Source organism: Mastigoproctus giganteus, chromosome 5 (genome assembly GCF_048544385.1).
Source record: "Mastigoproctus giganteus isolate SK-2022 chromosome 5, ASM4854438v1, whole genome shotgun sequence".
NCBI classification, from domain to species: domain Eukaryota; kingdom Metazoa; phylum Arthropoda; class Arachnida; order Uropygi; family Thelyphonidae; genus Mastigoproctus; species Mastigoproctus giganteus.
Window position 1 is genome coordinate 176,065,166 of NC_143579.1, and position 214,679 is coordinate 176,279,844.

Sequence of the window (214,679 nt, forward strand, 5' to 3'; positions counted from 1 at the left end):
CTAAGAGTGACATCACAGACAAGACACCTAGGACCTGACAAGACAACCTGCCCAGCAGCTGTGCTGTTGATGAAAGGGACTATCACTCATAACAAATGATACAAGGATGGCACTCACTATAACAAATACACAATGAGGAGTTGGGGGGGGTCTCTAGTGTCGCTTGACCTATAACAGCTGTGCTGTTGATGAAAGGGGCTATCACTCATAACAAATGATACAAGACTGGCACTCACTAGTCTCATGAAAGACTCCTGACATAACACTATGCAATCACACAAAATAACACACACTATCTGGCCTTCACAGAGTTTGCTCTGTGACACAAAATAACACACACTATCTGGCCTTCACAGAGTTTGCTCTGTGACACAAAATACACAATGAGGAGTTGGGGGGGATCTCTAGTGTCGCTTGACCTATAACACTAAACACTAGGTACCTTTGGTCTTGCGATTTCTACATTGTACTGGGTGGTTAGTGGGGTCGCTGTGTTGTGTTATGAGACAAGACACACAGTGCTGACCACAGGTGTTGAACACACAGGGCTGTCCCATGCATGACCTTTGGCTGATTGTTCAACCACCGTTGAGCCAGTTATGACAGACTTGTGACACCACAGAATGGAGGTATCGACATTCGAAGTTGGAAAGATCTCAATGCTAACCCTTCTTCCTCTCAGGCACTCAAAAACTGATTACCATGTGTGTGAATATCAGTTCCTGACACTGAGCCTTCAGCACCACAGACCAGTCTGTTCCTACACAAGGGGATGTTGCTAATGGAAAGAAAACTCCGTGTAAACATACCATTTTATTGGGTGAAGATTAATTATTACACTATCTATCAAATTCACTTTTACGGAAACTACATTGTGGATGCCCATGCCTAGCAATCAAAATTTTTTTTTCATACTTTTAAGGTTGTATGGTGTGTTTCACTCAATTACTGTAGGTGTTGATTTTTTTTTAAATTATAATTTATTGCAATTGTTGCTTTTTGCTGATCTCAAGTTTTAATGAAAATAAATATTGAGTAAAAATCTGACTGTATGAGAACTCATGGAATTGTAATACATATTTAGACATTCCAAATTCTGGCACTAACAATAACACATAATATACCATAAAGATATATATTGTGTATGAAATTTATTAATTTAAGTTTTTGTTCTGCAAAAATGTAAGGTGAGTTATAATATTTATGATAAAATAATATATAATGGTAAAATTAGCACTCTCTGGCTGCTTAAAAGAGTTGCAAGTTCTTTAATTAGTTAAAATATTCTTGCAAATACATAAAATATAATGAATTATGAGAAAGACATTACACAGTATTTCTTAAAGAAAAGTTGTCAAAACAAGAAGCACTAAATTTTAGGTAAAATTTATTGTGTTTAGCATTTGGTAACAGAAATTACAATACTCTGAATTCAGCTATTATACCAAATATCATCAAATTATCGTGCAAAATCACCAAATTAGAATAATTAGAATAATTCTAATTTGGTGACACAAGAATCCCTATGGAATCTTTTTACCAGGCCTGAATGACCACTCTATGAATACAACTGGAAAGAACAAGTAGAAACTTTCAGAGACGCACAGGGCATTTCTTCTTTTGGCAATGGCACATAAAATTTGCCTCTCATTTAAAGTGACACATAATACTGCAATTTAAAATTAATATTTTCAGCAGCTTTAAAGACAGATACAATTGTAACAATTTGCCACCTAATTCCAAACATTTTTAGAAGTTCAATTAAATTTAATCCCCTATTAAATGCAATTCAAATCACATACAGAACTTTTAAAACCCAGTACAAAATTGATGCTATAGGATCAATTTAGGAATTTACATTATTGAGTACATTCACAGCAAAAAAATTTTCAGGCAGAGGTGGGTAATAAAACATTAAAATAGATGAAATGACAAAGGTTTCATTTCTGCATGTAGCCAAAAAAGAAAACTGAGTTTGTTACAGTATTAAGAATCTACAATTTTAGCATGAACAACAATTACTTTTCTAAACTGATTCTTGTAATAGATTAAATATTCGTTTATATTATTTATAAAAATTCCAATAATTACATACAGAATATATGTAATTATCATTCTAAATTAGAAAATGATTCTTAAATAAACCAATATCAATAACAGAGTTAAAAGAATGATTTAGAATACCAAAGGAATATTAAAATATTGTAGCAAAGAAAAGTACATAACAGTATCAAAAATTGCAGGGGCATAAATACCAAAAATTTATTTCAACCTCTAAAAGAAGAGAGAAGGGAAGAAAAATAAATCACAGATTTACTGAGCATTTAGATTACTGACCTTCCAAAACAGTACAAAATCACCAAATACTTAAGTGCACAAATAAAATCATTTTATGTATTATAAATATTATTAAAATCATCATGCTATTTTTAAATGCCTATAACTGGCTATTATCTGTTCTACACGGGCAAAGCTGTCAATAAAATCTTCTTCTGTTATACCATAACGAATATACTGATGAAGGTATGCTTTGACTGATAGCATTTTCCATGCCTTACAGATTATATGGTCTAATGAAGATACCACAAATTGGCCATTACTAGCTAACAGTGCCATTTTTTCATACCCAAAAATAGCTTTTGGATGAGTCCACACCTGAAGTCTATTATATGGAGGTACCCAACACGCATATGAAAAAGTAGGTTTATGAAGCACATATGGATCTGCTGCATTTGAATCCACCCCTCTCAAAATTAGTAAGTTGGAAAGGCAAACAGGAGGATGATGGAAGCAGTTTTGAAAATTATCAGGTGTAGAGACTACTGAAAAAAAAAGGGGGGAAGACATTTTAATGTTTAATATAGAACAGAATATAATTATTGATTTTAAAAATATATTATACCTTATTAAAAGCTAAAAGTGGTTCAAAACAAAAATACAGGTGTTAAGATTTGCTCTAATATAAAATTTTTCCTGAAGAGTAAAAAGGCACTTGAGTGTTCTGCCTATGATTATTAGGACCATTGCTAGTAGGGAGAAGGATGTCTTTATTCTTCTATACAAGATGGATAGACCACATTTGGAAAACTATATTCAGGTCTAGAGACCACACCTAAAAAACAAAAAGACAGAACTTCTAGAGGGAGTTCAAAGATAGGCAACCAGATTAATGATGTACAAATTGATACACATATGCAGAGCAGCGGACCACGAAGTCTGATAAACAGACATCTAACGGAATTGACTGAAACGTGTAAGGTGTTAAAGAGGTTGAGTAAAATGAATGAGAAATGTCTTCTCTCTCACTGATGGGACAAGAACTGGGGTGGGGGGCACAAATATAAAATTTGTGATCCTTGGTTCTTATCTCAAGAATAACAGAATATAGGATCCCATGAAGTTTGCTATGAGCAGTGGTTGTTGAACAATTAAAGAAGTCGCCATCCACTGTGAGAGAGCAGTGAGCCTGGCTAAATTCAAAGCAGAAATGGATGGTTACCTTGTAGGAATGGGAATAGTATGAATATTCTGTTTTATTTTGTTATTGCTATTTGGCTGATGCAGAAAAAAGTCTGCTTTCTTGCATCATTTGGCCTTACTAATACTATTACTGAATTACATTTTTTTGTTGTGCACAAATCACATAATATAATTCACACACAGCAAGTTGCTATTACTGTTGTTATTATTATTTATATGGCACATTAACTAAGGCCCATATTGTGCTGATAGCAAGTTGCCTTGGGTTAAATTTGAATATTTGTTATTTAAAAAATTATGCAAAATCAGGTATTTCACAAGTTTATACAGTAATATTGGTAATTTAGGAGTTTAAATTTTTTTTCTAAAGTTCTTTAGCTGGAATGATTAGCTAATGACAGCTGGTATCAGTGCAGTTTTGTTAAAAAACAGCCAGAGGAAGTTTGAATTCCTTCCTTCCTTCTTAGTATGGCTGTTGCTGAGTTGGATTGTTTAATCCAGTAGCAGTGGTACCACCACCAGCTGTAATGAAGACTGTTGTGCCTGGTCTGACGGACCCAAAATTTCTTCCTTATTTTTGAAAAAAAAAAATTTTTTGGAACATACTAATGCTTCACTTTTTACTAATGAATTGTGATGCTTATTAAATGTACTTTATTTATTTTTTTTAAAGAAATTTTTAAAAGGTTGCTTTTTCACAACTGTTATCTTCCGTGTAGCCAAACTTTATTAATTCACCTGAAGACAAAAAAAAAGCATTATAAATTACAAATTCTTCCATTTTGAAGTTTATAAAATTGCTAAGTGCACAAAACTTCAACATTACACATGTGCATCTTTTTTAAACTCAGATTTCTGCTTGGTATATGTCATGACAGTTTCATTTTTACTGATGACTTTCTTAAAGAAATGGTAGACAATAAAATTAAAGTATTTTACATTGCTTGATTTTAATGTTTTCTGTCTGTTTATGTACACCTTTATACATACACATTTTTGCTCTACAGCAATAAAAAATGCTGAACAGCTGCCATCTCATTCCATTATTGTTACCAGTTTAGCTGAGTCCCAAAGTGATCATAATAAAGCAGCATCCACTGTAATGATATTTTAAATGGAGTAAAAGAATAATGTTGCCATAATCTGACATGAAAACAGTTTCATTATACTGTGGTTGATCTCTTAAAAACAAAAATGAAGGCTATGAAAGTTAGTTTTGAACCACCTTCATATATATCTATATAGATATAAAAGCATTGATATTAAAAAGAAACTAAATGCTATCAGGCATAATATTTTAAGAGTTTAAGATTATCTATATAATATCGGTGTAGATACACCATAGACAACTCAAAGAAAAAACTACAATAGTAGTGTAAAGGACATCATTTCATCTGTATCTCATATTGTGCTCATCCTTCATAACAAGTTACCATGTATTGCACTACCTCGAATAAGTAACGCTCCACTAATAAAGAAGACTACTGTTACTTATTCTTGGTGGGCACCACCGCACAGACGGCACTGTTTCAAGGCTAGTTGGCCTTTCATGTTTGCAATATCAGGGTAACTTCCCACTCACTGATGAAAGGCCAACAAGCCTTGAAATGGTGCTGTCTGGGTGGTGGTGGTGCTGCCCACCAAGAATAAGTAACAATAGTCTTCTCTAGTAGTGAAGCATTACTTATTCGAGGTAGTGCAATTCATTGTAACTTGTTGTGAAGGATGAGCACAATATGAGATACAGATGAAATGATGCCCTTTGCACTACTATCATAGTTTTTTCTTTAAGAATTGTCTATGGTACACCAATATTATATAGATATAACAGTAATTTAGTTTAAGATAAATTTTGAATCGCAGTCAGAGACATTTTGCAAAGCTATCACAAGACAATCAGACATTATGTCTGCCAATATGCATTGTAAACGTGAAGTGTAATAATGTCATCATCATCCAATAATTCAGTCTTGTGAATGGTCACTTCCTCTGATGAGCTGCCTCCACCTTTGTCTTTTCTAGTTTGTTCAGCCTTCTCTTGCTTGCTCATCATTGGATTTCTTGGGATATGTTTACTTTACAGGGTAATTTCCCATTGCTTTCCCTGTTGGCAGTAGCTTCCTCTAACTGAAGCTGCGTTTGCTGCTGTTTACCTGTTTAGGTTCCTCCGCCACCAAAACTTGGATTACCAGCCTACCTACTGGTAACCAGATATGTAAGCCCTGTCTTCACAGCATGTTGAAGGCTCTACATATCCTTCCTTCTCTCGTCTGCACTTGACCTAGATTCCTGCTGGAGTTGAAACCCAACCTTCCTCTAGGTTGCTCAGGTTCCAGGGGCCACCCCGTGGAGGTGGCAGTGTAATTGGGATGGAGAGGCTTGGTGAACCCGTTGGTAGTTCATGTATTCCACACCCCTTTGTCCCCTGTTTAATAATGTAACATTTAGAATATTTACTTTTGTTACGGATCCTATAAGTAAATCATCCATGGATAGATCTGCCTTGCATACAATAAAATATTAAATTAGTAAAATGATTACTATTACCCTATGTAATTAAAACATAAACCTTGTTAATACCTTTTGCATACTAATATTAAACCTTATGCAGGTTAGTAATAAACAGTGCTGTTAAATATAACAGCATCAATCATCCATGGATAGATCTGCCTTGCATACAATAAAATATTAAATTAGTAAAATGATTACTATTACCCTATGTAATTAAAACATAAACCTTGTTAATACCTTTTGCATACTAATATTAAACCTTATGCAGGTTAGTAATAAACAGTGCTGTTAAATATAACAGCATCAATCCATTTCTTTCTGCCAGATATATTAAGTCCATAAAAGCTGCCTGCAAATGACCTAGAATTATATTAGTCGTAGCCAATGGTGCAAAAAAGCAAGCTTATGAAGCATCAGCCAAAAAAAAACTACCCTTTCCACATCACCTGTCCAATAATTTGTCTAGTTCTTCCTTGAACTTATTCAAATTACCCGACTCCACAAGAGCCAAATGGAAGTTTGTTTCAGCAATTGACCACACACCTATCTCGCAACCATCCTTCATCATTTGAATTTATGCCCCCCTTATGTGTGTAATCTGAACAAAAGGAAGAATCCAATCAGCACTGAGTTGCTCAATCCATTCAAAGTCTTAAACACCTCAATCAGATCACCTCGCAGGTGCCTAGTCTCCAGATGCTACAATTTGCAGAACTGAAGCTTTTCTTGGTAAGACTACCCTTTTGTTCCCTTCACTAACTGCATTGCCCTTTTCTGCACTTGTTCCAGCATATCTACATGCTTCCTAAAATGAGGCCTCCAGACTTGTATACATTACTCAAGATGCAGATTAACCATTATCTTGCAGTATGGGATAATCAATTCCTTATCCCTGCTAGCAAAGTTCTTGTATGTCATTGACAAAACCCCATGAACTGTCTTGGCACCCTCTCTGCACTGCTCAGAGAATTTCATATCTAACTGCACAATTAATCCCAGGTCTCTTTCATTTTCCATCAACCTGAGCATAGTGCCAAACATCTGGGATTAATATGGGATTACTGCTACCCATATGCATAACTTTGCATTTGTCAATGTTAAACTTCAGCTGCCATTTCTCAGGCAATCTGCCTAATTTTTCCAGACCTTGTTGCAGTAACTTACTTTGATAAACTATAACTTTATATAATATAAATAAAGCATTAAGGTGGAAAACTATTTAGATATCAGTCTGATTTCACGGGTCTGAGATATCTAATATCCCAATAGATAGCTTGAATGTACCTTATCAATGACCTTCAAAACCTAAAAGTAAACTGTAGCAGGATTTAAGTTTCAGCCCTTCAGGTTAAATAATTGTCAAATAAAAGAAATATCTATCTGTATATATTTATTTGTTTTCATTTTCATTTATTTTGTTAACAAAATTTTATTTTACCACAAGCCAAAATTGCTCTTTGGCTTGTGGTTTACATCAGAAATGATGACACATGTTGCTATTTTTGCTTGCAATCCTGGCCACTGACACCTGATGAGAGAGGTTTGTTTTGTAAGTTGTGTGGCAATAATTTTTTTTTTTTTCAATTTTGAAATTATTTATCTCTTATTATACATATGTTTTTTGTTACCTTCTACCCTCTTCTATCACTCTATTTTTTTCTCACACTTTACGTGTGTATGTGTGTGCTGAATAGAACAACAAGAAAGTGGAAATACGAAAGTAGAAAAATGGAAATACAGTCAGTCCTCGTATAGCACGATAGTGGTGTTCCTAGAAACCCTTGTGCAATGCAAAATCGTGCAATATAAACAACAGGCCCTATGGGAAAAATAGGGTTAGGTACCGACCACCCAAGATTGAACACACATTTGTAACCAAAACATTACCAAACACAATAAATAATCGTAATAAAATACTTACGTATTTTATTACGATTATTTATTATTATACGTAATAAAATACATAATACGTAAGCATTTTAATTACTTAAGTATTTTAAGTAATACGTAAGTATTTTATTACAACTATTACGTAATAAAATATTGCTAACGCTTTTGCTTCTATCGTAAGCAAACTTTTTTGTTTGATTTTCTATCCAAACAGATGACAGCCGTTCCATCTCTTCATTCTTTGTGTCTTAATCTAATGGATTTTAATTACACTTTGAGTTGTTCCTGCTATGAAAGTTGTTTTTATTTTCTCTGCATTCTTTGTAATTCTCAGCGTTGCCTCATATAGGCCTGTAGCACGTGTAATATCACATGATCTTCCATTTCCCTCAAAGCGTTTCACAATTTCATATTTTTTCTCTATCGACAGAAGCGGACTGGCCATAAGCAAGCTTACCGGGGAAACCCCGGTGGAGCGGAGGCCGGTGTGATTTTGGTCATAAACCATAGTATGAGGCCACTATAAATTTTCCCGGGTAAGCCAGTCCGCCTCTGTTTATCGATATTGCTTTTCTTTTTCTCTCTGAATCTGTAGTGGCTTCACCAGGACGCTTCCTTTTCACACCTTTTAAGTATTTTACTCATTTTTAGGGAATAAAGCACAATTACAAAACAAGAAGGCACGCTTGATACACATAAACAAAGCAGCGCACGTGTAGCAACTGAATAAACAACACCGTAAAGGCAGAGATACACTATTAACACCTCACATTTTACTAAAGCACATTTCTAGGGGTTACTACCATAAAACAATAAAAACAATTATAAAAAAGTTTATAACAGATTCCAATAGCAGAAATGCAAAGACAGTTGCGTTTCTGCTATTGGAATCTGTTATAAACTGGTAGTAAACTCGATCTAATTGCATTTGCGATTATACCGATAGCTGGAATTGTGTTGGTTTTTACGTTATTATGGTGAAAAGTGTTTCCCCTTCACTGATATAAAAAACATAATTACATTTTCAGGATCTTCTCTTCATTCCTATCGTGTTGCGTTTAGTTGGGGTGATTCCGCATTCGACTGCCATTTCTTGTAAAAACAAAAGCGAATCGTGCATAAGAGAATTCGGTTCGTGTTATATAAGATATCGTTCCCCTATTTATAAATCGTGTATGATCGAATTCGTGTAGTGTAAACAAGTGTTATATGAGGACTGACTGTAAGAAGATAGAAAAATGGGGAAGTAGTCTAGTACAGTCAAAGGCAGCAGATGCTAACCTTAAGCAGAGCATGGACAATAAAGTGAGAAAAAAAAAAAAAAAGGGAAAGAAAGAAAATGAGGGAGATAAAGAGTAATAGAAGGGAGATTGAAGATAACTAATAAAATATGCATAATAAGAAATAAATAATTACAAAATTAACAAAATAAGGACATTGCCACAATATCATGGCAACTCGTCGTGAAGGTATTCACAATATGAGATGTAACTTAAACGATGCCGCTATTGCAAATTTGCTAATCTATAATTGGCTGTGTATAAATGATGCAAGTGCACTAAGATATACATAGTCTAACTCTTTCGCAGCTTGAGGCATAAGCCCTTAATGCATTAGAGCCACAGTATACAATATTTATCAAGGATCTTAAAAATTATGATGTGTTTGGCACTTAAACAGTTGTGCCTGTTGGAATTATCCAGCATACTAACACAGGAGGAAAACTTGTACAATCATAGAAAACAAAATCAAGTCTATATAATTAACATGCTCCCCACCCCAAAGGGAAATAATTGGGAAACTCCATCCACAAATGCGAAAAACGTTAATGAAAATTAATCTTTATTTGTTCAATTAAATTTCTATGTTGGATATCACAGTGCCAATTACTGATAGCTGTGCTATAAGCTGTTCATACAGAATATAATGAACCTAAGAGGAAATTTAATATTTTCCTATTTTGCTTAATTTTAGCACTGAAGTTTTTTCAAAAAATTTTTGTATTTTTAAATCTTTTTCAGAATGATTACAGATAAAACTCATTCTGAAGCACTGAGACCTAATAATAATATGATGCACCATTTTAGAAATATCAGTATGCCAATGTGAGAGACTTATTAAAAATTATAGTATCTCTATCATCATATGACTTAATGTTTACTGCACCTTGATCCAAAGTGACATACAGGTTGAGAAAAGCAATCAAAGATTCTGTTTGAATTAGTGCATTCTGTTAGTAAAAATATATTTAGTACATCAATAATAAAATAACAAATAATAAATCAAAAAGGCTCAAAAAATTACCACCATTATGTCATATCGATAAGAAAATGTTAAAATTCTGCTGCCATTGTAAAAATCTTGATATTGTAATGCAACACAATGACCCTCTGCAGCAGAGATCCTTGTTTCCATAAAAAGTAGCTATAATTGGTGACTCAATTTACAGAGAAGTGAGAAATATATTGTGCAAGAAAGACAGGTACAATAGGACCAGTGTAAGCCTGCCAGGAATAAAGTAGAGAGATGTAAAGCAGCTATATAGTGATGTAGTTGTAGAGTAATCATCTTTTAAAGGCACAAAAGGTGATACTGTTGTACATGTTGGCATTAATGATACGGCTTTCCTACTCTCAAGGCATTAAGAGCAGGAGAGCTGAGGATGTAATTAACAAGTACAGAGCAATTTGCTAAAAAGTCATGAGTTAGGATTGAAATTCAAAGTGTCTGTAATTCTATCCAGACATGATAAAAAGTTTATATTGTTGTACATATTGGCACTAATGATATTAAGGGTAGAGTTGAGAATGTAATTAACAAGAGCAAAGTTGCAAAAAAAAAAAAAAAAGAAGTTATGAGTTAAGAATGAAACTGAAAGTGTCTGCAATTCTATCTACACACCATAGAAGGGAGTACATGATGAGAGCCTTATCAATCAATTCAGCCCTGGAGAGATTATGCAAGGCCCATTGGGTAGAATTTTTACAAAAGGTGATACTGTTGTACATTAGCATTAGCATTAGTAGAGGCATTTGATGCAAGAAAGCAAGCTTATGCAGCATCAGCCAAAAAAAAAAAAAAAACCCACTTCCACTTCACCCCTCTGTTCGTTCAAAATACCTGTCCAGCTGAGCCTTAAACTTATTTAGGCTATCAACCTCCACCACAAGGGATGGAAGTCTGTTCCACCAACCAACCACCCGCTGGCTAAAGGCAAATTTCCGCACGTCTATCCTACATCTGTCTTTCCTCAATTTGAATTTATGCCCTCTCAGGTGATTTTTCTGAGCTAGAGGAAGAATCCCATCAGCATTGAGCATGCTTAAACCATTCAAGGCTTTATACACCTCTATCAGATCACCTCGCTGGTGCCTAGTCTCCAGACACTCTAATTTGCAAAACTTAAGCCTTTCTTTGTAAGAGCACCCCTTTGTTCCATTCACTAATCTTGTTGCCCTTCTCTGTACTCGTTCCAGCAGCTCTACATCCTTCTTGAAATGAGGCCTCCAGACCTGTATACAGTACTCTAGGTGTGGCCTGACCATCGCCTTATACAATGGAATAATCACCTCCTTATCCCTGCTGGAAAAATTCCTGTATATCATTGACAATACTCCATGAGCTACTCTTGCAGCCCATCTGCACTGCTCAGAGAACTTCATATCTGCCTGCACAACCACCCCCAAGTCCCTTTCATGTTGGCATTAATGATACGGCTTTCCTACTCTCAAGGCAGGAGAGCTGAGGATGTAATTAACAAGTACAGAGCAATTTGCTAAAAAGTCATGAGTTAGGATTGAAATTCAAAGTGTCTGCAATTCTATCCAGACATGATAAAAAGTTTATATTGTTGTACATATTGGCACTAATGATATTAAGGGTAGAGTTGAGAATGTAATTAACAAGAGCAAAGTTGCAAAAAAAAAAAAAAAAAAGAAGTTATGAGTTAGGAATGAAACTGAAAGTGTCTGCAATTCTATCTACACACCATAGAAGGGAGTACATGATGAGAGCCTTATCAATCAATTCAGCCCTGGAGAGATTATGCAAGGCCCATTGGGTAGAATTTTTCTCAGTGTCATCTGTGCTTGTTAACAGGAGTGACTACTTCTACAGGGATGGGATACACTGAAATAGAAGAGGTGCAAGAATATTTGCTGATGTATTGAGAGAGTGTTTGGTGCATTGGAAAACTCCTAGCCCAGGGGATATACACATTAATAGATTAACGGTGGCCACAGGAAGAGGTTAAAGTGATTCTTGCACTGCTACTATTAGAACATGAAGCAGCCTGGAAAGCAGTGTTGTGGATTTCAAGGCTTGCTAGGGGTCCTCGTGTAACAAGCAAATACATGGGCTTTATTAGGGTTACTAAGATTAAAAACAGTTGCATGTATACTTGTTTGTACACTAAAGAAAAGGAGCACAGTAAATAAATTTCATGTATTTAAAGCATTGATCAAGTCATCAAAATACACACAGTGCAGGAAAATGAGAGACATGGTGTCACTCATATATAGGATTCAGAATTTCAATGTGATAAGTATAGAAAAGATAGACAGGACAGGAGTGGGGGTTACTCTTAGTTAAGAAGTAAATATTAAACTAAGACAGTACATCCAGTAGATATGGGTGTGCAGTGCAGTGCTGAATGAATTTGGTGTGACAGTAGTAGTGGTAAAACAAAAATGAGGGTAAGATTGTGCTATTGTGCCAAATGACTGTGATGAGTATGACAAACAACTGTACAGACATATATAGCAGGCCAGAAACTTAGAATATCTTATTATGGGGGACTTTTACATCCTAGATACTGACTGGATCTTTTGGATTGGTCACTCATACAGTAGCAAAACTTTTGTGGATTCATTGAATGACTGTTTCCTAAACAAGCATGTTAGAGAGGTAACATGAGAAAGCAATATTACTGATCTGATTATCAGCAGTGACCTGTCATGCACCAGGAATTTGTAGATAAAAGACCCACTAGGGGCAGTGATCACAATATGTGGGATTTACATTAAAATGTAACAAAAATGTAAGTAAATGTAATTGATGTAAATATAACTGATGGCAAGGGACAGGGCTTTTGTTTCATAAAGGTGACAATCGCAGTCATAGACAGTTTTTAAATTTTGTGCAGTGAGACCACCTGATAAATTTACCAACAACAAATTCTAAATGGGAAGCATTCGTGTACGTTATCGTAGCAGCTGGGCTTTTTAGACCAACTAACTACGAGACACTAAGAGAAGGTTTAAGGCATAGACTTAAATGGATGTCAGATGAATTGATGAGACTCATGGCAGTGAAGAAAAATGTAGGGAATGCACATAAATCATCAGGAGATACAGATGAAATAAACCAGTCTGCAATCAGGTCACAAAGGTGTTACAAAAGCAAAGGCAGATTAGGAGAGATCTCTGGCAAAGAATGTGAAGAAAAGCAGCAGAATTCTTTATTTATGTAAAGAGTAGAAGGAAGAGATTGAATTTTACTGGTCCACTAGATATGAATGCATTAACTGTTGATAATGCTGTTCATTTTGCAGACAAACTTAATGTGTATTTTGCATCTACATTCACACATGAAGAATTTTTTAGGAATGGGGATGACAAAATTCAGTTAAATTCTGGTGGGGAGCTGAATGATTTGTGATAACTGAGGGAAAGTAAAGAAGAAATTGTTGAAGCTAAACATAAAGATACACATAAAAATAGCACCTGGAGTGAATGGGATCTATCCAGTTATATTAAAGGAGGCAGCAAAAGAGGTACACAAACCTTTAGCTATAATTATAAGAGCATCTTTGGGATCAGATTCCTATGTACTGATGATGTGTGAATGTTTCTAAAATTCAGAAAGGGGGATCAAAGGGTGACACGACTAATTACAGACCTGTAAGCTTGACTACCGTTCCAGGGAAAATAATGGAGTCACTGATTAAAGAAGTAATGCAGGATCACCTAGCCAGGAATGCAATTATACTTCAGTCATAGCAAGGATTTGTTAAGGGGTGATTTTGTCTGACCAACCTGATTGGATACTATGAAACAGTAAAAAAGGAAATGGATGCAAAAAATAATTCTGACATGATATACTCAGATTTCAGAATATTGTTGCACATAAAAAACTGCCATACAAATTGGACCAGTGTAGCATTAAGGGCAAGTTACTGCTATGGATAATAGGATAGATGAGTGGAAGAAGAGAGTGGTTATCAATGGGCACTGCTCTTTTTGGATTAATATTATTAGTGAAGTCCCCCAGTTTTCAGTGCCAGGCCCACTGTTATTTTCTAAATATAGATTTTGATGAAAGTATATCAGGTTTAATGTCTAAGTTTGCAGATGATATAGGGGTTGCAAGGTAGTTAATCACATTAATTAGGGAATGCTACTGCAACAAGATCTGGATAAAATAGGCAGATAGCTGAGAACTGGAAACTGAAGTTTAATACTGACAAATGCATGGTACTTCTTATGGAGAACCAAAATCTCAGATTAATGTATTAGTTGTGTGATCACTCAGAAGGCCTCCGTAGCCAAATGGTCAGGAACAGAAGTGCAGTAGCCCATGCTCTTTGAATAGACTGGGATTCAGGCCCCTCTGCTAAGTATAGTCATTCACCAACCCACTCTGAACCAGCATGGCAGATTATGGTCCATTCCATCAATATGAATCATTGAGGAGGCTTCCATCTTGCAGTGGATTGATAATGGCTGCAGTTTACCGCACTCAGGGCAGTGGAAAATGAAAAAGACCAGGGGGCAATTGTGCAGTCAAGGATGAAGTTCTCTGAACAGTGCAGACAGGTTGCCAGGATAGCTCATAGGCATTCGTCAATGATATAAAGGAATTTTTCCAGCAGGGATAAGGAGATGATTAGTTAATTAGATATTAGGAGTTTTATGGAGCATCAGCATCTAAGGCTATTTGTGCACCAAGGTAATAACATATAAAGATATAGAAATTTGATAGTATGAACCAGAGCTATAATGCTCAATATGTTCTACATTGATCCCAATATTTGTAAAAGAATACGAGAAGTTTACCTCAATGTGATACGTAGAACACTTCTGTATGATACTCTCCAGAAATTAAAACGAAAACAACTAAAAAATCAAAAATCTTACATTTACAGTAAGAAATAATTAACAATAATAGAAAATCAAATGAACAAAATTAAAAATCAATTTAATGCAATTAAAAAGTAAGTAAAAAATTAATTTAACGTAAAAAAAATTGCAAAACGATTTTCCTTCCTGAAGTAGACAATGCTTTTCGACCATATGTTGTGATCACAGGAATGAAAATTACTGAATAGGGGTGAGCACAGAACTTAAATAGGGATTATTTGTCTTTGCACATGCTCATAAGCCGACCGGGCTAGCCTGGTGAGTAAAGTGCCTGCCTGGCAACCCAAAGGTTGCGGGTTCGATTCCTGCCTCGGGCTTGGATCAAAGTACTGCAAAAACCTTGGGAGGTGCATTATGGCCACAAAAGCCTATGCGCCAACAACTACAAAAAAAAAAAAAATATGCTCGTAAATGACCACAAGTTGGAGATTAGATATGGCCGGCGAACATTAACAGAATCCTCATATAATTTAATTTCAATGGTTTCTGCAATTAATAGTCTCATAATTATGTAGGACACTAAGTATTTTGGTCTTGTTAAATAAAAAAGTATGTTTTTCATTAACAGCATGTAAAGCTAATTCTGACGCTGCTGAACAAGAAGCACGAACTGAGACCGCATGTTGACACGAAAATTCATAGCCAGGTGGGAAGGAGCAGCAGTGCGTAGCACACGCTTCTTGATTAGACCATGGTTCGAGCCCGTCACCACCAAATAAGGAGGATGCGGAAAGGTCAGGGAATGACCACCGCATATCCCGGAGCAATATGGCCTTAGTTGCTAATGCTCCTAAAAACCAAATAACAACAACAACATAACAACGAAAATTCAGAGGAAACTGCGAAGAACCCTGATAAGACGAATCGCAATCACTGCAAGAAATGTTGTATTCTAGGTCATTTATTTGTGTTGTGAATGAGGAAAGGATTGAGCGATTGTTCAGTATAGTGTGTAACTTCCATATTGGCCTGTCTACAATTTTATATTCGGTATCTTTAAAGAATCTGTTAAGTTGTTTGTGCCACTGTTCAACATATGGGACAGAAATAAAGTATTTTTTGATATTATTTTTGTTGGTTGGTGTATTTTTTTGTATTCTATTCTTAGCTTGTACCCTAATTAAATAAATAAATAAATAAATAAATTTTCTGTTTATACTCCGGCACGACAACCAAGTCAGTAGAGTTTACAATAAATCGTCAATACAAGTATTTATCGTATTTAGTAGTCACGGGCTTGAACCCCGGTCCACTCAAGGAACGCGTGCTATGCACCCTCGCTCCTGACCACTGGGCTACGTCAGGCTATTGTAGCAAGTGGGCAACCCCTGTTTAAGAATCTGCTGGTTAATATTTGTATTTCTGAGCCAAAAGCAGATTCCATTGTTGAACATTTATAAGCATTGAGAAATTGATTAAACATAATCGATCTTTTTTAGGTGAACGAGTGATGGCTGTTACAATGCAGAAGCATCCCGGTGTTTGTAGGTTTTCGATAGATGTTAAATTGTATTTTATTTGCATCCCGAGTAAGCATGAAATTTAGAAAATTTAATGATTCAGTATCTGTATTCTCCCTCTCCAATGTAAAATCGAGTCTAGAATGAATATTATTAAACGAATGTAAAATGTCTTGGATAGTGCTACTATCAGTGATGACTAGTACATTGTCTAAATACCTCCCATAGTATGTGGTATGGGATAGAAAAGTCGTCAAATGTATATGTTCAATACGCCCAACATTCAATGAACCAACATATCAACAGGTTAAAAATCTTTCCTCATGTAAGTTATCGCAGGACCAGATTTCACTTTTAACCAAAGGATTAAATTACAATTTACCACCTCGAAAACTACCTAAAAAACAGTGCGTAATTGATATTGAATTTGACTTAGTAATGTTCCACAAAAAGATTTATTTATTCAACAAGTTAACCAGGTGGGAAATAACATAAAAGAAACGTGACTTCCTAAATTGAATACACATGACAGTTCAGCTTTATGTGAACTTCGGAAAAATAAAGACATTATTATTCAGAGAGTTGATAAAGCAGATACAATGGTAATACTCAGTAAACCTGATTATATTAATAAGTTAGAGTCAGTTGTACAGATACCTCCACTTATCTTGAAGTAGACACGGCATTATTTACCAATTTAGTTAATCAATACAATAAAACGTTAACCGCGTACTGAAAAAATGGCTACATTACTATTGCTTAGTTAAAGTTGAAGGCCAGAACGTACAATATTCCTGCACTTTTCGGTCAGGTAAAATTACATAAGACCGGATTTCCTATTCGGCCTATTGTTTCGTACAGAAACTCAGCATTTTCATCCTTGGCCACACATGTATATAGCATTATAAAACCCTTTAGACAGGCGACAAAATTTGGGATTAAGAACTACAATATACTATTTAATAACCTTAAGAACTGTAGACTTGGCAGTAATGATAATTTATTCTCACTAGATGTTACCTAGTTATAGACGAATGTAAACATTGAATACACATTAGATATTCTTTGGGATATGTTAAATAATAACTCGATACTGATTAATTATATGAAGCTTCCTATTAAGCAAATTTTTCACTAAATTAAACTCTTAGTTGAAGCCAACTATATCACCTTTCCAGACAAAGTACACAAAGAAATTTTTGGTTTGCTAATGAGATAAGCCTGAGCAGCCTAATATCGGAGATCTATCTCTCAACGATTGAACATATGCATTCGACACATTTTCTACCCCGTTTCACATACTATGGGAGGTATTTAGTAGTAGTAGTAGTAGTGCCATGTGATGCAAGAAAGCAAGTGTATGAGCTTATGCAGCATCAGGCAAAAAAAAAAAAAAAAAAAAATCGCACCATTCCCTCCAAATGTTGTTTGTTTGTTTGTTATTTGGTTTTTAGAAGCATTAGCAACTAAGGCCATATTGCTCCGGGATATGTGGTGGTCATTCCCTGACCGTTCCACATCCTCCGTATCTGGTGGTCACGGGCTCGAACCCCGGTCTAATCAAGAAGCGTGTGTTATGCACTGCTGCTCCTCCCCACCCGGCTACGGAGGTGCCGCTTCCCTCCAAATGCCTGTCCAGTTGCTCCTTAAATTTATTCAACCTATCAACTTCCACAACGACAGATGGAAGCTTGTTCCAGCAATTAACCACCTGCTGGCTAAAGGCAAATTTCCGCACATCAGATCACCGTGCAGGTGCCTAGTCTCCAGCCACTGCAATTTGCAGAACTTAAGCCTCTCTTGGTAAGAGGATCCCTTCATTCCCCTCACCAATCTTGTTGTCCTTCTCTATACATGCTCAAGCAAATCTACATCCTTCCTAAAATGAGGCCTCCAGACCTGTACGCAGTCTGAAGGTGTGGCCTGACCATTGCCTTATACAGAGGGACAATCACCTCCTTTTCCCTGCTAGCAAAATTCCTATATATCATTGACAAAACCCCATGACCCGCCCTAGCAGCCTGTCTGCACTGCTCAGAAAACTTCATATCTGACTGCACAATTACTCCCAGGTCTTTTTCATTTTCTACCACCTTAAGTTAGTACCACAGAGTTGGTACATTTCTTTGAGGTTACTTCTACCCATATGCAGTACTTTGCATTTGTCAAGGTTAAACTTCACTTGCCACTTCTTAGCCCATCTGCCCAAATTTTCTAGATCCTGTTGCAGTAGCACACTGCTATTACTGTCATTAACAATCCTGCCAACCTTTGTATCATCTGCAAACTTCGACACTAAGCCTGATCCACCTCCATCAATATCATTTATAAATATACAAAACAACAGTAGACCCAACACCGAACCTTGTAGGGGGGGAGGTTTTTCTTTTCTTTCTTTTTTAATTAGGTTTTACTTTATAATTATTTTATATTTATTTTAACTTGTGCGTGCGCGTGTGTGTGTGTGTGTGCTCTCTCACACACACTCACACACACACACTATCTGTTTTGTACTACAAAACTCTTGTGTTCATTCAAGAGTAACTCATAGTATTTCCCAAGGTAAGTTTTCCTCTATAGTTAAAATTTGTCTACAGTCAAAATGACTGTAAAGACACAAGTGTGCATATGATTCTATGCTACTATCAGTATGTTAAAACTCTCTCAACTAGACAGTAACACACTCATGTTGAAGACCACTGATCTAGAATAACACCTTTTCTTATACATGTGAATTAAAATGCCCTTATCAATAAAATTCACTAGAATTTATTTCAATTCTAATCAAAAGATGGTGCTAGTAATATTTTCAAAATATAACATCAGCATTGTTTATTTATAAATTAAAAACATTCTTAATAAACAAAAATTTATTACTTGAGGCTTTCACAATTAGGAAGACAAAATTTTGGCAGAAAGTAAATGTTCACAAATGTGAACCTTTACTTTCTGCTTTTCTTTACTTTACTTTATTTGTGAACCTAATTTTAAATTGACTATAAATAAATATCATAAAAAATGTATGAATCTACATGCTTTTTGCTACTCTAGGCTTACTGACAAAGGTGTGTATTAGAAAATAAGAATGGGTTCCCCCCCCTATATTGGCAAAATTCAAATAAAGAGCATTTTCTACCTTCATGAATTACGATACTCAAAAAAAATCTACTACTGAAAAGTATTCTTGCCATTATCTGCAGTTAGGTGCCACCACACTGATAGATGTTTCACTGCTAATTCCATCTTATTAGAGATAGGCAGGATCATATGGAAAACACCACACACTTATGAGTAACTAAAAGTGCTGTATCACAGCACTTCCAAAGAAATTAAGTACAACAGTTACTTTGTCCATACATTAATGCCAGAGCATTGTAAACAAATCAAAAACATTTGAGCTTTTGATAGCAGAGATTACAAGATACCTTTTTGATGCTTCTCACTGCCTCAAGGTGGTAAATTTCCCTGAATCATGTCAAGGTAGTGAGGATATTGAATCAGTATGATGTGAAATGAGTTGCAGTAAAGGGGAGGTGGGATATATTACAGATCAAATTACTCTGAGTATGACAAAAATCTCTTTAGGCAGATTGAATGACTAGTCAGTAGTCTCATTATGAGCAACTTCAACGTATCTTTTACAGGACTAGAATAAGTGGACTAGAAATACACTATATTGTAACAGAATTTTAAACAAATTAGATGACTGCTACTTACATTGGCGTGTTCAAAAGATAGTACAAGGTGCTCAAATGTAGTAGATCACTAAGGAACCTGATTATATTTGACCCCAGGGCTCACATCTGGTAAGTATGGGCTTCACAAACCCAGGGTCCTGAGCTGGATATCATTATTCTTCTCTTGGTGATTCCTTTCTACTTCTCTCTCTCTCTCTCTCTCTCTCTCTCTCTCTCTCTCTCTCTCTCTCAGGGTGGCTTGTGAAATTTTTTTGGCTAGTGCAGCATAAGCCTTAGGCTTCTTTGCATCATATGGCTAATAATAATAATATCAAAAACTTAGCAGTGTGGGGGGAGACTAATAGCAGGCAGTAACCACAATCAATACCGTAAAATAGGCTATATATAAAGAAACTTGGGTGGTGAAGGTGAGGGCTTCAATTTGAAGAGAGGAGGCTATAATGTAACATGGTATTCCTTGCACTCGATTAACTGGGAAGACCAATGTATAGTGCCAGATACAAATATGTTATTGGAAATATTCAAGGGATTTATCCTTAAAGTCAAACATATTCATACCAGTGGTACAAATAATCCACTGATGGAATAAGATGGGCAAAAGCTGATTACAAGGAAGCACTAGAAATCTTAAGGGGGCACCTGAATGGGGTGTATAAAGCCCTGAAAGGAATCAGTAAAATGAACATGGGAGGCATATTTTAAGAGAGAAGTAAGGGGCACAAACAGAAAATTTTGGGGGAAGGCTATAGATCAGAAGGCTATAGATCTTTTGAAATTAAACTTCAGGCAGCATGGTGATGTGGATCAATGGAATGAATTGCCTGAAACAGTGGTTGAGGTGGATAGTCTGGTTTAGTTCAAAGTGGAATTGTACAGGCAGTTTTTAGCAACAAATACATATGAGTGATTTTTTTTTTGGCAGATGCAGAAAAAGTTTGCTTTATTTAAAAAATTAAATATTTTAAAATAATTTATTAAATATTTTAAAAGAATTATTCACAAATTTTCATTTTCAAGAATTTTTAAAATTTCGCAAAGAAACTCTACAGAGCACACCATTAACAAAAATCAGGCCAATGTCAAGAAACTTGCTTCAGAAAAGGTTAAATTAACTTTCAAACAAAATTCTAAAGGTTTGTGCTTTGAATGTTTAATATCATACAATGTTGACAATTCAATGTTATATTCTGCCATTAATACACTTATTTACTTATGCCCCATTCTATTTTCTTTATTATATCACAGTGTGCCACAGCACCTTAGGGTGCCGCAACAACATTCCAGGTGCCACATAATTTGGGTTTAAGTTACTTAAATTTCAAAATATATGTGGAACAATAAAAATAACTCTGGCTAAAAAAACAAAGAAAGAAACACAATTGAAATTTTACAAAGTAATGGCAATACCAACATTTCTTTACAGCTCTGAAACATGGATACCGAAATAAAGAGACATTAACAGAATACAAGCTGCAGAAATGAAATTTTTAAGATATGTTAAAGGATGTACAAAATTTGATAAAATACCAAACGTAAATATTAGAAAGTAAGTAAAGATTTACTCAATTAATGAAAAAATTATAGAATATAGACAAAGATGGAAAGAACAGGTAGAAAGAATGGAAGATAACAGATTCCCTAAATTAGCTTACACATATAGAGCAAAAGGAAAAAGAGACAGAGGAAGAATGAAGAAAAGATGGGCGAAGAAAAGACCTCCTTGAGATCGGAACAGGCGGATCGCCTAATCCGTGAACGAAGACAAGATAAGTTACTTAAACCCAAATTATGTATATAAAAAAATATATATACATTTTTTTTTATTTATATATTTATTTCATTATAAAAGGTACATTCTTATTATTGTGTTGCATAAACTACAATGATAGTATTTACATATGTCAACTGATCATTCTATTTACAATTCCAAAATAAAAAAAAAATACGAAAAACCTCACATTATAAAAAATAATAGTTTCATTACATACAATATTACATTATGGTTATCTTTTGTATATAAATTATATAACTATCATATAACATATTTTTTTAAATATTAGATACATATATACAGAAAGAGAGTAGGTGGAAAATTGAGTATGGGTGCCACAAAATAAAATAAATTACTTAAAGGTGCCATTATTAAAAAAAGTCAAAAATAACTGTTATATCAAGTTTGTCACTAAGCTTTAATGTTGTTGTTCTTCTCTTCTCTGTATGAAGTTTATTAACTTTAGGAGCCATAGTGAGGGGTTTTTAATTTAATGTAAAATGAGATATAATCCATGATATCAGGATTATACCTCATTTTGTCTGCAAGACATCTGTGCTGTATGTAAACATAACAAAATAATGAAATAACGAAAGTTCCGTTATTTCAACAGTCTGCTGTATATAAGGTTCCTTTGTTTTACATAGGTAGCATTAGGTTTTCCTCCAATGCTAGTATACCATATACAATTTCAAAAGATGTTTAAGTTGGATAATTTTAAGGATAATTGTAAATACTATATATAGTGACTACATTCATATCCATGAAATAAATTCATGCCTTAGAAAGACTGTGCTTGAAGTGAAGTAGACTGGTCAAATAAAAGTGCATTTTAATGCACTTTATTTGACAGACTGCATATTTTAACAGAGAATACTTTATTTTAGAAGCATAGCTGATCATTTGCCTGATCATTTGGATTTAGAAGGGCATCAATAAAGAACATAATGTTCACACTGTTTGAGTGATAGTTTGATGCCATAGTACTTTATTATATAAAGTTATAATTTATGTATACAGCTCATCACTGAAATTCCTCCACCTAGAAAGGATAGATGGATTTACCTGAAAATCTGCATGCACAATTGTGATTTATATGGATGTAAACAATTAGTACGCCAAGTTGATTGGTGCAATAGAACATCCAATAACTGTTAGTCTCTGATGTAGGAAATTGAAAGTGCTTTAAAAAAATTAGTGTACATGTTAGCAAGCTATTTGTTATTTGTTTTTTTTTTTAGGAGCATTAGCAACTAGGGCCATATTGCTCCAGGAATATGCGGTGGTCATTCCCTGACCTTTCCGCATCCTCCGTATTAGGTGGTCACGGGCTCGAACCCTGGTCTAATCAAGAAGCGTGTGCTACGCACTGCTGCTCCTGCCCACTTGGCTACGGAGCCGCCATGTTGGCAAGCAAACAAAATGGTGAGTGAATGATTGTCTAAGAGTGCAATGCCTTTAACTTGTATATGTTGATGTTATGTACAGTACTGTTAATGGACTTTGAAATGGTTCAGATCATTGGGTGGTCAGAAGCCATATGGCCATCCAATGATCTTAACCATTGGAAAATGCCACTTGTATAGGTCATGATGCCCAAATGGTTGGATGATGTTGTTATCAATCGATATAGAAAGGTGTTTGGACACACTGCCACAGATGTGATGGCATCAGAATAATATCAGAATGAGATGATCAATGGTTTCCTAATTAGAACAGGAATCCAATATATAAAATCTGACAGATTTCCACTATGACACTATCCCTATTTGTGTCTGTGGTGGGAACATGATTAGCAGATGATTATGAGAGATGGATTATTATAATGACTTTTTCTCCTAATAGGATTTCTTCCACCCGGTAACTGGTACTAAGTGCATGGGGTGGGTAGTTGTGTCCAGTTCCTATTATTATTATTACTATTATTATTGCTGTTCATTGGGGAACTCTATGACTATCTTACAGTGTTCAGGATTGAGGCTTTCTGGAGTTCTTTATTGGTCTGGGAGGAGGCTGATTGCTACTAGCTTCTTATGGAGGGTTTTGGCACCATGCTGGTGGTTGACACAGTGATCAGGATGGTCATTACTTGTTCAACATGCCACATTTTTTTTGAATTCCTGTCTAAGGTCTGTGTACTTCCTGTTCTTTTCCTCTTAGGTTTTCTGGAGGTTGCTAGTGTTGGGCACTACTACGTAAATTATTATTAGTAGTATTAGCAGCAAGTTATGCAAGAAAACAAGCTTATACAGCATCAGCCAAAAAACACAAAAAAAAAAAAAGCCAGCACTTCCAATTTCACCTTCCAAGACTCTCTCTAAGAGTTTATCTAATTCCTTCCTTGAATTATTCAAACTACCCATCTCCACAACACCAGATGGAAGTCTACTGACCTGTGGCCAAAGACAAATTTTTGCACTCAACCTGCAATCATCTTTCCTCATTTGAAGTTATGCCCCCTCATGTGTGTAGTCCGAACAAGAGAAAGGATTTCATCAGCCTATTATGACTTCACATGGTGAAATTTGAACAACTGAAGCCTTTCCTGGTAAGGGGACTTCTTTTGTTACCTTCACTAATCTCTTTGCACTTCTCTGCACCAGACCAAAACAGATCTACATTCTTTCTAAAATAAGGCCTACAGACATACATACAATATTCAAGAAGTACTAGAGACATATATAAAATATACAAGAAGTACTAGAGACGTACATATAAACAATGCATTATACAGTAAGATACACACCTCACTAGCGGTGCTGGAAAATTTCTGTACAGCGCTGACAGAACTACACAAGCTGTCCCAGCAGCCTATCTGTATTGCACAGAGAATTTCACCTCTGACTATCCATTCGCTCCAAATGTTTGTACAGTTCTTCCTTGAATTTATTTAAGCTATCAACTTCCACAATGACAGATGGAAATTTGTTCCAGCAATCAATCACTCACTGGCTAAAGGCAAATTTCCACGTATCTATTCTGCAACTGCATTTTTTCAATTTGAATTTTTGCACCCTCAAGTGCATAATCTGAACAAGAGGAAGAATCCCATTAGCCTTGAGCTTGTTCAAACTACTCAAACCCTTATACACCTCAATTATATCACCTCACAGGTGCCTAGTCTCCAGATGCTGCCATATGCAGAACTTATGGTAAGAGTATCCCTTTGTTCCCCCTCACCAATCTCATTTTCTTATCCCTGCTAGCAAAGTTCCAGTATGTCATTGACCTTTAATCCATAGCACAAGCTTTCCCTTATTACTGCTCCAATTTGTACAGCAGTCTTCCATGTGCAACAGTATCAAAAGCTTTCCTGAAATACAAGTATATGATATCAAAATTATATTTTGCATCCAGTTCCTTTGTGACCACATCGTACTATCCAATAAAATTGGTTACACAAGACCTCCCCTTAACAAATCCAATCTGTATCTGAACTATTACTAGTCTTGTCTAGATGACCGACAATGCTTCTTTAACCTAATTATAACTCCATTATTTTCCCCAGAATAGAAATTAATCTAACAGGTCTATAATTATTTGTGCCACCCTTTCTGAATTGGGGATATATTTGCACATCTCCAGTCCATGGGGACCTCCCCCGAATGTAAGGATGCTCTCATAATTATGGCTATCATCATCATCATCATCAGCCATTTTCAATCCACTGCAGGATGAAGGCCTCTCCAGCAACTTTCCAGTTCCTTCTGTTTTGAGCACTGGCCATCCATTTACTACTCAAAAACTCATGAATTTCATCTATCCATCTCCGCCTTTGTCTTCCAGGTTTTCTTCTAGCTCCTCTTGGGTACCATTCTGTTATTTTCTTAGTCCATCTGTCATCATGTCTTCGAGCTATGTGTCCTGCCCAAGACCATTTTAGTTCTTTAGTTTTGATAAGAATGTCCTTTACTTGAGTTTGCTGCCTAATCCATGTGTTTCTCTTCTTATCTAACAGTCTGATTCCCAATATAATTCGTTCCATTCTTCGCTGTGTAGTTCTTAGCTTCTCTTCCATTCTTTTGGTGAGTGCCCAAGTTTCACTTCCATAAGTCATGGTGGGGAGTATACATTGATTCATTATTTTACGTTTCAGACAAACTGGGATATTGCTCTTCAGTATGGGACTATATTTCCTGAATGCTATCCATCCAAAATTTATTCCTCTCTTGACTTCCAGCCATTTATCATTATTACAGCTAATAACTTGTTCCAGATAAGTATATGACTCCACCTTTTCAATTACTGCTCCTTCAATCATTATTTCCCTTTCTGTGACATACTTGTTCATCATTACTTTTGTTTTAGCCATATTCATCTTTAGTCCAAAATCCTTACTAACTGTGCATAACTGATTAAGATTTTCCTCTAATTCTTTGGAATCGTGGCTTATGACCACAATGTCATCTGCATATCGTAAATGGTTTAGGTACTCTCCGTTCACATTGACTCCTTTCTGCGACCAGTCTAATCTTCTGAAAGCTTCCTCAAGGGCAGCAGTAAACAGCTTCGGAGATATTGTGTCTCCTTGTCGAACTCCTTTCTCGATTTTAAATTTGCTACTGTCTTTGTCTAGTCTAATAAAGGATGTAGCACTCTCATATATTTTCTTCAAAATCATAATATATGGAGTATCTATGCCTTGTCTTTCCAGTGCCTGAAACATTGCCTTATGCTGTATGGAGTCAAATGCCTTTTCATAATCCATAAATGCCAGGCATAATGGTGTTTTATATTCATTTGCTTTCTCCATTAGCTGTGATATTACGTGAAGGTGATCCATAGTTGAGAATCCTGTCCTAAAGCCAGCTTGCTCTTTCGGTTGATTCTCATCAAGTATTCTTTCTAATCTGTTAGTAATGACCCTTGTGAACAACTTGTAGATATGGAATAACAAGCTAATTGGTCTATAATTTCCAATTTCTGATTTATCTCCTTTCTTATGCAGCAAAACTATGATTGCATTATTCCACTGCTTAGGCATCACACCTTTTCTAATGCACTTTGTGAAGAGCCTTGCCAGTTTTTGTGTTATGTCTCTTCCTCCCAATTTTAACAACTCTACAGTAACTTCATCTTCCCCCGGGGCTTTCCGATTCTTCATTTTCTTCAATGCATGTTCTACCTCATCAGGAAGAATATTGGGTATGTCGTATGTGTTGCTACTTTGCAATCCATCTTCCCCACTGCTGGTATCATTCCCTTGCTCCTTGTATAATTCTCTATAGTAGTCTTCTGCTATTTGAAATATGCCTTTTCTGCTGTTTATAAGTACGCCATCGCTATTCTTCAGTTTCAGTATCATTTGTCTTTCTGTATTACTGCTCATGGCTGCTGATTTAAATCCTTTGTTTTCCCTTAATGCTTGTTCTACTTTTCTTGTGTTAAATCTTCTTATGTCCTCTCTGAGTCTCTTTCTAATGGCTTTGCATAACTCAGTATACTCAATTTTCTCCCTGTCAGTGTTTTTCTTGCTCTTCATTTGTCGTCTTTGGTTCATCATGACAAGTGTTTCTTGACTAATTTTTTCTTCTTTGGATTTCTGTTTCCCTATAGTTTCTTGGGCTTTATCACTTTCAGAAAGTTGTAATATTCCTCATCGATATCTTGGTCCTGAGCAGTCTGCAGAAGCTCAAACTTGTTCTTAAGTTCCAGTACATACTGCTTTTTCTCCTGCTCTGTTATTTCAAAGACCTTTGTATTATTTACTCGAGTCAGTTTTTTCCTTTCCTTTCCTACATCTATATCAAGTGTACATCTTACCATTCTGTGATCACTTCCAACATTTACCTTATTCAGGACGGTAACATCATTCACAATATATCTTCTGTTAGTGAGGATGAAGTCGATTTCATTGGTTGTTAATCCATTTGGACTCTTCCATGTCCACTTTCTGTTCACCCTTGTCTTGAAAAAAGTGTTCATTACTGACAGTCCTTGAGATTCTGCAAATTCCACAAGTCTTTCACCTCTTTTATTTCTTTCACCAATTCCAAAATTTCCTATAGTTCCTCTTTCTACGCTGTTTTGCCTTTTTCCAACCTTAGCATTGAACTCCCCCATAATAATAGTGTAGTGGGTTTTTCTGCTCATCTAGAAGACTCTCAATTTCAGTGTACATTTCTTCAACCTCTTCATCATCATGGCTCGATGTTGGTGCATAAATCATTATAATCTTTAGCTTGTACCTCTTAGAAATCTTGAATATTAGTCTTGACACCCTTGGTGATGTACTTTTGAATTCCAAAATGTTGTTTTTAAAATCTTTATGGACCAGAAACCCAACTCCACCTTCACTCCTTTCACTTTTTCCATTGGTGTACAGCAGATTTCCACTTGATAAACTTATAAGTGATTCATTTCTTCTTCTTGTTTCAGCCAAACCGATGATATTCCAATTCACATTTTCTAATTCCTTTTCCAGCTCTAATATCCTGTCTTCACCGATGAGTGATCGTACGTTATAACAGGCCAAGTTCAATTTCCGTGCATGGCAGCCTGGTCGTACCCAGAGATTCTTAGCACCCTCTGCTTCCACTCTGATCCTCTCGCTGCCGTAAGAGGGAGAGTGAAAGCTGCTGGGGACTGAGGGCCATTTGTATTGTTGTGCTCTCATTGCTGGAGGGTTTGGTCTTTTCCTCTTCACGCTGACCAGGTGTCTTGAAGAGAACCACTCTACACGTTCGTTGCCACCTAAGTGACGTAACAGGGCTTACCATCGAGAAGGTGTGCATGAGTGGATTTTAGGGAGGCAGGCCAACCGGACTTCTCCTAAATCTTCTGTAATAGAGAGATATTGGATCCATCAGTGTTTTAGGCTGAGTGTCTGATAACACACAGGATACCTGTTCCCCTCTAAGCCCCTTAGAGGCTTAGAGGGGAACAGGTATCCCCTTAGAGGCTTAGAGAATTATGGCTAAGAGTTTGCTTACTTCCCCTGCTGCCTCCTTCACTTCAATATAACTGGATAGAATCCATTCGCCCAATGTGCCTTTTTTATGTTTAACTTCAAAAAATTTCTCTTCCACTTTGTTCTCTATTATTACAAAATCATTTAGCTCCCTGTAAATTTTAATATAGTTCTGTCGTCCGCTTCCTTACAGAATTCCTCATGTGTGAATGTAGATGCAAAATACTCATTCAGTTTGTCAGCTATCTGAGAAGGATCATCAACAGTTGAACCATCAATTTCAAGTGAACCAATCTGATCCATCCTCTTCCTTCTAGAGTTTACATAAATAAAGAAGTCTTTGTTGTTTTTCTTTGCATCCTTTGCCAAGGATTTCTCGTTATCAGCCTTTGCTTGCCTAACCTCCTTTGAGAATTGATTACAGACCAGCTTATATCTTCCTCCATAGGCTTCTGAGTCGCCTGTTATGTATCTCATGCATTTTTCTTCTCTGGCACATGTCTTCTTAGTTCAACAGACATCCATTTAGGCTGTCTGTTGAACTAAGGAGAAATATTTTTTCTCCTTAGTTCAACAGAAATATTTCACCAAGAAATATTTTTCAAGAAATCTTGAAAAATATTTCTTGGTTGGAATGAAAAGCCTAGTAGCTTCCAAGATTAATTCTTTGAATGCTTCCCATTTAGAATTTGCTGTTGGTAACATCATCAGTTAGTCCCACTATATAAACTTTAAAAACTATCTCAGACCTCTGTAGTCACCTTTACGAAAGAAAAAACCCTTTCCTTTACCCTGATGGTAGTTACCTCTTTGAGTAAATCCCACATCACCACACTGTGATCACTGCCACCTAGTGGCTCCTTTATCTGCTGATTCTTAATACATGAAGAATCATACTGATAATCAAATCAAATCCAATCAATATTACTCTCTCTGGTTGCCTCTCGAACATGCTGCTGTAGAAAACAATCACCAATAAATCCACAAAAGCCTTGCTAGTGTGTGAATGACCAACCCACAAGTTCTAGTCAATATCTGGGAAATTAAAATCCCCTATTATAAGGCAATCTGATTTACTGGCCCACTATTTCTCTGTACAACTGTTCATTATACTCATCAGAGTCATTAGGCCTATAGCAGACTCCTATTATATATATATCTATATATACATATATATACCTCAATTTTGCTTTTCCAGTGCTTATATCACGCAACTGTCTCAACACTGCACTGTCTACCTGTCAGCTGGATGCACTTCCTTATATTTTGTGTGTTTCTTAACTAATAGCATAAACGCTTCTCCCTTCCTATCCTGTCTATCCTTCCTGTACACATTGTACTCCCCAAATTCCAATTCTGCATTCCTTATATCTGTGTGGTACCACATCTCTGATATCCCAATAATATCTGTCATTGATGTTTTGACCAGCACCTCAAATTCATGAAATTTATTTACTACACTCCTAGCATACGAGATACATTTGCACAACTCCAGTTGGCAGGTACTTCTGAATCTAAGGATGTTCTCATTATTATGGCTAAATGTTTTGCAGCTTCTTTTAATACAACTGGAGAGATTACATCGGCCCTACATGCTTTGTTTACTTTTAGCTGCAGCAATTTCTCTTCCAAGATACGACATGTGATCTAGCCAAGGAGGATGACTTTGTGTGTGTGTGTGTGTGTGTGTGTGTGTGCGCGCGTGCGCGCTAGGTGCAGACTGTGAAGAAATTAGGCACCAACTCAGTGTTCTGATGGGTGTCTATGAGAGTTTGAGGTGTAGGGTAAATGCCCTCAAAGAAATTAATATGAGGAGCCCATCAAGCTCTCAGCTGCCCAATTCAACCCCAGAGCTCACTCATGTGCATCAGGCAACATAGCGGCAATCTCCAAAGCAGAATGCGCTGGTCCCACAGGAACTAGCACCTCAGTTATTGTTGGTGACTCTATTGTCAGGGAGATGAAGAATATATTATGCAAAAAAGGATAGGTGGAACAGGATCAGGGTACGATGTACCAGGGACAAAAGTTGATGACATTGTAGGGCAGATATCACCTTTTAAGGGCATAAAAGGTGATATTGTTGTACCCATTGGCACTAATGACCTTAAGAGTAAGAGATCTGCAGATTTACTTAACAAATACAGGTCAATGCTGAAAAAAGTTGCAAGTTAGGGTTAAATTTGAAAGTGTCTGCAATTCTGCCCAGACACGATAGGAGGGAGTATAAATGACAACCTTGTAATCAATTCGGCCCTGGAGAGATCGTGCAAGGCTCATGGAGTAGAATTTTTTCCAGCGTGGTCATTGCTTGCTAACAGGAGAGATACTTCTACAGGGATGGGATACACTTAAATAGAAAGGGTGCAAGAATATTTGCTGATGCTATCGAGGCAGTGTTAGGTAGTCAGAAAACTGCTAGCTTGGGGGGGGGGGGATTCACAGACTAAAAGATTAATGGTAGCCGCAGGCAGAGGCAAAAGTGATTCTTGCTGCTTCTATTGGCATTACCATTAGCAAAGGCATATGATGCAAGAAAGCAAGCTTATATAGCATCAGGAAAAAAAAAAAAAACTTTCGCTTTCACCCATCCATTCTCTCCAAATGTTTGTCTAGTTCTGCCTTGAACTTATTTAAGTTGTGGACCTCCACTACGACAGACATAAATCTGTTCCAACAATCAACCACCCACTGGCTAAAGGCAAATTTCCACACATCTATTCTACAATTGTCTTTCTCATTTTGAATTTGTGTTCCCTCAGGTGAGTAATCTGAGCAAGAGGAAGAGTCCCATCAGCATTGAGCTTGCTCAAACCATTCAAGGCCTTATACAAATCAATCAGATCACCTCACATGATGAATCACTGCTAACCAGATCAAGAAATTGATTTCTATAGCTACATTTCAAGATATAGACCAAAATGAATGACAAAAGAACTGATGGGTTTAGTGGTAAAGAGAAAAGATGCATGGAATGATCACAAGTTACATGATGTAACAAAGAAAAAGTTTATTTTTTACTGTTTCTTATATATATTTTGTGTTAAATCTTACAGAGTCATTGGCATTTCCTCTATTTACATAAGTATTGATACGTATTTGGATCAAGTATTTTTCAGCATGGTCTGTGCTTGTTAATAGGGAGACTTTTTACACAGATGAGATACATCTAATGCTATCGAGGCAGTGTTAGGTGGGTTGGAAAATTGCTATCTTTGGGGGGGGGAAGAGAGATATACAGACAAATAGGTTTACAACAGCTGCAGGCAGAAGTGTAAGTGATTCTTGCACTGATTCTATTGTGACATCCTGTCACCTGTAAAGCAAGGTGTTGGGGATTTCAAGGCCTGCTAGGGGTCCTCAGGGAATAATAAAATACACGGATAGCATTAGGGTAACTAGAGTAAGAACAGGTGCACGCATGTACACTGATTCAAGAAGCATATTAAATAAATTTGATGAATTTGAAGTACTGGCTAAGATGTCAAATGCAGATATTGTAAGGAATTGGAGACATAAAGGTTACAGAATTTGAATATTGGGACTACAATATGAGCAAAAAGGACAGTGTACAGTGTTGATTGTCAGGAGACACTAAGTCCCGCTCCCCCAACTCCATAAAGCATTTTCCAGAAAAGAATGCACAGAAAAGCAGAAAAGACTTCTTTACTTATATTAACAGTAGAAGGAAGAGATGCCAATAGTTTAACTGATGATGATGATCCTGCATAGGTTGCTGAAACACTGAATAGGTCATCATCATCAGCCATTTTCAATCCATTGTAGGATGAAGGCCTCTCCAGCAACTTTCCAGTTCCTTCTGTTTTGAGCACTGGCCATCCATTTACTACTCAAAAACTCATGAATTTCATCTATCCATCTCCGCCTTTGTCTTCCAGGTTTTCTTCTAGCTCCTCTTGGGTACCATTCTGTTATTTTCTTAGTCCATCTGTCATCATGTCTTCGAGCTATGTGTCCTGCCCAAGACCATTTTAGTTCTTTAGTTTTGATAAGAATGTCCTTTACTTGAGTTTGCTGCCTAATCCATGTGTTTCTCTTCTTATCTAACAGTCTGATTCCCAATATAATTCGTTCCATTCTTCGCTGTGTAGTTCTTAGCTTCTCTTCCATTCTTTTGGTGAGTGCCCAAGTTTCACTTCCATAAGTCATGGTGGGGAGTATACATTGATTCATTATTTTACGTTTCAGACAAACTGGGATATTGCTCTTCAGTATGGGACTATATTTCCTGAATGCTATCCATCCAAAATTTATTCTTCTCTTGACTTCCAGCCATTTATCATTATTACAGCTAATAACTTGTTCCAGATAAGTATATGACTCCACCTTTTCAATTACTGCTCCTTCAATCATTATTTCCCTTTCTGTGACATACTTGTTCATCATTACTTTTGTTTTAGCCATATTCATCTTTAGTCCAAAATCCTTACTAACTGTGCATAACTGATTAAGATTTTCCTCTAATTCTTTGGAATCGTGGCTTATGACCACAATGTCATCTGCATATCGTAAATGGTTTAGGTACTCTCCGTTCACATTGACTCCTTTCTGCGACCAGTCTAATCTTCTGAAAGCTTCCTCAAGGGCAGCAGTAAACAGCTTCGGAGATATTGTGTCTCCTTGTCGAACTCCTTTCTCGATTTTAAATTTGCTACTGTCTTTGTCTAGTCTAATAAAGGATGTAGCACTCTCATATATTTTCTTCAAAATCATAATATATGGAGTATCTATGCCTTGTCTTTCCAGTGCCTGAAACATTGCCTTATGCTGTATGGAGTCAAATGCCTTTTCATAATCCATAAATGCCAGGCATAATGGTGTTTTATATTCATTTGCTTTCTCCATTAGCTGTGATATTACGTGAAGGTGATCCACAGTTGAGAATCCTGTCCTAAAGCCAGCTTGCTCTCATCAAGTATTCTTTCTAATCTGTTAGTAATGACCCTTGTGAACAACTTGTAGATATGAGATAACAAGCTAATTGGTCTATAATTTCCAATTTCTGATTTATCTCCTTTCTTATGCAGCAAAACTATGATTGCATTATTCCACTGCTTAGGCATCACACCTTTTCTAATGCACTTTGTGAAGAGCCTTGCCAGTTTGTGTTATGTCTCTTCCTCCCAATTTTAACAACTCTACAGTAACTTCATCTTCCCCCGGGGCTTTGCGATTCTTCATTTTCTTCAATGCATGTTCTACCTCATCAGGAAGAATATCGGGTATGTCGTATGTGTTGCTACTTTGCAATCCATGTTCCCCACTGCTGGTATCATTCCCTCGCTCCTTGTATAATTCTTTATAGTAGTCTTCTGCTATTTGAATTATGGCTTCTCTGCTGTATATAAGTACACCATCGCTATTCTTCAGTTTCAGTATCATTTGTCTTTCTGTATTACTGCTCATGGCTGCTGATTTAAATCCTTTGTTTTCCCTTAATGCTTGTTCTACTTTTCTTGTGTTAAATCTTCTTATGTCCTCTCTGAGTCTCTTTCTAATGGCTTTGCATAACTCAGTATACTCAATTTTCTCCCTGTCAGTGTTTTTCTTGCTCTTCATTTGTCATCTTTGGTTCATCATGACAAGTGTTTCTTGACTAATTTTTTCTTCTTTGGATTTCTGTTTCTCTATAGGTTTCTTGGGCTTTATCACTTTCAGAAAGTTGTAATATTCCTCGTCGATATCTTGGTCCTGAGCAGTCTGCAGAAGCTCAAACTTGTTCTTAAGTTCCAGTACATACTGCTTTGGTATATACTGGAACTTAAGAACTGAATAGGTATTCTGCATCTACATTCACGTATGAGGAGTTCTTTAGGGAGAGGGATGCCAGAGGTTCATCACTCTCTAAGAGGGACGTAAATGATTTTGTGATAACTGAGAGTAAAGTGGAAGTGAAATAGTTGAAACTAAACATAAAAAAGGCACCTAGGGAAGATGGGATCTATCCAATTATATTAAGTGAGGCAGCAGAGGTGCTTAGCCTAATTAAAAGAGCATCTTTGGATTCAGGGAAGATCTTGTGAATCTATCTCCAGTTTTCAAAGGGGATCACAGGGTGCAAGAGTAATTACAGACCCATGAGTTAAACTTGTGTTCCAGGCTGCAGTCACAGCCTGGATTTGTTAAGAGGCAATCAGGTCTGAGAAATTTGATTGGACACCAAGATGCAGTAACAAGGGAACTGGATGCAAAAAATAATTTTGATATCGTATACTTGGATTTCAGGAAAGCTTTTGATACTGCTGCACAGATTGGAGCAGTGTAGCATTAAAGGCAACCATTCCTTTATCCATAGCAAATAGATAAAGGGATGGTTGAGTGAAAGAATAGAGTGAGTGGTTATCAAAGGATCAAAGGCTCTTCATATACTAATATTATTAGTAGAGTCCCCAGGGTTCAGTGCAAGCACCACTGTTGTTTTCTATATTTATTAATGATACTGGTGAAAGTACATCAGGCTTAATATCTAAGGCTGCAGATGATACAAAGGGCAGCAGGGTAGTAAATGACAGTAATCAATGTGTGTTACTGCTACAAGATCTAGAAAATTTAGGCATATGAGATGAGATATGGTAACTGAAGTTTAACATTGCCAAATGCAAAGTAAAATGCATATGGTTAGCAGTAACTGAAGATTAATATACTGTGTGTTACTACACAGTGGATAATGAAAAAGATCTAGGAGTACCTTTTCAGACATATGATGTTCTCTGAGCAGTGTAGACAGGCTTTCAGGGCAGCTCGTGGGGTTTTGTCAATGATATATAGGAATTTTGCTAGCATGAATAAGAAGGTATTACTCATTGTATAAGGCTAAGGTTAGGCTGCATCTTGAGTACTGTATACAGTTCTGGAGGCCTCAATTTTAGAAAGGATGTGAATCTACTGAAGGGGTGTAGAGAATTTGGTGAGGTGAACAAAATTGTGCTCTTACCAAGAAAAGCCTCTTTCCTGCAAACCGCAACATCTGGGGACTAGGCATCTGCGAGGTAATCTGATTAAGGTGCTCAAGGCTTTGGATGAATTGAGCAAGCTCTTTGCTGATGACATTCTTCCTCTTACTGCTCAGACTACACACACAAGGGGGGGGGGGTTATATATTCAAATTGAAGAAGGATGGTTACAGGACAGATGTCTGGAAATTTGTTGTCAGTCAGCAGGTAGTTGACTGTTGGAACAAGCTTCCATCTGTTGTTCTGAAAGTTGGTACTTTGAATAAATTTAAGAACCAGACAAACTACTGGAGTGGAAGGTATGGACAGGTGATGTGGGAAGTGTTTTTTTTTTTATGATGTCATATAAGCTTAGTTTCTTTCATCAATTGCAACTACTGATTTTAATACTATAAGAGCCAGTAGTATAATAATTTTAAAATAAGGGTGTTCTCTCTCTTTTTTTTTTTGCAGTTTGCTATGGATACTAATTAAGATGCAAGTTGTTTATTGCCGGACTCATACTGCTATGTTTGTGGATATTGTATAGGTCCTAGCAGATGATGCATAACTTTGTTGGTGACAAGTTATGCAGTGCGTAAGAAGCCTACATTGAAATGTTTATGGGTGATCAAGACAAGCTCTGGGCACCTCATTTCTGTTGTGCTGGTGAGGTGAACATTAGATGGATGGATTCATAATAATCATAAGGGTATGCCTTTGCTCTACCTAGAATTTGAGCAGAGCCATTGAACAATCATGAACTGATACTTTTGTACAGTAAATATATCAAAGTTTAAAAAGCCTGTAGGCTGAAAAGTTGTAGTGTATCCCAACGTACCATCTTCTATTGTTCTGGTGCTACACAATGAAGACTACCCAATTCGCTTTCCAGAAAACATCTTCAAAAACTGGATCATGAATTAAACTGTAAATTACCAAATTTTAAAGTTTAAGTTTGGAGAGAATATTTTCCAATGTGTATTAACTTCTACAACTTAAAGGCATAATCACCAGTATTTCATCTAGACAGCTGAGTCAGGGACAAGAGTGCAGAAGCACATGCACTTTGAATAGACCACGATTCAAGCGCAAGTAACTGATATATCAGTGGTTCTCACCGGTGTGCCGTGACCCTTTTGAAGTGTGCTGTGAGATTACGAGAATTCTATTGAATTCAATGATAATCACTATTTCAGTGTGCCGTTAATATTTGTCTTTTAACTTAGTGTTAAAAGTCTTTTAACTTAAAGGGGCAGAGAGGGGTAACAGGCATTCTGTGTGTTATCACACATTCAGTATAAAACACCGATGGATCCAATATCTTTCTATTTTAGAAGAAGCCCGGTTGGCCTGCCTCCTTAAAATCCACTCATGCACACCTTCTCAATGGTAAGCCCTGTTACGTCACTTTTGTGGCAATGAATGTGTAGAGTGGTTCTCTTCAGGATGCCTGGTCAGCGTGAAGAGGAAAAGACCAAACCCTCCAACACATAACAACACGACAAAACAAATGGCCCTCAGTCCCTAGTGGCTTTCACTCCCCCCCCTCTTATGGCTGCAAGAGGATCAAAGTGGAAGCACAGAATGCTAAGATGTTTGTTTATTATTTGGTTTTTAGGAGCATTAGCAACTAAGGCCATATTGCTCGGGGGATATTCGGTGGTCATTCCCTGACCTTTCCGCATCCTCCGTATTTGGTGGTCACGGGCTCGAACCCTGGTCTAATCAAGAAGCGTGTGCTACACACTGCTGCTCTTGCCCACCTGACTACGGAGGCACCACAGAATGCTAAGAATCTCTAGGTATGACCCAGCTGCCATGCACAGAAACTGAACTTGGCCTGCTACAACGTAAGATTGCTCATCAGTGAAGATAGGATATTAGAACTGGAAACGGAATTAGAAAATGTGAATTGGAATATCATCGGCCTGGCTGAAACAAGAAGAAGAAATTAATCACTTATAAGTTTATCAAGTGGAAATCTGTTGTATACTAATGGAAACAGTGAAAAGAGCGAAGGCATAGTTCGTTTTCTGGCCCATAAAGATATAAAAAACAACATTTTGGAATTCAAAAGTTCATCACTAAGGGTGTCAAGACTACTACTCAGGATTTCTAAGAGGTACAAACTAAAAGTTATAATGATATATGCAACAACATTCAGCCATGATGATGAAGCTGTTGAAGAAATGGACACTGAAACTGAGAGATTTCTAGATGAACAGAAAATTCCCTACACCATTATTATGGATGACTTCAATGCTAAGGTTGGAAAGAGACAAAACAGCACAGAAAGATAAACTATAGGAAATTTTGGAATTGGTGAAAGACTGGTGTGGAATTTACAGAATCTCGAGGAATGTCAATAATGAACACTTTTTTCAAGGAAAGGGTGAACAGAAAGTGGAAGAGTCCGGTTGAATAAAGTGTTTCTACACAATGGTACCATTCTGTGATCAATTCCAACATTTATCTTGTCCTGAACAAGATAAATGTTGGAAGTGATCACAGAATGGTAAGATGAACACTTGATATAAAGGAAAAAACTGACTCAAATAAATAATTCAAAGGTTTTTGAGATAACAGAAGAGGAGAAAAAGCAGTATGTACTGGAACTCAGGAACACATTTGAGCTCCAGGACCAAGATATCAATGAGGAAAACAACAAAAAAGAAATATAAATAAAAAGGAATCTAAAAAAGAAAAATTTAGCCAAGAAACACTTGTTGTGATGAACTTGAACCGAAGACGACAAATGAAGAGCAAGATAAACATTGACAAGGAGAAAACTGAGTATACTGAGTTACGCAAAGCCATTAGAAAGAGACTCAGAGGACATAAGAAAATTTAACACAAGAAAAGTAGAACAAGCATTAAGGGAAAACAAAGGATTTATATCAGCAGCCATGAGCAGTAATACAGAAAGACAAATGATACTGAAATGATGCAAGCAGCGGGGAAGATGGATCACAAATTAGCAACTTAGAAATCACAAATTAGAAAGGAGATAAATCAGAAATTGGAAATTATAGACCAATTAGCTTGTTATCCCACATCTACAAGTTGTTCACAAGGGTAATTACTAACAGATGAGAAAGAATACTTGATGAGAATCAACTGAAAGAGCAAGCTGGCTTTAAGAGAGAATTCTTAATTATGGATCACCTTCCCATAACATCACAGCTAATGGAGAAAGCAAATTAATATAAAACACCATTATGCCTAGCATTTGTGGATTTTGAAAAGGCATTTGACTCCATACATATGCATAAAGCAATGCTTCAGGCACTGGAAAGACAAGGCATAGATACCCCATACATTATGATTTTGAAGAAAATTTATGAGAACGCTACTTCCTTTATTAGACTAGACAAAGACAGTAGCAAATTTAAAATTGAGAATGGAGTTCGTTCAACAAGGAGATACAATATCTCCAAAGTTATTTACTGTTGCCCTTGAAGCATTCGGAAGCTTGGACTGGTCGCAGAAAGGAGTCAATGTGAATGGAGAGTGCCTAAACCATTTATGATTTGCAGATGCCATTGTGATCATAAGCCATGATCCTAAAGAATTAGAGGAAAATCTTAATCACTTATGCAGAGTTAGTAAGGATTTCGGACTAAAGATGAATATGACTAAAACAAAAGTAATGATGAACAAGTATGCCACAGAAAGGGATGTCGTTGGAGGAGTAGAAATTGAAAAGGTAGATTCGTCTTATCTCGTACATGTCATTAGCTGTAATAATGATAAATGGCTGGAAGTCAAGAGAAGAATAAATTTTGGATGGATAGCATTCAGGAAATATAGTCACATACTTATGAGCAATATCCTAATTTGTCTGAAACATAAAACAATGAACCAATGTACACTGCCACCATGACTCATGGAAGTGAAACTTGGGCACTCACCAAAAGAATGGAAGAGAAGCTAAAAACTACACAGCGAAGAATGGAAAGAATTATATTGGAAATGAGACTGTTAGATAAGACGAGAAACACATGGATTAGGCAGCAAACTCAAGTAAAAGACATTCTTATCAAAACTAAAGAACTGAAATGGACTTGGAGTGTACATATAGCTTGAAGACATGATGACAGATGGACTAAGAAAATAGCAGAATGGTACCCAAAAGGATCTAAAAGAAAACCTGGAAGACAACAACAGAGATGGCCAAATGAAATTCATGAGTTAGTAGCCAGTAAATGGATGGCAATTGCACAAAACAGAAGGAACTGGAAATCCTGCAGTGAATTGAAAATAGCTGATGATGATGATGAACTTAGTGTGACTTGAATGATGAAAGACTGGGAACCACTGTGCTAAATGCAGTTAATGATTACAGTAAGACCCCCGTATCCGCATGGGGATATGTTCCAAGACCTACCGCTGATGGCTGTAACCGCAGATATAAGCAAACACCTGCTGACCCCAAATATAACGTGATTTTCTAGTACATACATATGTATAATAAAGTTTAATTGATAAATTAAACACACAGTAAGACATTATCAACATCAAATACAGTAATAATAAAGTACAGCAGACTCGATTTACTGGGACTGGATTAGCCAGGACACTTCAAGACTCCAAATAATAAAAAAAAAAAAAATCAACCAGAAATCATAAAATTCAAGTAATAACTAGAATAGATATTTTGCAAGTCGTAAATAAGCAACAAGAACTGCCGTTATAAGTATTCATTGGCAGATTAGTATACCTATTATCTTGCAACCCTACTGTCTTCAGAACTACCACTCAAAACAAAAAAAAAAAAGAAAGAAAACGAGACCAAATGTTTAGTTTGATTTATTGCATTGTATCGATTGTCGTGTTCCATCGCACCGCAAAAGGAAAAATTTTGGTTCATTATTTGTCAGGATGTCAGAATTTTTTTTTTTTTTTTTTACTAGGAATTTTTTTTTTTACAGTAACTTTTTTTTTTGTTTATAAATCGTGAAAATGATGGGCAAATGCAAGAGTTGTACTTTCAAATTAAACAAAACCTTGAAATTATTCAAAAGTTTGAAAATGGTGCATCCGTTAAATCTTTAAAGAACCATTATAACGTTGGTGAACAAACCATACGCGACATTGTAAAAAATAAAGGAAGCACCGTATTAGACACGAGTAGTACATGTTAAGTGTTTTCATTTTTTTCCGTGGTTAACTGCGGATAACTGAATCAGCGGATACGGGGGGGGGCACAACTGTATATTCATTGTGAAAATAAGTAATTGTAAACTCCTTTGATCTAGTGGTCATGCCGGAGTATAAAGAACTTTTTTCTTTTTTTTTGTGTTAAATACTGCAATAAGAAACATCTTTATATTCAACAAAATATTATGTTTAAAATGATCAAGTTCTGAGAAAACATTTCCAAACATTCAGTTAAAGATTTTTGTCTTTTTAAAACTTTGCTTCTATCTATCTTTCTTTACTGCCGAAAGAATTTTTTTTCGACTGACACACAAAAATTCCATTCGCTCACTTTCTTTTTACCTTTAAAGAATGAAGCTGTATGATGAAATTAATGTAATGTTATTTCACTTGAATAATACCTGTAAAATTCTCCTTTATAACATTAAAATATCCTGAAATAGTAATATTCTATAAAACTTACATTTTTTAAAAGAAATATAAAAAAATTCTATATAGAAAGTTTCACTTTTAAAAAACTTCACATGATCATATTCCAAGACTTGTATTAATGGAAGTGACTTTCAGATTAATATTTTGCCAATGTGTATTTCAATAATTCACTAAACTGCTTACTTTCCATATTAGACAGAAATAACAAACTTTTCATACATAGAACTTTTATACCACCAAAAACAACTGATTTAACTTTTTTTTTTTTTTTGTTTACAATTTTTAATTCATACACAACTATAGAATACAGATGCAATCTCCATAAACTCTCTTTCTCTCCTCTTTTGATTGATTAACAGACCTTTTTACATGATTCTAGTGCTAGCAATGATTGGTGGTCAATTTTCAAAAAAAACAGTGTACTTGCTGAAGTTAGAGTGAGAAACAGGTTAATCAGCTAATTGAAATGCATGGAAGTTATAATAGCAAATTCAGCAGGATAAACTAACATAAACTTAATATTATTACAGGTAAGTACTTCATAAATTTTCAAACGATACAATTCAAAATTATTACATTACTATTTAAACTTTTCTATATACAGCAGACTCTTGATTAACCGGGACACTTCAAGACTCGAAATTTAAAAAAAAAAAAAAAAAAAAAATCAACCAGAAATCAAAAAAATTCAAGTAATAACTAGAATAGGTATAAACAGATATTTTGCAAGTCGTAAATAAACGACAAGCGGAATTATAAGTCGTCACTGGGAGATTAGTGTACCTACTATCTTGCAATCCCCACTGTCTTCACAGCCGCCGCTCAAAAAAAAAAAAAAAAAAAAAAGAGACAGAGAGAGAGAGACCAAATGTTTAGTTTGTTTTAGTGCGTCACGTCGATTATTGTGTTCCATTGCAGCGCAAAAGGACAAGTTTTGTTTTGTTATTTGTCAGGGATGTCGGAATTTTTTTTTATAGTTTTTTTTTTTTTTTTTTTTTTAGAAATCACGAAAATGATTGATAAATGCAAAAGAGTTGTGTTTTCAGTTAAACAAAAACTTGAAATTATTCAAAAGTTTGAAAACATTTGAATAATTTTGTTAAATCTCTAAGGAATCATTATAATAGGGATGTATCAAAATGGCCAAACAGTAACAAGTATCGCATGGAATTCAGATTTGTCAATAATAATATAGCAGCAATATGTTACTAGTCATTCCTGAGTTACGTAAAACTCAACGAAGTAAGAAGTCCTGGAATGTATCTCTTACGTATGTCGGGGATTTTTGGATTAACCCAGAAATCGATTATCCGGGATTTATTTTTTACCATCTATCCCGGAAAATCGAGAGTCTACTGTGTACATTAAAGTAGTTTTTGGTCTACAGTCTCTTTTATACACTTTCTAGTCCTACACACACAACAATAACATCAATCATTTTTGATTTATAAAACTTAACCAAGAAAGTTCTATTGCAGCAATCCAAATTATTAGTCCAGAAAAGTTCAAATGCAAATAAAAGTAACTACAAATTTCTACAATTTGCTCACATCCAACTAGGTTCTAAAAAGGGTGACAAATCAGTCCCTTCCAATTATCATTCCATTACACTTATCTCAACGCATTGTAAAGTAATGCAGAGATCTATGAACTGCCAATTCTCATATTACTTCAAAGCCTTCCTTCCATCCATTCAACGATCACTAATATGGATTCCAAAGGTGTAAATCCACTGGTGAATTTACAGTGATGGAATAAATTTAATGGAAAAGTTCAGTAAAACACAAGCAGTTGCTTTTGACATTTCCAAGGTTTTTGAAATATTTCTGGCATAATAGTCTTCTAAACAAGCTTTCATATTACGGTTTGTCTTTTGCTTTTTGGGTACTCAGTATTCTTTCTAACCACTGATTGTTATGGATTTCTCTGCTTCTAACTTTACTTGTGGTTGATGGCTTTGTCTTTCAACTTCACTAATGCTTGTGTCCCTAAGGTTCTGTTCTTTTTATTTTCTACTCTTTTCCTCCTATATAGTAGTAGTAGTAGTATAGGCATGTGATGCAAGAAAGCAAGCTTATTTAGCATAAGGCAAAAAAAAAAAAATATTTCACACATCCATTCCCTCAAAACGTTTGTTCAGTTCCTCCTTGAATTTATTTAAGCTATCAACTTCACAACAAGAGATGGAAGTTTTATCAATCAGCATGTTAGGGAGGCAACTAGAGGGAGCAATACTCTTGATTTGATTATCAGTAGTGATTCTTCATGCTTTAAGAATCTGCAGATACAGGAACCACTAGATAGCAGTGATCACAGTGTGCTGAAGTGGGATTTACTCAAGGAGGTAACTACCATCAGGGGTAAAGGGAAGGGTTGTTGCTTTCGTAAAGGCGACTACGATGGTCTGACACAGTATTTAAATTCTATACAGTGGGACCAACTGATGATGTTACCAACAGCAAACTCAAAATGGGAAGCGTTCAAAGAACTTATCTTGGAAGCTACTAGGCTTTACATACCAACTAAGAAATATTGTTCAAGGTTCAGGCCTAAATGGATGTCAGATGAACTAATAAGACATATGGCAGAGAAGAAAAATGCATGGGATACATATAAATTAACATGTGACACAGAAGCCTATGATAGATATAAGTTGTTCTGTAAACCAAGTTACAAAGGAGGTTAGGCAGGCAAAGGCAGATTACGAAAAATCTTTGGCAAGGAATGCAAAGAAAAACAGCAAGGAGTTCTTTACTTATGTAAACTCTAGAAGGAAGGGGATGAATCAGATTGGTCCACTTGATATTGATGGTTCAACTGTTGATGATCCTGCTCAGGTAGCTAACAAACTAAATCAATATTTTGCATCTACATTCACACATGAGGAGTTATTCAGAAAGGGGAATGACACAGATGAAGTAAACACTGGCAGTGAGCTAGATGATCTTGTAATAATTGAGAATAAAGTGGAGGAGAAATTGTTGAAGATAAATACAAGAAAGGCACCTGGGGTGGATGGGATTATCCAGTTATATTAAAGGAGGCAGCAAAGGAAGTAAGCAATCCGTTAGCCATAATTATGAGAGCTTCCTTGGACTCAGGGGAGGTACCCACAGACTGGAGATGTGCAAATGTAACCCCAATTCACAAAGGAGGATCACAGGCTGACACAAGTAATTATAGACCTGTGAGTTTAACTTCTGTTCCAGGAAAATTAATGGAAGCACTGCAGGATCATCTTGACAAGAATTCAGTTATAGCTCAGACACAGCATGGTTTTGTTAAGGGAAGGTCTTGCCTGATCAATTTGATTGATTACTATGATGTACTTACAAAAGAATTGGATACAGGGAATAACTTTGATATTATATATTTGGATCTTAGAAAGGCTTTTGATACTGTTGCACATGGAAGACTGCTGCATAAATTGGAGCAGTGTGGCATTGGTGGCAAATTGTTGCTATGGATAAAGGGATGGTTGAGTGGCAGAAGACAGAGAGTGGTAATTAATGGACACTGCTCATCGTAGACTAATGTTATTAGTGGAGTCCCTCAGGGTTCAGTGTTGGGTCCATTGTTGTTTTCTGTATTTATAAATAATATTGATGATGGTATATTAAGCTTAATGTCCAAGTTTGTAGACAATACAAAGGTTTGCAGGGTTGTTAAGGATGCTACTGACACTATGCTGCTGCAACAGGATCTGGAAAGGTTGAGCAGATGGGCTGAGAGGTGCCAAATGAAGTTTAACATTGACAAATGTAAAGTACTACATATGGGAAACAGCAACCCCAGAGCAACGTATTAACTCTGTGGTACTACACTGACAGTGGTAGAGAATGAAAAGGACCTGGGGGTAATTGCGCAGGCAGATATGAAGTTCTCTGAGCAGTGCAGACAGGCTGCAAGAGTAGCTCATGGTGTCTTATCAATGATATACAGGAATTTTTCTAGCAGGGATAGGGAGGTGATTATTCCCTTGTATAAGGCAATGGTCAGGCCGCACCTTGAGTACTGTATACAGGTCTGGAGGCCTCATTTCAAGAAGGATGTAGAGCTGCTGGAACGAGTACAGAGAAGGGCAACAAGGTTAGTGAATGGAACGAAGGGTTCCTCTTACGAAGAAAGGCTTAAGTTTTGCAAATTACAGTGTCTGGAAACTAGGCACCGGCGAGGTGTTCTGATAGAGGTGTACAAAGCCTTGAATGGTTTGAGCATGCTGAATGCTCATGGGATACTGCCTCTTGCTCAGAATAATCACCTGAGAAGGCATAAATTCAAATTGAGGAAAGACAGATGTAGGATAGATGTGCAGAAATTTGCCTTTAGCCAGCGGGTAGTTGGTTGGTGGAACAGACTTCCATCCCTTGTTGTGGAAGTTGATAGCCTAAATAAATTTAAGGCTCAGTTGGAGAGGTATTTCGAAAGAACAGAGGGGTGAAGTGGAAGGGTTTTTTTTTCTTTTTTTGGCTGATGCTGAATAAGCTTGCTTTCTTGCATCATATGCCTCTACTAATACTAATGCTAATGCTAATGCTAACTACTCACTGGTTAAATGCAAATTTCTGCACATCTATTCTATAACTGTCTTTCCTCAATTTGAATTTATGTCCCGTCGGGTGAGTAATCTGAGCAAGGGAAAGCATCCCATCAAAATTGAGCCTGCTCAACCCATTCCAAGCCTTACACACTTCAATCAGATCACCTAGCATATGCCTAATCTCCAGATGTTGCAATTTGCAGAACTTAAGCCTTTCTTGGTAAGACCACTGTTTCATTTCCCTCACAAATCTTGTTGCCCTTCTTGGTACTCGCTCAAGCAAATCTACATTCTTCCTAAAATTAGGTCTCCAGACATGTACACAGTACTCAAGGCATGGCTTGACCATTGCCTTTTATAAAAGGATAATCACCTCCTTTTCCCTTCTAGCATAATTCCTGTATATCACTGACAATACCCCATGATCTGATATGGCAGCCTGTCTGCACTATATTTCATATAGTGCAGAATATTTCATATCTGACTGCACAATTACTCCCAAGTCTTTTTCATTTTCTACAACAATAAGTGTAGTACCACACAGTTGGTACGTTTCTCTGGGGTTACTTCTACCCATATTCAGTACTTTGCGTTTGTCAATGTTGAACTTCAGTTGCTACTACCTCAGCCCATCTGCCTAAATTTTCTAGATCCAGTTGCAGTAGCACACTGCCATTACTGTCATTAACAACCCTACCAACCTCTGTATCATCTGCAAACTTTGACATTAAACCTGATATACCCTCATCAAAATTATTGATAAATATACAAAACCACAGTGGGCCCAACACCAAAGCCTGGGGGACTCCATTAATAACATTAGTCCAAGAAGAGCAGTGCCCACTGATTACCAGTCTCTGTCTTCTCCCACTCAACCACCCTTTTATCCATAGTAGCAACTTACCCTTAATACCATACTGCTTCAATTTGCACAGTAGTTTTCCATGCCCAACAGCATCAAAAGCTTTCCTGAAATCCAACTATATGATATAAAAATTATTTTTTGCATCCAGTTCCTTTGTAACCACATCATAGTATCCAATCATAATTTGTCAGACAAGACTTTTCCTTAACAAACCCATGCTGAGTCTGAATTATTACTGCAGTCTTGTCTAGATGATCCTGCAATGCATCTTTAACCAGTGACTCCATTATTTTCCCCAGAACAGAAGTTATATTAACAGGTCTGTAATTACCTGTCACCCTTTGATCCCACTTTGTGAATTGGGTACAGATTTGCATATCTCCAGTCCATGGGGACCTCTCCTACAAGGATGCTCTCATAATTATGGCTAAGGGTTGGCTTACTTCCTTTGCTAACTCCTTTAATATAACTGGGTAGATCCCATCCACCCCAGGTTCCTTATGTTCATCATCAACAATTTCTCCTCCACTTTGCTCTCAGTTATTACAAAATCATTAAGCACCCTTTTAATTGATGAACTTCTGGCATTTTCCTCCCTTACTAACTCATGTGTGAATTTAGACACAAAAGACTAATTGAGATGGTCAGCTATCTGAGCAGGATCATCAACAGCCAAACCATTAATACCAAGTGGAGCAATCCGATTCATTCCCTTCCTTCTAGAGTTTATATAGCTAAAGAAGTCCTTACTGTTTTTCTTAGCATCCTTTGCCAAAGATTTCTCGTAACCTTCCTTCATTTGCCTAACTTCCTTTGTGACTTGATTAGAGACTAGCTATCATAGGCTTCTGTGTCTCCTGATAATGTTGCTTGGAAATGCATCCCATGCATTTTTATTCTCTGCCATGAGTCTCATTAGTTCATATGACATAAATTTAGGCCTAAACCACAAACAGTATTTCTTAATCAGTATGAAAAGCCTAGTAGCTTCCACGATTACTTCCTTGAATGCTTCTCATTTAGAATTTGCTACTGGCAACATCAGTTGATCCCACTGTATACAATTTAAAAACTTTATGAGACCACTGTAGCCATCATTATGGAAGCAAAAACCCTTCCTTTTACCTGTAATGGTAGTAATATCTTTAAGTAAATCCTGAATCAGTACACTGTGAAAAATTATGCTTCACACCAACCAGAAATTGTAAGTTTTACTGCAAACTAAAATACACAAATTAGATAAAACTGGTAAAAACAGATGTATTTACAATAAATATGAAATGAAGGTTAAAATAAAATAAAATGAAATGACATTTAAAATAAAATGAAATTATGGTTAAAATATGACTAAAATGGAAGTTAAAATAATAATAAAATATAATAGTAATAAAAGCCCTAAAAACTGTAGCATTCAGAGACGACAGACTCCTTTCTCAACAGTGTGCTTCTGTTGTACAACATCCTTAAATAGCAGGTTCACGGCACTCGTCACATGGTTCCACAGGAATATGGTTGGAATTTCCCACCTGCGTACTGGAACCAGAAATTGGAGTTCAATGTGTTAGAAGGGCTTTGGAAAAGGATGCAGCTTTAAATACCAGGTCTTTGTGTTAAGTATTAATGATATTTGTAAAGGTGTAGAGTTATGCCTGTCCAGTACCACTTTGGTCTTTCAAGACGTTATGTATAGGCAGGTTCATGGCACAGCCATGGGTTCCCCCATTAGTGCTATTGTGGCTAATTTAGCCATGGAAGAATTGGAAATTAGGATCTTTGACTGTTTGGAATTTCCCATACATAAATGGAAAAGATACGTGGATGATACTTTTACCATCATACAGAAGGGGAAGGAAGATCAAATACTTAATGTGCTTAACAGCTTCTCCCCTTTCATTCAATTTACCTCAGAGGTGGGGGCAGAGGGATCCCTCCTGTTTCATGATGTGTTTTGTGATCAGAGTAGGTTGTAGGCTTAAGACTAATGTTTTCAGGAAACCCATGTGGTGGGGACAATATACCCATTATAGTTCGGCACAAACCAGCCAACACAAGAACAGTGTAGTTAAGGCCCTAATAGATAGGTTTGGGTCCCACTGCAGTATCCCCGAGGATAAAGAGGGAGAAATTATTAGAGTCACAGCAGACCTCAAGAAATGTGGCTATCCCCAGAGGATTTTGGATAAATTCATTAGAGGGCTAGAGTCCACGCATAGTGAGTCGCCCGCCCCTGTGATCACTGCATACATTCTTTACTATCCGGGCCTTACGGAACGCATCGTACGTACCGTCCGTGGGTGCCAGATACGCTGTGTGCAGCTTCCGGAAAGGAGGTTGCACACAGTGACATCACAAGTTAAAGACCCCATATCAAAAGAAGTTAGCAGTGGGGTGGTAAATGAAATTAAGTGCCCGGATTGTGGGGGTTTCTTATGTTGGTGAGACGGGCGACGACTCAAAGAACGTCTGGGTGAGCACATGAGTGCTATAAGAACGGCAAATTATGCGAAGTCTGCTGTGGCAGAGCATTTTTGAGAGAAGCAGCACCAGATCTCCCCTGAAGCTGCAGTCATGGGTTCTGGGACCGTAAATGGCTTGAGAGCCTGCGCATCGGGGCGGCTAGCAGTAACACCATCAACAGGGATAGGGGTGTCTGTATGCATCCTCTCCCTGAAGCTGTTGTTCTTGAATGAGATGATCGGTTTTTATTGGTGAGCTCCTGAGCCATTTCCGGTTCCAGTACGCAGGTGGGAAATTCCAACCATATTCCTGTGGAACCATGTGACGAGTGCCGCGAGCCTGCTATTTAAGGATGTTGTCGTACAACAAAAGCACACTGTTGAGAAAAGAGTCTGTCGTCTCCGAAAGCTACAGTTTTTAGCGCTTTTATTACTATTATATTTTATTATTATTTTAACTTCCATTTTAGTCATATTTTAACCGTCATTTCATATTTATTGTAAATACATCTGCTTTTACCAGTTTTATCTAATTCATGTATTTTAGTTTGCAGTAAAACTTACAATTTCTGTTTGGTGTGAAGCATAATTTTTCAACATGAATTTTCCCAACCTCGTAGGCCTGTTTGGAGACAGTAAACTGTAATCCCAGCCACCCAGTGGTTCCTTTTTCTGCAAATTCTTAATGCATGAATAATCACTGCTGATAATCAGATCAAGGGTATTACTCCCTCTGGTTGCCTCTTGAACATGTTGCTGTAGAAAAAAATCCTCCAATAAATCTACAAAAGTTTTGCTAGCATGTGAGTGACCAACCCACAAGTTCCAGTCAATATCTGGGAAGTTAAAAACCCCCATTATTACACAATCTGATTTTCTGGCCCACTCTATTTCTCTGTATAGTTGTTTGTTGTACTCATCAGAGTCATTAGGCCTATAACACACTCCTACTCTCAATTTTGCTTTTACAGTGCTTGTATCACACCAAACTGGCTCAACATTGCACTGAGACCATCTATGTCAACTGGATGCATTTCCTTAGATTTTATGTGTTTGTTAACTAATAGCATAACCCCTCCTTCCTACCTTCCTTCTTTCCTTCCTACCCTGTCTGTCCTTTCTATACATATTGTCCTCCCAAATTCCAATTCTGCACTGTTTATATCAGTGTGACACCATGTCTGACATCCCAACAAAATCTGCCTTTGATGTCTTGACCAGCACTTCAAATTCAACAAATTCATTTACTATACTCCTAGCATTGGTGTACATGCAAGTATACATGCACCTGTTCTTATTCTTAGTTACCCTAACACAGCCCATGTATTTATTTGTTCTGTGATGACTCCCACCAGTCCCTGAAAACTCCAGCACCCTGCCCTCCAATCTAATAGAAGCAGTGTATGAATCACTTGCACCTCTGCCTTTAGCTACTCTTAATCTTTTAGACTGTGAATTCCCCCCCCCACAAGCTAGCAGCTATATGACCCACCTAAAACTGCCTCAATAGCAACAGCAAATATTACTGCACCCGTTCTATATAAGTGTATCCCATCCCTGTAAAAGCTGTCCCTCCTGTTAAGAAGCACAGACCACGCTGAGAAAAATTCTACCCCATGAGACGTGCACAATCTCTCCAGCATTGAATTGATTGACAAGGCTCTCATCATGTACACCCCTCCTTTTGTGTCTGGGCAGAATTGCAGACACTTTCAAATTTAGCCGTAACTCACGACTTTTTTTGAACACTGACCTATACTTGTTAATAAGTCTGCAGATCTCCTTCTCTTAATGTCATTTGTGCCAATATGAATAACATTATCACCCTTTGTGTCCTTAAAAGATATCTGCTCTACAACATCAGCAGCTTTTGCTCCTGGCAGACATACCCTGATCCTATTCCACCTATCCTTTTTGCATAATATATTCCCTGTCTCCCTGACAATAGAGTCACCAACAATAACTACTTCCTGTGGGACCAGTGCATTCTGCCTTGGAGTTTGCCGCTGTGTAGCCTGATGCACAAGAGGGAGCTCTGGCATTGAGCTGGGCAGCTGAGAACTTGATGGGGCCCCCCCACTTTAATACCTTTGAGGGCAACTATCTGACTCTTCAAACTCTCATAGGCACCCCATCAGAACACCGAGTTGCACCTAATTTCTTGACACACTCTGCACCTAGCACAGAAAAAGACATTCTCCTTGGCTAGATCATGTCCTGTTCCAGAAAGTCTGCAAACATTTCACAAGCAGCATATTTTTTGAGGCTGTGATGCATTGGAAAAACACCCCCTTTGGTTCTCCCCCAAGCCACAGCACTCCTACTACCTTGTGCTTGTTGCTTTGCTGCTCCAGTCTGAGACTTGATATCTGATTGAATACAATGAAAATTAATAAGATTTATCAATTTAATTAATCTAATATCAATACTACACTATCTAATAGATTTCTAAATGCAGTGATATGTACTTTGCTATCTAGTTTTATGTCAGCTACTATTTGCCACAATTAAAAATTTGAATTCCCTACCACTCACTCTATACTATAACAATGGCAGCAAGATTCGAATGAAACAACAGTTTTACATATATTAAGTAGTAACCCACATAATCTCTATCTAAATAAAAAATAAAAATAACAAGTGTAACTAGGTCTATAAAGCTACTTATAAAGTACGAAATAATATGACAATCAAGTAAATAAAATGGCAAAAAAACCTTATATTTCTTGGAGCTCAAATTTCACTGCATCCATTTACTATTATATTACTGATCTTCCTCCACTAACTAGAAATCTTGTCCATAGTTTTGCCGCTTATAGTATGCTATGTTCTACCTATCAGTTTGAGAAACCCTGCCTGCACAAACAGCTTCAACTTATTGAATATCCACTGCCAATTCCTTAAATGCTGATCTCCAGATAATTCTCTAATGCAGTAAAGAAAACTTAATTAACTTCAATCCTTCTAAAACTCGGTCCTGTGTTATTTCTCACAAAAAAGATTGCTGCCCGTGTTCATCTTTGATAACACTGAGATTTCTAGACATGATCATCTATCTTTATTGGGGATTACCTTGACTTCTAATCTTTATGAACAAGCACATTATAAATTAAATATTGTTTTCTGCATAAAACAACTGAGTTTTTGTTTTTCTCTCTCGGCATTAATTTTCATCTAAGCAGCTATGAAACCCAGAGAATTGATCTAACATCTCTTTCAAGAAATTCTTGGCCTCTTCAAGAGGAAGGATTAATTCAGTAAGGATCGAATCAGTAAGCTTAATGGCAAGGGGATTTGGCTGGAGTCATTCTCAGCTACAGAGAATGCATCATTCAACCAAAGTGGGAGTTATTCCTTGTCCTGTTCTCGGAGCTCTGATAGTCTGTCTGCAAAGGAGATCTAAACAGAGAACTAAAATACATCAATTTCATAGCACAGAAGAATGGATATTCACAAAATGTAATTTCATTTCTAAGACAACAGGAAGCAACAATTAAACAACATCTACTATTAATCAACCAAAGCAATCTAGCTCAACCAACTTCACAATCCATGCCTATTATGTGCCCATAATCAGCAAAAGAACTGCCAGAGTAGCAGATGGTTTCATATATCAGTATTTTATGCAGGATCAAATTTCCCTTAAACAGATTTTTCTACACAACAGAAGACCAATCTACAAGCTAAAATGAATGCAACAGTATTCACATTAATGGGGATGCTATTACAGAAGATTTGTGATGAGTATCAATAATAAGCATTCCAAGAATAGCAGTATGGCTGCTGACATATGGGTTCTTCCTGTTGTAGAAGAGCTTCAAGGAATCATATATTGCATGTTACTGATCTCAAGCCATCAATAGGAAACAAGGAATTTTCTCTAACGAAAAATATCTTAACATAACCTAACCAAAATGTAGGTTCTGTTTCAGATATTATTGTATTTGGCACAGAATATTAGTTCCCATCCAAACCAAAAGATTACAGGACTTTACAAATTTTGATGACAGTACCCTTGTAACTGTTGTAGGGTTCAATACTCTTGGACACAATACTCCTGAAAGAGGTACTACCCACTTAGAGTAACAGATCTAACACTGCCCAGAAGCCTTAAGAATCTAAGGATCACAATAGGGACAAATACTCAAGAACAAGCTGCTCTGATAGATGCCAGGGACACTGGTATTCTGGGAAATGAAACAGCAGATCAGGCAGCAAAACAAACTGACCATTTGCCTCTGTCTCCTTCCCTAGTTCTCTATATGGATTTTAAGAGCATAATTCAAAAAAAAAGCACACAACCTTGAATGGGTATAGATATGTAGAGACTTGTAAATCAAACTAAACTGAACCACATAAATGGATTTATAGCTCCTACTGAAACAGATAAGAGGAAACTGTATTAGCAAGTTTACACATTGGCAACAGATATATTACCTATCTCCATATACTTACGGGTGAAAGTCCTCCTCAATGCTCTTCATGTAAAACCTGGCTCACTGTCAAACATCTTAATTGACTGTACCTATTATTCAGATATCAGATCTAGCACTTTTCAGCACCTTTAAAACCTATAGGGCTCTCTAACACTGCAACGTCTATAAAATACAGCAAATTTTATAGAATTTTTCTTCCTTAGACAGATCAAACTTTTTATGACCACATTTAATTAACATTTAAGTGCTGCTGATAATCTGATTTGCAAGTGAACTGCAGAGAGAGAGAGAGAGAGAGAGAGATATTTAGGCCTTAGATCACTTTTGTTAAACTCCAATCACAACAACAAGATGCCATCCACTTAGAATAGTGTACCTCAGAATCTTACATGTAACATAGTTTCAACCTTAGAAATTTAGCCAAAAGTGGAATCAATATGGAAAAAAAATAAATAAATAAATAAAAAAAAAAAAAAAAAAAAAAATATATATATATATATATATGAATTGGGCTTCTTCAGGCTTCATTTGTATAAACAGTGTTCTTTCCACCTAATTTAACTAACTTGACAATTTTATTAAGACCTGATTATGACTGACCTTCCCTAGTTTGGCAACTTAAAACTGATTATGATTGATTCACCCTAACCAGTTTATCTAGTTGACAACTTTATTAAGACCCCAATCGTTTCTTGCTGATTTATCTCAGGGCAGAAATTGATCTTGTTCCTGCATTCCTTCTTATCTTTTAATTCAGACTCAGTTTCCCCTTCATCACCGTTTGAAGAACTCGGGTTCATTTTTGCTTTGATATGTAAGCTTCAAATTTCTTAATTTTATTTATTTTCATTATATGATTCTGGTTTAAAAGGAATTTTATGGAATGCTTACTCTTCAAATACAATAATATTTAAAAATTAAATATTATTGTATTTAAAAAGTGAATTTCAATTAGTACATTTCTTATTTTTATTTACTTTTCAGACTTTATAACAGAATCCTAAAATAAAATGATTCAGAAATATTGTCTGCAAATAAGCAACCAATTTAGTATATTGAATGTTCTGGATGGACATTTCTTAATATTACAGTCAATAAACAATTTGCTGCTTTCAAAATATGGAGTTAAGTTGTATTAATTTAATTTTAATTGTTAATTTCCCTTTGTGTTTCACTCAATATATCAGTACTAAAAATTATAAAGAATAAATATGTAATAGAGAATAGATATGTAATAAAGTGACAAATATGGCTTTACAAAAATTGATGCACACCCTTATTGTGATCCTTTGTTCTTGACTACAAATTTCAATAATCATTTGATTTCCCACATTCTGAAATCTATATTGGAAATGGATTATTAACTGGTGCACTGACAGAATCCCTGGCCACCCTTTGGATACATATTAATAATAATCAAAACAGCAAGGTGAATGATCATGCTGAATCAATATAAGTGACATTATATGTCTTAAAATGAAAGTAAAATTTTGTTTGTTTAACAATTTAACTCATGGTGAGGGAAATGCAATTTGAGAGATTGATGTCAATGTGTAAGTTGGCCCATGTGTCCTTACTTTGCACTAACAATTTATAAAAAATGGGTGTAATTGTATTAATTACAAGTATACAGAAATCTTTAATATGCTATTTTATGCACTTTAAAAATATACACACATACCTTCATCAACAACGCTTCCAAATAGCATCATTCTCCTGAGAGTCCGCAATAAACTTTGCCAATTATATGAACTATAGTGCAAATTAGCTAAAGATTCTTGTGGAACAGATCGCAATGCCATCAGTTTGTACTGTGGATGAGGTACTAAGTGTGCAAGAAGATCGCCTAAAAAAAAATAAAATATCAGTGTGCTATATGGCAGAGAAGAAAAATGCATGGGATACTTACAAATTAACACATGACACAGAAGCCTATGATAGATACAAGTTGATATGCAACCAAGTTACAAAGGAGGTTAGGCAGGCGAAGGCAGATTACGAGAAATCCTTGGCAAGGGATGCAAAGAAAAACAGCAAAGAGTTCTTTACTTATGTAAACTCTAGAAGGAAAGGGATGAATCAGATTGGTCCACTTGATATTGATGGGTCAAGTGTTGATGATCCTGCTCAGGTGGCTAACAAACTAAATGAATATTTTGCATCGACATTCACACATGAGGAGTTATTCAGCGAGGGGAATGCCAGAGGTGTATTCAACTCTAGCAGTAAGTTACAGAATCTTGAAATAACTGGGAGTAAAGTGGAGGAGAAACTGTTGAAGATAAACACAAGAAAGGCACCTGGGGTGGATGGGATCTATCCAGTTATATTAAAGGAGGCAGCAAAGGAAGTAAGCAAACCCTTAGCCATAATTATGAGAGCTTCCTTGGACTCAGGGGAGGTACCCATAGACTGGAAATGTGCAAATGTGACCCCAATTCACAAAGGAGGATCAAAGGCTGACACAAGTAATTATAGACCTGTGAGCTTGACTTCTGTTCCAGGAAAATTAATGGAGGCACTGGTTAAAGACGCACTGCAGGATCATTTAGACAAGACTTCAGTTATAGCTCAGACACAGCATGGTTTTGTTAAGGGGAAGTCTTGCCTGACCAACTTGATTGGATACTATGATGCAGTCACAAAAGAACTGGATGCAGGGAATAACTTTGATATTATATACTTGGATCTTAGAAAGGCTTTTGATACTGTTGCACATGGAAGACTGCTACACAAATTGGAGCAGTGTGACATTGGAGGCAAATTGCTGCTATGGATAAAGGGGTGGTTGAGGGGGAGAAGACAGAGAGTGGTAATCAATGGACACTGCTCATCGTGGACTGATGTTATTAGTGGAGTCCCTCAGGGCTCAGTGTTGGGTCCATTATTGTTTTCTGTATTTATAAATGATATTGATGATGGTATATCGGGATTAATGTCCAAGTTTGCAGACGATACAAAGGTTGGCAGGGTTGTCAAGGACACTACTGACACTATGCTTCTGCAACAGGATCTGGAAAGGTTGAGCAGATGGGCTGAGAGGTGGCAAATGAAGTTTAACATTGACAAATGTAAAGTACTACACATGGGAAACAGCAACCCCAGAGCAACGTATCAACTCTATGGTACAACACTGACAGTGGTAGAGAATGAAAGGGACTTGGGGGTGATTGTGCAGGCAGATATGAAGTTCTCTGAGCAGTGCAGATGGGCTGCAAGAGTAGCTCATGGAGTATTGTCAATGATATACAGGAATTTTTCCAGCAGGGATAAGGAGGTGATTATTCCATTGTATAAGGCGATGGTCAGGCCACACCTAGAGTACTGTATACAGGTCTGGAGGCCTCATTTCAAGAAGGATGTAGAGCTGCTGGAACGAGTACAGAGAAGGGCAACAAGATTAGTGAATGGAACAAAGGGGTGCTCTTACGAAGAAGGCTTAAGTTTTGCAAATTACAGTGTCTGGAGACTAGGCACCAGCGAGGTGATCTGATAGAGGTGTATAAAGCCTTGAATGGTTTAAGCATGCTCAATGCTGATGGGATTCTTCCTCTAGCTCAGAATAATCACCTGAGAGGGCATAAATTCAAATTGAGGAAAGACAGATGTAGGATAGACGTGCGGAAATTTGCCTTTAGCCAGTGGGTGGTTGGTTGGTGGAACAGACTTCCATCCCTTGTGGTGGAGGTTGATAGCCTAAATAAGTTTAAGGCTCAGCTGGACAGGTATTTTGAACGAACAGAGGGGTGAAGTGGAAGTGGTTTTTTTTTTTTTTTTTTTTGGCTGATGCTGCATAAGCTTGCTTTCTTGCATCAAATGCCTCTACTAATGCTAATGCTAAAAGAAAATTATTTCACACAATGAAATCATTTACTTATCTTTATGAATTGGGGATTGGAACAAATAAAATAATTATAACTACTACACTAATATTACTCAAAATTATGTTTATGCACCATATACAGTTAAATCCTTGTACACACATTTTTAATTTAGATATTGAATATCTGAAATGACAGAATATATAAATTAAAGGAAACTGGTAAAGTAAACACCATCATTTTTGGTAATGAAATTAGAACTAGTCCACAATATTCAATATAAATAACTTGAATTAACACTAGTGGTATTTGCCATCCTCTTAAATAGTATTTTAAAACTACACTTTATGAAAGCAACATATTTACATTCATAACTTTATTCGCCTAAGGTAAAGAAAGCCACACACGGGAACCAGGGCAAACTTCGGAAAACTTACTGGGCAAACTGGTTTGCCGCTACCGTAGTTTCTCCCTGCATTCTCGGTAAACAGATGGTGCATGTTATCAAAAGCGGCAATAGAAGTTGAGAATGATATACTGATTGACACATAGGCGTGACAGATGATGTAATGATTAGTTTTTTCTCATTATTAAAAGCAGATTATTGGAGTTTGTGAGTGTTTATGCTATTAAAAAAAAATCATATTACTGATTTCTTTGTACGTTTTTAAGGTTAGATTTCTTAACCTAACTTTAAAGGATAGGTTAGGAAAACGGTTTGGTGAAGGTAAAGAAAGCCAACATGAGAACAACAGCAAACTATGGAAAACTTACCGGACTTCTGTTCCGGGTAAAATAATGGAGTCGCTGGTTAAAGATGCATTGCAGGATCATCTAGACAAGACTGCAGCAATAATTCAAACACAGCATGGGTTTGTTAAGGGAAAGTCTTGTCTGACAAATTTGATTGGTTATTATGATGTGGTCACAAAGGAACTGGATGCAAAAAATAATTTTGATATCATATACTTGGATTTCAGGAAAGCTTTTGACACTGTTGCGCATGGAAGACTACTGTACAAATTGGAGCAGAATGGTATTAAGGGTAAGTTGCTACAATGGATAAAAGGATGGTTAAGTGGGAGAAGACAGAGGGTGGTAATCAATGGGTGCTGCTCTTCATGGACTAATGTTATTAGTGGAGTCCCACAGGGTTCGGTGTTGGGTCCACTGTTGTTTTGTGTATTTATCAATGATATTGATGAAGGTATATCAGGCTTAATGTCGAAGTTTGCAGATGACACAAAGGTTGGCAGGGTTGTTAATGACAGTAATGGCAGTGTGCTACTGCAACAGGATCTAGATAATTTGGGCAGATGGGCTAAGAAGTGACAACTGAAGTTCAACCTTGACAAATGCAAAGTACTGCATATGGGTAGAAGTAACCCCAGAGAAACGTACCAACTGTGTGGTACTACACTTAAGGTGGTAGAAAATGAAAAAGACCTGGGAGTAATTGTGCAGTCAGATATGAAGTTTTCTGAGCAGTGCAGACAGGCTGCTAGGGCGGGTCATGGGGTTTTGTCAATGATATATAGGAATTTTGCTAGCAGGGAAAAGGAGGTGATTGTCCCTCTGTATAAGGCAATGGTCAGGCCACGCCTTGAGTACTGCGTACAGGTCTGGAGGCCTCATTTTAGGAAGGATGTAGATTTGCTTGAGCGTGTACAGAGAAGAGCAACACGATTAGTGAGGGGAATGAAGGGATTTTCTTACCAAGAGAGGCTTAAGTTCTGCAAATTGCAGTGGCTGGAGACTAGGCACCTGCGCGGTGATCTGATTGAGGTCTATAAGGCCTTGAATGGGTTGAGCACGCTGAATTCTGATGGGATCCTTCCACTTGTTCAGATTACCAACCTACGGGGACATAAGTTCAAATTAAGAAAGGACAGATGTAGAATAGATGTGCGGAAATTTGCCTTTAGCCAGCGGGTGGTTAATTGCTGGAACAAACTTCCATCTGTCGTTGTAGAAGTTGATAGGTTAAATAAATTTAAGGAGGAACTGGACAGGCATTTGGAGGGAATGGTGTGATTTTTTTTTTTTTTTTTTATTTTGGCTGATGCTGCATAAGCTCCTACACTTGCTTTCTTGCATCATGTGCCACTACTACTACTACTACTACAAACTGGTTTGCCACTACCTGTTTGCCGAGAATGCAACTTTGTGCTGCATTCTCGGTAACAGGCGATGTGTGCTATTGGTCAGGGTGCAGAAGTTGACAACGATATATTGATTGACACGTAGGAGTGACAGATGATGTACTCATTGGTGCATGAACATAACAGATGATAGCATCATAGCATTAAATGACTGATTGACGTTATGATACATATGAAAAGATTTCTTTAATTTTTTGTTATATTTCATAATCTGACCTTAAATGTTAGATAGGAAATAATAGGAAAAGTTTCCTTATACTGTATTTCCTAACATAACCTTAAAGGTTAGGTTAGGAAATAATGGGAAAAGAAAGAAATATTAGGCTAACTTCAGAACAGGATGCACACTCCAGACATGGCATTTAATATAGTGTTTTTAACAGATTTTCATTTTGAACTAGTTAAAAAAGGTTAGGCTAGTGTATTTCACCAATTTGGGATGGATTCATGGTAAAATTGTTTTTGTAATCTACAGTAAATTACAGAATCACTGCTTCTTTTCTTCTCGCTGATAGTCTGTAGTGCACACACTATTCTGAATTTTATTGAAGATTATTTATATATATACATAGCATAACATCAATCAATCAATCACTTAACACTATGATGTCATGCACCAATCGGTACATCATCTGTCATGCCTACGTGTCAATCAATATATCGTTCTCGACTTCTACTTATCGAGTATCTGTGTGTTTCTCGATAAACAGTTTGTTTACCAAAAATGCAGGGAGAAACTGCAGTGGTGGCAAATCAGTTTGTCCGGTAAGTTTCCCATAGTGTCCTATGGTTCTCATGTTGACTTTCTTTACCTTCACCACCAAAGGATTCTTTATTTTTCGTTATATTTCATAACCTGACCTTAAATGTTAGGTTAAGAAATAATAGAAAAAGGTTTCCTTACCTAACTTTAAAGGTTAGGTTAGGAAATAATAGAAAAAGAAAGAAAGATTCTTTATATACATAGGTATCATAACATCAATGAATCACTTAACACTATGATGTTATTGTCTGTCACTCCTACGTGTTAATCAATATACTGTTCTCAACTTGTACTGCCATTGCTGATAACATGCTCCTCCTGTTTACCGAGAATGCAGGGAGAAACTGCGGTAGCTGAAAATCATTTTGTCCATTAAGTTTCCTATAGTTTTCCATGGTTCTCGTTGTTGGCTTTCTTTACCTTTGCCCTTTATTCCTATGATGAAATTTTTTCAGAACCTATTTTTGAAAAAAATTAATGAAAAGTTATTTTAATTATATTTATCCATGTTCATCTCCCAGTGGAAATTTCACAGAAATAATATCATGTATTTTAATCTGCTTTTTCAGATTAAATAAAACAAAATCATACTGAAAAATAAATAACAACACGGCTTAAACATAATGTACTTTTCTAGTTTTCCATATTTTGTTCCTTAAGAGATATATAATTTATATTATATATATATATATAAGAGATATATTTATGTATAATATATAATTTTGATAATGATCGCACAGCTCAAGACATTTCTTTCAGTTTTCTTATCTATTCCTTCATCACAATCCATCAGTCAGATAGGAAATCTTCGTCAGAATATCCTTTCTGTAAGAATACTTTTTTTATGGCACGGCAATAATTAACCTAGTAACTCTTCACACAGTACCTTTTTCAGAGGATTCACATTCTTCCTGAAATGGTGTCTCCAAACTTACATACAGTACTCAAAAGGGAGTATTGTATATAAGTTGGGAGATATAAAAACTTATTTCTTTATATAAATGGAATAATGACAACTTTTATATCTACTAGCATCTTCATCATAAGCAAAATGTTATGGCTGTCCTAGCAACCTGGATACACTTTGGAGGGGAAAAAAACATGTCATATTTCTGTAATTACCCCAAAGACTTCAGCATTAGCAGAGATATACGATGCAAGGAAGCAAGCTTATGCAGTGTCAGCAAAAAAGCCCTCCAATTTCACCCCTTCATTCATTCCAAATGCCTGTCCAGCTCAGCCTTCACAATTCATTTACACTATCAACTTCCAAAACAAAAGATGGAAGTCTGTTCCACCAAATAACTACCCGCTAGCTAAAAGACAAATTTCCGCACATCTTTTCTACAACGGACTTTCCTTAATTTAAATCTATGCCTCTCAGGTTCTTAATCTGAGCAAGAGGAAGAATCCGATCAGCATTCAGCTTGCTCAACCCATACAAGACCTCATACACCTCAATCAGATCACCTCGCATGTGCCTAATCTCCAGGCGCTGCAATTTGCAGAACTTAAAAGCTTTCTTGGTAAGAGCAGCCCTTTGTTCCCTTCACCAATCCCTTCTTTGTACTATTTCTAGCAACTCTACATCCTTCCTAAAATGAGGCCTGACCATTGCCTTGTACAACGGGATAATCACCTTCCTGTCCCTGCTAGAAAAATTCATATACACTGATGAGCCAAAACATTATGACCAGCGAGTCGTTATGCAAATCGAAGCAACTGCAGGTGAACTATGGCATGTGCACAGGTTGGGACATGACATAAAAAACACATGATACTGAGCTCCGTTAATCAGTGTTACTCTTGTTCTTCAGATGGGAAAGGCAGTAGACTTAAGTGAGTTTGACAAAGGCCAAATTGTAATGGCCAGACGACTGGGTCAGAGCATATCCGAAACAGCACAGCTGGTGAGGTGCTCACTGTCAGCCGTGGTTAGTACCTACCGAAAGTGGTCTGAGGAGGGGAAACCCACGAACTGCCAGCGAGGTGTTGGATGCCCACGGCTCATCAATTCTCGAGGTGAGTGAAGGCTCTGCCGGATTGTATGTGGCAACAGAAGGGCGACTGTAACGCATCTTGGTGGTAATTGGAATGCTGGTGACAGGAGTAATGTGTCACAACACACAGTCCATCGAACCCTGCTGAAAATGGGGCTGCGTAGCCGCAGGCCGCTCCGAGTGCCCATTCTAAACACGGTTCTCCGGCAACAGCACCTACAATGGGCACACGAGCATCGAAACTAGACCCACGTACCCATCTGTCCGATGAATCACGTTTCCTATTTATTTAAGCTATCAACTTTCACTTTCCACAATGACACATGGAAGTTTGTTCCACCAATCAAACACTCGCTGACTAAAGGTTTAGTTGTTTAAAGGTTTTATGGCATTGACTAAAGGCAAATTTCCACACATCTATTCTGCAACTATCTTTCCTCAATTTGAATTCGTGCCACCTCAATTGCGTAATCTGAGCAAGAGAAAGAATCCCATCAGCACTGAGCTTGCTGAAATCATTTAAAGTCTTAAACACATCAGTCAGATCATCTCACAGGTGCCTAGTCTCCAGAATGCTGAAATTTGCAGAAATTAAGAGTTTCTAGGTAAGAGCACCTCCTCTTGTTCCCCTACCAATCTCGTTGCCCTTCTCTGTACCCATTCCAAGAAGCTCTATATCCTTCCTAAAATGAGGCTTCCACACCGGTAGTACTCAAGGTGTGACCTAACCATTGCCTTATAAAAAGGGATAATCACCTCCTTATTTTTGCTAGCAAAGTTTCTGTATATCATTGACAATACCCAATGTCCTGGAAAACTGTCTACACTGCTTAGAAAACTTCATATCTGATGGCACAATTACTCCCAGGTCTTTTTCATTCTCCACTACTCTGAGCATTTCCACACAATTGGTATGTTATTCTGGGGTTCTTCTTCTTCCAGTCACATAGTTCCATGAGGAGCTGTTGTGGCCACCAACAAATTCCTCCAACTGCATCGATCATGTGCTATACGAGCAGCATCGCAAAGTGTTATGCCCAGAAGTTCACTGATCCCATCCTTCCACCTAGTTGCAGGTCTTCCTCTGCACCTCTTCCCCTCAGTTTTTCCTTCCATTATATTCTTCAACAGAAATTTTTCCCTTTTTTACTATATGACCAAAAAACTTGAGTTTTCTTTTGTTGATGCTATGAAGAATTTTAGGCCTGCCAATTTTATTCAATACCCACTCATTTGTTCAATCCAAGTAAGAAATACGCAGTAGTCTCCCGAAACACCACATTTCAAATGCCTCAATTTTCTTCCTGTCAACTCTTTTCAGATTCCATCCTTCACATCCATAAGTGGCAACTGGAAAAATTAACGAATCGATGATTCTTAGTTTCGTCTTTAGGGACAGATCATTATCTCTCCATAATTTTATCAGATCAGTAACCAATGTTTTAGCAATTGCTTGTCATCTCTTTACATCGTTTGAGCAGTCACTATTTTTATTTATTCTTGACCCTAAGTAATCAAATTCATCAACTTCTTCGATATCTTTCCCATTAACCTTCACTTTACTGGAGTCAAGATAATCACCATAATTTTAGTTTTACACACATTCAGAAACAATCAGTTTTTTAAGATGATCCTTAGAATTACAAATTAGCATGGTATCATCTGCATAATGAAGGTTGTTTATCTTCAGTCCTCCAATTTTGATCCCAGTCTCTAAATCTTCCAAAGCTTCAAGCACGATACCTTCGGCATAACGATTAAAAAGGTGAGACAACAAAATACAGCCCTGCCTGACACCGTTACCTATTGTGAAAAAGTCCATGTTTCCCATGTTTCACACAGTTACTTCCTGTTCCTGGTACAGTAGCTTAATCAGCTGAATTATGTGGATTGGGAAACCCATAATAGTCATCGTTTCCCATAGTTTCTCATGTTGAACACAATCAAATGCTTTTGCATAATCTATAAAACACAAAACAACTGGAACGTTGAATTCTTTGCACTTTTCAATAATCAGTCGTAGACTTAAGATCTGTTCTCTGGTTCTTCTACCCCTTCTGAAACCTGCTTGCTCTTCTGGCATTTCTTCAAGTTTTCATGAGATTCTGTTCAATATGATATTAAGAAGAATCTTGCTAGCATAAGAAATTAGGCTAACAGTCCTGTAATTTGAGCAAATTTTCAGATTTCCTTTTTTTGGTAAGGGGATGGAAATTGATTTCTTCCAATCTGATGGCCACTGTCCTGTTTCCAAAATTTTTACAATCATTTTATGAAAAAACTCTGTGCCCTTCACACCTGTTGCTTTAATCAATTCGGCTGGGATTTCATCAATTCCAGGTTACTTGCCACATGTTAGTTCTCTGATGGCTTTTTTGACTTCTTCCTTCAGTGGGTTGTTGTTGTTGTTGTTATTATTTGGTTTTTAGGAGCATTAGCAACTAAGGCTATATTGCTCCGGGGATATGTGGTGGTCATTCCCTCACCTTTCCGCATCCTCCGTATTTGGTGGTGATGGGCTCGAACCCTGGTCTAATCAAGAAGCGTGTGCTACGCACTGCTGCTCCTTCCCACCTGGCTACGGAAGCTCCTTCAGTGGGACTGATTCATGATCACACTCTTGAAAAGGGGGGATAGCAGATCATTAGTGCCAGCAGGTGCTCGGAAGAGCTACTCACAGTATTCTTTCCACCTTCCTTTGATTGTTTTCTCCTCTGTTAAAATTTTCCCTTTGTAGCTCTTAATTACATTAAGTTTTGGCCAGAACTTTTGTCTTAAGGACTTAATTACATCATACATCTTTTTAGTGTTGTTTTGTTTGTTGTGGTATTCAATTTCTTTACACTTTTAGATTGATATAATCCTGTTTGTCCTGGCTTAAACAGTGCTTGATGACTTTGCTTAGTTCCTGATACTCTTCATTTCCTTGTACACCCTGGGCTTTTGCAGTTCTTCTCTGTTCAATAAGTTTAGAAGTGGCTTCTGTAATCCAAGGCTTCATGATTTTTGACCTCTCTCTAATGTGTCTATTTGCTGAATCCTTAATAATGCTTTTTGTATTTTCCCACATTTCCTCAGGCAACATATTGTCATCTAGTTCTGATAGGGCTTGAAAATGATTGCCTGTTTCAAGCTATAATCATTTGGAATATTTTCTCTACATCCAATCATCTATGGAAAACCTTATTCGTGATCTTTTTCAGCTTCAGCTTGAGAATGATGTGGAGTAGCTGATGATCACTGCCACAATCTGCTCCAGGAAGCATTTTTGCTGTGATTACACTGGAGTGCCACATTTACTGCATAAGGATATAATCAATCTGATTCCTTGTTTTATGATCAGGAGATTTCCATGTGTAGAGCCTTCTCGGGTGCTGCTGAAAGCAGGTGTTAAATATGACAAGACTGTTCAGATGACAAAATTCAATTAAACTTTCACGCCACTCATTTCTGGGATTACGGCTACATATATGCAGTACTTTTCATTTATCAATGTTAAACTTCCATTGCCACCTCTCAGCCCATCTGCCTAACTTTTCTAGATCCTGTTGCAGCCGCATACTGTCGTTAGTGTCATTAACAACCCTCCTAACCTCTGTACATTAAACTTGGACATTAAGCCTGTATCATTGATAAATATAGAAAACAACAATGGTCCAAACACTGAACCCTGGGGGACTCCACTGATAACATTAATCCAAGATGAGCAGTGTCCATTGATTGCCACTCTCTGACTTCTCCCGCTCAACCATCATCCATAACAGCAATTTTACCTTAATACCATATTGCTCCAATTTATACGGCAGCCTTCTATGTGCAATAGCATCAAAGGCTTTCCTGAAATCCAAGTAAATGATATTAAATTAGTTTTTGCATCCAGTTTCTTTGTGACCATATCATAGTATCCAATCAAATTGGTCAGGCAAGATTTCCCCTTAACAAACCCGTGCTATGTATGAACTACTGCAATCTTCTCTAGATGACCTTGCATTGCTCCTTTAACCAGTGACTTCATTACTTTCCCCAGAACAGGTTAAACTAAAAGGTCTGTAATTACTCGTGTCACCCTTTGATTCCCCTTTGTGAATTGGGGATACATTTGCACTTCTCCTGTACATTGGGATCTCCCCTTAATCCAAAGATGCTCTCATAATTAAGGCTAAGGATTTGCTTACCTCCTTTGCTGCCTTCCTTAATATAACTGGATCAATCTCATCCACCCCAGGTGCCTTTATTATGTTTAACTTCAAATATTTCTTCTGCACTTTCCTCTCAGTTATTGCAGTATCATTCAACTCCCTATTAGAGTTAGAGAAACTTCTGGCTTTCATTTCTCTACAGAATTCCTCATGGGTGAATGTAGATGCAAAATACTCATACAGTTTGTCAGCTACCTGAATAGAATCTTCAACAGTCGAACCATCGATATCAAGTGGATCAATATGAATCATCCCCTTCTTTCTAGAGTTTACATAAGTAAAGAATTCTTTGCTGTTTTTTGCATCCTTTGCCAGTAATACTCCAGAGAGCAGTACCCCTTAAAAATGGTGTTAAGAAGAGGAGGGGTAAGCAGTGATGTATGGTTTATAACTCTGCCCACTCACCGAGTTAAACCTCTTCTTCTCGACTGCAAGTGGCAAATGTCAAAGGACATAATAGTATGTTGGAGCTGAAAAAGAAACAGCAAAATGGCAATTTTTTGGCAGCAGCAGCAAGTAACAGAAATGCAGGTTATTCGAGGAAGACAAAATGTCACGCGACATAATATGGCAGAGCTAAAATGAAGAAAAATTAACACAAAAACAGCAATTTTTTTTTGACAACAAGAAAAAAAAGGACCATGTGCAGCCAATGACCAGTTTTTGCTCAAATCGCTCCTGAAGTCACATAAAAACCTAACCTTTTTCACTAAAAACAAATGAAAGTCAATTAAAAACATGGCCCCACTTATAATTGTTTTTTCCCTTCTAATTATAACTATTTTTCTCAGTTCACATCCTTCACACAACCTTCTTTTCATCACATATTATATCCACACTTCATTACATCAGCATTTAACAATACAATGTTAAAAAAGAAACAAAAATTAACACCGTATGCAATCGGTAATTCTTCTCAGTCGAACAGAACAAAATGATTGCACGTGCGTTAAGAATGAAATTGCTCTTTGAAAATGCACAAAATGTCAAAAGAAATGTTTTTTTTTTTTAAAATCTTGTGGGCTGCTGCCCCCAAATCCCCACTTTTGTTAGCACAGTTAACGAGACAATACCACGTGCAATTAACAATAAAATTTTTCTTTGTATATGCACAATACGCCAATAGAATTTTTTTTTTTAAAGAATCTAACAACTGACACAATACTAGGTTAATGAGATGCGAAAAGAAAAGTATATGGAAATACACAGAAAACTCACCTTATCAGTCATGTCATGCATTCATCCTTTTCCAAACCACACAACATTTTCGCACTTAGCAAATTTCAGACAAAAGAAACACAAAAAGAAATTTAAAAAATATATAAAAAGGAATAAGAAAATGTGACAGCAACACACAGCAGCAAAACAATTAAACACTTTACCTGCAGGATGGAATAGGACAGAGAAACAAGATGACAGGGGGAAACACGTGGCAAGCAAACACGAGCAAGCAAATGTGGCTACGAAACAATACGAATTTCGCACTTACCACTGCAATGATGTTGTGTCACGTGACGTCTGCCTGAAATGAAGAGGTGGATGCAGTAAGTGGGCGGAGTCACAACCTGTCACTCACTGCTTTCTTCCACTTCTTGTTGCCATTTTGGAGGGTGTACCGCTCTCTGGAGTTTAGCCCCTTCGCCAAAAATTTCTTGTAATCAGCTTTCACCAGCATAACCTCCTTTGTGACTTGACTGTAGACTAGTTAATATCTACCATAAACTTCTGTATCACCTGATAATCTATATACATCCCAAGCATTTTTTTTTCTATGCAACAAGTCTCATTTAAGCCTAAATCTTGAACAGTATTTTTCTGTTGGAATGAAAAGCCTAGTAGCTTTCAAGATTGAATGCTTCCCCTTTAGAATTGACTGTTGGTAACATCATCAGTTGGTCCCACAGTACAGAATTTAAAACTGTCTAGGATCACCATAGTCACCTTTACAAAAGCAAAAATCCTTCCCTTTATCCCTTATGGTAGTTGGATCTTTAAGTAAATCCCGCATCAGTAGACTGTGATCACTGCCACCTAGTGGTCCTCTTATCTGCAGATTCTTAATGTATGAATAATCACTGCTGATAATCAGATCAAGAGTATTACTCCCTCTGGTTGCTTCTCGCACATGCTGCTGTAGAAAACAGTCATCCGTTAAATCCACAAAAGTCTTGCTAGTATGTGAGTGACTAATCCACAAATTCCAGTCAATACTTAGAAAGTTAAATTCCCCCATTATAAGATATTCTGATTTAGTCATCCACTCTATTTCTCTGTACCTCATTCACTGTACTCATCAGAGTCATTATTCCTATAACAAACTCCTACTCTCATTTTTGCTTTCCCAGTGCTTAGGTCACACCAAACTGACTCAACATTTCACTGGCCACCTATGTCAACTGGATGCACTGCCTTAGACTTTGTGTGTTTCCTAACAGCATAACTCCTCCTGCCTTCCTATTATGTCAGTCATTGAATATTCACTTATAACTGGCTTTTAGCAGAATGTATGGCAAGGCTTCTTTGTGTAACATAAAATTTTGAATAAACTAAAAATGTGACAATAGTATGTGACATTTGTAAAATTTGAAAATATTTAAGAAATACTGCTGGTGTTACTGTGGCCTTCAAGTTACAGGTGATTAGAGTCAAACTTGTTTTGAAAAGTGGTGTAAACCATTGAGATAATCAGAAGATTGTTGTTGTATATAAGTTTATATTGTATGTTTGTGCTGTTTTGTGCTTTCAGTTTTTTTTTTTTTTTTAAGTGTTGAATTATAATCAGAAGAGCACATATGGATAGAATGATTGTATGAACTGACACGTCTCCTAAACTGCTAGCAACGGGGTTCCTGAAGTATCTAAAAGTAAAAATTTTTGCAGTCTAAACCTGCCATAGTTCTATAAGATGTACAAATATAGATCCTAAGATTGGAATAGAAGAAATAATTTCAGTCAATCTACTCTGTGCTAGAGGTGGAAGAAACATCTGATGTGATATTGTAAATACATTAAGAGTAATAAATAACTTGAGGAGGAAACTTTGTATATAGGTTTATATTGTATGTTTGTGTTGTTTTGTGCTTTCAGTTTTTTTTTTTTTTTTTTTTTTGAAGCGTTGAATTTTTGAATTATTTTAATCCATAGGTACGGAGTATTGTATTGTACTGGTGTGATTCACTAGTGCACATTTTTTTATTTTTTTTATTTATTTTTTGCTGGTAACAACTGAGCAGCCTGGGTAGAGGATTTGCTGGCAGCCACAGGTATAGCACTAACTCCTGTGGATGTGGGATTTGGCACATTGCACACAAATAGTGGAATGGATGAAACCCCAAAAGAAAAATCTAAAAGGGTGAGGTCAGAAGAACATGGTGACCAAGACACATCATCCCCATATCTTACATGCTAGTCATTAAATGTGCATTGTACCCATTGTCATACTGCTACAGTTTTGTGGGTTGAGTGGCCATTGTGCTGGAACCAAAGATGTTGGGCTTTGCTGCTTATGGAACTTTTTAACCATTAAAATATGTTAATGCAAAGTAATTCATAATATTTCGTTCCAGTCAGCTGACATCAAGAATAACTGAGGCAACAACTTCATCTCTCCATATGTCACATCACATTGACAGACCATAAGGGCGGTTCTAAGAGTGAAGTGGGAAATTACCAGCCGGTCAGTCTACCTTCAATAGTAGGAAAAATCATGAAGACAATGATAAAGGGTGGAATTCAGGATCATTTAGATAGAAATGGAATTCTGAAGGATTCTCAGCATGGTTTTATATAATATAGGTGTAAAAACATCATGGACAACTGTTAAAGGAAAAACTACGATAGTAGTGTAAAGGGCATCATTTCAACTGTATCTCATATTGCGCTCATCCTTCAAAAGCTGGTAGTGAAGGAAAGAGACTTGGGTGTTACGATACGGTCAAACATTAAGTTCTCCGAGCATTGTAGACAGGCTGCAAGGTAGACCCACTGTGTCCTATCGATAATTTATCAAACAGTAGCCTTGTATATGGGATTATGACAAGGATGTCATAATCCCATTATATAAGGCTACTGTTAGACCACACATGGAATACCATGTTCAAATATGGAGACTGCACCTAAAGAAAGACTGTGCTCCTTGAAAGTGTCCAAAGACGGGTAACTCACCTGGTAAGGTCAGCAAAAAGGCATCCATATGAGAAAAGACTTTGAATATGTGGATTGCAGAGTTTGGAAACTCTGCTTTAAAGCTCTGAGAGGTATAAGTAAAATGAATGAGGATGAAATTTTCATGGTTATAAATGATTCTAGAACTAGGGGCCATAATTTCATGTTACAGGGAGAGATGTTTAGGCTGGATTGCAGGAAGTTTTATTTTAGTCAGTGAGTTATAAATTACTGGAATAAGTTACCAACATGGATGGTAGAGGCTGACAGTTTGGGGAAATTCAAAGGTCAGCTGGATAATTATCTACTGGAGGAGGGAAACACATAGGTTGTCAATTTCCTTTTCTCTTATTATTTATTTTTTAAAATTTTCTTATTATTATTTTTTATTTTATTTATTTATTTATTAATTATTTCATTTTATTTATTTATTTATTATTTTATTTATTTGGTTGGTGCAGCATAAGGCTATGGCTTATGCTGCACCATGTTGCTATTGCTAATACTAAACCATCTCACCTGATGAAGAGCATCACTGCAACAGTACAGGTTTAGACAGACAGGAGCCCAGTAGCAGGAATTGTGCCTATTGGTGAAGTTATCATGAATGAAGGTGGTCTCGTTGGTCCACAGGATACCGATGAGAAAACTGGGATTTTCTTCTACTCTGGTTAACAGAAAATTACAAAACTCCACGAGTTTTGTGTTGTCACCTTCTTGCAAACCTTTTTATAAAAACAAATAACAGAAGAGAGTTTGTTCTTTTAATGAATCCAAATACAGAAGGAGCTTCCCACTGCTGTTTGGATGTGACAAGAAGAAAGCCAAAACATATTCACGAACATGTTCCAAATTTTGAACACATTTGGATCCCTTTTTTTATGCATCATGCTTCCAGTTAGCATAAAGCGATTCACGTGTTTAATTCTGTTATGTGATATTTACAGCCTCTGAAGGGGTGTCTCTCAGCAAATAATCTTGCTGGTGCTCTAGCATTTCAGCTGCATTCTCCACACAATAATGCCATCTCACACAAATTGTTTTTGAAAAACATGCTTTCACATGATTTTACAAATGTACATTTGAATAAACATCAAGAAATTGTTTTCTAATTAATTCCACTGCAGTCTTAATTAAGTTTATGCAGCTTGGCTAACTGTGATGTTGCATGCCAGTGCCTATTCTGGATTTTGCTGTCCCAATTGAAGGGTGAACACTGAGAACCTAGTCTTCACTGTTGGAAATACTGACCCTTGGGGAGTTGTATACCAAATAACAACCAATAAACTACCCAGAGGGGAGGTGATACCAGCCATCAAAACACCCATGGGCACCTACACCAAGACGTGGCATGAATCAGTAAATGAAATTCTGGATGTTACCTTTCTTCCTCAAATGGTTCCTAACTCCGCAGAACAGTTCCAGCTCTGCGAGGAGAACAACAAATACAAACCCCCTCTCCAGGAGCCCCCTTTCACTCATACAGAACTCCTCCTGGCAGTGAACAAATTGCGAAACAGGAAAATGCCAGGAGCGGACTACCTTGAACCTGAGATTGTTAAAAAGGCAGTAGAATATATCCTGGACCTTATCTTAAATTTATTTAATCACTGCCTCTCTACAGGCCACTTTCCTCGTAACTGGAGATTGGCAAAAGTCAGACTCATACTGAAAAACCCAAGCAAGCCACAAGACCTCCCTGAGTCATATAGACAGATTGCACTACTCTCAGTAATCAGCAAACTCTTTGAGAACCTTTTCTATAATAAAACTGAAAGTCACTACCTTGCCGCGGGCCTCTCCTCCCCAAACCAGTTTGGCTTCCTGAGGGGGGGCTCTGTGGTTGACGCTCTTGAACGCATAACAGATGCAGCCAAAAACTGCAACAAAAAATATTTTCTGGTCATTTCCATTGACTTTGCCGGGGCGTTTGACTCACTTTGGTGGCCAAGCGTCCTCGGCAGACTCAGGGAGGCAAATATCCCGGGCAATCTATATGACTGCATACAAACCTATCTCTCTGACAGAATGGTCACTGTAACTACTCCCTACTGCCAAGTCACCCGACCTGTTCATCGGGGATGCCCAGAGGGCTCTGTACTGGGGCCACTACTTTGGAACCTTGTCCTAGACAGTTTCCTGGGCCGGGACCTCGATGGAGTAGATACCCAAGCATACGCAGATGATCTTATCCTCATGCTACAGGCAGACAGCAGAGCCCAGATGGAAGCTACTGCAAACCAGGCCATTGACAGACTACAGAAATGGGTCAGTCTCAATCACCTGAGAATTTCCTCAACCAAAACTTCCTCGATACTCCTGAAAGGCTCTCTCGACATACGCAGGCCACCCCAAATCAAGATACAGGATATAACAATAAAACTAGCAACAGAACCGAAGTATCTCGAACTTACCCTTGACAAGAACTTATCTTTCACCCCAAATCTTGTACATCTGCAGAAAAAATTAAGAGGTACTCAGCATTTATTGCCAGATTTACTTGGAAGAATTGGGGCCTAAAGAAGAGGATACTCTCCCTCTTTTATAAAGCCATATTTATCCCAGCCCTCTCATATGCTGTGGGTGTCTGGTTTAAAAAAGCTACCACGGCAGTCAATAGGAGAAAATTAGACTACATAGCACTCCATCCTACTAACCATCTCAAGGGCATGCTGTACTGTGAGCTCGCACGCACTCCAGGTCCAAGCGGGCTATCTCCCCCCCTAGACTTGGAAATCATCCGTTGTGGCCTACTCTACCACCTTTCAAAGGAAAGAACAGTAATTTGTATTGGTTTCATCACCAACCCAATCAATAACACTGTAACAAAGAAGAAACGCCTTACAACCTTCCTTGGACAAATCTGGCAATCCAGATGGATGGACTCAACCAAGGGCACTGTGACCCGGAAATTTATCCCTGACATTCTGCAAGTCTACCCACATCAACCACCCTGGTTCTCACCTGGCCTCTACACCACTTTTCTGCTCACAGGGCAGAGATCTGTGCCCTGTGCCCTGCTCACAGGGCACAGATCTTTCAATGCAAAATTGGCTGCCTTCAGTACTGTAGAATCGCCACTAAGCCACTGCGGTGAGGAGCAAACCTGGAAGCATTTAATGCACAATTGTCCCCTCTACGAAGACCTCCATTGCTATCTCATCACGAATATCCATTTCAACCCAAAGGATCAGGAGCACCTCATACTGCTGGAGGAGGACCATTACCGGGCTCTCTCACAATTTGCCCAAGAGATGTTTACCAGACTAAGGACCCTACTGCGACTACCCTAGAGCCTACTGTTTAACCTAAAAAAAGCAAACAGACACAAGACAAACCATTGATTACCCACTAGTGAATTTCGAACACCAACTCGCAGGACCGAAAACACCACACATAACCACACTCACTAATTACTATAAATGGACTAAAAGAAGACACCTACATCAAGAACAAGAAGAACTGTACTAGAAGACAACATCCCAAACTCAGACCTGCATCTCAAGGATAAAAAAAAAAAAAAAAAAAAATACTGGACTGGACCATGAATGACAGTGCGGCTAAACTGCCCAACGCATATATTGACGATCTGAACCGGACTCTCTTGCCTGGTTCCCCTTTTAACTCCCCTTCCTTTGGCAGGGGGAGAGAATACAGGCCCCATCTCCCCCCCTGCCAACCCCTCCTTTCATCTGGTGAGGCATGGGCCTGCCTCACTGACTCTCTGCGGTCGCCTTCTCTATCGTCCCCATATTTCTACCTTTTCCTCCCAGCCTTCAGCCTCCCCACCCACTCTATCTGTGGGCACCTCCGTAGCCAGGTGGGAAGGAGCATCAGTGCGTAGCACACGCTTCTTGATTAGACCAGGGTTCGAGCCAGTCACCACCAAATACGGTGGATGCGGAAAGGTAAGGGAATGACCACCGCATATTCCCGGAGCAATATGGCCTTAGTTGCTAATGCTCCTAAAAACCAAATAACAAACAAACTCTATCTGTGTGCCAGTGAACACCCTATACTTCAAAATTTAACAACACCCAAATTGCTTCGTCCATAAAACTTTCGGCCCTTCAAATTCTAGCGCTATCCCTGTCACGATCACCACTCCATATGTGTGTGTGCTGTTTTTTTTTTTTTTTAAGGTCCTTTCCACTGAAATCTCAGGAAATTAGGTGGCAGGACCTGCCAGAGTAATCTTAAAGTACTGGTGTACCTGGTCCGCTGCCACGGGGCGAAGTGCGGGCAACGTCGGGCCTCAGTAGGGGTCTGGCGGCTAAATGGCCAGAGGAACAATGATACACTACACGTAAACAATATCCATATACTTTTAAATCTCTGGCCTTTACAGTGATCTGTATCACAAGACAATGTATACCACGTGGAGATGGGGGGAACCCCTGATGCCGTTTGACCCTAAACACACTTTACACTGCAAAGTATTTATCATTCCCAGTGGACCACAGAGAACATGGCTGTTGTTGTATTTGAGGTTTTTGGCACATGAGCCTCTTGGGTCATATTGCGCCTGTTCATGGTTTGGGTATCACTGATTTCACGTTATGATTAGATGCTCTTATATTATATAAATTTATGCATTTTAAATACTTAAACAGATCCTCGAAATTTGCTTCATTACCAAGAATATGTGATAAGGTTAAGGGTTCCTGCAAGTTGGAGAGGAAGCTGAAGCTGGAATTTCGGACAGATGAAAGGTGGGGACATTCAATGAGAATATGTTTTATTGTTAGGTGCGACTGGCAATAGAAGCACTGAGGAGGAGTCTCTCCCAAAAGCAAATGCAGATGAGTTGGATGTGAATGACCGATGCGAAGCTTTGCCAGAATTACTTCTTGTCGCCTGTTTCTTCTAAAACTAGATGTCCACAGTTGAGGCTCTTTTTTTAATCTGGAACAGTTTATTATTGGTTTGAGATTGCCAGAGGTGAGACCATTGTTTCCAACATGTTTTTTAATAATGGATTTGTAGTCTGTGTATGGAACTTTCAGTTGACTGTAAGATCCAGAGTTGGGACGTTTAGCAGCTTCATCCGCACGATCATTACTTTGGATGCCGACATGACCAGGAATCCAGCAGAAGGTAACCTTGTAGTTGGCTGTTTGATGGTAAAATAATTTAGACCAGATCTCTTTAAGAACGGGATGAGAGGGAGGAAAGGTAGATTGAAAGGCACTGATTGCACTTAAAGAGTGTATATATCAGAGATTGTTTGATATGATATTTGTTTATGTTATCTAGAGCCAGTTTTATTGCAAATAATTCTGCAGTATAGATACTGCATTCAGTGGGAAGAGAGTAAGCTGTTAAGAAAGTGGCGGAAACTGCTGCTGCACTAACAGCCATATCTGTTTTGGAGCCGTCAGTATAGATATGAACTTTCTCTGAGTTTTCCAAAAAATGCAATTTATGTAGCTGTTGAAAGTTGGTATTTGCCAGGGAGGATTTTCCCCATCTTGAAAAGAAATTGTCACAGAGAGGTATGAATTCAGTCCAGGGAGGTTCAGGAGTAGCAAGGTTTTGGAATATATTCTTAAAGTTAATTTTCCAACTGATCATTAGTTCTTGCAGTCGAATCCCTGTGGGGCGGTTTTCATTAGGTTTATTGTGATATAGCAGGGTGTGTTGAGGATCAAACAGATACTGCCAGCTGGGGTGGGCTGGAGTACTTCCAATCTTTTCTGCATAATTAAACAATGAAAATTTTCTCCTGAGATGCAGAGGGGATTCGTTTGCCTCAATATACAAGCTGTGAGTTCTGAAGGCTCCAACAGCTATCCTAAGGGCACTATGCTGGATGGTGTTCAGACGTAATAGAGAACTTTTCCCGGCAGAGTCGTAGACAGGTGTTCTATAATCCAAGCGCGATCTTATTAAAGCTCTATAGAGATGTAGGAGAGAGCTTCTGTCAGCACGCCAGGACATAAGAGACAGCTCTTAGGAGGATATTCATTCAGTTTTCTGAGACAAGTATTCCGGAGGTATGCCATATGGGAAGCAAAATTAAGTTTATTATCTAAATGTAACACCAACAGACGGAAATTGTTAGTGACAGGAATCAGGCTGTTTTTTAAAAATATTTCTGGATCCGGATGTAGTTTCCGTTTTTTACAGAAATGAATAGCAGTAGACTTCTTTTCTGCTAGGGAATAACCATTCTGCAATGCCCATGATTATATTCTAGCTATAGTAAGTTGAAGTTGCCTTTTGATGGTGTTCATAGTCTGGGATTGAGTAGAGATAATGAGGTCATTGGCAAACGTACGATTGTACTGTATTTGGTACATCCCTTGTCATGTTGGTGCCTCCGTAGCCAGGTGGGCAGGAGCAGCAGTGCGTAGCACACGCTTCTTGATTAGACCACCAAATACGGAGGATGCGGAAAGGTCAGGGAATGACCATCGCATATCCCCGGAGCAATATGGCCTTAGTTGCTAATGCTCATAAAAACCAAAACAACAACAACAACAACCTTGTCATGTTGGTGATTCTTATTGCAAATAATGTTGGACTGAGAATGGAACCCTGTGGTACTCCTTCCTCTTGTTCAAATGTTTTGGATAAATTATTCATGTATCTGACCTGAAAAGTTCTATGGCATAGGAAGCTTTGTATAAATTGGGGTACATGACCTCTCAAGCTGAAAGAATGAAGATCTTGAAGAACACCATATCGCCAGGTGGTATCAAAGGCTTTCTCAATATCTAGATTAACCATGACCAGATGCTGTCCCCTTATGAAGGCATTACGTATATTTGCCTCCACTTTTATCATTACGTCTAAGGTGGAACGGTTTTTTCAAAACCCATACTGATTACTATTTAGCAAGTTGTTAGTTTCCAGAAACCACATTAACCGCCTGTGAACCATTTTTTCCAGGACTTTGCCTAAACAATTGGTCAGTGAAACTGGCCTATAGTTATGTGGAAAGGTAAGTTCCTTTCCGGGCTTTGGGAAGGCTAGAACTATTGAGTGACACCAGGAGATTGGGTAAGCATCTTCTAAAAATATTCGGTTGTAATAGTTTAACAATGATCTTTTTGCTCTGTTGTTCAGTTGTTTAAACATTATATAGTAGATCCCATCTGAACCAGCAGCGTTATTTAATGTTTTATTGAGCGTTCCAAAAAGTTCTGTTAATGTGAATGGCCGGTTATATGGATGTGAAACTCTCGGGGAAAAATTAATCTTATGCTGCTCTGCGGTTTTTTAATTCGCTGAAGGGTTGGTTTGTAGGAGGCTATTGCTGATATACTGGCGAATGATTCCGCTAAGGCATTTGCTATTTCTCCCGGGTATGACAACTCTTTCCCTTTCCAGTTTAGTATTGTAGCTGGGGACTGAACGTATTTATCATTAAGCGTTTGTATTTTCCTCCAGATAATTCTGCTGTCTGTATCCTTGTTTATGCTTGAGGAAAAGCTAATCCAGGCATCTTTCTTTGCTTTCATCTTATTTGGCAGAAAGAATTGGCGTTCAGTCTTTTGAAGTTAATTACATTGGTAGTTGTGGGAAATTTACAAAATAAATTCTCAGCTCTATTTTTGTAATGTTTGGGGTGTGTGTGTTTGTGTGCGCAATCTTGATTCCATCAGTAATTACTATGTTTCCGTTTCCCCGGGAAAGGTTTTGGTATTGCAGAGGTAGCAGCTTGTAATATTTGATTAATTACATGTTCTGTGACATTGTCTATGGTTTGAGATTGGATTATTTTATTTTCTAACTGCACATGAGATTCATATTCATACCAGTGTGCCCTACGAAATTTCCAAGTGGAGCGACGTAGTGAAGGAGAGTTTACCCGTGTTTGCAGCTTGCAGAGAATCAGAAAGTGATCACTGTTTAGTGGATTTTCAAGAACAGACCACTCCATAATACTATATATGAAGGGAGAACAGATTGACAGGTCTATTGAACTCATGGATCCTGTCGAAAATGAATATAGGTAGGTTCACCAGTGTTCAAAAGGTATGTTCACCAGTGTTCTATTAGATTTTCTAGGTCATCTGAAGAAAATGAGAAATTAGGAGGAATATATATAGATGCTATTGTAAGAGTGATGCCAATTTCAATGCGCACTGCCACTACTTCAAAAGGAGTCTGAAGAGCAATGTTTGGATGGTACGTTGTTTCTTATAAGAACCGCCACTCCTCCACGGGCTGGCGAGTCGATATTTCTATCTCTTCTAAAGATAGAGTAATCTTTTACAGTAGGACACACTTGTGAATTTAAATAAGTTTCCTGTAGGGATATGCCTGCTGGATCATAACGGTGGATGAGATCACATATATCATCTTTTATACTGCAAAACCCTCTACAATTCCATTGAAGAATTCTTTCCATTAAGTGGTTTTGTTTGTTGTTTTTGTTTCTGACTGCTTTTTATTTGTGACTTGTTTGCATCAATCTGATTTTCCTTTGTCTTTCTTTGGAAAGTAGGGACGTGTTACGTCCCTCTCATCAATCGAATGAAGTTCTAATATGGCATCTTCTGAGTCATTGTGCTGGTTAATATCCATTCTGGTTGAATTTGGTGGTTTCAGTACAATGGTTTCTGTCATTTTTTGTTTTGCTGTTGGGTTTACATTAGCTGGAATGGTAATTGGGGTATTACAGGCTTGTTCAGTTTTTTGTTGCGAAGGACACTGTTTGGGGGCAGAGAGCATGCAGCGTGCCCAATTAGCAATAGACATATTTGGGGGAATGGCAACATCTGTTTGTGTACCTATTGACTGAAATTGTTTAGCAGCCATTGCACATGTGCGTTTTGGATCTGTTTTTAGTATTTGCCTTCTCGCCTGTGAATATGTCACTTTATTCTCAACTTTATATTTCTGGATTTTTTTTACTTGCTTCCAAAGTTCGCAACTTTCGGAAAAAGCTGGATTATCACCCTTACAGTTTGGGCAAACAGAAGTCGTAGCAGTGCATTCATTTTGATTGTGCTCCTTCGCTCCACAAATTGGACATACTGACTCACTTCGACATGCAGTTTGGGAGTGTCTGTATTTTTGGCACTTGTAGCACCTGATTGGGTTTGGGATGTAAGGACGGACACGGCAATGGAGATAGCCTGCTTTAACAGATGATGGTAGGATGGGAGAGCTGAAAGTGAGAATTATGCTCCTAGTGGGAACAAGAACAAGAACACCATCTTTCCGAGTCATAATTCTCCTTGCTTGTATGACTTTTTGTTTACGTAGTTCTTGAACTATCTCCTCCTCTGATACAGTTAACAAGTCCCGTTCTGCAATTACTCCCTTCGAGGAGTTTAGGGTGACATGGGGAGTAACTTTTATTGGTTGTCTGCCAAAAGTAGTCATGTTTAATAATTTTTCGGAATGCTGGGATGTCGTGGTCTCTACCAGAAGATCCCCAGACTGGAGCCGTGTTACTGTTTTTGGTGAACCTGCAGCAGACTCAATGCATTTTTGGAAAAGGAATGGGGATAGTTTACTCAGAGGCAGCTCTGATAGAGAGTACAGTATGAGGAGTGCTGGTATTTCCTCTTGTGGGGTTGTTTTCAACCTCTTTGCTTGAGAATAGTCATTTTCTAGTCTTGAGCTCGATGGCTCTAAAGGTGGAAAAGAACTGTTTTCCATCTTTGCTCTTTTCAGCCCCGGGAGAGTGGATTTCTTCTCCCAGGTTACGGGCCCCACCACTGTAATCTGGGAGAAGCAGTGCCACTTCTCCCAGGAGGCAGGAGCAGTGCCGCTAGAGTGACCAAATGGTGTAAAGGTTAGTAAGTTAGTGTAATGGAAAAAAAGAAAGGTGGTTTTCCTTCCTGTAACTTAGTTATAATTCGTAATAATAAGTTAACAAATAATTAATGGGAACGTAAGAAAACTTTTACAAATGAATATAACTGTAGCTTTGATAAAAACGCTCTAGAAATCACTCAGGGAATCACTTGATCACTATAACGCTTGGCACCCGGGGCCTGAGAACATAGCAATTAACAGGATGTTCAAACTGACAACATTTAAATCAGGCATTTGGTCTTTATTTTCTACTGCAGTTTATACATGCTTTCAAAACTACATTTAAAATTATTACTTGATGTGCCATTCTTTCCTATAAACAACATGGAATGTAAATTATTTTGTGGATATTTGCTGTCTTTTATAAGATTAAAATTGTTTGAATCTGCTGTTGTTGTTATTAGTCAAATTGTTACCTTTATTTTGTTAAAATAATAGAAGCAGCCATACAACATTGTTGAATGATATTGATAAATCATCTCTGATAACAAATGCCCAAAATCACAAAGTTAAGCGCCAAAATATCCATTTCCATTTCATTTTTCCCATTTTTTTATTTCCTGATAATGAATTTATTATGGGCATTTATTTCCTTAAACTTCTAGTTCACAAAATTTTGCTTCGAAACCCAGAATTTTTAATTATTTTTTTATATATAATTCTTTTGAATGTTATTTCTTTTGTCATTATTTGTAAGAGGAGATGTGTCACATAACTGCCAAAAGATCTAATAGAAATAAGCAACACATAACTGCCTTTTGGAAATATGTGTTGCGTATTTCTACTGGATCAAAATGATATGATTAAAGACAAAATGGTAGAACCATTTGTATTTTCTATAGTAAGTGGCAGTGAAGACAAAACTGACAGCAAAGACGAGGGGTATCAAAATGTTCGTACCTGACCTAGATAAAACTTCAGTAGGAAGATGCCGTTTTTAATAAAAGTTGCTACATATTCAATAACTAACATGTGAAATTTCATTCCCATAGGTGATCATACACCAGAGGTGGAGCCCAGATTATGAGGAAAGACGCTACGGTTGACAAAGTAGAGCATCGAGCAGTGATCAAGTTCCTGCATTTGCAGGGCAAGAAAGTTCAGGAAATTGACGAAGAAATGAAAGCTGTGTATGGGCAGAATTGTCCATCCTATGACACTATAAAAAATTGGAAATGGGAGTTCCCGTGCAGTCGTACAAATGTCTTTGATGAGTCATCAGAAGGAAGGTCATCAACATCCACAGCCAGTGAGACAGTTGCAAAGGTGTTCACCTGGTGCTGACTGACAGACGTGGCAATTCATTTAACTGCAAATGCAGTGGGAATTAGCTGGGTTATTGGTCTTCCCACAGTATTTTACATGACCATCTGCACATTTCTAAGGCCTCCGCATGACGGGTTCCAAGATTGCTGACGCCTTTGCTTTGCAGGAGCTGTTGCCACCACCAACTTTGTTGCCCAGTGCAGCTTCGAACTATTGCAGCACCCACCCTATTCTCCTGACCTAGCACCATCAGACTTCTTCTTATTTCAAGAAATGAAGAAACCATTGCTTGGACGCTGCTTTGATTTGTCTCAGGAAGTCATCAATGAAGTGGAATCGTGGTTTCAGGCAAGAAGTGCAGACTTCTATGATCAAGGCATTAAACAACTGATCCATAGATGGGAGAAATGTGTTATATACATGGAGAGTACAGAGAAAAGGATTAAAGTTCCTGTGAAGTTTCACCTTTCTAGGGCTTTTATTTCTACGTAAGGGTAGGAACTTTTTGATACCCCTCATATCTGGCAGCAAAAATTTTAATAGTAATTTTAATTACATTCTGTAAAAATGTATATTAGAGAGAGAGATTAAAAAAATGTATATTAGAAGAGAAGAGCATTTTAAATGCTCTTCTTCTGCTGCTCTCTCTCTCTACAAATTCTAAAAAATTGCTCTTTTCTTTTTCGGAAGGGGAGCTGGAAAATTTTGTAAAGAATATAACCAGATTAGTAAGGTTGAATGATGAAAGGAAGCAAATGTTTTCTGCATCAGCCAAAAATAAATAATATAATAAAAATTCACATAAACCAGAATACCCATACATACACAAGGTAGTAACCAATTCCACTTTACATTTAGTTATACGTACTGCCTCCATCGTGTTGGGAGGCAACTTATTTGAATACTGGAGCAGGTGAACTTCATGAGATCTGATCTTTTTTTATTCCTTGAAATTTTATATTTGTCCCCTGGTTATGTCTGACCTATGAGGGAAAATGAACCTTCCTCATTCATTTTATTCAATTCCTCCAGTACTTTATATACCTCGATTAGATCTTCCCCCTTAGATGTTTGGTTGTCAAACTTTACATTTCACACCTTCTAAGCCATTCCTCATATATGCATTGCTTTGTAATCGTCATCAATTTGATCATCCTTCTCTGGATCCACTCCAGAAGTTCTATGTTTTTTTTAGGTGTGGCATCCAGACCTAATATAATATTTGAAATGCAGTCTAACCACTGCCTTGTAAATAGGGACAATGATGTCCTCCTCCCTACTAGAAAATGCTCTATAAATCACAGTTAGGAAATAATGTGGCTTCACAGCCACCTGTTTACATTTCATGGAAAATTTTATGTTGGATTGAATAATAACACCAGGCTTTTTCATCCTGAAAACCACTTTTATCATCTTTCCCCTTAGGTTATATGTGACTCCAGGTTTCTGTTTCCCAAATGGGGAGCAGAAATGAGAGGAGAAGGAGAATTTAGAAGCATTAAACTTTATCTGCCATTTTTTGGACTACATATGCAACCAATCCAAGTCTTTTTGAAGCAGTGTGACTATCCTTCTCGCTTTCAAACCATCAGCAAACTTTGACAGCTTACCTTGGATACCCTCAACAATATCGTTTATGAAATTAGAAATAAGAGTCCCAACACTGATTGTTGAGGGCACCATTTGTACACTGGCCCACCATGAAGCCTGTCCATTTATGACAACTCTGTGTCTCCTATCTTTTAGCCAGTCTGCAAATCCACTGTAAGCTGATTAACTTCTTCCAGTTTATATTATTATAAAGTAAGAGTATAACATGTGCTGTTACATCTGGTAACAGCACATGTTATACTCTTACTTCTTAGTTTTTCTCAAAGAAGAGCAGGAAAGCAAAAAGTTCAAAATTGTCAGAATTTTTGACAATTTTGAAGACTCAGGAGACAACTGTTGATGACAACTGTCTCTTGCAAATCACAGATACATTAGTTATGCTAATTGTGGGATTTCTGTACGTTATTTGTAGTGGTTGTTGTTATTTGGTTTTAGGAGCATTAGCAACTAAGGCCATATTTCTCCGGGGATATGCGGTGGTCATTCCCTGACCTTTCCGCATCCTCTGTATTTGGTGGTGACGGGCTCGAACCCGGGTCTAATCAAGAAGCATGTGCTACGCACTGCTGCTCCTTCCCACCTGGCTACGGAGGCACCTCACTAGAGGGCGTGAGGAGCTTAAGCATCGAGTGAGCATTGCGATGGGATTATATGAGGGCTGGAGGAATATAGTTAATGCCCTCAAAGAAATTAAAAAGAAGAATCCTTCAACTACACAGACACTCAACACAAGGCTGGAAACCAAATTCATGCAACACAACACACAAGCTGCAAGCAGAGGTGAAGGTGATTCTTGCACTGCTTCTATTAGAATGAGCAGCAGCCTGGAGGGCAGGGTGCTGGGGGTTTCAGAAACTGGTAGCAGTCATCATGAAACAAATAAATACATGGGCTGTATTAAGGTAACTAAGAATAAGAATAGGTGCATGTACACCAATGCTAGAAGTATAGTAAATAAATTTGAAGTGCTGGTCAAGACATCAAAGGCAGATATTGTTGGTATATCAGAGATGTGGTGTCACACAGATATTAAGAATGCAGAATTGGAATTTAGGGAGTACAATGTGTACAGAAAGAATAGACAGGATAGGAAGGAAGGAGGGGTTATGCTGTTAATTAAGAAAAACAGAAAGTGCATCCAGTTGATATAGATGAACAGTATGTGTTGAGTCAGTTTGGTGTGACATAAGCACTGGGAAAGCAAAAATTAGAGTAGGAGTGTGTTATAGGCCTAATAACTCTAATGAGTACAACGAACAATTGTACAGAGAAATAGAATGGCACAATAAATCAGAATGTGTTATAATGGGGGATTTTAACTTTCCAGATATTGACTAGAACTTGTGGATAAGGTAACTAAGAATAAGAATAGGTGCATGTATACTTGCATGTACACCAATGCCAGAAGTATAGTAAATAAATTTGATGAATTTGAAGTGCTGGTCAAGATATCAAAGGCAGATATTGTTGGGATATGAGACGTGGTGTCTCTGATATCCCAACTCATTCGCACACTAGCAAAACTTTTTTTGGATTTATTGGATGATTGTTTTCTGCAGCAGCATGTTCGAGAGGTAACCAGAGAGGGTAATACTCTTGATCTGGTTATCAGCAGTGATTACCCGTGCATTAAGAATTTGCAAATAAAGGAACCACTAGGTGGCAGTGATCATAGCGTACTGATGTGGGATTTACTTATAGATATAATTACCATCAGGGGTAAAGGGAAGGGGTTTTGCTTCCGAAAAGGTGACAACATTGATCTCAGACAGTTTTTAAATTCTGTACAGTGGGACCAACTGATGATGTTGCCAACAGAAAATTCTAAGTGGGAAGCATTCAAGGAATTAATAGTGGAAGTTACTAGGCTTTTCTTACTGATTAAAAGAGAATGCTCAAAGTTTAGGCCTAAATAGATGTCAGATGAACTAAAGAGACTCATGACAGAGAAGAAAAATGCATGGAATGCATATGAATAATCAGGCGACACAGAAGCCTATGGCAGATATAAGCTAGTCTGTAATCAAATCACAAAGGGGATTAGGCAAGCAAAGGCAGATTATGAGAAATCTTTGGCAAAGGATGCTAAGAAAAACAGCAAGGACTTCTTTACTTGTATATACTCTAAAAGGAAGAGGATGAATCAGACTGGTCCACTTGATATCAATGGTTCAACTGTTGATGATCCTGCTCAGATAGCTGATAATCTGAATGAGTATTTTGCATCTGCATTCACATGAGAAGTTATTAGGGGAGGAAAATGCCAGAAGTTTATCAAACTGTAACTGGGTGCTTAATGATTTTGAATTAACTGAGAGCAAAATGGAGGAGAAATTGTTGAGGTTAAACATAAGAAAGGCACCTGGGGTTGATGGGATCTATACAGTTATATTAAAGGAGGCAGCAAAGGAACTAAGTAAATCCTTAACCATAATTATGAGAGCATCCTTGGACTCAGGGAAAGTCCCCACAGACTGGAAATGAGCAAATGTTTCCCCAATTCACAAAGGGGGATCTAAGAGTGACATGAGTAATTACACACCAGTTAGTTTAACTTCTGTTCCAGGTAAAATAATGGAGTCGCTGGTTAAAGATACATTGCAGGATCATCTAGACAAAACTGCAGCAATAATTCAGACACAGTATGGGTTTGTTAATGGAAAGTCTTGTCTGACAAATCTGATTGGATACGATGATGTGGTTACAAAGGAACTAGGAGCAAAAAATAATTTAGATATCATATATAGTAAACCCCTGCTATTCGCGGTATCTGTATTCGTGGTTTCGCGTATTCGCGGTTGCTGATTTAATATAAAATGAAACCTAAAAAAATGTGAATTTTAAAGCGCCATGAACATTTTCCGCCATAAAAAAACATGGGCGTGGCTAAAATTATCTTTCCCAGTCAAAACAGCGCTCAGTGGGTGGGGGGAAAGGGGTGACAAAATCCCAGCATGGATGTTTCTCGCTACTCCTTGTTCAGTATGTGTTATGTGCTTGTCATGGAAGGTTTTGTCGTTTGCTTTTAATTTATATGCTTATAAATTGAATAAATTTATCAATTTATAAATTGAATAAATTTATCAATTTATAAATTGAATAAATTTATCAATTGATATGCTTACAAAAGTGATAAATTTACCGTTTTGCAGTGTAAAACAGACTTTTTCGAGTGAGTTAACGGAAGAAAGTAACTTTATTGTGGAAAAGTTCTTTCTAACCCGTAGAAAAATATGGCTATGAATAACAAGAGAAATGTAAAAAGATCAAAGAAGGTGATGACATTAGCGAATAAAATTGAGTTATTAGACAAAATTTCTAATGGTGAAAGTGTCTCCTCAGTGGCAAAACATTTTAAAATCAGAGTCAATGGTACGATCAATCTAAAAATCGGAAGAAAAAATCCGCCGTAGTGTCCGTGAAAACGCGCTAATTGCTTCAAAAATTTTCTCAGTAACTTGTGATGTTAAATTAGAAAAAACGGAAAAAGCTTTAAATCTGTAGATAGAAGACCGAACTCAAAATAAAATTCCGTTAAGTTCACTCATCATGCATGAAAAGGCAAGTCCTTTATCAACACTTTAGCGAAACTGGTGATAGCACTGGTGGGATAAGTTTTTTAGCTAGAAAAGGCGCTGGTTTGAAAGATTTGTTTGAAATTTTTAATAAATATTACATTAATATTAAATTGTTTCTTATTTTCGTTTTGATGCCATATGCTTGCATTTCACTATATACTCTCTATGTACATAGTCATATTATGAAGATACATATAATACATACATAGACAAAATTTTAGACTAGTTTTTCTTATATATTTCATACTTTGGAAAGGAACCCCTTTATTACTATGGGAGCCATAACTCAGTATTCGCGTTTTCGGTATTCGTGGCATTTCTCAGGAACGTAACCCCCACAAATGGTGGGGGGTTTACTGTACTTGGATTTCAGGAAAGCTTTTGACACTGTTGCACATGGAAGATTACTGTACAAATCGGAGAAGTATGATATTAAGGATTAGTTGCTACAATGGATAAAAGGGTGGTTGAGTGGGAGAAGACAGAGAGTGCTAATCAACGGATGCTGCTCTTCTTGGACTAATGTTATTAGTGGAGTCCCCCAGGGTTCAGTGTTGGGCCCACTGTTGTTGTTGTTTGTATTTATCAATGATACTGATGAAAGTATATCAGGCTTAGTGTCAAAGTTTGGAGATGATACAAAGGTTGGCAAGGTTGTTAATGATAGTAATGACATTAATGACAGTTCAAAGAAACCTGAATCCTTCTTTGTTTCGTCATAAAGAATCATATAGCAAACACTGATATTAAAAAGGCCTCTGACCTCATTACTGCTTCTTTTGACTTTGGGAATGAAATTCTCTATGACTCCTATTGTCTCTTCCTTCTTCATTTCCCTTTTTGCATTTCTGCCTGCAAATTACTCAAATTGTTCAATCATGAGATCCTCTATGAGACTCCAACAATTCATTCACATGAACTTTCGGTATTCACTTTCAGTTTAAGGTATTTCACCATGTTTAAAAAATTTCATTTGTGACAATTTCTTGTGTTTTTTGACTGCTTCATATTTTCCAGCTGGCAGCAATGTTTCTCATAAGGATGGTATACCCTGTTCCAAAACTGTGTGACAGCTGTTTTCTTTTCTTTAGTTTAGTAGTGGTAATAGTCTGGGCCATTCTCAAATACTGATTAAAGGTAAAAATGACCCCTTAATCCACAGACTTTTCTTTTTCATTCGCACCGGTTCCAGGGGTATCCTCACTTTGTTTTCTCTTTTTAGTCATGTGAACCACATGGTAAAAAACATTTCTACAAGTCATTTTTCTATTAAAACTAAGAATGCACAACCAAACAAGCAATATGCTTGAAACAGCCAAAACAACAGTAAAAGTTAAACTGAAACCTTTGTTTTAGTTTGGCTTTCAGATTAAGGCAATTTAATTCTAATTTCATAATTAAATAAAAAAAATTTCTGTTGATACTCCAGGACAAGAATATGAATCAGAGGAGTGTACAATTACTGTGGTCGTCCTTCACAGATTTATGCAAGTGTATCAGACAAACAGTTTCAGTATTGAGTGTACGTATCATCGGATGTGCATTAAACAGAAATAAATAAATTAATAATTTGATTAATTAATTAACTCTTGAATAGCATTATTGGCATGGGATATGCAGAGAATGTTAAAGATAATAAATAAACAGAATATATGACTATTTTGGTGATGTATTGCAACTCAGTCTCAATCGCAATTTTTTTTTAATAAGGTCATAATGAGAGAGAGAGAGAGAGAAATGAGGTTCAAACAGAAACCAAAACCACTGTTTGAAAAGTCTTGCATTCAAAAAAAAAAAAATATATATATATGTATGTGTGTGTGTGTGTAATCCAATAATTAGAACAAAAATTAAATAGTGATAAAAAGTAAAAGTAGCAAGAATTAATTAGTAAAAAAGCTAACATCAGTAGCAGCAGAAAAGCACAATCCACTCAATCCACTACATGTTGCACATAAACTAAAATAGAATATATGCCAGTAGCATGGCAAGCCAGTAGAGTGAAAATGAACTTAGCCTAATAAAATAACAGAAAAATAGGAAGGGGCAGAATCTAAAGAGGAAGAAGAAGCTAATGTTGAAGCAACGTTCCTAAAATAATTTAGAAAATTCAAGCCAATTCAAAAGAAACTTAGTGGTGCCCCCTAGTAGACACCAGTTTTCGAATTATGTGAAATCTCACTAAGGTGGAAACATGAACTTACAGCAACATTAAGTGACCAAATAAAAAGAAAATAATAATTAATAAAATGAAATAAAATAGACTGACCATTATGCCCCATCTTAACGGAGGACCACAAGACCAATAATAGTCAGGGAATCACTGCATTTCGAATGATAAACAAATCCATGCAGCAACGCAATGATACTTTTATTTCATTTTATTAATTATTATTTTCAGTTTATTTGGTCACGTAATGTTGTTAGTCCACATTTCCACCTTAGTGAGATTTCACATAATTCGGAAACTGGTGCCTACTAGGGGGCGCCACTAAATTTCTTTTGAATTGGCTTGAATTTTCTAAATTATTTTAGGAATGTTGCTTCAACATTACCCTCTTCTTCCTCTTTATTCTCCCCCCCCTCCTCCTATTTTTCTGTTATTTTATTAGGTTAAGTTCATTTTCAGTCTACTGGTTGGCCACGCTACTGGCATATATTCTATTTTAGTTTATATATATATATGTGTAAACTAAAATAGACTTAAACTTACTTTTTGCTGCATTTTGACTGATTTTGATGACTGGCCCTCGTTAACGATGTTGAAATCATCTGAAGTACAGCACTAAGTACTTATAATATTTTTGACTTTTTGTGTTACAGGTTCGAATTGTGTTATTTTATGACTGCCTTTCCATGTTATCTAACCCTTGGTTGATTACACTGCCTGTTTTCTCTCTCCAGACTAAAAAGCATAACCTCCTATCTTTTATTTATTTATAGTCGTTGGGTGCCTTCTACTCTACATAGTAGTAACCCAGGTCTATATTCCTTCATATATTCCTCTTATTACAACTCCCGTACCTATTACTTCTATTCTATATATATATAGGCAAAAGGATTTTGTAAGTGTATGGGTAGGAGTGCTGACCTGACAGGTGTAGCTACAATGGAAAAAATTAAAAGTGCCTGAAAAATAAAAGCAGATTACCTAAAATTTTATTATATAAATAAAATTAAATGAAAATATATAAATGGTACTTAATGCTGTAGGTCCTAAGATTTTAAATACGTCATCAAGGGCTAGCAGGCAAAGCCAAAGCAATACGCAAGGCCTCTGTTTCTGTTATGATGTATACATGGCAGCCAGGAAAAGCGAGCAAACGTATACATCATAGTCAACCCAACACTGACCAAAAAGAAAAAGAAATAAAAAACAAAACCAAAAACAAAAAATACATTATGCTAAAAAAAAAAAAGTAAAATGCAAAATTAGGCTAAAATTAAAACCAACTGATTCCAGTTAAAGAAAAAATTAATGAATAGTAAACAGCCCCAACTGAATTTTAACAAAGAAAGTGAAATATCAGGATGAAGGCAAATAGTCAGGAAATGACAACTTACTGATGAACAAAGTGAAGCAAACATAACAGGGCTCTAATGGAGACCCCATTACAGCCCTGTGAGACGTTCCGTTTTATCACTACAATCTATTATTATTATTATTATTATTATTAATTACGTAATATATATATATATATATAAAGGAGGCGCCTCCGTAGCCAGGTGGGAAGGAGCAGCAGTGCGTAGCACACGCTTCTTGATTAGACCGGGGTTCGAGCCCGTCACCACCAAATACGGAGGATGCGGAAAGGTCATTCAGGGAATGACCACCGCATATCCCGGAGCAATATGGCCTTAGTTGCTAATGCTCCTAAAAACCAAATAACAACAACAACAACAACATATATAAAGCAGAAAATGAAATAAATAATAACATAGACAGAGGTGTATATAGAAGCTTAAGCTTTTATGTTATTACTGTTACTGCATTAGGACCTCCGTGATGTGATTTTATTGCTTCAGCGGACTGGCGTTTTAGTTAATGTCTGTCTCTGTCTGTTGTGGTAATTTGCATTACATTCAAAATGCAGTCTGTTCACACCTGTTGTAACCAGGGGTACTCTGACAAGATTTGATTCAACAGTTGTCTGTTATCATTCCTTGTTATTTGTCATATATCTATTTTTCTTTTGTGGTTTGTTTACTGTATCATTAAAATGATATTTAAAAAATTTTTTTTTCACCTCGGCGCCAGTTGAAATTTATTATTTATTTGGCTTATAATTTTGGCTATATTTGCACTATTTTTCTAAAATGTGTCTCGACACATATTCCTACCACACATCTTTCATTTCCACTTCTGTCTTTGTTATTATTTCTTTGTTTCTTCCCCTTTTCCCATTTTTTTAAAATTATATATATATATATATTGATTCTATATTTTTTTTACAAGTGTTGCTAGATATTGCTTACACAGCCACTTACGTTTGTGTTCATCTTTTTCCTCCTAATTTATTTTTACAGTTTTACACACACATTATTGTGTGTGTGTGTGTGTGTGTGTGTGTGTGTGTGTGTGTGTGTGTGTGTGTGTGTGTGTGTGTGTGTGTGTGTGTGTGTGTGTGTGTGTGTGTGCGTGCGCACACGTGTGATAATGGGGAACCAAAAGGTCATTCTACTTGAAAAGCTGTGCCTCGGTTCTAAGAAGAAAATGTTATCATTGAAAGACGCAAGGCACTGCTTCTACAAATGGAACACTTATTATCAAAACTAAAATTACTGTAACACAGAGCGAAAATGGATACAAAAATAGATTGTGACAAGTTTAATAATAGGATATATACCATATTTCCCCATGTATAAGACACACCTTTTTTCGAAAAATTTGGGGTCTAAAAACTGGGTGCGTTTTATACAGTGGTTGTAGATTTTTTTACTTGCATTTCCCACTTTTTTGCACTTGTTGTCTTTGCGCTCATTGTTTCGCACTTGTTACTGGTATATTAGGTTACGTTTTGCCACATTCTGCCCAGAAATGGCTCAGAAAAGATTTTCGTATAGTGCTGAATTCAAGTTAAAAGTGATCCAGTTTGCAAAAGTGAATGGAAATCGTGCTGCTGAATGTAAGTTTGGTCCTCCTCCAACTGAGAAAACAATCCGAGACTGGCTACGGGAAGAAGAAACTCTACTGAAAATGCCACGGCAGAAGGCCATTAGAGGCAAGTCAGCAAAATGGCCTGATTTAGAGAGGGAATTGAAGAGCAAAGGGCAATTGGAATTCCTGTGTCCATAAAGATTGTTCAGCATGAGGCAAGAAGAATTGCTGATGAAAAAGAAGTTACTGATTTCAAAGGAGGACACAATTGGTGCTTCAGGTTCATGAAACGGAATGGACTAAGCATGCATACATGCACCACACTTGCCCAAAAGATGCCTGAAAGCTATGAGCAGAAGGTCCTTGAATTTCATCGTTTTGTCATTCAATGTCAGAAGGCACATCAAGTTTGAGTTGGGACAGATTGCAAATATGGACGAAGTCCCACTTCAATTTGATGTCCCAAGTAACAGAACTGTTGATAAGATGGGGGTGAAAACTGTAACTGTGAAGACAAGTGGACATGAAAAGAGCCATTATACAGTTGTTCTAGCTTGTTGTGCCGACAGAACCAAGCTACCTCCTATGCTGATTTTCAAACGCAAAACAATGCAATAAGAAGACATTCCCCGAGGAGTGATTGTCCATGTTCATGACAAGGGTTGGATGGATCAGGATGGGATGAAGATCTGGTTTGAGAAAGTTTGGAGCAGGAGACCAGGTGGGCTCTTACGCAAACCTGCCCTATTGGTGCTTGATCAGTTCAGGGCACACATAACAAAAAACACAAAGAAGATTGCTGCAGAGCAAAAAACAAAACTTGCCGTCATACCTGGAGGCTTGACATCCCAGCTCCAACCACTTGATGTCAGTGTTAACAAACCCTTCAAAGCTGCCATGAGAGACGAATGGAACCAATGGATGAAGTCTTCTGGGGACAATTTGACACCAGCAGGAAGAGTGAAGAAACCAACTATAGGAGAAGTTTGTACATGGGTGAAAAGATCCTGGGATAATATCAAGTTTGAGATGGTTGTCAAGTCATTTAAGAAGTGTGGCATTTCAAATGCCATAGGTGGAACTGAGGACGAGGCAATATATGAAGACAGTATTTCGTCGTCAGACACAGATGAGAACAAGCTAATGGATGGGAGTTTTGACAGTGATGAGCAGTTGTATGAATTTTATGGTGAATAAAACTTGAGTTCAATAACTTTATGTAATACATTTTTTTTTTCAAATTTTGGGCCCCAAAATTAAGGTGCATCTTACACATGGGAGCATCTTATACATGGGGAAATATGGTACATATATTAAATTAGATACATACAAACAAAAAGCTTTCGGTTGTTTTGTCAACCTTCCTCAGTTAAACTAACAGTTAAGAATGGAGCATGAGGGCGTGTACTGTCAATCTTGTGCGTGAAGTGCATGATTAATTGTTGGATGTTGAAGCCTGTGGCTGTGATGCATGCGGACATTGCCAGCGTTTGTCAATAGTCAGGACTTGACATCCACTGTTCCTGTTGACTGAGGTATTGGAGCATTTGATGTTCAACGACTCCAACCAGGCGCGTCGTCGATAGTGGAGGGACTTATCCACAATAACGACATCGCGGTGTGGATCAATGTCGTGGTGGGTTGCCCAAACGTGTTCGGCAATAGCTGAGTGCTCCACATCTGCTAAGCGGATTGCTCTTTTGTGTTCGGAAAGGCGTTTTTCGAGCCGTTTCCCCGATGTAGCAACTAGTGCAGTCACGGCAAAAGATGTGGTAGACCAATCCGCTTTGTAGTAAGGTGGCGACTGGTGTTTTTACTTTAGAGATGAGGGGTCGTAATTTTCTGCCTGAGCGTTGTACGCATTTTATCCCATGTGATTTTAAGATTCTACAAACCTGTTATGATAGGTTTGGGTAGTATGGGATAAAGGCACTCGCGGCTCAGTCATTACCTTGGATGTTTCTGTTGGTTGCTATGTGGCCATGTGTCCGTAGGTCACATTTGTCGAGGGCATTGATGAGATAGCCACACCTCGTAAGATCCGCCTTGACTTTACCAATTTCGGTGCGCCTCTCATTTACAGAGGTAGAGTGTGTTCAGGCAAGAGTTAGCAAGGTTCATGCAGTGGCAAGAAGATGGCTACGTGCGTGTGTTGACCAGAAGTTGGTAAATTGGCCAGCACACATTGATTTACGATGGACAGTTGTCTTCAAGCACGTGCCCTCGAGCCGGACAAGTGTTGTCCGACTCTAGCTCGATGGCGAATTTTATGAAAGGCGACAGAGAACTGAGGTGGTCTAAGGTTCGGTCAACTGAATTTCTGGGGATAACCACGAACACATTGTCCACGTAGCGACACCAAAAGGTAATGGGATCTGGTACATTTGTAAATCACGACCCTCTAATTCCTCCATCACGATGTTTGCCATGACCGAACTAACCGGGGAACCCATGGCTGTGCCGTGTACTTGTTGGTAAATGGAGTCATTGAACATGATTGCACTGCCTGTTAAGCACAGTCTGAGGGTGGTGGAGATATCGTCTGGTGTTAGTTTGGTTCTGCTGCCAAGGGTTTGGTCGTTATCTAAGAGTTGCTTTGCACATGTGATGGCAAGTTCTACTGGGATGGAGGTGAAAAGTGAAACTACATCAAATGATGCCATGATTTGACTTGTGAGATGGATATGGTTCGGATCCGTTCTATGAATTCACTACTGTTGGAGACGGTGTTGGTGGTCTTGCCTACTAGGGGAGAAAGGAGCCCCGAGACAAACTTAGCTAATTCATAACTCGGTGAGCCACAACAGGAGACAATGGATCTTAATGGTGTACCTTCTTTGTGAACTTTCGGTAGGCCATAGAATTGTGGAATCTGGCAGCCGGAGGCACGGAGGTGATTACGTGTTTATTCTGTTATTTTCTTCTGTTTAAGCCAACTGTTGACGAGGATGTTCACTTTTGACTCCCATCGTTCAAAAACTTTGATGGGAGGAACAGTTAAGGGTTGGTAAACAGAAGTGTCCTGCAAAAGCAGCAAGGCTTTTGTCTCGTAATCTGTGCAATTCATTACAACTGTTCGACGTCCTTTTTCTGCCGGTAGGATGACGATGGATGAGTCTTGTTTCAGTGTCTTAAGGGCAGGAATTTGTTTGTGGTTGAGATTGGAAGACGCAGGCTAGCATGGTGCAAAATTGCTGCAGTTTTTAGGCGAATTGTGTTTGCCAATCTTCAAGGTAACGTGTTAAACATGTTTCTACACCTAAGGCAATATCAGTGATTGGTGGGTTTCTTGGGAGAACAGCAAATTTCATAACCAGAGTCAACAGGTCAAATGGATATAATACAGGATATAATCCAGAGTCAAATGGATTATATCGGTGTAAACAGGATCAGGAACTAGACTTCTAAGTTCGATTAGCAGAGCTGCTTTACTCGTTGAAGTCTCGATGAAGGCAGCCAATTCATATGTTCAGGATCTTGTAGCTGAAATTTTGACAGGCACATCACATACATTCATTAGGAAATGGTGGTTTGTAGAGAAATCCTTTCGGGATGATTTTGTTTGATTTGCACCTGTGAGCAAATCTGAGATGTTGTTTGCCACGGGTCATAAAGATGAAATTCTTTTGCAGTTTCACGACTGTGTCGTATGTTTGTTGGCCAAGAACAGTTTGAATATGATTAAAGAGGCCTGTGCGCTCTGGATTCATTATTATCAAAACTAAAATTACTGTAACACAGAGCGAAAACGGATACAAAAATAGATTGTGACAAGTTAAATAATAGAAAATATACATATATTAGATTAGATACATACAAACAAAAAGCTTTCGGTTGTTTTGTCAACCTTCCTCAGTTAAACTAACAGTTAAGAATGGAGCATGAGGGCATGTACTGTCAATCTTGTGCGTGAAGTGCATGATTAATTGTTGGATGTTGAAGCCTGTGGCTGTGATGCATGCGGACGTTGCCAGTGTTTGTCAATAGTCAGGATTGCTGTTTCGATGATAGGGTGGACTTGGCATCCACTGTTCCTGTTGACTGAGGTATTGGAGCATTTGATGCTCAACGACTCCAACCAGGCACGTCGTCGATAGTGGCGGGACTTATCCACAATCACGACATCGCGGTGTGGGTCAATGTCGTGGTGGGTTGCCCAAACGTGTTCGGCAATAGCTGAGTGCTCCACATCTGCTCTAGTAACAACCAGTAAGGTAAAAAAAAATTCATTCTTCCTTTCAGAATAAGCAGTCTCTTTCAATAAATCAACACATGACAATGTTCTTGTTTATACTTGGCACGACCACTTGATCAGTGGAGTTTACAACAAATCATCAATACCAATGTTAATCAGCTTATCAATCATAGCCTCTTATAGATTCTTTACAGATAAATTATTAAAAATAAATAATATTTACCTAACTCTGGAGTAAAGCCGTGCGAATTGGTGCTTGGAAGTAACAAGCATGCCATCTGATGACTAATTATACTATTTAGGTGTTGAAGAGAAACATCCCTAATTCCAAGCCTTTGAGTACACACTCTCTGAAGTTGATCATTCTCATACAAAATCACAGCATCTGCACTATTTTGTAAGTGAGCAAGACTGAGAACTGTGTTATATCCTTGAACAGTAACTTCCCCTGTGCTAAATGGACATACTACCTAAAAAGAGGAAAAAAATTATAATAAAATAAAATAAAAGGAAAAAATCATAATAAAATAAGACTTGCACATTTGTGAATTATGAACCATTTCAAAAAAATCTTACGGTTGTCATGATTTCAAATGGGAAATAAAAAATATCACTGATTTCACAGAGTGCTATCAAAATTAAGATATGTAACTATGTTAGGCAGCCTGCATTTCACAAAGTATTAAATTTCCGTTTAAAAGAAGAATGGATTGCAGAGAACTGAACATTTTTTCAGTATAGAAAAATGGCAATTAGTAAATAAAGATGTATGGTATTATCTCAATACCTGCATTGAAACAGAATTGTGCATTTTCTAAATGGCTGCACTGAATGGAGCCAATTTTGTCACTTTTATAATATAATGCTGGTATAAGGGTTTGTTTGTTTGTTTGTTTTTTGGTTTTTAGGAGCATTAGCAACTAAGGCCATATTGCTCTGGGATATGCGGTGGTCATTCCCTGACCTTTCCGCATCCTCCGTATTTGGTGGTGACGGGCTCGAACCCCGGTCTAATCAAGAAGCGTATGCTATGCACTGCTCTCCTTCCCACCTGGCTACGGAGGCGTCCTATAAGGGTTATAAGAGTAATAAAATTTATTCTTTGTATCAGAAGTTTTTTTCACATATTGCTTAGATTTGATACATTTATTCTCCATTCAACACAAAGTTGTTAACTGAAGCTGCCTATCAACTGAGGAGTCAAATTTCTCTGTGAGGGTGTAACCATTAGGTTTTAATGAATAATGGATTTTTCCTTCTTGATGATTTTATTCAATAAAAACAATAGTGTCCCCAGAGAGTAAAAACATAAAAATATAATGTAGAGTAGCATTATTTTCTGAAAATAATGAATTAGATTTTTTAGATTAAATTATAGAAAAGGTATATTTTTCCCAAGAATGCGTACAACTCCATCCCAAACAACAATTCATAGTCAGACTCCCTAAAGCTTTAAATGTATCTGTTTTTTTGCAAGAATGCACCAAAACAACATTCTTTCTAAATTTATAATACAGTAAAACCACTTTTACAGAATATTCGAGGGATAAACCCTGTTAAATATTTTGCTGATTATTTGTTAAACTTGAAAAAAATGCAATGGTTGCTGAAGCTGCTAGAATGTTAGGAATAAGTGCAGTACTATGAAATAAAAATAAATAAATAAAATAATAAAAACTACTGTAATACTATATTTTGGACACATCAGTTTGAAATTTTTTGGAACAAGTAGCCATTTAAATAGGTCTACAATTTTTGTATTTCTAAGTTTTTATAGGTTTAACAAAGTATGTTCACTGAAGGAGATGCTGTTCTGATGATTTCTTTTCAGAGAAAATATGGAATAATATATCAATGGTGTATGGACTGTAAACTTTAATTATAAAAAACAAAAATCCATCTGATCCTACAGTAGTTTTATTTTTCATCCCATTAATTATTTGGTAAGGTTTTCCTTTGAGGGTGACACAGTACTTAAACCTAGTCTTGAAAAACCTCATCCATTTGAGATTACCTACAGTTAGACCTTCTTTGACAGGAGTGAATCTTGTAAAGGGACAAGAAGAAGCTTTTCAGCTTTAGTTGAATAGTTTTTTAATGCTACCTCCAAATAACCATCTGTCTACAGGTCCTCAAGTGATAAGGGTGCATTTTAGAGTTCGAAGAGCTGAACAATCCAGTGACAAGATATGTCTACAATATGTGAAATGTAATGCTGTCATTATGGTGCAGTACATTTTAGTCCCCAAGTAAGGTTCAAAATTTCTGGTATGATATTTTTAATAAAGGAAAGAATGAAACAAGAGGATTTTTTCATCCATTTGAAAAGGTTCAGATCTCTTCAGTTGAATATAGGGGACAGGACAAGTTCACAGGAGACCAAAATTTCATCTTGAGGACAAGCTTCACTGAATATAAATACATTAATGAATCTGGGCTTGTTTACAGTTTATTCATAACAGCAGTAAGTATAAATAAACCCAAATTAGGTACAGTTCTTCAACAAGTTACTTAAGTGAGCATAAAAGAGAACAAAAATGCTTCATGCAATAATTTGGAACACGTGTATTGATAAACAAAAGCAAAGCCACCATCTTCTCACACATGTGAGTTAAATTTGCTTCATTAAGAAAATATTTTAATTGATGGTAAATGCCATCAGGCTGAGGCAGTCACAGCCACATACAGATGAAAAGGTCTCACAGAACCCTATCTGTTGCTTCCAAAGTCATTAAATTGAGGTTATTTAAATTAAGATTTCACTTTGATAATAATTAATACATTGAGTAATGATAAAATTTCATATAGCATTATAAAGTGCAATAAACCGCATTTTATAGTTATTTGCTTCACTTATAGGTTCTAAAGGTACTTTAATATTTTTACCTTTTTTTTTTTTTCTGAGTGTGTTTTAAATTTGTTCAATACTATGTAAATGAACAAATTTATTGTTAAACAAGAAGGGGATAGCTCTATTTTGTATACAGTAATGAAAAGAACAAAAGAGTTTTGCTTTTTTATTAACTTAAATTGGCATATTAATTTATTTTTTAGAGTTGCTTTATATTCCTAGTAACAACTTTATATTCCTTTAGTATAAAGTTATAGGATTCTTATAGTGACATGATAATAGAATAATATTAAAAAAATAGCGAAATGCTTAAAGTGCGGTACTCACCTTGAATATAATCTGCAATAGTTTTATGAAAAGGCTGATGGCTAAATATAAGTGGAATGGTTAAGTTAATGCATTAAGGTGGGATGAGATTTAATTTGACGGAATTTTAAAATAAGCGCAAGGAAGCAGAAGTGCACTACTCCATCCCTGGTTGTCATAAAGAAGAAAGTAGTTGATCTGGAACATAAAGGAATTGATAATGCCAATAGTCGTGACGACAGACTTTCGTTAAGTTATAACGTCTTCAGTTGGCGGTGTTAAGTGAGAAGTAACACGTGCTGTATTTTAAGGAATTTTCTATACTCTCGTGATGCTCTTTGGAACACGTGGAAATCTCAGATGCGAGAGATTCCAAGCCGAGGAAAGGTGAAAGGGAAGTTTTGCGTTTAGGATGTTGAGATTAGTATTGTGTTGAAACCATTCGATAACGAGGATTCATATTGAAGAATTTTGTGGATGGTTTTAAGTCTTATAATGGTGATAGCGGAGTCAATTAAAGGAGTGTGATTGTGAGTTTGGGCATGAATTGTGAGTTCTGTACTAGCTCGTCCCGATCTAAGACTATTATAGTGGTAGTATGCGAGAGTGTTGGAAGTTTTGGTAGAACCAAACTTGGTAGTAGTACTACCAATATAACAGGCATCACAGTTTGGTTAACATTTAATCAAGTAAATGATATTATTAAAATCGTTGGTTGGGTATTTGTGTGTATCTTTGTAAGTGTTGAATAAGGATCCGAGTTTATTATAAGCTGAAAAAATAAGGGAGATATCAGTACCTGTAAACACACGGCGAAATTGTACGGCAAGTTCATTACGGTATGGGAGGATGATGTGTATATTTGCGTTGGTGGTGGGTTTTGGTGGATTGTTAATTTTACTTTTGGCGGTGGAAATAGTGTGTTGAATGAGTTGGGTTGGGTAGTTCCTAGCTGTAAATTTTTCCATGAGGTATTGAAGTTCATTAGTTAAGTCATTTTGTGAGGTGCTAAATTTGAGGGCATTATGTATTTGGTTGTATAAAACCACTTTTTTTGTGCAGAGGGGGGTGGTGCGAAGCAAAATGTAGGTATTTGCCTGTATGTGTATTTTTTCTGAAAATCTTTGTACCTAGTTTGGTACCTGTTTTGTAAACAGTTGAGGTTGAGAAAATTAATTTGGTTGTTGGTTTCAATTTCACGAAATTGAAATTTCAATTTCAAGTTCAATTTCATGTTAAAAAGCAACAACTCCTAGATATACAAAAAATAAACAAAATTTCAGATGTTATTGTACAAAAAGCGGATAAAGGAGACACGATTGTCATCATAGACAAAAACACTTACATTCAGAAAATGGAACAAATTTTAGCCGACCAAAACATATAAAATTGATAACAATCATATTATCACAAAACTTAAAAATAAACTAGATTTAATCCTAAGAAAACTCAGACAAAATAAAGAAATCAATTTATACACATCGCAACAGATAAGAATCCGCAACATCCTTCCTCACATGTTTGGCATCACCAAACTACACAAACCTGGCCACCCATTAAGACCAATTATCTCTTTCAGTAAGTCAGCTTTTGCAAATCTATCCACCTACTTAGTTAAAATTATGCTGACTGGGCTAGCCGGGTGGGTAAAGTGCCTGCCTGGCAACCCAAAGGTCGCGGGTTCGATTCCCGCCTCGGGCTTGGATCAAAGTACTGCAAAAACCTGGGGAGGTGCATTATGGCCACAGAAGCCTATGCACCAACAACTACCAAAAAAAAAAAAAGTTAAAATTATATCCCCTCTTACCAGATTCTCAGAATTCAAAATCAGCAACACCAATCAGACCTTTCAGAAAATAAGCAATACTACAATTTCTGATGGAGATATCCTAGCATCATTTGACGTAATACAGTAAACCCCCGCTATTTGCGGGGTTACGTTCCTGAGAAATGCTGCGAATACCGAAAACGCGAATACTGAGTTATGGCTCCCATAGTGATAAAGGGGTTCCGTTCCAAAGTATGAAATATATAAGAAAAACTAGTCTAAAATTTTGTCTATGTATGTATTATATGTACCTTCATAATATGACTATGTACATAGACAGTACGTAGTGAAATGCAAGCATGTGGCATCGAAATGAAAATAAGAAACAATTTAATATTAAATGTAATATTTATTAGAAATTTCAAACAAATCTTTCAAACCAGTGCCTCTGCTAGCTAAAAAACGTATCCTGTCAGTGCTATCACCAGTTTTGCTAAAGTGTTGATAAAGGAGTTTTGCCTTCTCACGAATGATGAGTGAACTTAACGGAATTTTATTTTGAGTTCGGTCTTCTATCTACAGATTTAAAGCCTTTTCCGTTTTTTCTAATTTAACAACCCGAGTTACAGAGTAAATTTTTGAAGCAATTAGCGCGTTTTCACGGACACTACGGCGGATTTTTTTCTTCCGATTTCTAGATTGATCGAACCGTTGACTCATTGATTTTATAACGTTTTGCCACTGAGTAGACACTTTCACCATTAGAAATTTTGTCTAATAACTCAATTTTATTCGCTAATGTCATCACCTTCTTTGATCTTTTCACATTTCCCTTGTTATTCGTAGCCATATTTTTGTACAGGTTAGAAAGAACTTGTCCACAATAAAGTCACTTTCTTCCGTTAACACACTCGAAAAAGTCTGTTTTACACTGCAAAACAGTAGATTTATCACTTGTGTAAGCATATCAATTTATAAATTTATTCAATTTATAAGCATGTAAATTAAAAGCAAATGACAAAACCTTCCATGACAAGCACATAACACATACTGAACAAGGAATAGCGAGAAACATCCACGCCGGGATTTTGTCACCCCTCTCCTCCCACCCACTGAGCGCTGTTTTGTCCGAGAAAAATAATTTTAGCCACGCCCAATTTTTTTTATGACGGAAAATATTCACACCGCTTTAAAATTCACATTTTTTTAGGTTTCATTTTATATTAAATCAGCGATCGCGAATACGCGAAACCGCGAATAGCGGGGGTTTACTGTATCTCTATATACTAACGTGCATATCCCATACACTTTACAGGCTTTACGGAAATTCTTAACAACAGATAACACTTTGACAAAACGTACCTCTCTTTCCATTAATAACATCCTTGAACTCACTTCACTTTTACTAGACGCCCGATATTTCAGATTCAATAATAAAATTTTCCAACAAATATTCGGTTTACCCATGGGTTTAGGTATTTCCGCCCCCCTATCAGAAATTTACCTAGCCACAATACAGAACAAAATCTTACAACCCTTCCCTCCAGAAATAAAATTATACACCCGTTACGCTTATGATATACTCATAATAGGCAATAGGTCCACTATAGACAATCTCTTTTTAAAATTTAATTCAACACATGATAGGTTAAAACTCACTCTTGAAACTGAAACCAACAACCAAATTAATTTTCTCAACCTCACCGTTTACAAAACAGGTACCAAACTAGGCACAAATATTTTCAGAAAAAATACACATACACAGGCAAATACCTACATTTTGCTTCGCTCCATCCCCTCTGCACAAAAAAAATACACATACACAGGCAACTACCTACATTTTGCTTAGCTCCACCCCCTCTGGTTTTATACAACCAAATACATAATGCCCTCAAATACAGCACCTCACAAAATGACTTAACTAATGAATTTCAATACCTCACGGAAAAATTTACAGCTAGGAACTACCCAACCCAACTCATTCAACACACTTATTTCCACCGCCAAAAGTAAAATCAACAATCCACCAAAATCCACCACTAACGCAAATATACGCATCATCCTCCCATACCATAATGAACTTGCTGGACAATTCTGCCGTGTGTTTACAGGTACTGATATCTCCCTTATTTTTTCAGCTTATAATAAACGTGGATCCTTATTCAACACTTACAAAGATACACATAAATACCCAACCAACAATTTTAATAATATAATTTACTTGATTAAATGTCAACCAAACTGTGATGCCTGTTATATTGTTAGTACTACTACCAAGTTTGGTTCTACCAAAATTTCCAACACTCACGCATACTACCACTATAATAGTCTTAGATCGGGACAAGCTAGTATAGAACTCACAATTCATGCCCAAACCCACAATCACACTCCTTTAATTGACTCCGCTATCCCATTATAAGACTTAAAACCATCCACAAAATCCTTCAATATGAACCCTCGTTATCGAATGGTTTCGACACAATACTAATCTCAACATCCTAAACGCAAAACTTCCCTTTCACCTTTTCTCGGCTTGGAATCTCTCACATCTGAGATTCCCACGTGTTCCAAAGAGCATCACGAGAGTATAGAAAATTCCTTAAAATACAGCACGCGTTACTTCTCACTTAACACCGCCAACTGAAGACGTTATAACTTAACGAAAGTCTGTCGTCACGACTATTCGCATTATCAATTCCTTTATGTTCCAGATCAACTACTTTCTTCTTTATGACAACCAGGGACGGAGTAGTCCACTTCTGCTTCCTTGCACTTATTTTAAAATTCCGTTAAATTAAATCTCATCCCACCTTAATGCATTAACTTAACCATTCCACTTATATTTAGCCATCAGTCTTTTCATAAAACTATTGCAGATTATATTCAAGGTGAGTACCGCACTTTAAGCATTTCGCTATTTTTATATTATTCCTTTAGTTTAATTTGAATTTGGATAGAGATTTTGTAGGTTATTACTTAGTATCAGTAAGGGTATCAAATACACATGTTGAACAGGTTTTGCAGCTCCCGCGGACACAAAGTTTTGAATTATACTTAGCCACTTTATTGACTTAATTGTTAGATTAAATTATTTTCTATAAGTGGCTTATAGACCTAATCAAGCTCCGTGGTTTATTTTGAATTTAGATAGTGTGATTTGGAAAGTAAATAATACCTCGTATCTGTAGATTAACCATTCATAACTTGCCGCCATTGTTATATGATACGTGTGCACCGAACTAGATAGCGTAAGGTCTAACGGAAAATTAGATAGTGAGTATAGTAGTATCACAATTAATCAGTAAAATTTATTAATCTTATTAAATTTCATTGTCAACTGAATTGTACTTTAACTAAATAAATATAGCGACCTAGTTTTTATAAACATAACATCATAAATTAATACATATGGGATAAGAAAGTCATATAAAGTAACTTGGATATAGCATTCAATACAGAAATACATATATATATATATATGTTTATAGTGTTATAACTGCATTGAGATAAAAGTTTAGGGTTATATTTTGTACTGGAATTTTATTGAACTTGAATAGAAATCATGACTCAGACCAGAGCAGCAAAAGGGTCAAACTAATGGAAGTGTTGTGGCTCAGGGGAGAACTGAGGAGGTCAGTCTATTGAAATGCACTGCTTGTTTGATGTTTGTGGAGCAATCAGGAACGGGACATGATATGCCAAGGGTAATGTTTTTGTGTGTGCGTGATGTAAGGAGTGAGAAGAAATCAGGCGCCAACCCGACATTGTTATGGGCTTATATGAGAGCTTGAAGGACAGGGTGGATGCCCTCGAAGGATTTAAATTATGGGGGCCATCAAGTTCTCAGCTGCCCACATCAATGCAACAGCTTGCACTTGAACATCATGCAACACAGTGGCAAACCCCAAGCCAGAATGCTGGTCCCAAAGGAACTAGTTGTTGTTGTTTGGTTTTTAGGAGCATTAGCAACTAAGACCATATTGCTCTGGGATATGCGGTAGTCATTCCCTGACCTTTCCGCATTTTCCGTATTTGGTGGTGACGGGCTCGAACCCTGGTCTAATCAAGAAGCATGTGCTACGCACTGCTGCTCCTGCCCACCTGGCTATGGAGGCGCCGGATCTAGTTGTTGTTATTTGGTTTTTAGGAGCATTAGCAACTAAGGCCATATTGCTCTGGGGATATGCGGTGGTCATTCCCTGACCTTTTCCACATCCTCCATATTTGGTGGCTCATGGGCTCGAATCCCAGTCTAATCAAGAAGCATGTGCTACGCACTGCTGTCCTGCCCACCTGGCTACAGAGGCGCCAACTAGTTGTTGTAGGTGACTATACTGCCAGGGAAACGGGGAACATATTGTGCAAAAAGGATGAATGGAACAGGACCAGGGTATGTCTGCCAGGGGCAAAGGTTGATGACGTTGTAGAGCAGATATCATCTTTTAAGGGCATAAAGGGTAATATTGTTGTACACATTGGCACTAATGATATTAAGAGTAGAAGACCGGCGGAATTACTTAACAAGTACAAGTAAATGCTGAAAAAAAGCCATGAGTTAGGGTTGATTTGAAAGTGTCTGCAATTCTGCCCAGACACGATAGGAGGGAGTATATGATGAAAGCCTTGTCGATCAATTCAGCCCTAGACAGATTGTGCAAGGCTCAAGAGGTAGAATTTTTCTCAGGCTGGTCTATGCTTGTTAACAGGAGAGACTGCTTCTACAGGGATGGGATACACTTAAATAGAAAGGGTGCAAGAATATTTGCTGATGATATCGAGGCAGAGTTAGATGGGTCGGAAAACTGCTAACTTGGGGGAGGGGGATACACGGACTAATAGATTAACAGTACCCACTGGCAGAGGTAAAAGTGATTCTTGCACTACTTCTATTGAAATGCAATTGAGCAGCAGCCTGGAAAGCAAGGCAATGGGGATTTCCAGGACTGCTGGGAGTCATAGTGGGACAAGTAAAACATGGGCTGTGTTAGGGTAACTAAGAGTAGAAACAGGTACATGTATACTTGCATGTACACCAATGCTAGGAATATAGTTAATAAATTCGATGAGCCTGAAGTGCTAGTCAAGACATCAAAGGCAGATATTTTTGGGATATCAGAGACATGGTGTCGCACAGACATAAGCAGTGCAGAACTGGAATTTGGGGAGTACAATGTGCACAGAAAGGATAGACAGGACAGAAAGGGAGGAGGGGTTATGCTGTTAGTTAAGAAACACATAAAATCTAAGGAAGTGCATCCAATTGATGTTGGTGGACAATGCAATGTTGAGTCTGTTCGGCGTGACATAAGCACTGGGAAAGGAAAAATGAGAGTAGGTGTGTGTTATAGGCCAAATGAATCTGATGAGCATAATGAGCAATTGTGCAGAGAAATAGAGTGGGCCAGTAAATCAGAGTGTCTTATAATGGGGGATTTTAATTTCCCAGAGATTGAATGGAATTTGTGTGCTGGTCACACACACACACTAGCAAGGCTTTTGTGGATTTATTGGATATTGTTTTCTACAGCAGCACATTCGGGAGGCAACTAGAGGGAGTAATACTCTTGATCTAATTATCAGTAGTGATTCTTCATGCATCAAGAATCTGCAGATAAAGGAACCACTAGGTGGCAGTGATCACAGTGTGCTGAAGTGGGATTTACTCAAAGAGGTAACTACCATCAAGGGTAAAGGGAAGGGTTTTTGCTTTCGTAAATGTGACTATGGTGGTCTGAGACAGTATTTAAATTCTATACGGTGGGACAAACTGATGATGTTACCAACAGCAAATTCAAAATGGGAAGCATTGAAAGAATTAATCTTGGACGCTATTAGGCTTTTCATACCAACAAATAAATATTGTTCCAGATTTAGGCCTAAATGGATGTCAGATGAACTAATTAGACAAGTTTTTTTGTTTTTTTTTAGGAGCATTAGCAACTAAGGCCATATTGCTCCGGGATATGCGGTGGTCATCCCCTGACCTTTCCGCATCCTCCGTATTTGGTGGTGACGGGCTCGAACCCCGGTCTAATCAAGAAGCGTATGCTACGCACTGCTGCTCCTTCCCACCTGGCTACGGAGGCGCCGAATTAGACATGTGACAGAAGAAAAATGCATGGGATACATATAAATTAACATGTTCCACAGAAGCCTATGATAGACATAAGCTGGTCTGTAACCGAGTTACAAAGGAGATTAGGCAGGCGAAGGCAGATTATGAGAAATCTTTGGCAAAGGAGACAAAGAAAAATGGCAAAGAGTTCTTTACTTATGTAAACTCTAGAAGGAAGGGGATGAATCAGATTGGTTCACTTGATATCGATGGTTTAACTGTTGATGATCCTGCTCAGGTGGCTAACAAACTAAATGAATATTTTGCATCTACATTCACACATGAGGAGTTATTCAGAGAGGGGAATGCCAGAGGTGTATTCAACTCTGGCAGTAAGCTAGATAATCTTGTAATAACTGAGAGTAAAGTGGAGGAGAAATTGTTCAAGATAAACATATGAAAGGCACCTGGGTGGATGGAATCTATCCAGTTATATTAAAGGAGGCGGAAAAGGAAGTAAGCAAACCCGTAACCATATTTATGAGAGCTTCCCTGGACTCAGGGGATGTACCCATGGACTGGAGATGTGCAAATATGACCCCAATCCAAAAAGGAGGATCAAAGGGAGACACAGGTAATTACAGACCTGTTAGCTTAACTTCTGTTCCAGGAAAATTAATGAAGGCACTGGTTAAAGAAGTATTGCAGGATCATCTAATGAGACTTCAGTTATAGTTCAAACACGGCATGGTTTTGTTAAGGGAAAGTCTTGCCTGACCAATTTGATTGAATACTATGATGTAGTCACAAAGGAACTGGATTCAAAGAATAACTTTGATATCACATATTTGGATCTTAGTAAGGTCTTTGATACTGTTGCACATGGAAGACTGCTGCACAAATTGGAGCAGTGTGGCATTGGAGGCAAATTGCTGCTATGGATAAAGGGATGGTTGAGTGGGAGAAGACAGAGTGGTAATCAATGGACACTGCTCTTTGTGGACTAATGTTATTAGTGGAGTCCCTCAGGGTTCAGTGTTGGGTCCATTGTTTTCTGTATTTATAAATGATATTGATGATGGTATATCAGGCTTAATGTCCAAGTTTGCAGATGATATAAAGGTTGGCAGGGTTGTTAATGACACTTATGACAGTACACTGCTGCAACAGGATCTAGAAAAGTTGAGCAGATGGGCTGAGAGGGGGCAAATGAAGTTTAACATTGACAAATGTAAAGTACTACATATGGGAACAGTAATCCCGGAGTAACGTATCAACTCTGTGGTACCACACTGTTGGTGGTAGAGAATGAAAAGGACCTGGGGGTAATTGTGCAGACAGATAGGAAGTTTTCTGAGCAGTGCAGATGGTCTACAAGAGTAGCTCATGGTGTCTTGTCAATAATATACAGGAATTTTTCTAGCAGGGATAAGGCCACACCTTTGGTACTGTATACACGTCTGCAGGCCTCATTTTAAGAAAAATGTACAGCTGTTAGAACGAGTACAGAGAAGGGCAACAAGATTAGTGAACAGAACAAAGGGTTGCACTTACGAAGAAAGGCTTAAGTTTTGCAAATTACAGTGCCTAGAGACCTCACACTAAGCACGTGTGAGGTGATCTGATTGAGGTGTATAAAGCCTTGAATGGTTTGAGCATGCTCAATGCTGATGGAATTCTTCCTCTTGCTCAGAATAATCACATGAGAGGGCATAAATTCAAATTGAGGAAAGACGTTTGTAGGATAGATGAGTGGAAGTTTGCCTTTAGCCAGCGGGTGGTTGATTGCTGGAACAAACTTCCATCTGTCGTTGTAGAAGTTGATAGTTTAAATAGATTCAAGGCAGAACTTGGCAAACATTTGAAGTGAAGGGATGGGTGAAATAAGTTTTTTTTTTTTTTTTTGGCTGATGCTACATAAGCTTGCTTTCTTGCATCATGGGCTAATGCTAATGCTAAAAAGCAAGATCTGTTACAAAGTGCATCAGTCTCATTATAGCGGTAAAATGAAAATGCATCAGTGTAAAATGAAAAGAGTTGTTTCAATGGAAAAGTACATTGCTATTTACCTGATGTGTACACTTCTACCCATACCACAGTTCTGACCCATTCTTCTCATTCACCAGTGAGACCCCATTCTGGGGTCTCACTGATGAATTGAGAAGATATGACAAGATATGTCCACAATATGTAAAATGTATGTCAGTTATGGTACAATACAAAATTTTTCAGCCCAAAGTTAGATTTAACATTAATTATACTTAAGTGAGCATAAAATAGAACAAAACTGAAGCTGCCTATTGTCCAACTGAAATGGTTTTTTAAAGATACAGTACATCATCATCTGTCATTGTTCTGCTATTCTGGGTCAACGTAAGAAGCATCGTCACCATGCCATATCCATGTACTTCTCTGCATTGTTGATTTCACTCCAGTTTCCTCCTCTCTTAATGACATCGGTCTTTATCATGTCCTACCACCTCATCCTTGGTCTCCCCCCTCTGGTCTTTGGTCCTTTAATTGTAAATCAAACATTCTTCTTGGGAAATGCATCTCATTCATTCTCTTGACATTTCCAATCAATTTTAAATGGGACCTTTCAATCCTATTCTGGAGTTTTTCAACCTGAATTCTCTCTCTAATCACATCATTCCTGATTTTGTGACTTCTTGTCTTTTCGGCTATGCCCCTGCCCCTGCATTCTGCTCTCATTCTTTTTCCTCATAGTTACAGATGTATATGTTCCAATTGGTACATAATAGGTCTGGTATACCTTCTTTACTTCAGTGGTATGATCCTGTTCCAGATCAGATCTCTCGTCTGCCTATAGAAATTCCAGCCCACTTGTATCCTTCTACTTATTTCTTTGCCTATCACTCCAGTCTTTGTGATGATGCTTCCTAGACACTTGAAGTTGTTAACCATTTTTAGCTCTTTCCCTTCAATTATAGCATATCCATCAGGCTTGCCACTCCTCTTTAGAACCATTACTTCACTCTTCTCCTGACTGAAAACCAGTCCAAATTCCTTGGCCATACTAGCACAAATATCAACTTGCCATCGCACTTGTTCCCTGCTCTCACCCTATATATAGAGGTCATCTGCGAAGAGTATCGCTTTCAGCTGGTCTTGTCCAAGTTGTTCTGCCAGTCTGCATTGCACATCATTCACGACAGCTATTGTTATTGTTATTTGGTTTTTAGGAGCATTAGCAACTACGGCCATATTGCTCCGGGGATATGTGGTGGTCATTCCCTGACCTTTCTGCATCCTCCGTATTTGGTGGCTCATGGGCTCGAACCCCGGTCTAATCAATAAGCGTGTGCTATGCACTGCTGCTGCCCACCTGGCTACGAAGGCGCCATGCCAGCTATGAATAGCAGTGGTGACAAGACCCCTCCTTGCCTCAAATTTGATGTTATTTCAAAGCTCTCTGTCAACCCCACTACTGTTCTTACTTTGCTCACTGTGTTGGTGTAGATATTCCCAATTCTATCCACAAGATTATTATTATTATTAGCTATACAGTGCAATGAAGCCTGAGGCTTATGCTGCACCAGCCAAAAAAAAAAAAAAAAATTCCCGAGTTACCCTGTGTGAGACAGAGAGAGAGTCAAAGTGGAAGGGAATCACCAAGTAAGAGAAGATTGATGATATCCAGCTCAGGACCCTGGATGTGCCAAGCACATACTCACCAGATATGAGCCCCTGGGGTATGTTCCTCTATCCCCTCTCAAAATCTCCAATATTTTCTCCTTCTTCACAGCATCAAATGCTTTCTTTATGTCCAAAAATGCCATCCACAGTTCTTTATTATGTTCATAACATTTTTTCATCGGTTGCCTGATGCTGAAAATTAGATCTACTGTAGATCTGCCAGGCCTAAAGCCATACTTTTCCTCAGCCATCTGGTTTTTAATCATTCCTGTTAACTTCCTCTCCAACACTCTCTCATACAGCTTATTCACATGTGAAGTCAGTGTGATGCTTCTATAATTGGAACACTTCTTCTTGTTCCCCTTCTTGAACAATGGGATGATCAAACCTTTCCAGTACATCAGCACCTGTCTCTCATCCCAGATCTTGCGAAATAGTCTGTATGCTGAAGGCTACAGGAGGCTGCCTCTCCTGTAGCCTTCAGCATCATTCTGTTTATCTCATCTATACCAGCAGATATCTGTTTTGATGTATTTCCATGCCTTCATTCCACATCAAGTCTATGGGATCTCTCTGTGTATCTTCTCTTTCATATAGTACAGTATGGTACAAAAGTACAATACTTTTTCTGCATCTTTTTTCTTTTCCATATCAACAGAGTTTCAGGGAATGCTCTGTCATTATTTTAATCAAGAACGTCCTGTCTGAGAAACTTTTCATCACAAGTCTTGATTCTACTCACCAACAGCAAATAATAACCTTAGAAACATTTTCCCATGCTATATATCAATTACAACCATCCAGAATAGATTTATACAATCAAAAACACCTGTATTGTACTTTACTGTGTACTCACTTCAAAGTGCTTGAGCATACTAAATTTTATTGCTGATGCAAAATCATCATGTCTCTGTGCAACCTGCAAAGGGTAAAACAGTTGAATATTCTTTTTTGGCATAGTGCAGTGATAGGTTGAAGGGAGAATTTTAAGTGTGGAAGAACAATTAAAGGGTATTCAAAACTAGGAAGAGAAAAACAAAGGTTGCTGTTTGTTCTGATTTTGTTTGGCACCACAGTGGTGCATACAATTTTGGACAACAAGTGCAGACTGAATTCACTAGAGGGATCTCATACAAATGATGGCAGGTTGCAAATTTCTTTGAATAAACAAGTTACTGTAAGTAACAGAATTTTTTCATAGAAGCATTAGCTTTGAAGCTAACATTTCTGTGCTTCCCATGCTTCCTGTAAATTACAATAATCTTTGCATTGTTTGTATGGGAATAATGTGTCTCAAGTTTTGAATAGCCGATTTATAAACAAACTTCTAGAACAATTCATTGGGGACTTCTGGTATATCTTATTTCCATTACATAATACAGTTTCACTTAATGAATATTGCACTTACATAGTCAATAGATTAGGGAACAATCACCCCATTCATTCCTTCCTTCCTTTCTCCCAATACTACACTGGTGGGCAAAATTTAAGGACCAGTCAGGTTTTTACCTGTAGCTTCTCATAGGAGTGGCCTGGATATGGGAAAAGCATACCAAAGAAAACTCGTGAGGTATAGAAATGACAAAGGAAACAACACAACGGAAACAAAACGGTACAGAAGGACTTTATTCAAAAATGGCAATGTAGCACTGGCTGCCATGATACAGATGCATCACTGCCAAAGATGGAATAAAGGGAAGATTTAGTCCTCAGTAGGAGATATGGCCACTCAATGCAGGCCTTGCACCACCTGTCCATACTTAGAACAAGGTTGTTGATAAGTTCTTGTGGAAACATCGTCCATTCCTCTGTCAGCGCCATCTTCAGCTGGTGAACATTTTCTGGTGGGTGTGGACGTGCCGCTAGGTATCTCCCCAGAGCGTCCCATATGTGTTCAATGGGATTTAGATCAGTGGAACGGGCAGGCCAATCCATATGAACAATGTCCTTTCCAAAAGCATATCCACAGCTGCAGTAATATGGGTTGTGGCATTACCATCCATAAACACAAACTCGGGGCCAACTGTACCTCGGAACAGATGCACATGAGGAAGGATTACCTCAGTACAGTTAGCGTGCACCAGTTACAGTACTGCCTTCCAGTATCTGGAGTTATGTACGTCCATCCAAGATAACGCCTCCCCAGACGAGAACACCTCAACCGCCATATCAATCCCTTTCAGTGATGTTTGCGGGGTGATACCGTGTGCCAACCTCTCGCCAGATTAGCTGATGTCCAGAATTGCTGCTGAAACTGAATCTACGCTCATCAGTAAAGAGTACCTTAAGTAAAGATTTTGTGGTTGTAACCTTTAGAAATAGTGTTGGTCCTTAAGTTTTGCACACCAGCGTATGTTTCATATTTCCAAAATTTTGAAAGAGCCAAAATTTGTAAATTTACATCATTGCTATTTTCTGGTTGTATAACTACCTAAAAAATAAAACTTTCATATTTTATGATACCTAAAAAATAAAACTATCACGTTTTATGACAGTTTTTGTCTTGTTTTCATAAAAAAAAAAAAAAAAAAAACTATCATACTGACATTTTCAAATAAACACAATATACAGTGGAATACAATTAGAGAACTGGCAGCTTGGCATTGGAATCTTGAACTGGTTTCACAAATAATAAACCAAAAACTTCCAAGGATGTAATCAATCAATTAAACTAACAGAGAAACTAAGGCACAACCATAGCCAGAGAAGTCAGTCTCAAAGTACAGCATTTTAGATGGAGCAGTAGTATAAAATAATTGCCATTTCTATATTTATTAAGTTTGTCTTCAGTGGATAAACATGCCAATAATACTACACATTTCTCAGCATTTAATGATGTTAACGAAAACATTTTGCTTCCAAAATAACACTAGTGTACTTCTTGATGCTTCTTTCAATGATTGAGATAAAATATATTAAGGGTGCAAAAGGTAATATCATAGTATAAGTTGGTACTAATGATATCAAGAGCAGGAGATCTGAGAATTTACTCAATTAGTACAGGGTAATGCTGAGAACAAGTTACAAGTTAGAATTGAAATTAAAAGTGTCTGCAATTCTGCCCAGACACGATAACAGAAAGTGCATGATGACAGCCTTGTCAAGCAGTTTGGTTCTGGTGAGAATGTGCAAGGCTAATTTTCAATTACAATTTCAAAGTACAATTTTCCTCAGCATGGTCTGTGCTTGATAACAGGAGCAACTGTTTTACAGGGATGGGTCACACTTAAAGAGAAAGGGTGCAAAATCATTTCCTGATGCTTAGGGGCAATGTTTGGCAAGTCAGAAAAATGCCAGCTTGGGATGACACACAGGCTAACTCCAGCTGTACACAGAGGTGTAAGTGATTCTTACATTCCTTTCATTAAGCTCTGACTGCTGGTGGATTGCCGTTCTTTTTGGAGATTTCTGTGGGCTACCTGCAATGTGTTATAGCAATACAATGATCAGTCTCTGGAATGCAATGCTCACAAGTATACTTAGTTCGTCGTCAGTATTCATGCAACTCTTTGTGCTGCAGTGGAATCAGAAGGACATGTTGCCTTACTGTGCAGTTCCTTCATGTATATAAGATATTGTTAATATTGGTATATTGTACCATGTCTATAATATGTATAGGAATTTACCAGATTTTGCCTAAAAAACGAGGTGTCGGTGTTATTAAGAATAAAATCATCTACATGTAGAATGAATTAACACTAATGTTAGGAGTAAATAAATATGAAGAATTTCAAGAATTGGTGAAGTCATCAAATGCAGAAATTGTAGGGATATCAGAGATATGGTGTCAATCAGACATAAGGATACAAAAATTTGCATATAGAGAGTACAATGTAGTAGTAAAGGCAAATGATGCAAGCTTATATAGCATCAGCCCAAAAAAAAAACCTACACAGCTCACCCCTTCGCACCCGCCATGAAATTGCCTAGTTCTTCCTTGAATTAATTCAACCTATCCACTTCTACGACAACACATGGATGCCTGTTCTAACAATCAACCATCTGGCTGAAGGCAAACTTCTGCACATCTATACTGCCATCTTTCCTTAACTTGAATTTATGCTCCCTCATGTGTGTAGTCTCAGCAAGTGGAAGGATGCAATTAACATTCAGCTTACTCAATCCATTCAAGGCTTTAAACACCTTAATCAGATCTCCCTGCAGGTGCCTAGCATCGAGATGCTGAAATTTGCAGAACTAAAGCCTTTCTAGGAAAGAGCACCCTTTTGTTCTCTTCACCAGTCTGGTTGCCCTTTTTGCACCTGTTCCAGCAGATCTACATCCATCCAAAAGTGAGGCATCCAGACACCACTATACAGTTCTCAAGATGCAGCTAACCATGGCCTTATACAAAAGGATAATCACCTCCATATCCCTGCTAACAAAGTTTCTGTACATCATTGACAAAACCCCATGAGTTGTCCTAGCAGCATGTCTGAACTGCTCAGAGAATTTCATGTCTGATTGCACAATTACCCTAAGGTCTTTTTTTTTCTCCACTACCCTGAGTGTAGTACCACACGGTTGATAAGTTACTCTGCGTTTACTGCTACCCATACACAGTACCTTGTTAAACTTCAACTGCCATTTCTCAGCACATCAACCCAATTTTTCTAGATCTTGTTGTATTAACTCACCCTGATGACTGCTGTTAACCATCCTGCCAACCTTTGTATCATCTGAAAACTTAGACATTGAGCCTGCTATACCTTCATCAATATTATTGATAAATATTGAAAACAATAATGGGCCCAGTACTGAATCCTGGGTGACTCCACTACTAACGTTAGTCCACAAAGAGCAGTATCCATTGATTATCACTCTCTGTCTTCTCCCACTTTTCCCACTCAACCATCCCTTTATTCATAGCAGCAATTTGCCCTTAATGCCACACTGCTCCAATTTGTACTAGTCTTCCATGTGTAACAGTATCAAAAGCTTTCCTAAAATCCAAGTATATGATATCAAAATAATTTTTTTAATCCAGTTCCTTTGTGACCACATCATAATATCCAATAAAATAGATCAGACAAGACTTCACCTTAAGAAACCTATGCTGTGTTTGAACTATAACTGCAGTCTTGTGTAGATGATCCTGCAGTGCTTCTTTAACCAGTGCCTCCATTAATTTCCCCGGAACAGAAGTTAAACTAACATTCCTTTAAAGCATCTTGGCTTGGTAAATTTACCAACCACAAGTGGGCACAGTTTTGTATTGCTATCTGCGCTTCAGCATAACAGAATAGTAATTGGGTTTTTTTACTTAATTTTCCACCAAAGACACAACTCTCCTCAAAGAGCAAGTGTTTTTGTTTGGCAGAAAACTAAAAAGTATACCCATCTCCTGAAGTTTAAAAATATCTTTTGCCTCATATTTTTCAAGGATGAACTGTACAGAACACAACCAATTTGCAGCCTTTTCATTGTCACTTGATCCATACTCAATGAAAACAAGTTGTGAAACTAAGTTATTCCTGTCCTCAGATTTTTGGAGCCAGCTTCTGTTGTAATTGAAACATAGAATTAGCAAAGGTGCTAATTCTATGTTCTGGACTAGATGAGGAGCCTTTTCTTACAAAAGTGGTTCTGATATTGGCAAGTCAAATACTTACATTTGTTGGTAGCACTTGAAAAACTTTATTTCACACTCTGTGTTTTTCACCACAAATTTGTTTCCTTTTTTTTTATCATTGCTCCAGCGTCACACACTTAAGGTTTTTTGATACTACAGAACAAAGAAGATAAAAGGATGTTGAATCCCTTTCCAATGTACATTTTACTTTGCCAGCCTACAACTTATATAATTTTCAGTTTAATTTCCAGGCTTAATTTTGACTGTTTATGATCTAATAACTGTCAGACGAGATTCAATATAAACAAACTTGGAATTAATTTGAAGACATTAGCTGCAAAAAGATATCATTTCAGATCCTTTTAAAAATGGCACAAAAAACAGATTACACTAAAAGTCTCTCTGAACATGACATGACAATTGCAATTAACCTGAATGAACTTTTTCTAGAGTGTATTTGTGTTTCAGCTACTATAAACTTGCTTTGTTTTACATAAAAGTATATTCTAACAAGTCAGTATTATCTTCCAGGAGAATACAGATATCCAGGGGTGTTTACAGGCATGTTGGTGGTGGGGCAATAATAAGACAACTGTGCTGAGCTGTGTATTAAGTGTACAAATAACATTACAGTAAACCCCCGCTATTCGCGGGGGTTACGTTCCTGAGAAATGTCACGAATACCAAAAACACGAATACTGAGTTATGGCTCCCATAGTAATAAAGGGATTCCATTCCAAAGTATGAAATATATAAGAAAAACTAGTCTAAAATTTTGTCTATGTATGTATTATATGTACCTTCATAATATGACTATGTACATAGACAGTACATAGTGAAATGCAAGCATATGGCATCGAAATAAAAATAAGAAACAATTTAATATTAAATGTAATATTTATTAGAAATTTCAAACAAATCTTTCAAACCAGCGCCTTTGCTTGCTAGCAAAAAAAAAAACATCCCGCCAGTGCTATCACCAGTTTCGCTAAAGTGTTGATAAAGGAGTTTTGCCTTTTCGCGAATGATGAGTGAACTTAACGGAATTTTATTTTGAGTTCGGTCTTCTATCCACAGATTTAAAGCCTTTTCCGTTTTTTCTAATTTAACAACCCGAGTTACAGAGCAAATTTTTGAAGCAATTAGCGCGTTTTCACAGATGCTACGGCTAATTTTTTTTTTCTTCCGATTTCTAGATTGATCATACCATTGACTCATTGATTTTATAATGTTTTGCCACTGAGTAGACACTTTCACCATTAGAAATTTTGTCTAATAACTCAATTTTATTCGCTAATGTCATCACCTTCTTTGATCTTTTCACATTTCCCTTGTTATTCGTAGCCATATTTTTGTACAGGTTAGAAAGAACTTGTCCACAATATAGTCACTTTCTTCCGTTAACACACTCGAAAAAGTCTGTTTTACACTGCAAAACGGTAGATTTATCATTTTTGTAAGCATATCAATTTATAAATTGATAAATTTATTCAATTTATAAACATATAAATTAAAAGCAAACGACGAAACCTTCCATGACAAATGCATAACACATACTGAACAAGAATTAGCGAGAAACATCCAAGCTCGCGATTTTGTCACCTCTCTCCCCCCCACCCACTGAGCGCTGTTTTGACTGGGAAAGATAATTTTAGCCACGCCCATGTTTTTTATGGTGGAAAATATTCATGGCACTTTAAAATTCACATTTTTTTATGTTTCATTTTATATTAAATCGGCGATCGCGAATACGCGAAACCACGAATAGAGATACTGAATAGCGGGGGTTTACTGTATTTATCACAGAGTAAAAATGGACTTTGTAATAAACGAATATGTTTATAGAAAAGCCTATCCTTTTGCAGGGGAACAATATATACTTTGTTCAAACGAAAATTCTATATAAACTGAGTTTATATTATTGAGATTCTACTGTATACTCGTATATATATATTTTTTTTTTAACTTTTACTGTTATGCTTCATATATAATATATCACATGCAGTTAGTCCCCGACTTAGGTAAGCCTGAGTTACGTAAATTCGGACTTACGTAAATTTTTTTGGTAAAATCATAAAGATACTTTCTGTAAAATTTTTAAGAGTGAAGTCAGGTGAAGGAACAATAAGTATAAGTTTTTACTTTCATTTCCATACAAACCATGTTGGATAATAACCTGCGGTGTAACTAGAATCTAGGTAAATAAATTTCATTTTCTGCTTTAAAAATTCTGAACATGTGTTTGAGACAGATGAACTACGTTGAAGCACTTCAGAGAAACCCTCACAATGTTTAAGCCACAGGACTGTGTCCCATTGGCTATTTCTTTGAAGAATTACACTCTAGACTTTTGACATCCTATATGGAATATCCAACATTTCAAGAGCCTGGAATGATATGACAACAATTTGTATGGGCAGAGTTTGGAAAAAATCTTTTAAAAAATTTCGAGCTTAACAACGAAGGCTTTAACAAAGATGAGCTGATGTCTTCTGTTACCAAAGAAATTATAAACCTAGCCCAGAAGTTCCAACTGGTCCTGGAGAACGAAAATGTAGCCGAGCTTGTGGATGAACAAGGTGAAGATTTAAAAACAGAAGAACTATCCCAGTTGAACATTCAAATAGTTGAGGAGAAAGGGAGAGCCGAAAAAGTTGAGGAACTGGAGCAACCCAAGTAGCAGTTCAAATTAAAGGAAATGGCAGAAGCGTTTCATAAAATTTAGGAAGGTCTCTATGTTTGATGAAGTAGTGTGTGTGTGTGTGGTTGTGTGTGAAAGTAAAGCACTCAAGGAATAACGAAAACATCATTAAGGAAATATTTCCATTAGTGGCAGTAGGCCTGGTAGGGCACTTAAGGAATATAGTGAACAGTGACATGGCAGGTGCGGAAAGGTTAAAATTAAAAGCTTCTGAACAATAGTTTAATCCCTCTATTACACCACTACTTGAGGGTGCGACACTCAGTGCATTTTGGGAAAGGGTGTTCGTATGGAGTAGTTCCAAGTTATCGTGAACAGGTGATCTTGAGGTAAAAGATGAAAGCGTTTCATGGGAAAATATTCTGTTTTCCCAACCAAAGGAAGAAGAGTGAGTTTAAAGAATAACACTATGATTGGGTCAGGTTTAAATTAGATAGGGGGAGATACATAAATGCGTGTGGTACAGGGGGCGATTGTAACTTGCAATCAATTCAATAAATAAATAAATAAATGAGAAGGAAATAAATAAGGTGCTTGCACCAAAAGAGGGGTTTGTTGTGGTTGTTCAGAGGGGGTTTGCAGACTTCCAGTGGTAGTTCTGGGTTCAGTTCAGGTCCAGTTCTGGGAGTATCCAGCTATATAGTGAAGGGTTCTGCCAGGCATGGTTCTGTGCTAGAAATTAATTCAGAAGTTGAATAACAAGCCAGTCAGATAGTGTCCTGGCATCTACTACTGCTGTGGTAATTTCCTTCAGTATTAACAGAGAACTGTTCTTGTAACTCAAAATAAGACAGTACTGAAAGAGCTATACAGCAAAGATGCAGAGTTCAACTAAGAAGAGAGAGAGAGAGAGAGAGAGAGAGAGAGAGAGAGAGAGAGAGAGAGAGAGAGAGAGAGAGAGAGAGAAAGAGAGATATCATCGCACCCTGTGGAAGGAACCCACACAAAGGAATCCCACCATGAAAGAGAAGGAAGGTAAGTCCTCTGAACTGTGTTGTTTTGGAAATGGTACTTAGATAAAGTGGGAGATTATTTTAGAGTAAGGTTGAACTTGAAGAAACACAAGAAATAAGGAAATGTTTAGTGCTGAGTTGGTTTATTAGTTGAAGTTGTAAAGAAAATTGATATTGCTAAATTAAGGCAGATTACATGGAATTGTTAGCATTAAGTTAGTGACTTATGGATTGCTGTTGTGAAGAGAATTGATATTGGTGATTAAGAGAAATACGAGGAAGTGATTAAGATTGAATTAGTTTAGTGTTTGAAGCTGTAGAGAGTTGAGATTGTTAATTGAGAGAAATTTTATGGAAATGATAGCATGTATTAACAGATTAAATGAGAAAAATTAATAGATTAGATGTAAATGAGCACCAGTTATGTATTGTAAGTAGATTTGTATGATAAATGACTTTTGTTTTATAATATGTGTCATTGCTCTTGAGAAACTGACAGCTCACATATGTACGATATATAATATATATACTTAATAATTATAATAGCAATAAGAGCTTAACTGATGGTACTCACTACATGAGAACAAGTTGAAATATCGATATTTTATAAATGACAACCAGGGATGAGGTAGTGCACTTCTTCTTCCTTGAGCAAATTTCTAATTACAGGTTTTTAACAATTCTGTCTTTATTTATTTTAACTTATCTTAAACTTCATTTCCACTTCAATACCATGTAACTAAGCAGATCAATTCAGGTGAGTATCGTCAGTTAAGCTCTTATTGCTATTATTATTAGTATTAGTATTAGTATTAGTAACGGCCGCATGGTGCAAGAAAGCCTATGGCTTATGCTGCACCAGCCAAAAAAAAAAAAAAAAAAAAAATCCGAACAAAACAATGATAAAAACAAAAAAAAAAAATAAATAAATAAATAAATAACTAAATAATAATAATTAATAAATAAAAAAAATAATAATAAAATAAAAAATAAATAAAAAGGAAATTAAACCTATCATCCTATGCGCTTCCCTTACCCGAAAGTACTATCCAGATGACCTTTGAATTTCCCCAAACTGTCGGCCTCTACCACCCATGAAGGCAACTTATTCCAGTAATTTATAACTCGCTGGCTAAAATAGAACTTCCTGCAGTCCAATCTAAACATTAAACAAATTATTATTAAGTCAATTACATAATGGTACATTAAGAAGCTCTATAAATCAGCTAAATAATATATATACTCGTACATGTGGGGGAGGAATATCCCTCTGCTCCTGGAAATTCTCATTTTTTTTTTAACGCAGTCAGAGTAGCTTGTGGGACAGCTGCAGAATCGGCACTGGTGACTCCACCACATACTTTAATGTTTTGGAAACCAGCTCAATGCTTGAACCTATTAAACCACCCGTTGCTTGCCGTGAACTTGGCTTGGGGTTCTCTGTACTTATTCTTTATACCTTCATAAATACTTCTTGCTTTTGCTTGAATGGCCACTGGACTCAGGGGCACTTGCTTCTGAATCTGATTTTCCATCCATATTATTAATAGCTTTTCCATCTTCAATATAGCACCAGAACACTGTTTTGTGATCACATTTGATCTTAAATGTGTTGATCCTTTAACATGTTCTTTTATACACGCACTGTTCCTTAAAATAGTATTTGCTGTTGAAGCAGCAAGACCTAATTCCGTGCAACAGATGACAAACTTGTCCTGCTTTGTATTTTTCATTAATCATCTTCATTTCTAAATCAATTTTGTTTCATTTCCTAGCACTGCCAACACTTGCACTTTCCATTGGTCCCTTTCCCTTCACCATTGTAATAAGTAAATAGGAATGAAGAGATGATTCTGAAAATTTATTTGTTTTTTATATGATTGAAGATTTCAGTGAAGGGGAACTTTCACCATAATACCGTAACAAAAAACCCACAGAATTCCAGTTATCAGTATTATTGCATATGCAATAAGATTGAGTTTACTACCTGTTTATAATAGATTGCGCTAACAGAAAAGTACAATAAACGGGAAAGTGAAAATTGTTTTTATTGTTTTATGGTAGTAACCTCCAGAAATGGGCTTTAGAAAAATATCAAAAAAGCATCCCAAATTGATTCTTATAACGGAACATATGATAACAATGAAAGTGTAGTGCAATTTCCATTATAAAAATGACCTTTTAGAGAGATAAATAGCTTAGTTATATAACAAAAATTTCAACTTCCGAAGTCTTGGAACGAATTACCAAAAAAAACAATGTGTTATTGGGTTCACATTACAATATTTTCACGTTACCTCCATTTATTCCTACAGGATGCAAAATACGTTTCCACAATTTTTTTAAGTTTTCACCGGCCAGCAAAAAAACTTATATAAAGTCAAATTTCCTTAAGTCGAGTATTACGTAAGCCGATGAGTGGCTGAACTAAAACCATTTATGATTTGCAGATGACATTGTGATCATAAGCCATGATCTTGAAGAATTAGAGAAAAATCTTAATCAGTTATGCAAAGTTAGTAAAGATTTTGGACTAAAGACTAAAATGTTTTACAAAAGTAAAACAAGTATGCAATAGAAAAGGATATAATCAATGAAGGAACAATAATAATTGAAAAGATCGATTCATATACTTGTCTGGGACAAGTCATTAGCTGTAATAATGATAAATCGCTGGAAATCAAGAGAAGATTAAATTTTGGATGGATAGCATTCAGGAAATATAGTCACAAACTGCAATATCGCAATTTGTCTGAAACATAAAATAATGAACAAATGTGTACTCCCCTATCATGACTTATGGAAGTGAAACTTGGGCACACACACAAAAATAATGGAAGAAAAGCTGAAAACTACACAGTGAAGAATGGAGCAAATTATATTAGAAATCAGACTGTTACCTAAGAAGAGAAATACATGGATTAGGCAGCAGACACAAATAAAGGACTTTCTTATCAAGACTAAAGAACGGAAATGGACTTGGGCAGAACACACAGCTTGGAAGACATGATAACAGATGGACTAAGAAAATAACAGAATGGTATCCAAGAGGAGCTAAAAGAAAACCTGGAAGACAACAATGGAGATGGACAGATGAAATTCACAAGTTCGTGATTAGTAAATGGATGGCCATTGCACAAAACAGTGGATTGAAAATGGCTAATGATGATGATAATGATCCACAATCCAAGTATATGATATCAAAATTATTTTTGACAAAGGAACTGAATGCCAAAAATAATTGTGATATCATATACTTGGATTTCAGGAAAGCTTTTGATACTGTTGCACATGGAAGACTGCTGTACAAATTTGAGAGGTATGGTGTTAAGGGTACGTTGCTACAATGGATAAAGGTATGGTTGAATAGGAGACGACAGAGAGTGGTAATCAATGGACACTGCTCTTCGTGGACAAATGTTATTAGTGGAGTTCCCCAGGGCTCGGTGCTTGGCTCATTGTTGTTTTGTATATTTATCAATGATATTGATGAAGGTATATCAGGTTTAATGTCCAGGTTTGCAGATGATACAAAAGTTGGCAGGGTTGTTAATGATAGTAAAGACAGTATGCTACTCCAACTGGATCTAGATAAGTTGGGCAAATGGGCTGAGAAGTGGCAACTCAAGTTTAACATTGACAAATGCAAGGTACTGCATGTGGGTAGCAATAACCGAAGAGAAATGTACCAACTGTGTGGTACTACACTCAGGGAAGTGGAAAGTGAAAAAGACCTGGGGGTAATTGTGCAGTCAAATATGAAGTCTGCTGAGCAGTGCAGGCAGGCTACCAGGGCAGGTCTGGAGCCTTGTCAATGATATATAGGAATTTTGCTAGCAGGGACAGGGAGGTGATTATCCTGTTATACAAGGCAATGATCAGGCCACATGTAGAATACTGTGTACAGGTCTGGAGACCTCATTTTAGGAAGGATGTAGTTGTTGTTATTTGGTTTTTAGGAGCATTAGCAACTAATGCCATATTGCTCCGGGATATGCAGTGGTCATTCACTGACCTTTCCGCATCCTCCGTATTTGGTGGTGACGGGCTCGAACCCCGGTCTAATCAAGAAACGTATGCTACACACTGCTGCTCCTTCCCACCTGGCTCCGGAGGCGCGGAAGGATGTAGAGTTGCTAGAACGAGTACAAAGGGCAACAAAATTGGTGAGGGGAACAAGATTGGTCAGGGGAACCAAGAAAGGCCTAAGTTCTGCAAATTGCAGCACCTGGAGAGTAGGCACCTGCGAGGTGATCTGATTGAGGTGTATAAGGCCTTGAATGGGTTGAGCAAGCTGAATGCTGATGGGATTCTTCCTCTTGCTCAGATTAACAACCTGAGGGGGCACAGATTCAAATTGAGGAAAGAGTTGTAGAATAGATGTGCAGAAATTTGCCTTTAGCCAGTGGGCAGTTGATTGGTGGAAAAGACTTCCATCTTTTGTTGTGGAAGTTGATAGCCTAAATAAATTTAAGGCTGAGCTGGACAGGCATTTAAAACGAATGGAGGGGTGAAATGGGAGGTTTTTTTTTTTTTTTTTTTTAGCTGATGTTGCATAAGCTTGCTTTCTTGCATCATATGCCTCTACTAATTCTAATGCAATTATAAGCTCTTGCTAAAAAATATTATGAAAGCTTAATGGTACTTCAAGTCTTAGCTAAACTAAAATAATTGACTGGTTTGTAAAACGGTAATCAAAATTTTAGGTACATATTCCTTTCACAAAACCCTTTCTCTTAATTTAATCCTGCCCTCCCTTTGTTCTCTTTAATGTTTCTTTATTCACTACTTGTTTTTGTTGTATTCGACATTCACAGGCTTATACACTCGGTTGGCATATCTTTATCTACATACTATCAATTCTATGCTGGCAGATGTAACTTCAGAGTCAGCTCTTGCAAGTCTAAAAAGAATTTAAAAGCAGAAACAAAGACTACACAAGTGGAAAGAGAGCCAGTGAGTAAGTAATGCCACCCATAAATTGTGCCATACACGTGGAGGGCTTTCATTTGCAGAAATTTGGTAAAAAGAAAGCGACAGTTGCCCTTCCCATGATGTCTTTCTTCTTTCTTTCTTTTTTGGTAGTTGTTGGTGCATAGGCTTCTGTGGCCATAATGCACCTCCCAAGGTTTTTGCAGTACTCTGATCCAAGCCCGAGGCGGGAATCAAACCCGTGACCTTTGGGTTGCCAGGCAGGCACTTTACCCACCCGGCTAATCCAGTCGGCTTCCCATGATGTGGAAGGTACCTCAGGATCGTATCAATAACTGCTGCTTTTTTCTGTAAATGGAGCAGGTTATAATGTGAAGAACAAGCAGAATACTGTGTACCCAAAAAACATTACTTCAGCTGTAAGGCCAGTATTCTGTGAACCTGAATTACTAATAACACCTCCTCCAATCATTCTGGACACTGACTGGTTCCAGCAAGTGTTCAGATTGGTTTGGAAAAAAAGTGGGGAAATGAGAGATGCAAATTCAGAAAAAAGTGTCCACGGAAATATCTAGAGAGAAGAAATGCATCAGAAACAGAACATCTATGACACAGAGGGTGAAGCCTCTGTTACAAGATGTTTGTTTGTTTGTTTATTTGGTTTTTAGGAGCATTAGCAACTAAGGCCACGGGTCACGGGCTCAAACCCCGGTCTAATCAAGAAGTGTGTGCTACACACTGCTGCTCCTGCTCACCTGGCTATGGAGGTGGCCTGTTTTTTTTTTTTTTTTTTTTTTGATTTGGTAGTTATTGGCGCATCGGCTTCTGTGGCCATATTGCACCTCCCAAGGTTTTTGCAGTACTTTGATCCAAGCCCGAGGCGGGAATCGAACCCGCGACCTTTGGGTTGCCGGGCAGGTACTTTACCCACTCGGCTAGCCCGGTCGGCCGTGGCCTGTTACAAGATAGGCCATAAATTAATCTTGCCTTCTTTTGAAAGGAGTCTGAAAATCAGTAATTTTAGCCATTTTAAGAGCACTGAAATATTGAAGCAAACATGAAAACTGAAAATAAATCATAACAGGTTGGCAGCCGAAGATTAACCCCTTTGCACACGACGTCCTTCATGGGAACTCGAACTGACTTATGGCAATAACACACAATGGGCCTACAGAAGGCATATGACTTTTGAAATGAATTTCTTTGTGGAATTCAAATTATGTATATTTGAATTTTGTTTTTTTTATATTTGCATATTTGTAGTTTGCATTTTGTTTTGTATAATGATGAACATTTTGCACCTAAATGCTTTTATATATTAGCTTGTTCTTATTCTGACTTAACAATCCAACATTTGAGTAAAATTATTGTAAAAAAAAAAACTGGAAAAAAAAAAAAAATTTTTTTTAATGCAGTAATATATCTGCTGCTAATATCTACTTAATCATGACCATGACCTGATTAATTTCAACAACTTCTAGAAAAGAAATCCAGTCAACTAAAATTCATTCAATTTTAGCTTTTGTAGATCCAAATTGGAAAATTGAAACTAACAGACATGAGCTCTTCTTGCAATTTTCTGACTGCCATCTCCTATAAACTACACCTAGAATTACTTAAAAACAGGTAAATTATAGCAATATGTATTTGAATATTTCTAGACAATTTGTACATAAATCCATGTTATTTGAAATGCAAAATGTACATACAAGATATAATCAAAATGGGGGGAAAAGGGGGGGGGGACCCTGTATGTTGAAATTGCAGTACCATAGCGAGCTGTGACGTGTGGTGACTCACCTAGATGCAATGTAAGAATCACCCATTTATCTACAATCAGTCTGAATTGGTGTGTCTTGGACAGAAGTTGGTTTATAATATAGTTAGGAAACTTATAATTTAAGAAAAAACTTATTTACTGTAAAGTTGGTTTATGTTTTGTAGCATTTTAAAATAAGTGATTTTGTGAGCAGCAAATTTGCATAAAAGTTTGTTTCAAATTAGATGAAAATGGGAAAACAAAAACCTGCAAAATTTTAAAAATAATCTCTGAAGATGGTTTTGCTGCACTTCTTCCCTAATTAAAAAAAAAAAAAAATTCAAGATGATCCTCACTATGGCTACCTTTAAAATCCAGTAATTCCGTTACTTGTTTATGATCTCGTCACCTATCCACAAAGTTGTTATAATGAAAGTTGTATTTCTTATGACATGTTAATTAATTTTAAAACAAGATTTGAGAATGCAATGCAATGCATTTCAACGAAGTTTGTGTTTTTTATCCTTACTGATGAGATCACAGAGTGGGGCAAATTCCTGCATGTCAAGGTCTGCAAACCATATGCTGCTGCTGCTGCTTCACACTTTGTTTCTTTAGTCATTACTGGTGATAAATCATGGGTGTGTGACTATGATTGGAAACAAAAGTGCCAGTCATCTCAACAGAATTAGCCATTTAGTGCAAGGAACGGCCCAAAGCATTTACTGAATTAACCAAAAAAAAGTATAATAATAAAAGTTGCCTCCAAGGAGTGGTCAGAGCTCTCAGCCTCTACCACCCTGTGGAGGCAACTTATTCCAATAATCAACAATTCAACAATTCACTAGCTAAAATTTGCTTTCCTGCAAACATCCAGTCTAAACCTCTTCTCCTATAAATTTGATTTTATGATTCCTAGTTCTGGAATCATTTATAATAATGAAAATTTCCCTCTCAATCACTTTTACTTTTTCCAACCACACACTTCAATTATTCAGCTAATTCAATGAAAGATTCTGTATTCCCCAAAGACCAAGGCCAGGAAACAGGAAATATATTGTGCAAGAAGTATAGGTGGAATAGGACCAGGGTATGCGTGCCAGGGGCAAAAGTAGATGATGTTGTAGAGCAGATAATTTCTTTTAAGGGCACAAAAAGTGATATTGTTGTATATTTTGGCACTACTGATATTAAGAGTAAGAGATCAGAGGATTTACTTAACAAGTACAAGGCAATGCTAGGATAAAGTTATAAGTTAGGATTGAATTTGAAAGTGTCTGCAATTCAGCCCTGGAGAGAATGCAGAATGCTCATGGGGCAGAATTTTCTCAGTGTGGTCTGCGCTTGTTAACAGGAGAGACTGTTTTTATAGGGATGGGTTACATTTAAATGGAAGGAGTGCAAGAATATTTGCTGATACTATTGAGGCAGTGATCGACAGGTTGGAAAACTGCTAGCTTGGGGGTGATTCTTGCATTGCTTCTATTGGAAAATGCATCTTGGAAAGCAAAATACCGGAGATTTCAGGTGCTGTGGTCATTACAAAACAAGTAAATACATGGACTGTGTGAGGGTAACTAAGATTAAGAACATGTGCATATATACTTGCATGTACACTAATGCTAGGATCATTGTAAATAAATTTCATGAATTTGAAGTACTGTTGTGTTTGTTATTTGGTTTTTAGGAGCATTGGCAACTAAGGCCATATTGCTCCGGGAAATGCGGAGCAATATGGCCTTTCCACATCCTCCATATTTGGTGGTGATGGGCTCGAACCCCGGTCTAATCAAGAAGCGTGTGCTACGCACTGCTGCTCCTTCCCACCTGGCTACGGAGGCACTATTTGAAGTACTGATTAAGTCATCAAATGCAGACATCGTAGGGATAGCGGAGACATAGTGTCCTCAGACATAAGTGATGCTGAATTTGAGTATGGGGAGTAGAATGCATACAGGAAGGAGAGAGAGGACAGGAGGGGTAGAGTGGTTAGTTATGCTCTTAGTAAAGACATATTAAATCTAAGTGCATCCAGTTGAAAAGGGTGACCAGTGCAATGTTGAGTCCGGTTGGTGTTATATAAGCATGAAAAAACAAAATTGGGAGTAGGAGTGTGTTATAGGCTTAATGACTGTGACAAGTATGCCAAACAGCTATACAGAGAACTAGAGTGGGACAGTAAATCAGAATGTCTAATAATGGGGAATTTGTTTAACTTTGCCAATGTTGACTGGAATTTGTGATTTGGTCACTTGCACAATAGCAACACTTTTGTATATTTCTTGGATGACTGTGTTCTACAGCAGCATTATGTTAGAGAGGCAACAAAAAAGAGTAATACTATTGATCTGACTATCAGCAGAAGACATTTATACATTACAAATCTGCAGATAAAAGAACTACTAGATGGCAGTAATTCATAGTATACTGTGATTTACTGCCATCTAGTGGTCATTCCCTGGCCTTTCCGCATCCTCCGTATTTGGTGGTCAGGGTATGATTATATATGATATATGAAAGATAATGATATATAAAGAGCTAATAGGCTTTTCATACCAATGAAGAAATACTGTTTGGGTCTTAGACCTAAATGAATGTCAGATGAACTATTTAGACATATCGCAAAGAAGAAGAAAAGTGTATGGAATGCATATAAATTATCAGGTTGTAGTAGTAGTAGTAGTGGCATGTGATGCAAGAAAGAAAGTGTATGAGCTTATGCAGCATCAGCCAAAAAAAAATTCACACCATTCCCTCCAAATGCCTGTCCAGTTCCTCCTTAAATTTATTCAACCTATCAACTTCCACAACGACAGATGGAAGTTTGTTCCAGCAATTAACCACCTGCTGGCTAAAGGCAAATTTCCACACAACTATTCTACATCTGTCTTTTCTTAATTTGAATTTATGCCCCCTTAGGGTCATAATCTGAACAAGTGGAAGGATCCCATAAAAATTCAGCGTGCTCAACCCATTCAAGGCCTTATACACCTCAATCACATCACCGCACAGGTGCCTAGCCTCCAGCCACTGCAATTTGCAGAACTTAAGCCTCTCTTGGTAGAGGATCCCTTCATTCCCATCACCAATCTTGTTGCCCTTCTCTGTACACGCTTAAGCAAATCTACATCCTTCCTAAAATGAAGCCTCCAGACCTGTATGCAGTACTCAAGGCGTGGCCTGACCACTGCCTTATACAGAGGGATAATCACCTCCTTTTCCCTGCTAGCAAAATTCCTATATATCATTGACAAAACCCCATGACCTGCCCTGGCAGCCTGTCTGCATTGCTCAGAAAACTTCATATCTGACTGCACAATTACTCCAAGGTCTTTTTCATTTTCTACCACCTTAAGTGTAGTACCACACATTGGTACGTTTCTCTGGGGTTACTTCTACCCATATGCAGTACTTTGCATTTGTCAAAGTTAAACTTCAGTTGCCACTTATTAGCCCATCTGCCCAAATTATCTAGATCCTGTTGCAGTAGCACACTGCCATTGCTGTCATTAACAACCCTGCCAACCTTTGTATCATCTGCAAACTTCGACATTAAGCCTGATATACCTTCATCAATATCAATGATAAATATACAAAACAACAGTGGACCCAACACTGAACCCTGTGGGACTCCACTAATAACATTAGTCCACGAAGAACAGCACCCATTGATTACCACCATCTGTTTTCTCCCACTTAACCATCCTTTTATACATTGTAGCAACTTACTCTTAATACCATTCTGCTCCTTGTACAATAGTCTTACAATTACAATAGACTTAAATATTTTTACAATGCACAACAGTGTCAAAAGCTTTCCTGTAATCCAAATATATGATATCAAAATTATTTTTTGCATCCAGTTCCTTTTGTAACCACATCATAATATCCTATCAAATTTGTCAGACAATACTTTCCCTTAACAAACCCATGCTGTGTCTGAATTATTGCTGCAGTCTTGTCTAGATGATCCTGCAATGCATCTTTAACCAGTGACTCCATTATTTTACCCGGAACAGAAGTTAAACTAACTGGTCTGTAATTACTTGTGTCACCCTTTGATCCCCCAATTGTGAATTGGGGATACATTTGCACATCTCCAGTATGTGGGAACCTCCCCTGAGTCCCAGGAAGCTCTCATAATTATGGCTAAGGGTATGCTTAGTTGCTTTCCCACCTCCTTTAATATAACTGGATAGATCCCATCCACCCCAGGTGCTTTTCTTATGTTTAACTTCAACAATTTCTCCTCCACTTTGCTCTCAGTTATTACAAAATCATTAAGTATCCTGCTACAATTTGATAACCTTCTACAATTTTCAAACCTTAACAATTCCTCATGTGTGAATGTAGATGCAAAATACTCATTCAGTTTGTTTGCTATCTGAGCAGGATCATCAACAGTCGAACCATCAATGTCAAGTCGACCAATCAGATTCATCCCCTTCCTTTTAGAGTTTATATAAGTAAAGAAATCCTTGATGTTTTCTTAGCATCTTTTGCCAAAGATTTCTCGTAATCTGCCTTCGCCTGAATAACCTCCTTTGTGACCTGATTACAGACTAGCTTATATCTGCCATAGGCTTCTGAGTCGCTTGATAATTTATATGCATTTTTCTTCTCTGTTACGAGTCTCATTAGTTCATTTGATAACCATTTAGGCCTAAACCTTGAACAATATTTCTTAATAGGTATGAAACTTTTAGTAGCATCCACGATTAATTCCTTGAATGCTTCCCACTTAGAATTTACTGTTGGTAATATTGTCAGTTGATCCCAATGTACAGAAAGGTATGGTATATATAAATTAGTCTGTAGTCATCACAAAGGAGGTTAGGCAAGCTATAGCAGATCACAAGAAGTCTCTGGCAAAGAATTCAAAGAAAAGCAATAAAGATTTCTATGCTTATATTAACAGCAAAAGGAAGGGGTTGACTCTTGTTGGGCCACTTGATGTCAATGGGTTAAATATTGCTGATCCACCTTAAATTGCTGAAAAATTGAACAGTTATTTCACATCTACATCACACAGGAGGAATTCTTTAGGGGAGGGGAATACCAGAAGTTTATCAAATTCTAATAGGGAGCTACATGAATTTGTGATAACCGAAAGAGAAATTGTTGAAACTGAACGTAAAAGAGACACCTGGGGTGGATGAGATCTATCCAATCATATTAAGGGGGGGCAGCAAAGAAAGGAAGCAAACCCTTAGCCATAATTATGAAAGCATCTTTGGATTCAGGATAAGTCCCTATGGACTGGAGATGGGCAAATGTATCCCCAATTCATAAAAGGGGATCAAAGGTGACATGGGTAATTTCAGACCTGTTAGCTGAACATCTGTTCCAGGGAAAATAAGGGAGTCACTAGTTAAAGACGATGCAGGGCCATCTGGACAAGAATGCAATTATACTGCAGTCACAGCATAGATTTATTAAGGGGAGGTTACTATGATGTAGTGATCAAGGAACTAGGTGCAAAAAATAATCCTGATATCATATACTTGGATTTCAAGAGGGCTTTTGATATTGTTGCACATAAAAGACTGCTATACAAACTGGAGAAACGTATCATTAAGGGCAAGTTACTGCTATGGATAAAGGAATGGTTAAATAGAAAGAGACAGAGAGCGGTTATAAATGGACACTGCCATTCATGCCCTAATGTTATTAGTGGAGTCCTCCAGGGTTCAGTGCTGGACCCATACTGTTTTCAATATTTATTAATGATACTAATGAATATATTTCAAGCTTGATGTCTAAGTTTGCAGATGATACAAAGGCTGACAAGCTGGTCAAGGACAGTAATCAGGATGAGATACTGCAACAACATCTAGAAAAATTAGGTGAATGGGATGATAAAAGGCAGTTGAAGTTTAACACTGACAAATGCAAAGGTACTGCATATGGGTAGCAGCAATCCCAGAGTAACTTATTAGCTGTGTGGTACTACGCTCAGGGTAGTGGAAAATGAAAAAGACTTTGGGAAAGGGGGTAATTGTATGGTCAGATATGTAATTCTATGATCAGTGCAGACATGCTGCCAGAATAGCTCACAAGGTTTTGTCAATGATATTTAAAAACTTTGCTAGTAATGATAAGGAGGTAATTGTCCCTTTGTACAAAGCCATGGTTAGGCTACATCTTGAGTATCATATACATGTCTGGAGGCCTCACTTTAGAAAGTGATTTGGATCTGCTGGAATGGGTGCAGAAAAGGACAACCAGATTGGTGAAGGGAAAAAACAGGTGCTCTTACCTAGAAAGGCTTCAGTTCTTCAAATTGCAGCATCTAGAGAAAAGTCACCAGCAGGGTGATCTTATTGAGGTGTTTAAGGCCTTGAATTGATTAAGTTGAGTGTGAATGGCATTCTTTCTCTTGCTGAGACTACACTTGAGGGTGCATAAATTTAAGTTGAGGAAGGATGGGTGTAGGATAGTTCTTCAGTAGTTTGCTTTCAGCCATCAGGTTTTTGATTGTTGGAACAGGCTTCCATCTGTTGTTGTGGAAGTGGATGGTTTGAATAAATTCAAGAACTAGACAAATTCTTGGAGGGTATGGAAAGGTGAAGTGTGTATTTTTTTTTTTTTTTTTTGGCTGATACTATATGAGCTTGTTCTCTTGCATCATTTGGCACTATTACTACTACTACTAATTTTAAAGTAAGCTAAATTCGAATAAATGTGGAGATCATGATTATTATATTTTTTGATTCACAAGGCATTATTCATCATGAATTTGTCCCACATGGTCAAGCACTGAACCAAGAATACTAAAAAGCAACAATTCTACAGGATTGTTTCAGGATGACTTCACAATGCTGTTTGGAGAAAAAATTCCTGCAAAAGAATTTTGCAGAATTGGTGCTTGCGAAATTTAGCTGTGATTTTTCCTCCCCCCAAAGCTTAAAGACCATTTGTAAGGTCATAAGTTAGTAATCATACATTAGGAACAATTCTGTCACATGTAGTCAATGGTGCTCAGTCAGATTGGGATGAAGTCAAAGGAGATCCACCTGAACAGCCAGTAAGTAAGCTTCATCTTTTACTAAATATTAGTTCAGTCCCTGAATTTTTGATCACAACTTATATATGTTTGTATTGTAGGGAGCCCACACTTCATAAATGTATATATGCATATGCACAAAAGGGTTAAGTCTGAAAAAATAAAATTATTAATTTTCATAATCAGGTGTTCTTCAGGGCAGAGAACAAAATCTATAATGAAATGCTAACCAGAGCTGGATAACTTATACATTCTTAACATTGAATGTTTACATTGTTAAATGTTAATAAACTGTTAATGGCAAGGGAATTAACTACTAAAATTATACAGGGCAAATTTAGGCTTTGCTGAGTTTTACTGATGTGTTTTTTTCTGTTTACATTACAATCATATATAATAAAAATAGGTTTTATGATACATTTATACAAAATCTAACTGCTTGCAATATTCCAAAGCAAAAACATAAAAGCAAACCTGATTTAATAAGCAAGTTTTAGGATAATTATCTCTTATTTGCTCTGTCAAAAATGCACCAAGGCCACTGCCAGTTCCTCCTGCTACTGACATTAACTGTAGAAACCCACTTAACCAGTCACAGCCCTCCACTTCTTTTCTAATAATTTCCAAAACTGTTTCCTGGGCTTCAGATCCATGTCTAGAATATCCATAAGCCCAGTTATTACCAGCTCCCTGTCTCTGAACATAATCTCTATCAGGATGATATTGCCATAAACTACATCTTCTAGCTGAAACTTTAATTTCTTGTACAACCTTTCAAGTAAACAAAAAAGTTTTATTTATCAAAAAACATGTTGGTGAAATTATTAAAGATAGACAAAAATATTTTTTGATTTAATTTGCAGTTCAATTATCTAGAACAGATGATAAAAAATGTGAATTATCTGAAAGCAAGGAATATTTATTATTATGCCATATGGGCAAGGAAGCCTGAGGCTTATACTGCACCAGCCAAAAAAAATTTTCTGAAGAGAGAGAGAGAGAGAGAGAGAGAGAGATGTTGTTTGCTTTTTAGGAGCATTGGCAACTAAGGCCATATTGCTCCGGGAATATGCGGTGGTCATTCCCTGACCTTTCCGCATCTAGTGGTGATGGGCTCGAATCCCGGTCTAATTAAGAAGCGTGTGCTACGCACTGCTGCTCCTTCCCACCTGGCTACAGAGGCGCCTAGATAGAGAGAGATAAAAGAGAATCACCAGAGAAGAGAAGAATGATGATATCCAGCTCAGGACCCTGGGTGTGCCAAGCCCATACTCACCAGATGTGAGCCCCTGGGGTTCCTTGCTTTCAGAAATTTCTTTGAAATAATATGTGCATAATGCAATATATGTATAATTTAACTATATATTTTAAAAACAAACTTAATTACTATTAGAAAAATATTATTTAAGCAATTCTTTAACCTGTGAAGAAGAAATAAACACTTCAAATAAATATCCAAATTAAATGCTACACACAGAAAAATTTTGAGCAGAATTAGCTAAAATTTAAGTAACAAATTTCATTTGATAGCAGCAGTACTTGTTTTTTTTTTTTCAAAAAATAAACTACAGAAAAGAGACTTTTACAACTTATCAATCTCTTGTACTTTGAAATTACTACTATGAAATGCATCAAAAAAAAAAAAAATTCCAATTTCACCCATCCACTAACATCAAATGTTTTTCTAGTTTGCCTTGAATCTATTTAAGCCATCAACTTCTTCAACGACAGATGGAATTTTGTTCCAGCAATCAAACACCCGCTGGCTAAAGGCAAACTTCTGCACATCTGTCCTATAAGTGTCTTTCCTCAATTTGAATTTATGCCCTCTCAGACAATTATTCTGAGCAACGGGAAGAATCCCATCAGCCTAAATGGATGTAAGATGAACTAATGAGACATGTGGCAGAGAAGAAAAATGCATGGGATACATATAAATTAATAGGTGACATGGAAGCCTATTATAGATATAAGCTGGTCTGTAACCAAGTCACAGAGGAGTTTAGGCAGGCAAAAGCAGATTACGAGAAATCTTTGGCAAAGGATTCAAAGAAAAACAGCAGAGACTTATTTAAACACTAGAAGGAAGGGAATGAATCAGATTGGTCCACTTGATATCGATGGTTCAACTGTTGATGATCCTGCTCAGGTAGCTATCAAAATAGATGAGTATTTTGAATCTACATTCACACATGGAGTTATTCAGAGAGGGGAATGCCAGAGATGAATTAAACTCTGGCAGTGAGCTATATGATTTTATAATAACTGAGAGCAAAGTGGAGGAGAAATTGTTGAAGATAAACATAAGAAAGGTACCTGGGGGTGGATGGAATCTAGCCAGTTATATTAAAAGGAGGCAGCAATGGAAGTAAGCAAACCCTTAGTCATAATTATGTGACCCAAATGTGACCCCAATTCATAAAGAAGGATCTAAGGGCAACACAAGTAATTACATACGTGTTAGTTTAACTTCTATTCAAGGGAAATTAATGGAGTCACTGTTTAAAGATTCATTGCAGGATCATCGAGACAAGACTGCAGCAATAATCAGACACAGCATGGGTTTGTTAAGGGAAAGTCTTGTCTGACAAATTTTGATTGGATACTATGATGTGGCCACAAAGGAACTGGATGCAAAGAATAATTTTGATATCATATATTTGGATCATAGAAAGGTTTTTGATACTGTTGCATATGGAAGACTGCTGCACAAATTGGAGCAGTGCGGCATTGGAGGAAAATTGCTGCTATGGATAAAGGGATGGTTGAGTGGGAGAAGACAGAGAGTGGTAATCAAAGGACACTGCTCTTCATGGCCTAATGTTATTAGTGGAGTTCCCTTGGGTTCAATGTTGGGTCCACTGTTGTGTTCTGTATTTATTAATGATATTGATGATGGTATATCAGGCTTAATGTCCAACTTTGGCAGTGTTGTTAATGATACTAATGAGAGTATGCTGCTGCAACAGGTTCTAGAAAAGTTGAGCAGATGGGCTGAGAGGTGGGAACTGAAGTTTAACATTGACAAATGTAAAGTACTGCGTATGGGAAGCAGTAACCCCAGAGTAACGTATCAACTGTGTTGTACTGCACTGACAGCGGTAGAGAATGAAAAGGAGTTGCGGGTAATTGTGCAGTCACATATGAAGTTTTCTTAACAGCGCAGACGGTCTGCAAGAGTTGGTTAGTTGGTTATTTGGTTTTAGGAGCATTAGCAACTAAGGCCATATTGCTCCGGGATATGCGGTGGTCATTCCCTGATCTTTCCGCATCCTCCGTATTTGGTGGTGACGGGCTTGAACCCTGGTCTAACCAAGAAGCGTGTGCTATGCACTGACGCTCCTTCCCACCTGGCTACGGAGGCGCCTAACTGCAAGAGTAGCTCATGGTGTCTTGTCAATGATATACAGGAATGTTTCTAGCAGGGATAAGGAGGTGATTATCCCCTTATATAAGCCAATGGTCAGGTCAAACCTTGAGTACTGTATACAGGTCTCAAGGCCTCATTTTAAGAAGGATGTAGAGCTCTTGATGAATGGAACAAATAGTTACTCTTACGAAGAAAAGCTTAAGTTTTGCAAATTACAGTGTTTGGAGACTGGGCACCCGCGAGGTGATCTGATTGAGGTGTATAAAGCCTTGAATTGTTTGAGCATGCTTGATGCTGATGGGATTCTTCCTCTTGCTCAGAATAATCACCTGAGAGGGCATAAATTCAAATTGAGGAAAGACAGTTGTAGGATAGATGTGCGGAAGTATGCAAGTAAGCAAGCTTATATAGCATCAGCCAAAAAAAAACAAAAACCCTTATTTCACACATCACCTCGCTCCAAATGTTTGTCAAGTTCTGCCTTGAATCTATTTAAGCTATCAACTTCTACAATGACAGATTAGCATTAGTAGAGGCAAATGATGCAAGAAAGCAAGCTTAAGCAGCATCAGCCAAAAAAAACCACTCCCATTTCACCCCTCTGTTAGTTCCAAATACCTGTCCAGCTGAGCCTTAAATTTATTTAGGCTATCAACTTCCACAACATGGCATGGAAGTCTGTTCCACCAACCAACTACCCACTGGTTAAAGGCAAATTTCTGCACATCTATCATACATCTGCATTTCCTCAATTTGAATTCATGCCCTATCAGGTGATTATTCTGAGCAAGAGGAAGAATCCCATGAGCACTGAGCATGTTCAAATCATTCAAGGCTTTATACACCTCTACCAGATCACCTTGCCGGTGCCTAGTCTCCAGACACTGTAATTTGCAAAACTTGAGCCTTTCTTCGTAAGAGCAACCCTTTGTTCAATTCACTAATCTTGTTGCCCTTCGCTGTACTCGTTCCAACAGCTCTACATCCTTATTAAAATGAGGCCTCCAGACCTGTATACAGTATTCAAGGTGTGGCCTGACCATTATCTTATACAAGAGAATAATGACCTCCTTATCCCTGATAATATAACATTGAAAAGTATATCATTGAAAAGACACCATTAGCTACTCTTGCAGACCGTCTGCACTGCTCGATAACTTCATATCTGCCTGCACAATTACCCCCCGGTCCTTTTCATTCTCTACCACTGTCAGTGTAGTAACACAGAATTGATACATTGCTCTGGGGGTTACTGTTTTCCATATGTAATACTTTACATTTGTCAATGTTAAACTTCATTTGCCATCTCTCAGCCCATCTACTCAACCTTTCCAGATCCTGTTGCAGCAGCATAGCGTCAGTAGTGTCCTTAACAACCCTGCCAACTTTTGTATCGTCTGCAAACTTGGACATTAAGCTTGATATACCATCATCAATATTATTTATACAGAAAACAAAAATGGACCCAACACTGAACCCTGGGGGACTTCACTAATAACATTAGTCCACGATGAGCAGTGTCCACTGATTACCACTCTCTGTCTTCTCCCCCTCAACCATCCCTTTATCAATAGCAGCAATTTGCCTCCAATGCCACACTGCTCCAATTTATGCAGCAGTCTTTCATGTGCAACAGTATCAAATTCCTTTCTAAGATCCAAATATATAATATCAAAGTTATTCCCTCCATCCAGTTCTTTTGTGACTGCATCATAGTATCCAATCAAATTGGTCAGGCAAGACTTTCCCTTAACAAAACCATGCTGTGTCTGAGCTATAACTGAAGTCTTGTCTACTTGTCTAGATGATCCTGCAGTGCTTCTTTAACCAGTGCCTCCATTAATTTTCCTGGAACAGAAGTTAAACTAACAGGTCTATAATTACTTGTGTCAGCCTTTGACCCTCCTTTGTGAATTGGGGTCACATTTGCACATCTCCAGTTTATGGGTACCACCTCTGAGTCCAAAGAAGCTCTCATAATTACGGCTAAGGGTTTGCTTACTTCCTTTGTTGTCTCCTTTAATATAACTGGATAGATCCCATCCACCCAGGGTGGCTTTATGTTTATCCTCAACAATTTCTCCTCTACTTTCCTCTCAGTTATTACAAAATCATCTAGTTCACTGCCAGAGTTTTCTTCACCTCTGGCATTCCCCTTCCTGAATAACTCCTCATGTGTGCATGTAGATGCAAAATACTCATTTAGTTTGTTAGCCACCTGAGCACGATCATCAACAGTTGAACCATCAATATCCAGTGGACCAATCTGATTCATCCCTTTCCTTCTAGAGTTTACATAAGTAAAGAACTCTTTGCTGTTTTTCTTTGCTTCCTTTTCCAAGGATTTCTCATAATCTGCCTTTGCCTGCCTAATCTCCTTTGTGACTTGGTTACAGATTATATCTATCATAGGCTTCCATGTCACCCATTAATTTATATGTATTCCATGCATTTTTCTTCTCTGCCATATGTCTCATTAGTTCATCTGACATCCATTTAGGCCTAAACCTTGATTGGTGCAAAAACGATTTTATTGGTGCAAAAACGACAAAGGTTATACTGCGCCAAGAAAAAAAAAATTGTTTAGCACATAGGCTTCTGTGGCTATAATGCACCTCCCAAGGTTTTTGTAGTACCTTGATCCAAGCCCAAGGCAGGATTCGAACCCACGACCTTTGGGTTGCCAGGCAGGCACTTTACCCACCCGGCTAGCCCAGTTGGCCCTAAACCTTGAACAATATTTCTTAGTTGGTATGTAAAGCCTAGTAGCTTCCAAGATAAGTTCTTTGAATGCTTCCCATTTTGAATTTGCTGTTGGCAACATCATCAGTTGGTCCCACTGTATAGAATTTAAATACTGTCTCAGACCATCATAGTCGCCTTTACGGAAGCAAAAACTCTTCCCTTTACCCTGATGATAGTTACCTCTGAGTAAATCCCATTTCAGCACACTGTGATCACTGCCACCTAGTGGTTCCTTTATCTGCAGATTCTTAATGCATGAAGAATCACTATTAGCATTAGCAGAGGCATACGATGCAAGAAAGCAAGCTTATTCAGCATCAACCTAAAAAAACAAAAAAAAAAAAAAAAAAAACCCACCACTCCCATTTCACCCCTCCATTCATTCAAAATACCTGTCCAGCTGAGCCTTAAATTTATTTAGGCTATCAACTTCAACAACAAATGATGGAAGTCCGTTCCACCAACCAACTACCCGCTGGCTAAAGGCAATTTTCCTCACATCTACCCGACATCTGTCCTTCCTCAATTTGAATTTATGCTCTCTCAGGTGATTATTCTGAGCGAGAGGAAGAATCCCATCGGCATTGAGCATGCTCAAACCATTCAAGGCTTTATACACCTCAATCAGATCACCTCGCAGGTGCCTAGTCTCCAGACACTGTAATTTACAAAACTTGAGCCTTTCTTCGTAAGAGCAACCCTTTGTTCTGTTCACTAATCTTGTTGCCCTTCTCTGTACTCATTCCAACAGCTCTACATCCTTCTTAAAATGAGGCCTCCAAACCTGTATACAGTACTCAAGGTGTCGCTTGACCATTGCCTTATACAAGGGGATAATCACCTCCTTATCCCTGCTAGAAAAATTCCTGTATATCATTGACAAGACACCATGAGCTACTCTTGCAGACTGTCTGCACTGCTCAGAAAACTTCATATCTGCCTGCACAATTACCCTCAGGTCCTTTTCATTCTCTACCTTTGTATGTGTGGTACCACAGAGTTGATATGTTACTCTGGGATTACTGCTTCCCATATGTACTACTTTACATTTGTCAATGTTAAACTTCATTTGCCACCTCTCAGCCCATCTGCCCCACTTTTCTAGATCCTGTTGCAGCAGTGTACTGTCATTAGTGTCATTAACAACCCTGCCAACCTCCGTACCGTCTGCAAACTTGGACATTAAGCCTGATATACCATCATTAATATCATTTATAAGACTAAGACTTTCAGTAATTTCATTGCATCTTTACCATTTTTTATATATATACACATACTTATATATATATATATATATATGTGTGTGTGTGTGTGTGTATGTGTGTGTGTGTGTAAGTATATATATATATATATATACACATACACACACATTTTTTTTTTTTTTTTTTGCTACATAAGGGCCACCATTGTGCAAATCTATTGCATTGGCAGGCTTATAGTATCAGTTGCTGTTCAATGCAGCGATTTGTGTAATGTTCAAAATACAGTCAGTCCTTGTATAGCACGATAGTTGTGTTCCTAGAAACCCTCGTGCAATGCAAAATCTTGCAATATAAACAACAGGCCCTATGGGAAAAATAGGGTTAGGTGCCGACCACCCAAGATTGAACACACATTTGTAACCAAAACATTACAAAACACAATAAATAATCTGATATGTTGATGACTATTACGTAATAAAATATTGCTAATTCTTTTGCTTCTATCGTAACCAAACTTGTTTTTTTTGCTTGATTTTCTATCGAAACAGATGACAACCGTTTCATCTCTTCCAATTCTTGTGTCTTAATGTAATGGATTTTAATTACACTTTGAGTTATTCCTGCTATGAAAGTTGTTTTTATTTTCTCTGCATTCTTTGTAATTCTCGGCATTGCCTCATTTAGGTCTGTAGCACATGCAATATCACATGGTCTTTTATTTTGCTCAAAGACCATGTGATATGGTCTTTCATTTTGCTCAAAGCGTTTCACAATTTCATATTTTTTCTCTATCGACAGAGGCGGACTGGCCATAATCCTTACTGGAGAAACCCCCGTGGGCCGGAGGCCAGTGTGATTTTGGCCATAAACCATAGTATGAGGCCACTATAAATTTTCCCGGGTAAGCCAGTCCGCCTCTGTTTATCGATATTGCTTTTCTTTTTCTCTCTAAATCTGTAGTGTCTTCACCAGGACGCTTCCTTTTCACACCTTTTAAGTATTTTACTCATTTTTAGGGAATAAAGCACAATTACAAAATGAGGAGGCACGCTTGATACAAATAAACAAAGCTGTGCACGTGTAGCAACTGAATAAACAACACCGTAAAGGCAGAGTACACTATTAACACTTCACATTTTACTAAAGCACATTTCTAGGGGTTACTACCATAAAACAATAAAAACAATTTCCAGTTGCGTTTCTGCTAGTGGAATCTGTTATAAACTGGTAGTAAACTCGATCTAATTGCATTTGCGATTATACCAATTGCTGGAATTGTGTTGGTTTTTACGTTATTATGGTGAAATGTGTTTCCCCTTCACTGATATAAAAAACAAATACATTTTCAGAATCTTCTCTTCATTCCTATCGTGTTGTGTTGTGTTCGGTTGGGGTGATTCTGGGTTCGACTGCCATTTCTTGTAAACACAAAGGCGAATCGTGCATAAGCGAATTCGGTTCGTGTTATATAAGATATCGTTCCCCTATTTATAAATCGTGTATGTTCGAATTTGTGTAGTGCAAACACGTGTTATACGAGGACTGACTGTACAGTGATTCCATGACTACTGTTGTCCAGTGGCTATCCAACTAGATGAGACTCAACAACTAACTGTACTGTTTTTTAATTTTAAGACGTTCCATTTATTTAGTGTTTTCAGGAGATACTGCTCTAAATTTTTTTATAACTGGCTTGTAATTTTGCAGTATTGGCTTTCTATTTAAAATATATCAAAATTATTTTTACATATTCCTTTCATACCTCTCTTCCTCTCAATTCCCCTTCCCCATCTCTTCAATATTGCTATATTTATGTACTGGTATTCACTTCCCATTGCAATCACTTTCACTTCCACTTCTTGCAGGGCTTATTCATTCTGCTGACACTTATTTTAATTTACATATGCAATACAATTTACATTTTGTTTCAGGCAACATGTTGGTTATGCTATGCAGCCACCGATGCTTGTCTGTCTATTTTATTTTGCTTTATTTATTTCTGTTATTCTTCACATTATACTATAATTTTAATTCACTTAACACAATTGTAGTAAGCTTAGCTGGTACACATTACTCATACTACCACCCAGTGGCATAGCTAAGTTTTTTATATTATATCTAATTAAAATAAATTTTATTTAGGTATAATATATAAAAAAAATGTTGAATCATTTTAATAACATAAATATGTATTTTATTTACGATTTCTTTATAATTTTACAAACATCAAAAACATGAAAATTAATATTGAAATATACCACTTATTAAATACAATTTGACAAACAAAAAAATTACAAAAAAAGTTAAAATGTTGCTTTTAGCACTTTTACACTTGTGAAATCATTAATAAAATCCATTTTACTGGCATATTTATGCTCAATAGCCAACATTGCAAGATTGCACAGTCTACTTTGTCCAATAGCATTTCTTTTATAGTCTTTTATTATTCGTAATTTACTAAATGATCTTCTTTCGGCAGAGGCAGCTGGCAGGGTAAAAAATAACATAAATAAAGTAAAAATTTCTGAAAAGTCAAATAAAAAAATTGTCTGCTGATAAATCTTGTTTAATAAGTGCGATTAAATTACAATATTGAATCAGCAGATGGGGAGAGAGTAGAGATGAATACTTTTTTATAAGATTTTCACACTCACTTAATATCAGCATTTGACATATTAATTATTTTTTTCAGTTCTAGTATTGCAAAATAATTTTTTACTAACTTCATACTTTCGAAACGATTTTTAATTTGTGTTATAATTTTGTCTAAAACATAATAAAAAACACTGATTTTAAAAACTAATCTCTATTATCAGACAAAAAAAATCTGAAGTTAATTCATCATACTGTCTTTTAGTTCTACGTTGTTGTTTGTCTTAAAATTTGGAATCTACCTCGAACTACTTGGCAATTTGCTCAGATTCGTATTTAATTTGTTCATATGAATTTCGAATCTCGGTCCAATAATTAATTTTGCACATCATGTTATTCAAAACTATACAAATGAATATAAAATCAAATGTCATCATTTGCTTCATTATTCTACACAATTCGTCTTGGTCTGCTTTTTTAGTTGATTTAAGATTAATTTCTGTCAAAGTTTTTATAATATCCACAAAACAAACTTTCACACCTGTTATTGACTGTAATCTAACAGACCAGCGAGTAGGGTTGAGTTTTTTTAATGTAACTTCAGATTCCCCAGTAAATTTAAAAAGAAGACCCCATCTTTTTGTGTACTATTTCCAAAAAATTATACAAAATTTGAAGAATGTCGAAAAATGATGAAACATTACTATAACAATTTACACTACAATTGATAACTAAATTTAAATTGACTTGCACAATGAATGTACTCTTTGATTGGATCCTTTTAATGCGTGACTGCACACCATTATAAACCCCACTCGTGGCATTAGCCCCATCATATCCCTGACCATAACATTTTTCAATGGGAATATTTAGTTTGTGTAACATTTTCATTATATTATCCATCATCATTTCTGTTAAATGATCATTCATGTCATAGAATCCTAAAAATTTTACAAATTTCAAAATCTTTGGATTTTTCATTTTCGTCGTGAATTATGTGAACATGTTGTACAATAACACTTAATTGATCTTTTTTTTGTGAGACCTTGAGTAGTATCCAAATTAATGAATAGAATGGTGCTGAATTAATTTTGAGTGTAACACTTTTCTTTTGTTAATTTGGTATGTAAACATTCTATTAACTCATTTTGGATAGTGGGGCTTAAATAAGTTACTGAACCAGATAGCTTATTAATAATTTGTTTCATTACATCATCATAGTAAGAAAGTAAACGGACTTGCGATAAAAAATTGCCACTGTAATCTAACGAAAATCCTTCCCGATGACCGCGAAATGCTAAAGAATTTTTAGCCAACATAAGCATTATCCGAAATAACCGTTCTAGTACCATTTTCAAAAATGAGAATCTGTATCTTACTTGTTCCTCAAGGTCTTTATCAATCGTTGCATTCTTTGCCACATTTCATGTATAGCACATGCCTCGATATGATGTTGAGAAACACTTGAGTTTTTGATAGATTTTTCCAACCTCTTAATCCGGAGTAGCACAGCCACAAACGAGGAACTGGACCATACGTGGAAGTAGAATAGTAGTACGTGTCACTAAAGCTTCTATTTTGATGTTCAGGATCCCTTGGAAATGGTCCTTTAGGTCTCTAAAGTGACAAACTCATATTGTTTCTTTTTTGTTACATCAGAAATGTTGATTTCCATGTATAATCAATATCACACTTGAGGGAATAAATGGTGCAGTGCATTCAACACTAATTTCTGATGAATGCATATCTATTATTATTGAATTGTTTTATTTTGATGACCCTGCTTGATTTAAATGATCCGCAGATATATTTACACCAGCAGCATTCTTTTCCACATTTTCCGATTCAATACTGGTCTTTTCTTTACCTTCTGGACATAATTCATTACTGTGTTTTGTAAAGAAATTATCTAATTTAGGTAATTTATTGACTGCTTGTTCTTTTGCTTTCTTCATTGTTCTTTTTTGGGCTCCACTCTTTCCCTTTTTCTTTTCATCCATTTTTAACTAAAAATTTTATTAATTTAATTTTAAACTTTATATTTTAAATACAAATAGTAATAATAAACAAATACATTTTTGTATGTCAATTGCTGTTTTGATAATGACTCAAACTTGAACAAACTTGAATTGAAATTAATCAACTGACAACTTTTGACCACCACATATGGCTAAATGTTCGTATACGGTGAGCCTATCCCCCATGCCTCCTGTCATGTTGGGAATCCTGAACACCATACGATATGACGCAAACACATACAGTAACCAAACGGGTGTCTGATCATTATACAAAGTTGCATTTGTAAAAGAAAAATAAAGACTGCCACTGCCTGGGTTTGTTATGTTTTGGCGATAAGATATAAGAATTCCTTCCTTATTCTAGATGTATAAATTTGCTAAGGAGCTCAGTGAGAAAAATATTTTCATTACACATTGCATCTGTCTATAGGCCCTAGCATAGTAGGGGCAGCCCCTACTTGAATCTGTTTATGGGCTCTCGTGAAATAGGGCCCCTAGGCTTTGCCTACTTTTGCTATATGGTAGCTACACCCCCACTACCACCTACAGTCCAGTTGATTTTATATTCTAGTTCCTTATTCATACTTTGTTTTCTAGTTAGTGGTTTGGATTTGCATTGTGAGGGCACTTTAGCTATCTTGGTTTAATTTTTCAAGTAACCACTTGAAAAAGTGGTTAATTGAAAAATTCAAGTAACTATCAGCCTGCCAATGCACAACAGTGGGCCACTGTTGTGCATTGGCAGGTTGATAGTGTATCAGCTGTTCAATGCACTGATTTGTGCAATAGCTGAAATGCAGTGATTCCACAGCTATTGTTATTCTGTGGCTTTCCAATGAGACACAGCTCAATGGTCATGCTGTTTTTAATTTTAAGTTGTTCAATTTATTGGTCATATTGCTGTGATTCATATACTGTATCACATTATTTGGTTTCAATGTTTTCAGAGGATGCTGGTCTAAATTTGTTTAGAATTGGCTCACAAATTTGCCATATTGGCTTTCTTTTTAAAGTATTCCAAAATTTTTAGATATGAATTCCTTCCACAAGAATCTTCCTCTTGAATTGTTCCCCTCCCCCATTCTATTATCTTCAATGTTTCTATATTTATGTATGGTTTTCATTGTATTTACTTCACACAAGGATTATCCATTCTGCTGACTTTTTTTTTTTTTTTGATTTGGTAGTTGTTGGCGCATCGGCTTCTGTGGCCATATTGCACCTCCCAAGGTTTTTGCAGTACTTTGATCCAAGCCCGAGGCGGGAATCGAACCCGCGACCTTTGGGTTGCCGGGCAGGTACTTTACCCACTCGGCTAGCCCGGTCGGCCTTCTGCTGACACATTGTAATTTATATAATATATATATATATATATATATATATATATATATATATTATTCTTTAGTAATATGATAATTTATGTTGTATTTTACTTTTAATATACTTTTATAGTGGTTTTCCTTAAATTATTTCTAGATTTTTCTGTTGTCCCGGTAGCTGTTTTAGCAATGCCCGGGTACGAACAGAGTACATATTATTATTTTATCTTTCTATTGTGGTTTATTGTGTTTATTTTCTTAATTACGGGTGTTTTCTACTCATAGGTATTATGGTTAATACATTACTGGTCTTTAAGCTAGCCTAAACTCGGTTATCTTAAATGCCCAGGGCCTATTCATTTATTATTTTTCAACTTGTTACGTATTGCTAAAGAAATTGTCATATTAATTATAGATGAAAAACTGTAGCAATACTACTTTATGACAAAATGATAAAATATTAAACATTTTTATACATTTATTGTATTACCATGTGATGTAATACAAATATGTATAAAGATGTAATACAATAAATGTATAAAAATGTTAAACATTTTTATACATTTATTGTATTACCATGTGATGTAATACAAATATGTATAAAGATGTAATACAATAAATGTATAAAAATGTTTAATATTTTATCATTTTGTCATAAAGTAGTATTGCTACAGTTTTTCATCTATAATTAATATGACAATTTCTTTAGCAATACGTAACAAGTTGAAAAATAATAAATGAATAGGCCCTGGGCATTTAAGATAACCGAGTTTAGGCTAGCTTAAAGACCAGTAATGTATTAACCATAATACCTATGAGTAGAAAACACCCGTAATTAAGAAAATAAACACAATAAACCACAATAGAAAGATAAAATAATAATATATATATATATATATACACACCCAACTATATACAGTAGAAACCACACTAATTCCAGTAATAAACAACTTGCTGACTAAAAGAGGACTTTACTGCATTTCAGTTTAAACCTCTTCCCCTGTATTTTTAAATTTATGGCTCCCAGTTCTGGAATCATTCATAATAGTGAAAATTTCACTCTCATTCATTTTATTTTCTCCTCAGAAGCCTTAATACGTCTCAATTATTCATTCAATGGAAGATGGAATATTGAGGTGTACAAATTTTTCACAAAAGCATTAGACCTGAATAATTCAGTTCTGTAGACTGAATTTTCTTATAAACTGACCAAAACTGATTAAATATATATGTAACAGAAATTTAAAAAAAAAAAAAAAGAAAGAAAGAAAAGTACTATTTAGACATACAGTATTTATTTAGAAAAAGTCACAGAAATACTCACAGGCTACATGAACATCCTTCCATAATGACCAATATACCAAGTTAACATTAACTTCAAAACAAAAATAAATAAATAAATAATGTCAGTATACATAAGGTTGTGAACCAGGTTTATACTCTTTAAAATTACATGTACTATTTTTTTTTTTTTTTTATGATTGCTACCTTTGTACTCTACACTTTTTAGCTGTGTCACATATTGTCAGGTAACACTCTTTTCCACCTTTAACCATTTTTATTGGGCATGGTCCACCAAAAAAAATTAAACTTAAAAATTTAATATATCAATTAGAATTAAGGCAGTGTGAATTTTAGAATTTCTCGTCCAGAAGCGAGATACCCAAATTTTATGGAATCTGTCCGTGAAAAAAAATCTTACTTTTTAACAGAAAAAGTCCACCAATGAACTCCCTACTCATAATGAATTTCTAGAATAGCATTCACAAGCAAGCTCTAGTATTTTTGTCTGTTTGAGTTTTGATTATGTGTTTTTATTGCTCTCTGTGTGTTTGAAGTAAGGTAGACACATTGCATTTTATAATTCTCTCAATGAAATAAACAGCTTACAATAAGTTATATTCTTACTTAGCAGACTTGACAATTAATATAAAGATTTCCCATTTCAATTAATCACTAATTCTTGTAAATTTATAATTAAGCCAACAATAGATTATTTATATAGAAAACTGATTACTAGGTTAAGCATATATAAAAGAAATCCATAGCTTTGATATGGATTTCTTTGATAAGGGTAGAATTTTTTTCAGCCTGGTCTGTGCTTGTTGACAAGAGATACAGCTTCTACAGGGATGGGGTACACTTAAATAGAAATGGTGCAAGGATATTTGCTGATGCCATCGAAGCAGTGTTAGGTGGGTTGGAAAACTGCTAGCTTGGGGGGGGGATACACAGACTAATAGATTAACAGTAGCCGCATGCAGAGGTGAAAGTGATTCTTGTACTGCTTCTATTAGAATGAACAGAAGCATGGAAAGCAAGGCAATGGAGATTTCCAGGACTGCTGAGAGTCATAGTGGAACAAGTAAATACATGGGCTGTGTTAGGGCAACTAAGAGTAGAAACAGGTGCATGTATACTTGCATGTACACCAATGCTAGGAGTATAGTAAATAATTTGATGAGTTTGAAGTACTGGTCAAAGGCGGATATTGTTGGGATATCAGAGATGTGGTGTCATGTATAAGCAGTGCAGAATTGGAATTTGGGGAGTACAATGTGTACAGAAAGGATAGACAGGACAGGAAGGGAGGAGGGGTTGTGCTATTAGTTAAAAAAGACACAAAAGCTAAGGAAGGGCATCCAATTGACAATGGTGGACAATGCAATGTTGAGTCAGTTTGGTGTGACATAAACACTGTTAAAGGGAGGTCTGATCTCAATTTGATTGGATACTGTGATGTTGTCACAAAGGAACTGGATGCAAAAAATAATTTTGATATCATATACTTGGATTTCAGGAACCGTTGCACTTGTAAGTCTAAAATACACCCATCAGATTACCTCATAGGTGCCTAGTCTTCAGAAGCCTCCCTTGGTAAAAGAACCCCTTGTTTCCCCTCACCAATCTCGTTGCCCTTCTCTGTACCTGTTGCAGCTCCTCTACATCCTTCCTAAAATGAGACTTCCAGACCTGTATGAAGTACTCAAGATGTGGCCTGACAATGAGATAATCACCTCCTTATCCCTACTAACAAAATTCCTGTATATCTTCAAAAAAAAAAAAAAAATACGGGCTGTCCTGGTAGCTTGTCTGCACCTCAGAGAACTTCATATCGGAATGCACTATTATCCTAGGTCCTTTTCATTTCCACTAACCTGAGTGTAGTAGCACCTAGTAAGTACGTTACTCTGGGGTTACTGTTATCCATAGGCAGTACTTTACATTTGTCATTTCTCAGCCCATATGAATAATTTTTCTAGATCCTGTTGAGTAGCACACCATTGTTGCTATCATTAGCCACCCTGCCACCCTTTGTATCATCTGCAAACTTTGACATTAAGCTTGATATACCTTCATCAATATCACTGATAAATATAAAAAAACAACAATGGGTCCAACACTGAACCCTGAGGGACACCATTAAAAATATTAGTCCACGTAGAGCAGTATCCATTGATAACCACTCTCTGTCTTCTCCCACTCAACAATGGCATACAGGTCTGTAGGTCTCATTTTAGGAAGGATGGAATGTACTATTATCCCAGGTCCTTTTCATTTTCCACTACCCTGAGTGTAGTATCACATAGTAGGTACATTACTCTCGAGTTGCTTGAGCATGTACAAAGAAGGGCAACAAGATTGATGAGGTTGTTGTTGTTGTTATTGGTTTTTAGGAGCATTAGCAACTAAGGCCATATTGCTCCGGGGATATGTGGTGGTCATTCCCTGACCTTTCCGCATCCTCCGTATTTGGTGGTCACGGGCGCAAACCCCGGTCTAATCAAGAAGCGTGTGCTACGCACTGCCGCTCCTGCCCACCTGGCTACGGAGGCGCCAGATTGATGAGGTGAACGAAGGAGTCCCCTTACCAAGAAAGGCTAAGTTTTGCAAATTGCAGTGGCTGGAGACTAGGCACCTGCAAGGTGATCTGATTGAGGTGTATAAGAACTCAATACACCTCAATCAATTGATTGAGGTGTATTGAGTGTACTGTCCTCAATTTAGTACGCTGAATTCTGATGGGATTCTTTGCCGAGAAAAATATGAATCTTAAATTTTACAAATTCATAGGTATGCATGTAATCACACTAAGCGATATTAATTAAAATGTTATAATTAACCACAGTTATAATGCTTTAAATACCAAAACACCAAAGACACCACAGTTATAATGTTTTAATTTAGCATTAGCAGAGGCATATGATGCAAGAAAGCAGGCTCATACAGCATCAACCAAAAAAAAAAAAAAAAAAAATCCTTCCCATTTCGCCCATCCAATCTTAATAAAACTTCTTACCTTGCACCTTAATGAGAAGGTAAGGTTGGCCCTGCTTTGCTTTGGAAAGTTCAGAGATGAGATGTTAGATGGCACTGTTGATGCAGCAATTCTTAGTTTGCAAGACTATCATCCGCAAGTCTAGTACAGTGGCATGCAAACTCATTTCACTCGTGACTCCCTTTATTAAATATAAAATTGGTGCAACCCCCCCACGTAAATACAGAAGTGGGATGACCAGATTTTTAGAGGAAAAATAGCATTTTATAAATTATAGAGTAGACAATTTTATTCAAGTACCGACCGAGAAACATTTCTTTCTTTTTAATTTACACATTAAAATAATTGTTTAATTGAATACAGTAAAAACAACAAATCAAATTCTTATTCTTCAATTAAAATTACAAACCAATAAAAAATGAATAATACCAAAACGATAAAAAATTAGCAATAACAAAACAAAACAATTAATGAGAAGGATGAGCCTGAATAACCGATAATATTCGGTCCATATTTGGCTCAATATTTGAAATTGCTAATCTCATGTCATGTTCTAGATCAAGTCTGGAATGCTGTTTTGTTTTTATAGCTGTTAATTTTGAGAAACCAACCTCACATAAATATGTAGACCCGAAAGGTAGCAACGTTTGTATCACCATTTTTGATAGTTCTGGATACTCGTCTTGAAGAGAAAGCCAAAATTTTTCACAAATTGTAATGTTAAAAACGAGCATGTAATGCTTCGTCATATGACAGGTCGATAAGATCTTCCTTTTGCTCAATGGTAATTTCGAGGCATGACGAAATATCAAAAGCAAAGGGATCACACATCTAACACAACTTTTTTTCTGGATAAACATGAAATCGTTTGGAAAAATACTTAATTAGCATTGTCAGGTGGGTGGCAATGATATCTCTAAATTGCAAAATGTCAATATTACTGCTATTAATAAAATCAGAAAAACATGGGAACATTTTAGCATTAGCATTAGTAGAGGCATATGATGCAAGAAAGCAAGCTTATGCAGCATCAGCCAAAAAAAAAAAAAAAAAAAAACACGCTCCCATTACACCTCTCTGTTCATTCCAAGTACCTGTCCAGCTCAGCCTTAAATTTATTTAGGCTATTGACTTTCACAATAAAAGTATGGAGGTCTGTTCCACCAACCAACCACCCACTGGCTAAAGGCAAACTTCCACACATCTATCCTACATCTATCTTTCCTCAATTTGAATTTATGCCCTCTCATATGATTATTCTGAGCAAGAGAAAGAATTCCATCAGCATTGAGCATGCTCAAACCATTCAAGCTTTTATATACCTCAATCAGATCACCTCGCAGATGCCTAGTCTCCATACACTGTAATTTGCAAAATTTAACCCTTTCTTCATAAGAGCAACCCTTTGTTCCATTCACTAATCTTGTTGCCCTTCTCTGTACTCGTTCCAACAGCTCTACATCCTTCTTAAAATGAGGCCTCCAGACCTGTATACAGTATTTAAGTGTGGCCTCACCATTGCCTTACATAAGGGGATAATCACCTCCTTATCCCTGCTAGAAAAATTGCTGTATTTCATTGACAAGACACTATGAGCTATTCTTGCGGACCATCTGCACTGCTCAGAAAACTTCATATCTGCCTCCACAATTACCCCAGGTCCTTTTCGTTCTCTACCACTGTCAGTTGTTATCTGGTTTTTAGGAGCATTAGCAACTAAGGCCATATTGCTCCGGTGATATGCGGTGATCATTCCCTGACCTTTCCGCATTCTCTGTATTTGGTGGTCACGGGTTCGAACCCCCGTCTAATCAAGAAGCGTGTGATACGCACTGCTGCTTCTGCCCACCTGGCTACGGAGGCGCCGTCTCTACCACTGTCAGTGTAGTACCACAGAGTTGATACATCACTCCAGGGTTGCTGCTTCCCATATGTAGTACTTTACATTTGTCAATGTTAAACTTCATTTGCCACCTCTCAGCCCATCTGCTCAACTTTTCTAGATCCTGTTGCAGCAGTGTACTGTCATTAGTGTCCTTAACAACCCTGCCAACCTTCGTATCATCTGAAAACTTGGACAGTAAGCTTGATATACCACCATCAATATCATTTATAAATACAGAAAACAACAATGGACCCAATATTGAACCCTGAGGGACTCCACTTTAATAACATTAGTTCACGATGAACAGTGTCTATTGATTACCACCCTCTGTCTTCTCCCACTCAACAATCGCTTTATCCATAGCAGCAATTTGCCTCAAATGCCACACTGCTCCAATTTGTGCAGCAGTCTTCCATGTGCAACAGTATCAAAAGCCTTTCTAAGATCCAAATAATATGATATCAAAGATATTCCCTGCATCCAGTTCCTTTGTGACCACATCATAGCATCCAATCAAATTGGTCAGGCAAGACTTTCCCTTAACAAAACCATGCCGTGTCCGAGCTATAACTGAAGTCTTGTCTAGATGATCCAGCAGTGCTTCTTTAACTAGTGCCTCCATTAATTTTCCTGGAACAGAAGTTAAACTCACAGGTCTATAATTACTTGTGTCAGCCTTTGATCCTCCTTTGTGAATTGGGGTCACATTTGCACATCTCCAGTCCATGGGTACCTCCCATGAGTCCAAAGAAGCTCTCATAATTATGGCTAAGATTTTGCTTACTTCCTTTGCTGCCTCCTTTCATATAACTGGATAGATCCCATCCACCCCGGATGCCTTTTTTTTGTTTATCTTCAACAATTTCTCCTCCACTTTCCTTCAGTTATTACAAAATCATCCAGCTCACTGCCAGAGTTTAACTCACGTCTGGCATTCCCCTCCCTGAATAACTCCTCATGAGTGAATGTAGATGCAAAATACTCTCATTTAGTTTGTTAGCCACCTGAGCAGGATCATCAACAGTTGAACCATCAACATCCAGTGGACCAATCTGATTCATCCCTTTCCTTCTAGAGTTTACATAGGTAAAGAACTCTTTGTTGTTTTTCTTTGCATCCTTTGCCAAGGATTTCTCATAATCTGCCTTTGCCTGCCTAATATCCTTTGTGATTTGGTTACAGAACAGCTTATATCTATCATAGGCTTCCATGTCACCCATTAATTTATATGTATCCCATGCATTTTTCTTCTCTGCCACATGTCTCATTAGTTCATCTGATATCCATTTAGGCCTAAACCTTGAACAATATTTCTTAGTTGGTATGTAAAGCCTAGTAGCTTCCAAGATAATTTCTTTGAATGCTTCCCATTTTGAATTTGCTGTTGGTAACATGATCAGTTGGTCCCACCGTATAGAATTTAAATACTGTCTCAGACCATCGTAGTCACCTTTACTAAAGCAAAAAAACCTTCCCTTTTCCCCTGATGGTAGTTACCTCTTTGAGTAAATCCCACTGCAGCACACTGTGATCACTGCCACCTAGTGGTTCCTTTATCTATAGATTCTTAATGCATGAAGAATCACTCCCAATAATCTGATCAAGATCAACTCCCTCTAGTTGCCTCCTGAACATGCTGATGTAGAAAACAATCATCCAATAAATCCACAAAAGCCTTGCTAGTGTGTGAGTGACCAACTCACAAATTCCAGTCAATATCTGGGAAGTTAAAATCTCCCATTATAAGACTCTCTGATGTACTGGCCCACTCTATTTCCCTGTACAGTTCCTTATTATACTCATCAGAGTCATTAGGCCTATAACACACTCCTACTCTCAATTTTGATCTCCCAATGCTTATGTCAACACCAAACTGACTCGACACTGCACTGTCCAGCGATGTCGACTGGCTTCACTTCCTTGGATTTTATGTGTTTCTTAAAATAGCATAAACCCTCCTCCCTTCCTATCCTGTCTATCCTTTCTGTAGAAGTTGTACTCTCCAAATTCCAGTTCTGCATTCCTTATATCTGTGTGACGCCATGTCTCTGATATCCCAACAATATCTGATATGTTGATGTTTTGAACAATACCTCAAATTCATCAAATTTATTTACCAAACTTCTAGCACTGGTGTACATGAAAGTATACTTGCACCTGTTCCTATTCTTAGCTATCCTAACACAACCCATGTGTTTATTTGTACCACAATGACTCCCAGCAGTCTCTGAAATACCCTGCATCTTGTTTTCCAAGCTGCTGCTCATTCCAATAGGAGCAGTGCAAGAATCACTTTCACCTCTGCCAGTGGCTACTGTTAATCTATTAGTCCTTGTATTCCCCCAAGCTAGCAGTTTCTGACCCACCTAACACTGCCTCGATAGCATCAGCAAATATTCTTGCACCCTTTCTATTAGGTGTATCCCATCCCTGTAGAAGCAGTCTCTCCTGTTAACAAGTACAGACCAGGCTAAAAAAATTCTACCCCTTCAGCCCTGCGCAATCTTTCCATGGCTGAATTGATAGACAGAGCTCTCATCATATACCCCCCCTATCGTGTCTTGCAGACACTTTCAAATTCAACCCTAATTCATGGCTTTTTTTCAACAGTGACTTGTACTTGTTAAGTAATTCTGTCGGTCTCCTACTCTTAATATCATTTTAATGTTATTACGCTCAAATTCAGTTTTCCAAAGATTAAGCTTCTTTTTGAAGGCTTTTATTTTATCACTGAGTATTAATATATTTGTTCCCTGTCCTTGAAGACTTAAATTTAAATCATTAAGTTTTTCAAATACAGTATATCAACAAGGTAACTAAGTTTTCCAAGCCATTTTTGATTTGTAAACAATTGGGCAAGGTTCTGATTTGTATCTGATAAAAACAATAAAACTTCATGTTTGAGGTCAAAAGTACGTCGCAACACTTTAACACTGGACAACCACCTCACTTTCGTATATAAAAGAAGCGTTTCATAAGCGGATCCCATTTCATTACAAAGTATAGTAAAAAGTCTGCTATTTAAGCTTCTACTTTTAATAAAGTTGATCACACTTACTGCATCTTTCAAAACTTCGTACAAATCAGTTTGCATTTCCTTCGCTACTAATGCTTCCCTATGTATAATGCAATGATTAAAAACTGTATTTGGAGCAACTTCCTTTACTTTGCCCTTTAAACATTTATTTTCTCCTGTTAATGCAGCCGCACCATCAGTACAAATCACAACACAGTTCTTCCACGTCAGATTATTTGTTTGAAAGAAAATATTTATAATATCAAAAATATTCTCGCCCGTCGTTCTTCCTTCCAAAGCTTTGCAAAACAGAAAAACCTCCAAAATTTCTCCCTAGTAGCAGTATCTGACATATACAATTAGTTGAGCAAGGTTTGAAATATCTGTGGATTCATCTAACTGCATTGCAAAAATTGGACTTTCTCTCTATCGATTTAATAAATTGAATTTTATGTTGTCTGCAATAACTGCAATACGCCGTAAGACTGTCTCTGGACAGAGGAATGGTTTTTAAATCGTTGATGTACTTTTCTCCATGCGTAACTGAAATCGTTTTTATTGCAGCAGGTAGAACAAGGGATTCAGCAATAGTATGTGATTTCGAATTTTTTCCTATTAAACACAAAACTTCTAACGATGCTCTTAAAGCTTTACAGGGAACTGCTGTATGTTTCTTCATGAATGATTGACCTTCATGAAATTCTGAAAGCCATGCTGATGCCTTGTATGGCATCAGCATGGCTTTTGAAAAAGGATTCAGTTTTTTTTTATTAGCTCTGGATGTTTTGTATGCAAGTGTCTTTTTAATTTAACAGGTTTCATGCTTTTGTTAGAGAGTTTTTCGTAGCATATTACGCACAAAGGACGTTGCTCATCATCAACAACACTGTAGGTGAAGCCACACTTCATAAATTCCTCTTGATATTTTGTATTCTTTTTCATTCCTTTTGATTTGGAATGTGATGGCTCTCTATGAGAAATTGGTGGTTGCACTTCACTCGAAATATCGTTAGTGTCCAAATTTTCAAATGATATAATATTTCTTACCTTATTAGCTTCTGAAGTACCTGTAGCAATATTGTTGTCACTCCTCGGCCTTTTTGTTCTGATTACCCAGTTGTCCATGGTAAAATATGTATTTTTTTCTTCTTAAAAACAATGATGATAATAATAATGAAACGTGCAATAGAAAAAGTAGCAGAAGAATGAAAAACACATCCAAGTTGTATGAAAGCACTGAATTACAAAGCAGAATAAAGTGCGTGCACAACACACTTGCCATATATATTTACTCCACCGCATATTCGCACCTCTGGCCTTTAGGCAATTTGAGAATTTGTGCTGTAGCGTAGCAAGCACGAATTAAGAGCTAAAGGGATTACAGCAGAGCGATTAATTGAATAGTACTTCTCGGTACTACTCGTTGCTGAGTTGTACTGAGAAGTATTAATATATACTGAGACGCTGCATCAGTCAGCCGCTTTTTGTGTCCATGGTCAGTGAGCAAATTAAGGCGAATTGCAGAAGCAGTAGGGTTCATTCGTATCTCACACTTAGTTCCAGTAGTAAGATTTCTACACATACAGTATTGAAAAAGTAATTTTAACAACAGGCTTAGTAACAACAATAGCTTCTATATGCATAAAAAAAGTAAATTTATTTAAAAATTTCTGCGACCCCTCTAGGGGTCGTGCCCCACAGTTTGCGCATCACTGGCCTAGTACACAAGTGGTTCTTGACTAAATTTAATATTGAGAAAACTGTTCACATTGGTTAATGGTAGAAAACAGTGATGCAATTTGCAATGCATGATTCCTCAAAAGTGGATATTTTTCAGTATCTTCATAGGATTTATAAAATTACAAAATAGTTACAATATTAAATTTGGATTTCAAAGTATTATCCAATTGTAAATTAATTAACTTTAGTTTCAAGGAATCAGGAGCTTCATCTGGCATCACATCAAAAGGAGTTTTGCCCATCCTTAGCTTGAGTTTATGATTTTGTAAATCTTGAAACTTCTTTTGAAATTAATTCAAAAGACTGGAACATTCTACAGCATACTCCACTACCAATTCTGGTTTCAGTTCTTTCAATGTTAGAAAATGTATCATGCAGTGTTTTTTCAGTTGAGTTATGAACAATTGCAACATTGATTCAAAGCTCCTAATATTGACAAGAAGAGAGGTAATAACCTGATCTGGCTCTTTTAATTTCAAATTTAGATCATTTAAGTGACTAATGATATTGACCAAAAACGACAAATCACATAACCACCTTTGATCCTCTAATTCCATAATGGGGGATTTAATATCTATGAAAAATTTTTCACTTCATCTTTCAGCTCATAGAAATGCTTGAGTATGCACCCTTTGCTTAGCCAGCAAACCTCACAATGGTACAATAAATCACCATATTCCATTTCAAGGTCCTTTAACATTTCTTTAAATTCTTTGTTATTCAATCCCTTATTTTTTATGAAATTAATACATTTTGTTACCACTTTCATTACATTGGTCATTCTTAGAGAATGTGCACATAAATGTTGGTGAATAAGATAGTGATACACTATTAACACATTAGATTCAAGTTGATGACTCTCCAATTCTTTGTTAATTAAAGCAAGAAGTCCTTGTTGAGATCCTACCACAGATGGTGCACCATCCATAACTACGCTGCTTGCTTTTTCATAAGGTAAATCGAAATCACTTATTGCTGATTTCACTTCAGAAAAGAGATCTACACCTGTGATAGTACCATGCATCAATTTTAAAGCAAGTAAATCCTCATATCGTAAAGCATTATCCCATGTACAAATATAGCCAAATATGCCGTATTTGATATATCTGTTGTCTCCTTACACCTTGGAATAAAACACAAATTCTGATGCTGCTTGTTTCAAGGATACTTGGATATAGTTAGCCATGTCTTTTATACAGTCAAAAACTGTCCTCTGTGATAAACTAATATTATCAAAGAATCTGACTTTTTCCGGAGTTAAAATTTGTGCAACAGCAACTATACACCCTTTAACAAACTCGCCTTCAATGTGTGGTTTCAGTTTCTTTGCAATTAGATCACACACTCCATAACTTGCTTGTATTATGGATGTATTTTTGTGAATAATATGGCTTTTGAAAATAGATTGCTGTTTGCATAAAGATTCTTTTAAAAATGGTTTGTCTAAATGCAGAAACTCTTTGTTTTTTGTATTCCTTAAGCTTGATTAAATAGTGCCACTCAAGATTGTACTTATTATAAACTGCAACCGATTCTTTACAAATGTGACACACACACTTTCAATTTACTTAAATGAAAAAATAATTATTTGTCCATTTTAAACCAAACAAAGAATTTTTGCCTGCAACTCTTCTTTTATTATTACTAGTCATGGCTGAATGGGGTTACTTTTATGCACTTTACAATATTGACTTAAACAGAAATAAGCAAATCAAACATAAATGTTGCCAGCATTCAAAATTATTGCATTTAATTTGTAATTATGTGTAATGATGCAACCAACCACACAAAACTTAAATCAACAGTGACAATCCATCACCAATAACAAGACCTAATAAGACATAGCCAATGTGCGCAAGCATGGTTTAGGGGGAGAAACAAAGGCTAAATGCTAATTGGCTGTAATAATGGTGTCACTGTTACGTCATCAATTCGTAAGTCTTCCAACTCATGATTAATGTCCCAAGGTAAGCATTACAGCTAACAGAAATTTGATTATGAAGTGCTTAAAACAACTTATATTAAGTGATTGTTTTGCCCTTAAAGCTTATGCCATTTTTCAAACAGCATTTTAGAGGACTTCGTCACTAGGCAGTTTCAAATTTTACTGGAGGGAGGCAAAATTTTGCCTGCACGAGGGAGGTTCCCCACCCTGGTTTTAGGGCCACCACCCCATATGTGGAAACAATATTCCATAATAGGGTGCATTTGCGACTTGTACAGAGTGAACAGCTGTTTGGACGAAAGGTAATGATGAGAGCAAAAGAAAAAACCCAGTTTTTTAGATGCAGAGGAAGCAATATTTGTACTGTGCATTTCCCAAGAGAGATTAAAAGATAGGGTAATCCCCAATAGAGATATATGATCTTTCTAGAAATCAGTTTGTCATCGAAGATAAGCATAGGAGCAGACAAATCCTTTTTTTGCGAGATATAAAACAGAACTGAGTTTTAGAAGGATTGAAATCCACTAAGTTATCTTTGTCCCACTGGAGAATTACCTGGAGATCAGCATTTAAGGAATTGGTAGTGGATACTCGAGAAGTTTCTGTATTTATAAATGATATTGATGATGGTATATCATGCTTAATGTCCAAGTTTGCAGACGATACAAAGATTGGCAGGGTTGTTAATGACACTAATGACAGTACACTCCTGCAACAGGATCTAGAAAAGTTGAGCAGATGGGCTGAGAGGTTGCAAATGAAGTTAAACATTGACAAATGTAAAGTACCACATATGGGAAGCAGTAATCCCAGAGTAACATATCAACTCTGTAGTATTGCACTGACAGTGGTAGAGAATGAAAAGGACTTGGGGGTAATTGTGCAGGCAGAAATGAAATTTTCTGAGCAGTGCAGACAGTCTGCAAGAGTAGCTCATGGTGTCTTGTCAATGATATATGGGAATTTTTCTAGCAGGGATAAGGAGGTGATTATCCCCTTGTATAAGGAAATGGTCAGGCCACACCTTGAGTACTGTATACAGGTCGGGAGGCCTCATTTTAAGAAGGATGTAGAGCTGTTGGAACGAGTACAGAGAAGGGCAACAAGATTAGTGAATGGAACAAAGGGTTGCTCTTACAAAGAAAGGCTTAAGTTTTGCAAATTACTGTGTCTGGAGACTAGGCACCTGCGAGGTAATCTGATTGAGGTGTATAAAGCGAATGGTTTGAGCGTGCTCAATGCTGATGGGATTCTTCCTCTTGCTCAGAATAATCACCTGAGGGGGCATAAATTCAAACTGATGAAAGACGGTTGTAGGATAGATGTGTGGAAGTTTGCCTTTAGCCAGCGGGTGGTTGATTGCTGGGACAATCTTCCATCTGTCGTTGTAGAAGCCTAAAAAGCTTAAAAAGATTCAAGGCAGAACTTGACAAACATTTGGAGCGAGTGGATGGGCGAAATAAGGGTGTTTTTTGTTTTTTTTTTGGCTGATGCTATATAAGCTGGCTTTCTTGCATCATGTGCCTTTGCTAATGCTAAAGTTGAAGCTGTTTGGGCAGGGAAAGGTTTCTCAAACTGGAAGATGAAATGCAATGTGCTATCGTCAGTAAAACTATGGATAGGATATCCAATGGAAGAAGGTCATTAATATACAAGAGGAAAAGAGTGGGAGAAAGAACTGAACCTTGGGAAATACCAGCATTAGTGGAGAAGTTAGAAGAAAAAGAGCCATCTATCATCACTCACAGTGAGCAGTCAGAGAGAAAACTGGATACCCAATTACAAAAAACAGTCAGCAAACCACATGATGGAAACTTATTTAGAAGACCTTTATGCCAAATGCAATTAAAAGATTGAGTTTCACCAAACTTTTCAACCAAATTTGTCCACAGACGAGTAACTTAAGACAGAATATCAACAGTGAATTGACACTAACGGAACCCATACTGGCAATCATTGATCAGATGGAAGATTTCTAGATAGTTTAAGAGTTGGCAGTTAATTAATTTCTCCATTACTTTAAAAAGAGTAGAAGTAATTGCAATTGGACTATAACCGAAAGGGAGGGATTTATCACCATTTTTAGGAACAGACTGAATATGAGCAAATTTCAAAACAGAAGGGAAAAAACCTTTGGGAATAAAAAAATGAAAAAAGGCAACACAGAACAGAAATTTGGGAGCACAGGTTTTGAGAACAAGTGGAGAAATACCATTGGGACATGAAGCTTACTTAGCATCGTCAAAATCCTTCAAAAGGAGGCACTGAATGGAGCATACTGGGAATGGTGAGAGGTAGTTTAACAAGATCATTAATACATGAATTGGAAAAAAAATAGGATGCTACCAGGTCAGCTTTATCCTTGGCTGAAGTGACAATGGAACCATCTGGTTTTGACAGAAGTGGGAACAGAGATGGGCAAAAGTTGCAGCCAATAGCTCTGGCAAGAGACCAGTGCTCAGCTACCATTTCAACAAGAAGCAAGTTTTCTACTCTTAGCCTGTTTGAAATCTGGTTTGGTCTGAATAATAACTACTTTACAATTGTTGCAAGCTTTGGTGTAAGCAAAAAATGAAACTGAAAATTTGGAAACAAGCCATTTACGATATCCAACATTTTTCTCTTGAATAGCCTCAGCAAATCTATTGGAAAACCAAGGTTTTTCCAATAAAGGACGAGATTTTAAGGTGGAGTGTGGAATAAAGGATTCCATCCCTACAAGAATAATTTCACTGACACAACTGAGCAAACGCTGACATCAGAAGTTTTGAAACAGTAATCCGACCAAGGAAAAGAAGAAAAGAAATCTCATAGATCATCTCATTTTGCATTCTTATAAGGCCAAACAACACAAGGTTGGGAATGGCCATAAGAGAAAGGCTCCAATGGAGAAGAGACCATCACCAAGTTGTGATCTGAGGTGCCTAGAGGATCAATCACCCCGACCATTACTTAAGAAAGGTTGTTTGTGAGAAAAACATCAAAATTTGGATGTGTGGTTAGGAATGTCTGATATATTCTAGTAGGTAAATGAACAATATGTGCAAGGTCATAAGTAATTGCAAATGCCACAGCATCTTGACCAGATGGGTCCATGTGACTAGAAAACTGAAGCCAGCTGGAGTTGTGAACATTAAAATCACCAAGGAAAATTATCTCACTGTTAGGAAAGTTGGACTAATTTTTAGTTTCAAAAATCAGTCCAACTTTTCGAAACAAGGAAGTCAAAGAGTTCCAAGTGATTAGTTGAGTTGTTAGAATGATAGAGGCAATGTGTGAATTTGACAGAATGTGGTAGAGAGAGTTAAAGCCAGAGAAGATCAAAAAGAGGAGATTCCAAATTACTAAGTCTCTGATAGAGAATATCAGAACAGCCACATGCACAAGTACCACCTTTCAAGTGAAAGGAATCATACAGTGAATAATTCGGACAACTAAGAGGATACACACTACTCTGACTCCCCTCAGTCACTATCTGGCGGAGTAGAGGCAGAGAGATCATACATTAGCTGATCCAGAAGTCTCCTAGAGAATTACCAATAGGTTTAGTCCAGTGTACTCACTATCAGTTGGATTGTGAACACCATTTTAGAGCTCTACCCTCGAAATGTAAGGAAGATTAGATCTTGCCATGATGTCCATCATAACCTCAAAAGAGACCAATCACACTGCATGATGGAAGAGATGGGAAAGGGTTTACCGGAGCTTTGCTCTGGAGACTAAACATCTGATATATTAGTTCCACCACTTCAAGCCTCCAATAAGCAAAATGGTGGTATTGCACCAGTTGATGACAGTTATCTACCACCTAGTATTGCCTGGTAAAAGAGGGGGCGCATTGCACCGTGTGGTGTGGGCACCAAACCTTGACCCCTGCTTACATTGGTTAGCACCTGGGTGGTCACCCACAGTGTGCTCTCTGCCATATTTCAGGACTTGCACATGCGGGTTTCCACATGGTTACTAACAGTGACACCATCATGAAGATGCAAGCAGAGAATCTGGATGTCACAGACCGACTGGACTTCACCGAAATTAGGTTAACTTGAGTGTCACCCAAATATCAGTTCCATCAGCATTTTAGACTCCCAGGTAGCAAGCACAGCTTGGCATATCTGAGAGAATGTCTGCGACACCCTCAAGAACCGTTGTTTATACTCCGGAAAGACCACCAGGTCAGAACAGTTTTCAATAAATCACAAATACAATCGTTAATCATATTTAGCCATCATGAGCTGGAATCGTGTTTAATTCAAAAAGCATGTGCTACACTCTCACTTCATTACCACTCAGTTACATCAGGCACCCTTTTAAAAGAAAAAATATAAAAATAGGCAGCATACCCTTAGTGCCTTAATAGAGGATTACAAAATACAATTTGTTATCCTTATACAATGTATAAATTAAGTACAATGCAATAAAAAAAAAAAAAAACAAATTTTGTGAATGAAAGCAATCCCAACAACTGATTTCTTCCTTCTGATTTTAACAAAAACAATTTACCAACACTTATAATTCACTTTCCTTATTATATATATCACTTTCCTTCCTTTCCTCATCTCTGAACTTTAAGCAAGTACAGTTTCTTAACTGGCATATTTCATAACAAAAAAGGATGATTTTTTCCTACACACACACACACACACACACACACACACACACACACACACACACTGCTTGTTACCGAAACTGCCCCATTTATGAAAAATTAACAATTTATCTGGATATTTGCATGCATAATAGTATGCTTTGTAAAAAGGATAGGCAGAACAGGACCAGGGTATGTCTGCCAGATGCAAAGGTTTATGACGTTGTAGAGCGGATATCATCTTTTAACGGCACAAAAGGTGATATAGTTGTACATGTTGGCACTAATGATATTAAGGGTAGGAGACCGGCAGAATTACTTAACAAGTACAGGTCACTGTTGAAAAAAAGCTGTGAATCAGGGGTGAATTTGAAAGTGTCTGCAATTCTGCCCAGACACGATAGGAGGGAGTATATGATAAGAGCCTTGTCGATCAATTCGGCCCTGAAAAGATTGTGCAAGGCTAAAGGGGTAGAATTTTTTTCATCCTGGTCTGTACTTGTTAACAGGAGAGACTGCTTCTACAGGGATGGGATACACTTAAATAGAAAGGGGGGCAAGAATATTTGCTGATGCTATTAGCATTAGCAGAGGCATTTGATGCAAGAAAGCAAGCTTATGCAGCATCAGTCAAAAAAAAAAAAAAAAAAAAAAACCACTTCCACTTCACCCCTCTGTTCGTTTGAAATACCTGTCCAGCTAAGCCTTAAACTTATTTAGGCTATCAATTTCTACGACAAGAGATGGAAGTCTGTTCCACCAACCAACCACCCGCTGGCTAAAGGCAAATTTCCGCACGTCTATCCTACATCTGTCTTTCCTCAATTTGAATTTATGCCCTCTCAGGTGATTATTCTGAGCAAGAGGAAGAATCCCATCAGTATTGAGCATGCTCAAACCATTCAAGGCTTTATACTCCTCAATCAGATTACCTCGCAGGTGCCTGGAAAACTACCAACTTAGGTGGGCAGTTTTCCAACCCACCTAACACTGCCTCCCTCAATAGGCAGTGTTAGGTGAAAGTGATTCTTGCACTGCTTCTATTGGAATGAGCCCGGAAAACAAGATGCAGGATATTTCAGAGACTGCTGGGAATCACTGCGGTACAAGTAAACACATGGGTTGTGTTAGGGTAGCTAAGAATAGGAACAGGTGCATGTATACTTGCGTGTACACCAATGCTAGGAGTTTGGTAAATAAATTTGATGAATTTGAGGTATTGCTCAAAGCATCAAAGGCAGATATTGTTGGGATATCAGAGACGTGGTGTCACACAGATATAAGGAATGCAGTACTGGAATTTCGGGAGTACAACTTCTACAGAAAGGATAGACAGGATAGGAAGGGTGGAGGGGTTATGCTATTAGTTAAGAAACACATAAAATCCAAAGAAGTGAAGCCACTCGACATCGCTGGACAGTGCAGTGTCGAGTCAGTTTGGTGTGACATAAGCATTGGGAGATCAAAATTGAGAGTGGGAATGTGTTATAGGCCTAATGACTCTGATGAGTATAATAAGAAACTGTACAGGGAAATAGAGTGGGCCAGTAAATCAGAGAGTCTTATAATGGGGGATTTTAATTTCCCAGATACTGACTGGAATTTGTTGTGGATTTATTGGATGATTGTTTTCTACATCAGCATGTTCGGGAGGCAACTAGAGGGAGTAATACTCTTGATTTGATTATCAGCAGTGATTCTTCATGCATTAAGAATCTGCAGATAAATGAACCACTAGGTGGAAGTGATCACAGTGTGCTGAAGTGGGATTTACTCAAAGAGGTAACTACCATCGGGGTAAAGGGAAGGGTTATTGCTTTCGTAAAGGCGACTACGATGGACTCAGACAGTATTTAAATTCTATACAGTGGGACCAACTGATGATGTTACCAACAGCAAATTCAAAATGGGAAGCATTCAAAGAACTTATCTTGGAAGCTACTAGGCTTTACACACCAACTAAGAAATATTGTTCAAGGTTTAGGCATAAATGGACGTCAGATTATCTAATGAGACATATGGCAGAGAAGAAAAATGCATGGGATGCATACAAATTAACATGTGACACAGAAGCCTGTGATAGATACAAGTTGATCTGGAACCAAGTTATAAAGGAGGTTAGGCAGGTGAAGGCAGATTACGAGAAATCTTTGGCAAGGGATGCAAAGAAAAACAGCAAAGAGTTCTTTACTTATGTAAACTCTAGAAGGAAGGGGATGAATCAGATTGGTCCACTTGATATCGATGGGTCAACTGTCGATAATCCTGCTCAGGTAGCTAACAAACTAAATGAATATTTTGTATTGACATTCACACACGAGAAGTTATTCAGCGAGGGGAATGCCAGAGGTGTATTCAACTCTGGCAGTAAGCTAAAGAATCTTGTAATAACTGAGAGTAAAGTGGAGGAGAAATTGTTGAAGATAAAGACAAGAAAGGCACCTGGGGTGGATGGGACCTATCCAGTTATATTAAAGGAGTCAGGAAAGGAAGTAAGCAAACCTTTAGCCATAATTATGAGAGCTTCCTTGGACTCAGGGGAGGTACCCGTAGACTGGAGATGTGCAAATGTGACCCCAATTCACAAAGGAGGATCAAAGGCTAACAAGTAATTATAGACTTGTGAGTTTAACTTCTGTTCCAGGAAAATTAATGGAGGCACCGGTTAAAGAAGCATTGCAGGAACATCTAGACAAGACTTCAGTTATAGCTCGGACACAGCATGGTTTTGTTAAGGGGAAGTCGTGCCTGACCAATTTGATTGGATACTATGATGCAGTCACAAAAGAACTGGATGTAGGGAATAACTTTGATACTATATACTTGGATCTTAGAGAGGCTTTTGATACTGTTGCACATGGAAGACTGCTGCACAAATTGGAGCAGTGTGGCATTGGAGGCAAATTGCTGTTATGGATAAAGGTGTGGTTGAGGGGGAGAAGACAGAGTGGTAATCAATAGACACTGCTCATCATGGACTAATGTTATCAGTGGAGTCCCTCAGGGTTCAGTGTTGGGTCCATTATTGTTTTCTGTATTTATAAATGATATTGATGATGGTATATCAAGCTTAATTTGCAAGTTTGCAAACGATACGAAGGTTGGCAGGGTTGTCAAGGACACTACTGACACTATGCTGCTGCAACAGGATCTGGAAAGGTTGAGCAGATGGGCTGAGAGGTGGCAAATGAAGTTTAACATTGACAAATTTAAGGCCCAGCTGGACAGGTATTTCGAAAGAATGGAGTGATGGAGTGGAAGTTTTTTTTTTTTCTTTTTGGCTGATGCTGCATAAGCTTTCTTTCTTGCATCATATGCCTCTACTAATGCTAATGCTAATAACTATGCCATATGGACATAAATGATTAATGTGTCAATTACCATTTCTAATTACCCAGAATTTGAAGGTGTTTTAAAAATTATTATAAATTTTAGCAGACAAAAATATGGAGAGCAAATAACCACCTAAGAACATGTACTGCCTACCTTTCACACACAAGATATACAGCTGACAGACTTTTATATGGCATGGTTCACTCGGTTGTCAAAACTGGATGGTTAACACAGCAAATCAGCATTTGTGATGCCTGAATGACTGGATGCTATTGACAACAATGAGTACAGAGAGGACTTAGATGCACTGCAATAGCTCTAGTAGCATCAGAAGAACATCAAAATGTCAGGATCAACAGACATCAATAGCAATAGGAAATAGATTTCCAACATCATAATGACATTCCTGTCTGCAATTGTACTGGGGAGCATAATTAGCAGACAAGTTTGAGAACTAGGGCTGCATTCTTGATGTCTTGCCTGCTACTAACAGGATACCATTACTGTCAGCATGTGCAGTGTGTGTGTGTGTGTGTGAGAGAGAGAGAGAGAGAGAGAGAGAGAGAGAGAGAGAGAGAGAGAGAGAGAGAGAGAGAGAGAGAGAGAGAGAGAGAGAGCTACAGGAAGGAACAAGCAAGACAATACTTACTCACATATCTCAAGCATCCTAAATGATATAGATATGCTTCCTTGACCTGTATGAGTATGATCACAGATCTGTTGCCCATCAAACACATCTGGGATATCATGGTATATACAATGATCACCAAGATGATATTCACCAGTTTCTTGACTCCTTACTGCAATGTTTGGACATTTGTATTGCCATTCAAGGTCATACAACATACTGATAATAGCTGAAATGTAAATACTGCTGAACTGAACATAGAAACTTAATATCTTGCCCACACTAATACATCATTCCACTTATTTTAAACTCAAAGCATGCACTCATTAGCATTAGTAGAGGCATATGATGCAAGAAAGCAAGCTTATAGAGCATTAACCAAAAAAAAACTTTAATTTCACCAATCGGGTCATTCCAAATGTTTTTCTAATTCAGCCTTAAATTTATTTAAGCTATCAACTGCCACAACAACAGATGGAAGTCTGTTCCAGCAATCAACTACCCGCTGGCTAAAGGCCAACTTATGCACATCTATTCTGCAACTCTCTTTCCTCAATTTGAATCTATGCTCCCCCTCAGGTTCTTAATCTAAGCAAGCAGAAGTATCCCATCAGCATTAAGCATGCTCAAACCATTCAAGGCCTTGTACACCTCAATCAGATCAACTCGCAGGTGCCTACTCTCCAGATACTGCAACAACTTATTGAATTTAAGCATGTCTTGGTAAGAGAACCCATTTGTTCCTCTCACCGATCTTGTTGCCCTTATCTGTACTCGTTCTAGCAACTCTACATCCTTCCTAAAGTGAAGCCTCCAGACCTGTACCACTCAAGGTGTGGCCTGACCATTGCCTTATACAAAGGCATAATCACTTCCTTGTCTCTGCTAGCAAAATTCCTATATATCATTGACAAAACTCCATGACTTGCTCTAGAAGCCCATCTGCACTGCTCAGAGACCTTCATATTCAACTGCACAATTACCTCCAGCTCTTTTTCATTCTCCACCCCCCCCCCCCCCCCGAGTGTAGTACCACAAAGTTGGTACATTTCTCTTGGGTTACTGCCACCTATATGCAGTACTTTGCATTTGTCAATATTAAACTTCAGTTGCCACTTCTCAGCCCATCTGCCTAACTTTTTTAGATCATATTGCAGTAACATACTGTCTTTACTATCATTAACAACCCTACCGACCTTTGTATCATCTGAAAACTTCAACATTAAGCCTGATATACCTTCATTGATATCATTAATAAATACACAAAACAACTATGGGCCCAGCACTGAACCCTGGAGTACTCCACTAATAACATTATTCCATTGCAGCAACTTGCCCATAACTTGAACGCTTCCCATTTAGAATTTGCTGTTTTTAACATCATCACTTGATTCCCCTGTATAGAATTTTAAAGCTGTCTGAGACCACTGTAGTCACCTTTACAAAAACCCTTCCCTTGATGGTAGTTACCCACATCAGTAGACTGTGATCACTGTCACCTAGTGGTTCCTTTATCTGTAAATTTCTAATGCATGAATCATCACTGCTGATAATCAGATCAAGAGTATTACTCCCTCTGGTTGCCCCTCGAACATGTTCTGTAAAAAACAATCCTCCAATAAATCCACAAAAGTCTTGCTAGCATGTCAGTGACCAACCCACAAGTTCCAGTCAATATATTAGCATTAGTAGAGGCATTTGATGCAAGAAAGCAAGCTTATGCAGCATCAGCCAAAAAAAAAAAAAAAAAAAAAAAAAAAAAAAACCACTTCCACCATATGGAAAAAAAAAAAAAAACCATATGGAAAGTTAAAATCCCCCATTATAAACATTCTTATTTACTGAAACATTCAGTCAATCAGAATGCTTTTACATTCTGAAACATTCATTATTTCTACATTCTGAACCATTCATTAAGCCTATAACACACTCCTACTCTCATTTTCCCTTTCCCAGTGTTTATTTCACACAAAATTGGCTCAACATTGCACTGTCCCCATGTCAACTGAACGCACTTCCTTAGATTTTATGATTTTTAATAACCCCTCCTCTCTTCCTGCCCTGTCTATTCTTTTTGTATGCATTGTACTCCCCAAATTCCAATTCTGCACTGCTTATATCTGAGTGACATTGATATCCCAACAATATCTGCCTTGATCAGCACTTCAAAATTCATTAAATTTATTTGCTATATTTCTAACTTAGGTGTACAGGCAAGTATACATGCACCTGATCTTACTCTTAGTTACCCTAACACAGCCCATGTATTTACTTGTTCCATGATGACTCCCAGCAGCTCTTGAAGTTCACAGCAGGTTGCTGCTCATTACAACAGAAACAGTGCAAAATCGCTTTCGCCTCTACCTGCGGCTATTGTCAATCTTTTAGTCTGTGAATACCCCCAAGCTAGCAGTTTTCCGACCCACCTAACACTGCCTCAATAACATCAGCAAATATTCTTGCACCCTTTCTATTTAAGTGTATCCCATCCCTGTAGAAGCAGTCTCTCCTGTTAGCAAGCACAGACCACACTGAAAAAAATTCTACCCCACAAGCCTTGCACAATCTCTCCAGCACCTAATTGATTGACAAGGCTCTCAAGCATATACTCTCTCCTATCGTGTCTGGGCAGAATTGTAGACACTTTCAAATTAATCCCTAGCTTGTGTCTTTTTTTTCAACATTGACCTGTACATGCTAATTAAATCTGCACATCTCTTACTCTTAAGGTCATTAGTGCCAAAAAATGTACAACAGCACCACCTTCTGTGCCCTTAAAAGATGATATCTGCTCTACAACATCATCAACTTTTGCCCCTGGCAGACATACCCTGGTCCTGCTTCACCTATCCTTTTTTGCATAATATATTCTCTGTCTCCCTGACAATAGAATCATCAACAATAACATGTGGGACCAGCACATGTTATCACCAGCCTTGGAGATTGCCACTATGTTACTTGATGCACAGGAGTGAGCTCTGTCGTTGAGTTGGGCAGCCAAGAGCTTAATGGGCCCTCATACTAATTTCCTTGAAGGCATCTACCCTACACCTCAAACTCTTGTAGATGCCAATCAAAACGCTTAGTTGACACCTAATTTCCTCACAGTCTCTGCACCTAGCACACACAAAGACATCCTTCTTGGCTAGATCATGTCCTGTTTTAGACAGTCCACAAGCACTTCACGTATTTTTTTAGACTGTGATAGTTTGGAGAATCTTTTCCTTCGGTTCTCCCCCGAGCCACAGCACTTTGGCTAATCTGTGAGCATTGCTTTGCTGTTCTAATCTGGGTCATAATTCCATTTTAAGTACAATTTAATTAACAATGAAATTTAATAAGATTAATAAATTTTACTGATTAATTGATAATACTTTACTATAGTAAGCTAACAGATTTCTAATACAGTGCTACATGTATGATATCTGCTCTATCTGCTATCTAGTTTTACGTTAAAACTTACAATATCTAGTTCAGGATATAAGTTACACTATTCCGTATCAATAACAATGGCAGTAAGTTGCAAAAGGTAAAATCTATGGACACTAAGTATTAACTTCCAAATTCGCTATCTAAATTCAACCTTCTCTTTCTTGGTGATTCCATTCTACTTCTCCTTAGGGTAACTGGAGAATTTTTTTTTTTTTTTTTTTTTTTGGCTGATGCAGCATAAGCCTCAGGCTTCCTTGCACCATATAACTAATAATAATAATAAATAATAATAGAAATAAACCAAGAAGCTTGACTAGTACTATAAGACTAGGACTACTTATAGAAAAGAATTTAATATAACAATTAAGTCAATAAAACAGCTAAATATAATTAAAAACTTAGCGTTTGCCAGAGATGCAAAATCTTCTGCAACAAGTGGATATGGTTTTTTTTTTTTTTTTTTTGATATCCTCTTAGGTGGAACAATTTCAGCAATGAAAAACGTGTGTATGTATTTGTGTACACACACACACACACACACACACACACACACACACACACACACACACACACATATATATATATATATAAAGTCTGATAAAAAGTTTGGTGAACAATGTTAATTCTTGAAGGCATAGCAGTAGCTAAAGGATTGTGAGTGGATTTTTTTAAGATGACATTTTTGAACATATCAAGTTGTAACTTGTTATTACATGGCAGCTGGTGGAAAGTTGCTTTGAATAAATACATATTTCCAAAAATGATGAAATTTAAACAACTAAAAATAAAATTTTGTTATCAACTTGAAAAGTCAGCTGCAGAAACACATGGAATAATCATTACAGTTTAGAGAGATGGTGCTATGGCAAAAAAAGTTTTGCCATAGTATGATATGAAGCATTTGAAACAAATCAGAAGACTTGACTAAAAAGTTTGAGTAAGGGGAAAAATAAATTCATTTTAATAATTACCATACAATTCCTTACCTTTGGTTCAGTGTCAATCAAAACTGCTCTTGCAAGAAGTAAGTCTTTACTGCTTTTTTGAAAAAATCTACAAAAATGAATGCAAATTTTCTATTCTGAATAAAGTTTTAATACAACAATTATATGAAATTTTATAAAGAAAATATCTGATTAATCCAAAATCTTTAAAAAAAATTACAAAATTTGTTTGTTGGGAATTTGCACCAAGCCAACTAAGGCCATGTTGATTTTCCTGTTTAACAAATTAAAATTTCCAGTTTATGAGAATAAAACCATGCAACCCTGCCTGAGACTGACTAATTTAACCATGTTCTCAGAAAAACCAAATTAAAGTGCCTTCAGCTAAATCAGGATTAGTAGCAAAACTTCTTCAAAGTGTAAAAGACCAGTATAAACACTTTGTTAGTCACGAGGACCATGACAAAAGTTCACACATCATATCATATTTTAAATTAAAACACATACAGAGTAATTCAAAAAATATCTGACAATCAAAAATGGAATTACTGAAGGTTTCCTCTAATATAGACATTAATTTTTGTATATTTTATAATAATTACTTATTCTACTAGCTTCTCTGTAGGCATATTTTACTTCAGTTTAATATTCACTTAACAGAAACAGACTGGAGATATTTACTGCAGTTTCAATCAATGCATAAATCTTCCAGAAAATATTGTGTCTAATGAACTTGGTTTTCTCTTTCGCTCTCGGCGTTACTTTTCTTCCAAACAGCTGCTCACTCTGTATAAATCGCAAATCCGCCCTGCCATGGAATATTGTTCCCACATCTGGGGTGGTGTCCCCAAAACCTCTCCCAGGCTTCTTGATTCCATTCAGAAGAGGGCAGTTAGGTTAATCAATGATTCATCTCTAACAGAGTCTCTCCACTCGCTTTCTCATAGACGTACTGTTTCTGCTGCAAGCCTCTTCTACAGATACTTCCATGGGCACTGTTCTTCTGAATTGGCTTCTATAATTCCCGCTCTCTCTCTTTCAAAACAGTCCGAACACGTGCTGCAACCAGCCAACATCCATTTACTGTCCAACTTCAAACCCACAGAACCAACTTTTCATCTTCCTCATTTATTCATTCAACTGCCGTTTTCTGGAACAACCTTCCTTCATACGTATTTCCTGAATATTACAATCTACAGAAGTTAAAGTCCAATGTCAACAAATATCTTCTTTCGTCTTCTCAACCTGCAACCCAAGCACAGTACTAAGTACTATAAGTTCTAATACCTCTCGTGTTTGAGGTTCACATAAAAAATAAATAAATAAAATAAAATAAATATATATATAATTTTTTTATTGAGTATGATGGCACAAAACACTTGGGACAGGCTTATTACATATTTCCGTAGCCTAATTTATATCTGAGTGCCCAGTTTATTAGGTACGGCCTAATAACTAACAGCAAGTAGTACTTCCTTAGTCTCAGAATAACATCGTCAAGGCATACTCCACAAGGTGCCAAAATCATTCCATTGGAATGCTAGCCAAAACAGACAAAATTGCATCCTGCAGTTATTATTATTTCTAGGAGTAGTAATAATAGTGGCAAATGATGCAAGGAAACAAGCTTATACAACATCAGAAAAAAAAAAACTACCCACCTCTAATAACATAATCTCCTCCTATAATGTCTAAAAAAATTATTCCTTAAATTTATTCATATTACCCACTTTCACGACACAAGATGGTAGTTTCTTCCAACAATCACTGTCTGAATAAAAGCAAATTTTAACCCTTCTATCCAGCAACCATCCTTTTTCAACTTTTAGCTCGGACAACACGTGTGTTGGCTGATGCATAATCTCCTTAGTGACCCGATTGCAGACTAACTTGAAATTTCTGTAGGTTTCCATGTTATCTACTAGTTGGTCAAGTCAACAAATGACTTGACAAACCTGAGAACAGTCTCTGATATTACCACAAATGTGGGGATATCAGAGAAGTGGTATGACTCCTTATGAGGGATGCAGAATTTAAATGCTATGAATTGCTGTTATCAATTTGTTGTTAGTAACATTATTTATTTGTTTGATAGGATTTTGAATTAGTGGAAAAGGTGTCATCATTAACATACAAGACAAGTGGGAGAAAGCAGTAAACCTTGAGGAACACCATAAGCATCTGGAGACTAGGCACCTATGACGTGATCTGAATATAGTATAAAGGATCTGTATAAAGCCTTGAATGGTTTGAGCAAGCTCAATGCTGATGGGATTCTTCCTCTTGCTCAGATTACAAACTTGAGGAGGCATAAATACAAACTGAGGAAAGATAGTTGTAGAATAGATGTGCGGAAACTTGCCTTTAACGAGGGGGTGGTTGATTGCTGGGAAAACTTCCATCTGTTGTAGGGGTCAGTTGATAGCTTAAATAAATTCAAGGAAGAACTGGACAAACTTTTGGAGTGAATGGATGGGTGATATAGGAAGGTTTTTTTTGACTGATGCTGTATAAGCTTGCTTTCTTGCATCATATGCCTCTGCTAATGCTAATTAGTGGAGAAGTAAGAAAACAGAGCCATATACCATCATCCACAGATGAAAAATGGCTGTGTAGTAGAAAATTGCTTCTTGTTCAAAGGATCAACAACACTAACAGAATCCATATTGAAGATTATTGATCAGATGGACAGTTTCAAGGTAATTTAAGAGTTGGTGAATGATAATTTTTTTCATGTTGGAAAGAGAAGAGGTAAATGCAATGAGACAATAACTGGAAGAGAAGACTTTGTCACCCTTTTTAGGAACTCACTGTATGAGGAAAATTCTATACTTTTGCATGGAAATTTCCTCATATACAGTGAATGAGTAAACAAATGAGATGAGATGAGATAATAGAGGCAACCAATAACTGAGATTCAATCAAAAAGTGATGTTTAAGTCAAAGTCAATGCAACAAGACATATGTTTAAGAATATAAATAATCTATATAATATTGGTGTAAATACACCATAGAAAACTCTTAAACGAAAAAGCTGTCTGTAGTGTGAAAGGGCATCATTTTATCTGTATCTCATATTGTGCTCATCCTTCACAATGAGTTGCCATGTATTGCACTACCTCCAATAAATAACACTTCACTAAAAGAGAAGAATATTGTTACTTATTCTCAGTAGGCACCACCACCACCCAGATGGCACCGTTTCAAGGCTTGTTGGCCCTTCATCGGTGGGTGGGCAGGTACCATAGTATTGCAGACATGACAATCCAGTTGTGAAGATAATCCCACAATATGAGAGATGCCAAAAGGTGTACATAATAATGTTTAAGTCAAACCTTGTCAAAGTCAATGCAACAAGATGCCTTGTTGCATTGACGTTGACTTAAACATTATTATGTACACCTTTTGGCATCTCTCATATTGTGGGATTATCTTCACAACTGGATTATCATGTCTGCAGTACCAAGGTACTTGCCCACCCACCGATGAAGGGCCAACAAGCCTTGAAATGGTGGCGTCTGGGTGGTGGTGCCCACTGAGAATAAGTAACAATATTCTTCTCTTTTAGTGAAGCGTTACTTATTCGAGGTAGTGCAATACATGGCAACTCATTGTGAAGGATGAGCACAATATGAGATACAGATAAAATGATGCCCTTTCACACTAGAAACGTAGTTTTTTCATTTAAGAGTTTTCTATGGTGTATTATATAAATCAAAAAGTGAGTAAAGCTTGGAAATTGGCCTAACTGAAATTAAGCCATATATATTTGTGAAATGAAAGAGAAAGTTTTTGGCAGGTTTAGAACTTTTTGCAAATAAGTTTATTCTATTACTGTGACTATTCATTATGCAATATATAGATAAGGTAAAAGTAGAGAGGGCCATGCTATATGAACACACAAGAATATATCCACTCCTTGACATAACATAGACTTGACAATGCATCCAACATAAATAATACTCAGATTCCATTAAGTCACTAGCCAGCAGCGTAGAGGCAGCAAGATTATGCACTAGCCGATCTGGATCCTTCCTAGAGAATTACCAATTGGTTCAGTCCACTGGGCTATCTAGTTGCTGGCCCGTGAAAACTTTTTAAGATATACTCTTGGAATACTGGAGTCTGCCGTGATTCTCATTATAACCATAAAAGATATGGCTTATACTACACAACTAAAGATATTGAGTAATGCCAGAGCTTTGCTCTAGACTACACATGGTTTTTACCACTTCAAGCCTCCAATAAGCAAACTGGTGGTACTGCTTGCCACCAACAAAGAAAGACAGGTATTTCAGAAAATGTTACCACACACAGTGCACAAAGAGTACAGAGAAATACTAGAGACCAAATGACGAGTGAGGAATAAACCTACATCAGAACTGGCACCACTCTCTACATGTGCCACCTCCAACTACTATGCACAACATGAAATTTTTTCCATTTCAAACTTTACATAAATTTGAGTTCAAGTAAGTTGAGGTTTACATATACTGAGAGTTGACTGTAATATCTATCTAGCCATTAAAAAAGTTTTCCTCCTAGTGATATTAGAGCAAATGAGAGAAGAGGTTAAGGCAATTATGTCACTACAAATGCACAGGTAAATAATTACATTGTTGTCTTTAATGGAAAGACAACTGCCTCCATAAGTTCACCAACCTCGTGCACATGCTTCACTCTCTAATACATCACCACGCCCAGCATCATTTGATGTTCCATTGTAATGTCAGCTAATGAAAGGACCCGATATAGTTTGTATATTTGTAAATAGTTTAGTATTTTGTAAATCTTTTAAATATTTGTATAGTTTGTAAATATTTTAGTCCTGCTCTTTTGGATGCAACAATATTCCTTGTGCATTATGGAACCCGAAGAAAATGGCCTTTTCCTTAGTGACCTATATAAACGCAGGTAAATAATTACATAGTGATGTTTATTCCACCTTGAGAATGCCGCATGGTGGGGGTGGAGAGCCAACTGGAGAAGAGAGATGAAGGTCACATGGTACAAATTGGTGGGGCAATTACGTCACTAAAAATGAACAGTTAATTACATAGGTCATTTAGTGATTAGATATTGATCAGTGCATTTCGACAGGTGTCTTTTACGTAGAAAAGATTCGACTTACTCCATCATACCTCTACATGTACAGGGTTGGCGAGCAGGGGGCAAAGACCCCTAGTTTTTATTATTATTAGTTTTTTTATGCAAAAAAATTTCCCAACTAGCTGTGGCAAAAGCTGGGATTACCAAAGCCAACAAAATAAAAGGCATAATGAAAACTGTACAACAAATGTGCACATAAGAATGTTTATGACTGTATTTTGTGTTTTAAGTAAATTAAAGTTGAATAAGGTAAAAATTAGTTTAAAAAACTTTTAAAAACTTTTTAAGACTCCGAAAGAACAATGGGGAAACTGTCAGTATTTTTGCATGGTGAACTTACACTTACATTTCCACCACGAGCTGCTGACCAGCATTTTTCACGTAGTCAATTCCAGCAATAAGAAATGTGGGGATGGAGAGAGAGAGAGAGATAAACAAGTTCAACATGTAACTCCTGGCTGATACAACCACTTTTGAACAGTTCTATGGGCTTGTATTAGCCATGGATAACTCTATGAACACTAGAGCAGTGAGTGTTCATGTAAAATTATCATTGCTACATAACTGTGCTAAGAAATGTCAGGGGGAATTTAGAAGGAATTTTCTTGGAATCCACTTTCTACATGAAGAACCAAAAGTGTATTACTGGAATCAAAGCAAGAATGGCGAGTATGAATAGCAGTGAAATTTGATGAAACTGGTGCACATCTCAAACATTCATCATATCTCTTAAGTGCCCTGTATAAGAAATGGGGGTGTCAAAGAGTACTGAAAGAATGCCAACAAAAATGCTAAAACTGCAGCCAAATAAAACAGCAGTAATTTCATATTTGCAGCTAGAAAAATATCATAGCCAGAGTCATAACTGCAAATAGTCACTTCAGTCAGTTCATGATAGAATTGACACAGACTGGGGTTTCAGATGAAGCACGGTTTTATTCAAATGAACAAGCAAGCAGCCAAAATATCATATACTGGAGCTTAGAAAATCCACACCTTCTGCATGCTTCTGCTCGCTCTCTGTGATGTAAAGTGTGTTTGGTTTCCTTCAAGGGCAAGGAGCATTATCAGACCCGTTTTCTTCACATATATAAATAACTCTAATAGGTATATGAGTGTGAAAATGCAACCATTAAAGAACTAACAAATGAAAAGCTATATGGATATTTCCCACAAACTGCTACTCCCTGTGATTTTTCCTTGTGTAGTTATTTAAATGATAGAGTACACAGATCTCAAGGAAAAATAGTTAAGTTGATGTGGCCAAAATATCCATGAGAAAACTGCAGAGTGTGAGCCCAAATCTTTATGGATTACAACCAATGAACATACTTTCACCATCTCCTTTAATGATGGTAAGTAGACATTAATTACATTAATAAATAATAAAGCTAAGTAGGCATTAATTATATTAATAAATAATGAAGGTAATAGACATTATTTTTGTTTAAAGTAGACGTTACTGTCTTGTAGGTTCACATCTGGTGAGTATGGGCTTGGCACACCCAGGGTCCTGAGCTGGATATCATCATTCTTCTCTTTCTTGGTGATTCCTTTCTACTTTTCTCTCTCTCTCTCTCTCTCTCTCTCAGGGTAACTCGGGAATTTTTTTGCTGGTGCAGTATAAGCCTCGGGCTTCCTTGCACCATATGGCTATTAATAATAATAATTTCAGCAGTCACACTCAGGGTAGCCTTTTCCATTAGGCATTGTGCATAGGGTCTACAAAATTGTTAGGGCCACTAAAAACAACAAAAACCCAATAAAATATAATTCAAACAGAATTTAACAATTTTATTTCAACAATAAGATTCTAAAAATTAATTTTTAAACAGATTTCTAACATAAATTCTTTCATTGGGTTTTCTGTTAGCAAAATTATTAACAGCATCCAGGTTTGTATTCTGAGTAAGTTAGTGCTAGAATAAGTCTTGTGGAAATAACTTCAAAACCAAATTTACAGAGATGCTTTTCAATTTCTTAAAAAAAATTAATTTAATGCAAGAGCATTTTAATATGTTTGATATAATGTAGTGAGGTTTCAGAATGTACAGTATCTAGAGCCTACAAACACCAAAAGATGACACTGGTCACATTTTTTTTCTGGAACTAACAGAGTGTAAATGCTAGTGGTACAATGTGTTACCAACATTTTCACTTGGCATAGCAGACTGTAATCAATGGTACAGTATTCTTTTATTGCAAATAAGACCCCTAAAGAAAAAATCCACAACTACATTATAATGCCCACATGTAGTACTTCAGTGAACTTTTGTAATCTAAATGTAATTGTATGCAACAGTTTAATTATGACAAGTATTTAATGCAATTGACTCATTCATAATTTGCCATCACACAATGAAATTCTGCTGATTACAATTTTCCATTCAATCCCTCATTGAAGGTTTCATCATCAGCCATTTTCAATCCACTGCAGGATGAAGGCCTCTCCAGCAACTTTCCAGTTCCTTCTGTTTTGTGCAATGGCCATCCATTTACTACCCACAAACTCATGAATTTCATCTGTCCATCTCCGTTGTTATCTTCCAGGTTTTCTTCTAGTTCCTCTTGGGTACCATTCTGTTATTTTCTTACTCCATCTGTCATCATGTCTTCGAGCTATGTGTCCTGCCCAAGACCATTTTAGTTCTTCAGTTTTGATAAGAATGTCCTTTACCTGAGTTTGCTGCCTAATCCATGTGTTTCTCTTCTTATCTAACAGTCTGATTCCCAATATAATTCGTTCCATTCTTCACTGTGTAGTTCTCAGCTCCTCTTCCATTCTTTTGGTGAGTACCCAAGTTTCACTTCCATAAGTCATGGTTGGGAGTATACATTGGTTCATTTTTTTACATTTCAGACAAACTGGGATTTTGCTCTTCAGTATGTGACTATATTTCCTGAATGCTATCCATACAAAATTTATTCTTGTCTTGACTTCCAGCCATTTATCATTATTACAGCTAATAACCTGTCCCAGATAAGTATATGACTCCACATTTTCAATTACTGCTCCTTCAATCATTATGTCCCTTTCTGTGGCATACTTTTTTCATCATTACTTTTGTTTTAGCCATATTCATCTTTAGTCCAAAATCCTTACTAACTGTGCATAACTGATTAAGATTTTCCTCTAATTCTTTGGGCTTATGACCACAATGTCATCTGCAAATCGTAAATGGTTTAGGTACTCTCCATTCATATTGATTCCTTTCTGCGGCCAGTCTAATCTTCTGAAAGCTTCCTCAAGGGCAGCAGTAAACAGCTTCAGAGATATTGTGTCTCCTTGTCGAACTCCTTTCTCGATTTTAAATTTGCTACTGTCTTTGTCTAGTTTAATTAAGGAGGTAGAATTCTCATATATTTTCTTCAAAATCATAATATATGGGGAATCTATGCCTTGTCTTTCCAGTGCCCGAAACATTGCCTTATGCTGTATGGAGTCAAATGCTTTTTCATAATCCACAAATCCCAGGCATAATGGTGTTTTATATTTATTTGCTTTCTCCATTAGTTGTGATATTACATACTGGTGATCCACAGTTGAGAATCCTGTCCTAAAGCCAGCTTGCTCTTTCGGTTGATTCTCATCAAGTATTCTTTCTAATCTGTTAGTAATGACCCTTGTGAACAACTTGTAGATGTGGGATAACAAGCTAATTGGTCTACAATTTCCAATTTCTGATTTATCTCCTTTCTTATGCAGCAAAACTATGATTGCATTATTCCACTGCTTAGGCATCACACCTTTTCTAATACATTTTGTGAAGAGCCTTGCCAGTTTTTGTGTTAATGTCTTCCTCCCAATTTTAACAACTCTACAGTAACTTCATCTTCCCCCAGGGCTTTCTGATTCTTCATTTTCTTCAACGCATGTTCTACCTCATCAGGAAGAATATCGGGTATGTCGTATGTGTAGCTAATTTGCGATCCATCTTCCCAACTGCTGGCACCATTCCCTCACTCCTTGTATAATTCTCTATAGTAGTCTTCTGCTATTTGAATTATGCCTTCTCTGCTATTTATAAGTACACCATTGCTATTCTTCAGTTTCAGTATCATTTGTCTTTCTGTATTACTGCTCATGGCTGCTGATTTAAGTCCTTTGTTTTCCCTTAATGCTTGTTCTACTTTTCTTGTGTTAAATCTTCTTATGTCCTCTCCAAAGCTCTTTCTAATGGCTATTCAAAACTCAGTATACTCAATTTTCTCCCTGTCAGTGTTTATCTTGCTCTTCATTTATCGTCTTCGTTTCATTATGACTAGTTTTTCTTGACTAATTTTTTCTTCTTTGGATTTCTTTTTACCTATAGGTTTCTTGGGCTTTATCACTTTCAGAAAGTTGTAATATTCCTCGTCGATATCTTGGTCCTGAGCAGTCTGCAGAAGCTCAAACCTGTTCTTAAGTTCCAATACATACTGCTCTTTCTCCTTTTCTGTTATTTCAAAGACCTTCGTATTATTTATTCGAGTCAGTTTTTTCCTTTCCTTTCCTACATCTATATCAAGTGTGCATCTTACCATTCTGTGATCACTTCCAACGTGATCGTGAATGATGTTACCGACCTGAATAAGGTCGATAACATCATTGACGATATATCTTCTGTTAGTGAGGATGAAGTCGATTTCATTAGTTGTTAATCCATTTGGACTCTTCCATGTCCACTTTCTGTTCACCCTTTTCTTGAAAAAACTGTTCATTACTGACAATCCTTGAAATTCTGCAAATTCCACAAGTCTTTGTCCTCTTTCATTTCTTTCACCAATTCCAAAATTTCCTATAGTTCCCCTTTCTGCACTGTTTTGTCTTTTTCCAACCTTAGCACTGAAGTCCCCCATAATAATAGTGTAGTGGGTTTTCTGCTCATCTAGAAGAATCTCAATTTCGGTGTACATTTCTTCAACCTCTTCATCATCATGGCTCGATGTTGGTGCATAAATCATTATAAGCTTTAGCTTGTACCTCTTAGAAATCTTGAATATTAGTCTTGACACCCTTGGTAGATGTATTTTTGAATTCCAAAATGTTGTTTTTTATATCTTTATGGACCAGAAACCCAACTCCACCTTCACTAATTTCACTGTTTCCATTGGTGTACAGTAGATTTCCACTTGATAAACTTATAAGTGATTCATTTCTTCTTCTTGTTTCAGCCAAACTGATGATATTCCAATTCAGATTTTCTAGTTCCTTTTCAAGCTCTAATATCCTGTCTTCACCGATGAGTGATCTTACGTTGTAACAGGCCAAGTTCAGTTTCCGTGAATGGCTGCCTGGTCGTACCCAGAGATTCTTAGCACCCTCTGCTTCCACTCTGTTCCTCTCACTGCCATAAGAGGGGGAGTGAAAGCCGCTGGGGACTGAGGGCTTTTTGTTTCGCCGTGCTGTCATATGCTGGAGGGTTTGGTCTTTTCCTCTTCACGCTGACCAGGCATCTTGAAGAGAACCACTCTACACGTTCTTTGCCACCTAAGTGACGTAACAGGGCTTACCATCGAGAAGGTGTGCATGAGTGGATTTTAGGGAGGCAAGCCAACTGGACTTCTCCTAAATCTTCTGAGATAGAAAGATATTGGATGCATCAGTGTTTTAGACTGAGTGTCTGATAACACACAGAATACCTGTTCCCCTCTAAGCCCCTGAAGTCTTCTTAACTTACCTTAATTTAACTGTTATGTCTGGTTATGTTAAAAATGGAGATAGGTTAATAAAATTTTTATTTCTAATCAGAAGTTAAAACAAAGAAATGTGCATGTTCATGAAACAATAAAGTACCACTGTTTGTAGGATGCTGTGCCTGTAGTCACACTACTGAATGCACATTGCGCATCACACTACTGATGCACAATGTGCCACATTTCACACTCTGAAAAGTAAAAAGCTTTCAAAATCCCTGTACGTTCAAGAAACAAACAACAATCATTTTGATTGTACACCTTGCGTAGGCTGATCAGGTTGTAATTTGTAAGACAGTTATCAGGCACCCCAACCAGGAGCCAAAAGTGGCCTCTGAAACATCACTATATCCACCCCTTTAAATTAACAGCCTTATTTATTTTTTAACTTTTAATTTTTTTTTCAACTTTAACTTACACCTGAAAAAATCTAATAAACAGTCTGATGTTACTATATGTAGTAGTGTGCATGTGTGTATATGTGCACATTCACTTATTATTTAAATACTTGCATGACTCCATACTCATAACCCTCCACTGCTAATGTGGTGTCTGACAGATGGCACTTTCTATTTTTATATATTTTTTTTATTTGATAATGAAATCAATTCTTCCCAAAAAACTCATGCCACCGGTATTCTCTAAATGATTATAAGGTATTTTCAATTTCAATGTACTATGAATTGTGAGAAATCAATTTTTTGTTTGATACTTAAAAGACACTAGCCGAGCAAAAGCATCTCTATATATTTTACTCAATTCCCATTTTCATATGGTGTCTGTGAGACACCAGCTAAACAAATGCATCTATCTTTCATTTACTCAAGTCCCAGTCTTATTTTTCATCTGTGAGACACCAGCAGGAGCTGTCTAATCTTGCCATACTCCTTTGGTTTGCAAAATGCAAAGAGCTGACAAAAAAACAGCCGGACACCATGTGAGTGTCTACATTTCGATTCAGGGAAAGAAAACCATGAAAATTCTAGCAAATATGATAAAAACATTATCATCATTATTGGTTGCTCTTTTTTATTTTTGTTCAATATTTTGTAAACAGACTTTAGCAAATCATAATTAATAGAACACTTTTCAATTCAGTAAAAAAAGCTGAAAATTAATTTTTTATAATTAAAACAAAAAAAAAGGTGTTTCACTGATGGCACACAAGCACATCTGTTCCATTTAGGGCACAAGTGATGAAGAATTAATCAGGTTCAATTAACTGAAATTTTATTTTCTAAATTTTGTTTTTATTTTTGCTCCTAATTGAACTCAAAAAAATTGACTCATTTGAATATTTGAAAATTGAATATGCCAAATGTGGCCAAGCTAATACTGAAATGGAAGAAGCAGTCAGCTGAATTTGTGCAGTTGGATGAGAAAATTAGAGTTCTTCAAAACTGTGACGCAGATGATATCGAAATATAACTGAACAGAGATGTGAACAATCCATGTGGTCACTTTCTAAGAGATGAAGAAATGGTATAACAGAGTAGAGTTAATTATGTCAGTAGTGTAGGCAACCACATCAGTGATGCTGTGCTTGCCTACACTACTGACACTCCCAAAAGAGTGTTTTCTTTGATTTCTCCACTGAAAATTCCAGAAAAGAATTCAGGAAATAAAGCCAAATCACATGCTCATGTTGAGTAGCATCTCTCCAGTTCAAGTCCAATTACTCACTTATTATGAATTATTGCAACTCTCTGGAGCTTCCATACTACTGACTGGCCAGTATCCAACTGTTGATAGTGCACCAAGTTTTTCAATTTACATTTTGCTTGCCAACAGGTGTAATATGTGGCAAAAGGGACCTTATTTAAAAAAAAAAAAAAATTTTAATTACATATTTTTAATATAAAAAACAGATTTTTTACAGTTTTCGTATGTTGAAAATGAAGATGGCATCAAAAAGTGAACAATTTTGAATTAATTCTTGATTTTTAAAACTGCATATGTATGGGGTCACAGAACCCTTTGTCTAGAGAGTAACACCAACCAGTTAAATGTAATTATACTAATGTGAATCACATTTCACCCCTTTTTCCAATATAAAGACCATTTGCCACTCAAAAAGCCACATTTCTACATACTTGTCAGAGTTGAATTCAGGCAGAGGAAGCTCTACTAACTTGATGAACAATAAAGCAGATAGATAATCAATTTGAAGTGAAGCATGTCGAAATGAAATACATAAATTAATTTCAGAGAAACATCATTCCTATTCAGCTCAAATTGGAATTGTTTTCACAACAGTTAAGGGGATTACCAACAAGGGTAAAGGAAAGGATTTTTGCTTTGTTAAGGTGACTACAGTGATCTCAGACAGTTTTTAAATTCTGTAGAGTGGGATCAACTGATGATGTTACCAACAGCAAATTCTAAGTGGGAAGCATTCAAGGAATTAATCATGTAAGCTACTAGATTTTTCGTACCGATTAAGAAATATTGTTCAAGGTTTAGGCCTAAATGGTTGTCAAATGAACTAATGAGACTCGTGTCAGAGAATAAAAATGCATGGGATGAATATAAATTATCAGATGACACAGAAGCATATGGCAGATATAAACTAGTCTGTAATCAAGTCACAAAGGAGGTTAGGCAAGCATAGGAAGATTACGAGAAATCTTTCGAAAGGATGCTAAGAAAAACAGCAAGGATTTCTTTACTTATATAAACCCTAAAAGGAAGGAGATGAATCAGATTGGTCCACTTGATATCGATGGTTCGACTATTGTTGATCCTACTCAGATAGAAAACAAACAATGAATATTTTGCATCTACATTCACCCATGAGGAGTTAAGGAAGGAAAATGCCAGAAGTTTATCAAATTGTAATAGGGTGCTTAATGATTTAGTAATAACTGAGAGCATAGTGGAAAAGAAATTGTAGAAGTTAAACATAAAGGCAACTGGGGTGATGGGATCTATCCAGTTATATTAAAGGAGGTGGCAAAGGAACTAAGCAAACCCCTTAGCCATAATTATGAGAGCATCCTTGGACTCAGGGGAGTCCCTACGGACTGGAGATGTGCAAATGTATCCCAATTCACAAAGGGGGAGCAAAGGGTGACACAAGTAATTACATACCAGTTAGTTTAACTTCTGTTCCAGGTAAAATAATGGAGTCACTGTTTAAAGATGCATTGCAGGATCATCAAGACAAGACTGCAGCAATAATTCAGACATAGCATGGGTTTGTTAAGGGAAAGTCTTGTCTGACAAATTTTATTGGATACTATGATGTGGTTACAAAGGAACTGGACGCAAAAAATAATTTTGATATCATATACTTGAATTTCAGGAAAGATTTTGACACTGTTGTGTATGGAAGACTACTGTACAAATGGGAGCAAAATGATATTAAGGGTAAGTTGCTACAATGGATAAAAGGGCGGTTGAGTGGGAGAAGACAGACGGTGGTAATCAATGAACGCTGCTCTTTGTGGACTAATGTTATTAGTGGAGTCCCACAGAGTTCGGTGTTGGGCCCACTGTTGTTTTGTATATTTATCAATGGTATTGATGAACGTATATCAGGCGCCTCCGTAGCCAGGTGGGAAGGAGCAACAGTGCGTAGCATACGCTTCTTGATTAGACCGGGGTTCGAGCCCGTCACCACCAAATACGGAGCATGCAGAAAGGTCAGGGAATGACCACCGCACCGGAGCAATATGGCCTTAGTTGCTAATGCTCCTAAAAACCAAATAACAACAACAACATCAGGCTTAGTGTCGAAGTTTGCAGATGATACAAAAGTTGGCAGGGTTGTTAATGACAGTAATGGCAGTGTGCTACTGCAACAGGATCTAGAAAATATTGGCAGATGGGCTGAGAAGTGGCAAATGAAGTTTCACAGTGACAAATGCAAAGTACTGCATATGGGTAGAAGTAATCCCAAAGGAAAGTACCAACTGTGTGGTACTACACTTAGGGTGGTATAAAAAGAAAAGACCTGGGGGTAATTTTGCAATCATATATGAAGTTTTCTAAGCAATGCAGACAGGCTGCAAGAGCAGGTCATGGGGTTTTGTCAATGATATACAGGAATTTTGTTAGCAGGGAAAAGGAGGTGATTATCCCTTTGTATAAGGCAATGGTCAGGCCACGCCTTGAGTACTGCATACAGGTCTGGAGGCCTCATCCTAGGTAGGATGTAACCGTATATCCAGAAATTGATTAACTCTATGCCGGATTGTTGTAGGACTCTAATTGCAGCTCGAGGAGGAACAACAAAATATTGAGGACTTATTTTGCTGATTTACAATACATAATACTATTACATTAACATGTCATTTCAGTTTGTACATGTAAATGCAATAAAATGTATGTTTGGTTGTCATGACTGCCATTTGCATGATTTCTCATATTGCCATTAATTATGCATTTTACCCTTTGGGAAGATATTTATGGCAATTAGGTATACCAGGTGGAGTCTTTTTATTGGATTTCATTCAAAGAGATATATATCCCATCTAACAAATGCATTTTGAACATTTCTGCAACCCACAATGCAGCGCAAAACACATTATTTGCAAAATTCACAAATGATGCAGTTTTTTTGTCAGCCACTGTAGATGATGTGTTACATAAATAATAAAAATATATCAAGACCATTTAATTCTTGCAGGTCAATGTCATATGACAGATCTGTATGCAGTCTACTTTTTTTTTTTTAACAATAATTCAGAAACCCACATTTCTGCAACCCACAATGCAGCGCAAAACACATTATTTGCCAAATTCACAAGTGATGCAGTTTTTTTGTCTGCCACTGTAGATGATGTGTTACATAAATAATAAAAACAACAACCTGAATGTAGAACATACAATACATCAAGACCATTTAATTCTTGCAGGTCAATGCCATATGTAAGATCTGTATGCAGTCTACTTTTTTTTAACAATACTTTAAACTGTTCTGAAAACTGAAGTTGCTTTTGTTTCTTTTTTAAATGACTCAAACTGCACCTTCTAACCCTTTTTCCTTAACTATGCAGTTTATTTTTTGGTTTTCACTGTGGGTTTGCTGTTTTTGTGTATGAACCTTTTTCTTATCAACTGCTTCATCTGCTTTGACCACTCATATCACTGTGTTGAGATATATGAATTCCGTGATTTGGTTCTGGTCCGAGACAACAGATGTCACTGCATACAGACTACATCTTAGAATATCCATAGATAATAGTGCACTACACATTAGATTTTCTGTTGTGCACTATTATCTATGGATATTCTTCTTCTCCCTTTCATAAAAATATTGAGTACTGAGGATGACAGCAGTATCTGGGGAGGCTACTGTCATTTTCTTTTACACAAGTGCTTGCTGAAATTGAAAGCAAGGTGCATTCTTGTACAATTATTGTGAACTTTTTTTTTTTCACATGTCTGGTTCTGTGAAAGTCTTCCTGTCAAAGACTTTCTTTTAAGTAATTTAAAATTCTCATTTTCAAAAAGTTACTACAATATTCAAGTAACAACCAACTTTCTGCCTGTAGTGGACTATATGTAGTAAACTGTTTAACCACCATCACCTGATAAATTCTCAAATAATGGAATTGTCGGATAAAGCCAGAATAAGTGTTTGTCCACTTTGGAAAATCTTATTCACTAGAATAAGTTCCAAAATAGCACTGACCATGGAATGACAACTCCATAAATAACTTACTTCATTATTGACACCAAAAGTATATATGAACAGTAAGGGTTTTACCTACTTTCCTAAAAATGATTAACACTTTCACTGTTGAATATATTATGAAGTATTCCTGTGATGCCAAAACATTTACAAACACCCATATCAACAGTGGAGAATTGGCAATCACACAATGGAGCACTGTCAGATCAATAGCAGAGTCCAACTGGAACCTTATTCACCCCCCCCCCAAAAATAAGAGTATTTTTATTTGAATCTGTGAATGAATGTACTCCCCATGTATAAGACGCACCTTTTTTCTAAAAATTTGGGGTCTACAAACTGGATGCGTCTTATACAGTGGTTGTAGATTTTTTTTACTTGCATTTCCCGCTTTTTCGCACTTGTCCTTGCGCTCATTGTTTCACACTTGTTACCGGTATATTAGGTTACATTTTGCCATGTTCTGCCCAGAAATGGCTCAGAAAAGATTTTCGTACAGTACTGAATTCAAGTTAAAAGTGATACAGTTTGCAAAAGTGAATGGAAATCGTGCTGCTGAACGTAAGTTTGGTCCTCCTCCAACTGAGAAAACAATCCGAGACTGGCTACGGGAAGAAGAAACCCTACTGAAAATGCCACGGCAGAAGGCCATTAGAGGCAAGTCAGCAAAATGGCCTGATTCAGAGAGGAAATTGAAGATATGGATTGAGGAGCAAAGGGCAATTGGAATTCCTGTGTCCACAAAGATGGTTCAGCATGAAGCAAGAAGAATTGCTGATGAAAAAGAAGTTACTGATTTCAAAGGAGGACACAACTGGTGCTTCAGGTTCATGAAACGGAATGGACTAAGCATGCATACACGCACCAGACTTGCCCAAAAGATGCCTGAAAGCTATAAGCAGAAGGGCCTTGAATTTCATTGTTTTGACATTCAATGTCGGAAGACACATCAGTTTGAGTTGGGACAGATTGCAAATATGGACAAAGTCCCCCTTCAATTAGGTGTCCCACGTAACAGAACTGTTGATAAGAAGGGGGGTGAAAACTAACTGTGAAGACAAGTGGACATGAAAAGAGCCATTATACAGTTGTTCTAGCTTGTTGTGCTGACAGAACCAAGCTGCCTCCTATGCTGATTTTCAAACGCAAAACAATGACAAAAGAAGACATTCCTCAAGGAGTGATTGTTCGTTCATGACAAGGGTTAGATTGATCAGGATGGGATGAAGATCTGGATTGAGAAAGTTTAGAGCAGGTGGGCAAACCTGCCCTATTGGTGCTTGATCAGTTCAGGGCACACATAACAAAAAACACAAAGAAGATCGCTGCAGAGCAAAAAACAAAACTTGCCGTCATACCTGGAGGCTTGACATCCCAGCTCCAACCACTTGATATCAATCAGCATTAACAAACCCTTTAAAGCTGCCATGAGACGAATGGAACCAATGGATGAAGTCTTCTGGGGACAATTTGACACCAGCAGGGATAGTGAAGAAACCAACTATAGGAGAAGTTTGTACCTGGGTGAAAAGATCCTGGGATAATATCAAGATTGAGATCGTTGTCAAGTCATTTAAGAAGTGTGGCATTTCAAATGCCACAGATGGAACTGAGGACGAGGCAATATATGAAGACAGTGATTCGTCATCAGACACAGATGAGGACAAGCTAATGGATGGGAGTTTTGACAGTGATGAGTTGTATGAATTTTATGATGAATAAAACTTGAGTTCAATAACTTTATGTAATACATATTTTTTCAAATTTCGGGGCCCCAAAATTAAGGTGTGTCTTATACATGGGAGCACGTTATACATGGGAAAATACGGTATGTATACACAGTGAGTTCCCCAGAGACTTTCCTCAGTATCTTTCCAGTCCAATTTGACCTTCATAATAAGAAGAAACTTGTAGCTACCTTTAGACAATGTTGCGGCTTAGCAGCAAGGTAAAGTCAGGCACAAAAAAGTCCTGACTTGAAAGTGCTGCTAAAACAGAAAATAAAAGTATTTTTGTATGGATCAGTAAGTGAGCTGATGACTTCTGCAAGCTACCAGAGAAGATCAAGATCCTCCAAGTTTTTTCAAAGTTCAGTTAAAGAGGTTAGTCCTAGAGGTTGTTGGAAAGGGGAGGAGCAGTGTGAATTTAAAGTTGGGGAAAAGGCTAGCAAGGAGGAAATCTTCCTTGGACTGAGGGTCCCACTGTTGGACTTCGTCACCTTTTCAACCACTGCATCCCCCTCAAGGAGGGGACACAACTGTCACAGTACAGCTGGAAAGCATTCCATTGGAAAATGCAATCTTATTGTTCACTCCTCTGAATATATATGGTGAGAGCAATAATTCAATATTGCTGCAAACTATAACAAACTATTTCTTTTTCTTTTTTTTTTCCTTCTGATATCTTTACTATATTTTATTGCCATTACTTTGTTCAACATTGAAAATGTTGCTTTACCTTTCAAACTATGATTTTCTGTGCTGTTAACAAACAAAAATATATATTTTTACATCCTCTCTATTCTATTCATACCACCAGAACAGAAATACCCTCTACTTTCTGTGTGTGTGTGTGTGTGGTGGGAGGTAGTATCAGTAAAGGCCAAAAAATGAAAGGGACCGTGGCTTTTGTTGCACAGCCAGAAGGGAAAAAAAAAATCTTTGTCTATACAACCAATTTGCTCTTATCATACTTTTTCCACTACCAAAAGGCAATGATTCAACTCTCATTAAATTTCGCTAGAATGCCAAACTCAACCACCAAAGAAGGCAGTTTATTCCAGTAGTCAACAAGATGCTAATAAAATATAAACTTCCTTAAGTGACTATTAGTTTGCTCCAATATAAAATATTAAGGAAAACTATGGTTTCAGTCCCCCACTTACCTTTATTATGTCAACTGTCTCTAAGTAAGCTCACTACAGATGATTATCTGTTTGAACTGTTGACATGTACTATAAGTTATTAGAGGTAATATATCTGGCTTGGGTAGAATGGCACATTACCTTCCATCAAGAAACAACGTTTACGACAGCTGATTTTGAGGGCCCCTCTCTTTCTGCTATCTGATAAATGAGCAGATCAAACCCACTACATGGCAAACTACTATCACACTTTTTATGAAGGGATCTAGGCGCCTTTCTCATATTCTTTTCTGCCTGTCACTGCATACACATGCCTTTTATATACCACTTTTTAACTGATACATCAATGTCTCTAGAATTTGCAATTACTTCCGAGGGGTGAGGTGTTCCAATACATCTTGGAAAACAGTGTACAGTTTTATTTTATGAGTAATTTTTTTTATAACCAGCTTTTTGAAAATAATATAACCCAATCAGATACAGAGAAAAATCGGCTGAACTCCATTATCTGATTACCTCGTCTCCACATCGTGGGTGTGGGCGTAGAGCAGAGTGATTGTAAGGTCCAGTTCTGTGATTGAGTGATTGTGAATTGTTTTGTTTATGATTGTTTTGTATTGTCAAGGAGGGAGTGCTTTGCATAGGTAGAGTGTTTATCCCCCACAGTCCAGCTGTTTTAAAATTGGAAAACGAGTTCCCAATTTTAAAACACCAGCAAGTGGGGGCTAAACACCTTAGGCATGTCAACCTAGGAGGCCAGGGGATGGGGGAAAGCAGTGAGTGGTACCTGCCAATCACTGCCTTCTACCTGACTTTTAGTCAAAGTACAGAGGGTTAACCAGATTCTAGAGTTTTACCTAAAAATCAATACCTGAGTAGCCACCTTGGTCTTTTGGGCCAATTTACAAATAAATTCCAAACTGCTTTTTCATTCAAAGTTTATACATGCAATTGCAACAATCTACTGTTTACCACGTTATAAAGATTAACCCAAATTTACTTAAGGGAAAATAAAAATCAAAACAAAGAGCTAATAATTCATTTAAAAATCTGGATTAAAACATAATTATTTCTCTTAACAAATAGTGCCAATGACTATAATCAATTTTATTCACCTATCACTGGTTTCAGTTATGAAGTTGATATCGCAATTCCTAATTTTTTCGCAGTCAGAAATTAATTTAGAAAGATTGTTATAAAATTCAAAACCTAGCTGATTTCCACATTGTCCAATCTGTATTCCAACCAAAGGCATTGCTTACATTTCAACTCTCCCTTCAACAAGACGATGTTAGCTGCCAAGGGACACACATTTACAGTTTTACTGAGGCAACGAACATGGCATTTAATATTTTACGGCATATATCTTATGGTGAACTGAGCTTACTAAGTATTTCGCGATTAGAATTACAATGATTCGTTGTAATCATAAGATATAAATCATCCTAAACCTCAGAGACGAAACTACAAAAACGAGATACACATTCCCACACAGTTGCGACTAATCAGTCTAATAGTTTGTTTTCTTTCCTTGAATATTTACAGAAAATCATACAGAGAGACCAGAAATGTTGAACCAATTGGAAAATGAAATGGGTAGATATAACAATAGCTAATTACACTTCCACCAAAATCCAGCAGACGACATAATAGCAATCATAATCACAGATTTGTTCACTAGCGACCCCAAACTTCAGTTCAAAATATTTTATAGATAAATAATATTTAAAATAGGCAGAGCACAATATGAGAAAGAGCAAATGATGCCCACAACAACTACTTTGTAGTTTTTTTAAGAGTGTCTATGGTGTATCTAAACACCGATATTATATAAATAAATAAATACATAAAAAGGAGACTGCCATCTATGTTTCTGAACTAACAATCACCTAAGCGTAAAACTCAATGGAACAACTTGTTGCTGTTGTTGACATAGAGTTTGAGGTGCATCAGAGACTAAGACCATATTGAGCCAAATATATCGTCTATAAACTGTAAGTGTTCTGTGTTCAATTTGCTGTTTCCTGAACGAAAATTGCAAGTTTCCAAGTGAAAAAACCATGCTAGCTACTCCCCTTAGACGGACAACTCTGCCACGTATGAAGTGTATAAGGCCTTGAATGGGTTGAGCACGCTGAATTCTAATGGGATCCTTCCACTTGTTCAGATTACGAACCTAAGGGGGCATAAATTCAAATTAAGAAAAGACAGATGTAGAATAGATGTACGGAAATTTGCCTTTAGCCAGCCGGTGGTTAATTGCTGGAACAAACTTCCATCTGTCGTTGTGGAAGTTGATAGGTTGAATAAACAAGGAGGAACTGGACAAGCATTTGGAGGGAATGGTGTGATTTTTTTTTTTTTTTTTGGCTGATGCTGCATAAGCTCATACACTTCCTTTCTTGCATCACATGCCGCTACTACTACTACTACTACTACTACTACTACAACGTTGTGAAAAAGGTCCATAAAAATTCCTCCCGTCATCGACGACATTCAACTTCAGGTCTTTTCCATTCAGTGTGGGCAGCATGGCGATTTTACCAACTACACTCACCACAAGAGCCTCAACGGAACGCCTTGACGCTTTCAGGAAATCGGACTGGTCGCTCAAAGGAGTCAATGTGAATGGAAAGTACCTAAAAGATTTACGATTTGCAGATTACATTGTGGTCATAAGCCACAATCCCAAAGAATTAGAGGACAATCTTATTCAGTTATGCAGACTATGCAAATCTTAAGTCATGCAGAGTTAGTAAAGATTTCAAACTAAAGATGAATATAGCTAAAACAAAAGTAATGATGAACAAGTATGCCACAGAAAGGGATATAATCATTGAAGGAGCAGTAATTGAAAAGGTCGATTCATGTACAGTACTTAACTGGGACAAGTCATTAACTGTAATAATGATAAATGGCTGGAAGTCAAGAGAAAAATAAATTTCGAATAGACAGCATTCAGGAAATATAGTCAAATACGGAGAAGCACAGATGAAATTCATGAGTTAGTGGGTAGTAAATGGATGGCCATTGCACGAAACAGAAGAAACTGCAAAGTTGCTGAAGAGGCCTTCATTCTGAGGTGGATTGAAAACGGCTGATGATGATGTTGACTACGAATGGAAATATTTTTGAAGGGAAATTGGACTGCGAAAAATTTACTTGTTTAAGCACGGATGGCGGTATTTCATCTGGGATTAATAGGGCACATGAACAAAGTACACAAAACAGAGTCCCCAAAAAAACGTTCCATGATACCGTGGAGAAAACCCCTTAATTATTATACTGTCATGTCTATTGTCATATATACAATGAATTAAATTGAAATGTAAGATTGCATCACCGTCAGTCTGAGTGAGAGTTTTCTTCAGACAACCAAAGATGAATTTGATGAGATATTGAAATAGAGACAAGTATGCAGGATGATTCGCTGAATAATGCTGAGAATTTTTATTTTTAAATTACACGATGAAACTGATAACTTTTTGATTGAAAAGTTGAAACAATGCCTGAACTTTCCAAATTAACATGAACATGGGATGATGCGCCCTTACTGGATATTAGAGATTATTAGTATTAATGGCAAAATATGAAGAGAGCAAGCATATAGAGCAACAGCCAAAAAAAAAAAAAAAATGTCATCTCACCTATCCATGCCTTCGAATAGATTGTCCAGTTTTTCCTTGATTTTTATTCAAGCTGTCCACTTCCATCACATCAGATGGAAGTCTGTTCCAGCAATCAACCACCCATTGGCAAAAGGCAAAATTTGGTACATCTTTTCTGCAACCATCCTTCCTCAATTTCAACATATGCCACGTCGTGTGCATAGTCTGAGCAAGAGGAAGAATCCTATCAGCATTCAGCTTGCTCAATCCATTAAAACACCTCAATCAGATCACCTCGCAAGAGCCTAGTCTCCAGATGCTGTAATTTGCGGGACTGAAGCACAAATCTGTTCCCCTCACGAATCTCGTTGCCCTTCTCTGAACGCGCTCCAGCAGCACACATCCTTCCTAAAATTGGGCAACCAGATCTGTATGCTGTACTCAAGATGTGGCCATTCTTTATACAATGGAATAAGCACCTCCTAATACCTTCTAGCAAAATTCCTGTATATTATTGAAAAACCCATAGGTGCCAGCAGCCCAGCCTCTGTGCACTGTTCAAAGAATATCATATTTGGTTGCGAAATTATCGCGAGATTTTAATTTTCCACTAACCAGAGCTAATGGTAACCCACAGTTAGTAAAGTGTAAAGTGTGTTAGTTGTCTGACGGCACCAGGGATTTCCACCATCTCCGCGTTGTATACTCTGTTTTTTCCCACAGTTGGTGTAAGGTGTAAGGCATGTTAGTGTCTAACGGCTCTTGGGATTTCTCCCATCTCCGCGGGTGTACATTGTATCGGGGCCAGAGATTTAAACTGTGTGGGGGTCATGTGCTGTATATTGTGTTGTGCCCTTTGTTCCTCCGGTCTAGCCGGTAGTGGAACCCGATGTTATCACACCGTTCCACGAGTAGGCTGACCGGGTGTACCACTGATTCTAGAGTATTCTTGCGGGTCTTACCACCTACTTTCCTGGGATTTCAGTAGCTAGGACCAGATTTGAGAATGAGATGCTCGCTGTTTCTTGAGCAACGGTTGTAATTTTAACAGAGCATAGGGTTGTTCGCTGATAACTTGTTCTAGGGCCAAATAGATCGGGCAATAATTTTGATGTATTTAGATTTAGACCTGTGGGGCCTATATACAGGGTGATTCACTACCAGTGCAACAAACTTGCAGGAGGTGTAGGGGGCACAAAGACGAATCGGAATCACATAGCATTGCAGGGTCCGAAATGCCTTCGTGATGCGGTAGAGGACGTTGAACGGGAGGTGGTGTGAACAGCGAATCCGCTGGAAGTCAGCATTTGCGAACCGTTTCTGTTGAAGAAACAGAGTAGCAAAAGTCCTCCGGAGTGGACAATCCGCAGGCTCCAATGATTGGACGTGTTGCAGATGGTATGAACTCATTTAGTTTGTTGACAGTATCCTCCATACGGTGGATTAGGAAATACCCAATCGTTGGCCTATCGCTCGAGTACTCGTACTCGGATTGCCTTCTGCAAGACGTAGGACATTCTCCTCATTGTCTGGCGTCCTCGTCGTTCGCTCTCGATTCATGGTACCTCTCGTGAAACAACCAGTCTCACGTAACCTTCTGTGCACACGTGCGAAAATTGTATGATGAGGAACACGCCTGTGCGGGAAACGTTCCTGCACATTCCTGGTACAAGCGCAGAGCGGCGCGCCCGTTACAGTCCTCAGCTCCATAGAAGAGGTGCATGTCGGCCAGTTCAACGTTTGAATACTAATCCATCCTACGGCCTCGGGAACCAGTTCGCAAATGCTGACTTCCAGCGGGATCGCTGTTCACGCGACCTCCCGTTCAACGTCCTCTACCTCATGACGAAGGCATTTCGGACCTTGCAATGCTATGTGATTCCGATTCGTCTTTGAGCCCACTACACCTCCTGAAAGTTTGTCGCGCTGTATATATATACTGTATATATATATATATATATATATATACATATAAAAAAAAAAAAAAAATCGTTGTGTAAGAGAAAAGTAAGGGAGGAAAGCAGAAGACTGGAGGGTAGGAAACAGAAGAAAGGGACCGACAGGGAAGATGGCCCCTGATGACAGTGTGGCATGCTCAGTGCCTCACCAGAGAGAAGAGTGGGGTAGCGTGTGGACGAAAAACCACCTCACCACACAAAAAAAAAAAAAAAATAATAATTGTGTAAGAGAAAAAAAAGGGGGGGGGGGTAAAAGGACAGATGGTAGGAAACAGAAGAAAAAAGCCGAAAAAAAAAGAGAGAGAGAGAGATACCCCGCAAGTGTAGGGTAGGTACAGCTAGCATGGCCAGTCAGTTGGAGCTGACAACTTGGTGGAAATCCAGCAGGGTGAGTGCTTCTATGGTGGATGGGTCATGTTCGGGAAGGTCTAGTCCAGGTGTAGTCATTGGGACTCCATTTGGTGAGACTGTGTTGCATCCAGACTGAAGGCGGGTCCAGTAGTCCATGATAACAAATAGTGGGGTGGTCAAAACTGGGAGTCCAAGATTTAATGAACGTCAAGTCCAGGGATCGATGGTAGGTCCCTTCTTGATGAGATATGTCACGTCCAGTGAGAAGTTGGTCCAGGAATCAATGATGAGGAATTTATCAAGGTGTGGACCCTGACTTTGATTGCACTGCTGGTATTGTCCCAACCAAGTGAGGAGACCAGCTGACTACTTGAGATGTAAGGGATCAAGTTGGGTTCTGTACTCTGGATGGTTTGTTTGTCAAGTCTTGTGTAAGTTGGTCCAAGGCATTAGCATCCATGGCTCAGTGATGTGCAGCAACAATTGGCAGTCATGGTTGTTTTGACCTATTGATTCGGATACTATGGTGGTGGTAGCGTTTTCTGCCTGGTAAATAGGTCCATTGCAAATTGAGTCAGGGCTCGGTAAGATTCTTCATTCTGTAGGGTGAGGTGTTCTTGATTTTGGTAGTTGAAGCGCAGTTTCGTTATTAGGATCCTTCTGAAGTCCTCGTAGATTTCACAGCTGTGAGCAAGGTGCTCCTACGTCTGATCCTCTCCTCAGTGGCAGCGGGGTGAGCTGAAATTCTGAAGTCATGTAGTTTTTTCTGGAAGGAGCCATGTCTGGTGAGGAGGTAGGTAGCATAGAGTCCCGGCGAAAACCAGCCAGGTGTGAGGGGGTAGGAGGCCCTGACATCCGGGAGGAATCTTTTGGTGACAGCGCCTTTAATTGAGGTCTGCCATCTTTCTTGCCAGGTGTCTGTTAGATGTTCATTAAGTCACTTCTTTTCAGCGTTTCTATTATTTGCTGGGTCAGGGGTGAAACCTGTGCAGGTAACTGCTCTTCCTTTGGTTGTTTGGTAGAGCAACCCATGACGAACAATCTCCAGGTCCAGTGGAAGAGATCCAGTGAGGACCTGGAGCGCATGGGTGCTGACCGTGCGACAGGCACGCGAGGACAGAAGGAGAAGAGAGCGCTGGATAGTTCCTAGGAGTGATCTGTTTACAACTGTATTTTCCTTGTATCAGACTCCAGAGGCATAGGTGATAACCGGGATGAAAACTGCCTTATAGAAGAGGGACAGCGTTCTCTTCTTTAAGCCCCAGACCTTCCGGGAAACTCTTGAGACTTAGGCAGCATACTTCCTGATCTTAATCCTGAGTTTGTCTAGATGAAGGGTGAAGGAAAGGTTTTTGTCTAAGATCAAACCTAGATATTTGAGCTCTGTTTTTAGTTTTACTGCAACACCATTGACTTTAATTTGGGGTAGTCTTCTCGAATCAAGGGAACCTTTTAGTAGCATCGAATTGGTTTTCTCTGGGGAGATCTTTAGGTTGTTATGCTCTGCCCCAAGCTTGAAGGGTGGGGATGGCCTGGTTGCCAGTTGCTTCTAGTTGGGCACTGTTATTGGCAGAAAAGAGCATGACCAGGTCATCTGCATAGGACTGAGTCTGTACATTGTTGAGTTTGGTGTTCAAGAAATCATCCAGCACCAGATTCCAGAGGAGAGGCCCCAGGACATATCCCTGAGGGCATCCCCTGAAGACTGGTGTGGAGACACTGCAGTGGGGAGCGGACACGACAACTCGCCTATCCTGGAGATAGGTCTTTCGCATCTATATAAGTTTTCTGGGGTTTTCGCCCTCCGGAGCCTGCCCAGGACGCTGGGCCACCAGAGGGAATCGATGGCACTAGAAAGTATTTGGAGTTGCAGTTGGTAGCAGCTTCAATGATTGTTTTCAGTGCATCTACCGTGAAGCGTCCTTTCCGGAAACGGTACTGGTTAGGCGAGGAGAGACCAGCGTCATTGTAGTGGGCTTCTATTCTATGGGAGATCATCCGTTCGAGAAGTTTGTTGACTGGCAGCAGTGCGATGGGCCGGTAAGATTGTGGCAGATCTTGTGGTTTGGTTGCATTCTTCAATATAAGTCTAACGGTTGCAGTCCTCCATTGTGGGGGGGAGAAGAATCCTTGGTGGAGACAGTGGTTTAACAGGTTGAGTATGGTAGTGGGAATAAGTTCAATGACTTTCTGCACGATTTCTGGATCGAGCATGTCTCTGCCCGGAGCCTCCTTGTTTCTGATTCTAGATTCAGCTAAGTTGGGCTCGGTTGGGGTGAAGGGTTCTTCAATTGCAGTTGTGCGATATGTTTCATTTTCCGTGCAGACCTGTAGCTGTTCCGTTGTGTGTGGGTCAACAGGCTGCTGGAATCTAGCGTCTAGAATATTATTGATAGTGTCTTGCCACGATCTGTTATAGAGGCCGTTCGGTAATTTTATGGTTGATACGACCTCGCCTCTGGGGAGTTTGTTAGTGGTGACTTTGTACACAACCCCACTGGGTCTGTACAAGGGTCGGCGTTCCCTTCAGTGCTTTCCATGAACGCCTTTTGCGCTGTTTTATTGTTGTGGTGTACTAGTTCCTGGTCACTCGATATTGCTGCAGTAAAGCCTCTGGAGGCCATGTTCTTCTTGCACGTTGATGGCGTTTTCGTCGGTAAATGACTTCGCGTCTAAGAGCCTGGAGTTCTGGTGACCACCAGGGGACAGCACCCTATGTGAATCTCTTCTTTTTGATAGCCTTGTTTGCAGCATTAGTGACGAGCTGTGTAATTGCGCATTGATGCTGGTCTGGGCCAAGGTCGCTAGGATTGAAGCGGCTGGCTGCACTGGTCAATTCCTCCTTAAAATGGTTCCAGTCAGCCTTATTCAGGGCCTATCTTCTTTGTTGAGTTCGGTTGGTCGGTTGAGTGACTAGTGAACGGTGTAGTTGGAAGGTTAGTACCCTGTGATCAGAGGTGGTCCAGTCCTCTCGGACTGTCCAGAAAGCAAGGTGCTGAGCAATGGAGCTTGAGGCTAAGGTGACATGTATGGTAGCTTCCCACAGGGTACTGGAGAAAGTTGGCAGGCAGTTAGGTTTGTTCAGAATAACCAGGTTGCTGTTTGACAAGTAGTCCTCAAGACGTTGGCCATTTCTGTTTCCTCTGTGATTTTTAGTTCGGCTGTGCCAGGCTGGGGACCTGCAGTTAACATCAGCCCCTATAATGAGTTTTGCATTTGGCATTTATAGATGGATGGTCTGTAGATATCGGGTGGCAGGAAGAATATCTTCCCCCGGTCGACAGAATATCGAAACTAAGTAGAATTGCCCCAATTGTGAAATTACATGGGCGCATTCAGCCCAGCTTGTACACAGATCAGTGATTTTGGTGACAGTCAGTTCGGGATTGTGAATGACGATCGCTGCCCTGGGTGTGTCACCATCAACCTGGACCACTTTAAATCTCAAGGGGTGGCCTTTTACCTCCTTGTTATGAGTGTATGGCTCCTGAAGAAGCAGCACATCTAAGTTCACTTCATCTGCCTTTTTGATCAGTTGTGCAGCAACAGCAACCTCTGAGTGTTATGCTGTGCTATTTACACGGTGTGGATATTTAGCTTTGGTCTGTTACTCCCCATATTCTATTCTTGATTGTTGAGCACTTCTGGCTTTGAGATAAACTGGGCAACTGCTATCACGGAGTGAATTGTTGGCTGGCACCTTTAGGGCCTTGCAATTGGCACATGTGGGAGGTTGAGACTTTTTCGGGCATGTAGCGCACTCATGCCCCATTTCAGCACAGTGGTCACAGTTGGGCAGATTTTTCCTGCACGTGTGCGTAGTGTGGCCGAAACGGTAGCACCTGAAATATTTGGGGACGGCTACATGCTCCCTAAAGCGGTGGCGGCCCCAGTTGATGTAAATTCTTGTTTGCTGGGAGAGGATCTTCCAGGCCTTGGGCGATAGCTCAAAGACCCAGTTAATGGTGTGCTCAACTCTGGTTTTTGTTTGGAATTTAGGGTCTATGTAAGAAGTCGGTTCTTCATCCGGGAGTTCCTGTGGAAAATTCCGCTTTGCAAGTCCTCTGAAGGGAGATCCTTGTCCACGTCTAGTACCAGTATACAAGGGCCCTTTTGTCTAGGGGGCTCGGCCAGGATTCCCAAAGATGGTATTTTAGGGTTCGTAACAATCAGTTCAGCATCCTCTTTTGCGTCTGTGTCATAATTACTCCTGTATTTCGCATTTTGTGAATTGACTTGATTTTAGTGTTCTTTAAGGCTTCTGTCAATGAGTCCATGACGGTCTTCTTGACCTCCTCACTGGACATACGACCTTCATTGTTAAGGGGTTTAAATACCATAGGTGAGGTCTGGGTGATAGCGTTTTCTTCAGTGCAGTCCGTAGGTTGGCACCCGAATTGTTTGTCTGGTAGCCCAGCTCCTGAGATTCGGGAATAAAGACCGGTGGCAGCTTCCTCAGCGCTTGGGCTTATGTGGAGTCGCGCTGTCGCATTTGTTTTTCTCCACAGTCAGTGTAGGCTTCCAATTTTGCAGTTGCCGTTTCGCTTTCCAGGTGAGTCTGGATAAGCAGCGATTCCAGTTTATTCCATAGGTGACGATTTCTGCCCTAAAACGTGTGTGTTGTAACTCTGTTAGTTGGCTTTTTGAGCAAGTTCTCCAGTGCTACTTTGAGTTGTAGCGATTGTTGGATAACTGTCCCCTCAGGCATGTTGGGGACAAGGGGAAAGGCAGGTTGTCTCTTGTCTGTGTACTCGGTTTGGGAGAGGGGGGTTCCATGGTCCCTCTGTTTTGAGATTTTGACCTGGTTTCCCGATCAAATTTGGTACCGATTGGTTTTTTGTTCTTCTTAATGGAGGGTTCCCTCATGTTCTTCGTGTTGCTCTGTTATTTTAGGGTTGTCGGTCACTGATAGGGTTGTGTATAGAGCCGATTTCCTCGATTTGCCCTCTATTTTGAGCAGATACAATTGACGAGTTCACTGCGGATGAGCGAGTGGCGAGACAGTCTCACAGAAGGAGCTCAGAAAATGAGGGCAGATGATACCCACTGCAAGTTAGTAGGTGAATCAAATTATGAGGTGCTACACAAGAACAGCTACCACCAATAGGATTTACAGTATAAGTCACGTGCTATTTGCCCTGGGATGACATCGATATGGTCATTATAATGGTATCAAGTTAGACCAGTGATTATTATTTATAGATTGCAAAATTATTTATATCAAGTGGCACAATTCTAATTTCTGCCGAAACCGTGGGGGCAAAATCAACCGTTCACATCCAGTATGCCTGCACACTGCGAATGTATCGCCGCCGACTTGATTGTCACAAGAGAAACTATATTCGTCGTTACGCAGAGGCACACGACATTCAGTTACGTCTTTTAAGTTTTTGTTTTCTCATTTGAGTGTAGTAGGGAGATGAATGCTGTGAGAAGCAGGTGGTCGCGGGAGGGCAATTACTACCAGAGGCGTAGAGTGCGACTAAGTACCGCTCACTAAAGGGAAGCTTGAGCAATAAGTGACCTTCAGCTATGATTGTACTCACACAGGGGGTTCAAATTGTCAAATTATTATTTTAGGGTTTCCCGTAATTAAATACATTAACCTGTATTCGTGTCTGTAAATTGCGTGTGTTCTCTGGTCGATTTGCCTGTTTTGCTGGACGAAAAAAACCCCAGTTTCTGAGGGAAAAAACCTTGCTATCTACGCCTGAGACCGACTAACTCAGCCACGGAGTGAAAAAAGCCCACTAAAGTTCCTCCCGTCATCGACGGGATTCGAATCCAGGCCTTTTCCACCCGGTGTGGGGAGGACGGTGGCGGTACCACTGTGCTACCCACGCAGACTCACACAGGGGGTTACTCTCCCCAGTCAATAGTCCAGTTCAGCCGTGGTAGCAACAGAAATATGTGTTTGCCACATTCTCCAATTCTAGAACAATGCCGCCAAGGTGGGCAGAGACGTTGTTACTAGCGTTGGATACGAACGAGTTGAAATGCACGAGAATGGCCCAGAAAAACGAAAAACTGATATCATAACTGAGTTCCTCTTCCTTAAAAACCCTTGTATGGCACAAATCCAAAAGCTGGGGCTATTTTAAACTGATTAAAAATTCAGTATGCACAGAGCGATTTGCAGCACGTGTTACCAAGAAGGCAGCCATTTTAACTCTCCCCCACAGTTGGTATTAGGTATGTTAAGTATTAGGTATGTTGAGGGTCTAACGGTTCCTGGGATTTCTCCCATCTCCGCGTATGTTCTCTGTATCGGTCAAGCCAGAGATTTAAAAGTGTGTGGGAAATGTACTATGTAGTATGTTGTGCCCATTGTTCATCCGGCCTGTTAGCCGCCGGGCCCCTAGTGGGGCCCGACGTTACCAATACCAGCCACGAGGAGGCCAGCCGGGTGTTACCAGTGATTGAAACAGTACTCTGGCAGGTCCTGCCACCTACTTTCCTGGGATTTCAGTGGCTAGGACCAAAATAAATAAAATATAAATTAGAAAAATAAATAGTCGCGAGGATGTTTTATTGCGTATTTCGGGTTTTGCTTTAGGAGCATTGTTTGGGGTTTTACGCTGAAGGTCTTGATAAAGCCTGATTGGGTCAGGCAAGAATTTTGGTGTGCTTAGAATTTTGATGTAGGGCTAATCGCTGTGTGAGATGATAGATTTGGGTGGGGAGACAAAAGGCTGGGGAAATAGGAAGCAGAGGGGTCGATAGGGAAGGTGACCCCCCGTTTTTCCGTGGGGCATGCCCATGCCTCACCAGAGGGAAATAGGGTTGGCGAGGGGGAGGGGAGCGTGTGTCTCTCCCCACACCAGGGATTAGGGTTTTAAAGAAATCTCGCAGGTGCGAGATTTGATAGCCAGAGGGCACTCTAGTTCTGATGTCATTCCATTTTTCATAATTTTCAGGAACTTCGTTGTGGCGCGCTTGTATCAATTCAGAGATGGTTGGCCGCAGGATTCTTGCTTTGGTCTCTCCCAGGAGGAGTAGCCCTGCGCAGGTCTCTTGAGTTTCAAATGGTGTGTCTATTTCTTCATGCTGAGATTTTATTCTTTTGCTCTTGCTTTGACTCTTCTGTTTCTCTCCTTTATTTGAATCCCACAGTTCGTACTTTAATCTGGCATTACAGCTAGTCGTATGCAATACTTTCTATTTCTCACCATTTAACCTCAATTGCCATTTCTCAGCTCAACCGCTAGATATTGTAGACCCTGTTGCAGTAGCATACCGGCACTACAATCACTAACCACTCTGCCAACATTCCTATCATCTCTAAACTTGGATGTTAAGCCCGGTACATCTTTTCAATATCATTATTAAAAAATACAGAAAACAAAAAAATGGGCCCAGGAAGAACCTCGGGGGACTACACTGATAACATAATTCTATGAAGAGTAACGTGCATTGATAACAAATCTCTATCTCCTCCCACTCAACAATCCCTTCTATCTCGTCTGGACAGAATTGCAAACACATTCAAATTTAAGCCTAACTCGCGAATTTTTCTCAACGTTGCTCTGCAATTTTTAAGAAAGTTCTCAGGTCTCCTATTCTTAATGTCATTAGTGTCAAAATGTGTAAAACAATATAACGTTTTTTGGCCCTAAAAGATGGTTAGCGACGCGGAAAATAGTTACATCATGTAATACCAGCATATTCTGCTTTGGGGTTTGCAGCTGTGTCAGGATGCAAAAGTGGAAGCTCTGGCGTTGATGTGATGTGACAGCTTGATGGACACCTCAACTTAATTTCTCATATAAAATCTACCCTCCTCCTATAACTGTCCATCAAAATGCAGAGTTTACACCTAATATCCTCACACTTCAGACACACGTACACTAGCATTAGCATTAGCATTAGTAGAGACATATGATGCAAGAAAGCAAGCTTATGCAGCATCAGCCAAAAAGAAAACAAAAAAACCCTTCCACTTCACCCCTCCGTTCGCTCGAAATACCTGTCCAGCTGAGCCTTAAATTTATTTAAGCTATCAACTTCCACAACAAGGGATGGAAGTCTGTTCCACCAACCAACTACCCGCTGGCTAAAGGCAAATTTCCGGACAGCTATCCTACATCTGTCTTTCCTCAATTTGAATTTATGCCCTCTCAGGTGATTATTCTGAGCAAGAGGCAGTATCCCATCAGTATTGAGCATGCTCAAACCATTCAGGGCTTTCTACACCTCTATCAGATCACCTCGCAGGTGCCTAGTCTCCAGACATTGTAATTTGCAAAATTTAAGCCTTTCTTCGTAAGATCAAACCTTCGTTCCGTTCACTAACCTTGTTGCCCTTCTCTCTACTCGTTCCAGCAGCTCTACATCCTTCTTGAAATGAGGCCTCCAGACCTGTATACAGTACTCAAGGTGCGGCCTGATCATTGCCTTATACAAGGGAATAATCACCTCCCTATCCCTTCTAGAAAAATTCCTGTATATCATTGACAAGACACCATGAGCTACTCTTGCAGCCCGTCTGCACTGCTCAGAGAACTTCATATCTGCCTGCAAAATTACCCCCAGGTCCTTTTCATTCTCTACCACTGGCAGTGTAGTACCAGAGAGTTGATACGTTGCTCTGGGGTTGCTGTTTCCCATATGTAGTACCTTTACATTTGTCAATGTTATACTTCATTTGCCACCTCTCAGCCCATCTGCTCAACCTTTCCAGATCCTGTTGCAGCAGCATAGCGTCAGTAGCATCCTTAACAACCCTGCCAAACTTTGTATCGTCTGCAAACTTTGACATTAAGCTTGATATACCATCATCAATATTATTTATAAAAACAGAAAACAACAATGGACCCAACACTGAACCCTGAGGGGCTCCGCTAATAACATTAGACCACGATGAGCAGTGTCCATTAATTACCACTCTACGTCTTCTACCACTCAACCATCCCTATATCCATAGCAATAATTTCCCATCAATGCCACACGGCTCCAATTTCTGCAGCAGTCTTACATGTGCAAAAGTATCAAAAGCCTTTCTAAGATCCAAATATATAATATCAAAGTTATTTCCTGCATCCAATTCTTTTGTGACTACATCATAGTATCCAATCAAATTGGTCAGGCAAGAGCTTCCCTTAACAAAACCATGCTGTGTCTGAGCTATAACTGAATTCTTGTCAAGATGATCCTGCAGTGCTTCTTTAAACAGTGCTTCCATTAATTTTCCTGGAACAGAAGTTAAACTCACAGGTCTATAATTACTTCTGTCAGCCTTTGATCCTCCTTTGTGAATTGGGGTTACATTTGCACATCTCCAGTCTGTGGGTACCTCCCCTGAGTCCAAGGAAGCTCTCATAATTATGGCTTACGGATTGCTTACTTCCTTTGCTGCCTCCTTTAATATAACTGGATAGATCCGATCCACCCCAGGTGCCTTTCTTGTGTTTATCTTCAACAATTTCTCCCCCACTTTACTCTCAATTATTACAAGATCATCAAGTTCACTGCCAGTGTTTACTTCAGCTATGGCATTCCCCTTTCTGAATTACTCCTCATGTGTGAATGTAGATGCAACATATTGATTTAGTTTGTTAGCTACTTGAGCAGGATCATGATCAGTTGAACCATCGATATCAAGTGGACCAATCTGATTCATCCCCTTCCTTCTAGAGTTTACATAAGTAAAGAACTCCTTGCTGTTTTTCTTTGCATCCCTTGCCAAAGATTTCTCGTAATCTGCCTTCGCCTGCCTAACCCCCTTTGCAACTTGGTTACAGATCACCTTATAGCTATCATAGGCTTCTGTGTCACATGTTAATTTATATGTATCCCATGCATTTTTCTTCACTGCCATTGTCTCATTAGTTCATCTGACATCCATTTAAGCCTGAACCTTGAATAATATTTCTTAGTTGGTATGTAAAGCCTAGTAGCTTCCAAGATAAGTTCTTTGAATTCTTCCCATTTTGAGTTTGCTGTTGGTAACATCATCAGTTGGTACCATGTATAAAATTTAAATACTGTCTCAGACCATCGTAGTCGCCTTTACGAAAGCAATAACCCTTCCCTTTACCCCTGATGACAGTTACCTCCTTGAGTAAATCCCACTTCAGCACACTGTGATCACTGCCACCTAGTGGTTCATTTACCTGCAGATTCTTAATGCATGAAGAATCACTACTGATAATCAAATCAAGATTATTGCTCCCTCATGTAATACCAGCATAAATACACATAAATACGTCCCCCTTGGCAGAATTATATAGCGTTTCAAAAAGGTTTGCAAAAGACAAACAAACACTACACTTTGTGAGGTAGTGATTCGGAGTACAATTGCCCACTCTGTTCTCGCCTGAGCCACAGCACTTCCACTTTTTTTTGGCTGATATATGAGTATGCTTTCTTGCACAATTTCCCACTACTAATATTAATACTAATCAACAACTGACTGAAGGCAAACTTCTACACATCTATTCTGCAACATCTTTTCGTCAATATGAATTTATGCTCCTCATGTACGTGTCCCGAAAAAGGGAAAATATGCCATCAGACAGGGTTTACAATCCATTTAAAGCCTTAACCACCTCAGTCAGATTTTTCAGAAATTCTAGTCTCCAGCTGCTGCAATTTGTAGGACGGAAAACCTTTTATTCTCCTCAGTGGCCTTATGCTTCACAATGTGCTGATCTATCAGATCCACATTCTTCCGGAAGTGCAGCTTCTACACCTGAATGCAGTAATCCGGATATGGCCTGACTATCCCCTTGTACAACACGATAATCAATACCTAATTCCATTATGTCATCGATTAAACCCATGAGCTGTCTTAGGATCCAATTTGTACTGTCAGAAAACCTCATGTTTGACAACACACGTACCATCAAATATTTTTCATTCTCTGCCGTAAGGGCGGAATAAGAAGTTGATATATTATTCTGGGATTACTGTTACTATATCCATTATATTTCATTGAACAATTCATGTATGTACTGGAGCTCAGACTTCGTGGGAAGCAAAGTGGGTATAATCACCAATACAATACAATGTCTCTTGTCACAGGGTGGCACCAGATCTGCATCCATCTCCACTAATATAACTGTAGGCATAATAGTCCATCTAAATTTGACGGCATATTGGTGTAAGCGTGTGTAAAATTGAGTGTAGTATGTCATAGTGAGCAGGCCACTTAGCCACCAAATGATAGTCACAATTGGGCAAATATCACCCAGTGCTCGTCCTTGGTACAAGAAGTCGGGCCTGGGTCGACTATCATAGACGTTACGATATGTACCAAAATCCCACACCCAATAGTGAAGTGCAAGGGTAGTGGGTGCCAGCATTCTGCCCTTAGGAGCCCACTAACAGGAGCCCGCAAGGTGCTCAAATAAAGTGCATCACATAGGAATTTCACATTTCTAACCCTTTTTCGCGATGGTATGTTACATTAATGACGAGCATCACAAATACAGGGTGTCTTAAAAATATTGGTAAAAACGTTTAGGGGAGGTAGGTAATATCTAAAGGAATGTGAATCGCATAGGAACCCATAACCGGAAACATCACGGGAAAGTAGTAGCAGAGGCACAAGAAGCAGAAATGACACAAAACAGTAATTAGTGGCAAACATTTATTTGACATAATATTAACAATGGAGTACGAGATGGATGCATTTCATGATGTTACAACAGATGCTTGAAGGTTCCGCCATGAGATGCGATGCATGCGTGACACCGACGCAGCATGGATTGGCGGATCCGGGCGAACACACCTAGAGTTTCTTTGACAGTAGCAGCAGCAGCGCAGACGAGTCTCGCCACAAGATCCATTTCCATCTCCCCAGGCGATTCATACACGATAGATTTGAGGGTCCCCCCACCGCCTGTTCAAATGGTCACGAACATACCTTCCATAATGCAGGCGCCCCGTCATGTTGAAACCAAATATTGCGTCTCACATTTGCTGAAACATCGTCAAGTAACCCTGGTAGAACTTGTTCAAGAAAGATCCGATATTTAGCAGAGTTCATACGGGATGGTAACAGGTATGGGCCGACTAAGCAGTCATCGACTATACCTGCCCACACATTTATTGCGAAGTGATGTTGTGCCGCATGGGGGTGCACACCATGTGGGTTGTCATGAGCCCACACATGAACATTGTGCTGATTGAACAAGCCTTCCCGAGTGAAATAAGCCTCATCCGTGACCAAAACATTGGCTGAAAAATTCAAGTCTTGAACACTTTCTTGGAGAAACCACTACGCAAAAGCAACACATGCAGGATGATCTTGGGGGAGCAGTAACTGAACCCTTTGGAGATGAAAGGGGTGTAAGGAATCGTCGTGCCAGACACGCTGTACACTGCAACGAGACACTCCTAAGGCAGAGGCAACGGCACGTGTGCTGGTAGTACGATTATTCTGGACGGCATTCAACACACTTTCTTCCATGGCGGGAGTTCGCGTCGAACGTGGTCTGCCCGCACTACTCCTGTTACCTCTAAATGACCCTTAATCGCACAAATTTTGATGCACAAGCGCAAACAAACGGTGATCCGGTACATGTCTGTCTGGGAAGCGTTCTCCATAAATTCGTTGAGCGGTTCGTCCATTGCCCTCTGCTGATTCATACGCTAGGTGCATTCTGCCAGCTCACAGTTCGTATATCGATGCATGCTCTTCGTGCGGCGACTATTGCTTGAATGAGTAAACCAGAAATTTTCCCTCTCGCGAACTGATAAACAGACTTACGGTGACGTTTCCGGTTATGGGTTCCTATGCGATTCACATTCCTTTAGATGTTACCTACCTCACCTAAACGTTTGTACCAATATTTTTGAGACACCCTGTAGAAATATAAGCAAAAGATATTTATCAATAGTTAAGGCAAAACTAAATAATATTTGACAGGTGCTCTCAAAATATTCCAAAATGAGCATTTGCAACCTTTATACAACAGTTTTGTTAAACCCGACAATTATGGCTAAAATGTTATCAGAAGCCCTCAGTTTGCTTCAGTTTATCGTTTTAAATGGAAAACAAAATGAAACGTTCGCCATCTGAAATCTAATATTTAGTTGTACCGCCACTAGCCCTGTTGACAGCAACACACCGTCGAGGCATTGAGAAGATCAATTTCTGAAGATAATCAACTATCTGAAGATAGTTCGTGGTTCCAATCACGAATTATGGCTTCCTGAAGTTCACGAAGGGTCTTTAGTTTCTTTCTGGCAACTGCAGATTCCACACGATGCCAATGACCTGAATCCTATAATTCTCTATAGGATTCAGGTCCGAGCTGTTTCCTGGCCAACTAAGAGTTGTAATGGAGTTTTCTTCCAACCATTTTTCACCAGTAACAAATGTAAATACATTACTGTCTAACCTCTAATGCAGAAATTAAGCTAAAGCGACTACAGAAGTGCCTATTTACACTTTACGCCCAATGACAAGGAGCAGAGTAGTCCTGAAAGATGCAGTTACTTGGGAGGTTGAAATGGTCTCTAATAGTTGGCGACAATTTGCCTTCCAATATAGCCAGGTGGCCATTGGCATTTACGGAACCTTTTATAAACTGCAGGTGACCTGCTCCGCGATGCGAAATGCACCCCCATATAAATAAATTTTCTGTTTATACTCCGAAACGACCAAACGGTCAGAGGAGTTCACAAGATAGACAGAATACAAGAAACAGCGCCGTATTCAGTAGTCATGGGCTTGAACCCCGGTCACTCAAGGCACGTGTACTTACGCACCCGCGCGCCTGACCACTAGGCTACGGCGGCCTATGCTGGTAGGGAATTTATCTGTAGATACCATACAGTCTGGATGGAAAACAAAACTAGGCTATTTCCTGGTTGACACCACGTCTAGCGAATCGTTTGTCTCCCATTAGAGCCATGCAGGTTGAGTTTCTTCTCTTCTGAGAAAATAACTGACTTGAACTGCTCAGGGGGCCATTTGACATGCTCCTGACACCAAATTAATCGGGACTTTTTCATTTTTTGTGTTAAGAGGGGCTTCTTCTTAGGACCACGGGCTACAAGCCCATTTTTGAAGAGGCGTTTTCTAACAGTTACTGCACTTGCTACCACTCCTGTATGTTATCCCTTTCTCTTTTCACCTAAGACGAAGAAGGTTTACGGTTTTTAAGGAATAAGTGCTTCAAAACGCGGTCCTGTTTTGGCGTAGAGACTCGTTTGCGTCCGGTTCCTTTTTTCCTATCAGCAGAACCAGTATTCTTGAGTTTGGAAAGAAATCTATTCGCTGTCAACTGATTACAAGACACTCTCTAAGCAATATGATGGGAAAAACATCCTTCCGCACATAAAGCAAAATTAGCACTCTTTCTTCGTGACGTCAATTGCACGTAACTCGCCATCCTGACACAAGCAAGGAATGACTGCAACTCTTGCAGAGAGTGCTTATATATCTGAAAGTAACAGCTGATGCAATATTACGTCATCACATATGCGTGTCGATCTTATCTGATGCAATCTCTAAGAAATATTACCATATATGTACGCTATTCGGACGAGAATTACAATTTTAAAGGGTGATGCAATTTCTTTTGAACACCAGTGTATATATATATATATATATATAATGTGATGTAAAAGTTAGGCAAAAGTAATAAAAATAAATAAATATGAATATGAAGCTATCATTAGTGGGTTGATATGCTAAATAAGCAGCGCCTGTGCCGCCATCTATTCTTTTCCTTTCTATTATATAAGCTGGTTAAGTTGCATTATGTCAGTGGTGTGGGTCTGATCAAGAGTGCTGTCTGTTCTGTAGATTATTTTTTTGCTGCATAAGGATCACCGCCATGCAAATCCTCTGCATTGGTTGATCTATCGGAGAATGGAAGGGTGGTTTGGTTCTTCGATATTTCCGCCTTTGCGATGATTTGTATGACGATTGAAATGCAGCGATTCCATAACCATTATTGGCCTCGTGGTCCTCTGTCGATATGGGGCATAATGGTCAGTCTATCATTTTGATATTTTAGTTTTTGTAGTTTCTTTAACCCCTTTTTGGTGATATTTCACGTCTTTTGGAACTGGTACCTTCAAGGGGGGTACCGCTAAATTATATATAATTAGCATTATTTTAAATTTACATCGTTTTTATTAATTGGGTTTAATGACTAAATTATACATGGGATTATCGACTACCTTTTTGTCTTATTATCTCTACTTTCCCTTCCCTGTTTGTTTATATTATTCTGCGTTTCGTTTCGCTCTGTATTTTTGCCGTACTACTGGCTGATGTTTTTATTTTATTTTAAATATCATATTTATTTTAATTATCAGATATATATATACACCGCAGGAGATAACTTCCAAATAGGGATAAAAACATCCCGCAACCTGAATCCACAGGAAGTCAGTTTAAAAAAAAAAAACCGTCAAAGGACAACTACCAAATATAAGAGGAAACATCACGCTAACTGAATTTATTGTTATTATTTGGTTTTTAGGAGCATTAGCAACTAAGGCCATATTTCTCCGGAATATGCGGTGGTCATTCCCTGACCTTTCCGCATCCTCCGTATTTGGTGGTGACTGGCTCGAACCCCGGTCTAATCAAGAAGCGTGTGGTACGTACTGCTTCTCCTTCCCACCTGGCTACGGAGGCTGAATTTACAGGCAGTCTTCCTTAAAAGAAAAAAAAAATATATATATATATATATATACACATCCCAGGAGATAACTCCCAAATACAGGATAAAACATCCTACAACCTGAATCCACAGGAAACCAGCGAGAGAAAAAAAAAAGGGTTCAGGCATAATTAATATAAACATATTACGCAGTAACGTCATTAATGCAATTATTCAGTAGCAGTACTAGCCAACAATCACCTCCTCTTCTTAAAAACCATTCTGCAAAAATGGTGTAATGTATCATAATTAATAACTAAGGGCAACAACACTCCCTCATCCCCCCTGCCAAAATAAGCCACCAAATGTATCAGCTCGCATCTGAACCCACCATGCAAATTACAATCATATAATACATGATCCCATGACTCTACCATCCCACAAACACAGTAAGGCTCGTCTTCGTAACCTACTCATACTACTCATATACGAAATTATACTCATATAATTTCGCTTTCAGCGAGCCAAGTCCTGTAAGTATATATGAATCCTCCATAGAAGGATAAAATCACTTGTTTAATTTATTCTTGTAATTAAATTGTACTCTAGAAATAAAAGAATATCTTGTCCTTCCAGCTACATTTCAGTCCCAACGCTCGCGCCAAAAATTAACTAACTTTTTCTTTTTTTTTTTAATGAAAACCCCAAACACGAAAGGTATCAAAACCTATAGTACTTAGTGCCGTGCATGGGTTGAAGGAGAAGCATGGGGGGGGGGGGGGGATGCCGGAAACTTTGCTCTAGAGACTAAACATGGGTTTCACCACTTCAAGCCTCCAATAAGCAAAGTGGTGGTATTGCACCTTAGATAATACTGTATATCCCGCTTGTTTTCTGTAATTGTTAATGTTGGATTTAGAGTAACCCAACAACTTTATTTCACCTCAGTGATTGAAGCAGGAATATAACCAGTTTT

At 37.8% G+C, this 214,679-nt stretch overlaps 1 protein-coding gene across 1 annotated transcript; it reads right to left on the minus strand.

Moving 5' to 3' along the window:
* Positions 1-2,418: 2,418 nt before the first annotated feature.
* LOC150085867 (tubulin delta chain-like) lies at positions 2,419-193,808 on the minus strand. Its single transcript, XM_090374720.1, has 6 exons — positions 193,336-193,808; positions 172,977-173,043; positions 134,373-134,669; positions 96,562-96,808; positions 55,386-55,550; positions 2,419-2,822 (listed from the first exon to the last, which is right to left on the minus strand). Exons 1-6 carry the CDS (start codon positions 193,473-193,475, stop codon positions 2,419-2,421), a joined length of 1,320 nt encoding a protein of 439 aa, XP_090230846.1. The 5' UTR covers positions 193,476-193,808.
* Between the last annotated feature and the right edge of the window lie 20,871 nt (positions 193,809-214,679).

Coding starts and splice junctions, on each gene's coding strand:
- LOC150085867 (XM_090374720.1), bottom strand. CDS start 193,475: ATGCCTTTGGTTGGAATACAGATTGGACAATGTGGAAATCAGCTAGGT. Junction 96,809..134,372: donor AAACTTGCTTATTAAATCAG/GTTTGCTTTTAT, acceptor TCCTCTTTTTAG/GTAGTATGTCCATTTAGCAC. Junction 2,823..55,385: donor TGGAAGCGTTGTTGATGAAG/GTATGTGTGTAT, acceptor TTTTTTTTTCAG/TAGTCTCTACACCTGATAAT.